The sequence below is a fragment of the Miscanthus floridulus genome, chromosome 16 (assembly GCF_019320115.1).
Source record: "Miscanthus floridulus cultivar M001 chromosome 16, ASM1932011v1, whole genome shotgun sequence".
Lineage (NCBI taxonomy): Eukaryota > Viridiplantae > Streptophyta > Magnoliopsida > Poales > Poaceae > Miscanthus > Miscanthus floridulus.
Window position 1 is genome coordinate 93,920,064 of NC_089595.1, and position 246,553 is coordinate 94,166,616.

The 246,553-nt window shown below is 46.4% G+C and overlaps 6 protein-coding genes and 4 pseudogenes across 9 annotated transcripts; 6 read left to right on the forward strand and 4 right to left on the reverse strand.

Annotated features, from left to right (window-relative positions):
- Positions 1-10,638: 10,638 nt before the first annotated feature.
- On the reverse strand, positions 10,639-15,305 carry LOC136512044 (probable methyltransferase PMT23; annotated as a pseudogene).
- Positions 15,306-15,832: 527 nt separating this feature from the next.
- LOC136511475 (ribonuclease MRP protein subunit POP4-like) lies at positions 15,833-219,498 on the reverse strand. 4 transcript variants are annotated; one of them, XM_066505538.1, is made up of 11 exons: positions 23,093-23,462; positions 21,227-21,713; positions 20,069-20,382; positions 19,101-19,342; positions 18,960-19,010; positions 18,799-18,872; positions 18,441-18,703; positions 18,137-18,205; positions 16,869-16,927; positions 16,692-16,793; positions 15,833-16,268 (listed from the first exon to the last, which is right to left on the reverse strand). In XM_066505538.1, the coding sequence occupies exons 2-11, from the start codon at positions 21,326-21,328 to the stop codon at positions 16,132-16,134; spliced, it is 1,413 nt and encodes a 470-aa protein (XP_066361635.1). In that variant the 5' UTR covers positions 21,329-21,713; positions 23,093-23,462; the 3' UTR covers positions 15,833-16,131. The 4 variants fall into 4 exon arrangements, with proteins under 4 accessions (XP_066361635.1, XP_066361634.1, XP_066361633.1 ...); XM_066505537.1 differs by having other exon boundaries at positions 16,692-16,787; positions 18,799-19,010; XM_066505536.1 differs by having other exon boundaries at positions 18,799-19,010.
- LOC136513528 (zinc transporter 4-like) lies at positions 21,579-30,471 on the forward strand. The gene is made up of 6 exons (XM_066507508.1): positions 21,579-21,603; positions 23,017-23,456; positions 25,259-25,417; positions 27,841-28,019; positions 28,386-28,992; positions 30,170-30,471. Exons 1-6 carry the CDS (start codon positions 21,579-21,581, stop codon positions 30,461-30,463), a joined length of 1,704 nt encoding a protein of 567 aa, XP_066363605.1. The 3' UTR covers positions 30,464-30,471.
- LOC136512684 (abscisic acid receptor PYL5-like) lies at positions 52,831-54,584 on the reverse strand. The gene has a single exon (XM_066506658.1). The coding sequence runs from the start codon at positions 54,166-54,168 to the stop codon at positions 53,557-53,559; it is 612 nt and encodes a 203-aa protein (XP_066362755.1). The 5' UTR covers positions 54,169-54,584; the 3' UTR covers positions 52,831-53,556.
- Positions 143,586-145,774, forward strand: LOC136514057 (dehydration-responsive element-binding protein 2D-like). Its single transcript, XM_066508035.1, has 2 exons — positions 143,586-143,790; positions 144,941-145,774. Exons 1-2 carry the CDS (start codon positions 143,732-143,734, stop codon positions 145,566-145,568), a joined length of 687 nt encoding a protein of 228 aa, XP_066364132.1. The 5' UTR covers positions 143,586-143,731; the 3' UTR covers positions 145,569-145,774.
- On the forward strand, positions 169,741-173,050 carry LOC136514289 (cation/H(+) antiporter 15-like; annotated as a pseudogene).
- LOC136511572 (exocyst complex component EXO70B1-like) lies at positions 175,172-177,683 on the reverse strand. The gene has a single exon (XM_066505616.1). It carries the CDS (start codon positions 177,517-177,519, stop codon positions 175,528-175,530), a length of 1,992 nt encoding a protein of 663 aa, XP_066361713.1. The 5' UTR covers positions 177,520-177,683; the 3' UTR covers positions 175,172-175,527.
- LOC136511477 (PRA1 family protein B2-like) lies at positions 193,551-194,670 on the forward strand. The gene has a single exon (XM_066505540.1). It carries the CDS (start codon positions 193,675-193,677, stop codon positions 194,326-194,328), a length of 654 nt encoding a protein of 217 aa, XP_066361637.1. The 5' UTR covers positions 193,551-193,674; the 3' UTR covers positions 194,329-194,670.
- On the forward strand, positions 196,886-224,386 carry LOC136511478 (protein RETICULATA-RELATED 5, chloroplastic-like; annotated as a pseudogene).
- A 349-nt stretch (positions 224,387-224,735) lies between these two features.
- LOC136511476 (aldose reductase-like) lies at positions 224,736-228,292 on the forward strand (annotated as a pseudogene).
- Positions 228,293-246,553: the final 18,261 nt, after the last annotated feature.

The window sequence follows — 246,553 nt, forward strand, 5'->3', positions numbered from 1 at the left end:
CATTTACCCAATCAACATCCTTCAAGGCTTCATCTATCTTCTTTGGTTCAATGGATGACACAAATGAGAAGTGTTCACAAAATGATGCCAATCTTGATCTTGTTTGTACACCTCTTCAAATATCACCAATGATAGTGTCTAATGGATGATCCCTTGCAACATTGGTTGGTTGGAGGATTGGAACTTGATTGCTTGCACTTGCTTGATCATTTGGTTGAGATGATGTACTAGCCACTTGATCTTGTTCATTGTCATGAGATCCACTTTAACTAGCTTGATTTGTATCATTTTGCACATTTGAGTTAGAGAGCACTTGCACTTGATCATCTTCATCATCATTCACTTGCCTAGGCCTCAATTCACCAACATCCATGTTCTTCATGGCATTTAAAAGTTGAATGTCTCTAACATCTTCTAAGTTCTCATTCTCTACTTGTGAACCCTTGGTTTCATCAAATTCAACATCATGAACTTCCTCAAGAGTACCACTATCTAAATTCCAAACTCTATATGCTTTGCTTGTAGTGGACTATCCAAGTAGGAATCCTTCATCATATTTCTTGTCAAACTTGCCCAATCTAGTGCCTTTCTTCAAGATATAGCATTTGCAACCAAAGACCCAAAAATATGCAATGTTGGTCTTTCTACCATTCAAGAGCTCATATGGTGTCTTCTCTTTCAATGGGTGACAATAGAGGCGATTGCTACAATAGCAAGCCATGTTGATAGCTTCGGCCCAAAAAGATTGACTAATATTGTACTCACTAAGCATAGACCTTGCCATATCAATAAGTGTTCTATTCTTTCTTTCAACAAGGCCATTTGATTGAGGTGTGTACTTGGCCAAGAATTGATGTCTAATTCTAAATTCATCACACAACTCATCAATTCTAATGTTCTTGAGCTCACTACCATTGTCACTTCTAACTCTCTTGATGGTTGTTTTAAACTCATTGTGAATGCCCTTGACAAATGATTTAAATGTTGCAAACACATCACTTTTGTCCATTAGAAAGAATACCCATGTGTATCTAGTGTAGTCATCCACTATCATAAAGCCATATTTGTTACCACCAATGCTAGTGTATTGTGTTGGCCCAAACAAGTCCATGTGCAATAACTCAAATGCTTTACTAGTGCTCATCATGCTTTTCTTAGGATGGGTGTTTCCAACTTGTTTGCCGGCTTGACAAGAGCTACAAAGTTTATCCTTCTCAAACACAACATCTTTCAAGCCTCTAACCAAGTCATGCTTAACCAATCTATTCAATTGTTTCATTCCAACATGACCAAGTCTTCTATGCCATAACCAACCCATGCTAGACTTAGTGAACAAGCATATAGATAATCTAGCTTCACTAGCATTGAAGTCAACCAAGTATAGATTCTCATATCTAAAGCCTTTAAAGATCAAGTTAGAGCCATCTACACTTATGATCTCTACATCATCTACCCCCAAATATGCATTTAAATCCAAGATCACACAATTGAGTCACGGATAGCAAATTGAAGTTCAAGCTCTCTACTAGCAACACATTGGATATGCTCATGTCATTGGATATTGCAATCTTACCAAGCCCTTTGACCTTGCCTTTGTCATTGTCACCAAATGTGATACTATCATAACCATCATTGCCATTGGTGTTGATTGAGTTGAACATTCTTGTATCACCGGTCATGTGTTGAGTGCACCCACTATCAAGAACTCAATGCCTTCCTCCGGCTTTGTAATTGACCTACAAAAGAAGATCAATTCTTTTTAGGTACCCAAACTTGCTTGGGTCCTTGAAGGTTAGTCACTAAGCTCTTTGGTACCCAAATGACTTTCTTCTTTGAGCCCATCCATGGTTTACCAATGAACTTAGCCTTCACACCATTTGTACCCTTAGTAAGCATATAGCATGAATCAAGCTTAAGTGAGGATACATAAGCATTTTTGCTCTTGTTGGTGCATTCATGCTCTTTATGACCCACTTGCTTGCAACTATTGCAAAACCAACCATTGTTCTTCACAAAACTAGTCTTGTGAGGAGCAAAAGCTGCCTTGCCTTTCTTGGGGGTATAGCACAATCCCTCTTTGTAGAGAGAAGCTCTTTGGCTACCCAAGCACATAAGCAAGCGGTCCTCACCACCATAAGCCTTAGCCAAGGTGTGAGTGAGCTTATTGACCTCCTTCTTGAGGTTCTCATTCTCAACCACTAGTGAGGCATCATAAGTGAAACCATCACTACTAGATAAGGTAGAAGTAGAAGTACTATAAGAAGGGTTAGTGGGAGGAACAATGATAGGCATAGATAATGATTCATCAATTATATCACAAGTTAAACCTACATTGCAAGTTTCAACATGCTTCTTTTTATTTTACTCATCAAGCAAAGAGGAATGAGCCTTTTCAAGCTTTTTGTGAGCTTTGCCAAGCTTTTCATTGGCTTCCTTTAGCCTCTCATGAGATGCATTGAGCTCATCAAAGGCTTGCTTAAGGGCTATTAGTTCCTTACGCAAGCTTTTGCATTCCCTTCTCTTGATGTCAAAGTGTTCTTTAGCATCTTCTAGCATGTCAATTAATTCATCCTTAGTAGGTTCATCATCATCACTATCACTATCATTTTCATTTTCATGTTCATTATCATCATCATGTTCTTCATCACTTTCATCATCACAAGATTATACCTTAGTGGCCTTAGCCATGAAGCATGATGAAGATTCGAAGAGAGAAGGCTTCTCATTGATAGCAATGCTTGCAAGAACCTTCTTCTTGGTGGTCTTGTTATCATCACTATCATCATCATCATCACTTGAGGAAGCATCACTATCCCAAGTGCCTACATATGAACCACCCTTTTTCTTCTTGAATGCCATCTTGTCCTTCTTCTCTTTCTTTTCCTTCTTGTCCTTCTTCTTGTTCTTCTTATTGTCATCATCATTGTCACTATTGTATGGGCATTGAGCAACAAGATGATCTTTGCTTCCACACTTGAAGCACCTTCTTGACTCTTCTTTGTTCTTGGATGAAGACTTCTTCCTTCTAGCACGATAGCCCTTCTTCACCATGAACTTGCCAAATCTCTTGACAAAGAGAGCCATCTTCTCATCATCATCATCATCCCAAGATTCATCTTCTTCACTTGATGTCTCTTGCTTAGCTTTGCCCTTTGATGATGTGGCTTTCAATGCCATGCTCTTCTTCTTGTCATCCTTCTTCTCATCTTTCTTTTCCTTCTTTTCTTCCTTCTCATCATCATCTCTATAAGTGTCATCGGTCATGATGTCTCCCAACACTTGGCTTGGAGTCATGGTGTCCAAACCGCTTCTTACTAGAATGGTGACCAATGTGCCAAATCTTGAAGGTAAGCATCTCAAGAACTTATGGGAGAAGTCTTTGTCCTTCACCTCTTCTCCAAGTGCTTTGAGATCATTGATAAGCATTTGAAGCCTATGAAACATCTCCAGCACACTCATCCTCCTTCATCTTGAAGCTTGCAAACTTCTCCTTGAGAATGTAAGCCTTTGCACCTTTTACGGCTTGAGTGCCCTCAAATGATTCTTCCAACTTCTTCCAAGCCTCATGAGCCATCTCAATATTCTTGATTTGCTCAAATGTTCTTTCATCCAAAGCATCATGGATGGCACTAAGAGCAATATCATTATTTTGGAGTGGTATTTCTTCGGTGGCGATGGGAGCCTCTTCATTTTCAATCTCAATCTTTGTCTCTACCACCTTCCAAACCTTCCTATTGATTGACTTGATATAAGTTGTCATCTTAGCCTTCCAATAGGGATAGTTAGAGCCATTAAATTGGGGTGGCTTCCTGGTGTTGTTGATTTGAGCCATTTTAACACCAAAAGTTGTTAAGCCTCAAATAACGGTGACCTCGGCTCTGATACCACTTGAAAGGTCCTAATGGCTAGAGGGGGGTGAATAGTCTAATAAAAATTTCTACAACAACACTTAACAAAATGGTTAGACAATTATGAGGCAAAGCAAGTGTTGCGCTAGCCTACTCAAAATGCAAGCCACCTACCACAATTCTAGTTTAGATAGTATCTATTCACACAATAGCTATGACACTACTCTATGTTAGTGTGCTCTCAAAGGCTAACTAAAGAGCCACACCAACCAAGTAAGCAAGCTCTCACAACTAGCTACACTAAAGAGCTTAACAACTAGTTTGCGGTAATGTAAAGAGAGTGATCAAGAAGATTATACCGCCACATAGATGAAGGAACCAATCAATCATAAGGATGAATAACGATGAAGACCAATCACCTCGGAATCAATGATGAACACAATGATTTTTACCGAGGTTTACTTGCTTGCCGGCAAGCTAGTCCTCGTTGTGGCGATTCACTCACTTGGAGGTTCACGCGCTAATTGGCTTCACACGCCAAACCCTCAATAGGGTGCCGCACAACCAACACAAGATGAGGATCACACAAGCCACGAGCAATCCACTAGAGTACCTTTTGGCTCTCCACCGGGGAAAGGTCAAGAACCCCTCACAATCACCATGATCAGAGCCGGAGACAATCACCACCCTCCACTCAATGATCCGCGCTGCTCCAAGCCGTCTAGGTGGCGGCAACCACCAAGAGTAATGAGTGAAATCCATAGCTAAACATGAACACCAAGTGCCTCTAGATGCAAACACTCAAGCAATGCACTTGGATTCACTCCCTATCTCACAAAGATGATGAATCAATGATGGAGATGAGTGGGAGGGCTTTGGCTAAGCTCACAAGGTTGCTATGTCAATGAAAATGGCCAAAAGTTATGAGCTACAGCCAGACATGGGGCTTAAATAGAAGCCCCCACGAAATAGATCTGTTATACCCCTTCACTGGGCATAACGCGGGCTGACCAGACGCTCCGGTCAGTTGACCGGACACAGAGCCCCCAACGTCCAGTCGTTCATAGTCAGCCATGTGTCCTGACTTCAACGGTCATCAGTCTTGACCGGACACTGCGCCTGAGTTGACCGGACGCTGAACACCCAGTGTCCGATCATTTACAGTAAGGTTCCAAAACCGATTTTTGCCAACCGGACATGTCCGGTCATGCTCGCCCGGACCTTGCCAGCGTCCGGTCACACTGTGACTTCTTACTGTGCTGACCGACAACACGACCGAACCTAGCTCTTCAGCGTCCAGTCGCTGAGCGACCCAGCATCCGGTCAGTTGACCGACGCTAGCAACTTTGCGACCAACTCCATTTCACCTCTAACTTCTTCACACTTGCTCAAATGTGCCAACCACCAAGTGTGTCACCTTGTGCACATGTGTTAGCATATTTTCACAAACATTTTCAAGGGTGTTAGCATTCCACTAGATCCTAAATGCATATGCAATGAGTTAGAGCATCTAGTGGCACTTTGATAACCGCATTTCAATACGAGATTCACCCCTCTTAATAGTATGGCTATCAAACCTAAATGTGATCACACTCTCTAAGTGTCTTGATCACTAAAACAAAATAGCTCATATGGTTTATACCTTTACCTTGAGCTTTTTGTTTTTTTCTTTCTACTTTCCAAGTCTAAGCACTTGATCATCACTTATGGCATCATCTTCATCATGCTATGATCTTTGTTTGCTTCGCAACTTGGAGTGTGCTACCTATCTCATGATCACTTGATAAACTAGGTTAGCACTTAGGGTTTCATCAATTCACCAAAACCAAACTAGAGCTTTTAGCCGGTCCTTCAGCAGCGAAACCGGGCTATCCACAAAGACAAGTCTCTTCGGCTGGTCCCGCTATCCTGAGGTCAGCATCAAGGGGCTAGGAATTCAAGTAAAAAGGAGGCACGGGGAAAGAGAACTTACAAAATCGATGAACCTCGGTTTTGGCCGCATTGGGGGATGCCACGGCACCGGATACACGAAATCAAGGACAACGCCGGTGTTGTCCTTTGAAGGCTCCATCGCCTCCTTGATGCGCTGCGCCACTTTGGAGGGGGAGCGCTTCATCGACAAGCGATGTCCCTTCGAGCGACGCTTCGGGCCCCATTAGGTATAGGGGAAGCGCGCGGCTCATCAGTGACACCACCCTCCGTGTATGGTAGGCGCCGATGATCTCCGATCCCTTTACACCCCTCTCCTTTAGAATTTGGAGGGCGATGAGATGGTCCTTGATCCTCTTCTGCTCTTTGTCCGGGACACCCCACTTCCATGACCCTAGGACCTCTTGGATGATGTGCCCGGAGAACGCCAACAAGGGGCGGCAACGTCGTCCTTGACGTAAAACCAATGCGAATGCCACCCCTTGTTGGAGGTCGACAGACGCATCGATGGGTATTCGTTCACCCGGTTGTTGTGGAGATGAATGCCGGCACATCCCACCGGCACGCTCAGCTCTTGCTTCCCGACCCGCTTCTTCAAAAGGTTGACGGTGAAGAGATACCGCCATAGGTCAAAGTGGGGACTAATCCCCAGGAACCCCTCACATAGGGCGATGAACACCGTAATGTGCTGGACCCTATTGGGAGTAAGGTGCTGCAACTTCACCTTATAGTAATCCAATAGCCCCCGAAGGAACTTGTGGGCAGGTATGGCGAATCCCCGCTCATGGAAGTGAGCAAAGGACACGACATACCCTTCGGGTGGCGACAGCTCGTCCTCATTACCGGGCAGCCGCCACTCCTCGGCGGCGGTTAGTGGGTGAAGGAGGCCACGACGAACGAGGCCCTCCAGGCGCTAAGGGGTGATGTCAGATCTGCTCCACGGCTCCATTGAATGATTGGGAGGGGGTGGGTGTGAGCTTGATGGCGACGGCGATGTGGATGCGAGCCTGACGGTAGCTATGATGCGGGTGCGAGAGGCTCAGGCGATTGACGGCGGAGGTTGCAGATGCTAAGGCGAGAAGGCAAAGTATGGAACCCTGGGGGCGAACCCCTTGGTTTTATAGGGGTGACGGATGCGAGAAGAGCAACTGCCTGCCTAGGTCTCCGAGCCTGCCACGATACACCACCACGTCACGTCGCAGGATATGCGCCCGCGATCCCTATCATTTCCTGCCAAAATCGCGCCAGATGTTTCGCCTTCCCAAGCAGACCAGGACTCTTTTCCCACAGAGGGGATACGGGTCAAAAAGCTTTTCTCCGGCCCACCTGGGCCTAGGAGTTCAAGGGCTGGCCCAACAGTCTCGACGGCCGTCCCAACGAGGGATGGGCCCACGAGCGGCCAGAACTCAGACGCACAAGCCTCAAGGGAGCCTCGATCCACAATCAAGTCCCAACCGGGCTAACCCTGGACGAATCCCCGCGAATGGGATACCAGGGTTTCCTTTAAACTGTCCAGTTGACAAAAACCAAGTCTCACAGCCATATCCGCGAAGGGTCCAAAATTACCCCCCGGTCGATTCTATCCGAGTCACCCGAGGGCTCGGGGGCTACACCCAACGGGTACGCTCGTGCGCACCCTCTGGCAAATCGAAATACCCCCCGAGCGATTTTGCCCGAATCACCTAGGGGCTCGGAGGCTACACCCGTCGGGTGCGCTCGCACGCACCCTCTGGCAAGTCAAATCACCCCCGGGCGATTCTATCTGAATCACTCGGGGGCTACTGTCGGGGACCTAATAATGGGGTACCCAATGAGGTGGAACTAATAACCATCAAACGTTGATGCTACCAAACAGACAAGAACACAACTACACTTCTTGCCCAGAGGACTGAAGATTGGTTCCGCCTCGCCCGACGGCTGAGGGCAGGCTCCGCCTTGTTCGACGGCTAAGGGCTAGCTCTACCTCGCCCGATATCTGAGGGTAGGCTTCGCCTCGCCCGACGGCTGAGGGCTGGCTCCGCCTCGCCCGACATCTGAGGGTAGGCTCCGCCTCGCCCGATGGCTAAGGGTAGGCTCCGCTTCGCCCGACGTCTAAGGGCAGGCTCCGCCTCGCCTGACGACTGCACCCTGCTCCTTCATAATGACGAGCACAGGGTACGACAGGATATTTGAGTCAACCATAGTACCGAGGACCATGCCCTGCATGCCTGTAGGAAGGTACCGTCAGGATACGACGAGACGGGCGCTTTAAGCCCTTTCCGACCTGACAGAGTCCAAACAGTGTTGTAGGCGCTGACTTTTATCCTACAGTGTTGTAGGCGCCGCCATCAGCCCTCGGGCGCGGATACTAACACAGGCATACGACAACCACTACAGTCCAAGAGAGAACTCACGTCATCAACAGTAGCAGGCGTATAGTCACTTCCCCGTCTACTCCCCGCAGAGTTATGGCTCGGCACCCTGACACACCGCACCGTCCGCCGGAGGAGGATGGGACGTGACCACTCGCTGAAACAAAGCCAGAGCCCGGCCCTATCAGGATCAGTGAAGCATGCTATCCCTGACGTGGTCTGCCATGACCGCAGGGCAGGCTCAAGGGAAAAGGAAGACCCGGCACCTTCGAAGGACTTTCTCTACCTTTGATTTTTTTTCTCTTTCTCCCATCTGTAACTCCTGCTCTCCCCTTAGTCTATAAAAGGGAGGGCGGGGCACCCCACTAGGGGGACGGATCGATTCCACACATAACACACAGTCAAGCAGCAAACGAGCTCTTGGCATCCTTTCGACCTTTCCATCAGAGACTTGGGACATGTCCCTCTCTCGACCGTTTGTACCCCCTACTACGAATCTTTTTCGGTACTAATAACACGAGCAGCAGCAAACTGGACGTAGGAACATTCAGCCCGAACCAGTATAAACCTTGTGTCCTTTAGTACACCATCCGGGCCTAACGCGCAACAAATATAAATTTACTAGTTGGTGTTTGTTCGAAACACTGACAAGGGTGCGCTATCCTGTAGGTGCAACCATGGTGAAAATTTGATTATAGTACTGGTTTTTCAAAATTTCGTGGGTGTATCCGCACCCACAAGCTACAAACATAGCTTTGCCACTGTTAGTTGGTCCAGTGGATCATTTGAAGGCACTGTGCAACGACTAGTTTATCTTGGACAGAGCTTACTTATATGCACTATATGATCGAGCGTGAATTGTACTGGTCACATTAGGTGAGGAATATTCGAGAATATTCAGGGTCTGTTCGCGTGCCCTTAAACCCGGCTTGATCCGCTTATTTTTTCATCCGGAATAGTGTTTTTCTCTCACAAATTCATCCAGCATTCCTTCAAACCATCCAGATTCCTCCAGAATTCAGACAAGCGAACAGGCCTAGTATGACGATTAGAAATCAAGACGAACAGGGCCACCAGACGATATTGTGCTCCTTTATGAGACATGGCGGATCATTCGATGTTGCGTTTCTTTGAAACCTTTTTTTCAACGGCTTCAATAGGCATTTGGAGTTCTCTCTAACCCAAGATAGTTCCACACACATATAGAGAAGCTTTGTGTAGGGTTTGAGGGTAGTTCAAGTGAAGAAGAGTGCTTGAGACTTGATAGTGTCTTAGTTTGCATCCTTTGGCTCTTGGCATGAAGGTTGGTCAAGTGAAGATTGAAAACCTAGTACTCTTGGAGTTTGTCCGCTCCTAGATAGCTCGGTGGAAGATCAGGTGTCCTTTCCGATGGAGATCTTGTTAGGAGGCTTTTAGAGATGTGCTTAGTTTAAGACCTGCCAATCCAGAGTGTATAACAGGTACACCTAGTGGATCTTGAGCCTTGGTGACTCAAGGGAACAAACATGGATTTAGGTTGTAGTGGCAACTACTCGATACCATAGAGAGAGAGAAAACCCCAATTGTCTCTTTTCCTCTCTTTATTTTCATGAATTTTACTCTTGTCGTTTATCTTATTTTGTGTGTTAATCATTGTGTGAATCTAATGATAGATTTGCTTAGTATGTTTCTCTAGCTAGTTTTCTTTATGCATATCTTCTAATTAAGGACATGATCAGTGTTGTGGCCTAAGGACTCGTTTTAGCGTGCTTTTGTAGAAGTTTAAGGGCTAGTTCTTGCTTAAGGGTGAAGTAGTATATAATAGATTAAAGTTTGTTAATTTAAATTTTTAACGTCTTAGGGCTTATTTGGTACGGCTTATGGTCAAAATAAGCTTAAACCAATAATCAAACGGGGCGCTTTTTTGCAGCTTATCTCGATCACGTTTATTCTCACCACTCTCATTTGTACTAAAAAGCAAAAGCTAGATCAGACCAGCTAATTTTGATCGTCGCTTCTACTCTGTTTGTGCAAGGAAGCGCTTTTCAGAGAACTGTACCAAACAGCCGTGGTCGTCCTCGTACATGGTGCTGCTCAAATGCAGATGCCGTGGCCAGCAGTCTCGTTCGTCTTTCTCCTTTCTTCTCCGTGTTCGATGTGCGAGTTCCTCTCAGCAAATTCGTCGTATGCTTGGTAAACTTGCAAGTTCCTCGAGAATTTGGTGTAAGCAACGTGACTGATAATATGTTGAATCGATGTACTTGGAATGCAAATCCAGAGAGAGAAGATTGAACACAAGATTGAGAATAAAATTGCTTGCTTGATTAATCTCTTGTTGTTACCTATTTATATACAGGCGGCGTCTGACACGCCGGGAATCAGTGACAGATGAGCAAGATGAGAGTTTGGATCGCTTTCTCGGGAAACTGATCCGCCCGATGATCAGGTGTCTGGAGTCTGCATGAATCTTAGGGGTACATGCTCGACACACACCAACCAAACTCCAAATGCATCTTGTCTATCTGCGGGTCAACAGGAGGTGCTCAATACTAGTTTTCACATTCTGACTGTGTGCAGAGGTATAAAAATAGCTCCTGTGGGAGCTTACTGATGTCAGAATGTACTGGCATTACAGAACCATGAGGAGTCCAAGGTTATTTCAAGATCCTTTTGTTCGGTGTACAAAAGTTATTGATGAGCAAGTATACAAAACACGTTTCATGGTCCCTTTGTATGCATTTGTCAGAACTTGCCTACTGCTATATAAGTTTATAACATCCTTGTTATTATGCTTTGGCAAAAAAAAAAAGTATTACCTCAACTTGTCATATGTATTTTCTATACTTACATAAGTAATAATCTACATTGGCTGTGTTGTAGAAAGAATTAATTTGATCAGAATTCAAAGAATCAATAGAATCGTTGATTGTTGATGACTCCCCTGAAAGTATGATCTATGTCACCCTGATGTGGAAGCTGGTTTGCCGGGACGCCAGAAACTCTTTGTAGCAACAAGAAATTGCTGTTTCACGATGACAGTTTCATAGTGCAGAGACTTCAGGATGGGGCGCATCTTTTTTATCATCTCTACTGTGTCTTTCAACACAAACCATCTTCCAGGTCTCAGTATTCTGTCAATTTCAACCACCACTTCGATGATGTCACACCTAAATAAAAGATACAAATATCACCGCAAGTTCCTGACAGAATGAGTGCACAAACAGCAGAAGTAATAAAGGTGTGAGAATTCACCTATTTGTAAGACTTCCAATGAGATTACTCATGTGGAGAAGATCATAGGTACGAGGGTAGGTGTTGAAAGATTCGCACCAGTCATGATATGCCCCAATCAAACCTCTGTTGAAAATAAGTGGCAAGGTATCTGGCTGACCAATTGGTGCAACATTCATAACCCATAAAGGTCGATCAATGAGTGCTGCCGCAAACCTGGTTCAACAAAAGAAGTTTGATTAGCATTCCCATCATGAAATGGAGTCTCCAATTAGTTTAATACCAATTGATTGTTATGCAGATCGGCATGCATACAAAACAATAAGATATTTGATATCAGTGCAACTGTAAGTTTATGGGGCCTCTGCCTTACCGACTTTGCAGTAAGTCAGAAAGTAATAGAATCAAAAAAGGAGTAACCACTTAAGGCATTGCTGAAGCAAGGATGATTATATTCAAGGCTTCAGGCTATGGTTCAGCATAAGTTATCCTAATTTCACTAACAAAAACTTTCAGATTGAAAGGCAGCACCCTGCTTTATCAACATATGCTCGGCAGATCTGCCAACCATTAAAAAAAGGAGACTGGAGTGCAAAAATCTCATGTTACATTATCCGTTTATAATAACTTGTGCTCCATATATAAGAAACAATTGAAAGATATGGTCTTAGAATCCTTAATGTCGTCCCAACATTTAGTGAATAATTAACTTCTGCCTCTAACCCTCCATAGCAGTCTGCTGTGTGAGAGGCAGCGCTACTCGCGCTTATATGATGTAACTCCTTATTAATATTAAGCCAGACAACCGGATCTTTCAAAAAAAAAACTATATAAGAGAAGTAGCAGTAGAAATTTGTCTTTACTTACCCTCCAAAACCAGCATTCATGTCCATTACATTGCGAATGCTTGACCAATTAAGTGGGAAGTCACTGAAATATACTTCTGAAACGAGCTGTTTCCAATACTTTGTATCAGCTTCAAACTTCTCTTTGTTAGAAGCAGAATCATCAGGTACACTTGCATATCTAACATCAAGTCTTTCAGGCCATGGAACAGGCCAATTGTATCTTTCATCTGAAGTGAGAAAAGGCAACTATCAAGAGGAGCATACCTGCAAAAGCAAAAACAAGGGCAATGGTATACATGACATTAGATAGAAAGATTGAATGGCATCATGTTAACTCTATTTGTCAGTGAACCAGTAAAGTTATAATCAGAAATACGCATTTGGAGGCGGACAAGACAAGTTTGATAAGTTGTGACCTACCTAAGGAAAACGTGATCCATCTCTCTCGGAGCATAGAGGGGGTTCATTGGTCTTCCTTTCAGCATAGCAAGAATTCGATGCGGGCTTTTGATATATAACAACTCCAATTCCATTGACATCTTGAGATTTTACCACTGTTCTCCAGCAGATTGATTTAGTCAGAGTAACCATTGCTGCACAAGCAGAAACGGACATTTCAATTAGCATGGAAAAATATTCACCAAATGACAAAATTCAGATAAAATCTCTAGGATGTTGTATATTCTTCGATAGAATATATGATAGCCCACGAACCATTCCAGTCGTCTTGGTCTCATTTCTCTTGACGGTAGACAGGGGTTGCAGACCAAATGAAATATCCTCCAGGCCTTAGCACTCTATTAAGCTCCAACAGTGGTTTTCCACCTGCCATTCAAAGTGGAAGATTAATTAAACAAAAAATCAAGGAAAATAAGAATACACTTACAAAACAGGAAAGAAAATATAAATACTACATTATTTTGGCTTTTTATGAATATTGTGAAGAAATAGAATACTTGCCATTTGCATACCAATGGACCCTGCACCTTGCACAGTGTACAACATCGAACGTATTATCAGGAAGTGGAAGCTTTTGTGTTCCAATTACTGCTAGAAATGCTGGAATTCCACGCTCTAGTGCAAACTGTATCTGAGCCTCATGCTCATCTTTTGGGGCAAATGACATAGTAATGACATTCCTGTCAAGCAGGTATCCACCAAAGCTGGCAACACCGCATCCAACATCCAAGATAGTTCTGGTGCGCCTTCCCCATTGTATGGTTGGCATAATCTAAAGATGAAAGTTATCAACAGTAAGTTACAAGGAGATAAAGAGAAACAGCAAGTTGTTACAAAACTGATGTACTTGAGTATAAAATGACTAAACCCCAGCATAAGAAATTATATTTAGCAACCCAAGCACGCCCTTTATGTTCAACCCTAACCAGCAAAGACTCAAATGGCACTGAACAGACTGAGCAGCGAGCAAGGCAGTGAAATTGATCAAAGGAAATACACAAGAGAAACACCTAAATTCGCACGATGCATGCAACTCACTTGTCTATCAAAGTACTTAACAAAATTCCTCCGCAGAGTTAAGCTGTCCCAGCATAGAGAAAAGTGATTTGGTAATGTTTACCTGTTCAACAAACTGAATGTATCTTCCCACGCCATCTTTGAATTGAGTTCCACCTCCAGGAAAAACAAGATAATCACCAGACCTTGTAACCCAGTTCTGATCTTTCTTATACTCCACCAGCTTTGGGTGAGGGACGTTGTTGTACCAAATCTGGATTTGCAGGTTAAATGAAAAATACAATCAGATAGTCAGCCACCTAATGGCATCATAAAAAAAAAATCTGTCAGACAAACATAATTATAAAGAGGAATTTACTAACTATCTTACCAAAGGATGCATTAACTGATATATCAGATTTGAAAGAAGTAGCCCCATAAGTTATTTACTTATTTGTCATAGAGTCCATGTGCAGAAAGACTATCCTCTATCAATTCTGTACTATAGAGATTCCAGATCCCCAGACGTATACTCTCACTGTGCTGTTTAGGTATAGCAAGTAGCAACTTGTAAAAACAGAGAACGTCCTTAATTTGTAGTGCAAATCGAGTATTCTAATATGAGAATCAAAAGTTTTTTGGGGGGTCCCGATCCATGGCCTGTAGTTAGTATATTAAAATAACGCTAGCAGCCCAACTTGACCATGATTCATGAATGCCGATTGCCGAATCATTGTAAGCAAAAGAGCTTGAATTTTATAAACGAATAAACCAAAGAGGATCAACAACCAGAGCCACTTCCCTCCCTTACCGACAAAGGCAAGCGACGGTAGCGCGGGAGGTCCTCACCATGTCACGGCTCCGCGGCCACGGCACAGGCGTCCGGTACCCTGCGGGCAGCGGCACCAGGCATCTGAGCCGGGGCGCCAGGGGGCAGTGCCGCTCCCGGTGCTCCATGTCCCGCCTCGACCGCAGCGCCTTGATCGCCCGCACGTTGTCCAGGCACGGGATGTAGTCCGTCGACGACACGCCCCTCCCCAGCCTGCTGCACGTCTGCCACCTCACGCTTACCGGCGGCACCTCGTCGTACCCACCTTTCTCCACCGGGGCGACGCTTGTATCCGTCTTCCCGTCCGCCCCGACTCCCCTGGCGTCGCTGTTATCGCCTGCTCCCGGCGAGCCGCTGCCACCGCTGGCTTCCTTTGCGGATGGTTCCGATGCGCTACTGTTGGCATCGGCTTTTGTGACGACTGGTTGCAATGCACTAGCACCAGTGCCCTCCTCCGCTTTTCCGGTGGCGCTCGAGCCATCTGGTGTCGAGTGAGGTGGGCTTCTCGTAGGGGTGTGGTTTTGCTGTTGGGGAAGAAGAGGAGGTGCGAGAGAAGGGGCTGAGGCGGAGAGACGGGAGGGGAGGAAGGCGAGCGATCCAGGTGAGGGGTCGAGGAAGAGGAAGACAAGGACGAGGATGGCGGAGATGAGGAGGAAGAGCGAGAGCGAGAGGAGGAAGGGCCGCCTCGCGCGGTCGGAGGAAGGGACGGCCATCGTCCCTCCGCGGCGTCACTGGTGCGGCGTTGAATTGTGATCTGCTTGGCGAGTGGAAGCCAACCGGAGGACTGAAAGAAGGCGGCGGCAGTGGCGGGTGGTGGGGTTCGGCGGGCGGGTGGGCGGGTGGGTGGGTGGGTTTGGAGCGGAAGCGGACCGTCGCGGCCACGGCTGCTGCGTTGGCGCCTCGGCAGGCCGCGGTGGAGGATGGCGGGCAGGGAAGGGGATGGTGCTGGTCGTTTTCCGATGGTGGCATGGAGCTTTTGATTTGTTTTCACCTTCTTTTTTTCCTGATCATGAGTTTGTTGCTACGCTACACACTGCGATCTCAAAGGGTCCTCGGTTCTGATTTCTCAACTAACTATAAAGGCCAGAGACAAGGGTTAATTTGAGTTGGCATAGTGTATATTGATGAAATGATGAGTAAATTTTAGTTCTCCAGTGTAAAATTAAGTCGGCCAATTTAAGAGTTTACCTAATCGGCTGTTTTATGGTAAGAAATAGTTTGAACCATCTAGCTATGCTACATCTACATCAGTCCAGTAATTTATGATTTGCTAATCAGTTTTGGTTCTCGGTTGAGTTGTGACTTGTGACAATAGGAGTCGACACCGATTCACCCGGGGTGTATTTCTCGAGCAATCATTGGTGGCAGAAACAAGGCGTACTAATTATTTGCCACAGGTTTGTGTGACTTGATGAAACAAGCGTAAATGAATTTGCTTCGCCTATAATCAATAATCAGTCAGTCACCGGAGTACAGGACTCATGATCACACACCTGAGATCAGTCACCTTTTACAGCTCAAGCTGTCAGTCAGTCGCTAGGAAATGTCAACGCCTCTAGTCTAGAACGATAACACTGCCATGCTTCAGTGGCAGGACCTAAACAGAAGCAAATATTCCGTGGGGCAAAAATTTTGTGACAAAACAGCTGGCACATTGGAAACTATCTGATTTGCGATTGCCCACGGTGTTGGCGCTGGTCCTCCTTCAACTTCTCCCTGGGCGAGAGCTTGTCGCCGATCAGTGTGACCTTCCAGCAGTCTGCTTGAAGTATGAAAACTGAACCAGCTTTTGGTACAACTGCAGGTTCCAAAGTAGTAGGTTGCTTAGAAAGTCTACAGTTTAGTATAACAGAATTTCACATGCGCAAGAGATATCAATAACGGCAAGCCTTTGACAATAACATTTGATGTGTTTGTAACGAGATGAAAAATCATGGCTGCGTGAACAAAGGCTATGGATCATGAAAATTCCAGATCATGAGCCGTAAAGGTGTTTCGTTCAGAACAAAGGCTACGAATCACAAACAATTATTTCACAACTCAACGAGTATCCTATGGAGGTAGACCTATAGAAGAATGGTCTAACAGCATTTACAGTACATGGAATCTAGCAATAGAACAAGGCTGATTAATCACTTTAAGAGCCACTTTGCTACACAAAATAAAATACAGCTAATGCAAGTGATTCACAATACAGCACCAGAAAGAGAAGGATAGGTACCTCGGAAGCGGTTGTCCTCGGATATAATTCCAAATGTCTCTGCAGTATCCCGAATCATGATGCCGTTTACACCTTGATATGAAGCAGCTTTGCATTCTGCGACTGGATACCTCAAAGACATGTAAGCATGATTGAATTAAAAGAAAGTTGAATAAAGTAAACCAGCATATGGATCACCTATTAGAAGGGCCCCATGAAGATCTGCTGAAAGGAGGTTTTCAGACAATTTCTTTTTCCTGTGGGGAAGACAGGACATGTAATTAGCTCATATAGGGTACAGATTACAGGAACAAGCACAATGACAGGGTTTACATCCAAGTTTTCCAAAAGATCGAGTTGGTCCCCTGCTCTGAGTGCGCTTGTTCTGCACTCAGGATAATCATTGCCTTTTCTTGTTTGTTCAAATCTTCAAATTCGTTAATATTTCATAAAACGTTATGCTTATATATTATATGGTAACAAATGACTTGGTGCTTTTAGTTTAGTCCCTACGGTCCATAAATTTCTGTTCAAGGAACTACTAGGGTCTTTGAGTGGTCTCGATGTAGCTTATATAAGAAAGCGCATTTTACTGTACTGTATAGAGTCTGGAAATCAGTGTACTGTGTCTTTAATGGGGCAACCCCAAATGTTAACTTGGCTCTGGCTTTGGCTAGGGAGGAGGCGCATTGGTGGAGCATGGCAGGAGCCAAGGGACTTTCCATGCTCACTGCTGGAGGTTCAGCCTAAACGACTGATGTAGGGTCGTCTTTTTGGTCTGTCTTAACTGGTGATATAGTGTCTGTGTAGTGGCAAGGGGTGTGTGTGGAGTTTGGGTCTATGTATGACTCTTTTTTCTTCTATTAATACAATGATACGCAGTTCTCCTGCGTGTTCGAGAAAAAAAAAAAAACTCTTAACTATTTGGTACAGTAGACATATTGGGTTAAAATCCATCATGTTATATGATCAACCTGTCACTATAGCATCCTAAACAGAACCAATTCAGTATATGTTTGGGTGTTTGGGTGTGTGCTTGTGTGGGTTGTATTCTAAATACTTTCTTCTCATTAATGCAATGCTCCACAGCTGTCCTGCCTGCGTATTCAAGGGAAAAAAAGGTTCAACTGGAGACAGTATAGGAGCCAAAAGCTTTTAGGAGCCCGGGCAATCCTCATTATGCAAAATTATTTAGCTAGCAAATTATAGTATTCTTCTTTGATATAAAGAAACTTTTCTTTTGAACTTCGCCGACGAGCCCGGCCGGCGGCCCGGGGTGGCCGGGCGGTGGCTCCGCCACTGACTGGGAGAGTTATAGCAGCAGAACATTCAAAGACTAACTGCCTTTTATCTTGTTGAGTTTCAGTATAACACATGGATTTTATTTCCCCTGAAAAAACGTAAAGAATAAAAAGGCAGATAAGAGGTCCAAAATAACAGAAAGAAGGATTATTGTGGAGTCGTACGGGGTTACTTTCATAAGCCCTCTGATATAGTCCTTCCACATCTCATGCATTGGTTTATAGAAGTCATACCTGCAAGACCAAGAATGTCAGGTGTTTGTGTAGACTCCAAAGGGGTTTTTTTTTTGAATGTTAGACTCCAAAGGTAATAAGGGTATTATGTGGAGATTTGAGCAAGGATATAAACTGTAGTTCATTCATTAAGAAACTCTGTTTTATTCCCATTCGTGTAAACTAAAGAAACCAAAAAAGGTCATGTTTTTTGGTGGTGAGGTATCAATCTATGGGCAACCAGAACAAAACTTACTTGTGGAATGTACCATCTAAATCAAATGAACCACATTTCTTATGTTGTTTCAGAGACATGTGCCTTTTTGATCGCTTTGAATGAATCAGCAAAGATCTTGCTTGGGCATCCACTAATCTAGGACCCCTCTGAACATAATTATCCAAAAGGATCCCTTTTTCCAGCTTCAACTTTTTGGCTCCCTTTGTAATTTTCCCAGCATCTCCGCCTTTCTGAATTATGTCATATATAACACTGTGAACAACCTCTGTGCCATCCAAATCCTAAACCAAAGTTCACCATAGCGAATATTAGAGGTTGTAAAATAACATATAACAATAAATTTTATATCGAGAACCCATATGAGAGGAATATTTACCGAGACGCCATCTTTGGACAAATTGTCATGAAAGGCAGAAGAAAGTTCGGCATACACAGGATTGATTTCTTCACCTACAAAGTTCAAAGTATTTGTTGCACAGGTACACAGCCATACACTTGATCCATGTGCACACATAGAGAGAGAGGTAGGGAGGTTACCTGAGGACGCGGAAGGCTTTTGTTGACGATTAGAACTGGAAAATGCTACACCTGGAAAGCAGCAGCAGCAGCATGATGGAAAATGCTGATCAACAAAACTTTGCCTGGTTTCATAAAAAAGAATAATGAAGAAAACAAAACCTTTATGAGGAGAAGGCTGGGCATATGTTTGATGAGGAGTGATTTCTGGAGCTTTGCCTTTCCTTGGTGCATCAAGTTTAGGCTTAGGGGTATTAAAATTGCTCTTCTTCTGACTCTTAACCTGTTCATCTTGCAATTTCTTAGCTTTTGCAGCAGTATACTGTTGCTGAAGGGCTTCCAACGTGCGTTTCTTCTGATCAGAGATAGTCGACATTGATCCTTTAGGAAGCCAATACCAGATACTGAAACAACAAAAAGCTATACCTTAACATGGCAACATCCCAAAATATTTGAAGCTGCACGAGCACAACAAATGTCTATAACTACAATTGGATACTGAAAAAGGCTGCTCCTTCCAATTAGGGGCGGATCCAGGATTGATGTTTAGGAGGGGCTGAGTTCAAACTGTGGCAAACGCACAAAGCTATATGTATACTATTTTTTACTGTAGCAACAATCATCTATATATGCATATATATATGCAACAAATAGATATATGTATTCTGTTTTTTTTACTGTGGCAAAAGTCATCTACAATAATGTATCTGGTCACCAAGTCAGGGTAGATTTATTTGAACAATAGTTTTATTGAATAAATTTCTTCGAATTAAATGTAGAATTAGAATTAGAGAGACATAACCAGTTCCTATCATCTATGAACCAAGTATTCTGAGTTTCTGCACAAATATTAAACTTCTGAGTTTATGCATATTAAAATTCTACGGATATAGATACTAATGCATATTAAAATTCTACAGATATAGATATTTATACATATGAAATTATGTGCGCAAAGTTCTCTTTACCATTCTGAGTTTCTAGACAAATAACAAATCTCAAATTTCAATCTGCCATAGCCATTTATTAATCGATCAATCCATAAGCAAATAATTCATTGAATCACATAGAAGAGAGAATAACTTCTATCAAATTTCAATCTTCAATCGCTAATGACATAATCTGTATACCTACTACCTAGCTGCGGCGCTGGCTGGCCTAGGTCCCCAGGGCCCAGGCCACCGCCCCCTGCGGCCTGGTGTCGCTGCTGCTTGTCGTGGCGGCCGGCATCGCCAGATCTTCGCAGCGACGGCCCGGCGGCCGGGGTGGCCGTGGTGAGTGGGAGCAGAGTTGGGGACTGGGGAGCTAGGGTTGGCGCCTTGGCAGGATGCGGCGGCGTCGGGCGGACGCAGGAAGCGGCGTTGGTTCGCGCGTGGGGTGGGAGTCGCGTCGGGGGAGATGCCGCACTCCCGCACAGGAAGAAAGAAAGAAGGTGGGCTGTGGGCTGTGTCAAGCGAAAAATTGGTGCCCCGTTTAGTTTCAAAAAAATTTATCTTCTACAGTAAAAGAGCATGTTTGATACATGCACGAAGTACTAAATGTAGATAAAAAAAAAACCAATTGCACAGTTCTCGACAAAATCGTGAGACGAATATTTTAAGCCTAATTAGTCCATGAAAAGTCTTAAGAGCTACAGTAACCCACATGTGCTAATGACCGATTAATTAGTATCATTATATTCGTCTCGCAGTTTCCTGATGGGTTTTGTAATTTGTTTTTTATTAACCCCTCCTGACATCCTTCCGACACATCCGATATGACACCCAAAAATTTTCACCTCCCCAACTAAACACACCCCTACTGAGCCAAAGGAGGAAAGACCGGCAAGTGAAGGAAAAAGCCCAGGTCGCGATTCCAGTCGTCTTCAACCTCCAGATCAGGATCTCAGCCCCTCCTCCCTTTCAAAAACTGATGCAATCTTCATGGGGGCTCCAAGGGTTCAGCGGCCCCACCGCTGGATCGGTCCCTGCTTCCAATCACAAATGTAAAAGACAATCTAGCTTTGTTCTGAGTTAATTTTTTTAGCTTGAACTACCAATATGTAAAAAAAGCTCATACAGATTAGTAATATAAGATGGATGTTTCTAGATTCATGATGAAATACACTTCCATAAAAAATTATTGATCATAGATTCTATTTAACATAATATACTTTCATCGATAATATAGTTCCATGATAGATCATATTTAAGATAATATACTTTTATCAATATTCGGAGTCAAATTGCAGACTATCCTAATGGACTTTGATTAGTGATCATGTAATTGGAGCAAGTACCAAGTAGTACCTTAAAAGTGTGACAAACCGTCCAGTGTGTTTGCAAGTGCATAGCACACACCTTAACTGACACCCAACAAGACAACTGGCAAATGATCATAGTCTCATACATAACGTTAACCAAATGGCTACGTTGGCTGTGGACCAACCAAATCGAAGGGACTATTGTCTCAGTAGCACACCTGGAGAAGAGGTTTTGCTAGCATACTACTATTTCAGCTGTATATGCAATTTAGCTCTATTTCCTCTCTCTCTCTCCGATATACCACACTGTTAATTGAGGAGCTCGGAGCCCCTAAACCATAAACACATGTTTCAATCTGAGACAGCTCCTCTGGTGTGCTATTTCATCAGCCTCCCGCATGCCTGCAGTTGCTCCTGTCCAGGGTTTGCCTGTTGCTTTTTCTCGACTTTAGCTGTCCCTCTTGGATTCAGCAGCATACCAATGATCTCTAGTCACGAGATGGTGGTGGTGGTCGAGCTGAAGGAGACCCGCTCTGTTGAGTAGAAAGGGAGATATGCCTGTCAGGTTGGAGATGAGGACGTTGTAGTAGTCATGATCATGGTGCTATGGACACTGGGTCAGAGCGGAGCTGCGATAAACTTATGCAGCACGGATACAGATACGCGGATATGGCAATTTCCTAAAAATTCCGATACACACATGTTTTACTATTTAAAAATAAAAAGTTAATAACGCATATTAAAACTGATATAACAATAAAACGTTGCAATCTACTTAAATATTTAAGTTCCTATTATTACAGAACAGTAGGTCTCAAGTCTCAACTCTCAAATTCTCAAATATAGGAAAGTCATAAAAGGCATTCAGGCTCGCATCAAGTTCCTATTTCCTCATTTGTTTCATTCTCATCCACAACATCAAGCCGCAGATCACCCAAACCAAAAGACACAGCTTGCAATTCAGGCTCATCAAGTGGGAGAGATCAAGGAGGTCAGCCACTTCGAGAATGCCAATACCACAAAGTGAATCAAAAGAATCTCCTCACGCATCCCACTGTCTTGTATGCATCAGTTCTTCTTGACAGATGCCTCACTGGGGGCAAAGAAATCAAGCAACAATAGAGTAGATCGAGAAGTGAGAACAGGGAAGGGCAGTGGTAGACCCAGGTTTTCGCCATGACTAGGGCCTGTTTGGTTTGAAGCCAAACCTTGCCACACTTTGCCACTCCTAAGTTTAGTCGAGTTTGATCAAGTTAGCAGCTGTTTGGTTGTAGCCACAAACTCTGGCAAGATTCTTTTTCTACCAGCTCGGACCCACATGTCGGTGACTATAAAAAGTGTGCAAGATTCCCCTAGGCTAGCCAAAATGCAATTTGATGAACTAACCTTAGTCAAATTTGACAAAAAATTGTGGCAAACGTTGGCATTCTTAGTATACTAAACTACCTATACAGATCGGTTCACATATCGATAAACTAGAGATATAAAAGAAAATGCACATACTTGAACATCAAATTTTTTGGTCCAATAATAAACTATATAAAAACATGAGAAAACATAAAGCGATACAAAATCAATGCATAATTATGGGAAAATTTGTTTCATATGAGGCCACCATGCATATCTTTAGAGAGATAAGTTAAATATATAAATAAAAATAAGAGACGCACAACTAAATTAGTTATTCATCCTATATTGCTAATCGATATTCTAATGGTCCTCTTCATATAATGCTTGTATATGCTACGAAAGAAACTGGAATGACATTGTGTGGATGATTACTGAACAACTAAATGCGTATATACATTTATTCAGAATTCGAATATAAATGAAAAGGTGCTGAACAGCAGAAGTACAAAAAAAAGAGGGAGGGACCGAAGGAGTCAGCACTCAGCAGGGATAGGGGCCGGACCCGGACAAGCAGACGCCCAGGGGGCTCACGGCCGGACGGCCACGGGGCCAGGGGCCTGGAGCCTCGAAGGGCAGGGGGCCGCGTCCGTCGGCCTGCGCGGAGCCGGGAGGGCGGCCAGCGGCTGGCGCACTGCTTCGCAGAGCCGCGGAGGGCGGGGGCCGGCGGCCGGCAGCCGGCGCGGTGGCCTGCGCCCGCCTGCGCAGAGCCGGGAGGGTGGCCGGCGGCCGGCGTGGTGGCAGTCTGGGCGGCTGGCGCCTGGAGGCCGGTCGGCAGTGGACCGGTGGTGGCGTGCGGCAGCGGCGCAACGGCGGGGTGGCGCCCGCAGCTCGCAGACTGCTTCTCCCGTGCGGCGGCAGTCAGCAGGGTGAGGGACGCAAACCGTAAAGGTGCTGCTGGTCTCTTACTGTTGGGCTTTTACATATATGAGCTAAAAATTACATGGGATACGAGGGATTATTGGGCCAACGACTAGGGCCCGGGTTCTAGGTAAGCCCAGATCTGGCCTGGGAAAGTCGGTGAACTCTTTTTTTCTCGAATACGCAAAAGATTTACGCATCTTTGTAATTGAGGTAGAAATATTTGATACAGATATCGCGCTTCTTACGAGAGCCCTAGGAGGCCTACAGGATTACAGTCGTGGTCATGGATGGACCATCCTAGCAAATAGAAAATAGATTTTGATATTACACAAAAGATAGACAACCAGTGTAAGGGCAGCGATGCAACCTAGGAAGAGGGCTTGCGCTTCCGCTGCCGTCGGCGCGACTCGTTCTTGGCGCCGTGGAAGAGCGCTTCTAGCGTTTCGACATGGGAAGCATTGGGCTGACGGGCTTGGCCTAATCAATCTCTAGATCGGTTTCGCTAATTTTGAAGTTACTTGCTGCATGTGATAGGTCGTGCACGACCTCGGACGTTCTAGTCCTACCTGGTGTGTGATCCGAGATCCTAGTCGGTATCAACACAACTCTTAGCTTTCATGGAAGATTTAGTCATGAGATAAAAGACATTGTTGTGCCTATATTTGTCTTCACCTCCTAAATACTCACCATGCATGTGTGAGAGAGAAGCTCGTGCTGTTATGGCTGGGTGAGTAGATACTGGACCTGCGCGGGGGGAGCCACCCCCGGGCATTGCATTAAGAAGAAGAACCTTCTCACACAGGTCCAGAAAACCCTCGAACCCCTGCTCCACCCATACACAGCGGCACCGTACCCCTGTGAGAACATGGCCGTTCCTTAGATCTGTGCTTTAGTGTGGGACAGACGAGGGGATTTTTTTAACCCTAGCCTGAAATTCGCTCCTACGGGGGTCGAACTCAGGATCTGAGAAGTGCCGTTGGGACGCTCTAACCAGTTGGACTAGTAGCTCTTTAGCGGGTGAGTAAATACGACAAGTCGGCGGAGTTAATATCAGTGGATTCCATGCATAACTATCCTATGTGGCTATGTCCTAACTAGTAACTACTCGTCACCACCTAGAATTGAATATTCTTTCGTGGATAATCTTCTCGCCCTACCATCACATTCTTTTGTTCGAAAAAAAAAACAATTACATTCTTTTACGGACAAAGTGGAGGGAGTATAAAGTATGAAATGCAATGTCAGGTTAGAAAATTAATAAATATAAGATAGAAAAGAAGATAAACAAATTAGATTTAGGTGAGGACTTCTATCCACCAAGGTATAACATTTACGTCTTTTAATAAGTTTTATAAAGATGATACTTATACTACTTATATTTGTTCGAAGTGTACGTTAAACGGTGAGCGCTCGAACTTTCCGAGCAGCGAGCCGATCGTGCTGACGAGCTGTCCACTGAGCCTACTACGCATGACGTCCATGTGAATAATAACTAGTCTCTTTAAGCGCCTTGGAATCCCTGGCCTCTGGCATGGGGGCGTCTGTCACTGTACTACTGTACTGTTCATTTTTCCTTTTAAATTTTTAAATTTTAATCCTCGCGGACGCAGTTAGTAGTGCAGCGAGCAGTGCTGCCCGAGTGCCCGGCCAAGATACGAGCGGCGGCGCAACAAATCGAGGGCACGACGCCTGGATGCAGCCGGAGCCACCTACGCCGTCCGGCGGCACAACGCCCCTCCGCCCGCGCGACGACACCACGGAGGGCCTCCCTCGCCTAGACGTTGTGCTGTACTGCCCGTCATGCTAGGCCTACCTCCAACCCCCGCGGTCCTGGATCCGCCGCGAGCCGCGGTACTGGATCAGCGCGACGCCAGGGACGGCTAGAGAGGCAGCGAGCATCCACCTAGGCCGCGTGCACCGCGACATCGTCGGCCTCGGCCTCACGATCGCCGTCGGCTGCCGCGAGGTACGTTTGTCTCCGGCAACCGGCAAGCCCTGTCCAAGGCGCTTCGACCTCCGTGGCTCTGCCTCCACCTCCGCCACGAGCACGAGGCGCTCAAGACGAAGCGCAGCAGGCGCACGTTGTTAAGCTCACAGCAAGGAGTACGCGCCTTTGTGGAGGAGCTCGTGCTGACGTCCATGGCCTCGCAGCATGGAGTACGCGCCCTTGCGGAGGAGCTCGTGCCGACGCCGTCCATGGCGCAGCAGGAAGGAGTATACGTTTGGGGATCGTCTATCATTGTTGATTTGTAGGCACGGCGGCATGTCGCGATCGTGCTTCTGACCAAGTTGCTTTTGCTCGCAGCCTTGAAAGCGACACCTGACGCCATGCGCGAAGACATGCGGCGCCTGAACGCGGATGTGCAGGAGGCGATGCACGCACACCTGGCGCGCCGCCGAGGAGCTTCTCTAGGAGCAGTATTATATATATGTCCGGCTCCGTGCCCTGTGCGTGGCGGCGCTCGGTGCCTGCGACGCGGCCTTTTCTATGAGGACGCGGGACAACTCCACCGTCGTGGAGGAGCGCCTACGTTCCATGCCGGGTCGCCTTCGGCAGGTGGTGATCGACGCCATCCGTCAGGGGGCCGCCACACAGCTTCGGTTCCGCGGGGGTGGCGGACATGCACGAGATCGCGCGCGGGTTCCCATCTTCGTTAAGGGGTGGTGGACATAAAACCCAAGAAAATCCGAAATCTAAACCCAAATTACCTTGATTCGACCCCGACCCCAAAATATCCGAATCTGGATACCCGATCTCTATTTCAGATAGTGAGTTCAAGAACCCAATTTCAGTTCAGATAATTCAGGTATTAGGTCCCGGTACCTGTTTTACCGAAAATAGTGGAAGACTATATACAGTATCGTAATTGATTGTGCTATAAATATTCTAATGATAGTTGTGATGTTAGTGGGACATATTGATCTATGAAGTAACACTCGTGTTTTTTTGTTCTAAAATGCTACTTCACTTGCATCTATATTTCTTTCTCTTCAGAATATTTATATGGTTTTGCTAATTTCGGGAAGCTAGGAAATACCCAAACCCAAATTTCAGATACCAGAAATATCAGATACTGTTAAAATTTTGAGTATCAAATCCAGGCCCTAGATTGCTGCCTTGTCAAGCAACCTTGCCTAGACAAGCAACCAAACAAACTCTTTAATTCATGACCTAACAGTTATTTGTGTGGCTCAACTTTTGCAATAATTAGTCTGATTCTTTTGGTTACAAGAGACGGAGCTGGATTGATTCCTTTATTTAAAAAAATTGTCAAAAAAATGAAGCAGTACATACCGAAATCCCCGTGTAATAAAGTGTGATTATCTCGCTAAACGGCAAAACTATGAAACAATTTTTTTGAGGATTGCAAAAGGAGAAAGGTGAAGTTCAACAGTTGCATCAACTCCACTTAAAGCAACAAGCTGGTGTTTTTTTTATTTGTACCAATCGTGAAAGCGCAGCTGCTGTTTCTGTTGCGGGAGTTTATGGGTACTAATAAAAAAATACTATACGAAATGGCCAAGTTTGAGTATAGTAAACCACTAGATACGTAACATATACCGCTACTACACTACAGATGTTACTAAACTCTGGTACCTGGTGCGTCTCAAAAAAAATCTGGTACCTGGTGTAGATCAGCATGAGAAGGTCTACCGGTCTCATGTTAGATGACACACAGAATGTCGACATTTGTGGCAACACGTTACACATGCCAAAAGTCTTCTGTATAACTGTTCCCCAAGACTTAGAGTTGTTAAAGTATCCGGGTTGCTGTACTCTCTTTATCCTAGTTTATTTGTTAGGTTGAAGAGATCGAGTCTACACATGCCACCAGATGACTAATAGAGCCGCTAATTCCGGTACGGTGGTATGGCTGCTCCGACCAAACCCGTGTCAAACGGCCATCCATAAAATGTCTCCGTCAAAAAAAATTGAAAGAGCCAGAGCCGTTTTCCTATTGGACAAGCAGAGCCATGTAAACATGGTTTCTCACCACTTCTCACAAACTTAGCATAAATAAATTATAGCAAAACTGCAATAAGAACCATTTTTACTAAACTTTTTTTTTCAAAACAGCCTGAGCTCTACTAAAGGACCTGCTTCACAAGAAGAGCTAGAGTCAAAACCCATAAGGAGACGAAGAAGTACCAAGCTGGCCCTAAGTCCTTTTTCAGTCCTGGATGGATTATTGTCAAACACTCCATACTTGGCCCTTGGTCCTTTTTCAGTCCTGGATGGATTATTGTCAAACACTCCGTACTTGGTGTAGTACCACGTCGCACTTTCTGAGCTATCTGATCGTTTAGCGTAACGTGCAATATATCTGACTCGTAATCTGTTTATGTTTTTTTTATAGGAATAATCTGTTTACGTTATTGTCATGCAAGTGCTTAATAAGGAAGGACCACGGGAAGACGTTGAAGAGCAAGCAGGCGACAGGCGACCGAACCGTCAGAACTCAGAAGCGCCTCGCCGAGCCGCTGCTACCTGCTACTGCTAGTCTGGTGAAAGCGCCTTTCAACCGTCACTCCCTCAAGAACTGGGCACCACCACCAGCGACCGCCATGTACGGTCTGTAAAAATGACGTCGTGCTCGCGGCAGCATCATCCTTCGTTGTTGCGTTGCATGCTTTCACCACTCGTCAGCTCGGACAAACGCGCGCGAGGGGCACTGAAAACGTCCAAACGATCCATGCCTGTCCGCGTGCGCTGAAACATTGCTATCGTAGACGTAGCACGGTGAGTCGATCGGGGAGCCCGGCCGGCTTTCCCTTCTCGTAACCCCTGGATTTACGCGGCGAGCCACGGGTACAAAACCCTTGCGCCCTGTGACGAAACAGAGCGCGAGCGCATGTGCCCGTGCTGCCCAGTGCCAGCCTCCGCGCGCCGCGCCACTATGCCGAGCTAGCTGCAGGTGAAAACGATGGCCAAGCTCGCGACGGCCGCGCTCTACGCCCGTTCTCGTCACGGCGGAGTGCGACTGCTCTGACGACGCCGCGGCGGGCCGGGACAAGGCAGGGGCGCTGCGGCTGAAGGTCGTCGCCATCTTCTGCATCCTCGCGGGGGGCGCGGTCGGCGCGGCGGTGCCGTCGCTGGGGCACAGCAAGTTCCCCGCGCTGCGGCCGGACACGGACCTGTTCCTCGCCGTCAAGGCCTTCGCGGGCGGCGTCATCCTCGCCACGGGGCTGGTGCACATCCTACCCGCGGCCTTCGACGCGCTGGACTCGCCGTGCCTCGTCGCGACCGGGGCCGGGCCGTGGAACAGGTTCCCGTTCACCGGGATGGTCGCCATGCTCGTCGCGATCGCCACGCTCATGGAGGACACGGTCGCCACGGGGTACTTCCGCCGGACGGTCGCCAGGAAGGCCGCCGCGGCGGTCGGCGACGAGCCGCCGGAGCTCGGGCGTTGCGACGGGGACCCGGAGCCGGAGGCCTCCGACTCCGGCGGGCACCACGGGCACGTGCACGGGATGTCCGTGCTCGCACCCGCGCCGACTACCGTCGACGACGAGCTCGTGCGCCACCGCGTCATCTCTCAGGTATACGGGACGCCCAGCCATATGCATGCACGTTCCACGATTCAAGCCGCAGTGAAGACTTTCCACTGGTTTTAATTTGAGGTGTTGTCGTGGATTCAGCAGAATCTACCAAACCTCCAAGGAAAACGTCGCCGCATCTCCTTCTACTATATAAAAAGAATTGTCGATCTCCTCCATGTGAAGAAAATTCTCTCCCGCATCTGAATTTTTTACTTTTCTTTTTTTTTTCTTTCTTCTTCCTATAAAAGCGTGCATGGAAGAGAATAAACTAAATTTGGGTGAAACAATTTCTTCTACATCCTGATTTCAGTTAATGTCGACTTATACTGAATTTTTACTAAAGTTACAGTAATTATTTTGTGCAATTTCTAGGTATTGTGTAACTAAAAATTCGAGTGTGGAGAAGAAATATCTTACCCCACCTTTAATGTGGATGTGGAATTCTTCCAAGACACCTGATTTTTTTTATAACATGCTCACAAAAATGAAGATGTAGGAGAGGCCTTTTTCACACGCATATAATATAGGCAAAACTCATGTAAAAAGTAGTTGTGTTTATCTCTTGGATCATGCAAGATCCACATCAAAGTATCTCGTCAACGTCTCATAATTTGTCCTTTTTCATTTTGTTACTACATCCGTTTTCGTTTACTTGTCACCGAATTTTTACTGTAGCAATTTTGACCGTACGTTTTTTTTCTGCAAAAGATTTTTAGATACATCAAGTTTTCACATATATGATTCTTTATTGAACATACTTCATTAGTGTTATATACATTGAAGTATCTAAGATTTTTTTAGAAGAAAAAATAGATGGTCAAATTTGCTACAGTAAAAAGTTGCTGACAAGTAAACACAAACGGAGGGAAGTATATAGCCTTTTGTCGACTCTTGAGGGCTAAAGGTTAAAAAGTTGTTGAAAATAGTAACTGGGCCGGTACTCCTCGGATAGCCTCATGTCTGGGCCTAGGCTAAATATCGAGTCAGCCCATGTAAAAATGTCACTCGTGGTTTTTGTCTTTTGATTGTTTTTTTTTTTTTTTTGAAATCAACTTTGATTGAATTTTTGAATCTGGATGCTACCCATAGAGGTAACTAGTGTGAATGTATGATTCCTAAAATAAAACAATGTTTAACTAGTGTGATGTGATGACAAACATTTTGTATCTCATCACAGGCCAAGTTTCGCCTCAGGTCAATGGTAGCGATGGCACTCTTCTTCTCGCTGACGACCCCGATCGGCATCACCATATCGTCCGCGTACGACGAGACGAGACCGACGGCCCTGGTCGTGCAGGGCTTCCTTGAGGCCGCCGCCGCGGGGATCCTGGTGTACTTGGCGCTCGTCGACATCCTCGCCGACGACTTCATGAGCGCCCGGGTGCAGAGCAGAGCGCGCCTGCAGGTCGCGCTCAACACCTCGCTGCTGCTCGGAGCTGGCTTGATGTCCATGCTCGCCATCTGGGCTTGACCACAGCAACGTAAGCTGAAGCGCAGGGAGTGGAGTGGAGTGGAATTTCGTTTAGGTTCGTGTTCCAATGGGTCAGGGGCTTTCAAATGTAGTATAAAAGAGGGGTAAAATTTATGCAAGTTCTTAGGTGCCGTCAAGTAACCACCCAGCCGTCGAATCCTACTAATCGCAGGTCTGACAAACCATTTCGAACACATGGCATAGGCGTATATTTAGCCACGGTGGACGTTGAGGATGGTATAGTGCTCATATCCATTGTCGAAACAATCTCGGCCCATGCAACCTTTTGCTAGGCATGCTCTGCCGCTCGTATTCATTTGACGATGGTCACGCCCAGTCGATTGGTCATCAGCACACTCGACCGTCACGACAACCACCCACAATCAGCTCAGGTTCAACTGAAGTAGCACCTACGTGGGTCTCGTGGGCTTTCGCCTCTGGAAGCAGACCAAATGTCACGAGGCGGCTACTCCATGCTAGCAATCACTTGAGCCGCTGATGACGAAGCCTCGTCTCCAAAAATCCACCATTGCTCCTCCTAAATAAGGCTAGCGTGTGCGATAGCCTTCTACCCACGCTTATTAGGACCAGACTGGACATTGAGCCGGTAAAAGCGTGAAACATCGGGTCGTTGGTTCACTAGTCCAACCATTAAAAATTAGTTGAACTGTTTGTTCGATAGTTTTGGACCGGATAAATTCAATCGCCCTCAAATACTTCAAACCGGTACAATATAATGGTATACAACAGGCAACTAGCAACATATAGGTGATCACATATACAAATAAAATGGTAAAAAAATCAATCATATAACTAATCTACCCTCAAGTCCACGACATGTACTCCAAAATCAGCATGCGTTTGTTGGCGGTTCATAAGTCAAATAATCCGTTCGCCAAAAAATAATAAAACGACTACATTTCATAATGCATCATAGCAAGATACGTGTCTTAATTTGATAAGTTCCATAAGTTTTGGTGCTCTAGAGTTGTTTTACAAGACATGTTGAAAAGGTGCATCAAATGATAATATATGGAGCAATTACAATTTGGTACAAAAAAGGACTTAAATATTAATTTAAATATTCACCATTGCAAAATAATCTCAAATGCTGTAATTGAGTGTACCATTACTAAGAGCCTGTTGAGATAATTAAGATAGATATATTGTTTGTTTAATTTGAAAGTTGAGATAATTAAGATAGATATATTGTTTGTTTAATTTGAAAGAAAAAGTCATAAAGTTTTGGAATTAAAAAAATAGTACCAAAAGTCAACACATCCATGTACTGTACATCACGCATGTAGCGTTGCCAAAACCCAAAAGTCAACACAGCAGGTTCAGCAAGGCAACGAGATCTGCAGTCACGGCGGCGACTGCTCTCTACAGTCATGGAACCCTGATGCGCAAACACACTCCACCAGCCAGGAGCCCACACGCTGGCTGCAAGCGTGCCACCAGACCCTGCCGGTTCACCGGTTTGGTAAAAGAAACCTTTAGATTCTCTAACTTCACGAAGAAAAGTCATCGGTGACTTTGGCCTTTTTCGGATGTCACTCAATTCACATCTAACGGTTGCGGCTCACTCTCAACTTTCTCCACACATAGCAGTTAGTCCACAAGAAAATCATGGTCAAATAAAGCCCAGATTCGGAAAAATAAGCCTAGCTTGGGAGAGACAAATAAAACGAGAATAGAGGCTGATTCAATACATAAACATATGCATACACTATTTTTAGTGCAAATTTAACAACCATTTGACTTAAATATTTTGCATAACGCTCATGCTCCAAACAACCAAAATAACCTCAGCCACTTTTACAGTACATCAATTAGCACAGTTTAGCCAAATAATTGCAGCAAGTGCTAATCACGTTCACCCCAAAAGAACAAAATATCCTTCCCCTGTAGCAACGATTAGGGTCCTAGAGGAAATCATCAATGTTACTAAGTCCCGAGAAAGACAAAGGAAAAGTAAAAAAAATTAATATTTAAACTAATTCTACAAGTTAAAAAAGACAAATATTGAAACTACCATCAACAAATTGGTGTAGCCAGTCAAGACATTGCTGCCCACACGTATCAGATCGGCGACACGCGCTCACTGCTCAGGCGTCAAAATCATGTCCGCAGATGGCCATCGGGCCAGCCCGGTCCGACCCGGTCCGGGCCCGGGTCAGGCATGGCCTGCTGGGGTTTGGGCCGGCACGGCACGCGGGCTTCTCTGGCCGTGCCGAGTCGTGCACCGTGCCTGCCCTATGGCCTAGGCACGGTCCTATGGGCCGGTAGTCGTGTCGTGCCGGCCCGTTGAGCATGACCAATTCTATGGGCCGTGCCAGCCCACGGCCCGATCCTCTTAAATCATCTTAAAAAAATTATCTCATACAACACTTAGCAAATATGATATTCTCAATCAGATTACAAGCACAGATTATAACTTCTAAGTTCTAAGTTCACAGATTATAACTTCTAAGTTCACATTCACGATCAGGTCACTTATCAAATTTCACATTCACAAATCAGAACTGAACTCAACTCCAAATAACCAAATCCAACAAAACAAAAAACACAAGAGAGACAATTATACACAGAACCATCAGAATTGCAAGCAAGCCTAGACTGAACCCTTGCACGTTGATCCGTTTTTTTTCTTACAAGATTTATGGTGCCTCTTCAAGTGACCAGTGCCAGCACTAGATCTAGGAGACAAAGTACTCTTACATATTTTATAGGTAGCTTTAGTGCAAATCTTAACTCCATTCACAGTCTCATAGATCTCATCAAAATCAGCTCACACAGTAGATTTACGCTTACCAACAGAGGTACCAGTACCAGCAACAGATGGAGTATCGCTGGTGGAGCCGACCGTGGTCCCAGTCGCCGTCGCCTCTTCACCACCATTGCCGTCCAGATCGATCGGAGCATAGCCGTCTCCGAGATCAATTTTGAACAACGCTGTAACACCTCGGGTGTTAGCCTTGCATAACTTGACTTGCATAACATGAGCATGATCATCACGCATTCATAAACAAGCATTTACAATTGAAACATTTGATTGAAACATCTGCAACATTTGCTTGTTATCGCATGTTTCATTATCATATGCAACCTTTCTCGTTATTTCATGTCTCCATGTGTTTATGCATATGATTATGAGTGGACACATGTACTTGGTTAAGATGAGTCACCAAAAATCTTTTGGCAATGCTTGGGTTAGCAATTAGAGCATTGTTCATGAAAGTCACTTTTCATAATCAAGCCTTTAAGTCATGTTTCATGTGATTACTTTAAATGGCCCTATGAGTGACTACTACATGAAATGATTGAATGACCTTGCAAATTGCTTAAACATGCTTAGGATATCATCATGAACAACTTTGGTATTTAGGGCTAGTGCTAGTTTGGTCATTAAGCCATGCTTTGATATGTATCATCATTTAAAAGTGACATGTTTGACCAAAGTTGAACTAGGTGTTAGAGACCTTGCATGGAGGAGTTCACTAAAGCAAAGTTGTAGTGTTTGACATAAGGAACAACTTTTATTTTTAGGTCATGGACTGATTTAGCTTCTAACATGCTTGAATGGGTCCCACAAAAACCAGCAAAACCAAGCTTTCATCACTTAACGAATTTTTCTAAGTCCTGGATCACTGACAGCCTGACAAGCTGACCTTGAGCATGATTTTACTCCGTTTCTGTTGCGAATTAGAGCAAGTGCTTTGAACAAGGATTGTAGCTGGTACATAGGTCTACAAATTCGGTTTAGGAAGTTTTGGCTAGAAGTCCACGGATTAAGAGTTTGTTCAACGTGAAAACACGTCGTCAGGCTCGGCACTTCGTTACTGACGAACTGAATCGAAGCCGTTCGATGGCCGACCGGCGCCAGAACACGAACGCTGCGTGTCCGCGACGACGGCCGCGCGTCGCCAACGCCCTGATCGCGCAGGCCACGACGCGCCTGAACGCGGCCTTAACCCCGCCAGCGCCTGCCCGAGCCATCCCGCGCCCTCATTTTGCATTTCCCGGCCTCTCTTCCTCGCCGCAGCAGCAGCCGAGCGCCTCCTCGCTCCGCCGTCGCCATAGCCGTGCGCAAGCTCGCGACGAGCCGTCCATTCTTCACCGCAGCAGCACCATTAGCTCCCCAGCAACCTACTACCTCCTCCCATGTCCGCTGGTAGCGCTTGGTAAGCCACCGCAACGCATGCGAGCTCGCCGGAGTTCCGCCGCTAGCCGTCTCTGTGGCCACGTCGCCACCGTCCACCCCGGGCCATGTTAGGGCGCTAGATAGCTCCGCCGCAGCTCGATGATGCTCGGCGTAGCGTTCGATCGAGCCACCGTAGCCCCCACCAGCGTACCACCATTGTCCAGCTCCGCCGTGCCGCCATGAACGCCGCCACCGTACTTAGCTCCGTCAATAGGCTCGGCCAAGTGGCTCAGTAGATGCGCTAGGTCGAGTAGGTCACGCCGTGAAGATGTTACCGCCGGCAAGTTCGCCGTCGGCGAGCTCTGGCCGCGTCCGTAGGTTAGCGCCGCCGGCTCTGTTTCCGTCTCAATGACAGGTGGGGTCAACTGACCAGCGGGTCCCACCGGTCAGCGACTCCATGTTTTAAATCCAGTTCATTTTGAATGCATATTTTGTATGTTTTGTAATTTTTGTATCTTCAGTTTAGTAGCTCCAAAATTTGTGAAATAAATTTGTGAGTGTTCCTTAGGAAGTGTAGTATTTAGGAAAAATATGTTTTTAACATTTACAGTAGAAATTTTTGGAGATTTAAATAGGGATTTGAAATGTGCTTTTGAATGCATTCAAATTTGTTTATTTTATATCTAGAGTTTCTGTGCTCCAAAATTTATGAAATTTTTATGGTAAGCTAGTCTTAGCATATATGAGCTCTGGTAAAAATTTGAGGACCAGTGCATGTGTAGATTTATAGTTATAGATTTTTCTTTTATGAATAGTTAATCCTTGCATGAATTTTTATAAATTATTTATGAGTCCTAAATTCATGAAATTTGTTGGAGGTAATCCTAGTACCATATGGATGCTAAGAAAAATAGGAAATCTGTTGCTTGACACTTTTCAATTGGGTTTTCCATTTATGCTATTTCAAGCCTTGCTGCCTTATCATTTTTGTATAGGATGTTCTACTTGGTAAAATGACATGAAATTTTTATAGTAGTCCTTTTATAGCATTAGTAAGGCACTGTAAATTTTTGAGAATTTATGAAGTACATCTGATATGTGTTTATTATTTAACCTAGATATCTAAATAAAATAATAAAGGCTTTTAAATAAATAGTTTGGGCTTCACCATTATATTATCTTAAATGTATTTGGTATGCTTAAACTGTTGGTAGATTCTATGTTGTCAAATTTTGAATGATTACATGAAGTAGAAGTATTGTTACTTTGTATTGCATATTGAATAGTTTCCGGACAGATTCTAGAGTTTGATGAGTTGCATGTTGAAAATGATGTGTACTGTAAAAATGGTTAATAACAAAATGGTAGAGAATTTGATAAGCTTTCCAGAAAGTCTAGGATCACTATATTTGGATTAGTAGAACTCCAGTTATGAGTGAAACAAGTAGCTACTGTTTTGTGGCATAATCGATGCATTGTGAAAGTAGATGATTAACTAATCGAGAAGAGATATGTACCTACTCAATAAACATGGTGCACTTGTTAACATATATGCATTTGTAATACTTATGCCATACTCATGCATCTAGGATTGGAGGAAGAGATCACGTTGCTAGAATTCGAAGAAGCAGAGGAAGGGAACCCGTAGGAGGATCCGCAAGCCGCAGCTCCCGAAGGCGTGGAGCAGAATCCTGAAGAGCTTCCAAAGTGTCCTGACCACTGCCCTACTTCCTTTCTGCGAGGCAAACCCCAGAGCATTATAAGTCTCTCAGTAATTTACAAATGTTTACTTACGTACTTATGATTGATGCATTAGGTTATAAGAGTTGAATGAAACCACTTGATGCATGTACATTCCTTGTCCAGATATTACACCTTTAACCGGTATTGGTCCAGGATCGAATATATGCTTAGCCATGCTTAGACCGGTAGAAGTCGGATGATGTCTTGTCACCTGCGAGATATAGGTGGATACCGGAGCACGGTTGGCTATATCTGCTATCGTGGAACAGAACCATGGGGTAAAAGTAAATCGAGACCGGACGGGAGGTCGATAGAGAAGCAACAAGACATGGAGGTCTTGGGTGTGGATTTATCCCCGTCTATGTCGATTAAGGACCGTACCGTTGTTGGCGCTTCTGACAAGATTGAACGCATGCCTCTCACTTAGCTGGCCGGATAACTCGTTCCGACCGCGAAGCTGAGTAATTCAACTCAGGCCGGGAACCGTTCTGTTGTGCGCTCCTTCCGAGGAACGATCAGACTGAGCCCAAGGGCAGGCTTGGCCTGAGCATCCTGGCATCTGGTGTTCCAGATTGTGCGACGCAGTACGGACCCGCGAAATGTGTACCTGAGTTGTACCAAAGGTGACCTAAGGCTATCGTGGCTAGTAGACCTGGGTTTGTGTTAGGAATAAATTCCCAGCTGGTTGAAATCGATTCGAATCGCCGTCTCTCCTGGATAGTGAGAAACTTGGCTAGTCCCAACATCGTAGTAACTATGTTATGAAACATGATGGTTCGGATGAATATGGAATTACAATACCTGCTATGGTTACTATTGTATGCTTCTAAATAATATACCACATGTTTGACACAGGATAGTTGCTAATCTAGAAATGGATAGTTATAATTAACCTGATAAAGAAATTATAACTGTACCATGACTCAATTGCTTTTACGCACAAATGTTGTCGAGTTACGTCCACTTATACAGCCTTGCATAATCCTTGGAGTCATTTTATTTCTGGTTCATGACGGGTAAGTCTAGCTGAGTACCTTCTCGTACTCAGGGTTTATTTTCCCATTGTTGCAGATGGCACTGTGTATCAGGGGTATTGCAAGAGTTGCTTCTATCCCGCCGTGGATGAGGAGTAAGCCTTGGACAGGCTTCTTTATTAATTCCTATCCTTGCTTTTGTGGACCGTGATCCGACTTGGCACTGTATCTAACTATGTTGGAAACTTTATCTTCAAACTTATTTGCTTCTGCTTTATTTATCAAACTTGGTTTGTAATAACTTTTATTCGTACTCTGATGATGAAATGTATCTGCGAACTTTATGTAATATGTGGCATGTATGTTGAATCCTATATGATCTTGGTTGTTGTAAATCGTTTATCGAGACCCGTCGTGGTATTCGACGGACTACCAGGTTTATATGGGTTTAAGTATGACAGTGCGACCGCTTGCGGATTGCCATTGTACTTATATTCTTATAAATTGGTCGGTTCTGCGACAGCTGGCATCAGAGCAAGATTCAACGTTAATTGTCACAAGTGTATTTAAAACAAAAGTTTTTGTTTTCCAAAAACCCTTCTCTAGCAACTAATAGTTATATAATAGGTATTTGAAATCTAAAGTGTGCCAATGATCACTTTCCTTATGCCCAAATTAAGGACTTTTAGGTGGCTATTTAAGTACTAACATGGGGGTTTTTACTTCGTCGTCCATACGACGTGCTATTGTATGGATACCATTCATTTGAGTGGTAATGTATGGATCAAATGCCTCTACGCCAAGGTAAGATGATGAGTGTATGACCACAAGATGTGAGAGTGCGGTCGGGAAGAGTTAGTTTTGGTACGGCTATGTATGCATGCTTGCATGTGTATATGGTACGTATTTAATTGTGGGTTTAAATTATTGTCGGGTAGATTGATACGGAAGTATATGTATGGGTATACATATATGGAGTATTTACAATTACATTCTGCATATTTTATTATGGGTTTAGGGCTGAAATGAAATTTTATGCAGGTACACTAACAACGAAACGTATAGCTCGACTAGTTACGCTAATTATGAGAGAACGTATGTATGCCACCGTGTCTACCGTTAGAAACAAATTTTTCCTAAGTTTGTGAGGACGTACGGAACGAGCATGCATCATGATAATTACCATTTACATAACTACATTGTTCCTCCCCTTATAAAATTCTTACTCGGTTATGTAACTCTTATCCATTATGGCATTGTCTCACCAAGGGGTACATGTTAATGGTGCAGATGGCACGCACCAAGCAGACTGCTCGCAAGTCCACCGGAGGCAGAGCTCCCAGCCGTTAGCTTGCTCCACGTACCCGTCAACGTCACACGTTCCTTGGAGAGTTTGGGATGCCTACACTCTTGTGGAGAGTGCTCAGCTATGTAGGCTATCCTGATGGAATGGAACCCCGCTACTTCTGGGCGAATGAGCAGTTGGGAGAAGGTCTCTTAGTTACTGTGGAGGCCATTGTTCGTCCCCGAGGTGATGATTCTGAGTAGATAGGCTGGTGTTATGAGTCAACTAGCAGGACTGCTGAAGAAGCAGCTAGCAGAGCAGCCTTTGGGATCCTGAGGGATATCATGGATCATTTTCCTCAGGAGCTGGCAGCCACCTTGGCTAGAGTCTTTCCGAGGGGTAACCCCTCCACTGACTCATGGCAGCAGGCAAGAGGAAGATCTTTGGAGATTGGTGTAGCAGAAGGGCAGAACAGAGATAACCCTGCCATGAGCGCCATGTTCGCAATGATGAGAGTGTTAGATGGAGTAGAAGGTAGCCTCAGACGTGTGTCTGGTGCTCTTGGTCATGCCTGCGAGGACCGACGTCAGCTTTAGAGGGAGCACGATGTCGAGATTGAGAGGCTCACTGAAGAGATGACTCGGTTAACTCACCAAAGGAATGAGGCCTGGACTAGGGAAGATGTTCTGAGAGCTCGACAGTTTGAGCTGGGGCAGCAGCTGGCCAATGCGGAAGAATACAACGATAATCTGCATGAAGAGGTTCATCTGCTGAACAATCAGCTCCACCCTTATGTCCCACCTGGAGCCGCAGAAATGGATCTAGAAGGGTACAAAGAAAAAGATAGAGAGTTTCAAGCGAGGTTTGGGTACCAAACTGATGAAGACTATGGCAAATTCACGATGTGCCACGTACAATGAGTTTATTAGTGATGCCTTGACCCAAGAAAACCATAACAACATGCATGCAGTTGCTAAGGGTCGCAAAAGGACATATGAGGCTGGTGCATCCGGATCCTTCCAGTCAAAAGCGCCTATCACAGCTAGGCCACAATTCCGTCCACCTGCACCCAAGTTCAGGCCTCCACCACCTAAAGCTCAGAATAATAGGCCACAGAAACCATTCCGTAAGGCATTCACTATTGCCTTACCAAAAGGAAATGGCAATCAGGACAGCTCCACCGGATTCAGAAGTAATCAACCATGTTTCAACTGCAACCAACTAGGTCATTGGTCCAAGGAATGCCCCCACCCCAAGAAGAATAGCAACCAGAATCAGAACAATCAGAGACAGGCGAATGCCAGGGCACGTCAGGGACAAGTGCATTATACCGCTATGGAGGAAGTACCCGTCGGAGAAGTTGTCACGGCTGGTATGTTTCTCGTCAACAAGCATCCCGCTGTTGTTTTATTTGATTCAGGAGCTTCTCATTCATTTATGAGTCAAGCATTTGCATCTAGACATGATCAAGAAATAATTGAAGTAAGCAAAGGGGGTTTTAACATAAGTTCGGCAGGGGGAACTGTTACTACCAAAAAGATAGTCAAAAATGTACTCATCTCGATACAAGGGAGGGAGTACACAACATATTTGATAATATTGCCTGGGTTATCGATAAGTGTAATCTTAGGCATGAATTGGATGAAGTATCATGGTGCTCTTATTGACACTAGCACCCGTACTATCATGTTGAGAGAACCCACGGGAGGGAATGCTTTTCTAGTACCACTCTCCCGCGATTTTGAACCCCAACATTTAGCCTATGCTATCCAAACCACCATAATATGTGATATCCCCGTGGTTTGTGAGTTTCCAGATGTATTCCCAGAAGAATTACCAGGTCTACCACCGGATAGGGACGTGGAATTTAAGATTGAATTAGTGCCGGGTACCGCACCCATATCCAGAAGGCCCTATAGAATGCCACCCAATGAGTTAGCAGAACTTAAGGTTCAATTGCAAGATCTGTTGGACAAGGGTCTTATCCAACCCAGCTCATCTCCGTGGGGATGTCCAGCCTTGTTTGTGAAAAAGAAGGATAAGTCACTGAGAATGTGTGTAGATTACAGACCACTCAATGCGGTGACCATCAAGAACAAATATCCGTTGCCCCGCATCGACATCTTGTTCGATCAGCTAGCGAAGGCAAAGGTATTCTCCAAAATTGACTTGAGATCAGGTTACCATCAGATAAAGATCAGACCGGAGGATATACCTAAAACTGCTTTCTCTACTAGGTACGGCTTATATGAGTATTTGGTTATGTCTTTCGGACTAACAAATGCTCCAGCCTACTTCATGTACCTGATGAACTCGGTATTCATGCCCGAACTTGATAAGTTCGTGGTCGTGTTTATCGATGACATATTGATTTATTCAGAAAATGAGTCAGATCATGAGGAAGAGATATGCACCTACTCAATAAACATGATGCACTTGTTAACATATATGCATTCGTAATACTTATGCCATACTCATGCATCTAGGATCAGAGGAAGAGATCACGTTGCTGGAATTCAAAGAAGCAGAGGAAGGGAACCCGTAGGAGGATCCGCAAGCCGCAGCTCCCGAAGGCGTGGAGCAGAATCCTGAAGAGCTTCCAGAGTGTCCTGACCACCGCCCTACTTCCTTTCTGCGAGGCAAGCCCCGGAGCATTATAAATCTCCCAGTAATTTACAAATATTTACTTACGTACTTATGATTGATGCATTAGGTTATAAGAGTTAAATGAAACCACTTGATGCATGTACATTCCTTGTCCAGATATTACACCTTTAACCGGTATAGGTCCAGGATCGAATATATGCTTAGCCATGCTTAGACCGGTAGAAGTCGGGTGATGTCTTGTCACCTGCGAGATGTAGGTGGATACCGGAGCACGGTTGGCTATATCTGCTATCGTGGAACAGAACCATGGGGTAAAAGTAAATCGAGACCGGACGGGAGGTCGATAGAGAAGCAACAAGACATGGAGGTCTTGGGTGTGGATTTATCCCCGTCTGTGTCGATTAAGGACCGTACCGTTGTTGGCGCTTCTGATAAGATTGAACGCATGCCTCTCACTTAGCTGGCCGGATAACTCGTTCCGACCGTGAAGCCGAGTAATTCAACTTAGGCCGGGAACCGTTCTGTTGTGCGCTCCTTCCGGGGAACGATCAGACTGAGCCCAAGGGCAGGCTTGGCCTGAGCATCCTGGCATCTGGTGTTCCAGATTGTGCGGCGTAGTACGGACCCATGAAATGTGTACCTGAGTTGTACCAAAGGTGACCTAAGGCTATCGTGGCTGGTAGACCTGGGTTTGTGTTAGGAATAAATTTCCAGCTGGTTGAAATCGATTCGAATCGCCGTCTCTCCCGGATAGTGAGAAACTTGGCTAGTCCCAACATCGTAGTAACTGTGTTATGAAACATGATGGTTCGGATGAATATGGAATTACAATACCTGCTATGGTTACTATTGTATGCTTCTAAATAATATACCACATGTTTGGCACAGGATAGTTGCTAATCTAGAAATGGATAGTTATAATTAACCTGATAAAGAAATTGTAACTGTACCATGACTCAATTGCTTTTACGCACAAATGTTGTCGAGTTACGTCCACTTATACAGCCTTGCATAATCCTTGGAGTCATTTTATTTCTGGTTCATGACGGGTAAGTCTAGCTGAGTACCTTCTCGTACTCAGGGTTTATTTTCCCATTGTTGCAGATGGCACTGTGTATCATGGGTATTGCAAGAGTTGCTTCTATCCCGCCGTGGATGAGGAGTAAGCCTTGGGCAGGCTTCTTTATTAATTCCTATCCTTGCTTTTGTGGACCGTGATCCGACTTGGCACTGTATCTAACTATGTTGGAAACTTTATCTTCGAACTTATTTGCTTCCACTTTATTTATCAAACTTGGTTTGTAATAACTTTTATTCGTACTCTGATGATGAAATGTATCTGCGAACTTTATGTAATATGTGGCATGTATGTTGAATCCTGTACGATCTTGGTTGTTGTAAATCGTTTATCGAGACCCGTCGTGGTACTCGATGGACTACCGGGTTTATATGGGTTCAAGTATGACAGTGCGACCGCTTGCGGATTGCCATTGTACTTGTATTCTTATAAATTGGTCGGTTCTGCGACAAACGCAACAGCGTCATCACGGGTGTCGTCGTCGTTCTCGCCCTCGGGGGCTAGGCCTGGCGGAAGGACGCCATCGTCTTCAGCCATGGCCTCGGTGCGAGTGGCCACCTTGCTCGCTCTATGCCACAGCTAGAGGACGAAGCATCGGCTACCGACTTGTGCAAAGAGGTGAAGGAGGAACAGACAGAATCAGAAAACAGTCAGACATATCAAAATAGAAGAAGAGGGTTAGGGTTAGGGTTAGGGTTAGGGCTTACCTGTGCAACCGGAGCCCCGTGCCGGAGAAGACGACACACCGTTAGCAAGGACGGCGAGCGACGGAGGAGGGAAGATAGGAACAAGAACTCGCATAATCACCAAGATCTAGAGGGATCGAGGGGAGAGAGGGAGAGGGAGATGGGAGAGAGGGAGGGTATCAGGGAGGAGGAAAAGGGAGCGGCTCGACGGCGGTAGGCAGATTGAATCGAGGTCACCAGAGTCGGGGGAGGTCACCAGAGACGGCGAGGCTAGGGCGAGAGCGAGAGTGACTCGAGGGAGTGACGCGGTGCGGGTGGGTGGGGAATGATTTATGGTTTGGTGAGGGAGGGGAGAGGGAGCCACGCCGACACACCGCTTATATACTAAGGGGGAGGCGGACAGCCGTTGAGCTAGGCCGTTGCCTTGGGCCGTGGGGGAGTGGGGGTTGGCGGGCCGTTGTCGGGCCGTGCCGTGGCAGCCCACGGGCCTGGGGTACGGCCAGACACGGCCGGCTATACCGGGCCGGGCCGTGCTCGTGGCGGGCTAAAAAAGTGGGCTTCGTGTCGTGTTGTCGTGCCTCGGGCTACATGGACATTTATGGTGCAGCCGTTCGCCGTTGAAACGAGATGACTGTGTCTAGGCGCCATCGCCGGCGCTTGCCATCCGCCGGGCAGCACGCAATATGGCGCCAAAATTGTGTCGTTGCTGCTCATTCACCCACCAAAAATACATTTAGCAGCTACAGTCTGCTTATTCCTCTTCTCGTGAGCTGGGCCTTTGTTTGTGCTGTCAAATGGGCTGGGCTGCAGCGGCGAATCTAGACTAAACTGCTGCCGGGGTCGCACAGATTCATGAACTCAATTTGATGGGGTCATAGCTGGCCGGAATACGCGGGGTTCCACTGATTCGTACAAAGTTATCGGGGTCGCATGACCCCGACAACTTTGCACTGGCTTCGCCGCTGCTGGGCTGACTGATTCTTTTTTTAGAGGAGATTGACTGATTCTTAAAACATTTGTGAAAGACAGCCGTTGGATGAGGAATGGAGAGGATCGGGACGAGGGAAAGTCACCCGTGACTTTTGTTCTTCAAGTTAGAGAATCTGCGCCGGGTTTGATTGCATGGATGGTCTTTAAAACGAACCAGATCAATGTAGTCTAGTCCTAATAACTATACTTCTACCGATCTTACTTTCAGAAAAACGCAATGGCTAAGGCCTCTATATGCAGACTGCAAGCACATTGCAATCAACACCGAGGACAACCAACTATAGGCTCTCCTAGAGCACGACCTCCAAGCTTGAGGATAGCGTTGTTCATCCTCTTCCAAACCTTAGTGCCTTTTCCTTCACGCTACTTCCTCTGCTAATGCCTTCACGAGATCGATCAAGATTAGGTTTACAAAGAGTACATAGAATTGTGAATTTCTCATCCGGTCCACACATGTGCATGGCATATTCTTTTTTAACCCCTATTCTAGATTGTCTCTAACAACCGCGACCCAAAATACAAGACATATTCGTTCTTTGGATAACGCTACACGTAAATGGTTTAATATCTACTTTTGGTGTTCTCCAACAACAAGACCCAAAAGACAACCCTTTTTGCAAATGGGTCTCCAGGAGAGAGGATACTCAGATTTGGTTATGCCTCTCCTGACACCTAAAATAGGTCTTCCATATAGGTACTTTGTTGGAGACTATAAATATTATGTTTGAGATCCATTTTAGATTTAGGTTCGACAATGAATCTCCGGTTGGAGAGACACACACACACACACACATATATATATATATATATATATATATATATATATATATATATATAGAACTACTATCACGTAGCTGACTACAAAATAACTTATTCTGTAGCCACTTTGAGTTACGATAATTAGTATGTTAATTTACGAGATTATAATAACTCCATACTAAGTGGTTTACTATAACGTTATGGTAAATATCCCCATGTGTTATATTAACCCAAATATCGTAAATATGTATTTACATTATCGTAAATTAGTGTATAAAATTATCGTAAATGAAGATGACTACAGAATAACTTATTTTATAGCTGACTACTGAATATACCCTTCCCCTCTCTCTCTCTCTCTCTCTATATATATATATATATATATATATATATATATATATATATATATATATATATATATATATATATATATATATATATATATATATATATATATATATATATATATATATATATATATATATATAGACACACACACACACTCCCATTCACATCTCACGATCCAGCAGGGCGAAATGCATTGGTCGTGTCAGCGCTTGTACTATACATATGCACCAATTAGCAGTTTAGCCGTTGCACGTATTTAAGTATTTTACATATAAGTTGGCGTGGAACCAATCTACACTCATCTGTTAAGTTGTTGTACGGCGAGTACAATCTACTTTAGAAAATAAAACTATTTTATGAGGAAATGTCTATTTTATGTACCTGGGTGAAAAAATGTCTCTTCTTCACCTGAATTTTATGAACACGTTATAAGAAAAACTTGGATGATTTAGAGGAGTTCCACGTCAAGATCGAAGGTGTTGTAAGAATCAGGTGAAATATTCATCCGCACCTATTTTTTAGTTGCACCAATTCTACTTATAAATTAAATGCTAAAATAATTACCGTAACTCTAGTACAATTCGAGTTCAAGTCAAACATGAATTTATATTAACTAAAATTAAGGTGGGAGAGAGATTTGTTTGTGACCATAATCTAGTTTTATTTCTTTCCATGCATGCATCTTATCTTTTCTAAACATAATGTATATCTAGAATGTGCAACAAAAGCTATGTACTCCATCCGTCCCTAAATAATTGTCGTTTTCGCTTTCAAGAAACAACTTTGACTAAATATATAAAAAATATTAATATTTATATTTATGATATAAAATTAATATCATTAGATAGATCGTTGAATCTATTTTTATAATAAATTTATTTGAAGATACAAATGTTGCACATATTTTTTCAACAAATCCAGTCAAACTTATGACACGGAAACAAAAAACGACAGTTATTTAGGGATGGAGGGTGTATATAGAAAGATAACGATTTACAATTTGAAATGAAGTGTTTATGAAGGAAAAAGGGAAAACAGAAACAAAAAAATTGAGCGTGGAGAAGAAGATTTTCATCGGTCTAATTTGGGAAAACAGATAGTTGTTGATACGGAGTTTTATAGCAGAAGCAAAACGGTAGTTTAATAGTAGATACGGAGTTGTTGATACTAATTTGGGGGATAGGTGATGCGATTATACACTATCGGCCTATTTGTTTGAGCTGGTTTGGCTTATAAACTATGATTAAAAATACTAATGACGGGTTTGGTGTGAGATAACCGTACGCGCACATGCGATCTTCCCTGTTTGTGGCAGCGTGCGCTTATACCGAGGAAATCGCCTCGCCGCCGTACGAGATTTGCCCTGCAGGCTGCAGACGCTCGTGGCGCAGGCGCGGGCAGGGTTGGCCGGGCAAGTGGCCACGGGAGATTCCCTCGGATTTGGGGCCCCGGACGATCCGAACGAGGAAGGAACGGCACGCCCGCCTGAGCCGCGCTCGCTGGCGCCGGGTTGGTTGGCTTGGAACTGGAGAAGCCGCGGCGCGGAGACACGAGAGAGGCAGCCAGCCATCCAGCTGCACGTCGCACGGCGACGGGCCGACGCCCGACGGCCCTTCTTTGGAGTACTACTGCCGTATGGAGCCGTATATACGGATAAGATAGTAGTAGTACATGCTCTGGAGTACTACTGCCGTATGGAGCCAAGTTGCGCCGCTGGGGTGCCAGTGTGCGACGGTTGTTGCTCGAGATTCCTCCTCTTCTCTTCTGAAGGAAGAAAGAAAGAAGCTCACAACTCGCAAGTTGGGCAAGCAGGCCAAATCTCAAGCTTTGGCAGTTGGCGTTCGCGCGAAGCAGGCGAGTCGATCTCATCCGGGTGGTGCAAACTGCAAAGCGCACGCCCCCAACTTGGCACGCCGAGTTGCATACGCGATGGGGCAAGCAAACTTGTCAAGGAAAAGAAACGGACGACGACGAAGCAAATCGAATCGGGGGAGGGAGGACGCAGCGCAGCAGCTCTCCTTGACCAGACGGGGTCGGCAAATGATGGCCCCGGTTGCAGCAACTTGGCCAAGTAGCCCGCTTGGAGTACATTTATTCGCGCCATGTCGCGAGCTTTCTGTTTTGTTTAGGCCAAGTGCATGCCCAAGTGTGCTAATTTGTTTGAAAACCGAACTTGGCAGACCACACTGCCCTGCAAGGTGCAGGCTTTTACTATTTTTATTATTAGGTCATATACATAGATAGTACTGTGCCAGCATGGCAAATGGCATTATGCAGTCATTGCCTGAGAATTGAATATATACTTTGTTTATTTTGAAACGCCCAATTCCAACTGCAATACATATACTAGTACTATATATATGATCAATAACCAATACTAGTAGAGACCACAGAGAAAAGCATATTGTATGTATGTTTACAATGCATCACTCCCTCCTTACCAAATTAGAAGACATCTTGTTTTTTCTAGATTCATAGCTTTTACTATATACCTAGATAGTATATATATGTTATATGTCTAGATAGATAGCTAATAAAAACTATAAATCAGTTCCAGATACATATATTTGCCTTGTAAAGGTTCATTTGGGGTTACTCTGCTTTAATACTAAAATCAGTTCCACTTCACTAACTCTATAGTTTCACTTTAGAGATGGCTTTCACCATGGAGCATGTACATATATATATTTGCCTTGTAGCCATGCTATAGTTCCAGGGATTGCAGGTTTATGTGGAAATTGCTACTTGTGTTTTTGGGGTGTTTTTATATGTTAGGTGTTTTGACACATTTAGTTTTTTATTTTAAAATTCTTTGTCACCTTTCATTATAATATAAACAAAAACACATATTTGTGTATTCATTTTTGTAAGGAAAATGGACCATAGGCCCATTTACTTTGGATTTTGGTGTTTGATGACCAACACAACTGTTTGTTTTGTAAGAATTTGCAAGTGTTTGTTTTGTAGTTCAATAGGGTGCAAAACGTGACATGGACGAAGGCAACGTGATGATCCGATGATCAACACCATAAGCAAGACCCTAGAAGCACAAGAGAAGACCCAAGATATCAAGCAAAGTCCAAGCATGAAGATAACAACCAAGCCGGACGCAAGATCACAAAGGAACGAACTCACAGAGATGACCGGACGCTAGACCGGACGCTGGTAGCACAGTGATCGGACGCTCCGTTCATAGGCTCGGCAGCAGCAGCGACCAGACGTTGATCAAGCAAATCGACCGAACGCAGGACAACAGAGTCCGGTCGAGTACAGAGAGATTCCAGAGCGGCGAAACTGCGACCGGACACGTCCGGTGGCATGTGACCGGACGCTGGCAGCGTCCGATCAGTTGATCATGGCTCCAACGGTCGAAACGACCGGAAGCGTCCGATCAGGACGTGATCAGCGTCCGGTCAGTAGCATAAAAGCGAGATTTCATCCCCAACGGCTACTTTCTCAGCGGGGCTTATAAATACAACCCCCAACCGGCCAAATGAGGTGAGTGGAGCTGAGGAAACATATCAAGGGTGTTGATAAACCATTTTAGTGATCTTGCATAGTGCTTAGTGTTTTATTAGGTGATTAGCGTAGGTGCTTTGCGAAGTGCTTAGGTTGATTAAACCACCGCTTATGCGCTTGCCCTAGGTTTAGGCCTAGTGTTTAGTGAGGTTTGCATACCTCTTACCACTCGGTGCTTGCGTGCACCATTGGTGTACATCGTAGGGGCTTGTAGTCTTGCGAGATCACACCAACCGCGTTTATGGTGTGGCCGCCACCGTATACCGGAGGGAACAAGGCCCGCGACGTTTCGGCCGAAAGCTTGATAGTGAAGACGGCAGGGAGCACCCGGGAGAGGTTTGCCGAAAGGCACGTCGGAGACCCACTTGCGCGTGGGGAAGGCCCGTGGCTATCCACGGAGTTACCCGACCGGGAGCTTAGCCCTTGCGAGGGACTCCTTGCGAGGGGCTCCAACGAGGACTAGGGGGAAGCTTGCGTGCTTCTCGATACCTCGGTAAAAATACTGAAGTCGTCGACGGGAGTTTGCATATCTCTACCTTGCTCTTTAGCTTTCGCATTTACATTGATTGTATTACTCCTTTTACGGTAGAAATAGCAACACACTAGCAAAACCGTAGTTGCATATTTATATAGTTTATCTTTTGCTTAGGTTTTGCTAAGGTTAGAAAAAAATACCAAAATTTAGAAGTAAAATTTTAAGTTGCCTAATTTCTCTCTTTTTTAGGCGTCACGGTCCCCTATAATTTTTCAAGTGCTTATATACACCATACACGAGGCAAAAAAAACCCTTGCAAGTCCTTTTTTGAAACGCATGAGGTACATAGCTAACAATGTTAATCCACGTCAAAATTCTTCCTCACTAGGGATTTTAGCTTATCATTGATAAAGTTCATGCCGTAAGAATAAGGTTAGTGATTGAAAAAACACAATAAAACTGCAATAGCTGTGAGCTCATTCCTGCCTTGCACATTCCAAAAGGTGCTTCTCCCATGGTCCTATAGAAGCCATACCAAAAGGCCTATGAGAAAATGGTTTCTCCTGTAAAGCTAGTAGGAGACGGAGCTGGTTTTTTTTTTTTTTTTTTTTTTTTTTTTTTTTTTTTTTTTTTTTTTGGTGCGGAGCCTAGAAAACTAATAGCTCCCTGTTGCTCCTGTCCGGCTCGACATGATTGGAAAAAGATAAGTGACCCTGGATAAAATTACATCAAAATGCTACACACATGTATTGATTCAGCAGCAAATCTGCATGGTCTTTGTTCAGTTCATCAGAATGACTTCCTTGAAAACTTTGCTCTACTCTAAAACCCAATACTAATTATCAATTAACCTAAACTTTCTTATGTTTAGTCTTTGTCCATTTCAAACAACCATGCATATCACTCCCCCCATTCCAAATTATAAGACTTTTCTAGATTCATAGTTTTTCCTACGCACCTAGATATATGTTATTTCTAGATACATGGTAAAAGCTATAAATCTAGAAATAACAAAACGTCTTATAATTTAGGACAGATGAAGTAGAACCTAACGTCAAACTTATAAATCACATGTATAAACAAGTCAAAATAGACAAGGATACTATGGGCATTTGGCATTTTACATTTCACCATAATAGAAAAATAGGGAAAAATTCACCTTGGCAAGTGCTTTTGTATAGGGTCTCAACCCCACCGAGAAGGCTACTCTGAATGAACCGGAGGTTGTTTTTAGAGAAGCCTTAGCTCTGCCAAATGAATGCAATGCAATCAAGTAGCTACAGTAGCTAGCTGGTGTTTGTGAGTGTCGCTTCTTCTCCCACAGCAACGTAACATGACCATCACCATGAATGGCGCCAGCAGCTTATGCATGGCCAACAACAACTGGCTGCAGGAACACAGGCGAGCAGGGAGTACGCGCGTGTGGATTCCCATATTGGCCAGGGTGTTATGACGACATGTACGTACGCGGCGTCCGCCCGAGGCCAGAGGATCCATGGCTGGCACCAGGTCAAGCTCCACCTGCATTGTACCCTCGCTCCAAGCTCTCTGCTCTGGCCTCTGGGGCGCACCGGTGTCAGGGCAGGCCATCGCGCCGGCACCCGCAGGGAATCCTAGGGCTCGCCTTGCAAATTCCTACTACTAGTATTCAGGCCTGGTTTAGATTGTAAGTTTTTTCCCTCTCTCTTCGTCACATCAAATCTTTGGATATATATAGAGTATTAAATGTAGATAAAAAAATAACTAATTACACAGTTTGATTGTAAATTACGAGACGAATCTTTTGAGCCTAGTTAGGCCATAATTAGATAATAATTGTCAAATACAAACGAAAGTGCTACAGTGCCGAATACTGATTCCTAACATCAATCTAAACGAGACCTGAACTGCAAATTTTTACAGTCACATCGCCAACAAGTTGCTCCAGGTAGCCAGCTGGGTCGCTTGCTGCCTGCGTGCGACGCCAATGTGTTTTTAGGTGGTGTCTGGTTGCCCCTCGTAAATTTTAATCGTTGTTTTATTGAATATTTGATACATGTATGAAATATTAAATATAGACTAATTATGAATCTAATTATATAGTTTGCGACTAATTTTTGAGATGAATCTTTTAAGCTTAATTAGTCCATGATTTGACAATGTGGTGCTATGGTAAACCTATGCTAATGACAGACTAATTAGGCTTAAAAAATTCGTCTTGTGGAGTACTGACGAATTATGCGCCTTCAAGATCGTTTGACGTGCACGCACGCGGATGGCATGGCATGACATGGCACCTGAGAGATCTCTCTCAGGACAACGAATAAAATTTATGTCTTTGGGGGAAGAAAAATGCGAAGTCAGATGATGCCTCGGTAGTATTTTTTAGCGAAACGATCAGTGTTTTCCTTTCATAAACATAAGCTAAGAACTGCTGATCTTGATTTTCTCTAGACAATTTTATTTGTATCCATGGTTTGGCTGCGCATGGTTTAAGCCGCACCGTCTTGGTGTTCCACTTAGGAAAAGATTAGTTCAGTGCGTGGAATCACATATACAACAATGATTAGATGTTAATCTCTCATTTTTAAATATATATGGTGTTTTTACAAGTCATGTAGATTTTGAAACGGAGGGGGGTAAGAAGCGATTTTGTGGTTGCTCCCACCTATCAACTACTATCATGCAACACCTACAAAACTAAGTGCTTGTTTGGTAAAAACAAATATAATGGTCCTTAATCACTAGGAATGCTCCTCCCCCATCAAGTAGGTGTTCAGAGCTCCATGTGCATCTGTCCCGTACAACTCGTTCCAGACTGATCTCATGAATTGACCACCTACCGATTTGTCCTCGGATTTCCATAAATTTGTCTGCAGAAATGGGTACTAAAATCGCAGGAACACAGACAACACGAATTTGCATCTGTAACACCATTCCTCAAGTAGTGATGGTTTACCAATGCCAAGAGGGAGCTACTAACTAGACATCTAAATGAAGGGGTGTTGTACATGTATGTGAATAAGGGTTAATATCAGGCAACACCCATACAATAATTTGTACTTTGTGTCTATATATGGCCATGCAGCCTGAGCCCGTCGGCCCGTTTTTTGGCCCTACCCAAGCCCGGCCTAGCCCGACGGTTAGCGGGCCCGGGCTGGCACGGCCCGGAGGAGCAGGCCATGCCTGGGCCTTACCCCAGGCACGTGGCCCGGCATGGCATGGCTAGCTCCGGAGCCAGAGGCCTGCTGGCGGCCCGACCTGCCAACCCCGCGCGGTCTCGCCCCCAGCTCACCTCCCCGGCTCCCCCTAACCCTATCTCCTCTTGCTGCACGCGGCCAGATCCTCCTTGGTGGCGTCCACCGCCACCTCCCGCGGGATGCCCCTGCCTCCTCCTGCCACGCGCGGGTGCGCGGACGCCACCTCCAACCGGATCTGCCTCGGGGATGAGCACGCCGACGGCCGCCGCCACCTCCCACGGCTGCCCCTGCGTCCTCCATCTCTCCCTCCCCGAGCGGATCTCTCTCCCTCTCCCTCTCCCTCCCTCCCTCAGCTCAGATCCGGTGGCGTCCCTCTCTCCCTCATCCTCGATGCACGACGGCGCCCTCCCTCCCTCCCTCCCTCAGCTCAGATCCGGTGGCCTCCCTCTCTCCCTCATCCTCGGTGCACGACGGGCTCCCTCCCACCCTCTCACTCGGCGTACGGCGGGATCCCTTGCCGTGCCTCCTCCGCTTAGATCCGACGCAGGTACGACGACCTCCCTCCCTCCCTCACTCTCCCTCGGCGGCGCGCGGCTAGGAGCGCACGGGCAGGCAGATCCGGCGACTCCCTCCCTTTCTTGTTTTCTATCCTCTCCATCTCGCTCACCCCCTCTTCATCTCCTCTCCATCGCTTGAGGGAGGGCACCGCCTGCGCAGCTCCTGCCCCCGAGATCCGGAGCTCCGCCGTTCCCAGCCCCCCGCGGCCACCTCCTCCTCGCCTCCCCACGTGGCCGTGGCGCACGCACCGGCCTCGAGCACGCCGGCAGCCGCCCTCCTCCCCCAATGCCCCCGCGCGGTGGCTGGCCTCGAGCCCCGCCGCTCCTCCACGACCCCTGCGTCCCGGTGACCCTGCCTGCTCCAGGCGACCCGACCTACCCTCTCCTCCCTCCTCTCTCTCTATGTCGACACTCAGTGGGCCTCGGGCTGACACGACCTGTGAAAATTGTCGTGCTTCTCGGGCCGGCCCGGCACGGAAATCAGCCCATAGGGCCGTGCCTAGGCCGAAGGCTAGGCCCGTGGCCCTGTGAGGCACGGCCCGGGAGGCACGGCGTGCCATGCCGGCCCGTTGGTCATCTATGTTTGTGTCGCAAAGAGAGAGAGAGAATAGTAGCACAAGCTAAATCATCCTAGAACCACGAGTTCATGGATCGATCGATCTCCCCGGAAAGGGCAAAAGAACATGACCAAGTCAAGAAACAAGGTGCCCGCCGCCGTCGCCAGGCGCCAGCCGGCAGCTGCCAGGGCTCTAGGCGAGGGCCAGGGCGAGGCGCTCGGCGGTGCGCGCCAGCGACTGGAGGTTGCAGCGCACGATGGTGTCCACGAACACGCGCGTCTCGTCCACGGTGTTGCCGGGGGGCACGTCCACCACGTACGACTCCACGACGACGGTGCCGCCGGCGCCGGCGTCGGCCTCGTGCACGGTGGTGACGGACCGGTAGTTGGCGAGGCGGTGCTCGCCGCCGACGACGCGGAAGCTGAGCACGCGGCGCTCGTCGTCGAGGATCTCGAGCCGCTCGCGGCTGCTGGTGGCGGGGAGGCCCGAGACGACCCGCACCTCGCGCACCGACCCCACGGCCACGCCTCCGGCGTCGCCGCCGTCCACGAGGCGGCAGCTCCGGATGAAGTGCTTGTACGCCTGCGGGCGGTCGAAGCGCCGCACCACGGACCACACGGCCCCAACGGGCGCCTCGATCGCCTGCACCACCGCCGAGCAGCACTGCCCCGCGCGCGCCACGTGCTCGTGGTGCCGCGCCACCTCCGCCGGCACCGCCGCCGACGCTAGCGCCGCCTTCGCCCCGCCGCCGCCGGTCACACGGCTGTGCTGCTGCGGCGACGGCCTCGGAGCTGTGTACGGCATTGCTGCTGCTTCCTTTGCTTTGCTCCTCTCTGTGTGCCGCCGGACACAGACGCACCCTACCCCACGCCTCAAGGCTCAAGGTTCTTTGGTTGGGCTGCTCCACAGAGGAGGAGGACGAACGGCGGCCAAGGGAGGGGAGGGAGCTGGTAGAGCTGGAGGAGAGAGGCGGTTATATACCTGGGATGGACAAACAACTGGGGTGGTGCCGGTCATGGTCACTCCACGCAACTTGCCAAGGCGGCAGCAGCACACACGCACACACACACTTGCCATTGCTTACTGTGGCCTCGCTCGCAAAGTTGCAGGGACTGGTTTAGGGTCACTTGGGAGAGTTGTTGTCTCGGCGATAGTTTTCTGAGTAGAAAGATGGCGGTTTGGCTTCCGGGCTTGGGCATTCCAATGGGTGGGCATGGCAGGAAAGGAAAGCTGACCTGACGGATTAGGTTGGTGGTTGGGGCAAGGCAAGGGGGGCAGAGGCACTGGCCAGTTGGGTTGGTCAAATTAGAATTGGAGGAAAGCGACGCGCATGCAAGCCCATTGGCGAGGGAATAAAGAAGATCGCCGGGGGGGAGGGGATCGATTCATTTGTTGTTAAGGTTGGTTGATCTTGTTTAATGAGCCAACTTGTGCATGTAACAATCAATCACGCGGATTGTCATTTGTCCAACTCCAAAGGGATTCGATTTTCGACCCCTCCCCCATTGTCCGCGCCAACCAAAAGGAAGGCCAGAGAGTCTCTGTGAAAAAAGATGAGACTTTTCCCTTTGTGTCATTATAAAAGATCGTAATTCTCTGTGTGCCTCTCAAAAAATTCAGCGGTCTTCAGCGACACTACTCCAACTTTTTCGTGTCATCCATGCCACTTCCGTCAGTTTGGACTATAACGCCGTCAAACTGCAGGTGTGAAAAGACGAAAATGCCCTTAAGTTTAAATATGTTATTAATTTTTTTAGCATCTTAACGACTTCAAATGAAAAAACTCAAAACTAGAAAGTTGTAGATCTCGTCGAGATCTATAATTTTCATATAATTTTTTTTCATTTAATTTCGCAAAAAAAAATAATATGATTTTTCTAAGATATGTTAATCATATCAAATCATATTTTTTTTACGGAATTAAATGAAAATAATTTTTATATGAAAATTATAGATCTCGAAGAGATCTACAACTTTATAGTTTTGAGTTTTTTCATTTGAAGTCGTTAAGATGCTTAAAAAAATAATAACATATTTGAACTTAAGGGCATTTTCGTCTTTTCACACCTGCAGTTTGACGGCGTTAGCGTCCAAACTGACGGAAGTGGCATGCAGGACACGAAAAAGTTGAAGTAGTGGCGCTGAAGACCGCTAAATTTTTTCAGAGGCACACAGGGGATTACGATATTTTATAATGGCACACGAGGAAAAGTCTCAAAAAAAAAAAAAAAAAAAAGATCCATGGCACGCGCATGACATGACGGAGGGGATGATGATAAAAAGCTGGCGGGCCTGGCGGGCGGTGTATCTAGAATGCCAGACTTGGTATGGTTCGTTCGATCGGAAGATTGTTTGTTTGGTCAGTCCGGCCGGCCGCCGGCCACTTGGAGCTCGGCGACGGTAATGCTCGTCGTTTTTGGCAGAGCTGGTGCTTGGTGTGGTGGTTCCGCGCCGCGTGAATGATGCGTGCCCCCACCGGAGAACCTGCGGCACTGGCACCGAGCGCGAGTGATCGTTCCATGATCCGTCCGTGCGGTTGTGTTCGTCGCGTCTCCCGTTAGTCCCTATATATTGATTTCAGACTCTGAGTAGTCAACCCGACCCACCCTATATACAAGGGCGCAGATATGTCCTCCATGATGATATTCATATAGGTCATGTCATATGCAGTCCGTCCCTCGATCTCATTTCAACTCTACATTAATCTTAAGCGTTGTATACTTAAATGATTGTTTGTGCCATCATGGTAAGTAAGATTTCAAATCAACCACCTAAAATCCTTATAACATGCAAAAAATGACTTTTTTGAACAAAAGATGCAGATGTCAATTTACTTGAGGATAATAACATCAATTTTTGAAATTCAAAATCTCGATTCATGTGTGCCGAGTAGATTGCCATCATAATTTAAGCTAAGGTTACAACTAAATGCATATTGAAGACATATGGATGTACCGTGGAGAAAAAGAAAATTATGGATATAAATGGAGAAAATATGGAGTAATTAATAAGTTTTAATTTTCATAACTAAATATATATTATAGAGTATCTATAAGAGCAGCTCCAACAGTGTCTTAGCTAGCTCATAGAATATTTTACTCAATAAGGAGAGAACATGATAAGCTAACTCTTCTTGAAAAACTAAACTCACACACTTTCCTATGATTCATACGTCTATACTTACATTTTTTTTGTACTAATGTTACTCTTTTTTTGTCTTCTTTTTTAAGTTTACATGAACTAGCAGGTTGACTCTATTGATAAGGGTGCCCTAAGTATATTGTGTAAATGAACAGAAGGAGAAAGCATAATGCTAGGTTAATGCTTATGTATTTTAAAACTATAGTGTGTATGCTAGAGCACGAGTTCATGGACTAGGGTCTTGTTTAGTTTCTTCTCCTAAAGTTTACTCTCTATCCTATCGAATGTTTGACACATGCATGGAATATTAAATATAGATTAAAAAATAACTAATTGCACAATTTACGACTAATTTGCGAGACGAATCTTTTAAGCCTAATTGGCCATGATTTGACAATGCGGTGCTACAGTAACACATGTGCTAATGACAGATTAACTAGACTTAATAAATTCGTCTCGCGGATTACTAACGGATTCTGTAATTTGTTTTTTTATTAGTATCTGAATACCACATGCGACACCCCCACGTGACACCCGATGTGACACTCCAAAACTTTACACCCTGAATTTAAACAAGGCCTAGTTTTATTTATCTAAATTTGAATCTCATACTCGATATGGGTACATTTTCTCTAGTACCAAATTTGGGGTAAGAAACTAAAAGAAAAGGATATGTAAGAAAAAGTTTGACCGACTGGAAGTGTAGCGAGAGAACATCATGTACAAAACGGGTTAAAAGAAGTGAACATGGAGTCAGAAATATCGGGATCACACGGACTGTTTGCTTGGCGAACTAGAAAATAATAAATCAGCTGACCCTTCTGTCTTTCTGCCATTTTTCTTTCCAAAATAGTTGCGTCAGATCAAAACATTTCCGAGGCAGATACAGAGCATGCATGCTTACAACTAAAAGCGCACATCAGCCTGAAACATTTGCTGCAAATACAATGCTCGCTGCTAAAACAATGATATCTTGTCGACCCAACAATGTTTGTACATTATTACCTCAGACAATAATCGGTTGGGAATACTCGTAAACAATTCGGCGGTTTCGTTCTTTATCTTCTTTTCAGGTTGCATCCTGACTGAATTGATTTCTTTTTTTTCTCTCTCAACATTCCCGAAAAGTCAGAAAGCGTTGTGCAAATGGTTTTGTTATACTCACAGGACAATTTTTTAAATTGGGAATGGTGATATCACAAGGATTATATATATTAATTAATTAATTTCTTAGTCGTAGCTAGTTGAAAGTTTAGACATGATCTTCGCGATGATATTTCCTAGTAGAGTAGACCTAGCCATGATAGGATCTGCATGTTGATGGAGTCGCTGCCTACGTGCGTGATGTCATCAGGTCCAGTAACTCTGTTCCAATGGAAGAGCTCGGTAACGCATCCATGGATAAACACGGGGACATTGACGTGCGCTCGGAGAGGCTTAACTTCCTAATAAATCATACTAGTAAAGATTAATTTTGCAAATTACATGGTCCAAACATAGAGGTTCACAACACATACGCACACCATCCCTAAAAAAACACATGCAAATTCAGGGGCGAAGCCAGAATAAAAATGTCACCGGAGTCCGGTTCCGAAACACAGTACTAGTAACTTTTAGCTCGTGATAATAATAATAATATAGATAATATTAGTTATTAATAATATAATATTATAGATAATATTATATAATCTCATACATTATCAATATAAATATTATTTTTACGGTTAAGATCTTTTAGTTCTTTTAAATTGAAATCAATAAGTATGACTTAGCCAACTTTATAAAACTCTAAAATCTGAAAACCTTAAAAGAACTTTTGAGAATTGAAAGCAACAATAGTATGCGATTTGGAACTTACCTTGTTAAAACACTCCCAAAATTCTTGCGCAAAAAAACACACTCCCTAAATTATATAAGCTTGAAAGGTCCTTATGGCTAGAGGAGATTAAATAGCCAATAAAATTTTCTACAATAACACTTAATAAAAATGTTAGACAATTAAACGGCGAAGCGAGTGTTGCGTTATCCTACTAAAAATGTAAGCCACCTACCATAATTCTAATTGTTATAGTCTCTAAGCACACAATGCTAGGTCATTACCATTAAATTAGTGAGCTCTCAAAGACTAACTAAAGAGCCTCACTAACCACTAGACCCGACGCAAGCTAGCTTTCAAAACTAGTTACACTAAAGAGCTTAGTTTACACACTAGGAATGTAATACAAGAAAGGATGGTATATACCGCCGTGTCGAGGAATTGAGCCAATCACAAAATGATCATAATGAATCACAATGAAAACCAAGAAATCCTCGGACAATGACGACACACGATTTTTTTTAGGTTCACTTGCTTGCCAGCAAGCTAGTCCTTGTTGTGGCGATTCACTCACTTGGAGGTTCACGCGCTAATTGGCATCACACGCCAAACCCGCAACCGGGTGCCACACAACTAACACAAGATCAGGATCACACAATTCATGAGAAATCCACTAGAGTACCTTTTGGCTCTCTGCCGAAGAAAGGTCAAGAACCCCTCACAATCACCACGATCTGAGCAGGATACAATCACCAACCTTTGCTAGACGATCCTCGCCGCTCCAAGCTGTCTAGGTGGCGGCAACCATCAAGAGTAACAAGTGAATCCCACAACGAAACACGAACACCAAGTGCCCCTAGATGCAATCACTCAAGCAATGCACTTGGATTCACTACCAATCTCACAAAGATGATGAATCAATGATGGAGATGAGTGTGAGGGCTTTGACTAAGCTCACAAGGTAGCTATGTCAATGCAAATGACCAAGAGAGTGAGTTTAAGCCGGCCATGGAGCTTAAATAGAGAGCCCCCACGAATAGAGCTATTGGGCTCCTCGCTGCACTGGTTACGGGCTGACCGGACACGCGACACCCTAGTGTCCGGTCAGCGATCCACGTCCACGTGTCCCGCGTTTAAACCACGGCCGCCCGAACGTCAATGGTCGAGAGCCTTCCCGCGCATATTAATGAGCGACCGGACGCTGCGCGCCGAGACCGGTCAACTTCACCTTCAGAGTTCGGTCAACAAGGCCAAGACCGCGCCACTTCACCAACACTGACCGGACGCTCAAGTCCAGCGTCTGATCCTGCGTCCGATCAGTTCTAGTGAGCTTTCTGACTTCACCAACTTCTCCACCCTTGCTCAAATGTGCCAACTACCAAGTGTATCACCTTGTACATGTGTGTTAGCATATTTTCAAAAATATTTTCAAAGGTGTTAGCACTCACTAGAATCTAAATGCATATGCAATGAGTTAAAACATCTAGTGGCGCTTTGATAACCGTATTTCGATACGAGTTTCACCCTTCTTAATAGTATGGCTATCGATCCTAAATGTAATCACACTCACTAAGTGTCTTGATCACCAAACTAAAAAGTTTCTATCAAGTTTCACATTTGCCTTGAGCTTTTTGTTTTTCTCTTTCTTCTTTTCCAAGCCGTGCACTTGATCACCATGGCCATCACCATCATCAACATGATCTTCATTTGCTCCACCACTTGAAATAGCGCTACCTATCTCATGGTCACTAGAGCAAATAGGTTAGCACCTAGAGTTTCATCAATTCACCAAAGCCAAACTAAAGCTTTCAATCTCCCCTTTTTTGATAGTTGATTATGGTAAAACCATCCGAAATAACACGCTTTCGAAGGCGCTCGTCTTCCACTAGACACTAAGCACCTCGAAAGGGAGCTATATTGAATAGTTCCGTCGAGCACACCCTAGGGGAGAACTCAAAACAATCCACGTTTTATATCCAGAATATAATAATGACTATGATCTTACAATACTTAGTCCATTTCATACAACAAGAGTTCTTGGAAATTATTTATTACAATACCAGAGTTCAAAGTGCGATAATTAAACAGCAGAATGAAAATAAACATCTAGCGAAAATGATATAAGGATTCTTCTGTGCCCAATAGAAGAATCCTCCACATAAGAGCTACTCCTCAAACTGCACCTGCAACAGTGGTAAAATAAACCCCTGAGTACACAATGTACTCGCAAGACTTACCCAACTAGTGGGAATAGTTTCCTGACTCTTAAGGATATGATAGGCAATATGGGTTTACTATTTTCTTTTTGTTTGCGAAAAAGCATTACTAATAGTTTATTCTTACAATCAAGTTTTATTAGCGGTCATGATTATTTCATTAGCTAACCATTCTAGGTAAGCACCTGTTCTACTTTCAAGCACGAGTTGAGCAATCCGAATTATTTCACCATTCTTCATCTTCTAGTTCTTACTATGGTGCTAGACCATAGCCAAGTCGTACCGTCTTATAGAAATAGCGATTCACGAACCAATGTATCTCAGCTAGGTACCTCAAAACACATGCCATGTAACACCCTCGGTGTTACACCGTAAATTATTTACTAAAACATGTCATGAGCATCATGTTTATGTGTTAATGCATGTGATAGAATGTGTAGATAAATTTCTTGTAACTTAAAATAACTAATAAAAATATTAAACGAAAGTTGATTCAATAGTTCATGTATATCAAGTAGGGTTTAAAACAATTTTTTATTAAGTAAAAATACTATAGAACATGTGTGTGATACTTAAATAAAGTTTGAAGTACAAACTTTGTAAATGACAGTGAAATACTTGCTATTGAAAAATGATATTGCTAGCTGTTATTTCTGCTAGCCTAGAAATTGCAAATTCAAATCAAGTTCAGCTCAAAAACTTAGAAATTTCCAAGTCTGTCAACAGCTAAACATTGCTATGTTTAGCAAATTATTTTGAGAGATTGGGTTAAGGGGTGGTGTAGTGTTATAGCTCAATTTAGTAGTAACATATGCCCTCTTGAGCATGGTGGAGATGGTTTGGCTCCTGAAGCAACCGTTTAGTTTTTATTGGCTTTTAAAATTCATGCACTGCTCGGTCTCAGGCTGGTTGGCCGCGTGGGCACGGTCACCATGCTCGGGCGCTCGGCGTAGTCACGTTGTTCGCGCGTGTGCACTGCCGCGCATGGCTGGACATGGCTACCTCTAGCCTGGTGTGGCTCGGCTGCCGCTGTCCCCAGCGCGCAGAGCTGCTGCCGCCCGCCCGCGCCACGACGAAGCCACTTCCGGCGCTATCACCTCGCCGTTGCGTCCACCCACTGCTGCCTCGCCGCACTGCTGACCTGCCTTGTGCCACGACCCCACCACTGCCATCGTATCATCGTTGTGTCCGTGCCTGTTTGTTGTACCCTCTGTGCCGCTGCCGGCCTAGTTCAAGGCCACCACTGCCGCGCGCACGTGGCTGAGCTCACCGTTGCCTTGTAATTTAAGACACTGCGGTCGCACGGGCCATGCTGATCGGAAGCGCACGCGTCTATCTGCTAGCGCCTGTGCATGGGCCTCCATGTTCCCGTCGACCCCATCCCACCAAGGCAAGGACGAGCCGAGCCCACCTACTGGGCCCCGTCTCTCTCATTCTGTCTTTCTCCCTCTGCTACCACCATGAGTCGCGCCATCAAATTACTCTACGAATGATCACCTCCATTCAATTCGTCGCATCCACGGCTTCACCATCATGTCCTCTCGCTGCCCGACCCCACCTAGCTTTGAAGTGAGCACGACCGAGCTCCAATTTGGAGTTTCTTCCACCACCGTGCCAATAACACCGCGTCCGCCCGTGGATGTGGGCAGCCCTCCTACCGTCTCTCCTAAGCTAATTCACTTGCATCACCAGCATCACCTTACCTCCCTCTCCACCATGCGTGCCTTAGTCGAACCGCTACTGCCTCCTCTTTGTCACTGACGCGACCATGTCGCCGCGGTGCGCCGCCACACAGCTCAGACGCATGTGGCCAGCCTTCCTCCATCGTCCTCTGCCCCAACCATCACATCGGACTGGTCCATGGTAGCCTCCTGATGCTCACGAGCTAACCAATTAGGCCTATAGCTACCCCATCCCACTGGAATAGTGGCGCCGCCGTCGTGGATGGGCGCACGCCGCTGCACCCTTCCCCAGGCAGTCGTGTCACTGCACCGCCGTTAGCATAGCCGCTCAGATCAGAGATGGAGATCGACCCGTTAGGTAGGCCCACATAGGTTCCAAGTGGCCGGCGTAAGCGCCTAGTGCTGCCGCTCGCCACGCCGCCGTGCGTAGAGTCATCGGGGGTGCGCGCGGGTGAATTAGGGAAAGGCCAAGGGGTTAAGTGAGAAGTTCTGAGAGAGGGGGAATAGTGTTAGGACTTATTTATAATTTGGGAGAAGTTTCAGGTCTCTTTTGCAAAGTCATCGATGTGCGTGGGATTCCTCGGCGCGGGCCATCTCGCATGGGCCGCACCACGGGTCATCTCGCGTGGGCCACACTGTGGGCCGCCACGCGCTGTGTCTCGTGGGCTGCACGTGTGGGCCGCGTGGGAGAATTCTTTTTTCTTTTTCATAAGGAATTAGAAATAGTTTTCTAATTTAATTTTTGAGCTGATCTTTGGTAAATCATATAAAATCATTTAGGTGTCTAAAAATTTTGAAACAAATTTTCTTAGGTTCGTAAAATTGTGCTATATTTGCTAGTGTATTTAGTTCATATATATGCATGTTGATACCAGGAGCTATTAAATCATTTGAGAGTGCTTAATATTAATAGGTTAAATATTGTAAGAATTTTTGTGGTAAATTGGTGATAGTTTTAGTCCTAAAAATTTTATAGTAGCTTCGTTATATTATTATGTGCTCACTGTAATTTTTGTAGCTTTATAATAGACTAAGCATTAGGGTAGTTAAATGTTCTTTGTTTCAAATATGCATTAAATCATTAGTAGGAATAAAGATATATCCTTCATTTGTAAAGCTAGGTGTTTGTTAGTTGAATCCAACACTTTGCTTGGTAAAGATGATAGTTAGCTTTGTACATTAGTCATTAGATCTAGCTTAGTAGCTTCATATGTGTATTCTTATTTTAAGAGTTGCTGTTACATAAATGCTAAGTGTTGCATCATCATCGCATGCATGTAGAGAACGAGTTGGCGGAGATCGTGTCACCAGCAATCACGAGTTCGAGAAGATCATCGAGGAGTATGAGGAGGAGGTCCTATTACCGCCACTGACTGACTCAGCTAACACCGCGCTTGCCCAAGGCAAGCCCCGGTGCATAACCCTTATTTTTTATAATCACTGAATATATATATATGTGATGTGCATTTACGTTACAGGAATTTTATAAAAACCACATGCATAGATATAACTGTCCTATGAGTTCTACTAGTACAGGTTCGAGTAGCTGCTATGCTTGGGTTTTCGGTAGCATGAGTAACCTGCCGTTACTTACAATAGGTGATTATTACAATTACTCTCATGATAAAATGATGAAAGGAAAAATGGAGACAGGGCAGGGATATGGTATGGATATTGGTGGGTGTAACAGGTTGTGTCCTGCGGCCAACAGGGCTTAGCTTGGTTACACTGTTTTCCCTGTTCATGTTGATTAAGGACCGTCCGTTGTTGTTGATGGTAGTCAGGTCACAGACTTATTATCCTGAGCACATACTTGCTTATGGGAGTGGGAAGGCTTGTTATGCTCTTATCTTGGGTTCTAGCTCTTTTCGGACCGACTGATTGGAGGCGGGGAAAGGTGGAGGTCTAAGCACCATACTGAGACTAGAATGTCTCTCCTTATGTCTTTAGTTTCCACTCTATGAGTTATTGCCCATACTAAAGCCTCTCCTGATCTTGCCTCTATTCCTGTGGTCTGTGAGTTTTTGGATATCTTTCCCAAAGATCTAGTCGGTTACCATCGGATAGGGATGTTTAGTTTACCATTGAGTTAGAACCTGGTACTACTCCTATTTCATGGCGTCCTTACCGCATGGCTCTAAAGGAACTGGCAGAAATGAAGTCTGGCTTGTGAAGAAGCTTTCTAAGCCCTGAAGAAGTTTCTTACCTCTGCTCCTATTCTTGCCCAACCAGATGTTGATAGGTCATTTGATGTGTATTGTGATGCCTCTAGGACTAGACTAGGATGCGTGCTTATGCAAGGCAGATGTGTGATCGCTTATGCTTCACATCAGCTGAAAAAGCACGAGTTGAATTATCCTACTCATGATTTAGAGCTGGCTGCAGCGATGCATGCTCTAAAAATTTGGAGACATTACCTGTTGGGAAATAAAGTGCATATCTACATGGATCACAAGAGACTCAAATATATTTTCATTCAATCTGAGTTGAATATGAGGCAATGGAGGTGGCTTGAGTTAATCAAAGATTATAACTTAGAAGTTCATTATCACCCTGGAAAAGCTAATGTGGTGGCTGAAGCCTTAAGTTGAAAGTTGCACCAAGTTGAAGAAGAATCTTTGTCTCTCAACCATTCTGAGGTGTTAGCCCATATTGCTCTTGTCTTGGATCTACTTGAGCAAATTGTTATAGAACAAAGGCAAGATGTTTTGAAAATCCCGCATGTTAAGAAGTTAATTGCCGAAGGGCGTGGTCCTCATTTTAGTGTTGATGATCAAGGTGTGGTGAAGTTCAAGAACAGTTTGGTGGTTCCCTCAAGTGATGAGCTTAGGAGAAAAATTTTGGATGAAGCTCATAACTCCAAATTATCCATTTATCCAGGAAGTAACAAGATGTATCATGATTTACATCACTTGTGTTGGTGGCCAAATATGAAACAGAACATTACCAAATACATCTCAGAATGTGACATTTGTGGAAGGGTTAAGGCGGACCATATGCATATGCCTAGATTTCTACAACCCTTGCCTATCCCTGTTTGGAAATGGGAGGATATTTGCATGAACTTTGTTGTGGGTTTGCCCCGCACGGCAAAGGGGTATGACTCTATTTGGGTCATTGTGGATCGCCTTACCAAGTCCGCTCATTTCCTCTCGGTGGATACAAGGTATTCAGCCAAGAAGTATGCTAAGCTATATTTTGATCGGATTGTAACCTTGCATGGGTTTCCTCTTACTGTTTTTGTGAATAGGGGATCAGTCTTTGTCTCTTGTTTCTAGAAGCAACTCTAGAAATGTCTTGGTACTTGTCTCCTCAGAAGTTTAGCTTATCATCCATAAACTGATGGTCAGATAGAAAGAGTCAATCAGGTACTTGAGGATATGTTGAGGGCTTGTGTCATCCCTTATCCAGAAAAGTGGGATGAATGCTTGACTTTAGCTGAGTTTTCCTATAACAATAGTTATCAAGAAAGCATTCGTATGGCACCTTTTGAGGCCCTATATGGTAAGAAATGTAGAACACCTCTTAACTAGGTTGAAGTGGGTGATCATGGTTACTTTAGACCTAATTTTATCAAGGAAGCTTGAGAGCAAGTTAGTGTTATTCAGAGTCATTTGAAGGCAGCTCAGAATCATCATAAAACTTATGTGGACAAGCAAAGAAGGCCCTTGTAGTTTGAAGTTGGTGACCATGTGTACCTAAAGGTATCCTCATGTTTACACCAAAATTTGGGAAGAGGAATACAATAACTCAAAGCTTCCAAGATCATGTCAATCGAGAAATCAATTGCATAAGGATCGATATCAGCTGATTCAGATGCACCAGAATCGGCTCTCTTCGAATGACGTCAGTAGATAACGACAATGAGCTACGGCTAGCATCAAGGAAAACATGTCGGACTCTACAAAAAAGGGAAAGATTAGGGTCCAAGTTATCTTAAATCAGGAATGTTTTATTCTATACCAAAGATTGTAATGAGTCATGCTTAAGTAGGATTCATGCTTAGATTTCGGGTATAAATATTGGACCCCGGCTATTGTAAAAGGACATTCAATCAATCAAATATAAGTTACTTTTTTTGGCCCCGTGCCAACACTTAGGAGTAGGAGTAGAGTAGATTCTAATGAGTTCTTCAACAAGCAGGGCTACATCGGTCCGGTCGACCTCTGGCTTGTCTGTAAGTACCGTCATGGCTTATACTTCTATTTGTATGGCTGCATCGATCCGGTTGACCTCCACTGCTTGAATTACATCAAGGTCAAGTTATAGGCTCTATCTAAGGGTGGCGTTCTTCGACTAGATTCATTAAGTTACCGATCTGGATGATGTTTTTATCGTTATTAGTTTTTAGCAATATCAACCTACCCGGTCGAGATCGATTTAGATCAGCCCCATATCCTTTTGGTTCGTCGTTTGATTTGTCACAACACGATGTTTCTTACTCTGAGCGATGGGTTATGTTTTATCGACTGTTTTTACTTCGATCTTGATCGTGCATAGCATGCGGTTAAGGCATGTATGATCTTGATGAGGTTTACTGGCTAGTTAAATCTGGTCTACGGTCCACTATTATGGCTGTAACGATCCGATCGATCCCCACTGATTGCACTTTAGATTGGAGGATGCTAGTTGGTTGATCATGCAGAGTTTTTCGGTAGCATATACAGAGGGCTATTCAGCAAGGAATGCTCAAATTTGATACGCCTCGAAAGTTGAAAGTTGATGATAATCCTTTCCCTAGAGATCAGAACATGGTTGATGCTAGGTTGCTCAAAGGAAAGACTAAAGTCATAACATCAATTAGATAAAGAGAAACTGGAATAGTCGATCCTGAGGCGCAAATATCGGCTAATGAATATACAGTAATTAGAAGGCATCGTGACCAACAAAAGAGCCAATATGAGTAGGAAGAAACGTCGAAGGATGGGGCAACAAGGCCGCATGTTATGTCTCGAATTTTGTTGAATAAATGGCAGCGGCGGAAAGAAAAGGATTATCAGCGTTGGTTAGAAGAGCAAGAATACCAGTGTCAACAGGAAAAAGAGAGGTATGAAAGAAAGCAAGTTGAATCCCATTGGAATTGTCCTTTCTTTAGACATTGCTGGAACAAAGATTTGAAGTTGCCTACCAGAAATAACTGTCCGGAGTGCAGCGAGCAATATTGGGAGTTTAGGCAATCTCAAGTCAATCGCCGGTCTATCCATGTTCAAGATGAGTATCATCATAATAACATGGATCAACGCTTAAAAAATAGAAGTGTTCATGATCGGCTTGGGAAGCAAGTTGTTGATCAAAATTAGGCTGATTATGAAGAGAAAAATAATGAGGAACAATATGTCTGGTAGGAAGGCCAATGGTGTCCTAGAGGTCTGACAAGAAGCCAGAAAAGAAGGATGCAACGCCTAAGGAACAGAGAGCTAGAACAGGCTCAGGTATCTGATAGACCTTAAGTGTGGCGTGCTAAACAAACAGCTGATAGAGGGCAACCATCGGCTAATATCCAAATGGCTTTTCTATTGCCGTCAGAGTTTAGAGCTCCAGCAGATCAAGAAGTTTATTCAGACTTTGATGAATTAGAGTATGAAGAAATAGTTGCTAAGTTGATAGTTATACAACAGGCTATATTCGATAAACTAGTCAAGCATCGGCACTTAATGGCTTTATATGTAAAAGGTTTTGTTGATGGGAAGCCGATGAACGAGATGTTGGTGGATGGAGGTACTTCTGTCAATCTTATGCCTTACATCACTTTTCGTAAACTTGGCAAGGGACCAGGAGATTTGATTGAGACTAACATGATGCTTAAGGATTTTAGGGGTAATGCGTCTAAGACACAGGGGCAATGAATGTTGAACTGATAATCGAGAGTAAGACTCTGCTCACCACATTCTTTGTCATCGATGGAAAAGGTTCCTATAGTCTACTCGGTCGTGACTGGATTCATGCAAACAGTTGTGTGTCATCAACCATGCATCAATGTTTAATTCAATGGCATGGAGATGATGTCGAGCTAGTTCACGCTGATGAATCTGTGAGTGTTGCAACAGCCGATCCAGTATATTGGGAACTAGAAGATTTTGAGTGTTTTTCTAGCAAAATATGGAAAGGAGGCTTCATTAGAGTCAATAATGAAAGCCAATAGCCGATCCAAGTAGTCGGCTTTGAAAATTTGTTTTAATGGATAATCCAATATATGGTATAGATGGCAAACTAGGACATGGCTTCACATCGGCCAATGAATTAGAAGAGGTAGATATTGGTTCTAGAGATAGGCCTAGGCCGACGTATGTAAGTGCCAAGTTGGATCCTAAGTATAAGGAAGAGTTAGTTGATTTATTAAAGGAATTTAAAGACTGTTTTGCTTGGGAATACTATGAGATGCCTAGTCTAGATCAATTGATTGTTGAACATTGGTTGCCAATCAAACCTAGATATCGGTCATTTAAACAAGCTCCGAGGAGATTCAACCCAAACGAACTTGATGATATCAAAAAGGAGACTGAAAGATTACTAGAAGCAAAGTTTATCCGACCGTGCCGATATGCAGAGTGGATATCGAATGGTGTTCCTATGTATAAGAAGAATGGAAAGTTAAGAGTTTGCATTGATTTTAGAGATCTGAATAAGGCTACACCCATGGATGGTTATCCGATGCCGATAGCCGATATGTTGGTAGACGCAGCAGCCGAGCACAAGGTTATTAGCTTCATGGATGGCAATGCAGGACATAACCAAATTTTCATGGCTAAGAAAGACATAGCGAAGACGACTTTCAGATGCCCTGGCACAATCGGTTTATTTAAATGGGTTGTGATGACCTTCGATCTGAAGAATACTAGTGTAACTTATCAGAGGGCAATGAATTATATTTTTCTTAAGTTGATCGATAAGATTGTTGAAATCTACATTGATGATGTGATGATAAAATCCAAGGGGTACAAGGAACATCTGGCTGATTTATGGGAGACTCTAGAGTGCATAAGAAAACATGGTCTAACGATGAATCCTAATAAGTGTGCCTTTAGAGTATCAGCTGGACAATTCTTGGGTTTCATGGTCCACGAGAGAGGAATCGAAATTAGTCAAAAAAGCATGAAAGCAATTGATGAGGCAGTGTCCCCGACTACTAAAATAGAGTTACAATCTTTGCTTGGTAAAATTAATTTTATCAGGAGGTTTATTTCAAATTTGTCAAAGAAAGTTCTGTCGTTTTCTCCCTTGATGAAGTTGAAAAATGATCAAGAATTTAAATGGGGTGACATACAACAGAAAGCGTTTGAGGAGATAAAAGAATACATGAAATGTCCACACGTGCTGATCCCTCCTCAGCAAGGTAAGCCTTTTAAGTTGTACATATTGGCTAATAACCAAATGATTGGATCGGCCCTGATGCAAGAGTTCGAAGGGAAAGAACGAGTTGTTTCCTATCTCAGTAGAAGGTTTCTAGATCCAGAGACAAGATATTCTCCCGTCGACAAGTTATGCTTATGCTTATATTTCTCTTGCACTAAGTTACAACATTACTTGTTGTCGGCTGAGTGTACAGTTGTCTCCAAGACTGATGTGATCAAGCACATGCTATCAATGCCAATATTAAATGGAAGAATGGGAAAGTGGATTCTTGCATTATCAGAATTTGACTTGAGGTACGAATCGGCTAAAGCAGTCAAAGGGCAAGTAATAGTCGATTTTGTCACCCAGCATCATAGCTATGTGGAGCCAGTACCCTGGACGTTGTTCTTTGATGGGTCATCATGCAAGCAAGGTGGTGGCATTAGTGTTGTTATTATTTCACCTCGGGGGGCAAGTTTTGAGTTTGCTTTTCCAGCTGAACCAATGATTATCAACAACCAAGTGGAATATGAAGCTATTCTTAAGGGGCTTCAACTCCTTCGTGAAGTAAAAGTCGAGGCAATTGAAGTATTTGGAGATTCATAGTTAATTATTAATCAGTTGATCAGCCTATATGAATACAAAGAAGATACTCTAAGGGGATATTATGATGAGTGTCAAGGGTTGCTCAAGGAATTTCCTCATGTCTCTCTTTAACATATTCCAAGAGCACAAAATCAAGAAGCCAATCGTTTAGCTCAAAGTGCGTCAGGTTATTGAGTGTTTCAAGAGGTCTTAAGTAGTGAAACCTCAAATAATGATTGGAGAGTTGAAATAGCCGATTACCTTAGGAATCCATCATAAAAAGTTACCAGGAAGCTAAGGTACAAATCGACTAAGTATGTTTTACTAGATGATTAGCTATATTACAAAAAAGTCGATGGGGTGTTGCTTAAATGCTTAAATCAAGAAGAAGCTAAGGTGTTGATGGGTGAAGTACATGAAGGGATATGTGGAGCTCATCAATCGGCTTATAAGATGAAATGGATTACTGGCAGGACTGGATATTTTTGGCCAACAATACTGGAAGATTGTTTTGAATATTATAAGGGGTGCCAAGACTGTCAATGTTTTGGTAATGTTCAGAAATCACCCGCATCGGCTATGAATCCAATAATCAAACCATGGCCGTTTTGAGGTTGGAGAATTGATCTAATTGGTCAGATTTTTCTGCCTTCAAGTAAAGGGCATAAGTTCATATTGGTAGCAACGAATTACTTCACTAAGTGGGTTGAGGCAATTCCTTTGAATATGGTAACCTCAAAGAACATGGTTGATTTTGTCAAGGAGCATATTGTGTATCGTTTTGGGATTCTTCAAACTATCACCACTGATCAAGGGACAATGTTCACATCAGAAGAGTTTGGAGAATTTGCTACCAGTATAGTAATTAAATTGCTAAATTCTTCTCCTTACTATGCTCAGGCTAATGGCCAGGTAGAGGCGTCCAATCAGATTATGATTATGCTGATCAAGATAAAGATTGAGGAACAGCCAAGGAAGATTGAGGCATTATGGGCATATAGGATGGCCTATCATGGATCGATCAAAACATCGCCTTATGAACTTGTGTATGGTCATAATGCAGTCCTTCTTTGGGAAATTCAAACTGGATCAAGGCGTGTCACATTGCAAAATGATTTATTAGCCGAAGTCTACAAGAATCTTATGATAGACGACTTAGAGGACTTGAGTTGCCATCAGCTGCGTACTCTTGAGAATATCGAAGCCAATAAGCTGAGGATTGCAAAGTATTACAATAAAAAGGTCAGGGGCAAACAATTTTCTGAAGGAGACTTAGTCTGGAAGGTGAAATTGCCGATCAGGTCGAAGGATAGTAAGTTCGGTAAATGGTCGTCTAATTGGGAAGGACCTTATCGGATTAAATGTTGTGCGCCTGGCAATGCTTATATTTTGGAAACACTAGAAGAAGAAGAAGAGTTTGACAGAGCAATCAATGGAAAATATCTAAAGAAATATTATCCTAGCATTTGGATTAATACTTGGCATCACCATGACGAACGCCATAAAGAGCGACCTCTCTGACATGGTTCGAAATGTCATGTAAGCGAACCACCAGAATGGCGCCCCTAGCATTGACGAATCCAGTCGCTTACTCCACAACTGATCGGAGGCTTTCTAACTAAGCCGATAGATCTAAAAAATTCAAGGAAAGGATGATCAAGATCTTGAAGATAAAATCCAGAAGAGATAGAAAGTTGTGGTAGGCATCTCACCCATGATTCTAGCCTTGGCCTTGGCCAACCTATCCTCCACCGGATAAGCCTCGGAGGGTGATCGGCATCGAGCCATGGCCAGAGCCGATTCTGCAATGGAGAGGCAGTCGGCAAGCTTCTGGCCAACCCGGTCGATGGAGGCAATCATATCATCATTATCGATCCACCTCGGGTAGCATGGGAGCTAGCGGCGAGTTGTTGACAAAGACAGCCCTATAAGTTGAGCGGAGTCGGCCCTAGGCTCCTTGACGATGGGAGCATCTTGGGTTGCACCTTCCTGATGACGAAGACACCGGCATGGTGACACAGACCCATTAAAGGCCTCCTCAGCAGACCTCTTATCGTTCTCCATGCCTTCAAACCTATGAGAAGGTAGAATCACACCAAAGATATGAAAGGTTTGGACGAAGCAACTTGTTTTTTGATCCACGACCGTGGCTCGTATATATAGCCCGGGGTGTGAGAAGATAGGCTTCGCCGGGGTTATGGAATTAAAGTCATATATGGAGATGGATCGACACTCCAGAAATTCAGGGGACGGATCATGAAGAGACAATAGATTTGGACTTATTGCTTCCCATAATTACAAAATATTGTGGGATTGATACGAAACATTTACATTGACTGGCGATCAGCCCACCAAGACTTCTTTGGATTGAAGGGAGTCCAGATCTCCATAAGGCCGAAGGTCATCTTGGACCAAGTCACATCAGCCCATTGATAAAATTGCATCAGGGGAAGGGGAAAGGTTGCCTGCTCAAAAGATGCCCATATACCCAACCGATTTCTCAGTGACTAGGAAACAATGTGAAAGAATGCCGTCTAATAAAAATGCCCATTTCTCGATGGCTAGGAAAACCGTGGGAAAGAAGTCTATGGTTTTCGCGAAGGGCATTTGATGAAGCGAACAAGGGGAAGGTGTCCACACATTTTAGCCCTTGCAAACACTAGAACAGCTCTACGGTCATGGTGAGAAGACTCAGGTGATGTCACAAGAACTCTTCTAACCGTAGTAGATGATCCTCTTGCTCGACAAGGTGCAAAAATGAGCGACACAATCACCCTATGCATAAGAATTCTTCTAACCACTCAAGATCCTCATAGCGAAGAATTAGACCATGGAGGGTCCAAGTGGAGCCAGGGGCACTCGAGGAAGCAAGCTGAAGAGAAACATAACTGAGTTGTTGAGTTGCTCTTGCGAGAGTCGGATATATATTTTATAGTCGGCCTAGAAAGATGGATCCAAGCGCCCATGAAGCAATGATGCTCTCATAAAGTTTTGAAGCATGAGCTTATAAGCTGGCAAAGATGATGACAAAAAGTATACCCCAGATCAAGATTCTCTACCTATGACTACGGACCTATCAGAGGCACAGGCATGGAAATTTTGGAATAAAATTACTTTTATCCCAAAATTGAGGGGGGCATGTGTTTACACCAAAATTTAGGAAGAGGAATACAGGAACTCGAAGCTTCCAAGATCATGTCAATTGTGAAATCAATTGCATAAGAATCGATATCAACTGATTCAGATGCACCGGAATCGGCTCTCTTCGAATGACGTCAGCAGATAATGACAATGAGCTATGGCTGGCATCAAGGAAAACATGTCGGACTCTACAAAAAGGAAAAGATTAGGGTCCAAGTTATCTTAAATTAGGAATGCTTTATTCTATACCAAAGATTGTAATGAGTCGTGCTTAAGTAGGATTCATGCTTAGATTTCGGGTATAAATATTGGATCCCGGCTATTATAAAAGGACATCCAATCAATCATATACAAGTTACTTTTTTGGCCCCGTGGCAACCCTTAGGATTAGGAGTAGAGTAGATTCTGACGAGTTCTTCAATAAGCAGGGCTGCATTGGTCCGACCGACCTTTGGCTTGTCTGTAAGTACCATCATGGCTTATACTTCTGTTTGTACGGCTGCATCGATCCGGTCGACCTCCACTACGAACTCTAGTATAAGCTTGTTATCTACTCTTGTCTAATTCAAGTATGGCTACATCGATCTGGTCGACCTACACTACTCGAATTAGATCAAGGTCAAGTTATCGGCTCTATCTAAGGGTGGCGTCCTTTGGGTAGATTCATTAAGTTACCGATCTTGCTGAGGTTTTTATCGTTATTAGTTTTTAGCAATATCAACCTGCCCGGTCAAGATCAATTTAGATCGGCCTCATATCCTTTTTGTCCGTCGTTTGCTTTGGCACAACATGATGTTTCTTACTCTGAGCGACGGGTTATGTTTTATCGGCTATTTTTACTTCGATCTTGATCATGCATAGTATGCGGTTAAGGCATGTATGATCTTGAAGAGGTTTAACGACTAGTTCAATCTGGTCTATGGTCCACTATTATGGCTGTAATGATTCAGTCGATCCCCACTGATAGCACTTTAGATTGGAGGATGCTAGTTGGTAGATTTGTTCTCAATTAGGCATGACCTTAATTGTTTGCTATGCCTGCATCGGCTAAATAGTCGATCGCATATGCGTTAACGCCTACTGTGTGTCTCTATGATTCTATCAAATGTGAATAGATCTATTTACTTTAAAGGTTTTCTTTGTTGTCTGTATCACGACTACATCGATCCGGTTGAACCCCACTGTTAGAGATAGCAAGTTAGGTCTAATGAGTTAATAGGTTTGTCTACGTGAAATAGTTGATTGTTCACACGTTGTAGTTCTTTTCCACCTGAATCGGCTATTTTAGCTGATTTATCCGAGCCTTCACGTATAGCGTGTCTTTTGGAAAGTCTGTCAAAGTATAGATGTTTTTGTGGGTTCTTTGGTTTCAGTTTGTTATTATCATCATAGCTGCCATTGATTCGGTCGAACCTCACTGTTGATGGTAATAGATTAGATTCAGAGAGTTTGTAGATCTATTTGTATTAGACAGTCGATTTGTTCGCATGCTATATCCTTTCTTGTTAGATTCATTGGCTCAATGCTTTATACTGGTAATATCTACCTAGCTGATCATCTCATTTACATCTACATGTACTGTACCTATCAACATAAAATCAATCGCTACCCACGAGCTTTATAGTCCATAACAGCCGATTTCTGTGCGTATTGGCTATTTAGTTGTTTTTCCCGTCTGGCTGCTCCTGAAGCGGCACACTTGGAACTGTCTAGACATAGACAAGCATGTTTCACCTTAAATTACTAATAAACTTTCTCTCCTTGTCAATTGCAGGGTTAAATTGACTAGAACGTCTTAGGAGGAATACGTAGGATTGGTTATCCCTGCGTTGAAGCCAAGCGGATCTCTAGCTCCATCAAGCAGATCCTTTCGGCTTGTTGTGTGTCAACGCATTTTCATGCCGACACCCCGATGAGAGGTGTGCATCGGTTCAGAGTCCGTGGAAAGTTAGCTCCTTGTTATGTCGGACCTTATAAGATTTTGGAGCGATGTGGTGCGGTTGCTTATCGTCTCCAACTTCTGAATATTTTGTAAGTAGTACATCATGTCTTTCATGTTTCCCAATTAAAGAAGTCTTTATGAGTTCCTAAGGAAGTGGTGGAAATTGAAGGACTCCCTCTCCAACCCGATCTTTCTTATATTGAGCATCCTATCAAAATCTTGGATGAAAAAGAGAGAGTTACTAGAAACAAAGTGGTAAAATTTTATAAAGTCCAGTGGCAAAATCATTTGGAGGATGAAGCTACTTAGGAATAGGAGAGTTATATTCTGGAGCATTATCCCCATCTTCTCCCCTGGTGTGCCGAGGTAATAGTTTATGTTAAAAGCTCGCTCTTACCTTTTTTTCCTACACTAGGCACTCACATGAAATCTCGGTATAAGATTTTGTTTAAGGGGTGAGAGTTGAAACACCCTCGGTGTTACACCCTAAATCATTTACTAAAACATGTCATGAGCATCATGTTTATGTGTTAATGCATGTGATAGAATGTGTAGATAAATTTCTTGTAACTTAAAATGACTAATAAAAATGTTAAACGAAAGTTGATTCAATAGTTCATGTATATCAAGTAGGGTTTAAAACTAATTTTTTTAAGCGAAAATTATATAAAACATTTGCGTGATACTTAAATAAAGTTTGAAGTACAAAGTTTGTAGATGACAAAAAAATACTTGTTGAAAAAATATTTTGAGAGATTGGGTTAAGGGGTGGTGTAGTGTTATAGCTCGATTTGGTAGTCTCATATGCCCTCTTGAGCATGGTGGAGATGGTTTGGCTCCTAAAGCAACCATTTAGTTTTTATAGGCACTTTAAAATTCATGCACGACTCGGTCTCAGGCTGGTTGGCCATGTGGGCACGGTCACCACGCTCGGTTGCTCGTCGTTGTCATGCTGGTCGCGCGTGCGCGCTACCGTGCGTGGCTGGTCGTGGCTGCCTCTGGCCCCGCCACACCGAGCTACTGCTGCCCGCTCACGCCATAACGAAGCCACTGCTGCCTCGCCGCACTGCTGACCCGCCTCACGCCATGACACTACCGCTGTCGTCGCATCGTCCTCACGTCCATGCCTATCCGCTATACCCTTGTCGATGTTTTGGACCGGCAGGCCCTCAACCGACTAGTGAAAGTGTACTGCGTGCCCCTAATCCCGGATGGTGATGCAAAGAGACATAGGGTTTATCCTGGTTCAGGCAGTAGGTGCCCTACGTCCAGTCTGAGAGAGCGATCTTGTATTCCTTGCACCGAGGTGCTTGTAGTAGGGGTTTACAAGCCGGGCGAGAGAGGGAGCTTGTCCCAGGTCTCTGCGTAGAGTGGCGTGAGTTGCTTGAGATGTTGATCTCTCGCAGTGAGGAAGTGTGGGTGTTACAGAGCATTGTGCGTTGCTTGCATGTGTGTGTTCGTCTGTCTCTCTGTGTCTGGCCCCCTAGAAGTGGCCCCGGTCACTCCCTTTTATAGTCGAAGGGAGGCACGGGGGCGGTACATGGATTTGCTACGTGGCATTTTGTGAGTAGAGGCGGCGTATCTGAGCCCTGTAGCTTGTCACTGTGGCGACATGGTCGGTGGAGCGACCTTGTCCTCGGTGCACTGGAGCGACGCACCGGTCATGCCTGATCCAGTGCGACGTGGGAGCTCCTATGATGACATGCGCGCCTTCTTCTGTTGGAGATGTGCTGGTCGCTGTATGTTTGACCGGCGCAGGGAGCCGAGGCCCAGTCAGTGCAGAGGCTGAACCATTGTGGGGGGCTTAGTGGGCACGAGTCCCGAGGCTATAGGGGCTCGGAAGCGGATAGCCGAGGCTCGGAGGGAGTAGTTGGTCTTGTACGCTGATTCCAAGGCTACAGAGACCCGGACTTGACTCTCCACGCCGCGCTGTCCTCAGAGCAGGTGGGGTTAGGTAGCATAGTGCAGCGCGGGTGTCAGTCATGGGCACAGCGCCGAGCATAGCGACCGGTAACCCCCGCCCCATCTTGTCCTAGAAGGCATAGCGTCGATGTGACTCCCATCTCATCGGCCACTCCACTGTATCGAGCCATCGTTCGGCTGACGTCATAGGAGTGGTTGGACGCATTGGTTAGATGTGATGTCCTCGTCAGAGGCCTCGTGGCGTGGGGCCTCGGGCGAGGCGGAGAATCGGTACCTCATCCGAAGCCTTACGGGTGGGGCCTTGGGCGAGTCGGAGAATCGGTACCTCGTCTGAGGCCTTACGGGCGGGGCCTCGGGCGAGTCGGAGAATCGGTACCTCGTCCGAGGCCTTACGGGTGGGGCCTTGGGTGAGTCAAAGAATCGGTACCTTGTCCGAGGCCTTGCGGGTGGGGCCTCGAGTGAGGTGGAGAATCGGTACCTCGTCCGAGGCCTAACGGGCGGGGCCTCGGGCAAGGCGGAGAATCGGTACCTCGTCCGAGGCCTCGTGGTTTCGCTCTGGGCCGAGCCCACTTCGGGTGAGCCTAGATATTGTTTGAGGTGGGTTGGGCGGTCGAACCGAGCCTCGGATAAGGTGGGGGTTTGCCGGTGGTTGTTTCTTAGTTTCGATTTTTACAAGGTCTAAGCAATCTTTTCGACTCTTGCTTAGGGGACCCCTTTTATGGTACCCGACAGTAGCCCCTGAGCCTTGGGGAGAGTGTGAGCGCTCTTCCTGAGGTTTTGACGAGACTTGGCTCGCGGCAGCCCTGGCGGGATGGTATTTCATACTCGAGGCCTCGGTGGGTGTGCGCGAGCGCACCCACAGGGTGTAGCCCCTGAGGCCCTAGAGGAGTGGATTTATTCCTCCAGGGGCTTTTTTCATGTTGAGCGAGGGGTTTTATCGCGTTTGCCAAGCCCACGAGTGCGAGCTTGGGTCGCTGGGTCTCGGCTTGGTTGCAGGAAGAGCCCCTGAGCCTCTGCTCGGAGCAAGAGGGCGATCAGGAGTTTCCCTGTCTTTTTTGTGCGGCCCTCGCGTATCCTTTTCATTCGGAAGGAGGGGTGGAGTATGCCAGGCTCCCTCGGTGGGCGCGAGCAGTGACACCTTCGGTGAGCTGTTACCAGGTAAGTCCGAGTGGAGGCCCATGCCCCATTTGATAGGGGTCGACTAGTGGTCCAGAGACGCACTTCAAAAGTACCAGATGGCTTCTCTAGTGGGTCCCAGGGTCGTTCGATTGGCCCCAGGGGCTCGGTGCCTCTCTACAGTGGGATCCCATTCAGAGACCTCCCTGTCGGTCTCGGACATGACTTAGGGCATCCCAAGCAATTGCTTGCTTGGGCCTCGGCCATGTACGGGCTCGCCCATAGTCATCCCTGACTCTGTTTGTCCTGGGGCAGCTATTGAGACCCTTGGGGACCCAGCCTTTGAACCCCTGGACCGTAATGGGCTCGGTGCCTAGTTCCTTAGTCTGAAAGGAATCGGCTTGGATGCAGGTAGAGCCCCCGAGCCTTTGCTCGGAGTAAGAGGGTGATCAGGAGTTTCCCTGTCTTTTTTGTGCAGCCCTCACGTATCCTTTTCGTTTGGAAGGATGGGTGGAGTATGCCAGGCTACCCTCGGTGGGCGTGAGCAGTGACACCTCTAGTGTGCTGTTACAAGCTAAGTCCGAGTGGAGGCCGATGCCCCATTTGATAGGGGTCGGCTAGTGGTCCAGAGACGCACTCCAAAAGTACCAGAGGGCTTCTCTAGTGGGTCCTAGGCCCGTTCGATTGGCCTCAGGGGCTCGGTGCCTCCCTACAGTGGGATCCCATTCAGAGACCTCCCTACCGGTCTCAGACACGACTTAGGGCATCCCTAGCAATTGCTTGCTTGGGCCTCGGCCATGTACGGGCTTGCCCATAGTCATCCCTGACTCTGTTTGTCCTAGGGTGGCTGTCGAGACCCTCGGGGGCCTAGCCTTCGAACCCTTGGACCGTAACGGGCTCGGTGCCTAGTTCCTTCGTCTAAAAGGAATCGGGTGGGGGATATTCCCTTCCCATTGGCTGACGACGACGGTTGCACCTTTTGAGGCGGTTCCTCGGGGAGACGGAACGACACCCGCCATTGCTGTGGTCATATGTGATGCGACGTCTACGGATGGGACGTTACTATGTGCGCGCGATTAATAAGGAAAAGGTGGACGCGTGGGCGGTTTGGTCGGATCCGGATTAACTACGCTAGATCTAAGGGAAACTTCCATGGTTTCATCGCCCGTCCATTTTGCCCCCTTCCCTCCCTCATAAATACTTGATGAGCCTCGCCTTGCCCCTCCTTACCTTGCATGCCTGCGTTCGCCCTTTCTGCCCTCGAGCGGTTGCTAAGAACAGAGGAAGAGAGCGCCGGGGAGAAGAAGGGAGAACGGGGAGGAAAGGCGAGAGAGAGAGATAGCGAGAGCATGCCTTACCATCGTAGCTGCATTCTCCACTGCACCCATGGCCGGCGGCGCTGTTGTCATTCAGGCGGATCCCTGGGGTCCGTCTGACGTGTCCACGGCGATGCTATAGTCGCTCATCGACGATGGTCTCCTCCGCCCGGTTACCGACCCCAACAGACCGGAGTGGATTGCTCCAGGGGGCGAGCCAGAGCCGAGGCCATGAGATGGCTACATCATGAGCTTTGTGGCCTTCCACGAGTGCGGTCTCGGCTTGCCGGTGGACCGGTTCATGCGGGCGCTCCCGCATTACTACGGCGTGGAGCTCCACAACTTCAACCCCAACTCCATCACATAGGCGGCCATCTTCATTGCCGTCTGCGAGGGGTACCTTGGCATTGCCCCCCACTGGGAGCTATGGCTCCACCTCTTTTGGGCAGGGCTCACCACCAAGCCGGCGGGCATGCGGAAGGCGTTGAGGGCCGGCGGCTGCACTCTCAAAGTACGCTAAGACCAGCAGCCCCTCTACATCCTGGCCGAGCTCGTGTTGTCCAACCGTCGCTGGTACAATAGCTGGTTCTACCTCTACAATGATGACGGCGGTCTTCCCCCTATACCGGGTGGGTCGTGGAGAGCCAGCCAGAGAGGTAGAGGTACGGCGTCCCAATGGCTGATCAGCCCAAGCTACGGGCACTCCTAGAGGCACTGGAGAGGCTACGCAGCTGCGGTCTTATGGTGGTTGTGGTCGTGGTGGCCTTCCACCACCTGAGGGTGCTACCGCTGATGGCTCGACGACAGCGCCTGTTCGAGATGACACTGGATGAGCCGATCGATGGCGTCCAGTTGTCCGCCATCACCCTCTCCGACGAGGAGATTCTATGTCGGGTGAGAGAGACGGTGGAGGAGCGGCTGAGGAGTAGTGGTCTGACCCCATTCCCAATGCGCTCGTCATGGGGGTACCTCTCTCTAGTGAGTCACGCGCCGCTGCGGCCCCTGAGGCCTCCTTGCTCCTTACATTTTCGATTTGTTCCCTTATTTGCGTTTGCTGTTCCTGTAGGGGATGAGGGATGTGCGAGCCTCCCCGCCACCCATTCTCGAGGACATAGAGCGGCAGGCGGTGAACAGGGCGCATGCCGAGGTGTATAAGGAGCGAAAGGATGTTGAGGAGGCAAGGCGCAAGAGGAAGGGCCTCGAGCGCAACGAGCTGGAGAAACGTAGCTGGCAGTAGAGGCGCGACGGTCTCCCGGTGGAGCCATCTCTGTCACCATCATCGACGGATTCTTCGAGCGATGACGACGAGAGCGAGGTGGGGCGGGGTCCTCTAGACCATCTCCCTGACATCAGGGGGACGGTGCCCGGGGCATCGACGAGCGGCCCAGTGTCTCTAGGAGGAGGAGGAGAGGATGCCTTGGGGCTAGCGATCACCCGCCCTGAGGCCAAGGCCGACACGCCTGAGACACGGGCATTGGGGAACTGTGCCATCAGCCTGATGGGCTCGATGGTGGAGGTGGAAAGGGCGATGGCGGGGGCGACCCAACAGCCTTCATAGAGGGTCGAGGGGGCGTCAGAGTCCGGCGAGGGCTGGCCGACATCGGCGGACACGGGGGCCGTGCTACCGCCGCTGCCACCACCGTTGCATAGGACGAGGGACGCGGTGTGAAAGGTATTGTGTCCCCGTTCGAGGTAAGTGTTTTGTTAGTGGAGTTTGCAGCATCTCCCACTCGTTCTTTGGTCGTATGCTGACCTCGTAAGTGTTTTGCCTTTAGCCAGAAGCGTTAGGCGGAAGCACCCGCCCTGGCGCCACTTAAGGCGCTCAAGGTGAGCACCAGCTCCATTGCTCGATGGGTGGTGGACACGTAGGCCGCCATGCAGCATGGCGTGGCATCGGCCAGGGTCGACCCAAAGGAGCCGGTCACCCAAGGAGAGGCTACCGAGGCGGCCACGAAGCAGGCGGGGGAGGAGGCGCCTACACCCCATGAGGCCAGGGCCCTCAGGTCAGGTGAAGCCGAGGCGCCCCCAGTCGCTGAGGCCACCGAGGGTGAGACCAAGGCCCCTAGGACCTCCGAGGCCAAAGCGGTGGAGGCCGAGGCTCCTAGGACCACCGAGTCCAAGGTGGCAGAGGCCGGAGCTCTTAGGACCACCGGGGCCGAGGTGGCGGAGGCTGACGTGGGCGCGGCGAAGCCAGCGGCCCAGGATATGGAGATGGAGGCGGGGCAAGCTTCAGTACCTCCTGCCGTCGCAGGAGAGTGCCCGGGAGGCGGAGGTTCATTCAATCTCCTCCGACGATACTTCCCGAGGGAAGGAGGTGGCAGACGCCGAGGTGGCCAGCACCGCGGAGCAACTAGCTCCAACCTCTAGCGAGGGGAGCTCGGCCCTCGTCCGGGTACAACCTGAGCCTCGCGGGTAGGATAGACCGCGTGTCTTGTGGCGGAGCCAGGACGACCTTGAGGGGGAGCCTCTGTTCGCCCTTGAGGATGTGGCCGAGGGGGGGCGCTAGGGCTCCTTCGAGCAATTTCGCCAGCTGGCAGAGCGGTCGCTACGGACAGCGCTGTCCGTCATGGCTGACGATCTGCCCGGCGTTGCCCAGGTGCGCACTTTCTTTCCTTGTGCTGTGTCATCTTTTTCCCAAGTTTTCTCACAGTGCTTGACATTTATTCTGCTTATCTAGGAGCTTGAGGCCCGGTCCCTCAGGAAGTCGATGTTCCTCCGGTGGGAGAGGGACGTCTGGGACCAGCTTCGGCAGTAGAAGAACCTGCTTGTCGGTGCCAACGAGCTTCTGTTGGCACAGAGCACGGAGGTGGAGGACCTCCACCTTCGCTGTGCTGACATGAAGGCTAAGGCGGCCACGGCTCGGGAGCAGGCCACCCCTTTGGCGGTGCGGATCAAGGAGCTGGAGGAGGAGTTGACCCGGGCGGGCGGCGAGCGGGACACCTTCAGGTCCCAGACCGAACAAGTGGAGGTCTCTGCCAAGGCCATCGCCGGGCAGCTGGGGGCGGAGCAGGGCGCGCACCTACTGATGAAAGGTGCCTTGGCAGAGGCCCTTAAGGTGGCTGAGGCCTCCCGGGTCAAGGCCTTAGCCTGGAAGGAAAAGGCCAAGGGTGGGTCCTATTGAGCCGCACCCCTTGCTTTATTTGTTTTTCTTGCATTCGACTCCTAACTCCCTAATGCGATGCAGAGCTGGAGAAGGAGGCTTCCAGGGTGGCCGAGGCCTCTCGGGTTGAGGTCTAGAACTAGAAGGAGAAAGCCGAGGGTGAGTCTCATAGGCTCGCGCCCCTATTCGGCTTTGTTTTTCTTTCATGCCTAACCCCATCCCGCCTGTCTTGGCGCAGGGTTGGAGAAGGAGGTCACCCAGGCAACTGAGGCCTCCATCATAGTGCAGGCGGTGCTCGAGGCCGAGATCCGGGAGCACAATGCGCTGCAGGGCGCCGCCCGTGCTGCCTGCAAGGCCCTAGAGGTTGGGGGGTCGAGTCGGGCAGCTCCTTCAGGAGCCGCTTGATCGCATTGAGCGGCCGAGTCCACGAGCGGCTCCGGGGGGCGCTACACACGGGCGTCAAATGCGCCCTGCCCGTTGTCTCCTCACACTACACTGGCATCGACCTCGAGGCCATCAGCAATGGTTACGTCATGGCCGAGAATGACGAGAAGGCTGAAGAGGAGGTCATGAAACTGGTGGAGGCGGCTGAGGCCCCTGGCACGACGCTGGCCAGTTTGTTCGAAGAGGAGGTGGTTCCTCCTACGCCGATCGCCGACGCTGGTGACCCAGAGTTTTGACCTAGGCCAAAGGGGCCATGTAAATAGATTAGGACTTTACATCATTGTATCATGACGCTTGTGGCTGTCGAGGCCTTTTTAAAGTACTTATGTGTATACGCATTTTAATCGTTTTTATTGCATTTCTGAGCCTCTGCCCTCTGTCTCGTCTTTGAACATATCTCTTGCAAAAAACTTCCTCAGAGCCTAAGCTGCCCTTCAGGCAAAAGGTGGTGAGGGGGTTGCTGTAGCCCAGAGGCGTAGGCTGTCTCGCGACTCGACCAGCCTTTTGGCCCTGAGACAGACTTTTAGTCCTTAGTTTTTTTACAATCGATTTATCAGAGCGCGTGAGAGAGTTTGGCGTAGAATTTTTTTCAAAAAACGATTTCGAAAAATGACTAAAAACGGTGTCTGGGACTTGGGGGGGTCCCCCCCTTCTAGCCCCCAAGGGAGGCTCGGTTCTGCAAAGGCAGAGCTGAGTCTTGTTCGAGCCCCGCGGTGGGCACCTCTGCAGAGGTAGAGCCGAGTCTCCCTTATAGCATTATCATAACGCTGATTCCCCATTGATGGGCTCGGGGGGTTTCTCGAAAAATTAGAACAACTAAAGAACGCTTCTTTAATGTATTTCGAGAAACAACGTATACAATGCTTGGAAATTTAAGGGTAGAAGCGACGTAGCTATTCTATGTTCCAAGCGTTGGTGAGGATTTCGCCCTTCTCGTTGGCTAGCTTGTAGGTCCTGGGCTTTAGCACTTGGGCGACGATGTACGGCCCTTCCCATGGCGGGGTCAGCTTGTGGCGGCCCTTATTACTCTGCCTCAGTCTCGGCACCGGGTCACCCACTTTTAGGTCTCGGCTTCAAATGCGCCAGGCTTGATGTCATCCACGTAGGCCTCGACGGTTCGCCCGATGTGCTCGCTAAAGACCTGGGTCATACACCGCTGGTATGTGGCCCCTGCGTTTTTGAGACCGAACGGCATAGTCCCATCGTTGTCGTGGTGCCGTCGCCTGCTGACCACATCGTGGTCGTCTTGCACCTCGCGTCGGTCGCTAAGGCGGTCGTGCACCGAGGGGGCCTCGTTGGCTTTTGGTGCCCGACCAGGCTCTGGACGAACCAAGGCCTCTCTATCCTGCCGAGGCAGTACCGTGGGTAGTTCCGAGGCGCCCCCGTGCCATCGAGAGGCAGAACTTTTGGCCTGCTGTATCACGGCGGTCTCGTGGAGGTCTCGGAGCTCGCCATGGGCCCGTCGCCCCTCTGCGGTAGAGGGCTTGGGCATTGTCTGGAGTAGCATCACCGCTACCGCGACGTTCTGGCTAGCGCAATTGAAGATAGGGGGTTGCTCGCCCCCTTCGTCGTTGTTGATGCGGTGTTTGACGTCGCGAGCCCTCCGCCGGGCTGCTCCACCCTCACCGCGACCCCGCTGCTCTTGCTCGAGAGTGTCTTAGAGCTGCTGTAGAAGGAGTCGATCTTGTTTGACCTTGGCCTGAAGCTCACGGAGCTGCTCCAGGTCTAGGCGCCGAAGTTCCTCGGGGGCGGGGTTCTCGTTCCATGCCGCCGGGGGCTCGACGTGTAGAGGTGCGGCGTCGCCTGCCCCCTCACGGGGCGGGAAGCGACTGCCTGCCCCTTCATCCTCATCGCTCATGCTTGGCATCCTGAGCTTGACGTTGAAGCACTCATGAGTGGGATCGTAAGTGCCTTCGTCATCGGAGTCGGAGTAGCCAAAGCAGTAGTCGCTCGTGGCCATGAAGCGGCGCATGGCTTTAGGGTTGCGAAGCCCAGAGAAGTCTGCTCCAGCCCACGCCTCGTCCTCCTCTAAGGAGTCAATGTGGGTGTGGGTCGAGGTTGTGGCGATGAGGTCGAGGGTGAAACGTTGGTGGTGTCCTGGGGGCTCCGCGTGAGCGAAAGCGTAGGCGGAAGCGTAGGCGGCAGCGGCATTGCTCAACCCAAAGGGGTACGGGGATGGTGCCATCGCTGGGCTCCGCTCCACTGGAGTCAACTTCTTAGGAGGTGGCAGGGCAGAGCTTGATGATGGGGTGTCGCTGCGCGCCACCGGCGTCTTTCCCTTGCCCAGGCTTAAGCTAGATAGTTCCCCAATCAAGGACTCTGTATCAACAGCCGGGTGTGGGATACTGGCGGAGCGCAGTGTGTCGCCCTGAGCTCGTGCGGTGTTGGGGTGGTCCCGCTCGCGTCGTGCCTGGCGAGCATGATGAGAGCGATGGCCCGGGCGCCGTCTGCACCTGGGCTGTTGGTGCGTGATGTCGTTGTTGGTCGATGGGGCTCTGGGTGTGAGGAGTACCATATCATACTCAGATCCTAGAGACATGAACTCTAGGCTCCCAAACCAGATCACTGTGCCAAGACGCAGTGGTCGCACGGGGTTTGCCATCTAGAACTTGTTGGGATGACTAAGCTGACACGCAGTAGTACCCCTACCTGGCGCGCCAACTGTCGGTGTTTTGGACTAGCAGGCCCTCAACCGACTAGTGAAAGTGTACTACGTGCCCCTAATCCTGGATGGTGATGCAAAGAGATACAAGGTTTATACTAGTTCAGGCAATAGGTGCCCTACGTCCAGTCTGAGAGAGCGATCTTATATTCCTTGCACCGAGGTGCTTGTAGTAGGGGTTTACAAGCCGGGCGAGAGAGGGAGCTTGTCCCAGGTCTCTGCATAGAGTGGCGTGAGTTGCTTGAGATGTTGATCTCTCACAGTGAGGAAGCATGGGTGTTACAGAGCGTTGTGCGTTGCTTGCATGTGTGTGTTCATCTGTCTCTCTGTGTCTAGCCCCCCTAGAAGCGGCCCCGGTCACACCCTTTTATAGTCAAAGGGAGGCACGGGGGCGGTATATGGATTTGCTATGTGGCATTTCGTGAGCGGTGGTGGCATATTTTGTAACACCTCGGGTGTTAGCCTTACATAACTTGACTTGCATAACATGAGCATGAGCATCAAGCATTCATAAATCATCATTTACAATTGAAACATCTGATCGAAACATATGAAACATTGCTTGTTATTTCATGTTCCTTGTAACATATGCATATGATCATGTGCAAATAAATGCTAGTGTGTAATGTTGGTCACTATAACACCTTAGCTACACTTAGATTAACAAAAGGAACCTTGTTCATGAAGGCCACATTTCATGATCAAGCACTTAAGCGATATTTCATGTGTTGACCTGAATAGCTATATGAGTGACTACTACATGAAATGCTTAAATGACCTTGCAAATTGTTTTAACCTACTTAGAGTATCATCATGAACAACTTTGGTATTTAGGGCTAGGGCTAAATTGGTCATTTAGTCAGGGTTTGAGTATGTATCATGTTTTCAAAGTGACATGTTTGACTAAAGTTGAACTAGGTGTTAGAGACCTTGCATGGAGGAGTTCACTAAAGCAAAGTTGTAGTGTTTGACATAAGGAACAACTTTTATTTTTATGTCATAGACTGATTTAGCTTCTAACATGTTTGAATTGGACTCACAAAAATCAGCTTTTCACTGTTTTCAACACTTCAAAAAAAATTTCTAAGTGTTTTGCTCACTAACAGCCTGACAGCCGGACTTTGGAACGAAATAACTCGAGTTTGGTCGAGTGTTGGAGCATGATCCTTTAATAACATTTGTAGCTGGTACTTAGGACTACGAAAGTCATTTAGATCATTTACGAGTTGGAGCCACGGATTAGCAGTTAAATCAATGAGAAAACTCGTCGTCAGGCTCGGCCATCACGTTTCTGTCTAACTGAATCGCGACGTCAATGGCCGACCGGCTTCAGACATCGCGCGCCGCGTGTCCCCGGTGGCGGCCGCGCGTCGCCAGCGCCCTGACCGCGCAGGCCACGCCGTGCCTGGGCGCGCCTTCATCACCGCCAGCACCCGCCCGAGTCGCCCCGCGCTCCCATTTCCCTTCTGGCGTCCCTTCTTCCCCGCTGCAGTAGCCGCCGAGCGCCCGCAGCTCCGCCGTCGCCATAGCCGCGCGCAGCCCGTGCCTAGCCACTCCAGCACCACCACCATAGTTTCCCCATCTCCCCAGCGACCCACTGCTCCCTCCCGTGCTCGCCGACAGAGCTCGGTAAGCCCCAGTGCCGTGCAAAGGCTCACCGGAGCTTCGCCGCCGTGGTCCGTCATCGTGGCCACGCCGCTGTAGTCTACCTTTCCGCATGATAGCTGGTGCGCTAGGTCCGCCGTAGTACCCTGGTGCTCGTTCGAGCCTTAGATCGAGCCACCGAGGTCGTCACCGGCGTTTTGCCGTGGTCCAGCTCCGCCGCTCCGCCATTGCCGCCGCCGTCGTCCTTACCGTCGACAATAGGGCCGGCCAAGTGGCTCAATAGATGCGCTAGGTCAAGTAGATCGCGTAGTGATGATGTCACCGCCGGCAACCTCGCCGTCGGCGAGCTCTGGCCGCGCCCGCAGCGTACATCGCCGCCGCTCTGCTTCTGAGTCGATGACGCGTGGGGTCCTCTGTCAGCGGGTCCCACCAGTCAGCGACAGCAGTAGTGAAGGATAGCTCATTTGATCCAGTTTTTGATTTCTTTTGTGATTTTCATATCTTCAGTTTGAAAGCTCCTAAAATTGTGAAATAAATTTGTAAGTGTTCCTTAGGAAATGTAGTATTTAGGAAAAATATGTTCTTAGCTTCAACAGTAGAAATTTATGGAGATTTAAATCAGGATTTGAAATGTGCTTTTGAATGTATTTAAATTTGTTTATTTTATATCTAGAGTTTCTGTGCTCCAAAAATTATGAAATTTTTGTGGTAGGCTATTCTTGTTATATATGAGCTTGGATAAAAATTTGAAGACCAGTGCATGTGTAGATCTATAGTTATAGATTTTTCTTTTATAAATAGTTAATCCTTGCATGAATTTTTATAAATTAATTATGAGTCCAAAATTCATGAAATTTGTTGGAGGTGATACTAGTACCATATGGATGTTAGGAAAAATAAGAAATCTGTTGCTTGACACTTTTCAATGGGATTTTCCATTTATGCTATTTCAAGCCTTGCTTCCTTATCATTTTTGTATAGGATGTTCTACTTAGCAAAATGACATGAAAATTTTATAGTAGTCCTTTGATAGCATTAGTAAGGCTCTGTAAATTTTTGAGAATTTATTAAGCACATCTGAGAATTTATTAGCATTAGTATAGGATCTTGAGGGATATCATGGATCGTTTTCCTCAAGAGCTGGCAGCCGCCTTGGTTGGAGTCTTTCCCAGAGGTAACCCATCCACTGACTCATGGCAGCAGGCAAGAGGAAGATCTTTGGAAATTGGTGCAGCAGAAGGGCAGAGCAGTGATAACCCTGCAATGAGCACCATGTTCGCAGTGATGAGAGTGTTGGATGGACTTGAAGGTAGCCTCAGACGAGTGTCTGGTGCTCTTGGTCATGCCCGCGAAGACCGACGTCAGCTTCAGAGGGAGCACGACATCGAGATTGAGAGGCTCACCGAAGAGATGACTCGGTTAACCCACCAACGGAATGCAGCCTGGTCCAGGGAAGATGTCCTGAGAGCTCGACAGTTTGAGCTGGAACAGCAGCTGGCCAATGCGGAAGAATACAATGATAATCTGCATGAAGAGGTTCATCTACTGCATAATCAGCTCCACCCTTATGTCCCACCAAGAGCCGCAGAAATGGATCTAGAAGGATACGAGGAAGGTGAAGAAGAAGAAGTGGCACCTGAAGAGGAAGTCGAACCTGAGGAAGGAAATGATTCTGCGTCTGACCTCGATAGTGATCATGATGAGGATTAGATCGCTTCGCATTTAGTGGAAAGACTAATGTATCACCTCTATTTATGTAATGGACCTGTAGTTCCAAGTTGGCACTAGTAACCAGACTACCATGTAATGTTAATCGCACGTTTGGATGAACGTCAATGCAATTCATGTACTTTGTCGTTAATCACGCTTTAAAATTGCATGCGTTATGAGCACGATAAGTGGTCAAATTGGTGATGTCATGTTGCGAGAATGAATTATTATGCCTCTGTTTTTATTGCGCTTTTGAGAATTTTCCCCAGTAATTTCAGTTTGGCATGAGTACCTAGTTCATCTGCAATCTCTTGGCATCAACCAATAATTACTTATTGTTGCAACTTCGTAGATGACGCGCACCCGTGCAGGAGCTAGTAGCAGCCAGGATGGCAACCATGATGACTTGCCACCCCCACCCCCACCGTCTGCTCAGGAGTTCTTTGCCCAGTTCCTGGGTAGCCAGAGGACAATGGAAGAAGCCTTGCGCCTTATCGCGCAGAACACCGCTCGTGGCCACCCACAGCAACCAGGGGCCGAGCCAAATCAGCACAGTTCATTCAAGGAGTTTCTGGACACGAAGCCGCCGATCTTCAAGGTGGCTGAGGAACCACTGCAGGCCGATGAGTGGCTGAATACCATCGAGCAAAAATTTTGTCTGCTAAGGGTCACAGAGCACCTGAAAGCAGAATATGCTTCTCACCAATTACAAGGACCAGCAGGAATCTGGTGGACGCACTTTCTGTCGTCTCTGCCTGCTAATGCGAGAGTGACCTGGGATCAATTCAAGCTGGCTTTTAGGGGACACCATATTCCCCCGGGCCTGATGCGCATGAAAGCAGCAGAATTTATGAGGCTCACTCAGGGAACCAAGTCACTCACAGAGTATATGCACGCATTCAACAACTTGTCAAGATATGCTCCAAGTTTCGTGGATACTGAAGAGAAAAAGATTGAGAGTTTCAAGCGAGGGTTGGGGACCAAATTAATGAAGACTATGGCAAATTCTCGATGTGCCACGTACAATGAGTTTATTAGTGATGCCTTGACCCAAGAAAACCACAACAACATGCATGCAGTTGCTAAAGGTTGCAAGAGGGCATATGAGGCCGGTGCATCCGGATCTTTCCAGTCAAAAGCGCCTGTCACAGCTAGGCCACAATTCCGTCCACCTGCACCCAAGTTCAGGCCTCCACCACCGAAAGCTCAGAATAATAGGCCACAGAAACCATTTCGTAAGGCATTCACTATTGCCTTACCAAAAGGAAATGGCAATCAGGACAGCTCCACAGGATTCAGAAGTAATCAACCTTGTTTCAACTGCAACCAACTGGGTCATTGGTCCAAGGAGTGCCCCCACCCCAAGAGGAATGGCAACCCAAATAAGAACAATCAGAGGCAGGTGAATGCCAGGGCACGTCAGGGACAAGTGCATTATACCGCTGTGGAGGAAGTGCCTGCCGGAGAAGTTGTCACGGCTGGTATGTTTCTTGTCAACAAGCATCCCGCTGTTGTTTTATTTGATTCGGGAGCTTCTCATTCATTCATGAGTCAAGCATTTGCATCTAGACATGATCAAGAAATAATAGAGGTAAGTAAAGGGGGTTTTAACATAAGTTCAGCAGGGGGTACTGTTACTACCAAAAAGATAGTCAAAAATGTACTCATTTTGATACAAGGGAGGGAGTACACAACAGATTTGATAATATTGCCGGGATTGTCGATAAGTGTAATCTTAGGCATGAATTGGATGAAGGATCATGGTGTTCTTATCGACACTAGCACCCATACTATCATGTTGAGAGAACCCATGGGAGGGAATGCTTTTCTAGTTCCACTCTCCCGCGAATTCGAACCCCAACATTTAGCCTGTGCTATCCAAGCCACCACCATATGTGATATTCCCGTGGTTTGTGAGTTTCCGGATATATTTCCAGAGGAATTACCAGGTCTACCACCGGATAGGGACGTGGAATTTAAGATTGAATTAGTGCCAGGTACCGCACCCATATCCAGAAGGCCATATAGAATGCCACCCAATGAGTTAGCAGAACTTAAGGTTCAATTGCAAGATCTATTGGACAAAGGTCTTATCCAACCTAGCTCATCTCCGTGGGGATGTCCAGCACTGTTTGTGAAAAAGAAGGATAAGTCACTGAGGATGTGTGTAGATTACAGACCACTCAATGCTGTAACCATCAAGAACAAATATCCGTTACCCCGCATCGACATCTTGTTCGATCAGCTAGCGAAGGCAAAGGTATTCTCCAAAATTGACTTGAGGTCAGGTTACCATCAGATAAAGATTAGACCGGAGGATATACCTAAGACTGCTTTCTCTACTAGGTACGGCTTATACGAGTATTTGGTTATGTCTTTCGGACTAACAAATGCTCCAGCCTATTTCATGTACCTGATGAACTCGGTATTCATGCCCGAACTTGATAAGTTCGTGGTCGTGTTTATCGATGACATATTGATTTATTCAGAAACTGAGTCAGATCATGAAGAGCATCTGAGGATTGTCCTATCTAGACTAAGGGAGCATAAGCTATATGCCAAGTTTAGCAAATGTGAATTTTGGATGAGCAAAGTACCATTTTTAGGTCACATTTTATCGAGAGATGGAATCTCAGTAGACCCATCAAAAGTACAAGAGGTCATGGATTGGAAAGCCCCAACTTCGGTGCATGAAGTTCGGAGTTTTCTAGGGTTAGCAGGATACTATCGCCGATTTATTCTAGATTTCTCAAAGATAGCTAAGCCTATGACCAGACTACTTCAGAAAGATGAGAAATACAAGTGGACACCAGAATGTGAAACAGCTTTTCACACCCTCAGAACTTTGTTGACTACCGCACCAGTGCTAGCACAACCAGACATTGAGAAGCCTTTTGATGTATTTTGTGATGCATCAGGAATAGGTTTGGGATGTGTACTTATGCAAGAAGGGAGAGTAATTGCATATGCCTCTCGGCAACTGAGAAAACATGAAGTCAACTACCCTACACATGATTTGGAACTTGCAGCCGTTGTCCATGCATTGAAGATATGGAGACATTACTTGTTGGGCAATGTATGTCATATCTATACTGACCATAAAAGCCTCAAGTATATCTTTACCCAGCCAGAACTGAACATGAGACAACGTAGATGGTTGGAATTGATTAAGGACTATAATTTGGAAGTGCATTACCATCTGGGTAAAGCTAATGTAGTAGCCGATGCACTTAGTCGAAAGTCCCATTTCAACATTGTGGAAGCACTATTGGAAGATGGATTCAACTTGCTACATCCTGCTGTGCTACACAATATTACAATCAGTTATTCGCTTGAGGGCAGAATCATAGAGCTACAGCAGACTGATGTAGGAATAAGTCACATCAAGAGAAAAATGCAAGAGCAAGAGACCAAATATTTTAGGTTGGACGAAAGAGGTGTATTATGGTTTGAGGACCGACTAGTGGTGCCAAAAGACCGTGGGCTAAGGAATCAAATTTTAGAAGAAGCTCACTCGTCCAAATTGTCTATCCACCCAGGTAGTAGTAAAATGTATCAAGATTTGAAAACCCGTTTTTGGTGGACTAAGATGAAGAAAGAGATCGCAGCCTATGTTGCTAGGTGTGATAACTGCAGTAGAGTGAAAGCCGTTCATATGAAAACCGCTGGATTACTTCAGCCACTGCCTATTCCAGAATGGAAATGGGAAGAGATCAGTATGGACTTTATTACAGGCCTTCCAACAACACCACAAGGTCACGATTCAATCTGGGTCATTGTTGATCGTCTCACCAAGTCAGCACACTTCATACCCGTGAACACGCGGTATATAGTTGGGAAATACGCTGAAATATATGTTGCCCAGATCGTGAGATTGCATGGAGTACCCAGGACCATAATCTCAGATAGAGGACCACAGTTCGTAGCTCGTTTCTGGGAGCACTTACACCAAGCTTTGGGAACCAAGCTAATCAGAAGTTCAGCTTATCATCCTCAAACTTCAGGACAGACAGAGCGAGTGAACCAAATCCTAGAAGATTTACTTAGGGCTTGTGTTATATCTTCAAAAGGTTCATGGGAGAAATGGTTACCTTTAGCTGAATTCTCCTATAACAACAGTTATCAAGCGAGTATCAAAATGGCTCCATTTGAAGCCTTGTATGGCAGAAAGTGCAGAACTCCATTGAATTGGATTGAGCCTGGTGAAAGGAGATATTTTGGTATTGATTTTGTCAATGAAGCCGAAGAACAAGTACGTATCATCCAACAACACATGAAGGCAGCTCAATCAAGACAGAAGAGTTATGCCGATAGAAGAAGAAGACCACTAACTTTTGAAGTAGGTGACTATGTGTACTTGAGAGTATCACCCATGAAAGGTGTGAAGAGATTTGGGATGAAAAAGAAGCTTTCACCAAGATATGTAGGGCCATACAAAATTTTGGAACGAAAAGGCAATGTTGCGTACAAGCTACAACTACCACCAGAGATGAGTGCAATCTTTGATGTGTTCCATGTTTCGCAGCTAAAAAAATGTCTTCGAGTACCGGAAGAAGCTATTGCACCCACCAACGTGCAACTTCAATCGGATTTGACCTATGAAGAAAAGCCAATTCGAGTATTAGAAGAGATGGAGAGAGTAACAAGGAGTAAGATTATTAAGTTTTATAAGGTGGTGTGGAACAATCACAGTGAACAAGATGCTACGTGGGAAAGAGAAGATTATCTGCAAGAAGTTTATCCCGCCTTTTTCCAAGAATGGTAGGTCTTGCAAATCTCGGGACGAGATTTTTATAAGGGGGAGGGGCTGTAACACCTCGGGTGTTAGCCTTGCATAACTTGACTTGCATAACATGAGCATGAGCATCAAGCATTCATAAATCATCATTTACAATTGAAACATCTGATCGAAACATATGAAACATTGCTTGTTATTTCATGTTCCTTGTAACATATGCATATGATCATGTGCAAATAAATGCTAGTGTGTAATGTTGGTCACTATAACACCTTAGCTACACTTAGATTAACAAAAGGAACCTTGTTCATGAAGGCCACATTTCATGATCAAGCACTTAAGCGATATTTCATGTGTTGACCTGAATAGCTATATGAGTGACTACTACATGAAATGCTTAAATGACCTTGCAAATTGTTTTAACCTGCTTAGAGTATCATCATGAACAACTTTGGTATTTAGTGCTAGGGCTAAATTGGTCATTTAGTCAGGGTTTGAGTATGTATCATGTTTTCAAAGTGACATGTTTGACTAAAGTTGAACTAGGTGTTAGAGACCTTGCATGGAGGAGTTCACTAAAGCAAAGTTGTAGTGTTTGACATAAGGAACAACTTTTATTTTTATGTCATGGACTGATTTAGCTTCTAACATGTTTGAATTGGACTCACAAAAATCAGCTTTTCACTGTTTTCAACACTTCAAAAAAAATTTCTAAGTGTTTTGCTCACTAACAGCCTGACAGCCGGACTTTGGAACGAAATAACTCGAGTTTGGTCGAGTGTTGGAGCATGATCCTTTAATAACATTTGTAGCTGGTACTTAGGACTACGAAAGTCATTTAGATCATTTATGAGTTGGAGCCACGGATTAGCAGTTAAATCAACGAGAAAACTCGTCGTCAGGCTCGGCCATCACGTTTCTGTCTAACTGAATCGCGACGTCAATGGCCGACCGGCTTCAGACATCGCGCGCCGCGTGTCCCCAGCGGCGGCCGCGCGTCGCCAGCGCCCTGACCGCGCAGGCCACACCGCGCCTGGGCGCGCCTTCATCACCGCCAGCACCCGCCCGAGTCGCCCCACGCTCCCATTTCCCTTCTGGCGTCCCTTCTTCCCCGCTGCAGCAGCCGCCGAGCGCCCGCAGCTCCGCCGTCGCCATAGCCGCGCGCAGCCCGTGCCTAGCCACTCCAGCACCACCACCATAGTTTCCCCGTCTCCCCAGCGACCCACTGCTCCCTCCCGTGCTCGCCGACAGAGCTCGGTAAGCCCCAGTGCCGTGCAAAGGCTCACCGGAGCTTCGCCGCCGTGGTCCGTCATCGTGGCCACGCCGCTGTAGTCTACCTTTCCGCATGATAGCTGGTGCGCTAGGTCCGTCGTAGTACCCTGGTGCTCGTCTGAGCCTTAGATCGAGCCACCGAGGTCGTCACCGGTGTTTTGCCGTGGTCCAGCTCCGCCGCTCCGCCATTGCCGCCACCGTCGTCCTTACCGTCGACAATAGGGCCGGCCAAGTGGCTCAATAGATGCGCTAGGTCAAGTAGATCGCGTAGTGATGATGTCACCGCCGGCAACCTCGTCGTCAGCGAGCTCTGGCCGCGCCCGCAGCGTACATCGCCGCCGCTCTGCTTCTGAGTCGATGACGCGTGGGGTCCTCTGTCAGCGGGTCCCACCAGTCAGCGACAGCAGTAGTGAAGGATAGCTCATTTGATCCAGTTTTTGATTTCTTTTGTGATTTTCATATCTTCAGTTTGAAAGCTCCTAAAATTGTGAAATAAATTTGTAAGTGTTCCTTAGGAAATGTAGTATTTAGGAAAAATATGTTCTTAGCTTCAACAGTAGAAATTTATGGAGATTTAAATCAGGATTTGAAATGTGCTTTTGAATGTATTTAAATTTGTTTATTTTATATCTAGAGTTCCTGTACTCCAAAAATTATGAAATTTTTGTGGTAGGCTATTCTTGTTATATATGAGCTTGGATAAAAATTTGAAGACCAGTGCATGTGTATATCTATAGTTATAGATTTTTCTTTTATAAATAGTTAATCCTTGCATGAATTTTTATAAATTAATTATGAGTCCAAAATTCATGAAATTTGTTGGAGGTGATACTAGTACCATATGGATGTTAGGAAAAATAAGAAATCTGTTGCTTGACACTTTTCAATGGGATTTTCCATTTATGCTATTTCAAGCCTTGCTTCCTTATCATTTTTGTATAGGATGTTCTACTTAGCAAAATGACATGAAAATTTTATAGTAGTCCTTTGATAGCATTAGTAAGGCTCTGTAAATTTTTGAGAATTTATTAAGCACATCTGATATATATTTATTATTTGACCTAGATATCTAAATAAAATAATAAAGGCAATTTAATAAATAGTTTGGACTTTGCCATCATATTATCTTAACTATATTTGGTATGCTTAAACTGTTGGTAGGTTCTAGTTTGTCAAATTTTGAATGATTACATAAAGTAGAAGTATTCTTACTTTATATTGCATGTTAAATCATTTCCGGACTAATTCTAGAGAGTGAGGAGTTACATGTTGAAACTGCTGTAGACTGTAAAAATGGTTAATAACAAAGTTGTAGAAAATTTGATAAGCTTTCCAGAAAGTCCAGGATCACTGCTTTTGGAGTTGTAGAACTCCAGTTATGAGTAAAACAAGTAGCTACTAATTATGGCCTAGTCGATGCGTTGTAGAAATAGTTAAGTAGTAATCGAGAAGAGATATGCACCTACTCAACAACGCGATGCACTGTTAACATTATGCATTCGTAATACTCATACCATACTCATGCATCTAGGATCGGAGGAAGAGATCACGTTGCTGGAGTTCGAAGAAGCAGAGGAAGGGAACCCGCAGGAGGATCCGCAAGCCGCAGCTCCCGAAGGCATGGAGCAGAACCCTGAAGAGCTTCCGGAGTGCCCTGACCACCGTCCTACTTCCTTTCTGCGAGGCAAGCCCCGGAGCATTATAAGTCTCCCAGTAATTTACAAATGTTTACTTACGTATTTATGATTGATGCATTAGGTTATAAGAGTTGAATGAAACCACTTGATGCATGTACATTCCTTGTCCAGATATTACACCTTTAACCGGTATAGGTCCAGGATCGAATATATATGCTTAGCCATGCTTAGACCGGTAGAAGTCGGGTGATGTCCTGTCACCTGCGAGATATAGGTGGATACCAGAGCACGGTTGGCTATATCTGCTATCGTGGAACAGAACCATGAGGTGAAAGTAAACTGAGACCGGACGGGAAGTCGATAGGGAAGCAACAAGGCATGGAGGTCTTGGGTGTGGACTTATCCCCGTCTGTGTCGATTAAGGACCATACCGTTGTTGGCGCTTCTGACAAGATTGAACGCATGCCTCTCACTTAGCTGGCCGGATAACTCATTCCGACCGTGAAGCCGAGTAATTCAACTCAGGCCGGGAATCGTTCTGTTGTGCGCTCCTTCCGGGGAACGATCAGACTGAGCCCAAGGGCAGGCTTGGCCTGAGCATCCTGGCATCTGGTGTTCCAGATTGTGCGGCGCGGTACAAACCCACGAAATGTGTACCTGAGTTGTACCAAAGGTGACCTAAGACTATCGTGGCTGGTAGATCTGGGTTTGTGTTAGGAAGAAATTCCCAGCTGGTTGAAATCGATTCGAATCGCCGTCTCTCCCGGATAGTGAGGAACTTGGCTAGTCCCAACATCATAGCAGTTATATTATGAAACATGGTGGTTCAGATGAATATGGAATTACAATACCTGCTATGGTTACTAGTGTATGCTTCTAAATGATATACCACATGTTTGGCACAGGATAGTTGCAAATCTAGAAATGGATAGTTATAATTAACTTGATAAAGGAATCATAAGTGTACAACGGGTAATTGCCTTTTTCGCAAAATGTTGTCAAGTTACGTCCACTTATACAGCCTTGCATGATCCTTGGAGTCATTTTATTTCTGGTTCATGACGGGTAAGTCTAGCTGAGTACCTTCTCGTACTCAGGGTTTATTTTCCCATTGTTGCAGATGGCACTGTGTATCATGGTTATTGCAAGAGTTGCTTCTATCCCGCTGTGGATGAAGAGTAAGCCTTGGGCAGGCTTCCTTAGTAATTCCTATCTTTGCTTTTGTGGATCGTGATCTAGTCTGGCGCTGTATCAAACTATGTTGGAAACTTTATCTTCGAACTTATTTGCTTCCGCTTTATTCATCAAACTCAGTTTGTAATAACTTTTATTCGTACTCTGATGATGAAAAGTATCTGTGAACTTTATGTAATATGTGGCATGTATGTTGAATCCTGTACGATCTTGGTTGTTGTAAATCGTTTATCGAGACCCGTCGTGGTACTCGACGGACTACCGGGTTTATATGGGTTCAAGTATGACAGTGCGACCGCTTGCGGATTGCCATTATACTTGTATTCTTATAAATTGGTCGGTTCTGCGACATATTTGAGCCCTGTAGCTTGTCACTGTGGTGGCATGGTCGGTGGAGCGACCTTGTCCTCAGTGCACTAGAGCGACACGCCGGTCACGCCTGATCCTGTGCGATGTGGGAGCTCCTATGATGACATGCGCGCCTTCTTCTATTGGAGATGTGCTAGTCACTGTATGTTTGACCGACATGAGGAGCTGAGGCCCAGTTGGTGCAAAGGCTGAACCATTGTGGGGGGCTTAGCGAGCATGAGTCCCAAGGCTATAGGGGCTCAGAAGAGGATAGCCAAGGCTCAGAGGGAGCAGTTGGTCTTGTACGCTGATTCCGAGGCTACAGAGACCCGGACTTGACTCTCCACGCCGCGCTGTCCTCGGACCAGGTGGGGTTAGGTAGCATAGTGTAGCGCGGGTGTCAGTCATGGGCACAGCGCCGAGCACAGCGACCGGTAACCCCTACCCCGTCTTGTCCTAGAAGGCATGGCGTCGATGTGACTCCCATCCCGTCGGCCACTCCGCTGTATCGAGCCATCGTTCGACTGACGTCGTGGGAGCGGTTGAACGCATTGGTTGGATGTGACGTCCTTATCCAAGGCCTCATGGCGCGGGGCCTCGGGCGAGGTGGAGAATCAGTACCTCATCTGAGGCCTTATGGGCGGGGCCTTGGGCGAGTCGAAGAATCGGTACCTCGTCCGAGGCCTTATGGGTGGGGCCTCGGGCGAGGCGGAGAATCGGTACCTCATCTGAGGCCTGACGGGCGGGGCCTCGGGTGAGGCGGAGAATCGGTACCTCGTCCGAGGCCTCATGGTTTCGCTCTAGGCCGAGCCCACTTCGGGTGAGCCCGGATATTGTTCGAGGTGGGCCGAGCGGTCCAGCCGAGCCTCGGATAAGGTGGGGGTTTGCCGGTGGTTGTTTCTTAGTTTTGATTTTTACAAGGTCTAAGCAATCTTTTCGACTCTTGCTTAGGGGACCCCTTTTTATGGTACCTGACAACCCTATACGTCACTACCGACCCAGTTCAAGGCCACCACTGCCGAGCACACATGGCCGAGCTCACCATCGCCTTGTCATTTAAGACACTGTGGCCGCATGGGCCACACCAGTCGGAAGCGCGTGCGCCTAACTACTAGTGCCTATGCTTGGGTCTCCATGTTCCCACCAACCGCATCCCACCAAGGCGAGGACAAGCCGAGCCCACCTGCTACGCCTAGTCTCTCTCTTTCTCCCTCTGTTGCTGCCATAAGCCGCGCCATCAAATTACTCTACGAATGATCACCTCCATTCGATTCATCGCATCCAAGGCTTCACCATCATGTCCTCTCACTGCTCGACCCCACCTAGCTTTGAAGCGAGCATGGCCAAGCTCCAATTTGGAGTTTCTTCCACCGCCACGCTGATAAGGCCATGTCCGTCCATGGATGTGGGCAGCCCTCCTACCATCTCCCCCGAGCCAATTCACTTGCACCACCAGCATCACCTTACCTCCCTCTCCACCCTGCGCACCTTAGTCAAACCACTACCCTTCATCGTTGATGCAACCATGCCACCGCGGTGCACCACCCCATGGCTTGGATGCATGTGGCCAGCCTTCCTCCGTCATCCTCTGCCCCAATCATCACCTCATACTGGTCCATGGTAGCCTCCTAAGGCTCACAAGCTAAACAATTAGGCCTGTAGCTACCCCATCCCACTAGAACAGCGGCGCCGCCATCACGGATGGCCGCACGTTGCTACACCCTTTCCCAACCAGTCGTGTCACTACACCGCCGCTTAGCGTAGCCACTCGGATTAGACATGGTGATCGACCTGTTAGGTGGGCCCGCGTAGGTCCCAGGTGGTCGGCATAAGCGCCTAGTGTCACCGCTCGTCGTGCCACCGTGCACTTAGTTGCCGGGGGTGCACGCGGGTAAATTAGGGAAAGGCCACGGGGTTAAGTGAGAAGTTCTGAGAGAGGGGAAAATAGTGTGAGGACTTATTTATAATTTAGGAGAAGTTCGAGGTCTCTTTTGCAAAGTCATCAACGCACGCTGGATTCCCTGGCGTAGGCCGTCTCGCGTGGGCCGCAACAGGGGCCGCCGCGCGCTCGAGCGCACGCGCTGTGTCACGTGGGCCGCATGGGAGAATTTATTTTTCTTTTTCACAAGGAATTAGAAATAGTTTTCTAATTTAATTTTTGAGCTGATCTTTGGTAAATCATATAAAATTATGTAGGTAAAATGTACTCATTATTGTATCCTGAACTCTGGTATTGTAATAAATAATTATCAAGAACTCTAGTTGTATGAAATGGACTAAGTATTGTAAGCACGTACTCATTATTGGATCCTAATGGTAAAACGTGGATTGTTTCGAGTTCTCCCTTGGGGTGTGCTCGATGAAAGTGTCTGATGTAGCCAACTTTCGGGGTGCTTAGTGTCTAGTGGAAGACGAGCGCCTCCGAAAGTGTGGTATTTTGGGTGGTTCTATCACATGCCCCATTTGTACCCCAGGCACAAAAAATACCAACCCATTCCACTCCTGTCAAGGGGTCTAGGTCCCCATCCAAACTTGGACTCCAAGTCCCCACACTTGAGACCCGGTCTCAGTATGGTGCTTAGACCTCCACATTTCCCCGCCTCCAATTAGTCAGTCCAGAAAGAGCCAGAACCCATGACAAGAGCGTAACGAGCCTTCCCGCTCCCATAAGCAAGTATGTGCTCAGGATAATAAGTCTATGACCTGACTACCATCCACAGCAATGGACGGTCCTTAATTGACACAAACAGAGAAAACAGTGTAACCAAGCTAAGCCTCATTGGCCGCAAGACACAACCTATTACACCCACCAATACCCATACCATATCCCTACCCTATCTCCATTTTTCCTTTCACTCTTTTTATCTTCAGAGTATTTATAATAATCATCTATTGTGAGTAACGGTAGGTTACTCATGCTACCAAAAACCTAAACATAGCAGGTACTCGAACCTGCAATAGTAGGACTCATAGGATAGATATATTTATGCAGGTGGTTTCCATAAAATTCTTGTAACGTAAATACACATAACATATGTAAACAGTGATTATAAAAAATAAGGGGTTATGCACTAGGGCTTGCCTTGGGCAGGCATAGTGCCAGCTGAGTCAGTCAGTGGTGGCTCTGGGACCTCCTCCTACATGAGAATCTCCTCCTCGTACTCCTCAACAATCTCCATGAACTCACGATCATCGGTGGTCACGATCTCCGCCAACTCGTTCTCCACATGCATGTGATAATGATGCAACACTTAGCATTTATGCAACAACAACTCTTAAAATAAGAATGTGCATACTAAGCTAGCTCTAATGACTAAGATACTAAGCTAACTATCACCTTTACCTAGCAAAGTGTTGGGTTCAACTAACAAACACCTAGCTTTACAAATGAAGGATATATCTTTATTGCTATTAACGATTTAATGTATATTGAAACAAAGAGCATTTAACTACCCTAATTCTTAGTCTATTCTAAGGCTACAAAAATTATAGTGAGCACATAATAATACCATGAAGCTACTATTAAATTCTCAGGACTAAAGCTATCACCAATTTACCACAAAAATTTCTACAATAATTAACTTAATAATATTGAGCACTCTCAAATGATTTAATAACTCCTGGTATCAACATGTACATATATGAACTAAATACACTAACAAATAGAGAATAGTTTTAGGAACCTAACAAAATTTGTTTCACAATTTTTGGACACCTACATGATTTTATATGATTTACCAAAGATCAGCTCAAAAATTAAATTAGAAAACTATTTCTAATTCCTTATGAAAAAGGAAAATGAATTCTCCCGCGTGGCCCACACACGTAGTCCACATGACATAGCATGCGCGCGAGCATGTGGTGGCCTGCTAAAAGGTCCTTGTGTGGTTTTGGTAATTGAGTGACAACCTAGGTGGACTAATTGTTTTTATGTAAGATACACATGTGATTAGTCCACAGATACATGTGTGTGAGCAATATATGCCATGAAGGTGAAAATTGCATGGAGATGTTGTAAAAGCTCACACATGTGATGATGATGAAGGAGCTCATTGCACATGAGACATGACATTGAGTCATGTGATCAAGGTGGAGAAGATCAAGACATGACTTGGCTTGATGGACCGGTTGTAAGCGTGAAGGGCAAGTCGAAGGCTTTGGAGCGATGGACCATGTGGTGGTGAAGCTTGAGCAAGACTTGGCACCGATGGATGAAGACAACGGTGAAAAGCAAGTGAAGTCAAGATCGATGAACCAATATGATCACGTGATGATATGAAGTGGATCATATCATTATTGATCATGTTGGTGCATGTGTTGCATCGACATTGGAGGAGATGGAATGGAATGTGTAAGGCAAAGGTATAACCTAGGGCATTTCATTTCACCGATCATAGGTGTATAGAGAAGTTGATGACCGGGTTTAGGATAGATGGCCATACTATTAAGAGGGGAAAACTTGTTTGCATATCAGTCATCTAGTGCCACTTGAGTGATCTAACTTTACATCGTTGCTAGGATCGAGTGGCGTGGCAAGTTGAGTGGCTAACCCTTGAAAATGTTTGTGAAAATATGCTAACACACATGCACAAAGGTGATACACATTGTGTTTAGCACTTGGGAGCAAGGGTTCGAAACTTCACCAATGGAGTGCGGATAGTCCGACGGTGCCACCAGTGCCCTGTATAGAAAAGACAGGGTTTCACAGAGTGGACCGGACACTAGCCTCAACTGGACCAACGTGTCCGGTCAGTGGAAGCAGTGAAGATGCTGGCGTTGTTCTTTGATCGGACGCTGGGTCACTTCGTGACCAGACATATGATAGGTGTGTTTGGTCCCGCTGACGTGGTGGCACATAGAAGAGGAGAAGGACCAGACGCTGATGCTATGTCCGATCATGATCGACCGGATGCGTCTGATCATAGTTGAGTAGCTCTGGGAGCTCTTTGGACTCGACTGGATGTTGCCCCTCCTATGTTCGGTCATGATCGAATTGACATGTCCGATCATCGATTGGCTCTCTCGGGACCTCTCTAGAAATAACCGAACTTGGTAGAGGCACATCCGGTCTTAACATTGTGCCACGTCCAGTCATCACTTGACCGTTGGCTCATGGCCGCTGACCATTGAGATCAAGTGACTAAGGTTGAATGGAGGTGACGTGTGGCATGCATCTATTGACCGGACGCTGGACTAGGTGTGTTCGGTCGATCTGACCAGAGCGTTTGGTCACCCCAAGCTATGTCTAGTGAAGGGGTACAATGACTCTATTTTTGTGGGGGCTATAAATAGAAGGTGGTCTTAGCTATGGCTAGTGCTGAGCACCTTAGGGGACTTTGTGTCCACGATTGAGAGTGCTTAGGAGGCCTCCATCTCACATATGCTTGATAGTGATCATCCGATTGTGTGAGTGAGCGATTCTAGTGCGATTGCATCGTGAGGTTGCATCGAGCGTCACTAGGTGGTTGTCTTGCAAGCTAGTGGTGTTTGTTACTCTTAGAGGTTGCCACCTCCTAGATGGCTTGGTGGTGGTCTCCATCAAAGCCTGTAAGAAGCTTGTGCGATGCTTCGGAGAAGAGCTTTGTGAGGGGCATTGTGCTCGCCCCGTGGGAGCCACGAAGAGCAACTCTAGTTGAGCGTGTCATTGAGCTACCCTCACTTTTGGGGTAGGTTCTTGCGGTGCATAACATGTGGGTTTGACGGGTGATGCCAATTAGCCGCCAAACCACCAAGTGAGCGGTCGACACAACATGGACATAGCGTGTTGGCAAGCACGTGAACCACGGGAGAAAATCACCGTGTCAACGTTGTTCTTCCCATTGGTTTGCAATCCCCTTACACAAGCCTTGTAGTTACTTTCATATACATTGTGCTTTTGTAGTTGCTCTTATAATTAGTTAGCTTGTGTATCTCACTAGTTACCTTCTTGCTTGTGTAGCATAGAAGTAGCTCCCTTGTGTGGCTAATTTGGTTTGTGTAACCTTGTTAGTCACATTGCCTAGTTTGTGTAGCTAAGTAATTTGTGCTCTATAATTTAGCTTGTGTAACCTTGTTATTGAGCATTGCAAGTGAGCTTAGGTAGCTTTGTGCTTTTGCTTACTAGCATGTGTAGGAGCTCCCTCGTTGCGTAAAGTACTAATGGCATAGGATTGTGTGACCTTGCTCCTAGAATTGGATTGGTGAGCTCTAGCTAGCCTGGCACATTTGTTGCCTAATTAGGATCTTTATAAGGTGCGTGTATACTTCAATAGAGGAGTGTAGTCTTAGCTAGACTGATTGTTTTAAATTCTGCATTTGTCTTGGTTAGCCAGCGCTATTAAGTTTAAGAAAGGACTATTTACCCCCCCCCCCCACTAGTCGCCATCTCGACCCTACACACGTGGTGCGGCCCACTTGACGCCGGCCCATGCAAAGACGGCCCACGGCGGGAAATCCTGCACGCGCTGATGTTTTTGCAAAATAGACCTCGCACTTCTCTAGAATTACAACTAAGTACTAACACTATTTCCCCCTCTCTCAGAACTTCTCACTTAACCCCTTGGTCTTTTCCAAATTCACCCACGCACACCCCCGGCAACTCAGTGCACAGCGGCGCAGAGAGCGTCGGCACTGGGTGCTTACGCTGGCCACCTAGGACCTATGTGGGACCACCTAACAGGTCGATCACCATTTCTGTCTTGAGCGGCTACGCTAAGCAGCGGTGCAGCCACACGACTAGCTGGAGAAGGGTGTAGCGGCGCACGGCCATCCATGATGGTGACGCCACTATTCTGGTGGGATGGGGTAGCTATAGGCCTAATTGGTTAGCTTGTGAGCATCAGGAGGCTACCATGGACCAGTCCAAGGTGATGGTTGGGGCGGAGGATGATGGAGGAAAGCTAGCCATGTGTGGCCGAGCTGTGTGGCGGCGCACCATGGCGGCATGGTTGCATCAGCGATGAAGGGGGTAGCGGTTCGGCTAAGGCACGTAGGGTGAAGAGGGAGTCAAGGCAATGCTAGTGGTGCAGGTGAATTGGCTCAGGAGGGATGGTAGGAGGGCTGCCCACATCCGCCATCGGACGCGGCCTTATCGGCACGGTGGCGGAAGAAACTCCAAATTGGAGTTCAGTCGTGCTCGCTTCAAAGATGGGTGGGGTCAGGCAGTGAGAGGACGTGATAGTGAAGATGGGTAGGCACTGAATTGAATGGAGAGGACCACTCGGTGGCCAATGGATGGCATGGCTTGACAGTGGCAGCGAAGGGAGAAGAGAGAAAGAGAGAGAGACAGGGTGCGGCAGGTGGCTCGGCTCATCCTCGCCGTGGCGAGATGCGGTTAGTGAGATCATGGAGGCCCACATGTAGGCGCTAGCAGACAGGCATGCGTGCTTCTGACTAGCATGGCCCGCATGGCCACATTGTCTTAAATGACAAGGTGGCGGCGAGCTCGGCCACGTGCACGCGGCATTGGTGGCCTTGAACTGGGCTGGCAGCGGCGCAGAGGGTATAGCGGATAGGCACGGACGTGACAACGATGCGACAGCAGTGGTAATGTCATGGCACGAGGCTGGTCGACAGTGCAGCGAGGCAGCAGTACGCGGACACGATGGCAATGTGATAGTGATGGCAGTGGCTTTGTCGTGGCGTGGGACGGATGGCAGCAGCTCTGTGTGGCGGGGCTAGTGGCAGCCATGCCACAGCCAAGCTAGAGGTAGCCACGGCTGGCCAAGCATGGCAGCGCACTCACGTGCGACCAACACAATGACGCCAAGTGCCCCGAGCATGGTGACCGCGCCCACACGGCCAACCAACCTGAGACCGAGTCGTGCATGAATTTTAAAGCGCTTATAAAAACTAAATGATTGCTTCAGGAGCCAAACCATCTTCACCATGCTCAAGAGGGCATATGAGACTACCAAATCGAGCTATAACACTACACCCATTAACCCAATCTCTCAAAATAATTTGCTAAACATAGCGATGTCTAGCTGTTGACAGACTTGGAAGTTTTCTAAGTTTTGAGCTGAACTTGATTTCAATTTGCAATTTCTAGGCTAGTAGAAATTTTAGATAGTAATATTATTTTTCAACAGCAAGTATTTCACTATCATCTGCAAAGTTTGTACTTCAAACTTTATTTAAGTACCACACACATATTCTATAGTATTTTTGCTTAATAAAAATTGGTTTTCAACCCTACTTGATATATATGAGCTATTGAATCAACTTTCATTTAGCATTTTTATTGATCATTTTAAGTTACAAGAAATTTATCTACACATTCTATGACATGCATTAACACATAAACATGATGCTCATGACATGTTTTAGCAAATAATTTAGGGTGTAACACCGAGTGTGTTAAATTGATGACAACCCTTTCATAAAGATATGAATTAAAATTCAATTGAATTCATGTTGCTTGCCTAAGCATATTTACCATGTGTAAAAGGATATGGACAAGTTTCATGAACCCCAATTGGTAGAATTAGCTCCCCTATATATGTGCTAAGAGTTTGGATTGGAGCTTGCACATATGCATGAATTGGAATTTTGGGAGGGCAATGTCTACCAAATGATGTTAAGGTATAAGAGATGGACCTTTGAAGCATGATACCAATTGGAGTAGCACCATTAGTAACTAGACATACACAAAAACTAGAATACCCATGAGATCAACATTAGAGGCAAGGGTCTAGTTTTCACAAAGTAAACTCAAGTCTAGTTACACAACCTATGCATGCTAGTTTTTCATTTCATCATTCAAACCTACAACTATCATACACCACACAAGCATATAATTTTAATTTAAAACTTGTGCCATGCAAGCAAACATATGAAATGCACATTCAAATGCAACATACAAGTTTATGAGCTTGCTTCCCCTACTTGTGTGCTCAAATTTTAATTGATCCCCTTCCTTCGTCATATAACTCTCCCAATGTCAAAGTTCTCTCCGTTTGTCATTTAACCTTATCTTTGTGCAATTTCTCCTCCTTTGTCATCAATGACCACAATGGTTCAATTTTAGATAGGTTAAGATTATCAATATCAATCAATGGGGTGAGGATCATTTTCCTAAATTTGGTTCAATCTAGATCACTTGCCAAAGATATTTAACTCGGTTTGATCCAATGGCAAGCTTCTTCACACCTCCAAATAAGGGTTATCTTGTACCATGTTGAGTTAAACACTTATAGCTCATTTTCTAGATCAAACACTAGGTTCACAAGCCCACAAACATGTCATATGCTACCACTAGATTAAGTCAAGCATAGAAGCAATAGTGGTACCATACAAGCATCAAATTCATTTGATTTTCATGAATGAGCCTAAGACATGAGGAATGACTAGATGCACTAAACAAGTCCTTAGCAAAGGATGTATGCATGCCAATCAACTTTTACCTTAGATTGCTCAAAGGAGAGGCATGTCATATAAGTGGGGGTGCATCAACACATATTTGAGAAATCCAATATGTTCAACTCATTCCTTAGCTTGCAAAACTTTTTCTCATCCAATGGTTTGGTGAATATATCGGTAAGTTGATCTTCGGTGCCCACAATCTCAATGCAAATGTCCTCTTTTTGTTGATGATCTCCAATAAAATGGTGGTGGACATCAATGTGCTTAGTTCTTGCATGTTGAACTGAATTGTTGGTTAACTTGATTGTACCCTCATTGTCACATAGCAATGGCACTTTCTTGAATTTGATTCCAAAGTCATTTAAGGTAGCCTTCATCCAAACAATTTGTGCACAACAACTACCAGTGGATATGTATTCAGCTTCGACGGTTGATAATGCAACACTATTTTCCTTCTTTGATGACCATGAAACAAGTGATCTTTTCAATAATTGACATGTGCCCAAGGTGCACTTCCTTTTAACCTTGCATGCTGCATAATCTGAGTCAGAGTAACCAACTAGCTCAAACTTTGCTTATATGGGATACCACAAATCAATATTTTGTGTATGCTTCAAGTACCTCAAAATCCTCTTCGTAGCCTTTAAATGACTTTCTCTTGGTGAGGCTTAGAATCTTGCACACATGCACACACTAAATATGATATCTGGTCTTGATGCGGTCACATAGAGTAGGCTTCTAATCATAGATCGATACAACTTTTGATCCACCATGTTGCCACTTGCATCACTATCCAAATTGTCATTTGTTCCTATTAGTATGCTAATGGCTTTGCTATCACTCATGCCAAACTTCTTGTGCATATCTTTGATGTACTTGCCTTGACTCATGAATGTACCATTCTTCAATTGCTTGATTTGAAGACCAAGGAAGTAACTCAACTCTCCAATTATGGACATCTCAAACTCATTGACCATCATCATTCCAAACTCTTCACAAAAGTCTTGATTGGTTGATCCAAAGATAATGTCATCAACATAGATTTGCAACACAAACAAGTCCTTTCCAATCTTCTTGGTGAAAAGAGTGGTGTCAACCTTGCCTATCATGAACCCTTTAGAGAGTAGGAAATCCCTCAACCTCTCATACCATGCTCTAGGTGCTTACTTCAAGCCATACAATGCCTTCTTCAACTTGTACACATGGTCGGGCTTCTTGTCATCTTCAAAACTAGGAGGTTGCTCAACATATACTTCTTCATTGATGTAACCATTTAGAAATGCACTCTTGACATCCATTTGATAGAGCTTGATGTTGTGGGCACAAGCATAGGCTAGCAAGATTCTAATTGTTTCCCATCTAGCATCCGGAGCATATGTTTCTCTATAGTCAAGACCTTCCATTTGAGTGTAACCTTGTGCTACCAATCTTTCTTTGTTCCTTACTACAATCCCATCTTGATCTTGCTTATTTCTATAGACACATTTGGTTCTAATCACATTGTGTCCATTTGGTCTTTCCACTCACTTCCATACTTGATTTCTAGTGAAGTTGTTCAATTCTTCATGCATTGCATTCACCCAATCAACATCCTTCAATGCTTTATCTATCTTCTTTGGTTCAATGGATGACACAAATAAGAAATGCTCACAAAATGAAGCCAATCTTCGTCTAGTTTGCACATCTCTAGAAATATCTCTAATTATAGTGTTCAATAGATGATCTCTTGCAATATTAGTTGGTTGGAGTATTGGCACTTGCTTGCTCATTGGATTGAGATGATGTACTAGCCACTTGATCTTGCACATTGTCACGAGAGCCACTTGTACTTGCTTGATTAGTGTCAACTTGCACATTTGAGTTAGAGAGCACTTGTACTTGATCATCTTCATCATCATTCACTTGCGTAGGCCTTAATTCACCAACATCCATATTCTACATGGCATTTGAAAGTTGAATGCCTCTAACATCTTCAAGATTATCATTCTCATCTTAGGAACCCTTGGTTTCATCAAATTCCACATCATGAACTTCTTCAAGAGTACCACTTATCAAATTCCAAACTCTATATGCTTTGCTAGTGATTGAGTATCCAAATAAGAATCCTTCATCACACATCTTCTCAAACTTGTCCAATCTAGTACCTTTTTTCAAGATATAGCATTTGCAACTAAAGACCCAAAAATATGCAATGTTGGGCTTTCTACCATTCAAGAGCTCATATGGTGTCTTCTCTTTCAATGGGTGACAATATAAGCGGTCGTTACAATAGCAAGCCGTGTTGATTGCTTTGGCCCAAAAAGATTGACTCACATTGTATTCATTAAGCCTAGACCTTGCCATATTAATGAGTGTTCTATTCTTCCTCTCAACAAGGCCATTTGATTATGGATTGTACTTGGCCGAGAATTGATGTCTAATTCTAAATTCATCACACAACTCATCAATTTTAGTAATCTTGAACTCACTACCATTGTCACTTCTACCTCTCTTGATGGTTGTTTCAAACTCATTGTGTATGCCCTTGACAAATGATTTGAAAGTTGCAAACACATCACTTTTATCCACTAGAAAGAATGCCCAAGTGTATCTTGTATAGTCATCCACTATCATAAAGCCATATTTGTTTTCACCGATGCTAGTGTATTGTGTTAGCCTAAACAAATACATGTGCAATAACTCAAATGTTTTACTAGTGCTCATCATGTTTTTCTTAGGATGGGTGCTTCTAACTTGTTTGTCGGCTTGACAAGAGCTACAAAGCTTATCATTCTCAAACACAACATCTTTCAAGCCTCTAACCACGTCATGCTTAACTAATCTATTCAATTGTTTTATTCCAACATGACCAAGCCTTCTATGCCATAACTAACCCATACTAGACTTAGTGAACATGCATGTTGACAATTGAGCTTCACTAGCATTGAAATCAACCAAGTATAGATTCTCATATCTAAAGCCTTTGAAGATCAAGTTAGAGCCATCTACATTTATGATCTCTACATCATCTATCCTAAATATGCATTTGAATCCAAGATCACACAATTGAGCCACAGATATTAAATTGAAGTTCAAGCTCTCAACTACCAACACATTAGAAGTGCTTATGTCATTAGATATTGCAATCTTACCAAGCCCTTTGACCTTGCCTTTGCCATTATCACCAAATATAATACTATCATAACCATCATTGCCATTGGTATTGATTGAGTTGAACATTCTTGCATCACTGGTCATATATTGAGTGCACCCACTATCAAGAACCCAATGCCTTCCTCTAGCTTTGTAATTGATCTACAAAAGAAGATCAATTCTTTTTAGGTACCAAAACTTGCTTAGGTCCTTGAAGGTTAGTGACCAAGCTCTTTGGCACGTACATAGCTTTCTTCTTTGAGCTCATCCATGATGCACCAATGAACTTAGCCTTTACACCATTTGTACCCTTTGTAAGCACATAGAAAGAATCAAGCTTAATTGAGGATGCATTAGTATTCTTGTTCTTGGTCTTACACTAATGCTCTTTATGACCAACTTGCTTGCAACTAGTGCAAAACTTACTATTGTTCTTCACAAAAATAGTCTTCTGATGAGCAAATGCCACCTTGCCTTTCTTGGGGGCATAACTCATTCCCTCTTTGTAGAGAGAAGCTCTTTGGCTACCCAAACACATAAGAAAGTGATCCTCACCACCATAGGCTTTGCCTAAGGTGCGAGTGAGCTCATTAACCTCCTTCTTGAGGGTCTCATTCTCAACCATTAGTGAGGCATCACAAGTGAAACCATCACTACTAGATGAGGTAGAAGTGGATGTGCTACAAGAAGGGTTAATGGAAGCAACAATGCTAGGCTTATACAATGATTCATCAATTATATCATAAGTTAAGCCTACATCACATGTTTCAACATGCTCTTTCACATTTTGCTCATCAAGCAGAGAGGAATGAGCTTTCTCAAGCTTCTTGTGAGCCTTGCCAAGCTTCTCATGGGCTTCCTCTAGCCTCTCATGAGATGCATTGTGCTTATCAAAGGCTTCCTTAAGGGCTTTTAGTTCCTTACGCAAGTCTTTGTATTCCCTTCTCTTAATGTTAAAATGCTCCTTAGCATCATCTAACATGTCAAGTAGTCCATCCTTAGTTGGTTCATCATCATCATCACTATCACTTTTATTTTTTATCATGTTCCTCATCATCACACTCATCATCAGATTATACCTTAGTGGCCTTAGCCATGAAGCATGTCGATGGAGTGTCGAAGAGAGAAGGCTTCTCATTTTTGACAATGCTAGCAAGAGCCTTCTTCTTGGTGGTCTTGTCATCATCACTTGTGGAAGCATCGCTATCCCAAGTGACCACATATGAACCACCCTTCTTCTTCTTGAAGGTCATCTTGTCCTTCTTCTCTTTCTTTTCCTTTTTATCCTTCTTCTTGCTCTTCTTGTCATCATAATCATTGTCGCTATTGTATGGACATTCAACAACAAGATGATTCTTGCTTTCACACTTGAAGCACCTTGTTGACTCTTCCTTGTTCTTGGATTAAGACTTCTTTCTTCTAGCACGGTAGCCCTTCTTCACCATGAACTTACCAAATCTCTTGACAAAGAGAGCCATCTTCTTCTCATCATCTTCATCCCAAGAGAATGAACCTTCATCTTCACTTGAAGTGTCTTAATTGGCTTTGCCCTTGGATGATGTGGCTTTGAATGCCACACTCTTATCCTTCTTTTCATCTTTCTTCTTCTTTTCTTCCTTCTCATCATCATCTCTATAGGTGTCATCAGTCATCACATCTCCCAACACTTGGTGTCATGGTGTCCAAACCACTCCTCACTAGAATAGTGACCAATGTGCCAAATTTCAAAGGTAAGCATCTCTAGAACTTGTGGGAGAAGTCCTTGTCCTTCATCTCTTCTCCAAGTACTTTGAGATCATTGACAAGCACTTGAAGCCTATGGAACATCTCCGGCACACTCTCATCCTCCTTTATCTTAAAGCTTGTAAACTTCTCCTTGATAATATATGCCTTTGCACCATTCATGGCTTGAGTGCCCTCAAATGATTCCTCCAACTTCTTCCATGCCTCATGAGCCCCCTCAATATTCTTGATTTGCTCAAATATTCTCTCATCCAAAGCATCATGAATGGCACTAAGAGCAATGTCGTTGTTTTAGAGTAGCACTTCTTCAACGATGGTGGGAGCCTCTTCATTGGCAATCTCAATCTTGGTCTCCACCACCTACCACACCTTTCTATTGATTGACTTGATGTATATTGTCATCTTAGCCTTCCAATAAGGATAATTAGAGCCATCAAATTGGGGTGCCTTCTTGGTGTTGTTGATTTGAGCCATATTGACATCGAAGGTTGTTAAGCCTCAAATCACGGTGACCACAGCTCCGATAGCACTTGAAAGGTCCTAATGGCTAGAGGGGGGTGGTAGCCAATAAAATTTTCTACAACAACACTTAACAAAGATGTTAGACAATTAAACGGCAAAGCGAGTGTTGCGCTAGCCTACTAAAAATACAAGCCATCTACCACAATTCTAATTGCTATAGTCTCTAAGCACACAATGCTAGGTCACTACGACTAAATTAGTAAGCTCTTAAAGACTAACTAAAGAGCCTCACTAACCACTAGACCCGACGTAAGCTAGCTCTCAAAACTAGTTACACTAAAGGGCTTAGCTTACACACTAGGAATGTAATACAAGAGAGGATGGTGATGATTATACCGCTATGTCGAGGAATTGAGCCAATCACAAAATGATCACAATCAATCACAATGAAAACTGAAAGCATCTAGGCCCCTAGTTGGGTTTCGGTGATTAATGACAATACGTGATTACTATGACTAACATGTATTTTGTAGAGGCAATTAAGTTAGGTCATGGTAATGGAGATCGATTGGGCTATCATGGTGATCATTCCCCTATGATGGAAATCATTTTGGTTTGCAAAGGATGGCCGACAAGGTTAAGGATGGACTAGTTCTAAGTGTTGATTGGAGTTGAAGAGACACTTAGAGTAGTTTAGGATTTTGTTTTTCCTTTGGCCATACTATTAAGGGGGGTATGGACGGGTAGTTTGACCTAGGTGAGTCTAGTGAGTTAGGTGTGGTGCACACTTGCTAAATCTAGCACTAGGTAGCTCCTAAGAAGCCCTTAGATCCATTGGAGCAAACTTTATTCACATATGATTGAGAGTTGGAAGTGAATGGAGGGTCAAATACTGACCGGATGCTGGCTCTGGGGTGACCGGACGCTGGCACAGAGTCCGATCAGTTCATTTGATCAAGGTAAAATTGTCTGGTGAGACCGGATGCTGAGAGGTGAAGTGACTGGATGCTGAGTCCCAGCGTCCGGTCGACTCCAGTAAGGTTTTAGAGAGGGAAAATCACGACCAGACGTGTTCGGTCACATTTTAAACATTGGAGTTCAGGGAGAACTGACCGGAGCATCCGGTCAACATGACCGGAGCATCTGGTCACCCCGCAGAATGTGGCAGAACCTCCTAAGTTATAGGGCCCACATGCACCTGTCACTGTCCAACGACCTTTGACATTTATGCATATGTTTCCATTAACTTAAAAAGACTGTCGGGTGTCCTCGGGGAACCCCGAATCATCCATGATTTCCGAGCAGGATCACGTTACAGAGTTATTGCAGTATTACAACATTTATTCAAATATCTACACCAGAGTAAAAACAGCGGAAGTCTTACAATAACATAATTTACAAAACAGTAGTTTCAAACCTCGCAACTAGGTTCGATGTTTATTACAAAACGAAATAGTGGAGTGGCATTATAATATAATACAAAACACACAAGGAGATTGCCCTGCCCAAGGGCCACACATTTACTTCTCATCGTCATCACAAGGTACAACTGTCATGCAGCACGATCCAAAACAGATCTGCTCATGAGGCTCACCTGCAACAAGGGGTCAACGAACCCTGAGTACAAAAGTACTCAACAAGACTTAACCGAAATGAAAATTGATAAGACTCAGGAATGCAGGCTCAGGGATTCAAGGTATGGTTTTAGCAATAATCAAAGTTCTTTTGCGTAAAAGCTCTTTAACAAAAGTCTTTATATAGAAAGCTTCATAAAATCAAATACAAAGCTGACACGATCCATGATGAGATCATGAAACTTCATATCCAACACATTCACAAGCCTTATTTGAGTTCCAGTTATTAGTACTACGATGATAAACAGTGAGTTGAGTCTCCATAATCGAGGAGCAACGACGATTCGAACCGATTATAAACCCAGCTGGGAATTCCAGACCACACGACATATGCAGGTCCCTGACCTACATATACCAACCTACCCTCGGATCCTCTAAAACAAGAACGGGTCCGCGCCACCCGAGAATACAGTACTCCACCAATCCAGCCCATAGCCACGTGGGTACACGCTATTCCCACCATCTCTCCACTCCTAGTGCGCGAGTAGCCATTTTCGTAACAGAATCGCCAAGTTCAGGCTTACCGGAGTATGTGGTTAGTACTACAAATTCTCACCTCATGCAATTCAACAACGGACGTGCCTTAATCGACACAGGCGGAAAGAACCCGCTCACAAGACCTCCATGTCTTGTGGCTCACACACACCGAGTTCGCCCAGTCTAGATTTATTACTCCACATTCCCATATCACATGCTAACATAATTAACCAATGTTCCATTTAAAACTTGCAGGTGACAGGTAATCGCCCGACTTTCATCGTTCTATGCATAGCTAAGCAAAACTAGGCATATACGAGTTTAAAACTGGTAATATGGTAAATATGGAATAACAAGAATGGTAATGCACCAATTAGGCTCTTACTTAACTCCTAATCACTTAATGCAGTAACGGAAAGCAAAAGCGAAATTAATTTGTAAAACACAAGGTAGGGTTGTATGCATCCGGGGCTTGCCTTCGTTGACGGAAAAGTCTGGTTCCTGCGACGTCACACAAGTATTCGATCCGACCTCAACAGACGGATTAACCTCCTCAATAGCTTGATTAACTACCACGTGTTCACCTTCGTTCACTACACGTAATAACAATGCCATGTTTAACATGATGTGGAATACGAAACATGATGCTCGATGATGGATACAAAAATTAACAATTTGAATACAACTTTCCTTCGCGGTACAGTTGCAAGTCAAACAAACTAAATCTTTTTCGTAACACATACATCAACTGCCAAGGATCCTTATCAACAAATGACCCAAGGTCATCACTCAATCCAAAATTACAAACAAAACCTAAATCACTAAAGGTTACTATTTGCTTTTATGAATTAATTATTTAATTAAAATTATGAAATAAATCAACTTATTCTAATTGAGCTCAAAATTTTAGTAAATGTTCATTACATGATAACTAAGTGGCAAAACAAATTTCATAATTTTTGGACAAGTAAGTAAGCCTAGAAAAATCATGGAAAGTCATTTATTAATTAATTGAGCAATTTTTATCATACCCCAAAAATACTGAAAATAAATATTTCAAATTTTTGTCACATAATATACATCATAGAGAATTCACACAAAAATTTTCATAATTTTTGGAGCTCTAAATAATTCTACACAAAAATAACAAATTACAGCACTATTCATTTAATTCTGAAAAATAGAAAAATCCATTTGAACGTTGAGTCACTGACACCCGACCCCACCTGTCATCCCTAACCTCCGACGTTGACCACGGCAGCGACGGCTCTGACCGGCGATTTCTCGCCGATGGTGAGATCACCGACGACGACCAACGTACCAAAATGATCACCAAGTCTAGGCGCATCGATTGACGTCCCTATCAGCACTGATTACGGCCCTATACTAGCTCGTCGTCGACCATGGCGGACGCGGTGGCACGGCAGCGCTACGCCGGCGGTGTGCGACCGGTAGAGCTCAAACAAGGGATCCAGGAAGCACCAGTGGCTCACCTCGAACGCGTTGAAGCAAGGAGCGAGGTCGGAGAAGCAACGGAGAGTCGTGACGACGATCACGGTGATCACGGCGGAGCAAAACGTCGTCGGCGATGGTGTACCGGCGACTACAGTGATCAAAATGAGCAACCAGCTATGGATTAAGTACTACAGCATCGAGACAAAACAGAATCAGCCAAAACCAGGGACAAAGATGCACCGTGGAGCTCTGGCCGCGGCGAATCGTGCTCGGCGGAGGAGTTGCCGGCCGCGAGGAAGAAGACGATGCAACTCGAGTTCCCGGCGAAGACAAGCCAAATTGGTGGGTCAGATGGACGCACAAGGTTATGGCGGAGCTGGAGCACGCTTTGTCGAGACGGCAATGGCGCTAGGTCGACGGTGAGAGCTCGACGGAGTATGGCGGTGGCGACGGGAGAAAACAGAGCAAGAAGAAAGGGCAAAGACGACGGCGTCGGAGCTTTATAGGGCGGCCAAGGAAGCAAGGAGAAGCCACAGCGATGCCTTTCCCGCGCCAGCGCGAAGCCAAGGCCGCCACGCGCGCGCCTAGAAGCCAACCGAAGCTCGCCGGCAATGTAGCTTCGGCGGTGGACACTGTTCACTCAAATTACAGAAATGCCATTCGCCAAAATTCACAAATTACTCTCAAATTTTCATAACAACTCAAAAATCTCCAAAAACAAAAGTTGTTCAAAATCAAAAGTTCTACAACTTTGCTTCTATAACCATCTCCTAATTCGGTCTAGATTTTGAAATGAACTTTTGAATTTGAATAGGGAAATTTAACGAATTACGCCTTTTTGAATTACTCAAAAATTTTCTAAACAACTTAAAAAACTCCAAAAACAAACTTTGTATAACTTGTTAAGCTCTACACTTTTGCTTTTGGGATCCACCCCAAATTATGCTTAGATTTTGAAATGGATTTTCAGGGTAGGATTTAAATACTGAAAAGCGGGGTTTTCTCGAAAAATTCAAAAATCCAAACAAACTTTGAATTTAAGTCAAACAATACAATTCAACACATACCACATGAATATAAACTCGTTTTAGTGTATGCATCTCAAATTTTTCACCAAATGCCAAATGCTTTGCCATGCATATGATAACATGTCAGGTTTTAGTATTTTAAACACCCGATGTGTTACAATCCTTCCCCCTAAAAGAAATCTCACCCCGAGATTCTAAGCCATAGAGTAAGTAATGGAAAAGGAAATGTGTCAATCCAAAAACATCTAGAACTTTTCCATAAAACAACTAAGGTTCTTTTACAAAACACAATTTGTAGTAACCAAGCTCAACTAACATTATTGTATTCTATATTGACGCTAGAAACTCTGAAAACTTTTCTAACAAGTCATCTTCTGATTCCCAGGTAGCTTCCTCTTCTAAATGTTGATTCCATTGTATTTTATAGAACTTGATTGTCCGTCTTCGAGTAACACGATCTTTCTGATCCAGCACTCGGATAGGATATTCGGAGTAAGTTAAATCCGGTTCTAGTTCCACTCCTTCAACTTCAACATTTTGTTCAGGCACTCGAAGACACTTCTTCAATTGAGAAACATGGAACACATCATGCACAGCTGTGAGATGTTCAGGTAATTTCAAGCGATATGCCACTTTTCCATACCTCTCCAAAATTTGATACGGTCCAATGTATCGGGGTGCTAACTTTCCTTTAACACCAAAACGGTTAACTCCCTTCATTGGTGATACTTTCAGATATACAAAATCTCCTTTGTTGAATACCAATGGTCTCCGTCGTCTATCCGCATAACTCTTTTGGCAGGACTGAGCTATCTTCAGATTACTCTGTATTTGCCTAACCTTGTCTTCGGTTTCTTTCACAAGGTCAACTCCAAAGAATCTTCTCTCTCCAGGCTCAGACCAACTCAACGATGTTCTGCATCTACGACCATAGAGTGCTTCAAATGGAGCCATTCTAATGCTTTCCTGATAACTATTGTTGTATGAGAACTCGGCCAAAGGTAAGCACTCATCCCACTTATTGGAATAGTTAAGGACACAACATCTTAACATGTCTTCAAGTATTTGATTGACTCTTTCAGTCTGCCCATCAGTCTGCGGATGATAAGCTATACTATACAGAAGTTTGGTACCTAACGAAGCATGTAAGTGTTTCTAAAAGCTGGAGACAAACTGTGTACCCCTATCTGAAACTATGGTTTTTGGTACCCCATGCAAACTCATGATTCTTGCTAAGTACATCTTGGCATATTGGATCGTAGGATATATGGTCTTGACTGGAAGAAAATGTGCTGACTTAGTGAGTCGATCTACAATAACCCATACTGAGTCAAATCCCTTTGATGTCTTGGGTAGACCAACAATAAAGTCCATACTTATGTCCTCCCACTTCCAAGATGGAATAGGTAATGGTTGTAATTCACCAGCAGACTTCAAATGTATAGCTTTCACCTTTTGACAAGTATCACACTTTGCTATATATCTAGCAATCTCTATTTTCATTTTAGTCCACCAGAATCTTTGCTTCAAATCATGGTACATCTTGTTGCTTCCCGGATGGATAGATAACCTAGTAGCATGTGCCTCATCTAGAATTGACTGTCGTAACTCAGGAACTTTTGGTACCACCAGGCGATCCTTGAACCATAACACATCTTCATCATCTATGCTAAAGCATTTCGCTTTTCCATTCTTGACTTTTTCCTTGATATGGGCTATACCCTTGTTTTCCTTCTGAGCAGCAATAACTTGATCTCGAATAGTAGCTTCAATAATTATGTTGGTCAAACTTCCTTGTTGAATTACTTCTACATTCAACTTCTCCATTTCTTGGCATAAATTCAAACCCATTGTTCTCACTATCACACAATTGCAATAACTTTTGCGACTGAGAGCATCTGCAACTACATTTGCTTTACCCGGGTGATAATGTACTTCCAAATCATAATCCTTAATCAGTTCTAACCATCTTCTTTGTTGCATGTTTAATTCTGACTGAGTGAAGATATACTTTAAGCTCTTGTGGTCTGTATATATATGGCACGTATTACCAAGCAGGTAATGTCGCCAAATCTTTAGAGCATGAACCACAGCTGCTAACTCCAGATCATGAGTCGGATAGTGTTCTTCATGCTGCTTAAGTTGCTGGGACGCATAGGCAATAACTCGGCCTTCTTGCATCAACACACATCCAATACCAATACCTGAAGCATCACAATAAACATCAAATGGCTTCTCAATATCAGGTTGAGCTAACACTGGTGCAGTAGTCAACAGCCTTTTCAAAGTCTGGAAAGCCTCTTCACAATCTGATGACCAGACAAACTTGACTTGGTTCTTCAACAATTCAGTTATAGGTTTTGATACTTTAGAGAATTCTGGAATAAACCGACGGTAATACCCCGCCAATCCAAGAAAACTCCGAACTTGATGAACTGTGGTTGGTGGTTTCCAATCAAGCACATCCCTCACTTTGCCGGGATCAACTGCAACTCCTTCGGCTGACAAGACATGTCCAAGAAATTGCACTTCCTTAAGCCAAAAATCACACTTGCTGAACTTGGCATACAATTGATGTTCTCTCAAACGAGTCAAAACGATTCTGAGGTGTTCCGCATGTTCTTTCTTATTCTTGGAATATACTAGTATATCATCTATAAATACCACTACAAACTTGTCTAGTTCAGGCATGAATACTGAATTCATCAGGTACATGAAATGAGCGGGAGCATTTGTCAAACCAAAAGACATCACCAAGTATTCATATAATCCATATCTTGTGGTAAATGCCGTTTTGGGAATATCTTCAGGCTTTATCTTAATTTGGTGATACCCTGATCTCAAATCTATCTTGGAGAAAACTTTGGCTCCGGCCAATTGATCAAAAAGCAAATCTATCCGAGGTAATGGATACTTATTCTTGATGGTCACTTCATTCAATGGACGATAGTCAACACATAACCTCAGGGTCTCATCTTTCTTTTTCACAAAAATTGCCGGACATCCCCAAGGTGAGGAACTAGGTTGGATAAACCCTTTCTCAATTAATTCTTGTAACTGAGCCTTCAACTCGGCCAATTCCTTAGGTGGCATTCTATAAGCTCTCCGAGAAATCGGAGCTGTTCCAGGTTGTAACTCTATGTTAAACTGTACATCCCTATCAGGTGGTAGACCGGGTAAATCTTCAGGAAACACATCCGGAAATTCACACACTACCGGAATATCTCTAATCTCTTTGACAGCAGTTGCACAAATCTTGCCCACTGATCTTCTTAGGGTTGGAAGTTGGATGAGAAGTTGAGAATTACTATCAGGCAAACTTACTCTTAAGGTCCTATTCAAAATATCTATAACAGCCTTATGCTGATACATCCAATTCATTCCCAAGATTACATCTATATCCTGATCCTTAAGGATAATCATGGTAGTGGGAAAAATATGCCCACCCAGGTTTATGGGTACCTGGTATACCATTTCCTTAGTACACAGACGTCCCCCGGGCGACTGTATAAAGAAACTTTCCTTGGTTGCCCCAATTGAAATTTCATGCTTCACGACAAATGTTCTATTGATGAATGAATGCGATGCGCCAGAATCAAAAAGTATAACTGCAGGGTGATTGGCAACAGGAAACATACCCATCATCACTGGCTCTCCTTCAGGAATTTCTCCGGCTTGAATATAGAAAACCCTTCCTGTCTTCCTCTCATCTTTGCCCTTCTGAGCATTCTGATTGGGGTTCTTGTTTGGTGCCTGACCCTGTTGTTGATTGGCAGGGGCCTTCTGATAATTTTGATTAGCCTGCCTAGGATATGGACATTCCCTGGAGAAATGACCAGTCCTTCCACAATTGTAACATGGATAGTTGTGACCCTGGGATGTTGGAGCATTGCCACCAGGAGCATTGGTTGACTGTGAGTTCGGATAGGTTATTGCAGGACAGACATTTGACTGTTGCCCGGCTTGGAACTGTGGTGGACGATAAGGATGACGATAATGGTTTACTGGATGATAAATCACTCTCTGCCTCTTTTGGTTTCCACCAAAAGGTCCAGACGGCACATTCTTTTTCTTCTTAAGCTCCTTATACTGCCGATACTTTGCCTCTGAAGCAATTGCAATATTTACTGCCTCATGATAAGTGATATTGGTACAGGCTGTCATCATCGTCTGTAGTTTGGTATTCAGACCTCTCATGAACCATTTCTTTTTCTTGGCATCCGTATTGACATGTTCAGATGCATACTGCGACAGATGATTGAATCTTCCTACATACTGCATAACCATTTGATCCCCTTGCCTCAAAGCAAGGAATTCATCTAGCTTCATAGCCATCACTCCTTCTGGGATATAATGGGCTCTGAAAGCAATGCGAAATTCTGTCCAAGTTAATGGAACGCCTGCGGGTTGCATGGCCATCAGATTTGCATACCAAGCACCAGCTGCACCTCTAAGTTGCTGGGCAGCAAACACCGGTTTCTGAAACTCTGTGCAGTGAATAAGATCAAATTTCTGCTCCATGGTCCTAAGCCAATCATCAGCCTCCAGTGGTTCATCTGCCTTGGTGAACACCGGGGGTTTTGTATCCGTGAAATCCACATAGATAGCCTCATGCCTGTTATGATTGCGGCCACGGTTTCCATGCATCTGATTCTGATTACTTTGAGCCATCTCATGAAGCAAACGAGAATTTTCCACAGTCACATTGACTAATGCAGCGATAGCATCAGCCAGATTGGTCGGCATTGGTGGCGGGTTGGGGATATCATCTTCATCTTGTGAAGTACCAGGAATATGCGATCCCCACGTACGACGCATCTGTTCATAACAAACCAAACTTTATTCACAAGTCTTTATTCAAAGATCAAAGTGCTTACTACCCGCCTTACATCGATGCCACTTATTTAAACACAAGAACACATCTAATCAAGACTACTATCTTAACTAGATCTTCTATTACACAACTCTACTCCTTTCCCTGAGCACTTCAAACTTCAGGCTCGGTATCCATTCCGGAATTATTACCGCATTCATCATCACTTTCATCTATCATTACTAATTCTTCAGGATCTTCTTCTTCTTCCTCTTCTGATTCACTTTCATCGGCAAGGATGACACCTGGGTCCATGGCATCAGCTTGAGGCTCATGATTTGGGTTTAGTAGATTGCTAAGCCTATGAACTTCCTCATGTAGATAAGTATTATGTTCTTCTAAATCTTCTACATAAAATTCTAGCTCATGAGTTCTAGCTCTAGCTACATTTTCCCTATGCCAAGCCTCATTTCTTCCCTCCACCGTACGAACTAACATGCTTTCGCAGTTCCTGTGTGCGGTGGTGAGACGCCTCAATTGATCCTGTAATTCTCCTATCTGTATAGCATCCAAAGCCCTATCTCTAGTAGCTTGTGCTAATTCTACAGAAATCCTCTGTATCTCTGCTTGGGGATCCGGCCTAGAACTGCTACTGCTAGCATCATCGTTTCTAGAGGCAAGTTGGTGACGAGGAACTCCTTTGGGTCCAGTGGACTTACGGGGCGTCATCTTGGCATGAGCCATACTGTAGAAAACCAATTTAATCCAAGTAAGACCATTTGATCAAAGTCTAAAGAGCAGCTATGATGGATTACATTACTCAAACCAGTCTCACTACTCACTCCAGACTAAGAGGTGAAGGAAGTAACGAGTGAATTAATAATGATGTATGAATCGTTCTTACGAACAAAAACATCAAAGTTTATAATACACATAAACAATATTTATTTTTATATAGGGCATAGTAAGATTACTACTCCACCACACAAGACCCCTTTAATCAAATAAGGAATGGTGAGAAAGAAATAAGATAAGTCAGAAGCAATTTGGACCAAATTAGCAAGTTAAATTTAGTCATCCAAATCATTTTGAAGTTTTTTTTAAAACAATACAACAAAAACCTTGTAACGACCGCTCTGATACCATTCTGTGGCAGAACCTCCTAAGTTATAGGGCCCACATGCACCTGTCACTGTCCAACGACCTTTGACATTTATGCATATGTTTCCATTAACTTAAAAAGACTGTCGGGTGTCCTCGGGGAACCCCGAATCATCCACGATTTCCGAGCAGGATCACGTTACAGAGTTATTGCAGTATTACAACATTTATTCAAATATCTACACCAGAGTAAAAACAGCGGAAGTCTTACAATAACATAATTTACAAAACAGTAGTTTCAAACCTCGCAACTAGGTTCGATGTTTATTACAAAACGAAATAGTGGAGTGGCATTATAATATAATACAAAACACACAAGGAGATTGCCCTGCCCAAGGGCCACACATTTACTTCTCATCGTCATCACAAGGTACAACTGTCATGCAGCACGATCCAAAACAGATCTGCTCATGAGGCTCACCTGCAACAAGGGGTCAACGAACCCTGAGTACAAAAGTACTCAACAAGACTTAACCGAAATGAAAATTGATAAGACTCAGGAATGCAGGCTCAGGGATTCAAGGTATGGTTTTAGCAATAATCAAAGTTCTTTTGCGTAAAAGCTCTTTAACAAAAGTCTTTATATAGAAAGCTTCATAAAATCAAATACAAAGCTAACACGATCCATGATGAGATCATGAAACTTCATATCCAACACATTCACAAGCCTTATTTGAGTTCCAGTTATTAGTACTACGATGATGAACAGTGAGTTGAGTCTCCATAATCGAGGAGCAACGACGATTCGAACCGATTATAAACCCAGCTGGGAATTCCAGACCACACGACATATGCAGGTCCCTGACCTACATATACCAACCTACCCTCGGATCCTCTAAAACAAGAACGGGTCCGCGCCACCCGAGAATACAGTACTCCACCAATCCAGCCCATAGCCACGTGGGTACACGCTATTCCCACCATCTCTCCACTCCTAGTGCGCGAGTAGCCATTTTCGTAACAGAATCGCCAAGTTCAGGCTTACCGGAGTATGTGGTTAGTACTACAAATTCTCACCTCATGCAATTCAACAACGGACGTGCCTTAATCGACACAGGCAGAAAGAACCCGCTCACAAGACCTCCATGTCTTGTGGCTCACACACACCGAGTCCGCCCGGTCTAGATTTATTACTCCACATTCCCATATCACATGCTAACATAATTAACCAATGTTCCATTTAAAACTTGCAGGTGATAGGTAATCGCCCGACTTTCATCGTTCTATGCATAGCTAAGCAAAACTAGGCATATACGAGTTTAAAACTGGTAATATGGTAAATATGGAATAACAAGAATGGTAATGCACCAATTAGGCTCTTACTTAACTCCTAATCACTTAATGCAGTAACGGAAAGCAAAAGCGAAATTAATTTGTAAAACACAAGGTAGGGTTGTATGCATCCGGGGCTTGCCTTCGTTGACGGAAAAGTCTGGTTCCTGCGACGTCACACAAGTATTCGATCCGACCTCAACAGACGGATTAACCTCCTCAATAGCTTGATTAACTACCACGTGTTCACCTTCGTTCACTACACGTAATAACAATGCCATGTTTAACATGATGTGGAATACGAAACATGATGCTCGATGATGGATACAAAAATTAACAATTTGAATACAACTTTCCTTCGCGGTACAGTTGCAAGTCAAACAAACTAAATCTTTTTCGTAACACATACATCAACTGCCAAGGATCCTTATCAACAAATGACCCAAGGTCATCACTCAATCCAAAATTACAAACAAAACCTAAATCACTAAAGGTTACTATTTGCTTTTATGAATTAATTATTTAATTAAAATTATGAAATAAATCAACTTATTCTAATTGAGCTCAAAATTTTAGTAAATGTTCATTACATGATAACTAAGTGGCAAAACAAATTTCATAATTTTTGGACAAGTAAGTAAGCCTAGAAAAATCATGGAAAGTCATTTATTAATTAATTGAGCAATTTTTATCATACCCCAAAAATACTGAAAATCAATATTTCAAATTTTTGTAATATAATATACATCATAGAGAATTCACACAAAAATTTTCATAATTTTTGGAGCTCTAAATAATTCTACACAAAAATAACAAATTACAGCACTATTCATTTAATTCTGAAAAATAGAAAAATCCATTTGAACGTTGAGTCACTGACACCCGACCCCACCTGTCATCCCTAACCTCCGACGTTGACCACGGCAGCGACGGCTCTGACCGGCGATTTCTCGCCGATGGTGAGATCACCGGCGACGACCAACGTACCAAAATGATCACCAAGTCTAGGCGCATCGATTGACGTCCCTATCAGCACTGATTACGGCCCTATACTAGCTCGTCGTCGACCATGGCGGACGCGGTGGCACGGCAGCGCTACGCCAGCGGTGTGCGATCGGTAGAGCTCAAACAAGGGATCCAGGAAGCACCAGTGGCTCACCCCGAACGCGTTGAAGCAAGGAGCGAGGTCGGAGAAGCAACGGAGAGTCGTGACGACGATCACGGTGATCACGGCGGAGCAAAACGTCGTCGGCGATGGTGTACCAGCGACTGCAGTGATCAAAATGAGCAACCAGCTATGGATTAAGTACTACAGCATCGAGACGAAACAGAATCAGCCAAAACCAGGGACGAAGATGCACCGTGGAGCTCTGGCCGCGGCGAATCGTGCTCGGCGGAGGAGTTGCCGGCCGCGAGGAAGAAGACGATGCAACTCGAGTTCCCGGTGAAGACAAGCCAAATTGGTGGGTCAGATGGACGCGCAAGGTTATGGTGGAGCTGGAGCACGCTTTGTCGAGACGGCAATGGCGCTAGGTCGACGGTGAGAGCTCGACGGAGTATGGCGGTGGCGACGGGAGAAAACAGAGCAAGAAGAAAGGGCAAAGACGACGGCGTCGGAGCTTTATAGGGTGGCCAAGGAAGCAAGGAGAAGCCACGGTGACGCCTTTCCCGCGCCAGCGCGAAGCCAAGGCCGCCACGCGCGCGCCTAGAAGCCAACCGAAGCTCGCCGGCAATGTAGCTTCGGCGGTGGACACTGTTCACTCAAATTACAGAAATGCCATTCGCCAAAATTCACAAATTACTCTCAAATTTTCATAACAACTCAAAAATCTCCAAAAACAAAAGTTGTTCAAAATCAAAAGTTCTACAACTTTCCTTCTATAACCATCTCCTAATTCGGTCTAGATTTTGAAATGAACTTTTGAATTTGAATAGGGAAATTTAACGAATTACGCCTTTTTGAATTACTCAAAAGTTTTCTAAACAACTTGAAAAACTCCAAAAACAAACTTTGTACAACTTGTTAAGCTCTACACTTTTACTTTTGGGATCCACCCCAAATTATGCTTAGATTTTGAAATGGATTTTCAGGGTAGGATTTAAATACTGAAAAGCGGGGTTTTCTCGAAAAATTCAAAAATCCAAACAAACTTTGAATTTAAGTCAAACAATACAATTCAACACATACCACATGAATATAAACTCGTTTTAGTGTATGCATCTCAAAGTTTTCACCAAATGCCAAATGCTTTGCCATGCATATGATGACATGTCAGGTTTTAGTATTTTAAACACCCGAGGTGTTACACAGAAGCACATAACGGTTCATTTTTCAGCCATGGTTATAAATACTTCCTCCATTCGTGTATGGGGGTACTTTTGCTCATTCAAATAGCTGAGAAACACCTTTGAGAGTGCCAAGAAGAGCAAGGTCCTAGTGAGGTGATTGAGATTTGAGAATCCCAAAGAGAGCCCTCATTAGTGAGATCAAGAGTAGCAAATTATACATCCACCCTTCTCATTAGGCTTGTCGTGGTCAAGTGAGAGTTCATGCTTGTTACTCTTGGTGATCGCCATCACCTAGATGACTTGGTAGTGATTGGGAGTTTGGTGATCATCCGACAGAGCTTGTGGATGACCCAACTCAAGTTGTGAGCGGTTATGGGTGATTCACCGCAACGGAGTGTCAAAGAATCAACTCGTAGAGAGCACTTGATCCTTATGTGGATCAAGGGGAGCTACACCCTTGCACGGGTGCTCCAACGAGGACTAGTGGGAAGTGGCGACTCTCTGATACCTTGGCAAAACATCACCGTGTTCCTCCTTCTCTATTTACTTTGAGCATTTAATTTGAGCAATTCAATTCTTGTCATTTATATTCATAGAATTGTCATGCTAAAGTAGGATTGGAACATAGGTTGCTAAACTTTTGTGTGGTAGATCAATAGAAACACTTTCTAGGCACAAGGGGTTAATTGGGCTAACCATAGGACTTAATTATTGCAAAGAAATTTAGAATTAGCCCAATTCACCCCCCCCCCCTCTTAGGCATCTTGATCCTTTCAATTGGTATCGAAGCCTCGTGCTCACGTATTTAGGCTTAACCGCCTAGAGAAAGATGTCTCATAGGGATAGACCTCCTCCTATCTTTGAGGGGGATGATTTTCCATATTGGAAAATCTGCATGGAGGCGTATTTAGAAGCTCTAGATGTTGGAATGCTTAGAGCCGCCTCATAAGGCTTTCCAAAACCTCGGGATGCTATACACCTACAAGGCGATGAGGTGAATTATGAAAAATGGAATGCAAAGGCTCGAAACACCATATTTAGAGGCATTTGCAAAGATGTGTTCAACCGTGTAAGGAACCACAAAGACGCCCATTCATTATGGTCGAACGTTTGTGCGCTCCATGAGGGAACAAAGAGTGAGCGTGAGGAACACTATCATCTTGTCATGAAAAAGCTTAACTCTTTTGAGATGCTTCCCAAAGAATGTGCTAATGAAATGTATTCATGCTTGAATGTTCTTGTAGAGGAAGTCAATAGGCTTGGACTCACTCAAATGCAACCATCCGATGTTGTAAGAAAGATCTTGAGTGTCCTCCCCATTGACAAATATGGGCATATTGTGACCGTGCTTCATCAAGGTGATCTTTCCACCGCTACACCAACACAAATCTTGGGAAAGATCAATGCTCATGAGATGTACATGCACATCACACCATAAGATGGCTCATCCTCTACTAAGAAGAAAGAAAAAGACTTAGCATTCAAAGCTAGCCAAGAGAAGGGCAAAGCAAGGCTTGAGTATGAGAGCTCAAGTGATGATGAAGTTGATGATGCAAGCCTTGCTCTCATGGTGAAAAGAACCACCAAGATGCTAAAGAAGCTCAACAAGAGTGGCATCAAGTTCAATGGCAAGAAGAAGAAGTTCTTCACAAGCTCTAGAAGGAAGCCAATCTCCAAGATGGATTGCTACAATTGTGGAGAACTTGGTCATCTAGCACATCAATGCACAAAGCCCAAGAAAGACAAGTACAAGGGCAAGAAAGATGACTCAAGCAATAAAGAAGAAGATGAGAAGAAGAAAAATAAGATATACAAGAAGAGAGATGGCAAGAAGAAGGACTTCCACAAGAAGAAGAAAAGTGGAAAGGCATACATCATCGATGATTGGCTCACGGACATTGATTCATTTAGTGACTCATCCGATAATGATAGTGACAACGAGAGGGTGTCCGCCATTGTTATTGACTCTTCATCATCTTCACCGCCATCATCCCCTACACACCTATGCCATATGGCCAAGGGTGATCGCAAGGTATCAAATGATGATAGTAGTGGTGATGAACATGCTAGCAATGATGATAGCGATAGTGATGATGATGAATATGAATCACCTTCTTATGATGATCTTGTTAAATTGCTAAATCAATACACTAAGATCATTAGAAAGAGTAGAGCTAAGAATAAAAAAACTAGAGGCTAAGAATGATTCACTTTTAGCAAAATGTGATATAGCCAAAAAGGCTAGTGTTGAGCTTAGAGAAGCAAATGATGCTATATCATCCAAACTCAAGGAGCTCAAATCTTCTAAGAAAGAGCTTAAAGATAAACATGATAAACTTGAGGGGATGCACAAAGTGCTCATCACTAGCCACAACAAGCTAAAAGAAGAATATAGTACTCTTATGATTAATCATGATAATCTTGTCATTGCTCAAGAATTTCTATCCAATAAGCCACATGATGCTACTAACAATGTTGTTAAGATTGATATAGCTACATCATGTGATGATTTGATCATTGAGAGCATTGAGCAAAGTTCTAGTAGCAAGGGCAAGCAAGTGGTTGAGGCCGATGATTATGATGAGTTTGTCAAGCTCAAGAATGACAATGAAAAGCTCAAGAAAGATCTTGAAGAGCTCAAGACCACCAACACCATAGTGCTTGAAACTAGTGATCATGATGGTGACTTGATTCTTGAGAATGAGAAGCTCAAAGAAGAGAACAATAAGCTCAAGCAAGAGAAAAATAATGATGCTCTCAAGGAAGAGAACAAGAAGCTCAAGTTGGAGAAAGAGCATCTCAAGATTAGATTGAACAAGTTCACAAGAGGCAAGCATCTTCAAAGTGAGCTACTAATAAACACCGTCATGAATATGGATAGAAGTGGCATTGGGTACATGGCAAACAAAGATAAGAAGGCTCAAGCTCAACAACAACAAAAGCTAAAGCCAAAGAAGTGTTTTGAGTGTGGACAAGAAGGCCACTTTGCTCATGAGTGCCAAACTCCACCACCACAACCCTTGCCCAAGCATGCTAGACCTTTTGCCTTCAATGCTCATTACATGCTTAGAAAGGATTCTAGTGGAAAGATGAAAGTCATGTTCTTAGGACCTCCAAACAAGAATATGCCTAAGAAAATTTGGGTTGCAAAGTCACTTGTTGAGAAGGTGAAGGGCCCTCAATAAGTTTGGGTTCCTAAAGCTTGATCTCTTGTGTGTAGGTGAACTACAAGACCGGTGGAAGTCATTGAGTTATTGATAGTGGTTGCACACAACATATGACCGATGATCCTCGTATGTTCACCTCACTAGATGAAGAAGTAGATGGACAAGAAAGAATCACATTTGGAGATAATTCTAAGGGCAAGGTTAAAGGATTGGGCAAAGTGGCAATATCAAATGATCATTCTATCTCAAATGTGCTCTATGTTGCTTCATTGAGCTTCAACTTGCTATCCGTTGGACAATTGTGTGATCTTGGCTTCCAATGCTTATTCATCGAGAAAGAAGTTGTTGTATCTAAGAAGGATGATGATCAAGTCATATTCAAAGGATTTAGATACAACAACCTATACTTAGTGGATTTCACCTCCGAAGATGCTAACTTGAAAACATGCCTATTCACCAAAACAACACTTGGGTGGCTATGGCATAAAAGACTTGCTCATGTTGGGATGAGCTCACTCAAAAAGCTAATGAAGAATGATTTGGTGAGAGGGTTGAAGGATGTGAAGTTTGAGAATGACAAGCTTTGTAGTGCATGTCAAGCCGGCAAGCAAGTTGTAAATACTCATCTAACAAAAGCTTTCATGTCAACCACAAGAGTGCTAGAACTCCTTCACATGGACTTATTTGGACCAACAACATACAAGAGTTTGGGAGGAAATCTTTATTGTCTTGTGATTGTTGATGACTATTCAAGATACACATGGGTATTCTTCCTTCATAACAAATCCGAAGTTGCATCTTGCTTCAAGAAGTTTGCCAAGAGAGCACAAAATGAATTTGAAGTGAAGCTCAAGAAGATTAGAAGTGACAACAGTAAAGAATTTGACAACACAAACATAGAAGCCTATTGTGATGAAGTTGGGATCAAGCATGAGGTCTCCGCAACATATATTCCTCAACAAAATGGTGTAGTTGAGAGAAAGAACCGGACATTGATCATTCTTGCAAGAACAATGCTAGATGTGTACAACACCCTCGAAGGTCTATGGGTGGAAGCTATCAACACCACATGTTATGCATCCAACCGCCTATTCCTTCAAAAGTTCTTTGGCAAGACACCTTATGAGTTGCTCAATGGGAAGAAGTCGGACGTCTCCTTCTTTAGGGTGTTTGGTTGCAAATGCTACATCTACAAGAAACGGCAACACCTAGGGAAGTTTCAAAGACGTTGTGATATTGGTTTTCTTATTGGTTACTCATCAAAGTCCAAAGCATATAGAGTATTTAATCATGCCACCGGCTTGGTTGAAGAAACATATGATGAGGAATTTGATGAATCTAACGGTTCCCAAGGAGCATATGAGAATCTTGATGATGTAGGTGATGAACCATTGAGGGAGGCTATGAAGAACATTCCAGTCAGAGACATCAAGCCTAAAGATGATGAAAATGATGTACAAGTAATTGATCCACCTTCTTCATCAAATGTGCCACAAGATGGTGATAAAGATGGGAGAGTAGAAAATGAAGACACTCATGTCTCCCATGATCAAATGGTGGTACATGCACAAGATGTTGATGCTCCACAACCTCCTCCTCAAGTGGTCAATAGAAGAAACACACCTCTACTACAAGATCATCCACAAGATCTCATCATAGGGAGTCCATCAAAGGGTGTAATGACTCGCTCACAAAAACTTACTTCATTTATTGCACATCACTCTTTTGCCTCTTGTTTTGAGCCTACTAAGATAGAAGAAGCTCTTCGAGATCCAAATTGGATAAATGCCATGCATGAAGAGTTGAACAACTTCACCCACAATGAAGTTTGGACTCTTGAAGAGCGGCCAAAAGGTGCAAGAGTCATTGGAACAAAGTGGGTGTTCCGCAACAAGCAAGATGATCAAGGTGCAGTTGTGAGGAACAAAGCACGACTAGTTGCAAAGGGGTTCTCTCAAGTTGAAGGTTTGGATTTTGGAGAGACCTTTGCACTGGTTGCAAGACTAGAAGCCATTCGTATCCTCATTGCATATGCATCACATCATGACATGAAACTATATAAAATGGATGTGAAAAGTATATTTTTAAATGGCTTTATTAATGAACTAGTCTATGTTGATCAACCTCCCGAGTTTGAAGACCCTAGATATCCTAATCATGTTTATAGGTTGTCCAAGGCGTTATATGGGCTTAAGCAAGCCCCAAGAGCTTGGTATGAGTGTCTTCAGGACTTCCTCATTGAGAAGGGCTTCACCATTGGGAAGGTCGACACCACACTATTCACCAAGAAGCTTGATGGGCATATCTTCATTTGTCAAGTGTATGTTGATGATATTATCTTCGGATCATCCAATGAAGATTCTTGCAAAGAGTTTGGTGAATTGATGTCAAAGGAGTTTGAGATGTCAATGATTGGAGAGCTTACATTCTTTCTTGGTTTTCAAGTCAAGCAAATGAGAGAAGGGATTTTCATCTCTCAAGAGAAATATACAAATGATCTTCTCAAGAGATTCAAGATGGATGAATGTAAGCCAATCAAGACACCAATGCCAACTAATGGACATCTCGACATAGATGAGGGAGGTAACATGGTTGATCAAACTCTCTACCGCTCTATGATTGTTAGCTTGTTATATTTAACCGCATCTAGGCCCGATATCATGTTTAGTGTGTGTATGTGTGCTAGATTTCAAGCTAATCCTAAGGAAACTCATTTAATTGTCGTTAAAAGAATCCTCAGGTATCTTAAGCACACACCAAGCATTGGCCTTTGGTATCCCAAAGGAGCTATATTTGAATTAGTTGGCTATTCCAATTTGGATTATGCCGGTTGTAAAGTGGATAGAAAAAGTACATCCAGAGGGTGCCATTTGCTTGGTAGATCACTTGTGTCTTGGTCCTCCAAGAAACAAAATAGTGTGGCTTTGTCCACCGCCGAAGCGGAATACATTGCCGCGGGTGCTTGTTGTGCACAAATTCTTTACATAAAACAAACTTTGCTAGACTATGGTGTAGTTCTAGAAAAAGTACCTCTTTTGTACGACAATGAAAGTGCGGTAAAACTTGCAAATAATCTGGTTCAACACTCACGCACCAAGCGCATAGATATCCGCCATCACTTTCTTAGAGATCATGTTGCAAAGAATGATATTTCATTAGAAGGTGTAAGGACCAAAGATCAATTGGCGGATATCTTCACTAAACCACTAGATGAGGCGACTTTTTGTCGATTGCGGAATGAGCTCAATGTTCTTGATTTTTGTAACTTCACTAAAAAATGAGATTGTGTTGTCCCTTACATTGCATTGTAATATACAACATGTTTACTATTTATGGTAATGCATATAGGGCTTGTCTAACATGGTTAAGATAACCGCCAAAAAGCGTGTGAAGAAGCTTAACCTTGGATCAAACTTGACAAGCAACTAGATTTACTTTCAAGTATTGCATTGCATATGCATGAATGTTGCTTTGTTATTTATCTTCAATTTGCCCTCTTATTATCTATTTTCTTAAAAAGAATTATAGCCTGAGGCAAAATATTTTGAAAAATTTGAGGGTTTGAGAGATGTCACTCACATCAGTCCCAATTGGTGTTTATTTGAATTTTATTGAAGTTGGGACTTGATTGGGAACAGGCAGCATGAAGGACTTTGAAGATTTGCTAGAAAAAGAGTGATCGGACGCTGCACCGGACTCTGATGTCCAACGTCTGGTCAGTTCACAGGAGGTGAACTGCTGCTGAGAAGGAGTGACCGGACGCTGAAACAGTGTTTTCCCAGCGTCCGATCAGATGGAGATCCAGCGTTCGATCGAGCGAAGAAGACGAAGTCTAGATCGACCGGACTGTGGCTGCGTTCGGTCAGTGATGATTGAACACGTCCGGTCATGATTCCAGGGGTTTTCGACATCTCTGGAATCGACCGAACGCTGGGTGGCAGCGTCCGGCCGCTGCCACCAGAGCGTCCGGTCAGTAGAAAACGTACGGGATCCGGTTTCTTCTCTATTTCCTTATCCGTTCCATCGGGGGACCCATATAATCGGCCACGCCATGACCTAACCTACACCTCACCGTCTCAAGCCCGCGTGTCGCCATCTACTCTGCGCCGCACCTTGCCGTCTCAAGCCCGCGAACCACCGTCTGCTTCGCGCCGCTAGCCTGTGCCTGCGCGCTACCGAGCCCGTGCTGCTCCCCATGCCGCCTACACCCCAGGGTCCGCCTCTAGTGACTCACTTGGATTTTAGGGCCACCACAGCCAAGCAGGTTTAGCAGCTCAGATTTGTGGACTTTGAGCAATGGTTCCCGCCGAGGCAGGATGAGCGTGCTTCAGAGGGTTTCTACACACCTCTATAGGAAGATTTTTATAATGCATATCTTAACAGTGGGGCAGTATTCAGATCTTAGAGGGTGTGCAACATTGAGACCATTATAGCAGTAGCTGGAGAGCATATTCGCCCTTACCTAGCTTACCTGCCAGGGCTGATAGATTTACTTGGACGGACAGGCTTATATGTTCCATCTTGGGTCTGTCAGTTCTATGCTATACTCTAGATTGACCCGCAGCATAGATTTATACACTTTGCATTTAGAGGCAGAGATTACAGGCTGACGAGCACTAGGGTCAGAGAGATACTCAGGCTTCAGGAGTAGCCCATCCGGCTATATGAGGTTTGCTATGGACAGACAGCACCTCCCAGATGCCCTCACGGTGGTCTTGTGCCCCCTACAGATCTAGTCCGCCATTACTTTACGGAGCCATTCGGCGAGGGGTCGAGCAGGACACCTAGTGATCTCACTCCTATAGCTAGAGTGTTTGATGCCATTATGAGGAGGACACTGCTTCCGAGGATGGGGTATCATGAGGGCTTGACTCATATACAGTTATGGTTACTAAACTCTCTGATGCAGTAGACAGTGTTTGACATTTGGGATCTCCTTCTGTCAGAGATGGAGGATACTATTGCAGAGGGGTTCATGGGTCATAGGCAGCTGCCATATGCTCACTGGGTTACATTCCTAATCCATAGGGCAGTTACTATGAGGCCACCAGAGATGTTGGCAGAGTATAGTGGTGCTACTACAGAGTTCCCTGCATACAACATGACTTAGATGATCCGTCATAGTGCAGTGAGGACACCCAGCCAACCGAGTCGACGTCCAGAGGTGCCAGAGACTATAGCTCAGCAGGATGAGACCATCAGGAGCATAGCAGCTATAGAGGAGGAGCAACTTGATGCTCAGCAGGAGGGGATTGTCGTGAGCGACCCTAGTGACAGCTCAGATGATGACTACCATCCTATTCCTCAGATGCCTCCACGTCGACATGACCATGAGGCTGGTAGTTCCAATTTAGCTCCACCTGCACCACAGACAGACCCTGCTCTACTTGCCATCCTTCAGTGGATGAGGCTGGATCAGGCTCGCCAGGCACAGGAGACTGCCTCTATTTTCGCACAGTTCTAGACTAGGCAGGATGAGTTCCAGCGATAGCAGCAGGCGATCCAGCAGCAGCAGCAGGCCATGCATCAGTAGCAGCTTCTCATGCAGCAGTAGCTACTTGGGTTTATGCAGCATGTTGTGACAGCTATTGGGGCTCCACCGCAACAGCCTGGTCAGCCTGCCACCACTTCTATGACTCCAGCTTTACAGCCTAGTGGGCTTTAGAGTCAGGGACAACCACCAGCACAGTTTGCTTCACCTATAGAGCAGGTGTCCTAGTGGTTTGCCTTGCCAGTGCTAGCCCCACAGTTCACACCTCTTCAGACGGGCTTCACACCGGCTCAGACTTCTTTGCTGCTAGTGCCAGATACCTCAGTCTCCAGGAGCCTTGGAGCGACTTTCAGTGAGTTGACAGGGCAGCCTACTCTGCCATATTTACATGTCCTAGGTCCTTCTATAGTTGCACATATTACCGGGACTACAAAGACGTTCCCTTCTTCTGTTGCATCATCAGAGCCGCCTGCTTAGTGATACCTACACAGTCTACGGCCGCTCTAGTCCCTGATCCGACCTAGACCGCTTCAGCATTGGTTTTAGCTACATAGGGTCAGACAGCTCAGAGCTCAGGGTCAGATGATGATGGCACACAGTTCCAACTCACTCCTCGTACCTCAGCGCCCGACTCGTCCGCTGCAGCCCCGCCGACCAACCCTTAGGTTTTGGTGTTTGACGCCAAAGGGGGAGAGGGATCGAGTATGTTAGACTAAGGGGGAGGGACTTAGGGGGAGCTTAGTATTCTATTATGTTTGGTTTTTTGTGTGACATACTATTATGCATTCGTGTGTGTTTACTTTCATGCATCAAACTATATTTATGTGATAGTGATACCAACGTGATCATGATATTTGACATGTGTGCTCTCTACTTTAAATCTTTTATGTCATATCACTAGTGTTATGCTCTTTTGCTTTGCTTCCGCGTTTTACTCCGATGCAAATGAGCTTTATTACTTGTAATCATGCTTATTTCATATCTTTTGAGTACATCATGTTGGCTTGGGTCATATAAGCTTGCCTAACTCTTTTGTTCTTATTGTCAAAAGCTTATATGAAAGCTTATATGAACCAAGCATGTTAAAAAAACCTTAACTCTTTCACATACTCGAGGTGGTATTGTCATCAATCACCAAAAAGGGAGAGATTGAAAGCATCTAGGCCCCTAGTTGAGTTAGGTGTGGTGCACACTTGCTAAATCTAGCACTAGGTAGCTCCTAAGAAGCCCTTAGATCCATTGGAGCAAACTTCATTCACATATGATCGAGAGTTGGAAGTGAATAGAGGGTCAAACACTGACCGGACGCTGGCTCTGGGGTGACTGGACGCTGGCGCAGAGTCCAATCAGTTCAATTGATCAAGGTGAAATCGTCTGGTGCGACCGGACGTTGAGAGGTGAAGTGACCGGACGCTGAGTCCTAGCATCCAGTCGACTCCAGTAAGGTTCCAGAGAGGGAAAATCACGACCGGACATGTCCGGTCAGTATTGACCGGACGCTATCCAGCGTTCGGTCACATTTTAAACACTAGAGTTCGGGGAGAACTAACCAGAGCGTCCGGTCAACATGACCGGAGCGTCTGGTCACCCCATACCGTAGAAGCACATAACGGTTCATTTTCAGCCATGGTTATAAATACTTCCTCCATTCGTGTGTGGGGGTACTTTTGCTCATTCAAACAGCTAAGAAATACCTTTGAGAGTGCCAAGAAGAGCAAGGTCCTAGTGAGGTGATTGAGATTTGAGAATCCCAAAGAGAGCCCTCATTAGTGAGATCAAGAGTAGCAAAGTGTGCATCCACCCTTCTCATTAGGCTTGTCGTGGTTAAGTGAGAATTCATGCTTGTTACTCTTGGTGATCGCCATCACCTAGATGGCTTGGTGGTGATTGGGAGTTTAGTGATCATCCAGCGGAGCTTGTGGATGACCCAACTCAAGTTGTGAACGGTTGTGGGTGATTCACCGTGATGGAGTGTCAAAGAATCAACCCGTAGAGAGCACTTGATCCTTGCGCAGATCAAGGGGGAGCTACACCCTTGCGTGGGTGCTCCAACGAGGACTAGTGGGGAGTGGCGACTCTTCGATACCTCGGCAAAACATCGCCGCATTCCTCCTTCTCTATTTACTTTGAGCATTTACTTTGAGCAATTCAATTCTTGTCATTTACATTCATAGAATTGCCATGCTAGAGTAGGATTGGAACATAGGTTGCTAAACTTTTATGCGATAGATCAATAGAAACATTTTCTAGGCACAAGGGGTTAATTGAGCTAACCATAGGACTTAATTATTGCAAAGAAATTTAGAATTAGCCCAATTCATCCCCCCTCTTGGGCATCTTGATCCTTTCAATTGGTATCAGAGCCTCATGCTCACGTATTTAGGCTTAACCGCCTAGAGAAAGATGTCTCACGGGGATGGATCTCCTTCTATCTTTGAGGGGGATGATTTTCCATATTGGAAAATCCGTATGAAGGCGTATTTAGAAGCTCTAGATGTTGGAATACTTAGAGCCGCCTCACAAGGCTTCCCAAAACCTTAGGATGCTACACACCTATAAAGCAATGAGGTGAATTATGAAAACCAAGAGTAACAAGCGAATCTCGCAGCGAAACACAAACACCAAGTGCCTCTAGGTGCAATCACATAAGCAATGCACTTGGATTCACTCCCAATCTCACAAAGATAATGAATCAATGATGGATATAAGTGGGAGGGATTTAGCTAAGCTCAAAAGGTTACTATATCAATGCAAATGGCCAAGAGAGTGAGCTTGAGCCGGCCATGGGGCATAAATAGAGAGCCTCCATGAATAGAGCCGTTGGGCTCCTTGCTGCACTGGTTATGGGGTGACCGGATGCGCCGGTCAAAGTGACCGGACACGCGGCACCCCAGCGTTCGGTCAGTGATCCACGTTCACATGTCCCACATTTAAACCACGATCGCCAGAACCTCAACGGTCGAGAGCCTTCCCGTGCGTATTAATGATCGACTAGACGCTACGCGCCGAGATCGGACGCACCGCGACCACATCCACTCGCCCGCGCGCCCAACATCGTGACTTGACACGCCACCGTGTGACCTGACTTAGCGCCCCTCTATGTCTGATCGGATCCAGTAAGGATCCAGAGATGGTTTTCTCCGATCGAACGCGTACGATCAAGCATGACCGGACGCACAACGCATCAGATCCTCCTCAGCTTCGCTCTGTTGCTTGCGTCAGCGTATGTCACAAGTGACCGGACACTACGCCAGCGAGTACGGTCAACTTCACCTTTAGAGTTCGATCAATAAGGCCGAGACCACGCCACTTCACCAACACTGACCCGACGCACAGGTCCAACGTCTGGTCCTGTGTCCGATCAGTTCCAGTGAGCTTCCCGACTTCACCAACTTCTCCACCTTTGCTCAAAAGTGACAACCACCAAGTGTATCACCTTGTGCACGTGTGTTAGCATATTTTCACAAATATTTTCAAATGTGTTAGCACTCACTAGAATCTAAATGCATATGCAATGAGTTAGAACATCTAGTGGCGCTTTGATAACCGTATTTCGATACGAGTTTCACCCCTCTTAATAGTACGGATATCGATCCTAAATGTGATCAAACTCGCTAAGTGTCTCGATCACCAAACCAAAAAAGCTCCTATCAAGTTTCACCTTTGCCTTGAGCTTTTTGTTTTCTCTTTCTTCTTTTTCAAGCCGAGCACTTGATCACCATGGCCATCACCATCATCAACGTGATCTTCATTTGCTCCACCACTTGGAATAGTGCTACCTATCTTATGATCATCAGAGCAAATAGGTTAGCACCTAGGGGTTCATCAATTCACCAAAACCAAACTAGAGCTTTCAAAAGCTGCAAATCAATAACTTGGTTTAAGAAACTATATCAATAAGTCTCCCTCACCTCTAGAACCGTGGATCCTATCTGTCCCCACCTCTGAAATAATTTGGTTTATCTTTATATGTTGCGATTAGCTTCTCCATTTTATCCTATCCAAAAGTTCAACTATATGCTAAAGAAGTGATACATATTTTAAAAAAATATCTTTATTCCAATCTCTGCACAATTACAAGCTTAGCCATTTGTTATTTCGGTTCTCTAGGTGCTTATTAAAGAAAATGAGAACCTCCTCACAATCGCAATCGTGCTAGCCGCTAGGACGTGCGAAGGGTGGTGCTTTGACTCATGAAGCTGGATGAGAAATCTAAAACGAGAATACATAATAGATATGGTGGACCCAGGAAGGGTGAGTCAGAGAGAGCAACCATGACTCAGCGCAAATAAAGGTCAGTCGTGCTCATGGATGGATCTTGTAGTAGGGTGGGGTGGGGGCTCAAGCCCCCCTACCGCCGCTGATCCCATGGAGCCCCCCTACAGCCTCTCTAAGAATTTTTGTCATGGTTGCTTTGAGGACGATAGGCTAGAGATTGAAGATGAACTTTCAGCCCCCCTGAACTTTCATCCTTGATCTACCCTAGCCGTGCTTGATGCACGTCAATGAACTGGACTATTACCAACTGTGATATGTTGAATGAACTGGGCTATTACCAACTGTGATATGTTGTAGTAAACTTTCTAGTCTTTTATACATAAAAAGTGGCAAAACCTACCATCTTTTATGTTAAAAATCATCAATTAAAGAACTCATGGCAGAACATTAGCATTAATATTAGCGAGGCGGTGAATGTGTATCTAGCCTTATGTGGTTTTTGATGGATTGATGGCAAATGATTAAAATACTAACTTATCTGTTGAAGTGTTGAGAAGGTGATTAGTCATGTAATCTTTTTTTGCGATAGTTTGCGAATGATGGCATGCGAATGGATAAAGGCTCAACTAAAGGTGCAAAGAAGTGTGATATGTCCCATATGATGTGCAATATGAAGAAGTGATGAGGAAATATACATGTGGACAAAGAGACTTGGTTAATTGCATGCGTTGATACTCAATAAGTATGACGTTTCTACCCTATATTCTCTCGATTATTGTACTCCTCCATTCCAAATTAGGTTATTTGGTCTTTTATAGATACATAATATTTACTATGTATCTACTATCTAGACATAGAGTATATCTAGTTATGTACCTAGAAAATAAAAAAATGACCTATAATTTGGGATGGATGGAGTTAGAAATACGTGCTACTGTCCATAGTTATACATGAAATGCAGTATATTTTGCAAAACGGCTTGTATTTTGTGTCATGTTTGATTTTTATAGATTTTTGGACCAAAATAAGGTAGTGCTTTGCGTTCTCTCGTTGACACAACAACATCGACATTAATTTTAAAAAATCCACCGGTGGCCCTGTCTAAAGCTTCCAGAGCAACTTTCAGGATGAAGCTATGAACTCTGGTAAATAGTATATTGTGATATTGTCACAAAGAAGTGACTCTATGCTGATTATATGAATGGTCTCTCTGAAATAAATTAGAAAGTTGGGATCTGAAAAAAAATAACTTCTCCTTATTTACTTCCCCCGCAAAATCACTTAAATTATTGAGTTTATCGTAGAAAATCATTTTTCCACAAAATCTCTCCTCTCAGATAATCGGTACATAGAGAATGAGAAACAGGAAGAGTTTTACCAAACAGGCACTTATTCTAGATGTAAAGTTATGAGAATGTCATATTGTTTGACATATATTACGAGCATTTTCATGGAAAGGATTGAGTGTATATTATTTGAGGAATTGGTTAGTTCTTTATCTTCTCATTTGGTCACTCTTTACTATTTTGTTTGGTTTAGAATGCGATAGGATCCATGATCATTGTTTTCCTCGTATTCTAATAATTAGTACAAACATGAGGAAAAGAGTAAACACACCAAAATTCTATGGGGTAGACTTATGATCATCCCTTCATCTAGAATAAAACGATTCCTCAAATCAAAGCATATAAACATGCCGAATGGGCCGTCCAACACGAAGAACATCAAGTCCTTTTGGATCAGCTATTGTAGCTGAGCTATTACCTAATGATCTGTTTTGTTTAAGCACTTGCTAAAGTGGCCTGAGATGGGCCGCATCAAATGAGCTTTGATTCAGCCTATAGAGTTCGTAGTGAAATCAACCCACCAAAGTCTATGCGCAGACATACGACCTGTCACTGTCAGTTTTTGCATGAAAACACTCAAGCTCCGCTTTGATATACTAGTACGACACATCAAGTTTTTTTTTGAAATAATAACATCCAAGTGCCGTAGCTTGGTCGGTCGGTCTTCCAGCTGTGAAAGCCGTTGGTCGTGCGTTCCAGCGCTGCTCGGCGTATGATTTTCACCGGGGTTTTTCTTTAATTTTTTCATGTGCCTCTCTCGTAGATATGCCACAATGGTCAAGTGACGTGCCTGCGTTTGTTGTCTAGGTATAACTGTAGATCTATTTGTATACCGTATGTGTAAGATGTGCGTGTGTGTGGTGGTGCGTATCTGTATCCGAACAGATATTACAGTTGTACTTAGATAAGAGGAAAAAAAACATTTGGAAATTACCCCTTGAGACCTCGACAGGAAACCTGCCCAAAATGGGAAGGCTTCGTTCGGATTGCTGAATTTTGGCTGAAACTAGCTAAAAAACACTGTTCTGGTTGAATTGTTGTGAGAGAAAAACATTGTTTCGGTTGAAAAAAGAAGCCGAACGAGCTGGATATGGGGTAAGCCGAACGGGGCCTAAGTGTGTCTACGATAAGAGATCAATTACGGAATCCAAACCTAAAATGGGTCTCCAACAAAATATCTATAGCTTTCAACATAGTACCTATATGGAAGATCCATTTTAGGTACCAGGAGAGGCATAACCCAAATCTGAGTATCCTCTTTCTTGAAGACTCATTTACAAAAAGAGTTGTCTTTTAAGTTTTATTGTTGTAGTAGACAAAAATATGTATTGAACATTTTGTCTGTAACGCTACTAATGAATAAATGTGTCTTATATTTTAGCCGGCGGTTTGTGAAGATAGTCTTAGGGGGTGTTTGATCCAGCTACTAAAATTTAGAAGGTGTGTCGGGAGGATATTGCATGAGGTGTTCGGATACTAATAAAAAAACAAATTACGTAATCGGTCAATACTCCACGAGATAAATTTTTTAAGCCTAATTAATCCGTCATTAGCACATGTTTACTGTAGCAAATATTGTCAAGTCACGGGCTGATTAGGCACAAAAGATTCGTCTCGCAAATTAGTTGCAAATTATGTAATTAGTTTCATAATTAGTCTATATTTAATACTCTATACATATGTCAAATATTCGATGAAACAACGACTAAAATTTAGGAGGGACAACCAAACACACCCTTAACCTCAGCTACAACAGCTGATCCAGAGGCGTCGTCGAGTCCCGTCTCATCACTCCGCTGACCTGCCGCCTGTGGCCTGCACACTGGTGGGCAACGCAACCATGGACGGAGCCAGCGGTGGGGCTGGGAGGCTCTAGCCCCCTCCCGATCCTAAACACGTGAAGAGACTGAGATTAAAAGAAAATAAAAAAATCTCTATTCTTTTATTCGATCACTCAAAAAAAAATTCAGGCTTCGTCACTGAACGCAACCAAAGAAGAAGCGACGACGCGGGTCAAAGCGACCGATGCTTGGTGTTGGTCTGCTGCCTCTGCCCTGCGGGACCACCTCCGTTTTACATCTTCTCTTCGTGTCGAAGGCTCGCCCTAGACCGTGTGCCCCACGGCCAGGCTAGTGGCCACGTCACCCAAAGTACGGACGAATCCCATCCTTTTTCCATTCAGAGCACGCCGCAATCGCTTCCCCCGCCTGGTTGCCTAGCTATAGCTAGTGCTGTTGCCTTGGCCACCAAGTAGGCAAGTGCCCGCCGCGTCTTACCAGCGCATCCTAGGCGTGCCCCTACTTGCATACTCCGAGCATAATAAAGCACAAGGGGGCCGGCGGGGGCGGAGAGGGAAGCGAAGTGGTTCGATCGATCGAGCGACGATTCCGCGGGTCTCCCGCTGAAAAGGAGGAACCATGGGAGTGGGACTGAAGAGGCAGGAGATGTGGCGGGCGGCGGCGGCTCCGACGGCGAGGTAAGGCCAAGGGTCCCCGCCGTTGTTTAGCGTTGCGTGTCCATGGTTCACGATCTCTTTTTCGCTGCTGCTGCTGCTGCTGCTTTGGTTGCCGATCGGCCTGGCGCTGGATTCCCCTCGTTTCGATTTGGTGTCGGCTGCTCTGGGTTTTTTAGTTTGCGGTACGTCCGAGGGTGGTCTGACCTGATCAAAAGATCGGCGCTGCAGCGCTGCTTGATTGAGTGCTTGTTGTGCGCATTGTGCCGTTCTGTTTTCGCTCTGGGGTTTAGGGTACTTGTGCCGGTCGTGGTATTCGGTATTCCTCTCCGATGATGGAAGGAACTTGAACTTAAGCCTAATCTACTCTGAGCTATGTTTGCTGTGGTGCGTATCTGCAGAACTGTGCTTACAGTATGAGTACAGAATTCAATGGGGGGGAACATAGGTTTCTCTGAAGCAGTTTTTATTGAGAAAGGGGTCATCTTTGGACTGGTGATTCGGTGATTCATATTCTTAAGTGTTCTGACAGTGAATGTGGAGTCCATGCTTTTTTTTTAACCCGTTGTCTAATTTCTAAAAAATCAAGATGGGGGAAACAATACCTTGTTAAAAAATACTGATTAGTGTTCTTCTAGCAATATCTGAAACGAAGTTGGAGCAATGTACTCTATTAAATTTATACCAGATTATTAGTAACCCCCCTCTCCCCTGAATTTTGATGCATTGTTCACCTGGCACTGGCAGTAGCATCTGTGTCACTCACAGATTATATTCTGTGAAAAAAATATTTTTGCTTATAATTCGATTGCATCAGTGTCACTGGAGGTTACATTCTGTGAGATACTTCTGCTTAGTTAAACATGTAAAGGTTCAGACTGAACTCAAAATTAAGAACTCTTCTTCTCTTTTGCAATCTTACTGATCCCTGATGGTTACACACGAAAACAGAGCAGGTGGTAAATTCTGCTTCACCTAGGCCTAGGCCATATGCATTTTACATTGTAAGAATCCTTCACAAGTTTCTTGAAGCAACACGCAAAGCAAACGTGGCAGGGTCCAGTTGAATATGATAATACATTCCTGCTGATAAGTTTTTATTTATGTAACTAATCATGTGACATTGCCACCGTTAAGTTTGCACTGATGTTCAGATATGTGTATTGTCGCGCAGCGCAGCAGGAAGGCAGCAAGCCCTCGCCAGCAACAGTGCCACTGCCACTGCCAAGCCGTTGGCTGAAAGGTCTCGGCCAGCTCAGCGAGGGATGGGTGGTCCAGACAACGCGTGCCACAACTTCCGCGGTGTCCGGCAGCGCCGGTGGGGCAAGTGGGTGGCCGAGATCCGCGAGCCCAACCGCGGCAAGCGCCACTGGCTGGGCACCTTCAACAACCCCGTCGACGCGACCGTCGCCTACGACCGGGCGGCCGTGTCCATACACGGCGCCCACTACGCGCACCTCAACTTCCCCGCGGACCACGCCGACGCGGCGCCGGCCCAATGCCATCCATCGTCCTGCTCTGCCGACGTGTTCCAGGAGCATGAGGTAAGGCCGATGGTTGCTGCTGCGCTGGGCGGCGGCGGCGGCGCAGAGACCGTCAGCCAGCAGCAGCAGCAGGGCACTCCTTGGATTTCGCCTGATGGTCCGTTCGACATCGACCCTCATGACATTGCCATGTACATCGATTTCGATGCGGTATCCGACATGGTGCCCTTTTATCCTGGCATCAAGAGAGAGGATTGCCAGCGTGAGAGGTTCGACGGCGACGCCGTTCACTCGACGCTGTGGGCGCTGGGTGACTGAAATGCTTTCTGAGGCAGGGTGAGATGGGAACTTTGCGAACTTCAGTAGCATCTGATGGTTCTGGCATGATTAAGAATGGAATTTAGCTTTGCTGGTAGTCTCTTTAGAGTTCAGATTGTTTAGCCAAGCTTAACATACTGCCAGTAATCAGTAGTAGACTAGTAGTACCTTGTCTTCACTAATATAGAACATAGTCAAACAAATCAAAAAACTAAAAGGCTAAATCCACCGTTGCCCTCAAGCTCAAAATACAACAACTGCAAAGAGTCAACAGACTTGTTTGCTGCAATTATACAATATATTAAGTACTTGCTTCATTTAAACGCTGTACGCTAACAATATCAACAACTGAAGAGAATCAACTAATCATTTATCGACTACCATAATCTAATAACAATGAAGTGAATAATTTTTTTCTTCCTCTCACGCCAGGCAACCGCACGCACATCGTCCCACGCGCCCGCTCCTCTCGCTGGCTCAAGCTGGACCACCGGGGGACTGCACTCCTCTTGCTGGACCACCACGTGCCGGCCTCTGAGCCAGGGACCGCGCCGGCCGCGCGAGCGAGCTAATCCATTGATTCTATAAAGAAATTTTCATATGCAATATTGTGAAAATATAGTGAGAAGCAATGAATCCACCATACCATAGATTCTATCATTTCACAAGGGAAACAGCAATGCCCTTTAGCCAAGAAGTAACCTCACATAGTATTAAAATCAGAAATTCAACATCCCTAGCAACATAGAGTATGAACAATTGGAAGTAGATATCATCAAAGCTGACCTTAGTTCATAATCCACAAAATATTGCAAGCCTTGCCAGAAGGAACGGGCCTGATAATGACTATATGATAATGACTATATCAAGAGGGGATATACATTTGCTTTTTTAACTCGTTCCTTGCCAACTACAAAACCAAATCAACAAGTTTATGATCCTCCTTCCTGCAACAGAGCACAGCTGTTTATTTCAGACACAGCAAACTCTGTTTAGAGAAAAAATTGCAAACTGATGGTCAAATTACTAAAGATTGGAAATAGAGGTTAGTGCTACAATACTCAGTTTAAATGGTCATGGTTACTTCACTACCATTCAACCAGAGGCACAATGAGGCAGTTATGCATGCATGAGTATATAAGCAGTCAACTTTTTTTTTAAAAAAATGGTAAACAACCATTCTGATTCATTGTTCAAGTTAATCCAACGAAGGATGCCATTTAGCTCTAACCAACTGTAGCTTCACTGGCAATATTGTAATGCACTAAAAATAGAACAAAATAGGATGATTAGCACTGGTTTTAGTCTCAGTACAAACACAAGATGCATTCACATTGTTAGCATGGTCATCATATATTGCACAAATCTGCCATAATATAGGTGTGATGTTATCTACCAATTAATCCACAAACATGTGCTAGAATATATTTTTCCAATGCTACATTTTTTCCCAACATATTAACACATGCAATAAAAAAGAATGGTAATGTCATATGCATAAGTGTACATATACACAGAAAGGGAGTAATGTGGACTACATGATAACAGAAGTTATATTTATATAGCTCACGAGTCACGACCTAGAGTCCAAAAATACAGGCTTGGTTTCCACGTACTGGTACAAGAACCTGATATGCTCCAATCCCTTGTGTTATACCACCAGCTTCAAATGCCAACACCTGTAAGGAACTTGGGTTAGATCAATAATTGCGAGAACAGGAATTTTATTCGAAAGACATAAAAAAAACTTCCATATATCTTTAGAATCAAATGGTATAATCTTTGATAAATGCAGGGGCCAACGGAAATATGCCACATTACTTACATGATATTCTGTAACTCTCAGATTGATAAATGTCAGATTAATTATCTAAAACTCATAGTCATGGCTGAACCATGTGTCATGATGGTTATCTAATACTCATAGCCATAGCATTAGTTACTGCACGGTTCATGGCTGAAACTCATAGTCATGGCTGAACCATGTGTCGATGATGAGCCGGGCTCATTAATTAGAGGATCATTGACCACATCCTCCTCTAAAGCCTTCCGGCGCAATTGCTAGGCCATGTTGGTGGTTCAGAACAAACGTCACTATAAGGTTTAGAACAAATGTCACTACAGCTTTACCAGTCTTGCATGCTGTCTCCATCCAAGGAAGTGCATTGGCTAAATCCTTAAACATTATATTCACATTACACACTACCTATGGTAAATAAAAAATATGTTTATGGACCTAGGAAAACATAATTCGAAATTTTTAAAGATCGAAAGCAAAATAGGTTTTAGCTTCTACAATTATTTACTTGTAATGAAAAGAAGATGACAAATTATAAAATCACTGCGTACCATGTATTTGTAACTCGCGCTAGGTCCTGCTCCACGTTTCTCTTGCATGCATCTAGAAGAGTGGTTCTTGCCTTCTCACTTGATGGCCATTTGTATCCCATAGGTGCTCTGTTTACGGCGGCTACCATTTCAGACCACTGGGGACTTCTCAACACGCTGAATGGAATTCCAATAGCACACACACATGCTCAGTCAGTCGGTGCAAAATCCTAAAGAGAAAAAAATTCAAAATATTCAAGCAAGAATGTCTAAAGATACTGAAGTCTATATGCCACTGATCCACCTATTTTGCCATAGCAATTGCATGGACCTCTAGATAAGCTTTTGCACATTTGCACATTTGCAGTTTCTCACAATTATACAGGTGTATAGGATGCGTGTGAATGGTACTTTTAACGAATAATCCACAAAACAACATTCAGGTATATACATACTGTCGGTGCAGAAAATGACCAACAAGTAAATATTTATAGTTTTGCCGTACGCTGTGATTGGAGGTGGCCTAGCACTCAATGACACAGGGTTTATACTGGTTCAGGCAACGTGCCCTACGTCCAGTTTGAGTCGATCGGTGACTTTATTCCTGAGCCTAGGTGCTCGAAGTTTGCAGTGGGGTTACAAACGAGAAGAAGAAAGATGGGGTGCACGAGAGGTCCGGTCGGCTCCGGTCGGAAGGGCCAAGAGCGATAGGAGCTCCTCTGTGCACTAAGTGTTCAAGCATGTGCTTGAGGTCCGAACCTGGCGGTTCTGTAGTTGTGAGCTAGTGAACTTGGTTGATCTAATGAATCTACAATGACTTGTATGAACTTGAATCCACTTAGTCTACTTAGAGAGAGCGCATCCCCTTTTATAGATGAAGGGGACGGCCTTACAAGTGAGAGGGAGAGAGTTCGCATGCTTCTAAGTCTTGTTACCCATGCCAGCGGGTACAGGAGGATGGTAGGCGCCCACAACACTGTTGGATATCAGTTGTATGTGGGAGGTTATGTCGTCTTGTTTCGGGTATGATAGATGTCGGCACCTGCATATACTGTTGATGCCCAGAGACATGTGAGGAGTCTCACCATGTTCACTTGGTACGGTAAATCCCGGCGCCCACAACACTGTCGATGCCTAGAGGCATGTGGGGGGCCTTACCGTATGGGAGTTTAACGACGCCCACAATACTGTAGAGGAAAAAGTCGGCGCCTACAATATTATTTGTGTCCAGACGGTTATAGAGTACTGTTCCTGTAGGCGACAGGGTACGGTCCCTAGTATCCTGGTTTGACTTGAGCGCCTTGCCTTGCTTTCTCCGTTTGTTCCCTGGTCCCTTCTGGGTGGGCGTCCCCGGTCGGTTGGTCCCTGTCGTCTCTGGTTGCGCTAGTCGGATAAGAGCAGTGAGCAGGGTCTTTGCATACCTCGGTCGAAGACATGGGGTCGGAGTCGGAGGTAGTGCTTTGCCAGGCCATCCGGTCGGAGAGACCGTCTAGAGGCGCTGGAGACCGAAGCGAGCGCTCCGGTCGGAGAGGTGGGCCAGAGTCGACAAGCGGGCGTTGTTCCTCCTCGGCCTGACCTTCCGGTCAGTGACTGGACCGTTCCCCTGGCCTGTTGTTTTAGACACTTGGGCCGGCCCATGAGTTGCGCGCTGTCTGCTTGGGCCGGGCCTTTGCAGGGAAGCCGGTCCATGAGGGACCCCGAGTTTATGAACCCGACACATACTAAAACTGAAATATATAATTGTTTTAGGTAATAAAAAAATTATACATGTCAATTTTCTAGGAGTATTACGGATGCTGCTAGATTAGTTCATTAGAACTTAGAGATTGTATTAACCAATGATAGAGAATGTTCAGTCATCTATAATTAAACAAATCTTCACAGGCCACACCATTCTACACGCCTCTGAGCAGATGTAGCTCCTGGATCTTCACCATAGGGATGCTACTGAAAAAGGAGGAAAAAACTAAAATTCTAAACCACAAGGAGAACCCAATGTAAATCAGTCTAAGTCCAGATCTTAAATGAATACATGATAAATGAGCACATGAGCTGGACCAGCTAATACAGGAAGCTTGATTGATAGAGACAAAAGGCAAGAATCCGCTATAGGAAATATTCAGAAGTGGACATTTTAAGGAACAGCTCGCGGGCGTCTCGAATCCTTTTTGGGGGTGGTCAGGGAAACAAGTAGGCTTTGGGAATGCAAGACGAATCAACAGAGAGGGTGAGCAATATTTAGAGCCAAGTCCAAGATTCTAATGATCCAAGCATTTAATTTGCAAAGACTGGAATTTTGGGCAAAAACAAGTCGATGTTCCTCTCCGCGTACCTGAGAACTCGTCGAGCAGGAGGAATCGAGTCTAGGTTTGTGAGCTCATCCATGCATGCTCAAGGTGCCAAGGAGAAGTCAATGCCCGATTGAGGATCGGCACAAATGAAATTGGGACATGGCTGGCTTTCACTTACTTGTCGGTGTTAGGACCGTGGTGCCCTGTCCCTCGAGCTGCAACTCCGCATGGACCTTCTTGACCATGGCAGTGGGCTTCTCGAATGGTGAGATTTTTCTAGGGGTGGCCGGAGAGGAGGAAGAGCAGGCAAGCAAGCCTGCGACTGGCCGAAGTGCATCCATCCAGCCCAGCAACGCTGAGCCTGCGTGACGCGGCGGCCCCTGTGGCTCTGCTGCCCGGTCTGGCGACCGACAGCCCCAGCGCTCGGGCCTACCCATGGATTGTTTGTCCACACCATGATCGGGCCTGCCGTCGCCAAATTCGGAGGCCTGCTCCCCGTTGCCCAAAACCCTAACCCTAGCCGCCGGCAGCGGCGGTGGAGGAGCGGATGCTGATGAAGCATTCATGGCCGGCAGTGAGGACTTCTTCTCATCTTTGGCCGCGCCGGGTGGCCTTGGTTGCCATGGTGCCTGGCGGCCAGTGGCCTGGTGGGAGAGGAGAGTGAGGAGTCACGCGCGCATGGTGGGTGGAGGAGCTGTGTCTATGCGAGAGGAGACTTTGGCATTTCACCCATCATCAAAAACGGGTTTCGCAGTTTTACCATCCCTCAAACTGGTCTCGCTAGTTTGCCATTATAAAACTGGTGTAACCCGCTGAAATACATTTTGGGTAGTTTTAATTTGTGGAAAAAAAGAAGATGCCTCCTTCCATTCCTACCCCTGGCTGCTGTTATGTTCATCAAAATGGATCGAACACAAAACGGATCAGCCCTCTCCTCCATCCCTAGCGCTAGCCTTCCCCACGCCGCTCCCTCCCCGTGCTAGTGCTGGCCTTCCCCACACCGCCCCCTCCCCTGCCAGCACCGCCCTGCCACCACGCCGCTCCCCTCCCGTGCCATTGCTGGCCTTCCCCCATGCCGCCTCCTCCCTTTCCGGCATAGGCTCGCCCCCAAGCCTCCCCCTCCACTGTAGGCGCCAGCACCGCTCCACTTTGGCGCCGCCCAAATGTATGGGGGCAGTAGTTCGATGAGGGCCATCTAGAGGGCTAGAAGTAGAGTCCTTCTGTCGGGTTCCTAAACCCAGGGTCCCTCACGGACTGGCTTCCCAACAAAGGCTCAGCCCAAGCAGACAACGCGCAACTCATGGGCCGGCCCAAGTATCTAAGCAATAGGCCAGAAGGGTGATCCAATCATCGATCGGAAGGTCTGTCCGAGGAGGAGCGGCGCCCGTTTTCCGACTCTGGCCCACCGTCCAATCGGAGCGCTCGCTTCGGTCTCCAGCCTACCTCCGAACGGCCTCTCCGACTGGAAGGCCTAGCCAAAGCACTACTTCTGACTATGACCCCACGTCTTCGACCGGGGATGCACCAAAACCCTGCTCGCTGCTCTTATCCGACTGTCGCGATCAGAGCCGACTAGGACCAACCGACTAGGGACGCCCGCTCGGTAAGGACCAGGAAACGGATGGAGAAAGTAAGGTAGGGCGCACAAGTCAAACCGCAATACCAGGGTCCATACCCTATACACCTATGGAAATAGTACTCTACAACCTCCTTGGCATGGCAGAGCCCAAGCAGTGTTGTAGGCGCCGACATTTTCCCCTATAGTGTTGTGGGGGCCATTAACTCCCATACGGTAAGGCTCCCCCCATATGCCTCTAGGCATCGACAGTGTTGTGGACACCAGCATTTACCGTACCCAGCAAATATGGTAAAACCCCTTGCATGCCTCTAGGTATCGACAGTGTGGTAGGCGCCGACGTCTACCATACCCAAAGAAGACAACACAACCTCCCACGTGCATCTGACATCCAATAGTGTTGTGGGCGCTTACCATCATCCTGTACCCGTCGGCATGGGCAACAAGGCTCAGTAGCATACATACTCTCTCCCTCTCACTTGTAAGGCCATACCCTTCATCTATAAAAGGGGATCTGCTCTCTCCCAACATTCAAGTTGATTTAGATTCATCAAATCGATCAAGTTCACTAGTACAAAACCACAGAACCGCTAGTTCAAACCACAAGCACATGCTCAAACACTTAGTTCACAGCAGGGCTCCCATCACTCCTGGCCCTTTCGACTGGAGTCCAACCGGACCTCTTGTACCCCCCCCAACTTTTTCCTTCTTGTTTGTAACCCCACTGCAAACTTCGAGCACCTAGGCTTAGGAATAAAGTCACCGACCGACTCAAACTGAACGTAGGGCACGTTGCCTGAACCAGTATAAACCCTGTGTCATTGAGTGGTAGGCCACCTCCGATCACAATGTATGGCAAAACTATAAATATTTATTTGTTGGTCACTTTCTGCACCGATAGTTGGCGCCGTCCGTGGGGAAGACATTGTACGTTCAACACTTTTTGGTCATCGGATGGCCCATTTTTCCGCCACCTTTGCCATGGCGGGCTCAGGCGATACAACTCGCTTCAGTTCACTAGAGTTTCCTGCACTCCCACCTATTGGGATGTGGGTTCCACCTGTCTCTGAGCTGTTCTAGGCCTTCCTCTTTGGAAGCCTGGACTTCATCGCCAACTGGCTTGGCGTACTACACCTCCGCGAGGAGGCCTCGTTCCGACGCCCATCGGAGCGGCACCCTCCATCGTCTCTGGGATGCACAATGACTTCAATGATGAGGCATCTACGCTTCATTCTGAGCAAACTCTCTTCTCAAACCCTGCTGTGAGTAATGTACATGCTGTTATTTACTCGCTATTCTCTATCTTCCGTCGATTATCCAGAAGGACCCCGTTGTCCCCACCGCGACCGCCATACGACCGGTTCCTCTACGGCCTTGCGTCTCCCATGGACGCGTACGCCCAAGGGCTCCGAAGGATGCCGACTGTAGGGTCAAGATGGTAGACTAGAGGGGGGGTGAATAGTCCTTTCTAAAAATAATCACGTCGGCTAACCGAAACAAGTGTGAAATTAAAACTATCGGTCTAGCCAAGACTACACCCCTTTATATATGTTCTCTAGCACCCTCCAAAGATACTAATTAAGCAACAAAGGTGTCAGGCTAGCTAGAGCTCACCTAACCAAATCTAGAAGCAAGGTCACACAAACCTATGCTACTAGTACTTCAAGCAACAAGGGAGCTTCTACACAAGCTAGTAAGCAAAAGCACAAAGCCACCTAAGCTCACTAGCAATGCTCAATAACAAGGCAACCAATGCCAAATTAGAGAGCGCAATTACTTAGCTACATAAACTAAGTAATGTGACTAACAAGGTTACACAAACCAAATTAGCCATGCAAGGGAGCTACTTCTATGCTACACAAGCAAGAAGGTAACTAGTAAGCTACACAAGCTAACTAATTACAAGAGCAACTACACAAGCACAATGTATATGAAAGTAATTACAAGCTTGTGTAATCGAGCATGCAAACCAACGGGAAGAACAAGGTTGACATGGTGATTTTTCTCCCGAGGTTCATGTGCTTGCCAACACCCTAGTCCCCGTTGTGTCGACCACTCACTTGGTGGTTCGGCGGCTAATTGGCATCACCCGCCAAGCCCGCACGTCGGGCACCGCAAGAACCTACCCCAAAAGTGAGGGTAGCTCAATGACACGCTCAACTAGAGTTGCTCTTCACGGCTCCCGTGGGGCGAGCACAATGCCCCTCACAAAGCTCTTCTCTGGAGCACCGCACAAGGTTCTTGCGGGCTTCGACGGAGACCACCACCAAGCCATCTAGGAGGTGGCAACCTCTAAGAGTAACAAGCACCACCAGCTTGCAACTCGATCACCTAGTGCCACTCGATGCAACCTCACTATGCAATCGCACTAGAATCGTTCTCTCACACAATTGGATGATCACTATCAAGCATATGTGAGATGGAGGGCTCCCAAGCACTCTCAAGCATGGACACAGAGTCCCCCAAGGTGCTTAGCACCAGCCATGGCCGAGGCCACCTTCTATTTATAGCCCCATGGGCTAAACTAGTCGTTACCCCTTCATTGGGCAAAACTCGGGCGTCGATGGCACCATCGGACTGTCTGCACTCTACGGGCGGACACTCCACTGGTGGAGTTTCAAACCCTTCTCGCCTCCATTTCATCGCCGAATTGATCCACATCAACTCCAACTTCATCTCCTTTGTAAATGTGCCAACACCACCAAGTGTACACCATCATGTGTATGTGTGTTAGCATTTTCACAATCATTTTCCAAATGATTAGCCACTCAACTTGCCACGCCACTCAATCCTAGCGACGATGTAAAGTTAGATCACTCAAGTGGCACTAGATGACTGATATGCAAACAAGTTTGTCCCTCTTGATAGTACGGCCATCTATCCTAAACCCGGTCATCAAGTTCTCTACACACCTATGACCGGTGAAATGAAATGCCCTAAGTTATACCTTTGCCTTGCGCATTCCATTCCATCTCCTCCAATGTCGATGCAACACATGCACCAACACAATCAACAATGATATGATCCACTTCATATCATCACATGATCATATTGGTTCATCGATCTTGACTTCACTTGCTTTTCACCGTTGCCTTCGTCCATCGGTGCCAAGTCTTGCTTAAGCTTCACCGCCACGTGGTCCATCGCTCCAAAGCCTCCAACTTGCCCTTCACGCTCGCAACCGGTCCATCAAGCCAAGTCTTATCTTGATATTCTCCACCTTGATCACATGACTCAATGTCATGTCTCATTTGCAATGAGCTCCTTCATCATCACATGTGTGATCGTTGCAACATCTCTAAGCCATTTTCACCTTCATGGCATATGTTGCTCACACACATGTACCTATGGACTAATCACCTGTGTATCTCACATAAACATAATTAGCCCACCTAGGTGATCTGACCGGACGCCTACCGACTGAAGGACGACAATGATGACATTCTCACCAACGCTTGAAACAGCTATGTCATTTCTTCCCCTAAAATTCAGTCTTACCATTGTTTACTTAGCGTTTGCTCCTATAAGAGCACCCTGACCCAAACACTTTTTGGCCCGGGTCGCTCGGGGGCTCCACGAGGGTGCACTACTACCTCTCTTTTTCGTTTACTATCATATGGTGAAACTCCTTCCTACCCGAAACAAATGGGTAGTTCGTTCCTTTAAATTGCCTTACGTAGCTTTGCTTTAAATTATTCCGACCGATCGTACCCCACCTCTACCTATGGTTATGAGCAGCTGAGCCTCACGAGCCACACCCCGGGCTCCTAAGGTTGTAGCCTATGGGACGAACAGGCAAGTACGAAAAAGAAAGAATAAAAAACAAAATTATGCTAAGAGAAAACTAAGGAACGGAAGGGACAAGCTTCCCCGAACAGAGTGACTCCATCACAAAAATGAAACCTACACAAGAACGTTTACACGGGGGCTCCCCCATGAACTTAAACTTTTTACATCTATTAAACTACTTATACTTTACAAGCTATTGGGGTGGCTCAGCGGCATCTGCTATTGGTGTGACCGGCGAAGGCGCGGGCTGCTCACTCCCCGGCAGGACGACATTCGGCTCGGTTGAAGCCGGGGCGATGTCCACCTCTGACCCAGGCTCTATGCCATCCGCAGGCTCGATGACGTCCCCCTGACTCACGCTTCTGGCCATGTACTCACGGCGGGCATCCATCACCCATCGAGCAGAGACTTGCTTTGCCACCATCCTTGCGTGCGGCAACAAGATCTCCCCAAGCGATTGAATGTCCTCCGTGCTAAAGCCGTCGGCATACCCACTATAGATAGTGGCGAAATCCAGGTTTGGGTGGTACGTCGCCACTGAAGTCAACACCCTCGATGCTCTGTAGAACAGCCCGTGTGTGATAAGGGCCCGGACCTCATCCGAGATTTCCGCTAGCTAGATGGTGGGCGCACTGGTACTTGGCGCTGACCCAAAGACCTCTGAGATGATGAGCTGGGCAACATTATGGATCTGGTCAAGTTCCCCCTTGAGAGCACATCGCTCCTCAAGGGACATGGCCAGCGCCTCTGCATTCTGGCCAAACATCGCCTTGACCGTCTATAGGTCCTGCTCCAACACCTTCACCTTTCCGCCCAGCTCTGCAAGAAGGGCGACGAGCTCAGAAACAAGCTAAAGGGAGAAACCAACACAATGAAAAATAGAAAAGGTATGTACTGAGGTGGAAGTTCTCAAAGGTGGAGAATTCCTCCGCCTGCCGAGCCATCTGCTTGCGTAGCTAGGCACTCACCTCCTCCATCCCCATCACCTAGCCCCGAAGCGCGAGCACTTCCTAGTCTGCCTCCGATCGGGCCTTTCGCTCTAACTCCAGGGCCTTTCATGCCAACTCTAGGGCATTCCACTCTGACTCTAAGGCATTCCGCTCCGCCTCAAGGGTCTTTAGGGATTTTTTGAGCACCACCTCGGTGTCCGCCAGGGATTTCTACAGCCCTGCCTCGATCTCTGCCTAGCAGGCCTTCGTCGCCTTAAGCCCCTGCTCGGCGATGGTCGCCCACTCTGCTACACACTGCTCCTCTGCCTGCACCGTGGTCACCTCAGTTGTCTGGTCCTAGGACTCACAGCGGGTGGACTCCAGCTGATGCTCAAGCTCAGCCATCCGGGCATGCTCCATCCGGAGGAAACGGGACTTGCGGGATGACATCTCCTTCAGACCCTATGAAAACAAAACAAAGCATGCTGAGGCAACCAACAAGAGACTAAGAGATCAAGGACAAACATGGGAAACTCACCTCCACAGCGAGCTATAGGTTGACCTTGACCAATTGCTGGACGAACTTAACCTGCTCCTGGGTGTCTTCGAGCTTCACCGATAGCATGGCGAGATTGGACTCTATGGCGAGTCCTTTCTCCCCAAGGATGTCCCAGAGCTGACACTCCTGGGAATCCCGAAGGACAAACCGCACCTTTGATGGGTCCTCGGGGCCGGGCCACTCCAGATGACCCTCCGACAGCCTGCCAGAGGGCACAGCCTCTGACCGAACCACCGCCGGCTCCCACAATGGCACCGGCAGCTCTGCCACGTCATTCGCTTTGTCGTCGAATGGGATCTCCAACACCTCAGTTGCACAGGGCACCGATGGGCATTCTGACTCCGTCCTGGCCATGTCTCCCCCCAGCGCCTTCAGCTCCGACCATGAGGGTGAGCCATGCAGCCCTTCGCCCAGTGAGGCAGGGGGCTCAGTCTCCTTCTCCTCTTCTGTCGTAGCTGGTGGAGGAGGGGCCATGAGGGACACCACCGGCAAAGCCTCCATTGTCACCATCGAGATCACCGCTAACACTGTCGTCGCCGCAGCCGCCATACTAGCAACCGACCCAGGGAGCACCACCCCCAGAAGGGAAGGGCTTACCGCCACCACCCTATTCCCCCCGCCGCTTGCCATGGTTCACTGTAGGGTGGGCCTCCAAACCTCCTGCACGGGAGTTGGGGTGATGCCCATCATCATCCGATCGCTGATAAAAAGTACAGGTCAGACATACTCCAAAAAGACTCAACAGCAAAAGATCAAAAAGAAACAAAGAAAAACATACTGGGAGGTAAGTGGCACAACTCTGAAACCAAGACCCAGCGTCGATGGGCCCGTAGGGTGAGGACCGCTCCTAGGCTGCAACCCGTGCCCCCTCACTTCAACCGGGGGTAGAATCGTCCCAACCGCCTCCTGCCCGGCCTACGGGTCACCGCTACCTTTGGCTCAGGACCCACCGACCAGAGCAGCAAGCAGGGCATCCTCCCATTGCGAGTCACATGCTGGCACTGGTTCCGACGACACACGGGTGCTGGCCCACTCCTCTGACCACCTGGCTTGCTCGGCCACCCCCGCAGTAGGCGAGGACGAGACTGGCGACACCACCGAGGGGCACGGTGACCGCGTCTGCTTCGCCTCCCGTTCATCGATGGCGTCCGCGCTCACCGCATGCTTCCTCGGCACAGGAACCACGGCACGCCTCTGAAAGGTCCTAATATGGCTAGAGGGGGGGTGAATAGCCTATTTCAAAATCTACAAATCAACTAGAGCAATTTGATTAGTATGACAAATAGCGTAATGCAAACTTGCTCTAGCTCTACAAGGGTTGCAAGCCACCTATCCAACAATTCTAATTGCAATGATTACTTAGGCACACAAACTTGCTATGTAATTACTCACTAAGAGCTCTCAACCTTGCTACTCTAAAGAGCTCAACTAGATGAATATAAATAATAAAGCAAGCTCTCAATTCTAATTACACTAAAGAGCTTGTGTCAACTAGTTTGCAAGAATGTAAATAAGTGAGTAAGGTGATTATATCGATGTGTAGGGGATGAACCAATCACAAGATGAATATATAGCCAATCACCGGGAGAATGCCAAAGACAAGAGACAATCAATTTTCTCTCGAGGTTCACGTGTTTGCCAACACGCTACGTCCCCGTTGTGTCGACCAACACTTGGTGGTTCGGCGGCTAAGAGGTGTTTCACAAACCTCGTCCACATGATAGGACACCGCAAGAACCGACCCACAAGTGAGGTGACTCAATGACACGAGCAATTTACTAGAGTTACCTTTCGGCACTCCGCCGGGGAAGGTACAACTCCCCTTACAATCACCGGAGACGGCCATGAACAATCACCAACTCGTGCCGATCCTCCACCGCTACTCCAACCGTCTAGGTGGTGGCAACCACCAAGAGAAACAAGCGAAATCCGCAGCGCAACACGAATACCAAGTGCCACTAGATGCAATCACTCAAGCAATGCACTTGGATTCTCTCCCAATCTCACAATGATGATGGATCAATGATGGAGATGAGTGGGAGGGCTTTGGCTAAGCTCACAAGGTTGCTATATCAATGAAAATGTGCAGGAGGCATCCCTTGAGCCGGCCATGGGGCTATAAATAGAGCCCCCATCAAATAGAGCCATTGTACCCCTTCACTGGGCAAAACACGCTCTAACCGGACGCTCCAGTCATACCGACCGGACGCTGGCCCTCAGCGTCCGGTCACCTGATGGACGCCACGCGTCACCAGCTTCAAACGCTGTTCGTCAGATTTCAACGACTACGAAGCTGATCGGACGCTCCGGTAAAACTGACCGGACGCTGAAGCCCCAGCGTCCGGTCGTTTCCAGTAAGCTCCCCGAGGCATATTTTTTCGACCGAACGCGTCCGGTCCACCTTGACCGGACGCAGACCAGCGTCCGGTGCTCAACCCTAGCCACTGTGCCGTCTAACAGCTCGACCAGACGCAGCCTTTCAGCGTCCGATCACTAAGTGACCCAGCGTCCGGTCAGTAGACCGACGCCAGCATCATTTCGACCAACTCCATTTCAACTCTAACTTCTTCCCCCTTGCTCAAATGTGCCAACCACCAAGAATTTTGCATCTGGCGCAATAGAAAATTGACATTTCATTTTCCAAGAGAGGGACCCAAACCCATCTCAACCCTGCAACCACCTTGTGCACATGTGTTAGCATATTTTCACAAATATTATCAAGGGTGTTAGCACTCCACTAGATCCTAAATGCATATGCAATGAGTTAGAGCATCTAGTGGCACTTTGATAACCGCATTCTGATACGAGTTTCACCCCTCTTAATAGTACGGCTATCAATCCTAAATGTGATCACACTCTCTAAGTGTCTTGATCACCAAAACAAAATAGCTCCTACATTTTATACCTTTGCCTTGAGCCTTTTGTTTTTCTCTTTCTTCTTTTCCAAGTTTAAGCATTTGACCATCACCATGCCATCACCATTGTCATGATCTTCGCCATTGCTTCATCACTTGGAGTAGTGCTACCTATCTCATAATCATCTTGATAAACTAGGTTAGCACTTAGGGTTTCATCAATTAACCAAAACCAAACTAGAGCTTTCAACCTCTCCATCTCCTGCTCATTGCTAGCAGACATCACCGTAGGGTCGCGATGGTCCGCCGAGGTCGCAGCGACCTCTAGGCCTTCCTCATCCTCGGAGAAAATCATGTCATCCACCTCTGTGGAATCCTCCGACTCGAGCTCTAACTCGATGTCGCTCTTATTTTTCCTGGCCTTCACGCGCCAGGCAATCTCCTTCTCCTTCTTATACTTCCAATGAGCCACCTCAGCTTTCTTTTTCTTCCTGGCATCCACCGCCTCCTTCTAGGCAGCCTGCCGAGCTGCGCCCTCCGGCCCCTTCAAAAGGTGAGGCCAGGACCTATAAGCATCAAGTCTCTATGCAATAGGTGACTCAAGATCAAAAAGCAGGAAAGCAAAGGGGCAAAAGAACATGAAGTAAAAAGAGGAGCATACCAGTTTGGACACCACCGAGGCGTTGAGAGGTCCGGGCTTTCCATCAACCTTCTCTTTGGGCTTTAGCTGCAGCACTCGATCAAGGCGACTCTAGACCTCGTCATCCAGTATCTCCTCCGGCGACGCACAATCGGGACAGGCCACCGTACCTCCACATCGGCCGCGCCCTCTCTGCCAACGGAGCAACCCGGTAGTGGTAGAGGGTGTGGAACACCCGCACCCTATCAAGGCCATGCCACATGAGCGTCTGGAGCTCCACCTCGATGATATCCACCTTCTTCTTCTCCTAATGGGAACAGCTCCACGACCAACTATCCTGCTTCTCTGGCCTCCCACTGGTGAACGCCGAGAACGGCGCCTCCATCGGATTCTTGATATAAAACCACTCCCCGTGCCACCCCGGTTGGAGTCGTAGGGGATGTACGCGGGATATGAGCCCCCTACGCTTGGTTTTCTCTGCAGGGCGAAACCCCCCACCAGCGTGACCTTGGGAGGATTCCCCACTGGCAAAGCTTGCCCAGAGAACAACTGCTAGAAGAAGTCCGCATGCAGCTCCATCCCAAGGAAGGCCTCTCAGACGGTGACAAAGCCGACGATGTATAGCACCCCCGTCGGATTGAGGTGTTGTAGCTCTAGACCCCACTCATTAAGGAGTCCACATAGGAACCAGTGCACGGGGTATCCTAACCCACGCTCATGGAAGGCGAGAAAGGAAACCACCTCACCGGGCCGAGGTTGCGGAAACTCCTCCCTCCCAAGAGCCCTCTAGTGTGCCACCTCCTTCGACGACAGAAACCCCTTCATGGTGAAGGCCTTCAACATTGACTCCCTCATAGTGGATGACCTCCAGTCCGACATCTTGCTCTGGGTTCATGAAAGGATTTGTGAGTTTTTTCCTCTCCCTCACTCTCTCCATTTTCTTTCCTAGGAACCGTCGTAGCTCTCAAACACTCTCGGCAAGAAGGAAGATGAGAAGAGGCGGCGGATGAGGAAAAGGCAGAGGAATGGAGTGAAAAGACTTCTCCCTTCTCCTACTTAAGGAAAAGGGCACAACAGTTGGGGAAGGCGCGCCGATCAGGGAAAGGCAAAACGACGGGCAAAAAAACCTCTCTTCCCCATTTAATGTAGATGGGATACGATGGGACGCGCCCTGATCGATGAGACACGCCCTGCCCAACAAAACAGCGCCTGAGCAGATGAGACATGGCCTGGGTATGGCCCACCACTACCGCACACTGGGCACAAGAACCAAAGCACCACCGCACACAAGCAGCTCTCCGCATCCTCAGGCGAGACTTGGAAAAACCCCCAAAATGAGATCTCTGCCAGGAGAGACCGTCGGGCTGCCTAAGTCGATCAAATGGCTCAGGAAAAATACCGAGAGACAGGTAAGGAGCAAAGAGATGCCCCATGTAGGCCATGCCGACTCCGTCACGAACGACGAGCACGGGTCCCGGTCGAACATTTCTGATTAGAGCTCTTCAAACCCCATCACTCGAGTCATCAAGGTAACACTACCGACTCCCGCTATTTCTTTATAATCATTTCATGCATCCATACATGTATTCATTCCATACGCCCGTGCCCCTTGGACGATTCGGGCCCTGAACCGCCCGAGGGCTCGAGAACTAAAGCATCGCACGTGCAGCGAAATGCATCACAACGCTCCGTGTTGCGTCATGAAGCGACAGTTGCCTCATTCAACATGAGGAATGACCGACTGGGGTTCGAAGGCCGGCCCACGAAGGGCTTAGGGATGCCCCACATCAAACAGAGCTAGGGAAGAAAACGTAGATGAGCCCCGTGCGGCCCTCGCCCGGTCTGCCCCCAAAGCCGACACGGTCATCTCAACCTTTTCGTTCAATCCTAAACCTCTTGCCAAGCCACAGAATCTCCATCAAGGGGAGGCCAGTAGGCCACCTAGGTTGGTCTCTGGAATGATCTAGGCATCTGCTGGGTTGCAGGTAAAGGAGCAGTGGAATGTCACAAGAGGGCTATGCCGACCCTGTCATGAACAACAGACCCAGATTCCACTCGATCATACCCGTTAGCGAACTCACCGAGCGCGTCACTCGAGCCTGAGCGATCGAGGCAAGCGACAAAGCTCAGCCCCTCTAGTTGTGAGAAACCGAGGATGGGGTAACACACACAACTTAAACTGACCCCTACCAAAGCCCAACGAGGCTCGAGGGCTCAAGACACCAAAACACCTAGGTCTATGACCCCGAACTCACCCTATCCCTTGGCTACAATTCGACTGCACACCAAACACCTAGGTCTACGACCTCAAACTCACCCCATCCCTCGGCTACGCATCGACTACACACCAAACGCCTAGGTCTATGACCCCGAACTCGCCCCATTAGGATCCACGAGCTTTAGCTTGCCTGATCCCTAAACTAACTAACTAAACTGCCTTGGCTACGTGGGCTGCACCAAGGCCAGGATCCATGACTCTGACTCACCCGATCCCATGGCGTGCACTGACGCCAGGATCCGCGAGCTCCATCTCGTCCGATCCCTAAAACCAACTGTCTCGCTCGATCCCATGGCGCGCACCGACGCCAGGATCCACGAGCTTCGTCTCACCCGATCCCTAAAACTAAACTGCCTCGACTACGCAACGACGCCTTGGTTGGCGACTCTGTCTTGACTAAAAAACATGCACACACGCCCGCTACCAAACACCCCTAGATGATTCTGCTCGAATCACCCGGGGCTACACCCACAGGTGTGCTCGCGCGCACCCACTGACGAAATGAAAAGATCCCCCACTGGCAACACAAAAACCCCCCCAGACGATTCTGCTCGAATCGCCCGAGGGCTCGAGGGCTACACCCACGGGTGCGCTTGCACGCACCCGCCGTCAAGACAAAAATCCCCCAGACGATTCTACCCGAATCGCCTGGGGGCTCGGGGGCTCCTGTCGGGTTCATAAACCCGGGGTCCCTAATGGACCAGCTTCCCAACAAATGCTTGGCCCAAGCAGACAACGTGCAACTCATGGGCCGACCCAAGTATCTAAGCAACAGGCCAGAAGGGCAATCCAATCACCGACCGGAAGGTCTGACCGAGGAGGAGTGGCGCCCGTTTTCTGACTTCAGCCCACCGTCTGACCAGAGCACTCGCTTCGGTCTCTAGCCCGCCTTTGGACGGCCTCTCCGACCGAAAGGCCTGGCCAAAGCACTACTTCCAACTCTGACCCTACGTCTTCGACCGGGGATGCGTCAAAACCCTTTTCACTGCTCTTCTCCGACTGGCGTGATTAGAGCCGACTGGGACCAACCGACCAGGGACACCCGCTCAGTAAGGACCAGAAAATGGACAGAGAAAGTAAGGAAGGATGCACAAGTCAAACCGCAATACCGGGTCCGTACCCTGTACACCTACGGAAAATAGTACTCTGCAACCTCCCTGGCATGGCAGAGCCCAAGCAGTGTTGTAGGCATCGATATTTTCCCCTATAGTGTTGTGGGCGCCATTAACTCCCATACGGTAAGGCTCCCCCATATGCCTCTAGGCATCGACAGTGTTGTGGGCGCCGGCATTTACCATACCAGGCGAACGTGGTAAAACACCTTGCATGCCTCTAGGTATCGACAGTGTGGTAGGCGTCGATGTCTGCCATACCCGAAGAAGACAATGCAACCTCCCATGTGCATCTGACATCCAACAGTGTTGTGGGCGCCTACCATCATCCTGTACCTGTCGACGTTGGCAATAAGGCTCAGTAGCATACATACTCTCTCCCTCTCACTTGTAAGGCCATCCCTTCATCTATAAAAGGGGATGCGCTCTCTCCCAACATTCAAGTTGACCAGGTTTGAACCACGAGCACACACTCGAACACTTAGTTCATAGCGGGGCTCTCGTCACTCTCAGCCCTTCCGACCGGAGTCCGACCGGACCTCTTGTACCCCCCATCTTTCTCCTTCTCGTTTGTAACCCCGCTGCAAACTTCGAGCACCTGGGCTTAGGAATAAAGTCACCGACCGACTCAAACTGGATGTAGGGCACGTTGCCTGAACCAGTATAAACCCTATGTCATTAAGTGTTAGGCCACCTCCGATCACAACGTACGACAAAACTACAAATATTTACTTGTTGGTCACTTTCTGCATCGACACCTTCTCCCTCTTGTCCACTGCGACAAATGCAAATGCCGCATTGTCAAGGCATTGATGGCAAAGACTAATAAGAACTATGGGCGCATGTTCTACATCTGTCCAACTCGAACGGTTCTATGATTTGTTCCATTTTGTTTGTAATCCATGTGTTGTATTATTTAGACAATTGAAATTTCTTTGCATTGGTGACAGATGGATGGTGGTGGATGTGACTTTTGGAAGTGGAGGACTATGAGCAATGGTTGGTTGATAACAAGCATGTGCCACCCTCTTATCAGCCTATTTTTTAGAGCACTAAGATGCCACAACCAGAAGAACAGACTAAGGGAGATGGTGGACAACCAGAGCAGTTCAAGGACCTAACAGGAATAGCTAGAGAGATTGTGTTCTTGCTGAAATGCTTGATATTAGTTTGTGCACTTGTACTAGTGACAAATTTGTATGGAATTGTTAAGAGTGGGTGATGAGTGTGCTTTCTGTACTTATAGAACTTGTGTGCTGAAATAAATGAATGGAAGTACTCATTAGTGACTTGTATCATATACTGTGTCATGTGTGTTGTGCATGATAAGGTGGGTCCTCTGAGACTGAACCTCACAGCCATGCTTGTAGTTGGGGAAGCTCAATTGAATATGCACTTGCTATGATGTGCCCAAATTTACCAAGAAACTAAGATGATCAAGAGTTGAGCCCTTTTCTGAGCTGCTTGCCGACCTGCTTTAGTGCCTGGCAGCACCAAGAGGAGAATTTAGCCTAGGCAGTCAGTGGTGCCAATCCTTAATGTCTATCCTGCTAAAGGATGGTGAACCAACAAACTTTTATGGACTCTGGAGGAGGAACCTAAGAGATTACCAGGCATTGTCTGGTCTCATCTGCTTGATCACATTGACGGCAACATGCTGGGTGTAGCAGCCCATGCTACAAGAGGGTATCAGCTGTCCAGCACCAGTTTAGATCCTACATCTAGAATATTAGCTGGTTGAATCATCAGAACCAAAAAAATAAGCATAATGTAATATTAGCCAAACTAAAGCACAAGAGATAGAAAAAAACAATATAAATACTGGTTGAATTTGTAACATACACAATGTTTTGAAAAGCAATTTCTATAGCAAAAACACAAAATTGCTCATCACTGACAACCAGCTTTAGATCCTGCATCTGGAATGCTTTCCATGATTCCAACTCCACCAGCATGAGCATCAATAAGTGAGGTTCCAACAGGAGTACCAGGAAGTAAGCCTAACTCATAGAATATAACAGCAGCCTATACAATAGCAGCCACACTTTTGCATCTTTTGGCAAACAGAACAAGCAGTCCAGCACCTTATGCTCCAGAAATATAAACCGGAAAACAAAAGAAGCCACAGGTTCATAGATGCAAATTCTGGATACATTCCCAACACCTTATGCTCCAGAAATATACATTGTCAAGTACAATACCACATACTTCAGTTTCACAAGACGACAAAAGTTTCAAAGGTGAAATCAAAGTTTACGATGACCCTAACAGATTTAGTTGCAAACAGAAGCACGCAGCCAACTTTATTTTTCTTCTGGAGGTCCAACTCCCTTAGTACTCGATGCCCTAGTGACATTAGGGCAACAGACTCCTGAGGACTTGTTTCTTCCTTGGCATCAGCTTCTTTGCAATTGTCTTCTTTGTTGTTTTTCCTTAGATCTTGCTGGGAGTACTTGTGTCTTCTCCCATCAGTGTTTCCATTGGCTAAGGACTTGTTTCTTCCTCCATCAGAAGCGAAAGTTGTCTGACATTTGAAAAAAAAGTTTGTAATTAATGAAACAGAATATTGGACATATGAATGAATAACAAAATATTAGACACTTGTACCTTTGTGTCAACCTATTAGGACTATCCTGCAGCAGTGTTTCCCTTGTTTTGGTGGGACTTGTGACTGGTGGGACTTGGCCACATTCATTGTCAGGCTCCCCAGAAACATGCTTTTTTGCCCTCTTTGTAGGGACCTTAGCATTTTGGCCATACTTAGTTGTATTTGGCCTAGCCTTCCTTTTTGGTGGTTTCTTAGTCCCATTAAGTCTGCACTTGTAACTAGTTTCTCCATGTCCCAATTCTCTACATCTCTTGCATTTCCTTTTCCCTCTAATCAGTTGCCTCTTACCTTTAGCAGCCTCCAATTCAGCATCTTTGTCAGCTTCATTTGCAGCCTCTTTTGGCAACCTTCTTGGTTTTGCCACCACTGCCTCCTTCTAAACAACCTTTAATTCTCAGTTTCCTGTACCTTCCAAGACCTTTTTTATCAAGTGGTGCCTCAACAGGAAAAGGAATATCAACTTGGTTCTATCAGCCTTTTATATGCATTTTTGAACCTCTACACAGAGTAATAGTCATGAACGAAGTCCTCCAACTTTACATCAGCACTTTGTTGGGCTGTTAGCAAGACCAAAGCATGCCGACAAGGCTTTCCAGTGTGCTGCCATTCAAGACAGGTACATTCATGCAAGGATGACTTGACAACATGTCTATTATGTGTGCTGGTAGTGTCATGTACTTCTGCAGCAAAATAACCTGCCTTCACAACGGTCAGGTTTCCTAATCCCCTAGTCCTTGCTTTCATGAACCATGTCCAGTTATCTATTGTTTCCCCATCTATGAAACCAAAAGCAAGAGGGTACATCCAATTATGACCATCTATTGCAACAGCTGTAGCCAAATGTCCATTCCACCTACCATTAAGTGCAGTTGAGTCTACGCTCAGATAAGGCCTACAACCCTCTAAAAACCCCTCAATGCGAGGACTTAATGCTCAAAAAAATCTATGGAAGTAAACCTTGCCATCTACCTCCTCTAAGTCAATATCAATCACACTACCTGGTGACCGCTTCAATACCTCTGCCCTCTAGCTGAACAACATTTGGAAGCTCTCCTCCCAGCTGCCAAATATTTTCCTCAAGGCAATATTCCTTCCCCTCGCCACTGTGTCATAGTGAATTTCACACTTGTGTTTCTCTTGTAGCTTCTTCTGCAATTCTTTAGGGCCCATGTTGGTAGTCTTCTTAAGGTGGTGAATAGCCTTTGATGCTACCCAGCCACTTGTTGGAGTGGTGGTCTTCCTCCTTGTACTAGAAGAGCATGTATGCCGAGAAATCAAACATGTGACCTGCAAAATACCAATGAATTAGATATTGACCAGCAACAAAAAAATGTAGAAAAATGTTAGCCACTAGTTAAACACCTTAATGGTCGTCCCATCAGGTTGCCTCCTTCCAACAATATGCCATGGGCAACCTTCTGCATTGCAATCCCCAATGTACCGTTGTGGCTCAGATTTCACTATGTGCAGTTCGAACTCCTCATTTATTGCAAACTGCCTCATAGCCAATCTGAATTCTTTTATGTTAGGGTACACAGTGCCAATGTCCATACAAGGGTTGTTTGGGTCATAGACTAAGATTCTCTCCCCTGGCACATGATCGTCAATAGGAATGGCAGCCCTAGCTGTGTCACTCTCCTCCTTAATAGTGGCATTCCTATTTTCAGGCCCGTTTTCCATCTCTGTAGAAGCCTGCTGCTCTTGAGATCGATGTTCATCATCCTCGGTTCTCAAACCCAACAGACGTTGCCTGCCCTCACCCTCTTCATCATTTGTGTCAGCAATCTGCAGGTTGTCCCATTCAACACATCCAAAATATTCTATAGCCAATGCATTGCCACTAAAATCACTACATCCATAGTCTACAGCCTTTGCATTGTGACCAACATTACAAGTGTCTGCTACAGAATCTAATCTAAGCTCAGGCTCCACATCGAGTCTGGATAAAGCGAATGCAAGAAATATAGTTAAATTTCTATTCGAACAACTCTATCGGTGTTTCGAACTATGTTTGTGGACTACAAATACAAGAGAGAGAGTGCATACCGAGGAATTAGATCAATCCAACTGCAATCCATGGGGGCGGCGCTAGCTTAGGGGACGCGTCGGCCGGGGACGTGTCGGCCTGGCGCGGCAACCTGGGCGCAGGCCTGGCCCACGGCCTAGGGTGGAGCTGAGGCTGGCCTGGGGCGGAGGCGGCGCTTGGATGGCTTGGGGAGGCGGCAGCGCTTGGATGGCCGGGAGGAGGCGGGAGGCGGCACCTGGATGGCCGGGCGGAGGTGGGACGAGGCACCTGGTGCGGCGTGGTGGCAAGGCGGTGCCGACAGGGGAGGGCGGCGTGGGGAAGGCCAGCGCCGACACAGGGAGGGAGCGGCGTGGGGAAGGCCAGTGCTGGGGATGGAGGAGAGGGCCGATCCGTTTTGTGTTCGATCCGTTTTGGTGAACATAACAGCAGCCAGGGGTAGGAATGGAAGGAGGCGTCTCCTTTTTTTTCCACGAATTAAAACTACCCAAAATGTATTTCAGCGGGTTACACCAGTTTCATAATGACAAACTAGCGAAACCACTTTAAGGGATGGTAAAACTACGAAACCCGTTTTTTATGATGGGTGAAATGCCAAAGTCTCATGGGAGAGGGAGGCATCGGGGGAGAGGGAGAGTCGCGCGTCGCACGTGCGGCAGACAGGGTGTTTTTTGCGTGTATGTAGCAGAATTCATACTGTGGTGTGGTGGACAGTTTCTGGGATGTCTTAAAAGTTCATAAGCGCTACATTATTCTGCCTGTTCGTTTCGTCGTAAACGATCGTGGATTATTTACTGCTGGCTTGTTTGGTGTGAGAGAAAAATACTGTTTCATCTTATAATCCACGATTGTATATGAGCAAGCGAACAGGCTGATTAGTGGTAGAGATAATCTTTTGTTTGGTTAGTTGGAAGCTGGACTGTAGTGATATGCAGGTGGAATGCTGTACAGGATTAGAGATGCATAGTAACCTTTTGTTCTGGGTTATTATGAAATTTACTGATGCACCTCATGTCGTGAAATGCAGATTGGGTAATTGGTAATACCTAGCAACCTTTTTTATGGCATCAGCGTAGGCTGAATTTTTTTACATTTACTCTGAACCGTGTTTCAAATCTATACTCAAAGAACACGGTACACAATGCTCCAATCCTACCCTCAATGGGTTTATGGGTCCCCCAATCCAATTTTAGATTTACTATTCCTGAAGACCTGAACTCACGACGCACCCATATTTATCGCAAAACCCATCTTTCTCGCAAAATTTATAAGGCTACTGCTTTCCAGCCACAGAAATTCTACCGAACAAGCAGAGCTCGATAAAATCTCGAGGCTATGAAGTTTTAAAACTTTTTTGACATGTCGTTCATTCCTCTCCCCTTCTCTGTCTCTCGCTCCATCTCCACTCCACCGTGCAAACCACCATGGAAGACACAGCCTGACGACGAGAGGGGTGCAGGGCAATACTCGGCGCCGGCAGAGACGCAGGGACGATGGACGACGGCATCAACTGCTACGTGGTCCCGCAGACCACGGGCACCGGGCGGAACATCTTCCAGGGAGGCAGCCCACTGCAGGAGTCGCTGCCGCTGCTCGGCGTGCAGCTCGTCCTCATCGTCGCCATCACCCGCGTCCTCTACTTCCTTCTCAAGCCGTTCAAGCAGCCCCGCGTCGTGTCCGAGATCATGGCACGTCCATCCTAGTTTGTACTTTGCAGCGACGCCATGAACGTTTTTCATCAGCTTGATTGAAAGCTTTTGGCGCAAATCAACTGAAACGTACGCGCTGCTCCATTTGATGTGTTTCAGGGCGGCATCATACTCGGCCCGTCCATGCTGTCACGCAGTCCGGCGTTCAAGGAGATGGTGTTCCCGGCGAGGGGCGACCCTGTTCTGCACACCGTCGCGACGTTCGGGCTCATGTACGTCATCTTCCTCATCGGCGTGCGGATGAACCCGATGCTCGTCGTCCGCTCCGGCAAGAAGGGCGTGATCATCGGCCTTTCCGGCTTCATCCTCCCGCTGGCCATGACCACCGCGGGCTTATCCGGCGCCGCCATGGTCTCGGAGCCCGACGTAACGAGGCGTTCTACGTTCCTGTTCGCGCTGGCCACGTCGCTCTCGGTCACGTCCTTCGCGGTGCTGTCGCCGATCCTGTCGGAGCTCAGCCTCCTCAACTCCGACCTCGGGCGCACCGCCATGTCGGCCTCCATGACCACCGACGGCATCGCGTGGCTCATCATGGTGGGGTACATCCTCGCCGAGGCGTTCCTCGTGTCGACGGTGACGTCGCTCTGGGCGTTCCTCTCGGTGGCCGCGCTCGGCGCGGTCATACTGTTCGCGGTGCGCCCGGTCGCACTCCAGGTGATCGAGCGCACGCCGCCGGGCAAACCCGTGGACGAGAACTACGTCTTCTTTCTCCTCCTCATCGTGCTCCTTGTCGGGTTCTACAGCGACGTCATCGGGACCAACTCGTTCCACGGCGCGCTGATGTTGGGGCTGGCAATCCCCGATGGACCGCCGCTCGGCACCGCACTGGGGGAGAAGATTGACGCCATGGTGTCCGGCCTGATTCTGCCTCTGTACTACGCCATGACCGGGCTCAGCACCGATGTGTGGTCCCTGCATTGGGGCAGGCTGCAGCTAGTCGTGCTCCTCGGATGGTTTGGCAAGCTGGTCGGCGTCATGGTGCCGTCGCTGTTCCTTGAGATCCCCCTCCGGGACACCGTGTCCCTCAGCTTGTTCATGAGCTCCAAGGGCATCGTTGAGGTCATCACCTTCACCTTCTTCCTCACCAACAAGGTGATCGCTAATGCAACAGCTCTGCAGATGGAAGCATCAAATGCAACCACTAACCGACTTTGCATTCTTACATTGTTTGATCGGTTCGGTTTGCAGTTGATCGGCAAGAACTCCTTCAGCGTCCTGATATGCTCGTCGGTGGCGATCACGGCGGTGTCGGTGCCGGTGGCGAGATTGCTGTACGGCGCGGCGCGGCGCGGCGCTACGCCGTCTACAAGCGGCGCACCTTGCAACACCTCAAGCCGGACGCTGACCTGCGCATCCTGGCGTGCCTCCACGACGAGTCCCACGTCCCGGGGACGCTCGCGTTGCTCGAAGCGTCGCACGCCACGCCCCAGACGCCCATCGGCCTCTACCTCCTCCAGCTCGTCGAGACCGCAGGCCGCTCCGCGCCGGTGTTCATCCCGCACAACCCCCGCCGCAACGCGTCTCGGATCGGCGCGCCCAACGCGCCGTCCACCGACTTCGACCGCATCATCAACTCCTCCTTCCGGCACGAGCTCCGGCACCCGGAGGGCGCGGTCTCGGTGCACCCGTTCACCACCATCTCCCCGTATTCCTCCATGCACGACGAGGTGTGCCGCCTCGCCGTTGAGAAGCGAACGTCGCTGATCCTCCTCCACTACCATAAGCACCACTTGCTCGCCGGCGGCGTGCACGCCTCGGTTGGGCTCCGCGTCGTCAACCGCAAGGTGCTGGAGGTCGCGCCGTGCTCGGCCGCTGTGTTCGTCGACCGCAACGCCGGGAACGTGGGGCTGTCCAATTTCATTCCCGGGCCGCTACAAGACTACTCAGGCTCTTCCACGGGGAGCAGTGGACTCTCGATGAGCGGGCCCCAGTTCCACGCCGCCGTGGCAGCGCTCTTCTTCGGCGGCGGCGACGACCGCGAGGCCATGTCCTACGTGGTGCGCATGGCGCGCCACCCGGGCGTGACAGTTGCGATCGTGCGGTTCCTGCCAGCCCGAGGCATCAAGGACGACCCGGCGGATCGGCGGGTGGACAACCGCGCCATCGAGGAGGTGAAGGCGCTCGCGGCGAGAAGCAGGAACATGCAAGTCCGGGAGGAGCTCGTCGGCGACATGGAGAAGATCGTCGAGGTGCTGAGGGGTCTCGACAAGACCGGCTACGACCTAGTCATCGTTGGCATGAGGCACAGGTGGTACCCGGTGATGCTGGCCAACGGGCTGTCGGACTGGAGCGAGTGCCCCGAGCTTGGCGTCATTGGCGACCTCCTGGCGTCCTCTGACTTCGACACGCCCTACTCGGTGGTCATCATGAAGCGGCAGGACCAGGCTGGCCTGAACGCCGCTGTGCCCGGAGCCCAGGACCAGTGGCACGGTGCGCTGCCGCCACCGCCGCAGCCGCGAACCATGTCGACGGCGGAATCTAGCATGTCCAAGCGATAGGACCGCGGTAAACAACCCTGTATGTCATCTTACCTTTGCGTCATAGAATTGATACATTCACGGATTGACCCCTTTAGCTTCTAGGACCTGGTTCAAATAGATCTTCAGATTGTTCTTTGGAGATGTCGTGTACAGTTCAGGATTAGCAAGATAGTTATCATTCCAGTGAAGATTTTTACTGTTCGGCTAAGTATAGTAGCATGAGCTGCACTGCACAAATCACGAAAAAGCATTCCCTAGAGGAAACCTTGAATCAGCACCTATTATACTTCATAGAACCCAATTCACGGTAAAGAAAAAACCATTAACATAACATTAGTAATGCTGAAAGGATATACAAGGGTGATGTAGACATGGACAATCCAAATGCATCCCAATAGAAGTTTGACAGTCGAGATCGTTGTAGTTTAGAATCAAGGTATGCTAGTATGCTACTGTATCAACTAATCATAAGCAGAATTTTTGTCCTGCGCCTAGTTATGCAATGCAGCAATATAATACTACATACATAAAAAAATTAAAGATTAACCCAAATGACAAAATGACCCTGAATATGTTAAACAAGTGACATTTTGAAATTTCGTTTTATCTACAGTTCATCAGTTGAATGTACCTCAAGTAAAACCAGACAGAGGGCTTGCTTGGTTTGTGACAAAAAAATTGTCATGCCAAAGATTTGTCAAGTAAAAGTTGGACAAAAAAAATTGCCATAGATTTGACAAGCCAAATATGAAAGGTTGGCAGGCTTTGGTAGCAAACTAAATAACAGCTAAAATCATGGCTTACCAAATCTTTAGCTTGCATATTTTGGAAGCGAACCAAGCAGACCCGGAGCCTCTTCGGATGGCATACCTTATTGCCGAAATGTTTGAAATGCCAGTGTCCAATAACCTCTGCTGCAGCAAAACCATCATCCCTATTACAACAGAAACTCCTTGGGAGATTTTTGCTTAATTATCTGGCCCCCAAACAGTAGAAAGCGAGTAATATTAACCAGTACAGCCTTTGTCAATGCTTCTTTTACCGTATATTCTCACCAAGTAGCACGACAAAGACCTCATGTCAACATTCATCATTTTTCTTGACGATGTATCTTACGTTGCTTATCATCAAAATACTGTACAATGGAATATGAATGATAACCAGAACCTGCATGCAGTGAATCATCGGGCTTCATTGAAGCAGTGGCAAGATCCAGATTACGCATGCAACAGTAAATCCACCCCTGATTTGCAGAAGCAATCAGCATAAATAGCAAAGCAACCTGACAGAGAACCACATCACTCATCAGACAATTAGATTCTGATGGCTGCACACAGCCTTCTACAGCACTCTGCTGAGAGCAGAACTACACACTTTTTAGTTTTTAAGTTCTGCATTTTATCTATTTCATGGTAAAATAATTTGCATATCATATTTATGCATGAGCTTTTTAGTACGAGGGACTAAAGAGAATGGTGGAACCATGTCTGATAAGAAAGTAGATAAAATTCGCCTTAAAAGCTCCCTGTTTCTGGTGGAGGCATGTTTGATCTTTAAAGCAAACAAAAACCATGTACTGCTTCTAAACATTTCATCCCTAACCATTATATATATCATTGCATTGCATATCTCAACAAGTATCATGGCCTGGGGACATAAACACTGAAATGTCATAACTGAACTACAGACATCATTAATTGGTTGGTTACTCATAACTTCAGTAGGGTGGTAAAAGTTACAGATTATTGAACATAGAAACTGAAATGACATGTTTTCTCCTGCTGATTCAGAAAGAAAGGAAAGAGCAATGTCAAATAGCAGTCAGTTGTGCAGGATATTCGTGATTTGTAACAGCACCAGATACTTGCCTAAAAATCAACCTAGGCCATGTTTAGATTGCAACTTTTTGCAACTCGATGAATAGTACCACTTTCGTCTTATTTGGCAAATATTGTCCAATCGTGGACCAACTAGGCTCAAAAGATTCATCTCGTGATTTCCAACTAAACTGTGCAATTAGTTATTTTTTTTACCTACATTTAATGCTCCATGCAAGCGGCTAAAAATTGATGTGATGGAGAGAGAGTGAAAAAACTTGGAATTTGGGGGTCATCTAAACAAGGCCCTATTGTGTTAACATGACTGGACATTTATGCATAATCTATTCACTGTGAAGCTTTAATTTTTATTTCATAATTCATATAAGCTAGCAGTGATGAATTTTCAAAAGGTATAAGGGGTAACATCCTTTCTTCAGCCTCACCTGGTGAAACAGCAATTCATCACTTCTTCCATATATCTAACAGAAGGAAATGTTGTGGCCTGCGACGCAGTTTCATCTTTCATGGTATGATGTCCATTTTGAGCTGCAGATACTCTAGCCATCATAGAGTTGGATCATCCACAAAAGTTATCACAGGAAAAACTTATTCAAAAACTTGAGCACAAACTTATTGAATTAAATATTGAAATCCACACATAACACTTAATGGGGTTAAATTAAAGTAGTGCTTGAAACAGAAATGGAATCCTAACATTGTTACAAAATAATCATGCTACTCATTGATACAGACACACCTACACACATATACAACATTTGCCAAACTGCATAACTTCCTCATGGAGGACAAAAACAGCGATGCACAGTTGTAATTTGAGACAACAGCATCACCATATGTGAGTACAAGACATTAACCACGAATGGAGAATCCATGATAGCATTTCACAAGTTCAGAAGGGCAGAACCTGCAGTATAACAGGCTACAAAGCTGCATATCATTTATCACTTTGCTGCTCCTTCAAACAAGTGCTGGATATGGGCTACGACAACCTCGGGAGTATATTTGATGTACAAATCACGCCCAGTTTCAGAAGAAGACTTCAACTTGGCAATTAATGAGGCGTAAACTGGCATCACTGTCTCCTCCACTGCTGCCCTAATGTCCACCCTTAGCTGGTCATCTGCTATCACCCATTCTGACTGTGCCGTATAGATCTCCTCGAAGTATGTATTAAACATACGCAGTTTCTGCTGCATTGCCTTGGCTGGGAGTCCACCCATGCCTGGACTACCAGTCTGCAGCACAGATGTAACCTTGCCCCATGTTGTTCGCTGATAATCCATGCTCCAGCGGCGAACTCTAGTTGTCATCTGCTTGATCCACTCATCACCGAGTAAAACACCCAACTCACTGTCATTCACCTTCTGTATGATGTACTTGCCATTATTCATCAAGAAGATAGAAGCAAGAGATGGATCACGGTATATCTTAGACTTCGTCTCCAAATTCTTTTGAAGAACATCCATGATCCACGCAATGTGCACAGCAAGGGATGATGTGGGGCGGTCAGGATCAACAGCCACAGGCGCACCTCCATTAGCACCAAAGTCACCTTCCATCACCTCTTCCAATGTCTGCCGCGACCCACACGCAGCACGGAGATAGTTCATAACATACCGAGTGATAGGATGTATGACGCCACCTTTGGCAGCAACTCGGGCAGGGTCACGGCGGATGAGATTTTCCAACTCCATAAATATACCTTTGATAGAGGACCCCAATGTGTTGCACATCGCAGAGACCTCCGCACGGAGTGCAGCAGAGTATGGGTCAGAGAACACAGCATCAAGGTCAGGGAGAATGTCACGCACAGCCTCGTACATGTCAACGACGCGGAAGAGGCGCTCCGGCGCGCGGCTTGACGAAGAGATAGCGTCACCGAACGATATAAGCTGCAGAGCCTGGGTACGCACGGCGGCGATGAAGGCAAGGTCGCCGAAGGGGGCGAGGCCGTCGAAAACGCGGTCACATAGGCGGCGCTCACTGGGAATCAGGATGCGAAACACCATGTTGAAGGCCGGGATACAGCGGGCGATGTCGAACTCAAGCTCCTCCCAGGGTGAGGCATGAACCTCCTCGGCGGTGCGGGAACGGACGCCGAGGCGCGCAACGCTCTCGTCGACAAAGCTGCGGCGCGCCGCGGCGTAGGCCTCAGCGCACTCGCGGCCGAAGCCGGCGTCCACCATCCTCCTGGCGATCTGGTGCACGTTGGCGATGGACCCCGGCGAGAGAGCATCGATCACGACGTCATAGTCCGTCACCGGCTTGGCGATCGGAATCGGCTCGTCGCCGTAGCCGTCCCCGCATCCGAAGTCGTCGTCGTCGTCGCTCCCGTCCGACCCGAACCCGCCCGGCACCACGGGGGCGGCGTCGTCGGGGCGCTCTATGAGCGCCCTGAACTCGTCCTCCAGCCGCGCCATGCACCGGCTGAGCAGCTCGTCGGCGCGGTCGAGCAGGGCGCGGTTGGTCCCCGCGGCGTCCAGCTCCTGCACGGTGCCGATGAGATCGTCGACCGCCTCCAGGAACGCGTCCGCGTCGGCGGAGTCCGCCCAAATCAGCCGATCCATGGCCACGAACTGCGAGATCTGGCGGTCCAGCGCGCGCACGGTCCGCTCCATCGACGTGACCGGTGGCCTCGGCCTCGCGGCCGACACCGCCGCCGCCGCGGGCGGCGGGGGCAGCGGCGGCGACGTCGTCATCGAGCGCTCCCCTACGACTCCTCCCCCTCCGCCTCCTCCGCCACCACCGGACGCAGCGGCCGCCGCCGCCGCGGCGCGGGCGGCGCGCGCGGCGTAGAGCTTGTCGAGCGAGAGGCGGCCGTCGTAGTTGGAGAAGACCTTGAGGATGTCCTCCGTCATGGTGTCGCTGTTCCCCAGCGTCTGCACAATGTGCTGCACCGTCGCGAGCAGCTTCTCCTCGCCATCCTCCGCCATGGCTCCTGGGTCGGGGGGGGCAAGGCGGCTACTCTCGCGGCCGGAACGGCATCACCCGGCGCGCTGGCTCCGATCTGGATGAGGGCTCCACGCGGCTTCGGGTGGTGGTTGTGAGGTGGGGAGACGAGGCGAGGCGAGGCGACTTCTCGCTCGGGAACGCAGTGGCGTCTACTCTAGGCCGCGTTTAGTTCGTCAGCCGATTCGGCGCCGCCCAAAACACAGGCACACTGTAGCTAGGTACACTGTAGCTACAGTACTATTTGTTTTGCTTGATAATAATTGTCCCATCGTTAACTAACGTTCGCCTCGTATAGTACAACCAAACTGTATAATTAGTTTTTGATTTCGTCAACATTTAATCCTCCATATATGTACCACAAATTTGATATAACGAGGTTCTTTTTGCAAAAATGGGGGAGCACTAGCCGAGAGCGACCGCGCGTGGGCCAGCGGCCGCTTGCCTAGGTCAGTGGTCAGGCACGGGCAGCGCCCGAGTAGCAGTGCCGGGTGCGCGGCGTAAACTCGCGGCGGGCGTTGGATGGGCCGGTCACGGACGGTCGGATGCATGGGACGCTGACGGTGAAAAACGGCGTGGCCTCGGGGGATGCGAAAGGCAAAGGCCATGCCGTGTCGTGCGTGACAGCGTCGGCATGGCACAGCCGGACACGGCTGGGCCGCTTGTCTGACAGGTGGGTTTCAGACGGGAAAGGCGGGAAGGGCTTTCTCTACACTCCAAGACTGCCAGTAGTCCCGCTCAAAGTTTGGGACCAACGTCCAAATCAGCTCCGTAGCAAGGCTACGTAACAGAACTTGCTGCGCTAAAGGACTCGGTATACAGAGACTCGGGAGAAGAGAGTCAATACAAAGAGAGATGCTTATATACACGCGGTACAGGAAACAGAAGACCACGCTTGTACTAAGTCCTCGTTTAGTTCGCAAAAAGTTTTCCAAAAGGTGCTACAGTACCTATTACATCGAATCTTGCGATACGTGCATGGAGCATTAAATGTAGACGAAAAAGAAAACTAATTGCACAGTTTGATTGGAAATTGCGAGACGAACATTTTGAACCTAATTAGTCCATAATTAAACACCAATTGCCAAATAAAAACGAAAGTGCTACAGTAGCAAAATTTCCAACTTTTGGTAACTAAACAAGGGCTAATTCAAGCACAGCAGATGGCTCCATCGAAGGCATTAGGCCTTGAAGTAGCCACGACAAAGGCATCAGCGATACTCATTGGCTCTGTTTGTTTAAATCCGGCTGGGCTAATTTTTTTTATCCAGAATAATATTTTTCTCTCACAAATTCTTCTAGATTCCTCCAAAATTTCTCCGAGCGAACGGGACCATTCTCATACTCTAGGCCTTGTTTAGATTGCAAGTTTTTTCACTATCTCCATCACATTGAATCTTTGGACATATGCATGGAGTATTAAATGTAGATAAAAAATAACTAATTACACAGTTTAATTGTAAATTACGAGACGAGTCTTTTGAGCCTAGTTAGGTCATGATTAGACAATAATTATCAAATACAAACGAAAGTGCTACAATGTCAAATACTGATTCCTAACCTCAATCTAAACAAGGCACCAGTAGCATAATAATCGGTATTGCCTATGGCTGTTTGATTGCCTTGTGTCTCAAGGATTTGATATCTCGAGTCGTAATGCGCCACGGCTGGCAACGCTGAATTTGAGGACCATCTTCGACGATTGTTGGAGGACAACTCGATCTAGCTGACGCTTTGCCACTTCTAAGGTTGCTATTAAGCAGAATAATAGTGCTTTGAAACGCTTTCAACTTTGTCTATCTTGAAGAGATCTCCAGTGAGCAGGTGCACGTAAAAAATTATGCGGGGTCAAAATACCTTGGGGCACCGGTGAGGACAATTGGAAAAGCACTGAACCGACTAAAATTTGCAACTCAAACATGTGTACCTGCTTGTCCCTCCCTTGCGGCGAGAAGCCTAAGCTGGACACGCTTTGGACGAAGTGGAACCCACTTGGGAAGAACCTATATGTGAAGTCGGGACCCACACGTAAACGCCACTCAGTACCTCAAGATTGCTCTGGTGAAGTGGTGGCGAGAGATCGACCAAGAACGAACAAAAGGAATGGAGCATATCGGGCACAGGGCATCGACCTCACCTCCTCTGTCATCTCTAACGGATCCGCTCGGATTGCAAAAAGACGAGCGCTGAATGAGGCAATGGCAGTGGAGGCATCCGCATCCTAGGTCTCTCGAGGAATATAAACCCAGGAACTCAACCGATGGAGACCCATCAGGTCGAAGCCCGGAGAGACCAAATTCGTGGCAGATCGAGTCGGTTTCGCATCTCAGGCATCTCGAGGAAGACGTAGAAGCCTAGGAACTAAACCGATGCAGACCCCATCAGGTTGACGCCCATGGAGACAAAATCCGAGGTAGATCAAGCCCAATGCGTGATAAAATCGACCGACCCCAAGGCAATGGTGCCCAATGCCCGAGGAGATGAGAGCCTGGTGGGCGACAAGGAGTGACTTGGATTTGTTCAGGGCCACAGATCTCGGCGCTAAAGAGGGTGACCATCTAGAGGCCACAGACAACCAAGGAGCGACCTCACTTGTGTGGATCGATTTGATGGTACGATCCACTAGCCTACTCTCGTTGACATGAAAAATACAAATATACCCTCCAACTTATATTAAAAATCATTTCTTGACCCACAGAACTTGAGTTCCTGCCGCCGGATCTCAGATTCCCCGTCGAATCTTACATTCCTGTTAAGTGTCTATTTGGTATGTGTGAGGTATTAATCCCTATACCCTTACGGCTAGGCTTGGGTCGGCCAGGACCAGGGGGTCTGGTCCACTAGAAGACGACGCGTGGCTCGGCCAATCTGTTCGGAGTCCCGCGTAAGAAATCAAGGCAGATTTGGAGATCAAGCAAGATCCTAGTCGGTTAGAATAGGAATCCTTATCCGGCCACCTATGGCAATTATAACTGGTTAGGATTAGTTTCCATATCTGTAACCCTGCCCCCCAGACTATATAAGGCGGGCAGGGGACCCCTCTCAAAAACATCTCTTATTGACATACAGAAATACAATCAGATGCAGGACGTAGGTATTACGCCTTCACGGCGGCCGAACCTGGATAAAACCTCGTGTCTGTCTTGCGTCACTATCTTGTTTGTAGCTTGCGTATCTGTCTGCCGATAATCTACTACCTTGGGCATACCCCTAGGTAGACTGTCGACCATATTTCGTCGACAGTGGTGCGCAAGGTAGGGAGTGTGCGTACTGCTCTCCAGACGAACAAGATGGTCATCATCCCCGGTTCTATGGCTACGTCGAACGGCCTCACGTTCACCATCGGTCAGATCACCTGGACCACTGGCTCTGACGACTTCATCGCCATGACCACGGAGGAAGCGCGGATTCAATCTGCATCGACCACTGCTTCATCTGCATCGGCTACGGCTCCGACCACGGTGGATCTGGCTTCGGCCACGCCAGCATCGTCTTCAGCCACGCCGACAACCCGTCGTCCGCTTCCTCGCTACAAAGGGAGGCAGATCGACAACACCGACCTGCTCGACTCCATCGATCGGGTCGGCACCAAACTTGCTGAAACCCTAGCTCTGGTAAGTTCGATTCAAAGTCAACCTAATGAGCAGGTAACCACTACCCACAACAGATCTACCCGACCAGCTCGGGCCAGTCGTCCTGCACGACTTGGTACGGATCTCGTGGTCACATCTACTCCTGAAGGACGTTCCGTTCATCGCCGGCCAGCCCCCGCGACGGGTCTCCGGCTCTCCGAGTATGAAGCCTCGATGGAGAACTACCAGGCTCAGCCCTACGGCCTGCGCAACTTCGTCAACATGGTCCGAATTAAGGAGTATCAAGAAGGATCGGTCCACACAGTTCAAGAGGATGGCTCAAGCTCCCCGTCCGGCATCGCATCTAATGGCTCCGTCCACACCGAGCTCCAGCATCATGACAATGAAAGCGTTGAATACGATCTGGATATCCCAGACCACGCCCCGGGGTTCCCACGATTCCCATCCTTCCCACCAAGGTGAGGAGACTTGATCAATGTTGTTAGTAATGACGAACCACTGGTAGTTGGCGAAATAGAACAAGAAAGGCTAGTACGCGAAGCACGCAATATTGATCGGTTTAATCGCCGACAAGTCGAAGCCGAGGCAGAAGAGGGGGCACGACGCATAAGGGTCCAGCCATGCGACCTCAACAATGCCTTTGATAGAGTGAGGGCAAGTAGGTCTTCAGGACTCCAAACGCCAACGTAGCTGTTGCTATGGCGACAATGCAACGACTACCCAATACCCCAGAAATCTAGGCAGTTCGTGATGATATACAAGCTTACCTGACGGCTGCTATGGCCCAGACCACAGAGATTGTAAATCAAGCCCGGGCTCCATCCGTCTCGGTCGAATCAAGCCACAGCCGCCAGTACTCAAGTCGCTCACAGCCACCCAACTAACGTGGCTCGTGCAACAACGACCCATCAGACAACCGTCAAGGCAGAAATGGTGGTCATGATGGTGGCCGGGATGACAACCGCCGAGACAACCGCGACAATCGTCGTGATAACCACGGTCGTAGGGTTAACCAGGGTGGCAATCGGGGTCACCGTGATGGCAATAACGATCTCCGCCATTCCCTCAGAGAACGCGATCTGCACGATCGCATTAACCAAAGAGCCAACGATCGTGCATCCCACGAAAGCTATCGCTGTATGGAATATGATACTACCCACGGCCCTCCGGGCTTGAAGCAGTTTACTCCACACTTTCGCCAAGTCATATGGCCCAAGAACTTCAAGCTCGAAAAACTTCAGAAGTACGACGGCAAGGAGAACCCCGAATTATGGGTCATGCTCTACGAAACCACGTGCAGATCAGCCATGGCTGACGAGCACGTCATGTCTAATTACTTCTCAGTCATCGTCGGCCATGCAGGCCACCAATGGCTGGTCAGCTTGCCGGCGAACTACTTTGATTCTTGGCAAGAGCTCAAGCAAGCATTCATCGACAACTCCATTGCTACTTGCGAGCAACCCGGCAACAAATATGATTTGCAGTGGATTCGAGATCGCAAAGATGAGCCACTGCGCGAGTATGTCCGACGCTTCTCAGAGATGCGCATCAAGGTCCCGTCAATCTCCGACAACGAGGCAATCGAGGCTTTCATCACTGGTCTCTGCTTCCACGATGCCCTAAGGGATAAGCTCCTCCGCAAGAGACCTGAATCAGTCACAGCGCTCCTAGCCACTGCTAAAAAATATGCGGATGTCGATGATGCTAAAAAGATAATCATCGAAGAAGTAGCAAGGGTTCCACGCTCTGACCACCCCCACACCGCGACGACTACCGCGGCAACCGTGGTCGGAATGACAATTTTGATCGCCACAACTAGCACAACGATTCCCGCAGCCACCACGACTAGCGTAATCAGTGGCGTAATCATCGTGACGATTACAGGGGCAAGCGTGCTCGGGAAGACGACGGCGAGGTCAACACCGTTAAAAAAGGTGGCGGACGTCACAACTACGAAGAAGACTACACCAAAGCATTAAAATGACCCTACCAGCTCCATCCCAAGTCAAACCATACCATGGAGAATTATCGTGTTCTCAAATCTATCTACACGCGCCAACAGGCTCCGAATACATCCGACAAGCCTAACGACATAGGGGAGCAGCGTAATGAGGACAATGATGATGAAGACGTAGATCCCCGTCACAAGTACGTTAAGCCAACCGATCATGTCCACATCATCATTGGGGGCAAAGTGTCCATTGAGACCAAACGAGAACGCAAGCTGCTCGCCCGCACTTGCTTGAACGTGGCCAACGCCGACAACCTCATCGCCGATCCATGGCTCCCTCCTTGGTCTCACCGCGAGATCTCCTTCAGCAGAAAGGACCAATGGGCTGCAATACTAGAGCTAGGGCATTTTCCTCTAGTTCTCGATCCTTGTATCAACAAGGTTCAGTTCGATAGAGTGCTGATTGACGGCGGCAGTTTCATCGATATACTTTTCAAGAACAGTTTGCCAGCCCTGAAGATAACCCAAGCTGATCTCAAGCCATACGAGGCACAGTTCTGGGGTGTTCTCCCCAGACAGAGCTCCACACCTCTCGGGCAGATCACGCTACCTGTGCAATTTGGTACCCTAGACCACTTCCGCACCGACTACATGAACTTCGTGGTCGCTGACTTCAAAGGCACCTACCATGCTATCATTGGTAGACCAGCGCTCACCAAGTTCATGGCCATACCTCACTATAGGTATTTGGTGCTCAAGATGCCTACTGAGAAGGGGGTTCTAACTCTCAGGGGCAATGTATATGCAGCTTACACCTGCGAGGAATGATAGCTTCAAAATAGCAGAGGCTCATGACCTCTCTATTCGCATAGCCGAGACCATGCTCGACGCCAAGAAGACCTCAGCCAACCACCTGGAGATCCCAGAGCTCGAGGCCCCATGCAAGAACATCAAGTCCAAAGAGCACAAAGCGATCCAGCTGGTCGACGGTGATCCTAGCAAGACGGCCCTTATCAGGGCCAACCTAGATCCTAAATAGGAAGACGCACTCGTCAGGTTCTTGAGGAGCAACGTGAGTGTGTTCGCATGGAAACCCGCTGACATGCCCGGTGTACCTCGGAACTTGATCGAGCACTCCTTGAATATCGATGGCAAGGCCAAACCTATCAAGCAGAAGCTACGACGGTTCACTCGCGATAAAAAGGAGGCTATTAGGGTAGAAGTTACATGGCTTTTGGCAGCCGGATTTATCAAAGAAGTGTATCATCCGGAGTGGTTAGCTAACCCGGTTCTTGTATGCAAAAAGAATAATGAATAGAGAATGTGCGTTGATTACACTGATCTCAACAAACACTACCCTAAAGACCCTTTCGGCTTACCTCGCATAGACGAGGTCGTAGATTCAACTACCGGTTGCAAGTTGCTTTCCTTTCTCGATTGCTACTCTGGTTATCACCAGATCGCTCTCAAAAAGGACGACCAGATCAAGACATCCTTCATCATGCCCTTCGACGCCTACTGCTATACGACCATGTCGTTCGGGCTCAAGAACGCCGGGGCTACCTATCAACGCGCCATACAGGCCTGCCTCAAAGATGAGATAAAAGATGACCTCGTTGAGGCTTATGTTGACGATGTAGTTGTTAAAACCAAGGAAGCATATACCCTTGTTAACAACCTCGAACATACCTTTGCAGCTCTTAACACATTCCAATGGAAACTAAACCCAAAGAAGTGTATCTTTGGTGTTCCATCTGGTATATTGCTCGGCAACATCGTCACTCACGACGGCATACGCCCTAACCCAGAGAAGGTAAAAGCTGTCTTGGACATGAAGCCACCTAAAAAGATGAAGGATGTTCAGAAGCTCACCGGATGCATGGCTGCCCTCAGTCGTTTTATATCAAGATTAGGCGAAAAGGGACTGCCGTTTTTCAAGCTGCTCAAAGCAACCGAGAAGTTTGAGTGGTCGGAGGAAGCAGACGCTGCCTTTACATAGCTGAAGCAATTCCTTACATCACCTCCGGTCCTCACTGCTCCCAGAGAAGATGAAACCCTCCTGCTTTATATTGCGGCAACTAATCGGGTGGTCTACACTGCCATGGTGGTCGAGCGCGACGAGCCTGACCACGTCTACAAGGTACAACGATCAATCTATTTTATCAGTGAGGTACTCAATGATTTCAAGACCAGGTACCCACAGATTCAGAAACTGATCTACGCCATACTGATTACATCTTGAAAGTTGAAACATTACTTCGACGGATATCGTGTGGTGGTCATGACCGAGTACCCTCCGGGAGACATCATTCGCAACAAGGATGCGAACGGGTGCATCATCAAATGGGCAATGGAGCTATGCCCTTTCTCCTTGGAATTTGCAAGCCGTACTACAATCAAGTCTCAGGCACTTGTCGATTTCATCATCGAGTGGATAGACTTGAGCACACCTTCCTCTCAGGGGCCCGCCGAGTATTGGAAGATGTACTTCAATGGCTCTCTCAATATCGACAGCGCAGGAGCAGGAGTCCTTTTCGTATCACCATCTAAGGAGCAGCTCCAATATGTCCTCAGGATTTATTTCCCGGCGTCTAATAACGCCGCCGAGTACGAAGCATGCCTACATGGTCTGCGCATTGCGGTTGAGCTCGGTGTCAAACGTCTCTATGTCTACGGAGACTCAGCTTTGGTCATCAACCAACTCAATAAGGACTGGGATACGACCAGCGAAAAGATGGATGCATACTGCAAATCGATCAGAACGCTGGAAGGCAAGTTCTACGGCATCGAGTACACACATGTGGTCTAGGACAAAAATCAAGCAGTAGATGCGCTGTCAAAGTTAGGATCATCCCAAGCCAAAGTCCCACATGGCGTATTTGTTCAAGACCTGCTCACGCCTTCCATCAAAGAAGAAGATCCCGCGGTCGATAAGCCTCTAGACCAGCTATTGGTGGCTACGGTTCCGACGTCAAACACCACCGAACCACCTCCGACCACTAAGGAGCCTAACTAGAGAGTACCTTTCATCAAGTACCTGACAGATGGTAGTGGTTACACCAATCGGACAGAAAACGAACGCCTGATGCATCGCAGTAAGCAGTATCTGCTCATCGATGGCAAATTGTGGCGCAAGAACGCGAAGGAGGAAATCTTGATGAAGTGTATAACCTAGGAGGATGGTGAACATCTCCTGAACCAAATCCACTCTGGCTCCTGTGGCAACCACGTGGCCTCGAGAACGCTGGTTGGCAAGGCTTTCCGAGCAGGGTTCTATTGGCCGTCAGCCGTAGCCGATGCAGAGAAGCTAGTCCGCCATTGTGAAGGTTGTCAGTTCTTCGCCAAGAGAATCCACGTACTAGCACATGAGATTCAGACAATACCAGCCTCTTGGCCCTTCGCATGCTGGGGACTGGATATGATTAGGCCTTTTAAATCGACCCCTGGGAAATTTACATGCGTCTTTGTGCTGATCGACAAATTTTCCAAGTGGATAGAGTACATGCCCCTGGTCAAGGCATCTTCAGAAAAGGCTGTTGCGTTCATCGACCAGGTTATCCACCGCTTCGGCATACCCAACAACATCATCACTAATCTGGGTACTCAGTTCATCGGGAATGCTTTTTGGGACTTCTACGATGAAAGGAGCATAGTAGTAAAATACGTCTCGGTGGCGCACCCTAGAGCTAATGGACAGGTCAAGAGGGCGAATGGTATGATCTTAGATGCACTTAAGAAGAGGATGTACAGAGAAAATGACAGCTCCCGGAAGATGGCTCAAAGAGTTACCAGCCATGGTCTGGGGCCTCAGAACCCAGCCCAGTCACAATACTGGCGTATCACCATACTTTATGGTTTATGGCGCTGAGGCAGTGCTCCCAGCAGATATAGCCTTCAGATCAGCATGGGTAGAGAACTTCGACGAAGACAAGGCCAATGAAGTACGGGAGCTAGAAGTGAATAGTGCAGAAGAGAAGCGGCTCGATTCTTGCGTACGTACAGCCAAATACCTTGTTGTTTTGCGCAGGTACTACAACAAGAACGTCAAGGAGCGTTTCTTCATGGTTGGGGACCTGGTCCTGAAGTGGAAGATGAGTCAGGCTGGTGTCCACAAACTCACAACCCCATGGGAAGGGCCCTTCATGATCAAGGAGGTTACATGACCAACATCTTACAGGTTAGCTCACCTGGACGGTACAGACGTACCCAATTCATGGCACATCGACAAGCTTAGGCGTTTCTATGCTTAACTACTGAGATATGTACCCCTCTTGTACTTTTGATTTAATTTAATAAAGCTATTATGATTTCTCCGACCACTCTAATGTGTCACTTCGAAGTCTATTGTTATTCTAACTCAACCAGTTAAAACCGACCACCATTCCTTCTCGGGTTTTCAGAGCAGGCCCTGTCTCCGGTTCCTCCCAATGCGTGCATGGGATCCATTCTCTACGCTATAGGTAATCGGTAGGTCCTCTCTGGTTTGACTTGTGTGTCTCTATGTGTGCACAAGCTACGCACCTCACACTCCGACCACAAGACAAACTAGGGCCATACAAACCTTTTAGGATGACGTGTCGATTAAACTGGTACAACTAAACAGAATGCTAACACGTTCTCACTTAGTTACACCAACACGATATTCGAGCTTAAATACGTTTTCTACAAAACAAAAAAGCTTATGCTGATATACAATTACGTTATTACAAGCTTGCCTGAAATGGTCCAAGTTTACAATAACACAACTACATCTTCTTCCATAGCTATAGCCTATACTACTGGCTGGTCGGGGCATGCGGCACCTGCTGCTCGCTGGGCCTGACATCGTGCAAGGGTCTCGAGGACTCTGGCATTGATCGAGCTGAAGAAGATGGCCCCACCGATGCCTGGCTGGTCGAGACCGCAGGCTTCACCGGTTGGCTTAAAAATGACGGTGCTTCCAGCTGACTTGTTGATGGCGTTCCCTATACAGGTGGTGTCACGCCTCCACACAGGTTAATGTCGCCAATTATTTTCGCCGACAAGTCTAGCTGGGCCATCCATAGCTCCTTAGCCTTGTCTGGATCTACCTCCTTCGGGTATCCAGCCTCCAGGCGCTTGAGATCGATCAAGGGGTAGTGAGCACGTACCATGCTTAACACATGTGCACCTGTGTACTCACCAGCCTCCTTCACGAACTCCTGGAACCATCCCCATGCCTTTCGACATCTCTCAATCAATCCCAGCTGCGGCATCCTTGGCACGTCCTCTGCTAGCACCGGATCGATGAGGTTAAGGACCGGCAATATGCCCGTTGCCACCTCCTGGCACCGGTTTTTCCAGGTGTCACGATCCTTGGTGGTCTCTGACTCTCTGGGCACTGCGCCTTCCAGCCGTCACGGTCTTTTATCACGGCCTCCAGATGCTTCTTCGCATTGATTTTTATAACTGCAAACCGTACATGCTGTTAAGACGCTATATTATGCCAAACTACGGTAGGCAACAAAAATGAGCAAAGGGATTTGGAAAACTTACCTTTCAGCTCCTCTATCATCTTGGTCGTGTGGTCCTGGAGCTGCGACTGGTCTTACGCCAGTTTTTTGTTGTCCTCTTTCAGGCGATCACACTCCACGACCGCACGACTGTTCTCCTCTCAGAGACGGACCACTTCGGCTTCTAAGCCTGCACTACAACTGTTACTACCAACAACGCAACAGCACTTGTCAGTAGTCGTCGTGATAAAGTGGCTACTTACTTGTTCTTTCCCACTCTTTATTACTGAGCTAGACGACCAGGTTTTGGTTCTAGGACTCTTGCACCATCTTTTCATGGTTGGTGGCTTCAAGTCGCTGGCACAAGCATTCCACCTCCGTCGGCAGCTCCTTGTTGCTTACAGCGATCCCCTCGATCTGGTCGAAGCATTTCTTGCGGTACCTTGCGGTCTTCATTAAGTCCTGTGTGCAGATAGCTAAGTAAGACAGCTGCGACTAGACAGTGAGATCAAGGGGTGAAGCGAAGCTTACCTGCACTTCCGTCACCAGCCGTTTCGCCGCCCGTTCAACTTTCTTGGTTTCTTTGACCTCTAGGATTTCCTCATGGACAACCCATTGGTCGTTTCGCCAACGCGACACATACACATGTTGTCGCTTGTCCTGCGGACGGCCCAGGACCTCCTCCACTTCGTCCTCTTCGGGCCCTTCTTTGGGTCTCGGTGCTGGTCCGGCGTTAGCAGCTTCTGCGATCACCATGGCCTTCCCACGGGCTGCAGCATCGACAAACGTGGTTTGTGCTCTCACCTCCGACCGCTGCTCCTCAGTCTGTTCTGTTACCCTTGACGCTAAGGTGTTGCCCTCAGTAGATTTAGCGCTCGGAGCACTCGTGCTCGGCTCGGCTCTTCCCTCGACCCCCTACTCGGGGACTGTTGTCTGACTGTTTGTTTGATGAGGCCTCGACGGATCTTCTGCTATGGGTTCCTCGATGGTTGGCCGCTAGGCAGTCTGCTCTGCACTTATTGGCGGCGCCACGCCGCTTCTAGCTAGCTGGTCTGGACTTTCGGTGGACGCCGAGCTAGTACATCCGAGATAAGTTTAGAAGGCAATCATATTCAATGCAAATTGCTAGCTTACATCATGGTTACAAATACTTACATGTTGGAAGCGTGGAATGATGTGGCGAAGGCACGTCTCTTCGGACGTACTTGCTCCACGTGCTGTGCGGGTGACTCCTGGTCTCCCTCTACATCTAGCACTGCCGCTGGGCCTTGGTGCTCGACCCCTCCGCCGCTTGTCCTTTGCGCTACAGTGGCCGGTGGCGTGCTCGATCGAGTTGTCGCTCCCATCACCGGTTGAGTTCCCTGCCCAAGTACTCCCGAGGTCGACCCGGCTGCATCCTTTACCGCCGTCGGCAATGTGGGTCCCATAGGCGCGAAGGAGACACCTTGCTCCATCAACTCCAGTTGTTTCCTCCTCTTTCAAGGGACAAGTCGAAAGGTGTCTGCATCCTCTTCCTCCTCTGCGTCATCATCCGACCAGGCAAAAATCGCCTATCGACGCTTGCTGGCTGGTTTCTCCTTTGGGCCCCCCTCGGGCTCATTGATACTTAGCGCCCCCCCGGTGAGTAGGGTGGTTGCTGATCTCTTCTTCGACTGTTTGGGGGTAGCCGGCCGCTTAGCAGTGGTTAGGGCCGCTGCCTCCTCTCGAGCTCCGAGAACCGTCCAGTCAACGTCCTCGTCTTTGATCTCGACGCTGGTCTAGGTGGTGGGACCAGCTCCTTGTGGCCACTCCACTCTAGGGGGTGGTGACACAAACACTGTCGCCCTATCCCGACCATTAACCTGGGTAACAAAAATGGGTGAACACAGTAAGTTTCCACTTATCCTACCACAATATAAAACTACGGGTACAGGGCAAGACAAGTTACCTTTGGGGGAGGTCGGGCAAGCTTGAAAGCGTGCTCGATGTCGTTCAATCTGGCATAATTTGGATCAGCTAAGTTAAATAGCTCTCCAATTCTGGCTTTGACTTCAATTTTGTCAAGCGCCCCCTGCCTCGTCCTCGTCGGGTCCGCGCTACCTTGATATTCATAGCCAGGATGTACTCTCCTCTAGCAGGGCTAGATTCGTCGGCTGATGAAGTTCCTGACCACGCTCGGACCATCCGGTTTTTTTCACGGGATCATTCCAAATATCTCTGGAATCTGTTCCAAGTGCTCGGGTTTCTCTGACCAGCTTGTCCTCTTCTTCGAAATGTACCCCACGTCGCACAGTGTAATCGTGTTTGGCTCTTCGCGGATGTAGAACCATTTCTTATACCAGTCATCTAGCGACGTGTTCCATGGGCAGTGCAGGTACTGGGCTTTCATGCCATCACGAAGGTTGAGGTACACACCCCCGACTATCTTCGAACCGTCGCTTCCTTTCTTCCGTAGACAGAAAAGATGGCGGAAAAAATTGAAATGGGGCTGAAAGCCGCCATATGCTTCGCAAAGATGTATGAAAGTGGCGACAAGGAGGATCGAGTTGGGATGCAGATTGCAAATCCCAATCTCGTAGTAAAGACAGAGCCCCTGAAGAAAAGGATGTACCGGAACCCTAAATTCCCGCTTAAAGAAGTCTTCGAACACTACGATCTCACCTAGTTGTGGATCGGGGTACCCCTCGCCCTCCGGCGCACGTCATCCTGCGAGCTCCTTGTTGTGGAGTACCCTCATGGTGACGAGGTCTTCAATGGTCTACTCGTTGCTTCTCAATTTCCACCATTCCTTCGCGCATGACTCCTGCTTTCTTCTGCGCATCACTTTTCGCCATGAATCTGGCCTTGCTGATGAACGAGGAAATGGTGGAGGATTGATTGGTGGTGATTTCGGAGGTATTAGGGTTGGCGAGAGGAAGAAGAAGGCTGCGGCTATGAATGACAATGGGGTTCAGTAAAAAATAACTTACCTATCCTATACTATATTTAACCCAAGAGTTATGCCGTTTCGTCTGCCCGAGATTCTTGGGAGACGTGCGCACGCGTCGTAAACGGTTGTTTTCACAGCATCGAGATCTATGCCAATATATGCGTCTCTTCGTTGCCAGTGTGGGAGGGCCACGCTGATGCACCTACTGACAGGTGCCACGCAACTGTTTGCTTGACAAGACAAAAAGGCAGTATGATGTGCTATATCCGTCTATTTCTTTGACCAGACGTGTCAGATTGGACTTGACAGAGCAAGTAAATAAATAAATACAAAAAATAATAGTACAAGTGGCATATGGTTTTTCGCCACACTTCTCGTGCTCGGGGACTGTCGCGACTCTCCTTGTGCTCGGGGACTGTCCAGACCACCATTGTGCTCGGAGACTGTCTAGACCACCATCGTGCTCGGGGACTGTCCAGACCACCATCGTGCTCGGGGACTGTTCCGACCACTCTCATGCTCGGGGACTTCCTTGACCACTCTCTGAACATTGCTCGGAGACCGCTCTCCTCGGCTACATGTGATTTGTACTCACATACAGTTGAGAGACATTTATTTAGACCTTGCTACAAGGCTGATACCTCGCCTTCCAGCAAACTCGGGGACTACATCGGTACGATGCACCTGTCGGTGCATCTCGTATCGCTTGTACGGCGATTGTATTCTCAACTTCAGTGGAAATTCTTTTTAGACCCTGGCACCACGTGCCTACGTCACCTACTACCAGGCTCGGGGACTAAGTGGGCACACTTCACCTTGCAGTGAATATGCTTATTTTATCGACCCCTACGCTCTGACTGTTGGCCATAACTACTATTGTATAAGGGTCACTTACATTTCTTTACAGAAATACAAGTGGGCACACTTGATTAGGAAAGGAATCTTTTTCTTTTTTCTTTAGAGCCCCATGCATTCTTCGGACAACTAGAATCTTCGGCTATAATCGTGGTCTACTGCTCTCTGTTGTGACCAGAATGCTGGCACATTCGCTTGGTCAATGTTTCAACCAGTTGGAGATGACATGAAGACGGATCGCATTAGCCGAAGGAGATCGAACGGCGTGTCGCAGCATAATACATGGTGCTCGGGGACTAGCTGTTGGGGTATTAACCCCTATACCCTTACGGCTAGGCTTGGGCCGGCCCGGACCAGGGGGTCTGGCCCACTAGAAGACGACGCACGGCCCTGCCAATCTGTTCGGAGTCCCGCGCAAGGAATCAAGGCAGATTTGGAGATCAAGCAAGATCCTGGTCGGTTAGAATAGGAATCCTTATCCGGCCACCTATGGCAATTGTAACTGGTTAGTATTAGTTTCTAGATCTGTAACCCTGCCCCTCAGACTATATAAGGCGGGCAGGGGACCCCTCTCAAAAACATCTTTCATTGACATACAACAATACAATCAGACGCATGACGTAGGTATTACGTCTTCACGGCGGCCGAACCTGGATAAAACCTCGTGTCTGTCTATCTTGTTTGCAGCTTGCGCATCTGTCTGTCGATAATCTACTATCGTGAGCATATCCCTAGGTAGACTGCCGACCATATTTCGTCGACAGTATGGCTTCTTACGAGTCTAGCTCCTACACCAACTTGACAAGAGTTATTTTTCTCTCTTTTCATAAAATAAACATGGTGCTGGAAGAAGCCACCATTTGTGTGGTTCCTTGGATTGTGCAGCGAGGATAAGCGCCAAATGGAGCTTAATACGTAACGTAACTATTTCTCTAGACACAACGTCACACATTCCCAACGGAAAACACGAACTGGGCCGATACTACAATTAGCCCATCTCAAAGAGTGTCAACCTGACCCGGCGTCGTGTCCACACCACCAGAAGACGTTGATGATAGGCAAAGAAACTCGGGTCCAGTGTCCCACTCTTCAGCTGACCAAACACATACTACAAAATACAGCTTCGCAGTTTCCATTCTGACATTGGCCCACTGACATAGGCACAGCACCAAGCAAGCAGGTATTACGCCGTTCAGTGTGACAGCCCAACCAGGCAACTTACGGAAACAGGCAGGCAAGTCTTTACCTGAAGGCAAAACCGCAAAACAACACAGCACCAGCCAGCCACCGGCAACAGCAGCGAGGTTTCCCCCGATTCCCCATCTCCCGTAGCACGCGCTTCCTTCTGAATACCCGTCGCCATGGCCTCCGCACCGACGCCGCCGCCCCTCCTACCGGTGACCAACCCCGCCCCCGGATCGTCCCCGGCCGCCGCCGGAGGCTCCGATGCGCCGATCGCTACGCCGGCTCTCCGGCTCTTCCTGAGCCGGCTCTCCGACTCGGCGCGGCGCTCGCTGTCCGATCGCCGTCCGTGGGGGGAGCTCCTCGACCGCTCGGCGTTCTCGAAGCCGGACTCCCTCTCCGACGCCACCTCCCGCCTGCGCCGCAACCTCGCCTACTTCCGCGTCAACTACGCCGCCGTGGTCGCCTTCGCGCTGGGGGCCTCGCTCCTGGCGCACCCCTTCTCGCTCCTCATCCTCCTGGGCGTCCTCGCCGCCTGGTGCTTCCTCTACCTCTTCCGCGCCTCCGACCAGCCCGTCGTCCTCTTCGGCCGGACCTTCTCCGACCGCGAGACGCTGCTGGGGCTCGTCGGCGCGTCCTTCGTCCTGCTCTTCTTCACCTCCGTCGCGTCGCTCATCATCTCTGGGCTGCTCGTCGGCGGGGCCCTCGTCGCGGCGCACGGCGCGTTCCGGGTGCCCGAGGACCTCTTCCTCGACGAGCCCAACGCGGCCCCCGGCAACAGCGCGGCCCAAGGGCTGCTGTCATTTCTTGGCGGACCCGGATCTGGGGTTTGAGGCGGCGGACGGCAAGATCTGGTAGGGTTCTTGGGCTCGACAAGTTCGTATTAAGCTGGAAATTGTCTGGATCTAGTCTTGTCGTAGTAGCGTATTGCTTGCCCTGTTCCTCTTCGTGTGTACCCACAGATCTACTCGCTTATGCTGGTTTCGATTGATGCACCGGCTTCTGCGAAGATCAGCAAATTTATCGAGACTTTACCCTATGGCTGAGTTTATTGCCAAGTATTCGAGTACTATGAGTTTGTGGTGTCAGATTTTCAATATGGATTGTATCTTCATTCGCATGCAGTGATGATACGTTAATATGCTTCACTGGTAACTCGTTCAGTTGTTCCATTAGTATTTCTTTGTGCTATACTTGATATATGCTTGTGGAAACTTATGACAATTTCTGACCATGAGTGATGAGGAGTGGCATGTGGTATGATATATGTTCCTGGATGCTGCATGTCTACGCTTTAAAATCATGCTGGAGTATGTCAAATTGTTTGATCATCTACTATTGCTTGAACTTTGTCTTGTTACCTGCTGATGTTGTCTGAAATAAGATTTTAAGCAAGAATGGACAATCAGTGCCATAGTATTTTTGTGATAGTCAGGGTCCTAGGATTTTTTTTTTAAATGTAGAATCCCACTATTAGACAAATAAACACTGGTGTGGCAATCATTTTGAGCTGGTCTTTTATTGTTTCAGACCACTCTATCAGATTTTGATGTAAGTGGGAAAATTGTTAAAATTTTGAGATCAAAGCGAGAAAGATAATAAACTGTTACTGGAATCGGATCAGTTGCTGGTTTCCAGCTGATGTCCTGTTTCTGAAATCTGGTTATAGCCGTACACTGTTGTCTTATGTTTACTTTCACCGGAGATGTCCAGGAAACTTTTGACAGATGGTTTCTGAAATTATGAGATATATATTATCTTTTGTTTATTCTCATTGGAGTTATGAACTTGCTAACTTTACTTGGTACTGTCCTTTATTTTTTAGGGCTTAAGAGATGAAGGAGCAGTACTGCATTACTTAGTTTTTTTTTATGACCAGTTGATCTTTTGCCCATAGGAAGGGCGGGCCTTGTGCAAGCGGTAGAGTCTTACCGTGACCGGAAGGTCCTGGGTTCGAGTCGCGGTCTCCTCGCATTGCACAGGCGAGGGTAAAGCTTGCCACTGACACCTTTCCCTAGACCTTGCACAGAGCGAAAGCTCTCTGCACTAGGTACGCCCTTCTCTCTCTTTTTTTTTTTATCTTTTGCCCATAGGCCATAGCAATTGACGTACAGTTCTAATTGATCTAAACTAGTCAAGTAACAGATTTCTTGTTTCTGAAAAATACATCCCAGAGTTAATCAACTAACACTTTGGTGCCAAGAACCATATTGCTATGGGGTAAATATTCATATCCATTTTTAGTAAGACTGGAGTTTCTACTGAATTTGCAGGGCAGATTGTCTCACTGTCGACCTCTAGATATACCAAGGTGGTCTGTATTTTTCGTGTTGACTATGCAAGATATGTGTCTTGACTGCTTTGCTTAGATGGGACTGGTGGCGTGGTAGTATATTGCTAACAGTATCAAGTTAAGTTTGCTGCTGAAAATCATACTACCCGCTGCAATTAATCTGCGGCACATTGATATGATTTACATAATATTTAACGAAAGATGCAAATTGACACAGGTTTGCAGCAACACTGTCATGTGATGTTTTTGCGTAGTCAACACATTTTTTTTGTCGTCGCCCGAAGTGAGATCGCTGACGTCGTTGATAAGAGATCCCCATCTCATTGATATCCACCTTTTTTTTGTCCACTTCCCCTAGCTATTTGGTGCAAGCGGTAGAGTCTTACCGTCTGTGATCGGAAGGTCTCAGGTTCGAATTGTGATTTTGCATTGCACATGTGAGGGTAAGACTTGCCACTGATATTCTTTCTCAGATCCCGCACAGAGCGGGATTCCCGCTCTCTGCACAGGGTACGTCCTTTTTCCCCTAGCTACTTGATGGACATTGGAAAGTTTTTTGTTCGTATCTCGTATAAACTCATGATCCATACTCATATGAGTCATGACTCAATCTAATGATGGTGAATAAGGAATCCACTTCTAATACATATTGATTCACGCCATACGTATCTCGTATGTAAACCAAATTATTCGTTTCGCTGAAATTTGCTTTATGTTGATGTTTATGTTGAAATGGTGTGAGAAGAAAACGTTACCGTCGGTAAGTCCGTGTCCTTTTTGTTTTTTTGTTTGTACCGTTTGCCCCTTCTGGCTTTCCCACGTTTGGGTTCTGTGACTTTTTTCGTTTTTATTTTATTGTTTTTATTTTATGCCTCCGAATTGTTCTTATAAATATAAATTCTAAATATAGTATTATGGGTCTTTAACTCTTGATTATTCTTGAATACTCTATTCGTCTCAAATTATAAGTCATTTTAAAAATCTTGGAGAGTCAAAACATTTTAAATTTGACCAAATTTATATGATAATGTAATAATATTTATGATGTCAACTAAGTATCGTTAGATTCTTTATTAATTATATTTTTATAGTATACCTATTTTATGTTATAAATCTTTATAATTATCTCTATAATTTTGGTCAAACTTGAGATACTTTGACTCTTCAAGATTTTTGGAATGACTTATAATTTGGAACGGAGCGAGTAAAAAATAAATACTATCATCCTAAGTTGTTGATATAATTTTGATTAAAAATAAAACTTATGATTATAGAAGTTGGACCGGTCAAGGACCGAAATGTTAAGCATTCCGTTCCAATCTATCCATGTTGTACGTGTATACAGTGCAATCCTCAATGAGGACTGTCACGTAGAAATGGATAGACTAATCCTTGGCACGTTGGCAACTAACTCCTTATCAATTTTAATCAAATATTAGAATTATATATTTTTAGAGATTCTCAAATTAGCCACGAAAACTCAATATCTAACCGGCCAACACAAGGATACTACGAAAATTACAGTTTACGAGTTATGTGCCTTGCAATGGAAGAAAATATATATCAATATTGTGTTTTAATTTAATACAAATTTTAGAGAACATTGTCATATTATTACCAATATTTATTTATATTTATGGATACCATGGTCATCATAAAATTAGTTGTAGTTTTAAAATTTTACAGAAAGGGAAAACATAAATACATAGGTATATGTAGCAATTCTATTATCATTTCACATTAACGTTTGATAGTTTTTATTTTCGGTTGAAACGCATGAGTATATATGTCAGAATAAAATCTTAAAGAGTGCAACGATTCTTCTATGTGTGTTTTTTCACTTCCCACAATGCTTTTGTGCCTCTCATTGTGTGGTCTCGAATCTAGATTTATGACTCGTACTCGTACAAGTTAGAATTGCTCAGGTTTGTACGTCCAACTATGGTATAGAAGTCATTTCAATATATATTGGAACACGATCGTCATAAGTCCTCAAGTGATCATGCAACAAAGTGTACTCCCTCCGTCTCAAAATATCTGTCGTTTTTGTTTTTCGAGAAACAACTTTAATAAAATATATATTAAAAAATATTAATATTTATGGTATATAATTGGTATTATTGGAAAGATCATTGAATCTAATTTTTTATTAAATTTATTTAAAGATACAAATGTTGCACGTATTTTCTACAAATCGAATTAAACTTGTATCACGGAAACCAAAAGCGACAGATAATTTGGGACAGAGGAAGTAGGTTCCATTGTAATGCATGTGCACGTTTGTTAGTATTATATTAATTAAGTATCAATAAATTTATTATTTATTATCGGATATATTTTATAATATATACTTATACTATTTTAATTTTTTTAAATTCAATCAAACTTAAATTATTTTTAACCTGCGACGAGGTAGTACTATTTAACTCGAGGCCCCACTTCTCAAAACGGTGTCCCCCTTGCTTACCAATAATAACCGCGGCGGGGACACGCGAGTGACGCGACACCATCCACCTCGTCGCCGCCGCCTCCTTCCTTCCGCCCATTGAGTCGACCGATCGATTGTTCGCGGCCTCCCCTAGTCAGATCCCACTCAATCGCAAGCGGCCAAGCCCAAACCCTACCCACCCTTCTCAACCAGCGATGATGGCAGCGGAGCCCTCGCCGTCGGTTCCCTCCACCGCCGCTGACGACCTCGAAACCCTCGCCCTCGACTCATCCTCGTCGTCCGCCGCCGCTACCGCCTCCGCCTCCACCGACCCCCTCCTCCGGCCACCTACCTCCCCTACCACCGCCGCGAGCGACGACCCCTTCGTCATCGACGAGGACGACTTCTCCACCGCCCCGTCGCCCAGCGTCGCCCGCCCGCCGCGCGCAGCGCGCGGCGATGCGGCGTCCCCGGTGTTCGCCAAAATCACCGTATCCGATCCCAAGAAGCACGCGGAGCCCAGCGGCGCGGGTGCCGCCGGTGTGATCCCGGGGTCCGGCAGCTACTTCTCTTACCTCATCACCACCCGTCTTGCTGGCGGCGGCGGGGAGGTCCGCGTGCGGCGGCGCTTCCGCGACGTGGTGACCCTAGCGGACCGCCTTGCCGCAGCACACCGCGGCCTCTTCGTCCCGGCCCGGCCTGACAAGAGCGTTCTCGAGGGGCAGGTCATACAGCGCCACGACTTCGTAAGCCAGCGCTGCGCTGCGCTCCAGCGCTACCTCTGCCGCCTTGCCGCGCACCCCATCGTTGGCCAGAGCCCTGATCTCCGCACGTTCCTCACGGAGCCTGGTGCCATCCCCGCTTTTCAGGGTGAGGCCCCACGGTACTGGACTACCACTGTGAATGCTGCTGCTCCACTGGTGCCGACGAATGCTGGGAGGGACTTGTTTGGGATGTTTAAGGGTCTCAAGCAGACGGTGGTGAATGGACTGGTTGCAACAAAGCCTCCACCTGTGGAAAAGGAGACAGACACGGAGTTCCTGGCGCACAAGGCTAGGTTTGAGGACTTACAGCAGCAGCTCACCACAACATCGCAGCAGGTATTGCTCAACTCACAGATCTTGTGAAATAGCTCAGTTGCATGTATTGGCCCTCAGGCCCTCAAGATGCTTCCCCTTTTACAGACATAATACAAAATTGCTATGGCCAATCCTTTAACTTTGTATTTTATATATACGCAGGCGGAAGCGCTTGTTAAAGCCCAAGATGATCTTAGAGAAACCACAGGTCACTTGGGAATGACATTGATTAAGCTGGCAAAATTTGAAAGAGAGCAGGCAACATGTAATTCCCTAAGAAGAAGGTCTGGTGAAATCCATAATTTTGCAAATTCTGTTTTGATGATGAACAGGTCACAGATAAAATTAAACTCTGAAATTGTGAAACACCTGGTATGTTGATATATTGTGGACTCAATACTGGGAAAGTGTATCCTTTACTGGAATTATCTGACTCACTAACATTGTTTATGGCTTTGCAGGGTAGTATCCATGAACACTTGGAGATGATGATATCAGTTCATCATGCATTTACAGATCGCTCTAATGCTTTACATTACGTACAAAGTCTGTCAGCAGATTTGTTTTCCTTGCACACCAGGGCAGGGAGACTTGAATCTTCATCAGCAAGAGATATGGGGCATGAGTGGTCAACATATCAGAAAGTAGAGGGGTTGAAAGAAACAATAAGATCAGCGGAAGCAGCCAAAAGTGATGCAGTTAGAGAATATGAAAGCATTAAGGTAAGTTGCCTGAAAAAATGTGAATAATAATATTTTCCATCGAAAAAACTTAAGGAGGATCAACTTACCTAGGAAAATTACCTAAACATACACCTCATGGTTTTAGGTGCCGAAAAAGAAACGTGCACCTCTTAATTTTTAGTGTTGCAAGTTGAGCCATGCTTTACTCTTGACATCAAATTAGCACATCTAGCAAAATCAGTATGACATGATTAAATGTTGTTCTTATGATTAAATTTATATGCACAGATCAATAGGGATTAGAAGAACAGACACCATGAGGCAAAATTCTATTTGAAAAAAAAAAAACAGATAGGAACAGGCAGACATCCCCTTAGGGGAAAAGAAACCCTGAAGAAACCTTGAATCTCAGTCTGACAGATCAATACCAAATCCAAGAAGGCAAGAAGTAATGTAGGAGATGTGGCTGCTGGGTATCCATGAACTCGTCAATTGTTTCTTGCTCTAGTGCTCCTTGCTGTCACCAGTTGTTTGTTCTCACACACCTCATTGGTTAATTCTCATCATCTGATTCCCTAGAAGATTAGAACCTGGGTTCCATGAGAATCACACATGGAGAGGCTTCCTTGTGTGAGGTCTGTGTGCTGTGGTGGGAGCGTGGGGCCTTGTGTGCCAGCATCAGTGCACACATGGAGGGTGAGGTTATGGAGACTGGCAATCTTGGAAGAGGCAGCGGAGATGGGTGAGGGCTCGCCCAGAACGTCGAGTGTCCAAGGAGACAGGACAATGACCAGAGATGGGGATCCCTCCCCACAACCTTATTCTTATGGGTCTGCCCCTTATCTCAATGGGCAAAGAATTTTTTCCCCATCCCTGGCCCATACTACCAGGTGTGGATTTGGGTAATGGGTATGGGTATCAACGACAACGGAACAATGCTATAGGCCTTCCAGTTTTCTTTTTAATTTTGCAGTTCTATTTTACGAAAGCCTAGAAACTAGAAGGGTGCCTAGGGATGCTGTATCCAAATGGAGTGGTATTGAGCTTCCCCCCCCCCCCCCCCCCCCCCCCTCCCTCTTAGCTTGAGTATATGTTATGAGGTTATTTGACTGATTCTGAGAACAGTAGGATGTTTCATCAAGTCATATAGTCATATAGTTACAGCAAACTCTGATATATCATCAAGTCATATTTGTGAAGAGTTCAGTGTTTGTGTAGAAAGTTATCATGCTGTAGGGATGGTAGGTGCCGCTATGGCTGTTACTGAAATTTGAAACCTTATTGCCTTTAACAATGCAGGAAAACAACAAGATTGAAATAAAAAGATTTGACAAGGAAAGACGCCAGGATTTCATCGAGATGCTGAAAGGTTTTGTGGTAACTCAGGTAAGAGTGTTACGTGTCCAGCAAAGAAAGCGAATGTTTACATTGTACATTTGCTGACAAAAGGGAAATAATGTTTTCCTCTTCAATTGTTTATGCAGGTGTCTTATTCAGATCATTTTGCTAATATGTGGACAAAGGTAACAGAGGAAACAGAAGTATATGCAAACAGGAGCAACTGATATATGTATAGGGAGTGTAGAGTAGTTGATTTTGATCAATTTAATTTGCTCCAACATCCAGCGACACAACCATTCTTATTCTTCCCCAGTTTTGCCGCATTGGGTTGGATGTAATGCCACATGAGTTATGTGCAGTCGTGTGAAATTGGGTCCCGGCAGATGAGCTTCTTTGCTCCTCGAGAACTGGCATGTGTGAGAACCATACGCAAGATTTTTCTCGGTGATAACTAACAGTTAATGTCCATGACCTATTATCACGTCACATGGAGTACTTATCCTGTTGTGTATCTTGGCATAGTGCAAATGGAGAACGAAGCAGCTTTTCAGGTTTCATTGTTTCAGTTTTTCACACATTGCTGGATGGTGGATGCTGACAGGGCAGTCCAGCAGAGCTTGTGGCTGTCGTCTTTTCTTATCCACACATCCTTCGCAATCTGCATGGAGTACTACCACCTGTCAAGAATTGGCGTTGAAAATGATGAGATCGCTCGGACGTTTCACATGAAACCTTACGAATTTGCTTCTTTCTCTAGTGTCGTTCCTCCCTGTGAATCGATTCGCAGTTTATCCAAGAGACCACGACATCGATTTGAAGTTCTCGGCTCTCGCGATCAGCATAGCTCCAAGCAGACCGCCAGCAATGCTGTCCCACGCGCCGTCTCAAAAGTCCCGCCGCCGCCTTCAAACCGCGCCCCTCCTCTGCCAGGCTCCCGCCTCGGCGCCAAACACCCCACGGCCACCACCGCCTCAACCCGCCGCAGCGTGTCCGCCTCCCGCCGCGGCTTCCTCCTCTTCGTTCCCTCGCTCGCCGCCGCATCCGCCGTCCTCCGCCCGCTCCCCTCCGCCGCCACCGAGGCCGATGACGCCGAAACCCCGGCTCCACATCCATCGCCCACCGAAGAGCCCCTCTCCCCGCAGCCCGCCGCGGAGGCGGAGGCGGAGACGAAGCCTGAGCCCAGCGAGTCGGCCATGTCGAGGGTGTACGACGTGACGGTCCTCGGGGAGCCGGAGGCGTTGGCAGGGGACGCGCGGGGGCGGGTGTGGGAGAAGCTGGCGGCCGCGAGGGTGGTGTACCTCGGCGAGGCCGAGCTCCAGCCAGTGCCGGTCCTATTATTTTAAGGGCCCTCCGGCGATCTTGTCGTAACGGCTGATCATGTATAAAATCTTATAATATATAGGCGCTAATTTTACTTGTAAAACGAAAACAAATTCAATAACATATTTTTAATTTAACATGTCTGATAATTATCGAAGAACAATATAGATTAACGAATATATTTATAGATGTATGATAATTATCGAGGAATAATGTAGATTAAAAAAATAATATATTCGTTTTCTTTTCTCACCCATGACAAATATTTCTTAGGTAACATTATAAAATTCTAACATGTAAATTAGAAGAAAAATATAACTATATGGGTACGAAGTACTATAAGTCTGGAATACTATACAAATAATTAATTTGGATTAAAAATTAAAAGAAAAAAAATACCTTGGGCCCAAACAACTAATCGGTGATCGTAATTCATAAGTAGCAAAGAATCAAGATGTCGTCATCGTGGAGCCCTGCCTGGTCGCTGTCCTCGTGCGCCGTGTCCGTGTCTCCTGTAGTCTAGCTCTTCGCGGCGGCGCGGCTCGCCAGCTCCGCGCGTGTAAGGCGCATGTCCCGAACTCACGATCAGAGTGTGTTGTGTGCAGCGTGACTCCTCGTCTCCTCTCTACCCGAGGGCTGTGGGGAAAGAAAACCAGAAAAGAAATGTCAATATTGTCTTTTTGACCACCTAGCCAGTTCTATATCTTTCTTCTTATTAGTTTACTAATACTTAATGGACTATATGATCGGAGGGTCTGTATACCTAAGCTTGGATCCCTCCTCCACTTAGATCCTCGGCCGTCGCACCTCGTGACCTACCCTTAGGCCCGACACTGGCTCCAGCCCGACCCCGACGACCGCGTGGTCGAGCTCGAGATCGTCAGGGGCCTCGCGGGCCGCTGCGCCGACGCTGGGAGGGGCCTGGCGCTCGCGCTCGAGGCGTTCCCCTGCGACCTACAGCAGCAGCTCGACCAGTTCATGGACGGCAGGTCCGGGCTCTTCTCCTTCTGCGGGTTACTTTATTTGGTAGTAGTCCTTCCAACCAGGGAGGCGGTCTGCAATATTTTCTAGTTTTCTATGGGCATTAAGTCACTTTTCCTGAAATTTTTATTCGAAATTGGAAACCCCAAATAGCTGCAAGAAAATTCGGAAGTAGGGTAATGTGAAGTAGTATCTCCTACCACTTCCAAGCCACCTTCATCACACCTGATAGGGATCATGTAACACCCAAAATTTTAGTCTTTTGAAATAAGAAAAAATCGATTTAATTATGCTATTATGTGAACATTGAAATATAGGAAAGAAATAATTTTTATGAAAATAAAATCAAACATAAGGTTAGTAACATGTTAATGCACTCATGCTGGAGCATTGTATTTAATATGTTGAGTGGTTTTTGATTTAAACTCAAAAGGATTCAAAATTCATTTGAAAATACATTTGGAAAATTGATTTGGAAAAAGAAAAAAAGAAAATTACTTTTCCCTTCCCTCCCTTCCCCAGTTTCGGCCCGCAGGCCATTTCTCCCTCCCGCTGGCCCAACCGGCCTGCTGGCCCGTTTTCTCCCCGCGGCCCGCTCGCTCTCCCCTCCTCCTGCCTTTCTTCCTGGGCCGGCCCAACCCGCGCGCCGCTCTCTCCCGCACGCTGGCAACCGCCCGCCGCTCTTCCCTCCACACTGACAGGCCGGGCCCGTCTGTCGGCGCCGTCCCCCACCTCCGCACGCCCCGCGCTCGGTCAAGGCGGAACCGCCGCTGCCGCAACCGCCACGCGCCCGCTCCTCGCGACGTGGGCGCGTCTCCCCGCGCCCGGCCTCTACAAAAGGGAGCCCAGACCCCGACGCCGCTCCTTTTTCGCACTTGCTCGAGCCTAGGAAGCCACAACAACCGCCGCAGCGCTCGCCGGATCCGCCGTGCGCGAGCCGCCGTTCTCGTCGCCTCGCCGTCGCGTCTGGCCCTCCGTCGAGCCTTGCCGTGAAGTAACAGACCTCTTGCAGCCTTTATCTTCTTGTTTTTCGCCTTCAATCGCTAACTCGTGGTCGTCGGTCTTCACAGAACGCCGCCGTCCGCTGCTCACCGTGCTCCACCGTCCTCGCTTCATCTCCGCCTTCGGTTTTCGCCCGTGGTGAGCTCGCCTTGCTCTCCTCTTTCTCCCCATGCCCTTAATTCCTTGTTTCACGGCCTCTAGGGCTTTATTCGCGTGCGCCCGATAGCTTCCGGTCGCCGGCCATGGCGACCGCCACCTCGGCCGCGTTCTTCGGCCGCCGTATCGGCCTGGGCGAGATCCCCTACTCCCTCTCGTTCTCTCGGTGTCCTCGGTTCTTCGAACCGTGGCCCGTAGGCCCCAAAGCCACGCGCTCCGGCGAGTCCTTGCCGCCGGCCATGGCTGCGCCGCCACCAGAACTACTGTTCCTGGCCGGCTCCTTCTCTCTCCCCCTCACTGATCTAATCTGAGCCGTTCATTTCAAATCCAACGGCCCAGAGAGGCCGATACCCCTTCGCGGGTAGATTTGCTAAAGAGCCCCCCTATTTTCACCAAATTGAACCCGCCGTCCCTAGCGTAGTTTTCAGAGTACGCTTTCTCGTTTTAAAAACGTAAAGTGCACTGTTTTGATTCAAAATATGTTTTCAGTATTTACAGAAATGTCACTAGATTCGTTTTGCTCATAAAAACTTCGTTTTAGCTCCGAATTGATCCGTTCAAATTGCGTTAGCTTCGTAATTTCATAATCTACGTGTTAGTACCACTGTTAATCAAGTTTCCAACTTTTAAATTTCATGATTAGTTTTAATTAAATAAAGTGCTATAGAAAACCCTGTTTAATTCATAACTTTCGCGTTTTAGCTCCGATTTTCGTGAACTTCGCGTTGACGTGATCGTAGCGAGACGTAGATTATTTTCATAAACATTTTATCTTGTTTTCTATACTGTTCGTGTACTATTCTAACTGTAGGATTATTTGCTTTGCATGAATGCCTGTGGAATGTTGTATGTTGCCGTGTTGGTCGTGTTCAGACGGTGAGGAGAACGTTGGAGATCAAGAGTTCTTCGACGACCAGCAGGACCAGCAAGAGTTTGTGAACCAAGGCAAGTATAGCATGGGCCTACCTTGATGTCCTATTCACTTTAATCATTTACTCATGTGCATGTGTCTAACTTTGATAACCATAAGGACATTCTAGTCATTTGATGACTTGTTCCCTTGACTCCTATGGGTTAATTGCATATGGGTAGATTGCTAGTGCTCTAACTGAACATGATCTATACAATGGTTAATGGTTCTATGGAACTAAAAGTATAACGTGATTTGTAACAACTGATCCATAGGGCGAAGGTGCAAATGACTTTTAATCATGTTGCTCCCGGCCCTCCATAAGGACTTATCTATCGGCAAAAGCTGTGACTGACAGTGCAACCGTGAGAGTCATATGGCTCTGACTTTAGCTTAGTAATAGGACCTTTTCTAGCTTGTTAGAGGTTACCTTTATGGCGTAAGAGGGGCTTGCCACGTTGGGTATAGGGCTGTCCTCTGTTCCTATGTGTATAGCCGCGATGGATATGTGCCATAGGAAAGGGGGGTTCCTACATCTGCCTGCCGAGGAAACCTAGCGGCCCTAACTTGTTAGAGAAACCTATGAAATGGCTTCATAGTGTACCATGCCCGCTCACCTTGGCAGTGACATGGGAGTAATTAACCCGGGCATATGGGAATCACGACTCACGGTGAATGTGCACCACCTCTGCAGAGGGATACAAACTGTTATAACAGCCGTGCTCACGGTCACGAGCGGCCCGGAAAACTCACAGAATAATTGGATACTCATTGTGGTTCATTTATAATGGTATACGATGATAATATGATGCAAATGATTCTGATATCTGATTATGTGGGTATAAATGGGAGCTTAAGCATAACTTGATAATAATTGGTAATAAAATCCTGACTTACTAAAAGTGCTAACTGCAGTAAACCAGTGTCGTCCTTTTTGAGCTACATAACCCCATGTTATCTTGTTAAGTACGGGAAGTACTTACGTTTGTTTATTTTTTTATTTGGATAAAAATCCCGAATGGGTAACAGATGACAACGGGTATGAGGAATTTCCTGAGGATTATTAGGCTTGTGGTCAACCAGTTGACCTTCCCTGTGATGGTGTTCCACGAGAGAGAGTTATCTTTTATTTTCCGCTGTGATATATAAGACTAAGTATTGTTATTATCGTGATGTAAGATACACTGTGATGATACTCTCTTATAATTTGTCAGCTTGTGTGTGTGATTGATCCCTAGGCATACATGAGTTAGTGCATTCAATTTTATCCTTAAAATTGGGTGTGACAAATTGGTATCAGAGCCGTGTTGACCGTAGGACGCAAGCCTAGTTAGAAACGGTCGTTTTAGCATATTTGCTCATCTGGTTTCTTGCTTACTGTCTTATTCTTGTTATTTTATTAAAACATTTATGCTTTTCATACCTTAATCTATTATATAAAATTGTTGATTCTAATTCTATGTCACTTTAAATCTATAGATGTCTCATAACCCGAAGACTGCCTGCCTCAGCACTGCTGGCTACCATGCCTTGTTCACCCCACATGCTCCATAGGTGGAGAAGGAGATTATGATCATCTCTGACGATGAGGAGATGGCTACCCCAACACCTGCACCTGCTCCTACTCCAGCTGTTGCACCGGTCTATCCTGTTGTAGCTACACCCAAGGAGTCATCAGCTACTTCACCTACACATATGCCATCCCCAGCTGTCCCCGTGGTGGATGAGGAGATAGGCTGGAAGTGCAAGTACTACTTCAAGCCAGCCCTTGAGACGGCCTACTACCACACCCTCCTCACCCATGTGCTGGATGACTATTACCCTGATCTGCACGCCTCCATCAGCTATCATTGTGCAGAGTAACAGCATCCTTTGGAGGCAACCTTTTGCAAGGTAGAGCTGGTTGTCACTGCTTGGAATGATGTTAAGAATGGACATGAGGTGGAGACTGTCCACCGTTCCACTGCCAGGAGGGCCCATGCATTGGATTGCATGGAAGATGCAGCGTAGGACGCATACATCTACTACCATGGTCGTCGCTTTGAGGCCATGAGGGAGGATCATTTCAGGTTCCTTCCTCGCAATGATCATGAGGGTATTTGGTAGGTCTTGGCACCACCAGAGAGTGACCCAACTCTTGAAGCAACAATGCAGCATGTCCATGCCATACAGGGGGTGGATGAAGAAGTCAAAGGAGAGTTGTGTGCGTCACAGAGAGCCGAGAGACGCCTCCAGAAGCAAGTTGATGAACTACGTGCTCAACTTGGACAGCCACCGATCTACAAGAAGAAGCGCCGGTCGTTCACCATGATTGACACCGCCCCATAGGTGTTAGGTGCCTTGATTAAGATTACTACGTTGTTAGTTCGAGTATCATGTCTAGTCTTGTTGTGTCTTTGTGAACTTTAGTGATCAGATGTCTTTAATTGTGAACTTGGTTGATTTGGAGTTTGGTTGTTTGCTGGAAGTTTGTGGGCATGTCCACAACTTCCTTAGTTTGGAACCTTAAGTTTAGATGAAATCTTAATGCAGATGGTTTGCTTTATCTTATCTCTGCTGTGCTGTTTTCTGGAGCAGCCTGTGTTCTTTATATTGTATCTCAAAATCTGGGCTGTCAAAAATTCTAAAATTTTTGTGGAGATAACTAGACTTCTGTATTTTTCAAATGTCTCTGGAATCACGTCAAAAGCTATTCAGATTTGTGAGATCTAGCTGTCACAAGTTAATGTTCCTACGCAGACTGGGACCCAGAACAGATTCGGTTTAGCTCTATTTTTGACCATGTGTATGTCAGAATCTGTAAAAGTGATCTAAATAAAAGTTGTAGCTGATCTCCTAAGATTTCCAACCGTTCTTGGTACACCCCTGTTGGATCTCTGAAACTCAAGTTATAATAGATTTACTGAACTGCTGTTTTTGGAATCTTGTCCAGAAAATTCTCAGCATTGTTTCTTATCTTTTGTAAGCTCTCTATAATTTGGAAATCTCTAAAATTTGCGCATTTATTGGAAAACAGATGGCCGCAAGAGGAGGAAGAGGCAAAGGCCGTGGTCGTGGACGTGATGCTCTCATAAATCCACCACCGCCGCCACCTGTGACCATGGAACAATTAATGGGAATGCAAGCGCAGTTGATGCAAGCTATGATGCAGCGCTTGGATAATGAACCTACAAGAGGACTACCGCCTGTTCAGGTCAGGGATAAGCGTGGAGAGTTTATGAAGGGTCGCCCACCGGTGTTCACTCATGCCTCAGACTCTATGGAGACAGATGATTGGTTGCGTACTGTAGAGAAGCAACTTAACATAGCACAATGCAATGATCTTGAGAAGGTGTTGTATGCTTCTGGTCAACTCTAGGGAGCAGCTCAGGATTGGTGGGATTCTTTCCAGTATGGACGTCCCAACAATGCTCCTGCTATCACCTGGTAGGAATTCAAGGACAATTTCTGGTCTTATCATATCCCTGATGTACTCGTGGAATTGAAGCGGGAGGAATTCAGGTCCCTCAAGCAAGGATCCATGACTATGGCGGAGTATCGTGACAAGTTTGCTCAACTGTCATGCTATGCTCCAAATGAGGTAGCTGAGGACAAGGAGAAGCAATGTCGTTTCCTCAAGGGACTTTATGATGGCCTGCAGCTCCAGCTAATGTCCAACACTTACCCTAATTTTCAGTCTTTGGTGAACCGCGCTATTGTGATTGATGATAAGCGCAAAGAGATGGAAGCCAAGAAGAGGAGGCTTCAAGGGCAAGCTTCTGGAAGTAACACCCGCCCGTGTGCCTATCCCCAGCAGGGTTTTCAGCAAAGGAATCAAGGACAATCTAACCAGGGAAACCGTGGTCAGTATCCTCAGCGTAACCAGTTCCAGCAACGCCCTCAGTACTAGCAACAGTATGGTAATCAGCGTCCCCCGCAACAGACTGGCAATCTGGCCACACGCCAGGGACCATCCAACAATGCTCCTATGAAGAGTGGTGCACCCAATAACCCCAATGCATGCTATCGCTGTGGAGAAGTAGGTCACTATGCTCATCAGTGTCCAAAGAAGCAGAACCAGCAAGCACCTTAGAACCAGACTGGCAATCAGAAGTTCAACGCCCGACCACCTCACACTGCGAAGGTGAACTATGTGTCATCTGATGCAACTCAGGAGACGCCCAAGGTCATGTTGGGTACGTTTAGCGTCAACTCTATCTCTGCTACAGTACCTTTTGATTCTGGTGCTTCGCATTCTTTTATTTTCCAAGCTTTTGTTAGAATGCATAGCATACCTTTGTGTGCCATGAAAAACCCCATACTAGTAAATTCACCGGGAGGTAGTATGCCCGCTTCATATTGGAGTCCGTCAACTAGCATTTCCTTAAGGGGGGTAGACTTCAAAGTGAAACCTATTGTGTTGAGAACAGCGGGAATTGATCTTATTCTCGGAATGGATTGGATGAAACAACATCGGGCAGTGATTCAGTGTCAGGAGAAATCTGTTGTTGTGACATCACCCAATGGAGATAGAATCTATGTAGAAGTGATAGTGCAAGCTCAGCCAACAACCACTGTGAATCAGTTGGATGGTGATGCCAATGAACAAGATCGTGTTATGGAGGAGTTCCTAGATGTCTTCCCTGATGACTTGCCAGGTATGCTACCTGACCGAGACATTGAATTCATTATTGAATTATTACCTGGAACTGCACCAATAACTAAACATCCATATAAAATGGGGGTTAATGAATTAGAAGAGCTTAAGAAACAACTAAAAGAGTTGCAAGAAAAAGGTTTCATACGCCCCCAGTTCTTCCCCATGGGGGCACCTGTGATCTTTGTGGATAAGAAGGATGGTAGTCAACGGATGTGTGTGGATTACCATTCACTTAATGAGGTTACAATCAAGAATAAATACCCTTTGCCTAGGATTAATGATTTGTTTGATCAGTTAAGAGGAGCCTATGTGTTCTCCAAGATTGATCTCCGCTCAGGATACCATCAGCTTAAGATTCGAAACTCGGACATACCCAAGATAGCATTCACTACACAGTATGGCTTGTATGAGTATACCGTTATGTCTTTTGCATTAACCAATGCACCTGCATACTTTATGTATCTGATGAATAAGATGTTCATGGAGTTTCTGGATAAATTTGTGGTGGTATTCATAGATGATATACTGATGTTCTCCAAGACTGAAGAAGAACATACTGAACATATAAGGTTGGTCTTGCAAAAGCTTAGAGAACATAAGTTGTACGCTAAGCGGAGCAAGTGTGAGTTTTGGTTGAAGGAGGTCTCTTTTCTGGGTCATGTTGTCTCCAATGGTGGAATAGCAGTGGATCCAGGCAAAGTACAAGATGTGTTGAATTGGAAGCCACCAACCAATGTAAGTGAGATTCGTAGCTTTTTGGGATTGGCTAGATACTACATGAGGTTCATTGAAGGTTTTTCCAAGCTTGCTAAGCCTATGACAACTCTGTTGGAAAAGAATGCTAAATATGTATGGTCGGATAAATGCCAGGCAAACTTTGATGAGCTAAAGAAGAGATTGACTACAGCTCCAGTATTGATTTTGCCCGACTTAAGCAAGAACTTCTCTATATATTGTGATGCATCCCGTTTGGGCCTTATGTGTGCTTATGCAAGAAGGAAGAGTGGTGGCATATGCATCTAGACAATTGAGGAAGCATGAGTTGAATTACCCTACTCATGACTTGGAATTGGCAGCTGTGGTACATGCTTTGAAAATCTGGAGACATTATCTAATTGGGCATAAGAGTGATATCTATACAGATCACAAGAGTTTGAAGTATATCTTTACCCAATCAGATCTGAATCTGAGACAACGTCATTGGTTAGAATTAATCAAAGACTATGACTTGGAAGTGCATTATCATCCGGGAAAGGCAAATGTCGTGGCTGATGCACTTAGCAGGAAGAGCTATGCTAATGGACTTGAGATGGCATTTATGTCAGCAGAGTTGTGTGCTGAAATGGAGTATCTCAACTTGAGTCTTGTCACTTATGCAATGGAATTGGTGATAGAGCCTACATTGGACCAAGAGATACGCAAAGGTCAATTGGAGGATGAAAAACTAAAAGAGATAGCGGAGAATGTAGTGCTTGGAAAGGCACCAGGATTCAGGATAGATGAGAATGGTACCCTTTGGTTCAGAAAAAGGATATGTGTACCTGAAGTGAAGACTATCCGTGATGCAATTCTACAAGAGGCCCATGAGTCTGCCTATTCCATACATCCCGGAAGTACAAAGATGTATTTGGATCTCAAGGAGAAGTATTGGTGGTATGGTTTGAAGAGAGATGTGGCAGAGTATGTGGCTTTGTGTGACACTTGTCAAAGAGTGAAAGCTGAGCATCAAAGGTCTGCAGGGTTGTTACAACCAATGAAGATTCCTGAATAGAAATGGGAAGAAGTGGGTATGGATTTTATCGTAGGTTTGCCCCGCACTCAAAGAGGTTATGATTCAATATGGGTAATAGTGGATTGACTCACCAAGGTTGCTCACTTTTTACCAGTCAAGACTACCTATACGGGTGCAAGGTTAGCAGAGTTGTACATGGAAAGAATAATGTGCTTATATGGTGTTCCCAAGAAAATCGTGTCAGATAGAGGTACTCAGTTTACATCGCAATTCTGGCATAAAGTACATAGATCTTTGGGGACAAAGTTGAATTTCAGTTCTGCTTACCACCCGCAAACTGATGGACAGACTGAAAGGATCAACCAAATTTTGGAAGATATGTTGAGAGCCTATGCACTACAGTATGGTAATAGTTGGGATAAGAGACTGCCACACGCAGAGTTCTCGTATAACAATAGTTATCAGAAAAGTCTCAAGATGGCACCTTTCGAGGCGCTGTATAGACGTAAGTGTAGAAAACCTTTGTTCTGGAATCAGACTGGAGAAACTCAAGTGTTTGGACCCGATGTCCTTAGAGACGTGGAAGAATAAGTGAGAATGATCAGAGACAATTTGAGAGTGGCTCAGTCCCGACAGAAGAGTTACGCTGATACTCGCAGAAGAGAGCTGACTTTCGAAGTTGGTGATTATGTGTACTTAAAGGTGTCACCAATGAGAAGTGTGAAAAGATTCAATATGAAGGGAAAGTTAGCACCAAGGTATATATGACCTTTCAAGATCCTAGAGAGATATAGAGAAGTAGCCTATCAATTGGAACTGCCTGAAAGTTTGTCAGGTGTGCATGATGTGTTCCATGTTTCTCAATTGAAAAAGTGTTTAAGGGTACCAGAAGAGCATATTCCTTTAGAAGAACTTGCTGTTAAGGAAGATCTTATATATGAAGAGTATCCGATAAAGATCTTGGAAACTGCCGAAAGAGTTACAAGAAGCCGAACTATAAAGATGTGCAAGGTGCAGTGGAATCGGTATACAGAGGATGAGGCTACTTGGGAAAGAGAAGAGGATCTGAGAAAGTCTTATCCCCAACTGTTTGAGTAAGCAATCACCTGAATCTCGAGGATGAGATTCACCTTAAGGGGGATAGAATTGTAACACCCAAAATTTTAGTCATTTGAAACAAGAAAAATTCGATTTAATTATGTTATTATGTGAACATTGAAATATAGGAAAGAAATAATTTTTGTGAAAATAAAATCAAATATAAGGTTAGTAACATGTTGATGCACTCATGCTGGAGCATTGTATTTAATATGTTGAGTGGTTTTTGATTTAAACTCAAAAGGATTCAAAACTCACTTGAAAATACATTTGGAAATTTGATTTGGAAAAAGAAAAAAGGAAATTACTTTTCCCTTCCCTCCCTTCCTCAGTTTTGGCCCGCAGGCCATTTCTCCCTCCCGCTGGCCCAACCGGCCCGCTGGCCCATTTTCTCCCCGCGGCCCGCTCGCTCTCCCCTCCTCCTACCTTTCTTCCTAGGCCGGCCCAACCCGTGCGCCGCTCTCTCCTGCATGCTGGCAACCGCCCGCCGCTCTTCCCTCTGCACTGACAGGCCAGGCCCGCCCGTCGGCGCCGTCCCCTACCTCCGTACGCCCCGCGCTCGGTCAAGGCGGAACCGCCACTGCCGCAACCGCCCCGCGCCCGCTCCTCACGACGTGGGCGCGTCTCCCCACGCTCGGCCTCTACAAAAGGGAGCCCAGACCCCGCCGCTGCTCCCCTTTCGCCCTTGCTCGAGCCTAGGAAGCCACAGCAACCGCCGCAGCGCTCGCCGGATCCGCCGTGCACGAGCCGCTTCTCGTCGCCTCGCCGTCGCGTCTGGCCCTCCGCCGAGCTTTGCCGTGAAGTAACAGACCTCTTGCAGCCTTTATCTTCTTGTTTTTCGCCTTCAATCGCTAACTCGTGGTCGTCGGTCTTCACAGAACGCCGCCGTCCGCTGCTCACCGTGGTCCGCCGTCCTCGCTTCATCTCCGCCTTTGGTTTTCGCCCGTGGTGAGCTCGCCTTGCTCTCCTCTTTCTCCCCATGCCCTTAATTCCTTGTTTCACGGCCTCTAGGGCTTTATTCGCGTGCGCCCGATAGCTTCCGGCCGTCGGCCATGGCGACCGCCGCCTCGGCCGCGTTCTCTGGCCGTCGTATCGGCCTGGCCGAGATCCCCTGCTCCCTCTCGTTCTCCCGGTGTCCTCGGTTCTTCGAACCGTGGCCCATAGGCCCCAAAACCGCACGCTCCGGCGCGTCCTTGTCGCCGGCCATGGCTGCGCCACCGCCAGAACTACTGTTCCTAGCCGGCTCCTTCTCTCTCCCCCTCACTGATCTAATCTGAGCCGTTCATTTCAAATCCAACGGCCCAGAGAGGCCGATACCCCTTCGCGGGTAGATTTGCTAAAGAGCCCCCCTGTTTTCACCAAATTGAACCCGTCGTCCCTAGCGTAGTTTCCAGAGTACGCTTTCTCGTTTTGAAAACGTAAAGTGCACTGTTTTGATTCAAAATACGTTTTCAGTATTTACAGAAATACCACTAGATTCGTTTTGCCCATAAAAACTTTGTTTTAGCTCCGAATTGATCCGTTCAAATTGCGTTAGCTTCGTAATTTCATAATCTATGTGTTAGTACCACTGTTAATCAAGTTTCCAACTTTTAAATTTCATGATTAGTTTTAATTAAATAAAGTGCTATAGAAAACCCTGTTTAATTCATAACTTTCGCGTTTTAGCTCCGATTTTCGTGAACTTCGCGTTGACGTGATCGTAGCGAGACATAGATTATTTTCATAAACATTTTATCTTGTTTTCTATACTGTTGGTGTACTGTTCTAACGGTAGGATTGTTTGCTTTGCATGAATGCCTGTGGAATGTTGTATGTTGCCGTGTTGGTCATGTTCAGACGGTGAGGAGAACATTGGAGATCAAGAGTTCTTCGACGACCAGCAGAACCAACAAGAGTTTGTGAACCAAGGCAAGTATAGCATGGGCCTACCTTGATGTCCTATTCACTTTAATCATTTACTCATGTGCATGTGTATAACTTTGATAACCATAAGGACATTCTAGTCATTTGATGACTTGTTCCCTTAACTCCTATGGGTTAATTACATATGGGTAGATTGCTAATGCTCTAACTGAACATGATCTATACAATGGTTAATGGTTCTATGGAACTAAAAGTATAACGTGATTTGTAACAACTGATCCATAGGGCGAAGGTGCAAATGACTTTTGATCATGTTGCTCCCGACCCTCCATAAGGACTTATCTGTCGGCAAAAGCTGGGACTGACAGTGCAACCGTGAGAGTCATATGGCTCTGACTTTACCTTAGTAATAGGACCTTTTCTAGCTTGTTAGAGGTTATCTTTATGGCGCAAGAGGGGCTTGCCACGTTGGGTATATGGCTGCCTCTATTCCTATATGTATAGCCGCGATGGATATGTGCCATAGGAAAGGGGGTTCCTACATCTGCCTGTCGAGGAAACCTAGCAGCCCTAACTTGTTAGAGAAACCTATGAAATGGCTTCATAGTGTACCCTGCCCGCTCACTTTGGTAGTGACATGGGAGTAATTAACCCGGGCATATGGAAATCACGACTCGCGGTGAATGTGCACCACCTCTGTAGAGGGATACAAACTGTTATAACAGCCGTGCTCACGGTCACGAGCGGCCCGAAAAACTCACAGAATAATTGGATACTCATTGTGGTTCATTTATGATGATATACGATGATAATATGATGCAAATGATTCTGATATCTGATTATGTGGGTATAAATGGGAGCTTAAGCATAACTTGGTAATAATTGGTAATAAAATCCTGACTTACTAAAAGTGCTAACTGCAGTAAACTAGTGTCGTCCTTTTTGAGCTACATAACCCCATGTTATCTTGTTAAGTACGGGAAGTACTTACGCTTGTTTATTTTCTTTATTTGGATAAAAATCCCAGATGGGTAACATATGACAACGGGTATGAGGAATTTCCTGATGATTATTAGGCTTGTGGTCAACCAGTTGACCTTCCCTGTGATGGTGTTACACGAGAGAGAGTTATCTTTTATTTTCCGCTGTGATGTATAAGACTAAGTATTGTTATTATCGTGATGTAAGATACACTGTGATGATACTCTCTTATAATTTGTCAGCTTGTGTGTGTGATTGATCCCTGGACACATATAAGTTAGTGCATTCAATTTTATCCTTAAAATTGGGTGTGACAGATCACAAGGCTTTTCTGCAAATTAGTAGTGTGTAGACCCGAAGCTTCCCCAAAGCAATCAAGAACCATTTTGGTGATTTGTAATTCCTCTTTCACTGGCTGTATGAATATGGCAACACCGTCTGCATATAAAGAGACCCGTTCTCCAAATCTCCAGCAGAATGGTGTATACCCGAAGCTTCCCCAAAGCAATCAAGAACCATTTTGGTGATTTGTAATTCCTCTTTCACTAGCTGTATGAATATGGCAACACCGTCTGCATATAAAGAGACCCGTTCTCCAAATCTCCAGTACAATGGTTAGATAAGGGTTGGAGAAAACCCTCCTCACCGGCGTTGACAAATAAACCATTAAGCACATCCATAACTAATATGAAAAGCATCGGCGATAATGGGTTGCCTTGCCTAAGCCCCTGCTGACGATTAGTGGATTTACCAGGTTCACCATTCAAAACAATTCTTGCTGATGAGGTTATGAGGAGATTTGAAATCAAGTTACACCAGATCCAACCGAAGCCCAAATAATGAAACAATTCCAACAAGAAATACTGTGAAAATGAATCAAATGCTTTTGAAATATCCAACTTTAGGAAGAGGCTAGGAACCTTTCTCCGGTGTAACAACTTGATAGTTTGCTGAACCATCATATAATTATTATGAATACACTTATACACCTCCCACGGATGAAAGCATTTTGATTGGATGAGATCAGAGAGTTGAGATGGGGCTGTTAGCCAAAATCTTGGCCACCAGTTTCGCAAAACTATCAACCAAACTGATGGATCTGTAATCACCCACATTGATAGCATTGACCATTAATTTTTTTCTCGAATGCGCAGGAGAGCTGCGCATCTTTGTATTATAGAGAGGAAAAAGGATCGGCCCCTTACATGAACACCACCACCTCACTCCGGGCCGAGCCATGAGGGGTTGAATGAAACAAAATTGATTGCACTGAACACCCCCCCCCCTCCCCCCCCCCCCCCCCCCCCCCCCCCCGCCCCGAAGGATGAGGCCTGACCAAAAACCCTCACAAACTAGAATTAACTAGCCCCAGCCGTGACCTAGATCGAGAGTCCGTAGGCCTCGTGCACCTGCGAGACACCACAGCTCCTCCTCATCTCTGAAAAGCTTGCATGAGGCTAGAAATCCTCAGTGGAGCTCCATCAAAGACACCAGCATTGCGATGCTTCCAAAGGATCCATGCCCTCAGGATAATGACCGTGTTTAGCCCCTTCTTCTTTTCCTTCGGCATTTTCTTAGTAGCTTTGCGCCACCAATCAGCGAAGGAAATTTCATGAGAGCTGGGCGCTCGATCATGTAGTCCCAACGCGGATAGATTCCGGTGCCGAAAATCCTGTGCCAACACACAGGTGGTCAGGAGATGTTGGATGTTCTCCTCCTCCTGGTCGCAAAATGGACAGTGACTGGGATGTGGAAGTCATCTCCTCGCGAGTCTTTCAGCCGTCCAACACTTATTGTAACAAGAATAAATTGTATGTTTGCTGCCTCATTAATAGTGCGGTCTTGTATCATGAAAAAGGGGTAGTATTCTTTGCACCTCATGGTTAGTTGAAGCTAATTGGATGTTGGCGAACAGTTATATTCTATAAGGGAAAATGTATTTTAAGTAAGAACTTGACTCCTTTCAATAAATATTGACAAGCTTATGCTTTATTTAGGATTGATGGAAAAATCTTAAAGTTATACACATCGCACTGGCCGCAGGAGCTATGGCAGCAGTATGAACCTCTTCTGAATTACTGTCGTGATACTGGAATTAAGCTTATTGCTTGTGGAACGCCACTGGAGGTGATTGTTAGCTACTTAGCTTTTACAGTCAATAAGCTAGTATGTGAATAATGTGGACAACCCTTTTTTATCAATAGCATACAGCACCAGTGATTCAAGTCTTGAAATGCTTGATTCCTGGCAAAGCTTTTCCAGTATATCTTGAAAGATGATGCTATATATTTTGTTATATATTTTTCATCCTACATAACATGATACCGTCTCTCTGCAGGTTTCTACACAGAGCTGCTTAGCAGGCATGCCATCAGCATGGTTCTAGTATATAGAAAACTCCGTGCAAACTAGCGAAAAAACCTTGTTTTGCACACTTAAGATACAGTTTCTGTTATACTGTTATGACCCATCACTCATGATGTGCATTCTGCTGAATGTGCATGTTACTGTTCTATACTTTGTTTTAGGCATTTATGAGCTTCAAAGCCAATTTTTGTTAGTCAACTTGGTAGAATATAAGGTTTCTTTCTTGAGCAGGTGAAAAGAACTGTCCAAGCAGATGGGATTAGAGCTCTCAAAAATGCAGAAAGAGAAGCATATGCCCCTCCAGCAGGCTCAGGATTCCTCTCTGGTTTCATGTTTGGCTCAGGACGGTCATTGATAGACAAGATCTCATCAATGGATGACTCTCTGTTTGGCCCTACCTCATATCTATCAGAACAGGCAAGAGTAGTTGATGATTATACCATTTCCCAGGTTATTACGAGAGAACTTAGTGATGGAGATCTTTCACGGTTGCTAATTGTTGTGACGGGTGCAAGCCATGTTATGTACGGGCCACGAGGAAGTGGTGTTCCTGGGAGAATATCTAAAAAGGTGCCAAAGAAAGACCAAGTTGTGGTACTACTTGATCCTGAAAGACAGGTTATAAGGACGGAAGGTGAAGTCCCTATTGCTGATTTTTTATGGTATTCAGCGGCTAAACCTTGCACTAGAAATTGTTTTGACCGTGCTGAAATTGCTCGAGTGATGAATGCTGCTGGTAGGAGGCCTGAAGCTTTACCTCAGGTCTGCTGCTTGATCTTTCTTCTGGCCCATTGCACACTAAGTCTCTGTTTCCATGAAGCTTTAAAATTTCTTCTTGTCATAGATGCTAGCCTTTTATTTTGAGAACATAACAAGGGTCAAGGAATACTGACCATGATTCAGGAAGAAAATCAATATTGCATGCAATATTTTGTGTACTTTCCTATTAGGTTTCTAAAGGGCGGGCCTGGTGCAAGCGGTAGAGTCTTACCGCCTGTGACCGGAAGGTCCTGGGTTCGAGTCGCGGTCTCCTCGCATTGCACAGGCGAGGGTAAGGCTTGCCACTGACACCCTTCCCCAGACCCCGCACAGAGCGGGAGCTCTCTACACTGGGTACGCCCTTTTTTTTCCTATTAGGTTTTTCATTGGTCACTTGTATCCAGGATTAGGTCATCAATCTGTGCTGGGAACCAGTAGAAGGCAGGCCCTGAATATGCTTTGAGATTGCCTGAGAAAAAGTGGCTAATAAAATGTAGCTTATTATTAATACAGTAAAATCTTTCTCCTTACAATATAAATGCTTTTAATCATTGCAATAAGATTTTTCTTCTGTTTGTAAAATTTTTCTATACTTGGTAGCAGCATATATTATTGAGTTTGACTGATTGTACTCTTGCACTGAACATTGCAGGATCTTCAGAAAGGACTAGATCTTGGTGTAGTTTCTCCTGAAATATTGCAGAACTTTTTTTACCACGAGAAATACCCTGTTATGACAGAACTCATTCATCGATTTCAAGTAAGATTATTCCACCATTCTCACTTTACTCCTCAGTCATCTCTCCTATCAATTTGATCAGTTTAGGTTTCTGAACACTCCTTGACGCATACACTTCTCTTGATTATAAACCAAATAATTATTGGAAGCTAGTGATGTCTAAACATGGCTTAGACTGAATTTTGTTTTTAAAATCAACTTCTACAGGGTTTCAGAGAAAGGTTGTTGGCAGACCGTAAATTCCTTCAAAGATTAGCCAATGAAGAGGCCATATCAATATCAACCACTCTACTAGCACAGTATGAAAGGCGGAAAGGAAGGTTCTTTGACGAAATTGACTTTGTCCTCACAGATACTATTAGAGGATCTGTTGTTGATTTCTTTACAGTGTTGCTTCCTGCTCCTACTATTTCAGTCCTTCAGTATGCTGATGATGGTTCTGGTCAGAGTTTGGAGTTTGTCAAAGGCCTTTTAGGATCATTGCCAGATAATGCATTCCAAAAGAACATCTTGGGCCAGGATTGGAGTATCAAGCAAAGAATTGCAGCAGTGTTGGTTGGTGGTTTGAAACTTGCCAGTGTTGGTTTCATTTCTAGTGTTGGGGTCGGGGTTTCCTCAGATCTCGTCTAGCTGCCCGAGGAATAGTGAAACCTTCAGAAAATGTGGAAACAGGAAGGAAGAGAGCTCCTATATGGAAGTCAGCAGCTGTTTATAGTTGCTTTCTTGGAACATCAGCAAATTTGCGGTATCAGGTAGTTTACGGAAATAACCAACTTTTGATTTGAAGGCCTAGGTTCCATTTTTGGTTTATATTATATTTTTTCTAATCTCTTTCTACCTGAATGTTATTGACATTGTACTGATTTTTCTTAACGATTAGCAATGATTTTAGGACTTATTACAAGTTTTTTTCTCTCGAAAATGCAGGAGAGCTGCGCTTCATTATATTAAGAAGAAAGAAAGGGGCTAGAGCTCTACAACACACGCCACACACAACCCCACACAATTCAGAGATTACATTCGCGCCTGAAAATAGAAATGGAAGCGACCAAAAAGACTAGTACTAAGCTAACCACCGAGAGGGTCTGTCAAAGAGGACAGACCCTTAGCTCCTGCTAGACTCCACAGCCGGCGCTCTTCTCCAGCAAGGGTAAGTGCACCACTAAGGCTGGGGACAATACCATAAAAAACGCAACGGTTCCGATGGTTCCAAAGAGTCCATGCCCCAAGCACAATGAGAGAGTTGAGACCTTGTTGCATCAATCCACTCGTTGCTCCAATAGCTTGTTCCCACCAGCTGTCAAAAGAAGTGTCCGAAGGTTGTGGTGACAAGGAATGGAGACCAACCTGCCTTAAAAAGTGATACCAGAACTGCCTAGCAAAGACACAGGAGACAAGAAGGTGGTTGATAGTCTCGTCTTTCTGGTCACAGAGAGGGCACTGCTCAGGATGAGGCAGCCCACGTCGCGCGAGGCAATCCGCCGTCCAGCACCGATTGTGGGCTACCAACCAAAGAAAAAAGCGGCATTTGGGCAGTGCCCAGGTTCTCCAAATCCTCTCATACGGTCCAAACTGAGTAGATCCCATGAAGAAACCCTCATAAGCAGACTTGGCTGAGTATTACCCACTATTTGATAGCCGCCAAATGTGTATCTTTGACATCAGGCTCTAGTTGAAAGTTGTAAAGCATTTCCCAGAGATGGAGGAAGTCCACAATAACACCAACCGTGAGGGCTCCCTTGATATCCAAAACCCAGCTGCGATCAGTAAGGGCTTCCTGGACAGTACGTCGTTTCAGCCTTCTCTTTGGGATGGCTTCTAGTAGTCGAGGTGCAAGATCAGCGATACACTGTCCATGGATCCAACGATCAGTCCAGAACAATGTGCGATTCCCATTGCCTACTTCCGATACAACAGCCACCGAGAAGAAGGCATTAACTTGGTCCGGGATCTGAATAGGAAGGGCTGCCCAAGGGCGGTGAGGTTCAGTTTTTTTCAGCCAAACCCACCTCATCCTTAGTGCCCAGCCGAGTACTTATTACAAGTAATTTTATCGTTTAATTCCTTTAAATTTATTCCTTAGAAGCATGACATGTTCAGCATTTTCAAACAAGACCCAGATTTTTGCCAATTTTTATGTGATCCCAGCTCCTTTTGGTTCAACCATGGGATGTCTGCCCCTCATTTTTTTAAAACTTTGATTTACAAGATTGTGCTGTTGAGGCCATGGTTCAAGACTTCACCTTTTTTTAAAAAAAATACAATCTCTCTTACATATTCTCAATTTATTTGCAGTTCAACTATGGCATATATCTAGGAACAGATCAAAAGGCCATGTCATGAAAATTTGATCTGTTTCCACTCTCCAGATCATGGAAATAAATTTAGTTTGCAAATTATATGTTACAGTAGTTTTGTAACTTTGTTTTCACAGTTTATCTGAATTTTCTTTGCTAACTGTGTTGAAGATTATTGCTGGTCTAGTGGAGTATCGACTAGGACACTGAACTCATACTGGGGAACACTTATTGCTGGTTTGTTGTCATTTGTAGCTAGGACACTGAACTCATACTGGGGAACACAGGTTGGACTTTTTCCCGTTTCCTTTGTTCTCAACAATCATGATTTTTAAGATATGAGAAACTTGCAAAGAGTAAGGTTGTTAAATCTTCCCGCATTATGATTCATGTACTTTTGCTGGTTTGCTTATCATTTTAACTTCATGCACATAGAACAAGTAGATGATGCTCTAATTTTTTAAGGGTAAAGTACACTTTCCAACCCTCAACTTGTGCCGAAGTTCGATTTTCAACCTTTAACTACGAAACCGGTTAAGAAACACCCTCCAACTATCAAAACCGGACAAATTTGGTCCTCGGCTGGTTTCAAAAGCGGTTTTCTATTTTCGGGAGACGCCGAAATTTTATATTATTTTTTTGAGCATCTTAACGTCCTCAAATGAAAAAACTCAAAACTATAAAGTTGTAGATCTCATTGAGAGCTACAACTTTGGTATAAAAAAGTATTTTCATTTAACTCCATACAAATAATATATTAGTGCTCTAATGCGGCAAGCGCTAGTGGGCGATTATTATGATGCTGAAATTTTATATTATTTTTTCGAGCATCTTACTGTCTTCAAATGAAAAAAAATTAAAACTATAAAGTTGTAGATCTCATCGAGGTCTACAATTTATATATAAAAATTATCTTCATCCAACATCGTATTGAAGGGTTTTCTATTTTTTGAAATTGAGTCTCGTCACGCGACAAAACAATACTGTGGCGTGACGAGACTCAAATTTCAAAAAATAGAAAACCCTTCAATACGATGTCGGATGAAGATAATTTTTATATGTAAATTGTAGATCTCGATGAGATCTACAACTTTATAGTTTTAATTTTTTTCATTTAAGGACAGTAAGATGCTCGAAAAAATAATATAAAATTTCAGCACCATAATAATCGCCTACTAGCACTTGCCGTATTAGAGCACTAATATATTATTTGTATGGAGTTAAATGAAAATACTTTTTATACCAAAGTTATAGCTCTCAATGAGATCTACAACTATGTAGTTTTGAGTTTTTTCATTTGAGGACGTTAAGATGCTCAAAAAAATAATATAAAATTTTGGCGCCTCCCAAAAATAGAAAACCGCTTTTGAAACCAGCCGCGGACCAAATTTGTCCTGTTTTGATAGTTGGAGGGTGTTTCTTAACCGGTTTCGTAGTTGAAGGTTGAAAATCGAACTTCGGCGCGAGTTGGGGGTTGGAAAGTGTACTTTACCCAATTTTTTATGCAGTTCCTGTTCACCATAGGCCCATATTTCTAACACTTACCACCTAAAAATTAAGATGTGATTTTAGTGGAAAAAGAAACGAAATGACAAATATTTGGAAAGGAAAACCAACTTCCTAAGCACTGGCTGGTTTGGACTTAAAGGTAGTCCTCCTGTTAGCTCAATTTTATTTGGAACATTTTCTGATATTCTATAAGGCAATTGTCATCAGCTCATTGTAATCAAATTTACACCCTTGAAGGAAATTTCAGTTCATGTGTCATCATACTTCCTTAATATGCAAAACACTTCTATGCAAAGGTTATCAAGTTGTCCAACTAATCGCGATTAGTCACAACTAGTCTGGCTTATCTGTGCCATGGCGATCAGTTATGCACTACGATTATTTCGTGATTAATTGGGCTGATTGGTGCCACGGTGACTAGGGTCAATCAGATGATTTGAAAACATTTTGCAATCTTAATGCTTTACACAAGTTAGTAGTGCTACCACATAGCAGTGTATTTTCTCTGCCCTCAGTCCTCACTGCCTATTCTTTTTACTGTAGCAATGGGTTGATCTTGCGCGGTACACTGAGTTACAGAAAAGTGAGGAAAAGCCTCCTTCTGCTGAGGCCACTATGCCACCTGATTCACACTTGGAGGGTTGTACGACTGAAGGACACGATTTTGATGGCAGCAGCAATAACACCAATGAATCGACTGGTCCGAGCTAGTGATTTGATTACTTCACGGTGGCTGCGGATCACATGGCCTATGTTCATAGACAGTGAAAGTGGCCACCTTCTATGAGGTTGAACCCTGCTCTTGGGATCACAAGGAGTGGAAATTTGAGGAAATATTAGTCACAAAAATTTGTTCTTTTTCTTTTTTCAGCGTTATCACCAGAGTGCACATACTGTTCTCATTTCTATTCCTAGAGTAAATATTGTTTGTACCATGTACATCTGTAAGAACTCCTGCAGCTAGCCCCTAAAGGATGTGCAACAATGAGGGCTGTAACTTGTAGCACTGCATGCTCGTAATTCTGGTTTAGGTTGAATAATGGCGATACTAGAAAGTTTGACAGTATAGTTCTCTAAAGGAAGTTTGGCAGGTCCGGCTGTTGCAAACGCCAAACGGTTCTCTCTAGAGCCAGATGTTTCTGAGAGTGAGCAAGCTATCCTCGTCATCTTCCGGAGAAATATGGTAGGTAAGATAGTTTCTTTCTCGAAGAACTTCTTTGTTTCGTACTTTATTGTCACTGGCCAGCTATGGGCTCTGGCATGTTCGTCCAGTGCACTCGTGCTCCGTGCATGAGAAAGAGGTGTCATCAGGCTGTGATGGCTAGCCATGTGTCCATGGATACTAATGTACGTGGCATCTATTCCTGGAGCTGTCTGTATATATATATGTAGGAAGTGCACTCATCTCACTTCTGTGCAACAAGCAACTTTTTCAAGAAGATAGGAGAAGGGAATTATACTGAGGTTTAAGAATGGCGAGTGCACAAGCAATGGGGCAAGGAGAACAAGATCACTTTGTTCTGAAGAGCGGGCACACCATTCCGCTGTTGGTCTAGGCACTCTGTTCAGACAGCCATCACCGAGGTATAGCTGCATGCGTCTCCTATTTACCCAAACTTTATGACTAACATATTTAGGAAAAGGGTTATATTAAATAGAGCGCATGATTCTAGCTGCCCGTAAGGCTGTAAACAGTGCGTAGCATAGTGTCCCATGGTCAGAACAAGCACGATTAGCTGTAAATTTGTGGAATTCTGATTTTAGTCACAAAGTTCGTGCCAATCATCGTTAAATCTTATCTGCATCTTCTGTATTTGAGCATAGAGTTTCATCCTTTAGCTGTGGGTCTGGGACTTATAAGTAAACAAAGAGTAATCCACTTCATCCAGTCCTGATTCATGCTAGACATAGTAGTGACTCATGGACAGCAGTGCCCAAGTTACCGTCTTACCGATAGATGTGGTAAAGCATCGAACTTTACCAGAAGTTGACAGCAGAAATTGAAAATCTTACATAGTTTCTGAAGACTGAAGGTCTTTATTTATATGGAGGTGAACAGCCTAAAAGCCTTCACTGTTGTAGACTTGTAGCACTAGCTTGTAGTTGAAGGATTTGCCATACTAGTCCGGTGTATAACCTGAATTCCGCAGAGCCAGCAATTAAATCTGAATCTCTGATTACCTGCAGGCTGGATATAGGCATGTGGATACAGCTGCTCAATACGGAATAGAAAAAGAGGTACACATCAAAATAAAATCATAATCATGTTTCTGTATTAGCCTTCCTAGCAGGTGATAGTATGTCATAAAACATCCTCTGTCAATCAGGTCGGTAGAGGACTTAAAGCTGCAATGGACAGTGGGATCAACAGGAAAGATTTGTTTGTAACATCGAAGTTATGGTACTTATATGCAGAATTTATATGTTGTGCTGAATACCTAAATATCAGTAAATATTACTCAATATGCGAAATTTGATCAATATTTGACTGCTTCAGGTGCACAGAGTTGGCTCCTGATAAGGTTCGGCCAGCACTTCAGAAAACACTCAAGGATTTACAGCTGGATTACCTGGATCTCTACCTTGTAAGAAACCAAAACCAATGCTTTTTTATTGTTTCCACTTTCTTACTGTTATCTGAATTTTTTGTATGCTGAGGGACAGATTAATGCTTATAGCTTCCATGTTCTTCTACGGTTATTGTAGCTACAGGTTCATCTTACACTAGCCTGCTTGCCCTGTTATCTAAGCAGTGAATTGAAATTAAGCCATTTTTATACTAAAATGCAATATGTTCTTTCGGATAGAACCATTATGCTTGCATTGACAAATGAACGCACGCAGATCCATTGGCCCTTCAGACTAAAAGATGGGGCGCACATGCCCCCGGAAGCTGGGGAAGTGCTGGAATTCGACATGGAAGGAGTGTGGAGGGAGATGGAATGCCTTGTGAAAGATGGGCTAGTTAAGGATATAGGTGTTTGCAATTACACAGTTACCAAGCTCAACCGTCTGTTGCGGTCAGCAAATGTTCCACCAGCAGTATGCCAGGTTTTGAGCTATTCAGGATTGATCAATAGCTACAAGCCTACAACATGTCGAGCAGTTGAAGTGACCAAATTGAACTCGAATTAACCGAATTATCCTTTTCATGACACTGTTCAATACAGATGGAAATGCACCCTGATTGGAAGAACGACAAGATTTTTGAGGCCTGCAAGAAGCATGGGATTCATGTTACTGTAAGATTTCTTCTGGAAATCAGATAGGACAAACTGATCTCACTAATATTATGTGTACCTTTGAAGTAAAATCAGTAATTCTCTATCTTAGCATATTTTGATATCAAGATAGAAGGCACTTACCTTCTTGTATACTCTTTGTTGCTTTCCAGGCTTACTCTCCACTGGGTTCTTCAGAGAAGAACCTAGCACATGACCCCGTTGTCGAAAAGGTTCCTTCACTAATCTAACGAACAACACTCGTATAGTATTTCGGTTAAACCCAAGCTCCTAAACTACATGTAGTTTCTAGGTCTCACTGGAAACGTTTAACCACAGGTAGCCAACAAACTGAACAAGACCCCAGGGCAGGTGCTCATCAAGTGGGCCCTCCAAAGGGGAACAAGCGTTATTCCCAAATCGACCAAGGACGAAAGAATCAAAGAGAACATCCAGGTGTTTGGATGGGAGATCCCTGAGGAGGACTTTAAGGTCTTGTGCAGCATCAAAAATGAGGTGAGGGCTGGCATGACTTTTGGGTTTAGCAATAACTTAGCATGACTTAGTTATCAGTATGTCCTATAGGTTATACAGCTGAGAGAAAACGGTCACTTCACTACTACTGAAAATCTGCTTATCTGATTTGGTAGACTTCTCGGCATCAACTGAGCTTTGTTTTATGCCACTTTAGCACTAAATGAAGAGGCCCCAACAGTCTCTGCAGTCTAGTGAGATAATTCCATTTTTCACTCAAAAAAGAAATATAGTGCTGGTTTAGTTCCAAAAAGTTTCCCAAAAAGTGCTACAGTAGCCATCACATCGAATTTTACGATACGTGCATGGAGCATTAAATGTAGACAAAAAAAACTAATTGCATAGTTTGGTTGAAAATTATGAGACGAACGTTTTAAGCCTAATTAGTCCATGATTGAACACTAATTACTAAATAAAAACGAAAGTGCTACGATAGCCAAATTTCCAAAATTCGCGACACACACATAGTTTCCAGATCGAGGCAGAGAATCGTTTGATCCGTTTACTGCAGCAGCAAGTAGTACTCTCGTTTTTTTTAGTGAACCGTTTTTGCCTGATCTGCAGAAGCGCGTGCTGACCGGAGAGGAGCTCTTCGTGAACAAGACCCACGGGCCGTACAAGAGCGCATCTGAGGTCTGGGACCACGAGGACTGAGCTGAGCTGAGCTGCCGTGCCGCAGGATCCCTCCACCTGATGAGCCAAAATAAAGGATGCCGATGCCGATGCCGATGCGCACAGCACAAAACAAAGCAGCACTCACCTGTCACCTCCCGTGCTTCGTGAAAGCAGCTTCGCACAAGAAAGATGCAAAAGAGGGTGTGCAAGTAGCCCTGGGCGGTTCTCAGAAAACTAGTACCAATCGATTCTTCAAAAAAAATAGAACCGACCAAGTTGGTATCGGTTCTTTTGGTTCAGTTCTGAGTAGAACCGAAAAACCGAACAGTATCCAAAATCCATGTAACAGCATGTTCAATAGCAAATTTTGATAGCATTTCAGCAGGATTGCATACAAAACCACAGTGACAAATATAACAGTCAAACAGAGTAACAAATACATAAATAGAGTGCTAACTTCTAAAGCAAGGCATCAACATTCAACAGGAGTGCAAGACACTAAGACAGCACACTACTGTACTATTTTTGATTCCTCGGTTAGTTCGGTTAACCGAGGGGGGAACCGATTTTACCGAATAAATTTCGGTTTCTCGGAAATGAGAACCGAACAGGAAACAGAGACTTCGGTTCTCGGTAAATTCAGTTCGGTTCCGGTTCTCGTTAAAATTTGTCCAGGCTATGTGCAAGACCTGCCTGTACTGTACCATAAACTGAATAAGAAAAATGCGAGTTTGCCGTTGTGTTTTCCTACGTGCTTCCTTTGCTTGCATTATTGCCTTGCCAACGACATGCTGATGTTGTTGGTGCGTTTGCAAGGGATGCTGCCGTTGGTGTAACGGTGTTGGTGCTGCAGGCTGCGACGGCGTGGGATGGGGTGGGGATACAAAACTCATGCAAATTGCAATTTGCAAAGCGCAAACCACCGAGATTCACAATTCGACCAAGTTTTTCTTGGATCGAAATGTGCTGTCTCGCGCACCAACCACTGTTTGGACCACTGAGAAAACGTTTTATCAAACTGTATCTTGGTACTAGCACCACTGTATTATTAAGTTATTATCATCTGCAGAAATAGCAGGGCACGCATGACTGATCGACAGGAGATTCCGGCGGCATGAACTGTACCTGTACGGTACGGCGCCCGAAAGGACGGGACCGTATGCACGGCCATTTTCTACGCGTGCTCAGGCACGGTGGGGGAATTTTGTAACGACGGCGCGCACATGGTGTCCCGGGTGGGGCCGGGAGGCCGGTGACACGACACGAGCCCGCAGCGCCTGACATGCCAGGCTTTGTTTTCTCATTTGTTGAGAGGGGCTGACATGCCAGGCAGCCAGCCCAGCGGTCCGGCACGGCCCAGGTGGGCCGTGCTGTGTGAAGCGCGAATAGAATAATGGGAGGGCCTGGCCGGCTCAAATGCTGGCGCAGTAGATTGGATCCGGTGGGCGTATGCCGACTTGCCGAGGAGGCCGGTGCCGCCGCGCCGCCGTGGTCGGTCTCATTCAGATGCTCCGAGCCGGCGAAGCTTCCTCGTGCTTTCGTCGCTCCTCCCTTGGTGCCTTGCGGTCGTGTCGTGTGTGCACGTCGAGCTGGTTGAACCGCGCGCACACCGGCTCCTGTTTGCGCATGCACAGGTACCTGCCGAGTGCCGAACACAGGGCTCAACTTCACCACGCACACTACGTATGTGTTAGGCAGCTGATGGGAGTACTCCAGATCATGGATATTGTATAAAAACCTATTTCTTTTATATTAATTTTGTGCCTTAATATTTCAAATTCGGGATGTATTGGTTTGGAGTAGGAAACATTCAAAAAAAAACTTTTGAACAAATAATCGACCGTGCATTTTCGCTGCTAGAGTTACGAGGGTGATGGTTTGGTCAGACGCACGCACCACTTCCTTCGGGGAAATGTCATGTTGCACCAGGTCGCGAGAAAACCACCGCGAGCACGATGTGTATATTCCACCATTTTTCAGTCTACGAGTACGTACCAGTAGCTCTGTAGCTGTAGCAGCGCATAGGTGAGCCCGTCGCCTCCTTCCGTGCAGCCCCGGTTCCCTCTACTACGCTACTGTTCACGTCCTGTCACCAGAGCTGGTTTTCTCTCTCTTCGTTTTACAGAGTCGTTCAGAGGGGGAGCGTCGGTGTTTCCAGTTACCACCGATGAGTAAATTTTTAGTATTGCGCGTCTGGCTCGGATGGTGTGCTTAGAGGACACGAGGTTTATACTGGTTCGGGTAGAAAGTCCCTACGTCCAGTTCATCGCTGTTGCTCGTGTTAGTAACACTGAAAGTTTATAGTAGGGGTTACAAACGGGCGAGAGAGGGAAATGATCCCCAAGCCTCTGGTGGAAGGAGTGAACGGGTGCTGAGAGCTCGATCGCTGCTCAGCCGTGTGTTCGTGTCGTGCTCTTGTGCGGATCTGGATCCGATCGTTTTTCGATGGGTCGATCGATCCGTCCCCTTCATGGGGCGTCCTGCTTTCTTTTTTATAGACCAAGAAAAAACGCGGGTTACAGCGGAGGAAAATGAGAAGAATGAGAGAGAGAAGAAGACTGTCAGGACCGTCGGGTCCTTCTCCTTCATGCGGGTCCCGTCGATCATTTAGACGTCAACAGGGACGGCTCCACGTCGCGGCCCTGTTCGTCACTGACGCCATGCGCAGGCGTCGTCTACCGGTCTTGGCGTCCCATTCCGTCCTGGCGGGCATCGTGGTGAACTGACGCGCCTGTCAGCGTTCGTACGAGGGGTTAGGTAGAACAGCACCGGCACGCCCGACGCTGTTCTTGATGTGAATCCTCAGGTATGGCTCGTCATGGCCACGAGTTACATCGGGGCGTGCTGGTCTCTTCCTTGGTGTCAGAGTTTTGACCCAGGCAAATACGCCTGGACTTGGAGTGGTTGGCGGTGGTATGGGACCCCGTCGGGCGAGACGGAGCCCGCACCAGAGGGATCGGGCGAGGCGGAGCCCGTGGCCTTGAGGGCGGGTGAGACGGAGCCCGCGGTCTGGGGGTCGGGCGAGGCGGAGCCCACGGCCTCGGGGTTGGGCGAGACGGAGCCCGCGGCCTTAAGGTCTGACGAGACAGAGCCTGCGACCTTGGGGTCGGGCGAGACGAAGCCTGCGTCCTCGGGGTCGGGTGAGGCGAAGCCCGCGACCTTGAGGTCGGGCGAGATGGAGCCCGGGATCTTGGGGTCGGGCGAGGCGGAGCCCCCTGGCTCTATTCGATGTGAGGTGGCCTTGAGCCCTTCGTGGGCCGGCCTTCGAACCTCGGTCGGTTGGATTCCCGAGTCGGGGTCGGGCGACTCGAGCCCCCAAGCCCTGTTGGGCTCGGTAGGGGTCGGCTGTGTTTTATGCGTCACCCCATCCGTGGTTTCCACAACCGGAGGGGTTGAGCTAATGACACTTGCCTCGATGGCTTGAGTGTCATGCTCGTCGGGCTCGCTAACGGGCTTGTTCGAGTGGAATTCGGGTCCATCGTTCATGACGGGGTCGACATAGTCCTCATGTGGCATTCCACTACTCCTTAACCTGCCTCCCGATAGATGCCCGAGTCATTCCAGAGACCGACTCAGGTGGCCCGCTGGCCTCCCCTCGATGGAGATTCTGTGGGCTTGGCTCGAGGTTAGGATCGAACGAGAAGGTCAAGATGACCCTATTCGCTTGTGAGTGGGTCGGGCAAGGGCCGTTGGGGCTCATCTGTGTTTTCTCCCCTAGCTCTATTTGACGCGAGGCGGCCTCGAGCCCTTCGTGGGCTGGCTTTCAAACCTCGGTTGGTCACTGCTCGTATCGAATGAGACGATTACCGCTTCGTGACGCGACGCGAAGCGTTGTGATGCAATAATTGCATAATGCGATGCTTTGATGTATGGGAATGGATTAATGAATGCTCATGCACTAGAAAAGTAAAGTGGGGGTTGGTAAAGTTACCTCGATGGCTCAAGTGATGGTTTTGGGGAGCTCTTACCGGATATGTTCAGGTGGGATCCGGGTCCATCGTTCATGATGGAGTCGGCATAACCCGCATGGGGCATCCTGCTGCTCCTTACCCGTCTCTCGGCAGCGGTCCGAGCCGTCCGATCGACTTGGGCGACCTGCTGGCCTCTCCTCGATGGAGATTCCACCGATGGGCCCCTCCAAACCCTTCCTAGGAAGGCGGAGGCTAAAGCTCGAAGTGTGGGCAAAAAAACTCTGATCATGCTGGTGAGCAAAAATGTCGTAGCCGCTGGGGCGTAGGTTTCTTACGGTCTGACCAGTTTGATTCACTGTTTGTTTCCACAAACCTTGCCTCTAGGTTTTTAACGTAAGAAAGGGTCGGGCACAGAAAATGTCTACCAAATAGACATATTCTTACTAGCCCCCAAGTGAGGCCCGACCCCTTACCATTGATGGGGTCAGGTGTCACTTAGAGATCATGGAGTCGATAGCAAAACTATTAAGAAAAACGTGCGTAAATTAAGGGTGACCCGTCTCTCGGCAACGGCCCGAGCCGTCTGATCGACTTGGGTGACCTGCTGGCGTAGGAGTTACCTTGATGGCTCAAGTGACGGGTTCGGGGAGCTCTTACTGGATATGTTCGAGTGGAATCTGGGTCTGTCGTTTGTGACGGGGTCGACATAACCCGCATGGGACATCCTACTGCTCCTTACCCATCTCTCGACAGCAGTCCGAGCCGTCCGATCAACTTGGATGACCCGTTGATATAGGACTTACCTACAAAGGTAGAGGATAGGATCATCCCCCAAAGAAATTAGTTAGGCAGATGAGCCAGGTAGCGAACTCGTAGTAAGTGGACAAGCTCTTAAATTTTGTTATGGCCAAATAGGTTTTAGCCCTTCTCCCCTTTTTGTATAAAAAATGTTAATGCGTTCCGACCCTTTCCGTCGTTAAGGCTGTAAAGCTCAGGGTGTGGGTGAACAAACTCTAATCACGCTGGTGAGCAAAAATGACGTAGCCGCTGGGGCATAGGTTTCTTGCAGTCCAACCAGTTTTACTCAGCGTTTGTTTCCGTGACCCTCGCTTCTGGGTCTTAACGTGAGAAAGGGTCAGGCGTAGAGAATGTCTGCCAGATAGATATGCTCTTATTAGCCCCCGAGTGAGGCCCGACCCTTTGCTGTTGCTGGGGTCGGGCGTCACTTAAAGATCGGGGAGTTGATAGCGAAGCTAATAAGAAAAGTGTGCGTAATTTTAAGGGTAAAAGCGACATAGCTGTTCGATGTTCCAGGCATTGACGAAGACTTCGCCGTCGATGGTCTTGAGCTTATAGGTGCCTAGTCAGAGCACCTCTGCGACAACGTACGGTCCCTCCCATGGTGGAGAGAGCTTATGGCGGTTCTTGTTGCTCTGGATGAGGTGGATCACCAGGTCCCCGACGTTAAACGCCCGAGCCCACACTCGATGACTGTGGTACTAGCGTAATGCTTGCTGGTACTTGGCCGAGCAGAGGAGGGCAATTTCATGCGCTTCATCTAGCTGGTCCATGGCATCCTCGAGGGACGCCTTGGCTCCCTGTTGGTCGTACGCCCTGACCCTTGGCGCTCCATAGTCGAGGTCGGTCGGGAGGATAGCCTCGGAACCGTAGACCATGAAGAATGGCGTGTAGATGGTGGCCTGGCTAGGGGTCATCCTTAGACTCCAGAGCACCACGGGAAGCTCCATGACCCATCGTCCGACAAACTTGTTCAACCAGTTGAAGATCCTAGGCTTGAGGCCTTGTAGGTCCATGCCGTTTACGCGCTCGACCTGCCCGTTCATGCGGGGGTGCGCCACGGTGGCCCAATCGACCCGGATGTGGTATTCATAGCAGAATAGGAGGAACTTCTTTCCGATGAACTACATGCCGTTGTCCGTGATAATGGAGTTCGGGACTCCAAAGTGATGGACGATGTCAAGGAAGAACAATATGGCTTGTTCGGACTTGATCACGGAGATCGGTCAAGCCTCTATCCACTTTGTAAACTTGTCTATGGCGATAAGCAAGTGTGTATAGCCCCTGGGCGCCCTCTTGAGAGGTTTAACTAGATCGAGCCCCCAGACCATGAATGGCCACATGATGGGGATCGGTTGGAGCGCTTGGGCCGGTAGGTGGGTCTACCGAGCATAGTATTGACACACTTCGTAGGGGCGCACAATCTGTTCAGCGTTGGCTACTACGGTCGGTCGGTAGAAGCCTTGTCAGAACGCGTTTCCGACTAGGGTCCTAGGTGCGGCATGGTGCTCGCAGACCCCACCATGGATATCGCTCAGCAACTGCTTCCCTTGTTCGATGGGGATGCAGCGCTATAGGATCCTAGTGTGGCTTTGCCTGTAGAGCTCGCCCTCAATAAGGACAAAGGATTTGGCTTGACGCACAAGCCGTTGAGCCTCCATTTTGTCCATTGGCAGCGCCTCACGGAGGAGGTAGTCGAGGTAAGGCATCCTCTAGTCGGCTAGAGGGTCACGCTCTATCGTTGGATCCTCGTCAAGCTCCATGAGTTCGGGGTCGGATGGAGCCGATGGCTGGTTAGCCCCAGAGCCTAGGGCAGGCAGCCCATCACTGGCTTGTTCTGGCTCCTCGTAGTGGACCAAGGGCTTGTACTGATCACTGGCGAAGACGCCCATCAGCACCGGCTCTCGGTCGGATGCCATTTTTGCCAGCGCATCGGCCGCCTCGTTGAGACACCTTGGGATGTGTCTGAGCTCGAGACCATCCAACTTGTCTTCAAGCTGGCGAACTTCTTAGCAATATGCAGCCATCTTGGTGTTGTGGCAGCTTGACTCCTTCATGACCTGGTCAATGACTGCTAGGAGTCACCTCGGACATCAAGCCGTCCGATACCCAACTCGATGGCAATGCGTAGGCCATTGATGAGTGCCTCATATTCAGCCATATTGTTGAAGAAGGGGAAATGGATGCGAACCATGTACCGCATGCGTACCCCGAGGGGCGTAACGAAGACCAGCCCTATGCCGGTGCCTTTCTTCATCAGCATTCCATCAAAGTATAGTGTCTAGTACTCTTGGTCGACGACTGCTGGTGGCATTTGGATCTCGGTCCATTCCGCATTGAAATCAGCCAACACTTGGGACTTGATGGCCGTCCGAGGGACATATGAAATGCCTTGACTCATCAGCTCGATAGCCCACTTGGCAATTCTTCCCATGGCATCCCTGTTTTGGACAACCTAGCCAAGAGGGAAGGACATCACGACCGTCACTAGATGCAACTCGAAGTAGTGACACAACTTCCTCTTGGCGATAAGGACAGCGTACATGAGCTTCTAGATTTGGGGTAGCGGGTCTTGGAATCAGAAAAGACCTTGCTAATGAAGTACACGGGATGCAACACTTTATGGGTGTGTCCCTCTTCTTCTCGCTCTACCACTAGGGCGGCGCTGACCACTTGCGTGGTGGCTGCAATGTAGAGTAGAAGCAGTTCCCCGTCGGTTGGGGGGACTAGCATCGGGGCCTTTGTCAGGAGCTGCTTGACCTTGTAAAGCGCCTCCTGAGCCTCAAGCGTCCATTTAAAATGGTCGGCCTTCTTTAGAAGCCGATAGAGGGGGAGACCTCGTTCACCGAGGCGCAAGATAAAATGGCTGAGCGCTACGAGGCGCCCTATAACTCGTTGTACCCCTTTATGTTCTGAATTGGGCCCATCCTCGTCATGGTTGAGATCTTCTTCGGTTGGCTTCGATGCCATGCTCAAAGACATTAAAACCCAGTAGTATGCCCCTTGGGACACCGAAAACGCATTTCTCAGGGTTGATCTTGATGCCGTTTGCTTGGAGATTCATGAAGGTCTGCTCTAGGTCAGCTACAACCTGGTCAGCTCGTTTGGACTTGACCGCGATGTCATCCACGTAGGACTCAATGGTTCACCTGATGAGGTCCCCGAAACATTTGAGCATACAACACTTGTACGTAGCCCCTGCGTTTTTCAGACCGAACGGCATTGTGACATAGCAGAACGATCCATATGGGGTGATGAAAGATGTCGAGAGCTGGTCGGACTCTTTCATCGCGATTTGATGGTACCCAGAGTATGCATCAAGGAAGCAATGGGTTTCGCACCCTGAGGTCGAGTCGACTACTTGGTCTATTCGTGGAAAAGGAAATAGATCCTTTGGACACACTTTGTTGAGACCCGTGAAGTCAACACACATTCTCCATTTCCCACTCTTTTTTCATACAAGGACGAGATTGGCTAACCACTCAGGGTGGTATACTTCCTTGATGAACCCAGCCACCAAAAGCTTCGCGATCTCCTCGCCGATGGCCCTGCGCTTCTCCTCATCGAAGCGACATAGGCGCTACTTCACCGGCTTGGAGCCTGGCCTAATCTTCAAGGCATGCTCGGTGACTTCTCTCGGAATGCCTGGCATATCTGAGGGTCTCCACGCAAAGATGTCTTTATTGGCGCAGAGGAAGTAGACGAGCGTGCTTTCCTATTCAGAGGAAAGCATGGTGCCAATGCGCACCACTTTGCTTTTAGAGCCGCTAGGGTCTATGAGGACCTCCTTGGTGCCCTCTATAGGATCAAAAGACCTAACCAACCACTTAGGGTCGGGTGCTTCCTCGATGACCTTCTCTCTGATGGCCGCAAGCTCTTTAGAGGCGACAATTATCATGGCATGTTCGCAGCACTCGACCTCACACTCGTAGGCGCGCTGAAAGGAGGTGCTGATGGTGATGACCCTGCATGGACCCGGCATCCTCAACTTTAGATAGGTGTGGTCGGGGATGGCCATGAACTTCACATAGCATGGACATCCTAGGATGGCATGGTAGGTTCCATGGAACCCGACCACCTCAAAGGTAAGGGTCTTCGTCCTGTAATTAGTAGGATCCCCGAAGGTGACGGGCAGATCGATCTGCCTAAGTGGCATGGCCTGCTTTCCTAGCACAACACCGTGGAAAGGAGCCACAGTCGGTTGGATGCACGCTTGGTTGATGCCCATGGCGTCGAGCGTTTTAGCGTACATGATGTTGAGGCCGCTGCCTCCATCCATCAGCACCTTGGTGAGCCGCTTCATGCGATGATTGGGTCAACCACGAGCGGATATCTTCCTGGCTATGGGATATTTTCTAGGTGGTCGGTCCGATCAAAGGTTATGGCAGACTCCAACCATTGGAGAAAGGTAGGCGTGGCCAGCTCGACAGTATAGACCTTGCGGCACGCAAACTTCTGGCGGTGCTTGGAGTTGTAGGCCACTGACCCTCCGAAGATCATGAGGCAACCATCTAGCGTTGAAAAGCCACCATCCTTCCCCTCGGCATCGTCTGCGGCCGGCTTGGGGTCCCCCTATGCTCTCCCTTATTGGAGCCTCTGGTCAAGAACTGCTTCATGAGGATGTAGTCCTTGTATAGGTGCTTGATGGGGAAAGCATGGTTCAGACATGGTCCTTCGAGCAGCTTCTCAAAGTGGTCCGGGGTGCCTTGGTGGGCTTCCGACCCCCCTTGCGGTCGGTGGCGGCCACGAGCGAGCCCTCGTGCCGCTACTTGTTCTTCTTCTTGCTGGGACGGTTGGAGGCACCTTCGCCGGCGTCCTCATCTCGCTTTGCCTTGCCTTTGAGGCTGTCAAAAATCACCCCGACCGCCTCCTCGCCTAAGGCATGGCTGGTGGCAATGTCGAGGCGCTCCTTGGTGGTTCACGGGCCCTTACATCCTAGCTTATGAACCAGGGACTCGTAGGTAGTCCTAGACAGGAAGGCTCCTGTGACATTGGCGTCGACAACGTTGGGCAGCTCGTTGCACTGCTAAGAGAAGCGTCGGATGTACCCACGAAGAGTTTCTCCGGCCTTCTATCGGCAGTTTTTGAGATCCCATAGGTTCCTAGGGCGCGCGTATATGCCCTAAAAGTCTCGCACAAAGATCTCTTTTAGGTCCGCCCAACTTTGGATTCTGTTGGGCGGAAGGTGTTCCAACCACGTTCGCACCGAATTGGCCAGGAACAATGGAAGGTTGTGGATAATGAAATCATCATTATCCGCTCCACCGGCTTAGCAAGGAAGCTGATAATCCTCGAGCCACAGTCCGGGGTTCATTTCCTCGGAGTATTTTGGGATGTTGGTCAATGGTCGGTACCGCGGTGGAAAGACGGCGTTGAGGATGTGTCGGCCAAAGCCCTAAGGTCATGGCAAGTCGGGGCTTGGGCTTCGGTCCTCGCAGCTGTCGTAGCGTCCACCATGATGAGGGTGGTAGCCGCAGCTTGCCCCCTCCCTTGCATCACCATAGGTACGTCAGCGGGCATCGAGGGTGTCACGCGTGTCATGCAACAGGACCACGGTGCGTGGCTTGCCGCCTTGCTGCGCCTGGTGGACTGACACGTCCATGTTGGGTTGCTCTGAGTGCTCGTGCTGGCTGGCATTGAGCTCGTGTCGTTGGGACAGCGAGCTCTTAGCCTATTGCACCGCCGCACGCTCGAGTAGCGTGCGAATCTCGTGATGGGCCCAATGATCCTCGGGCGTCGTGGGCCCTAGAAGCCCCCAGAGCAAGTCTGCTGTGGCGGTGATGTTCTGGCTTGCTCGGGTGAAGTGTGGGAGGGCTTCATCATCCTCGATGATCCTTCGGTTCACGTCATGAGCCACGGCACGTGCACGGCCACCGTCTCCATGGTGCTCGATCTCTCACTCGAGCTCCGCGCGTTTCTGCTTGAGCTAGAGTCATGCTTCCTTGAGCTCTTGGTGCCGGGCATTCAGCTGCTCTACCCATAGGCGAGGTGGGGCCCCTACATCCCTCTCGACCTCATCGTCGAAGTCATTTGTTGGGGTAGCCTCTCCCTCATGGATGCTTTCGACGTGTCCCTCGGGGGTACCTGCCATGAAACATTTATGAGAGGGGTGATGGCTCCCCTTGCTGGAGTCAGAGCTGGAGGGCGACTCTGATTCTCCTGCAAGGAGGTCGTGGAATGATTCCATGACATATTCGGTCATCCCCACAAACTCATCATTCATAGGGGATGGGAGAGTGCATTGCGCCACAAGGTGGCCAACGGTCTCTGTGGCGTTGCGCGGACCGGACAGGAGCATTGTCGGGGTGCTCCGGATGAGGTATTCCGGGGAGAGTGGCTCTCCTCCAGCAAGCTGCATCATGACGTTGGAGAATGAGAAGGTGAGGTGGCGTAGGTCCTCCTAGGACGGTCGGGGTCCTAGGAGGGCGCCGAGCTGGCGCTCGAGCCTCCCGTAATCGAAGTCGAGGAGCTGGTCGCTCTTGGGGGTGTGGGCCTCCGGTACATGCAGCCACAGCTCCTCAAGCGCTTTGGCGATCATGTCAACGCTGGCGGAGTGGAGAGGTTGGACGGCAGTGAGAGCCTGCGCCAACTCTCCCTCCGTTGTGACGATCAAGTACAGGTTCACAAAGCGTATGTGCACGCCTAGGACCCAGCTGACACCGTGACTAGCCATTCGAGGCCTAGTGTGGACGTCAAGACGCACAAAAGGCCCCTAGCTGGTGCGCCAACTATCGGTGTTTTGAGTTACCACCAATGAGTAAATTTCTAGTATTGCACGTCTAGCTCGAATGGTGTACTTAGAGGATGTGAGGTTTATACTGGTTCGGGTAGAAAGTCCCTACGTCTAGTTCATCGCTACTGCTCGTGTTACTAGCACTGAAAGTTTGTAGTAGGGGTTACAAATGGGCGAGAGAGGAAAATAATCCCAAGTCTCTGGTGGAAGGAGTGAACGGGTGCTGAGAGCTTGATCGCTGCTCAGCCATGTGTTCGTGTCGTGCTCTTGTGTGGATCTAGATCCGATCGGGTCTCGATGGGTCGATCGATCCGTCCCCTTCATGGGGCGCACTGCTTTCCCTTTTATAGACCAAGGGAAAGCGTAGGTTATAGCGGAGGAAAATGAGAAGAATGAGAGAGAGAAGAAGGTTGTCAGGACCGCCAGGTCCTTCTTCTCCTTCATGCGGGTCCCATCGATCCTGTAGACGTCAACAGGGATGGCTCCACGTCGTGGCCCTGTTCATCACTGTTAATGTTGTGATGAAGAATGAGTTTCAATGTGTGGATTTGGTTGTGCGGAAGTTGTCCAATAATCCCAGCCCTCATGTGTATTCATCCCCTAATGGGCATTCACCACCTCGTGGGTTCACGCCAGGACCCTCTAAGCCTCCGTTACCCAACTACAAGGTGGATGTGGAAGCTGTGGTTGTGGTGCCCGATGCTCAATCCACCCCGAATGACGTTGGAGTATGTCCAGAAGTTCGTGCAGAATGTCAGACTGATGATGTTGTTACTGCCCCTTAGGAGATCCCTTTGACCTAAAATCATCCTAGTAAGTGCATAGTAACACTTTGGTTTTCCTTATTCTTCCTTCATTCCATTCATTTGTCTCAATTATTTCAATATTTGTTTTTTAAATGCTGGAGAAAATCCTGATAATGATGGTTGTCCTCCTGTTCCTCCATCAACCAACGTGGACCCAGGGTTTATAGCCTCTAACGGTATGGATGTTGATATTACGGATGATGAGGAGCCTTACGGCACAGTAAGGGCCATTGATTCTGATGATGGCCGCCCAATTGCAACTTTGAGCGAACAAGAAATGGAGTTGATCAGACGTTTGTGTCCTGATCGTGATCCACTAGTTCATGAATTTAGCGACCTCAGTCATTCTCAATATGGTTATGGAAAAGGAAGAGACGACGAGCTGCTAGAGGCTCCTGAGGCCGGTAATAGTGTGGAAATTTAGAAGGGCATGGTCTTCAAGGACTTGCCCACCATGAGAAGGTGGTTACTGGAATATTCCGTGAGATAGTTACCTACTACTACAGGGCATGGATCATGCACCTTTTTGGTTGTGTTCTCTTCCCCGATGGGACGGGAGACACCGCGTCATGGATGTACCTTCCCTGTCTCACTGACTGGCACACGGTGGGGGGCTACAGCTGGGGTTCTGGAGTGCTGGGTTTCTTATACCGGTAGCTTTATGAGGCGTGCCGCCGGAGTTCACAGAAGTCTTCGTTAGGAGAATGTGTTTACCTGCTTCAGCTTTGGATGTGGTCTCGTCTACCGGTCGGTCAGCCCACAGTTCTTCCTCCTCATCCCTGGTTCGAGGTGCCTGGCCTTCAACGTCGGCTGACGTATGCCTACCTTTGGGACCAGGTTAAGGGTCCCTTCGCCCGAAGTAAACACGCCTACATCGAGTTCGCCAACGAGCTCGACACACTCACACCAGGGCTGGTGAGTTAGCTACATTTGACAAACTAATATGTTTTTTTCAATTTAAGCACTACTTGACTAACGAATGAAACGCGGGTTGCTTGGGAGCCGTACGACGATGAACAGTACCAGCACATTGGGTTCAGCGTCATGTGCAAGATGGACCAAGACATATACATGATGCGGTGCCCATTGATCTGTTTCTATGTGGTTGAGTTCCACCCGCCACACAGGGTTGCACGACAATTTGGGTTGAGGCAGGAGTGGCCCGTGGAGCCGTTCTCGACGTCAATAGACTTGCACAAGTAAGCAGCTGTTCTGCATTAGTCTTACAAGTTTTAAATACAATCCTCTCCAATTTTGTTATGATATCCTATTGAAGTATGAGATTAACACATAAACATCTGAACCTTTACATATCAACATAGTACCTATGAGATTTAACACATGGTCAGTTTTGTACATGTTCTTTCCAAATGTTATTACAAGATTCTTTTTAGTAGAGAATAGTAGTATGAGTATTTTTTTGAAAAGAAAGAATTAAGTACTTTCACTGTTTCACAGTAGTCCTTTTCGGCATCACATACATTCACTGCTTACTAGTGTAGGATAATCTACAAACCATGATGTACTGCATACTGCATTGATATATGGTTGAAAAGGTCAAATCATTAACACATACGTCCTTTCGAGTTTCTGCCCTTTTTCTTCTGGGAAAACTGGAAATTTATTTTTGGGTTACTGTGGCAAGAATTCATGCCTACATTTGAGTATGCTGATACTAAAGTGAACAAGCATTATTGTGTGGCTATTCATATGCAACAATAACACTTGTCACACTGGACAATGAATGCCCATTTTCACCTGAAATGCTGACATCCATTTATGTTTAACTATAGGATCGATCGTCAGAAGCAAAAAAAAAAAAAAAAGGAGACGGACTTTGAGACCTTGCACCGTGACTACATCGACCAGTGGGAAAACATTCATGACAACCTGTACGAGAATGACTAGCCCCACACGAACGACAACTTCAGAGCGTACCTACCTTGGTACGCCAATAATAGGGCATATTAAACAACACATTACCAATAGAAGTACACGCCGACAAACTAAATTACGCAGTACATGGCCTAAGTATGTCTATACTTAAAGTGCATTACATGACAACACAATACAAAGTCCAAGACTAAACAACATTGTTCATGAATAAACCAAAGAACTAGCAAGTCATGCAGACTACTGAGTGCAACGAGGCCACTTTCCCTTCCTCAGGGCATCAGGATTCTCCTCCATCGCTGCTTGCGCTCTACGTGCACGCTCAAGCTACTTGTCCCTCTCCTCCCTATACGCAGCAACACGCCGCCTTTCCTCCTCTTTCTTGTGCTCCTTTTCTATAGCCTCCTCTCTGCGTCTCTTCTCCATCATCTCCTTGTCCTCTGCCTCTCACCGTAACAGTTTCTGCATCTACTCCTTGTCTTCCGGTTTAATCTCAGTGTCGATCCACTGCTCAAAATCACAGAGCGGTGGATAGGTCTGCAATACATGCAATTGTTACACAACAAATAAATCATGCCTGATTTCATGACACAAAATAATTAATACACAACATCAATTTCTCACCATCTTGTTAATGCGGCGCTGATGAAGTGTAGGCGGAAACACAAAATTGGCGCACATCCAATACCTCTGCCTATACGTGTCCTCTTCATCAGACTTGACTACCTTGCAAGGATCACCGCAAAAGCACATGGGCGCTGGAACACCACTAGACAGAGGCAATGGGTCGAAGGCATTTTCGGTCATCCGGCCATAACTACAATTGAACCAATTTTGTTCTAAGAACCGAAAGCAATGAATATTAAATCCTAAACCTAGGGTTTTTCATTTGTTGCACATATATGAAACTATAATATAACACGATGATAAGAGATTACCTTGGCTTACTAGCTTTACCATGCCTTGGCATCCTACCGTTACATAATACAAAAAATAAAAATCACTTCAAACACTAAGTAATAACGTATCGAGGGTTGCAAAATAGACGTAATATATACCAAATCAATGTGTAAAAAATGATGATGGGAGAGAGAATACCTTGCTCGCGAAGATCAATGGATCAAATCTAAGTTTCCAATGTCAAATTCGTCGATTCAAGAGATTGGGAGGGTTTGGGAGAGCAAAAACCCGAGAGGGAGGAGGAACAAATGAAAGCAACCTCGGCCAGGGAAACTTGGCCGTGGTTTTTGAATCCATGCTAGGCGCCAAGATCCATGGCTCCGAGGTCGGCGCTAAGCTCCATGGCTCCGAGCTCGGCGCCATAGATCTTGGCTCCGAGCTCAGCGCCAAGATCTGTGGCTCCGAGGTTCCTGTCATGTCAGTGCCACCTTGGTTGCCATGCTGTGCGCGACCAGGCACCTCAGCGCCATAGGTAGTGGCACCGAGACGTGTTACCTCAGAGCCATGTGTTCTGGCGCTGATCCCCAGGGTCCAAAGATCACTTTACGTCACCCAGGGGGCTAAACATAAATTTTCTTCAAAAAAATGTCAAATTGAAAAAAATTGGGCAGCCAGGCGCCAACGACCAGCCACGGCTCGTCGGTCGCCGCCACTCCACTCGCCGGCCACCGCCAGGCGCCAGCGCGGGCACGACCCACTGCCACTCCAGCTGTCCGCCCGCCGCCAGGAGGGATGGAGGCAGGAGGAGGGAGAACAGATGAACAGATGAATTGAGATACTACCTTCAGCTGTTCGTGAGCATATTAATTCAGTTTATCTTTTTGTGAGCATCTCAATTCAGTTCATCTGTTCGTGAACATCTCAATTCTCAAATTGTCTGTACTCAATCTATAGGTTTTTTACATCTCAATTCTCAAATTGTCTGTACTCAATCTATAGGTTTTTTACCATGATTGTGTGATTGCAATAGTGATTCTTCAAATTTGAAGTAACAAATATAAAAGTAGTAGTGATTCTCAATTCTCAAGTTGAAAGAAGAAGAGTTATTCTATATACCAAATATAAAAAGCAATAGTTATTCTTCAAATTGTGTGATTGCATCATTTTGCTATGATTTGTGTGACTGTAGTATATGAATACGGTGCGCTATAACTACGGTGTCTTTTTGGTTTATTTTCGTTCCACCTATATTTTTTTCCTGGCTCCGTCGTTGATCGGACGATTGATGCTGTCAGCCATCGGAACCGGCAGCCGCAACGACATGCACCCTGTCTGGCATTCCGCTGAATGTACTCGAGGCATTGTTTAGATTGCAAAGTTTTTTCACTCTCTCTTCATCACATCAAATCTTTGAACACATGCATGAAGTATTAAATGTAGATAAAAAAATAACTAATTAGCCCTTGTTTAGTTCAAGGAAGTTGGAATTTGGGGCTACTGTAGCACCTTCGTTTTTATTTGGCAATTAGTGTTCAAACATGGACTAATTAGGCTCAAAACGTTCGTCTCGCAATTTCCCACTAAACTGTGCAATTGGTTTTTTTTCATCTACATTTAATGCTCCATACACGGGCCGCAAACATTCGATGTGACAGGTACTATAGCACTTTTTGGGATTTTGGGGTAGAACTAAACAAGGGCTTACACAGTTTGATTGTAAATTACGAGACAAATCTTTTGAGCCTAGTTAGGCCATAATTAAACAATAATTATCAAATACAAACGAAAGTGCTACAGTGTCAAATACTAATTCGTAACCTCAGTCTAAACAAGGCCCGAGACAGCTGGCCGACGCCAACGCGGGCGTGTGAAGTGAAGTGATCCTTCCGCGGGGCGCAAAGCCACCTTTCCCACCCGGCGACCAAGGACGCTGCGCCCAAAAGCGCCGAACGCCACAGATCCCCCTTGCCGCGCCAGCGCCAGCGCCACCCCGAAGCAGTCGCCGTCGGCCCGTCAGTCGAGCAGCCCCAGCCTGCACCACTGCGCGCAGCCGGCGTACCAGTACGTGCAGCGTGACCTGCGCGGCTGCTAGGAGCGGCCGGAAGCGCGATTGCCTGTGCATGACTGCATCTGCATGAGCGCGCATCAATTCGGGCAGCCGTCGCGTCGGGTTTTGAGGAGTGAGCACAGCTTGGCCTCGGGAGCTGACTCGCTGTGCCCTACTACTGCCCTGTGGGCGGCTGCCGCCGCCCGTGGCCCGCCGAGGGCCGGAGACGCCGGATCCGGACGTGCCCAATTTGGCGCCCGGCACTTGGCAGTGGCAGCCTTTTGGGTGTCGCGGTCGCCCCGCAGGCAGGCAGTTTCCTGGCTCAACTTTTTTGACGGGTCCCCGATCCAGGGAGCTGCCTTTTCAGTCCGGTCCGCTCTCCGCTGCCGTCTGGGGAGTGACACGACACGACACGCATGATGGCGCGAGGACAAGGAACAATCCGGGTTTGCTGCTACTGCCGCCACTACGGCACTACCAGCAAGACCGTTTTGCAAACCTTGCCTTGAACGGCTTTGGTATTGTTCATTGGCTAGCTTGCGCACGTTTTGGCATCAATTCGTTCATTCGTGTGTCTGATTTCCAAAACCTGTCAAAAGTGTCGAATGTTGATTAGAGAAATTCAAATTCGTATCCTCCTTTGTCCTGGGTAAGTTGTTAGGAATGTTCTCCGTGATAGCCGCAGCGTGACTAGATATTGTGCTCGCGGTTCAGAGATTGTTTGTTTCCCCTCCTAATTTTTAGTCCCTATCGCATCGGATGTTTGACACTAATTTGAAATATTAAATATAGACTAATTACGAAATTAAATGCACGGATTAAGACTAATTTATGAGACGAATCTATTAAGCCTAATTAGTCTATGATATGACAATGTGGTGCTATAGTAAATATGTGCTAATGATATGTTAATTAGGCTTAATAAATCCGTCTCGTGGATTAGTGCCGATTTCTGTAATTTGTTTTATTATTACTATCCGAACCCTCGATGTAATATCCTATGTGATACCTCTTAAACTTTAGTCCCTTGATCCAAACACCCCCTTAATCCCTGATGATGATTGGAGGTGACAAGCTTCCCTGCAGCTTCCTGCCTGAGTTGGGAGGGAGATGAGGGCCATGACCAGCCTATTAACCCCAGGGAATTCGCATTATTGACCCACTAATCTAACACCTGCGGTCTTGGTGTTTGAATCTCTGGGGAGAGGTTCCTTGGAGGGAAAAAAAGGGCATCATTATCAGCGACAGCCAGTGAGGAACTTTAGAGCAATATGAGTCACAACCAGCAAGTCCATGCATGTTTTTTTTTTTGTCTCATTTGTGCGGGGTATATGGTTGACGACAAACTGGCCGGGTTCCAGTGCTGCAATAATGCTAAACAAATCACCAAAGTGCACGGCTAATCTCAACTTTTTTCTCA

Coding starts and splice junctions, on each gene's coding strand:
- LOC136513528 (XM_066507508.1), top strand. CDS start 21,579: ATGCCTGCAGTTGCTCCTGTCCAGG. Junction 21,604..23,016: donor TGCAGTTGCTCCTGTCCAGG/GTTTGCCTGTTG, acceptor ATAAATGAAAAG/GTGCTGAACAGCAGAAGTAC. Junction 28,993..30,169: donor GCCACCGCGTCATCTCTCAG/GTATACGGGACG, acceptor ATCTCATCACAG/GCCAAGTTTCGCCTCAGGTC.
- LOC136511477 (XM_066505540.1), top strand. CDS start 193,675: ATGGCCTCCGCACCGACGCCGCCGCCCCTCCTACCGGTGACCAACCCC.
- LOC136512684 (XM_066506658.1), bottom strand. CDS start 54,168: ATGCCGTACACAGCTCCGAGGCCGTCGCCGCAGCAGCACAGCCGTGTG.
- LOC136514057 (XM_066508035.1), top strand. CDS start 143,732: ATGGGAGTGGGACTGAAGAGGCAGGAGATGTGGCGGGCGGCGGCGGCT. Junction 143,791..144,940: donor GCGGCGGCTCCGACGGCGAG/GTAAGGCCAAGG, acceptor ATTGTCGCGCAG/CGCAGCAGGAAGGCAGCAAG.
- LOC136511572 (XM_066505616.1), bottom strand. CDS start 177,519: ATGGCGGAGGATGGCGAGGAGAAGCTGCTCGCGACGGTGCAGCACATT.
- LOC136511475 (XM_066505536.1), bottom strand. CDS start 21,328: ATGTATGAGACTATGATCATTTGCCAGTTGTCTTGTTGGGTGTCAGTT. Junction 18,704..18,798: donor TGTCCAAAGATGGCGTCTCG/GTAAATATTCCT, acceptor ACTTTGGTTTAG/GATTTGGATGGCACAGAGGT. Junction 16,928..18,136: donor GGGCTTATGAAAGTAACCCC/GTACGACTCCAC, acceptor TCTTCCCCACAG/GAAAAAGAAATTGTCTGAAA.